Here is a 288358-nt window from a genome sequence, read left to right as displayed (position 1 = left end):
CTGGTCTGGAGACTCGACATACGACGGGAGAAACGGTTGGAAGGGCGTCGGTGGCGGAGGTATTTTTGCTGTTCTGCATTATTGTAGATTACACTGAAAATAAAGAGTACTTACAAGCAACGAAGACTTTTCATTGGCGACGAGTGACTGCAGGACAGCTGGACCTACGTGTGCACCTTTTGAGGAGTTCAACGCGCGGCGTCTTCAACTGGCCTTCAGTGTTTCGATCCTGCTGAGGGGAGTCTTTGCGTCTCCGTTCTTCGAGGAGCCTGCAATCTGTCTTCCTTGATTTTCATAAATTTTTGGGCTGTTTGACACGGGGAGGTTTCTGCGCATGTCGGATCCAGCGCGCGCCTCCTCCTGTCGTTATTCACGTGTCCCGTCATGCGCCGGTGTTGGGAACTTAGTTGCTAAGCAACGAAGACGCTGAATACACGTCTTATGCGTTACTTCGTTTCCTGGCAACGGAGACGCCAGGAAACGAGTGAACCGGCCAATTCTTCGTGATTCATTTCATCTGTTGACTTTACTAAGTGGAAAGTGACTTCATTCTGCAAGTTACTTGTTTCCAAGTTTTCCAAGCATTTCAAGCAGTATAGTAGTGTTAAATTGTTCTCCTTCAACCTGTTTTCTGCGGTGACACGCACACCTTGCGCAGTGTGTCTTGAAAATTAACAGGACACGCATATCTTTGTGTTCTACACGATTCCTCATTGCTTAATTTTAATTAACATTTATTGTGGTTACATTTAATATGCAGCAATCCATTCTTCCTCCTCCTGTATTCTCTCCGGATCCTGTTTCTTCAGAAGCGGATTGGGATTCCTGGAAAGAAGGTTTTGAGGCATATTTAGATGCCATTGACGGTGACTCCTTTACTCATAGGAAAAAGTTTGCTGTTTTACGTCATTGTTTAGGTCCAGAGGGCCGCAAAATTTTAAAACACATTCCACAGGTGTCTGTTGCAATAGATGTGGGTGAAGGTGATGGCGGTATTGATGAATATGCTTCTGCCATTAAGTCTCTTGATAACAGATTTAGATCATGTAAAAATGTTATTATGGAAAGACACAAATTTTATAAAAGGGTGCAAGTTCCTGGTGAACCTGTTGCTAACTATGTGGGGGCTTTAAGAATGTTAGCGGTTTCCTGTGATTACAAGGCATGTGAGGATGAAATGATTAGAGATCAACTTGTCGAGAAAACCAATAATAAGAAAGTTCAAGAGACACTATTGTCTACACCGAATTTAACTTTAGAAAAGGCCGTGGAGATAGCCACTAGAATCGAGAATACAACAACGTATATGCAACAGATGAATATAACTAGTCAGAAAGATTCTCATCAGAAAGTAGCTATAATCAAACAGAAATTTAACAAATCCCAAGCAATTGCCAAAGCTGAAACATCAGTTAGGAAGGAAAATTACAAAAAAAGGGAATGTTTTAGGTGTGGTAGTTCCATCCATTTAGGTAATGCAAGTAATTGCCCTGCAGTAGGTAAAAAATGTTCAAAATGCTCCAAAGTTGGGCATTTTGCTAGAGTGTGTAGGGCTGTTAACATATCAAGTTCCAGTTCAAGGGACAAGGTTTTTAAGTTACACAATGACAATTTGGATGGATCTAATTCTTCCTCTAATGAGGATGACGAAATTCTTACTGTTGTGTGTTGTTCTAATGAGAGTGATGTTGTTATGCTTAACAACACTAAAAGGCCTACCTGTAAATTGTCAATTAATGGCCGTGAAATAATTGTTGTAGCCGATTCTGGGTCACCTTATACACTTGTGAGTCAAAAGGTGTGGAAGGAAAATTTCAGCCATGTTGGGCTCAGGAAGTCTAGCATCAAGCCTGTGGGATATGGTGGCAAACCAGTGGAAGTTTTGGGGGAGTGTGAAGTCGAGTTGAGATTCCAAGGTAATGTGACTAAGGGAGTAGTGTATGTAGCTAATGATGATACATGTCTTTTAGGTTGGGAAGACCAAAGAAAGTTGGGTATTTTGTTAGATCCCAATAACCCCGAACAAGTTATACTGAGCAAGAATTATAACCAGGTGTTATCTATTAGTTCTACGTGGGTCGATGCATTTCCAGGTGTTTTTAAAGAAGGAATTGGTATGTTCAAGGGATTTGCACACAAGATAAAGTTAAAGGAGAATGCAATTCCCAAGGTTCATAAAGTACGTAGAGTACCTTTAGCGTTGAGAGCAGAGTTGAAAAAGGAGCTAGATAGATTATGTGATCAATGCATAATTGAGAGGGTGCATGCATCAGATTGGGTGGCCCCCATAGTAATTGCTCGTAAAGCCAATAACTCTATTCGCATGTGTGTTGATTTACGTGACCTCAATGCACAAATTTGGGTGGATTGCCATCCATTGCCTAACATTGTTGAAATTCTATCCATTCTAGATGAGGCCAGCATGTTCAGTTGGTTGGACATGACATCGGCTTATCATCAAATTAATCTGCATCCTGAGTCAAGACATTTGACAGCTTTTGTTACTCCGGAAGGTTTGTTCCAATTTAGACGCATGCCATTTGGTTTAGCTTCAGCTTCTGCGGTATTCCAAAGGGTGGTGGATAGTTTATTTGGAAGTATGGAAGGTGTAATTGCTTTCCAGGATGACATTCTAGTCTTTGGCAAGGATCAAGCACAGCATGATGAAAGAATGGAACAGGTATTAACTTTGTTGAATAAAAAGGGGATTGTACTAGGGGCAAACAAATGTAAATTTAGTGTATCTAGTATTGATTATCTAGGGTATAAAATTTCTAAGTTTGGAGTGGAACCAAAGAAAAAGCTGGTTGAAGCTATTGAAGATTTTCAGTCTCCTAGTAATAAAGACCAAGTCAGATCCTTCATGGATCTGATTGAATTTTATTCAAGGTTCATTCCTAATTGTGCAAGTAAAACTCATAAAATCAGATCTCTTTTAAAGAAAAATGTCAAATTTGATTGGTGTCTGGAGTGAGAACGGGAGTTTGCAGCCATTAAAAAGGAAGTAGCAATGGCAGTTCCGTTGAAGTCTTTTAACACAAGGGACGAAATAGTAATAATGACGGATGCCAGTCAACTTGGATTAGGTGCTGTTTTAATGCAGAAGAAAAATGGTAGGGATGAAGTGGTAGCCTTTGCTTCACGTAGTCTGAGAGGTGCCGAAGAAACTTACTCAACTATTGAAAGGGAAGCCCTTGCATGTTGGTGGGGCATTGTGCATTTCAAATCGTATTTGTGGGATGTGCACTTTACAGTCAGGATGGATCACAAATCCTTAGTGCAAAAGTTTTCTACCTCTGGTGCGCATCGAGCCACTCCCAGAATAGCTAAGTGGCAGTACAGATTACAAATGTTTAACTTTCATGTGGAATATGTTCCGGGTGCAAGGAATACACTTGCTGATTCTCTTTCCCGTCTTCCTTGCAAGAATGAGTCAGATGAGGAGGAACCAGAAGAAGATGATGTCCTGGTATCCTCTATAGAGTTTCATTTGGGTGGTGCGGTGACGGAAGATGAGTGGAGGCAAGCGTGTGGAAGTGATGATCAAGTGAAGGAGGTCATGAAGGGCCTAGCACAGGGATGGTCTGTATGCAAGTCTGAACAGTGTGAAGTGTACAAACATGTTTTTGAGGAGTTATCTATTGTAAATAACGTGTTGATGCGTGCGGATGCAATGGTTGTACCTAAGGATTTAAGATACAAAGTATTATCCTTGGGACATGAAGGACACATAGGTATGCGGGCTATGAAAAGAAGAATAAGAGAGGATTTCTGGTGGCCTGGACTGGACAGAGATGTAGAACACTTTGTGAGAGATTGTTTGGCCTGTGCTATCAGTGACAAGTCTCAGGTTGTCCTGCCATCTCCTTTTGAAGCTATTGAAGTGCCTGGGAAAGCCTGGAGTAAGGTTGCAGTGGATTTGATTGGACCTGTCAATTTGCTCAATGGGCAAGTGGAGTATGGTATAGTGTTAATAGACTTTTATAGTCGTTGGCCCGAGTTTAAGTTGGTGAAAGTACCTAATTCGCATAAGATGATTGAATTTTTGGAATCTGTTTTTCTCAGAGAGGGTATTCCTGATGAGATACTTACCGACAACGGTAGTCAATTCACATCTTCTCAATTTTCTGATTTTTTGGTGCTCATGGGCATTAAACATGTTAAGACTTCACTTTATCATCCTAGGAGTAATGGTCTTGTTGAGCGCTTTAACAGAGTGATTAAAGAGAATATGCAGTTGGCCAAAGCTGGAGGGTTAAATTGTAAGGATGAACTTAAAAAGTTGTTGTGGGTAGTGCGGACCACACCCAATGCAGATACTGGTGTGTCTCCTTTTATATTATTGAAGGGAAGAGCTCCTAGTACTAAGTTGAAAAGGAAGTGGATGGGTGAAAATGGAGTTGATGAGGGATTGATTGAGAAAGTGAGTGGAAAAAGGATTTCTGCTCAGAATAAATACAAAGGTGATTCTAGAAAAACAATTTGTGTGAAGTTGGGTGATTATGTCAAAATCAAGAGTGCCCGCATTGTTCAGAAAGGTGAATCTAGATTTTCTTATCCTAAGAAAGTCATCAAAATTTGTAAAAATGCTGTTAAATTGGAAGATGGCAATTGGTGGAATAAGGAGAGGTTGTCCTTGGCTCGTGATGTGGAACTTTTGAACAAATCTTTGAAGGAATCCACCAAAGTAAATCAAGAAGCAAGAAATGACCCACGGAAGGACAAGGATTTGGAAGGTCCTATTAAGAAGGAATGTGAGTCGATGGACATGGAAAGGAAATCCTCAACTAGGAATAGGAGGCTTCCTACGAAGTTCCGTGATTTTGTACTTTTAGTTTAACAAAATGTGTTACGTGTTTTTGTAAATGTTTGGGTGTAACTTTGTATGTGTTAAAGGGAAGGATATGTTGGGTTCTCTCTCAGTTCGTATGTCGAGTCTTGTAAGGATTCGAGAACCTGGTCTGGAGACTCGACATATGACGGGAGAAACGGTTGGAAGGGCGTCGGTGGCGGAGGTATTTTTGCTGTTCTGCATTATTGTAGATTACACTGAAAATAAAGAGTACTTCCAAGCAACGAAGACTTTTCATGTGACTGCCTTTGTTTGATAGCACATGAAGCCCACCAGTGGATGATCCTGTTGTAACATAGTTTCCTGGAGGGCAATTATGTCCATGTGGTGCCAGCCTTTGGGTTGGGGACAGTTTTCCAGTAGTGATTTTGCGCCTCAATATTCCAAGATAAAAGCCTTACAAATGTCTGCTTTGGACAAGCCTTTGGTGGGGACGCTACTCATGCAACATGTGGGGTGTTCAAGGCCTAAGGAAGCCAGTCCCATCGAGTGTCAGCAGGTATTTTGTGCAATTGATTTGCATTTTGATTTCCTGAGTGGACAAAAGAGGTGCTTTGTGCACCCTTAAGACTGATTTAGGCGGTCATTCTGACCGCGGCGGGCGGCGGTCGCCACCCGCCATGCGGTCACCGCCGAATGACCGCCCCGCAGTCAAAAGACTGCGGCGGCCATTCCAACTTTCCCGCTGGGCCGGCGGGCGACTGCCAAAAAGCCGCCCGCCGGCCCAGCGGGAAAGCCCCTGCAACGAGGAAGCCGGCTCCGAATGGAGCCGGCGGAGTTGCAGGGGTGCGACGGGTGCAGTGGCACCTGTCGCGATTTTCACTGTCTGCAAAGCAGACAGTGAAAATCTGTATGGGGCCCTGTGAGGGGGCCCCTGCACTGCCCATGCCAGCGGCATGGGCAGTGCAGGGGCCCCCAGGGGCCCCACGACACCCGTTCCCGCCATCCTGGTTCTGGCGGTGACAACCGCCAGAAACAGGCTGGCGGGAAGGGGGTCGGAATCCCCATGGTGGTGCTGCATGCAGCGCCGCCATGGAGGATTCCCTGGGCCAGGGGAAAACTGGCAGGAAACCGCCGGTTCCCCTTTTCTCAGAATAGCCCAGGAAGCATCGCCAGCCTGTTGGCGGTGCTTCCGCTGCCCTCCGCCCTGGCGGTCATGGAGCGCCAGGGTCGGAATGACCAACCTTAGTCTGCTTGACTAATGATGGGGATGAAATGTGACTCGAAAGCGGGAGCGGATATTTAAATGGCTCAGTTCCGCTTATAGATATCCCCTAATCCTCAAAGAGTACGGTGAAGGAAAGAATTGGGTCCATTATCTCTGCTGATTCCCAAGTTGTTAAAGTGGCTTTAAATTGGTTACTGCCCGTGGCCGGTAGACACTCTACTGCAGTTAATTTAGCGGAAGTCAGTCTTTTAAGCTCTGGAATTTCTTTCGTTAATCTCAAAATGTTACCTCTATTAAGAACATTGTGACTCACCTGCGAGATGTATTGTGGTTGAAGCAATAATTTGTAAAGAGAACCTTTGCATTTAGGAGGCTGGAGTTATCGCTTCATAAGATTAGGAGCAGTCATCATATACAATGTTTTTTGGCTTGGAAAAGTAAAAGACGCTGCACTTCTGTATGAGTTACCTGATGAGATTCACCTGGAGCTGATTTCAAAGAACTTGGATTTACCTGGGCAGAAAGAACTTTAAACGGAGTTGACTCCTGTGTTGCCACTGTGGCCTGCTTAAACAGAACGGTGCATCCATGGCTACCTGCATTAACTATTAGCAGGCTATTTGGAGTGGTTACATATTCTAATTTCTCACTATTTGCCCTTAATGCACCACCATCCTGAGTTGAAGGCCTTTGAGCTGTTTCATCCCCAAGAGTCGAAGATTTAATAATTTGGCTCTGAAGATTTAATGGTTTTTGATCATGCTGTGGTTTTAGTTCACTTGAGACCTGCAAATGAATTATGTTCTGCCTGGTCTATAAGAAGGTTGTTGCACTATTACATAAGTATCAGGTTATTAGATTGCATCTGACGTTGAAGTTGGAGAAGATAGTTCTGTCAGATCTGAGGCACTACAGGCATCTTGTATACTGGCATCCCTCTCAGTGTTCTTAATATCATACTTATCAGATAATTTAGTGAATGTTGGGTAGATGTTTTTACCTGTTTTGTCAGTATATTCTGTCTGCCTCTTTCTAGCTTTTCTTAAAAGTTTACGTTGCCTTTGTTAGTTTCTGAGGAAATGGCGTATTTCTCGCTAAGTTTGATATTTCCGATGGAATTTCCTTGCCACTTTGTTAGAAAACTGGGTTAATCTAATTGGAGGGAGTTCGTGACTCACATATCAACTCAGGTTGTGCCACACCCCCACCCGACTTATGAGAGGAACTTTCAGCTTGTGAACTAACAGTGAGTTTACTTTTACTGACAGGCTGTGTGAATTTTAAAATAATTGTCGGGAAGAACAGATAATTTGTCAATGATAGGGCCACAGGAACAATGCACCTGGCTCGGCATGTGGTCTGCCTGGGCTCTTACTATGAATGATGTTAGTGTCTAAATTTTTTGATTAATACCTGCGATTTGTTGAGCAATTAAATTCATGATATCAATCTGTGTTTCCAGCTTGTCCAACTGGAAATTCAAGACTTGGATAGATGATTGTAGTGTTGCAATTAAACTGTCCCACCAATGCAGAGTGCTAGATATTTCGTTAAGTGCTTGATTGGGACCTTTTGCACTGATTGTTTCAATATTCCATAGAGGGGATGAGGTTTGCATGACATTTTTGCTGGCTGCTTCATTGGAGAGGATACAGAAGGAGCTTCTTTAAGGGGAGGATTCTGCACTGCCCATACCAAAGACTTGGCTGGAACATCATTGTTATTCTCATTCTCTGGTGAAATGTACTGCGTTTCTCTTGAGCTATGATTTTTGTGATGCTGGTCTTTGAGTCATATCACCTGAAACTAGGCCTCCCAATTGCGTGGGGGGCCTTGGGGATTGAGAACACTCAAGATTAGTTGTTTTAACTTCCAAGGCTTGGATCACTTCAGCATTGCTTGGGATCAAAAGTGAACAGGACCATGATGCGTCGATGTGGGATTCAAGCTTAGCAGTAGATGTTGGGAGGTGACGAATAATTGTGGAGTCCGAAGCAGAACCAAGGGCGAGGCGGCAGTATTTTCATTCGAGGTTGAGGATGCCCTGTGAACTACTGCAACAATTTCTGAAGTATTTTTTGTGGGTTTGTCATTAGCACTGTGCGCTATGATGCCAGGAAGAGAATGCTGCTGTGATGCAAGCTCCGATTTTGCTTCAGATGGATTTCTAAATGTCAGGACTGACTGAGCCGTGTGATTTGTACCCCTTGCAGCCACTATACTGTCTTCTGTTTGAGGAGTGATGGGCAGGGAGGCCTGAGGCGTCATCCAGTGTTGCATATATTATCTCCATTGGGTCTTTCTAAAAGGAAAAGATTGACTTTCCAGAATGCAATGGATCAATCATTGGTGAGGGAAGCTCCATCAGGCTACTACTGTTAAACTTTGTTTGCTTACTAGCTGTTGGTAGGCGCTTCAAAAATGACTTCTTGAGCACTTTATTTGGTATTGTCTGCCGTGATTGTCCAGGTCTCATTTTCTTTAAGCATTACTGCTATGCCCTTCCTGAGTTATTTGAAGTCTGCACCTGCTGTATGTTTTGTATTATCTTCTTGTATGTTTCATATTTAAATTTAAGAATCTTCTTGGACTAAGGGCATGAGGATCAGGAAAGGGGGGGAGCATGCCTGACCACAAGCCACACCAGGACCTAGCCTGGCCTCTTCCGTGGTAACGGGGCTCAACCTGTTTATAGGTGGCCTAAATCCAACTGTATCCTTACTGAGTCACCTCAATGCCCTTGGTATTTATCGACTCAAAGATAATGTCATGAGATGAACTGTCCAGTCTGCTTTACGAAACGTCAGTTGCAGGATTTAGTTCGCTGCATGTTAAATGCAGGGTGAATATAAAACTTGGTGAGGCGGAATAGATTAATCCTTGTGTTCACTAAGGGGCTCACGTCGGATACTGACACCCCTGTCTGGCGCTTAGCTTGGGGTGGTGGAGGAGGATGCAATTCCTTCAGGGCAATGAGCTGTTAAATGCCCAGGATTGATGCAGACAATGGTGCAGGATGAAAAAAAGATATAGTACGTTGAGTGTATTCCGCAGCTGGCCACAGCCAGCCCTCTGCCTGCAAAACTGCGTAATGACCAGGCACTCACCAAGCAGTTATCAAGTAGGGCAGTGAGTATATCAAACAAAAGGCTCAGACAAAAGGGTGGAAGGGGTGGAAAGAGCTCCCCCTTCACTCTCTTGGCGCTTTCAGCGCTTACCATGTGGGCTCCTGCTCTACGTGTCCTCTGCCTCCAGGATCCTCCGAGCACCTTCAAGCGCTGCCTCAGGCTGCCGGCCACTAACACAGCGACAACTGAGTGGAAGTTGTCTGGAGGCTCAGGCTCGGCATCTGGTGTCTCCATCTGGATCCAAACTGAGGTGCAATGGTGTGCAAAATAACAATGTATTGGGATGCAGCCAGGGTAGTTACCAATGACTGAGATTAATTCAATAATGCCATCCATCCCTTTTTTGTATACCTTAGAGTGATTGGATGATGTCATCGGTGGCATCATGAATTAGGCAATGTCATGAGAAAAGAAGGCTTCTGCAAATATGGTCACACGCAAATTGTGCTAAAAAGGGTTCATCCGAGGCACTGGATAAAACTAGTCATTCAGTTCTACTCATACAGTAATTCTGGAATGCTAAAGTGTATAAATGCATGACATCCAGGGAATTCGAATGATGCAAAGCTGAGGCAATGATAATATGAGCTGTCTTCTACTTCATCAGGTGTAATCAAGAGTGTGCAACCTGGTGATTCAGCTCCAGCACAAGTCTTTGTCACCCAACAACATGAGTGTAGTAACCCTTTATATTCATCTGTAGGGCTGAACTGCAAAAATGGCAAAGATCTTCGTCACATTTCTAGCTCAGTGTTATGCTAATCCCATCCTTAAAAATTATGCTAGAAAAACATACATTTAAGGTGAGAAGTTTAAAGTGTTGATGGTATTCAAGAGTATTCCATAGTAAGAGCTACTAAAAACATGGGAACTACCCAGAGTTCCCTACTTCCTTTTTGGATAATTTATGCAGCACTCTAGGCAATAATGGGTATTTCTGTCTAGTCATATAGTTCAGAGCTTTTTTCAAGTGACTTACTGGTAGATCCATCAACCATGTGAAGCTCCCAATGCATACCTCAATGTAAAGAAATTATGTACCAGGGCACACCGAAAAGTCCAAAAAGTCCAATCCTTGCTGTGCTTGCAAATCAGCGCACAACACAGGTATATGGTGCATCATGAGGATTTTATTTATCCGCTGGCATAAGATTCAAATCAAAGAAACGGTTAGTCCAATGGAAATACAGCCTAGACTTTTTGGACTTTTCGGTGTGCCCTGGTACATAATTTCTTCATGTTGGAGGTTGGTTGTTTCAACCAACACAATTGCACCTGAAGTGGTTGGGTGTAGTACCGGTTGGCACCCTTGGCAGGAAAAAGCATATTAAATGAACAATACTTTGATATGCATACTTAAGGAGGTGCAAACCAGTAGCATAGCCACCATTTTGTATGTATCATAGCATAACTCAATGTACTTTATGCAAATAACCTTGTGAGCAAATCTGAAAGTGCAAAACAGGTTTTCGATAATCTATGCGCATGCATGCATACCTTGGGACAATTAATGAAAATGATCACGCACATTAGGTGGCAAAATTGTTAATGTGAATGCAGACTTCCAGTGCATAATGGTCCCGATTCACAATTAAAACAGGTAAAAGATCTATTGAACCTAATTAATATGCATCTGCTGGACTATATTTCTTGGGTTATTTATTCGAATTCATCATGTTGTCAGGCTAAAGGGTAACCCAAATGAATCAAGTGTCATTTACGACAAGGGGGCTAAGAGGGAGGACATGCATCCTTCTAAAAGAACCTTCACATTAATACCATGGATATTAACGCACCTGGTGCCTCATGCACAGAAACAGTGCAAATTCACACAAGATAGGGTTCTTAATCCAATCGCTAATTCAGCAGCTTTCCAACAAAAGCATATAGACATATTGTTTACAGATGATATAAAAATTGTTACTATTAAGAGGGAATCACTGGATAGGCCAGGAGTCTGCAAAGTTGGTCCTGGAGAGCCAGGTCCATGCCAGATTTTTAGCATATCCACTTTAAGAAACAAGATGTTTCAGAAATCTACATTTGTTTAAATGTGGATATGCTAAAAATCTGGCATGGACCCGGCTCTCCAGGTCCGACTTTGCAGGCATTTGCTATAGAACTGGAGCGCTGGTACATTAATGCAATGTATCAGATCCATAACATTGTTAATCCAGGCGCCAGGCGCCATGTAGGTGAGTGGAAGGTGGTCTGACAACAATCATTGCACCGCACCCTCAGCCCACCGCATAACAGCTGCCACACAAATGAAGTTATAAACTTTAATAAAGCTCTGCTCGTCCGTCAAAATCAATAACCACAGCACTACTAAGGCAGCCAAAGTTCGAACTATCGGATAATTGTTCATTCTATCCTCTCTTGTGAACAGTGAAGAAGTATTTAAATTGTAAGAAGGTTTCTCTATCAGAATACGCAACATATTTGTCAGTAAGCGTGCAGAATTAAACGCATGAATTGACATAAAATTAAAAGCAATGTAAACAAAACCAACCACAATTCTTAACACTAGCCTGCAAGGAAGTCTTTGTTAATCAGATGCAAACAAATGTGGTCCTGGTAAATTGCACTACCGGTACATTTGATAAGCCTCACATATAGAGTGCCAATAAGCAATAGGACTCCATAGCTCCATCACTTAGTAGACAGCCTTCAGTCTGTTCCCTATATTGCCATACAATAATGGGGATTGTATCAACATTGGCCTTTCATAACTATTGTTGGACCTGGCCCTTTTTGCAGTGTTATCCCCAAACTTTTTGTTTGCTCCTTCCTCCTATTTGGTCTGACCTCTTGTTGTTGGTTTATTATCATAAGGCAGCACGACTTGCTTAAGTCCTCCTAGGTTGCAAATACCGTCAGGCTTCAATTGTTAGGTCTGCTCCACCTCCATCAACATATTTTTAATGGAAAGGTACAGAGTCTCAGGTTTGTGAAGGAATGCCCTATCTGTGACACTGTCATAGATCCAAGATGTACCTCCTCCTCCCATTGGACCTTAACTACAGTATATAGACTCAGAGAGGACCTACTGAGGGTCTGCTCCAAGCAATCCCCATGTCTACCAAAAGTGTTTCCCCACTGATGCTTGACTTTACAACCATATGCTGCACATAAAAGACAAATAAGGAGTTAAACTCTACATCAGTTGTGTTCAGAACCTTTTGTGCATCACTAACAATGAATACGTCTCACAATGGGTATATTTTAATGATATGAAAATTATTAGTGTCATGCATAAATGTTTCGAGGTCTTAGGCTATTTATTAGCAAGCTATGGACTTAACCAATCTGGAGACAATAGGCTTTAGAGACACGCTTTATCCTGGGACTCACTATGTAGCTTCTTTGATCTATGTATGTTTTGTAAAGTGCTCACACTGCTTCCTGCAGATTTACAGTGCTCTGTGGTCCGAGCCAGCATTTTATCTTGGCTGAAAACTGTAATTTCCTGTGTCTTGCACTCCCAAAGAGCTCTACTGACCATTTACAACTCATGAGAATCTAACAGCCACGGTCTTGCTGGGCCTTACACAGTCCTGCTCTGTCAATCACTTGAAACAGCGACAATGTCTGCCAGTGCAATAAGCATTGGCAAAACGAATAGGTCTTGCCTTTGCAAGAGCTATTGGCTTTCCCACTGTGTTTAGCCATGTTATAGAGCAGCCTGGATGCTGTCAGCATGGTTAAAAGTTAGTGGCATAAAAGAGAGTGACATGGCGCACAGTGTAGTGCCATGGAGTGATGTATAGTGTTGTAGAGTGGCAGAGTGTAGAGTGTAGTGGGGGGGGGGGGGGGAAGTGAAGTGGAGTGTCCTGGAGCAAAGTGGTATGCCATGGAGTGGCATAAGGTGTTGTGGTGTGTAGTGGAGGGAGTAGAATGGAACGGCATAGAGTGGATTAGAGTGTTGTAGAGTTGAGTGTCATAGAATGTCATAGAGTACTGTAGAGTGGAGTGGCATAGAGTATCATAGAATGGAGTGGTGTACAACAGAGTGGAGTGGCATAGAGTGGATTAAAGTAACATGGAGTGACGTAGAGGGAGTTGCATAGACTGGAGTAGAGTGGCAGAGAGAGGAGTAGATTGTTGTAGAGTGGAAGCACATGGAGTGGTACAGTGTAATAGACTGGAATGGCAGCGTGTGGGGTAGAGTGTTGTAGAGTGTCATAGAGTGGAGTAGTGTAGAGTGAAGTAGAGTGTAATAAAGTGGAGTGACAACAAAGTGGAGTGGCATATAGTGGTGTTGAGTCTAGTGTCATAGAGTGGAGTAGTGCAGTTGAGTAGAATTGCATGGAGTGGTGTACAGTGAGTTGCGTGTAGTGGAGCTGAGTATCTTAGAGTGGCATATAGGGGAGTGAAATGTTGTAGAGTGGAGTAGAGGGGCGAAGAGTGGAGGGGCATTGAGTGGAGGGGCACAGAGTGGTGTAAACTGTCATAGAGTGGCATAGAGTGGAGTAAAGTGTCAGTGTGGAGTAGAGTAGTGTGGAGTGGCATAGAGTAGAGTGGAGGGGAGTAGAGTGGGGGATTAGAGTGGAGGGGCCTAGAGTTGAAGACATTGAGCAGAATAGCATGTCATAGAGTGGAATAGAGTTTAATGGAGTAGCGTGTCAAAGTGGAATATCACACAGTGTAGTGTCCCAGTGTGGGGTGTCAAAGAGTGGAGTGGAGTGCAGTGGCATAGAGTGAAGTGGCAAATGCAGTGGTGTAGAGTGCAGTGACATAGAGTTCAGTAGCATAGAGTGGTGCAGAGTAGAGTAGAGTCATGTAGTGGAGTGGTGCAGTGTAGATTGCAGTGACATAGAGTGGAGTGGCAGAGAGTGCAGTGGAGTAGAGTGTTGCAGAGTAGAGTATAGTGGTGTAGTGTGCAGTGCTGCAGAGTAGATTGGGGTGGAGTGCAGTAATGTAGAGTGCATTGGTTCTGAGTAAAGTGGTGTATAGTATATTGGCATAGGGTACAGTGGCATAGAGTGCAGTGACGTAGAGTGGTGCAGAATAGAGTGATATAGACTGGAGTAGTGCAGTGTAGATTGCAGTGGCGTTGAGTGGAGTGGTGCAGGGTAGAGTGCAGTTTCATAGGTGAAGTGGTGCAAAGCAGATTAGAGTAGCTTAGAATAGATTGGCCTAGAGTGCAGTGGTGTGGAGTGCAGTAGCAAAGAGTGAGGTCATGCAGACTACAATGGCATAGATCTTAGTGGCATACAGTGCACTGGCATACAGTGCAGTAGAGTAGCATAGATTAATGGAGAGTAGAGTAAAGTGGCATAGAGTGCAGTGGTGCAGAGTAGAGTAGCATAGAGTTCAGTGGCAGAGAGTGCAGTGTTGCAGAGTAGAGAGTTGTAGAGTGGAGTGATGTAGAGTGGTGTTGAATAGAGTGGTGAAGGGTGCATTGGTGTAGAATGCAGTGGCATAGAGCAGAGTGGTGCAGAATAGAGTAGAGCGACACAGAGTGCAGTGGCATACAGTAGGGCTTTGTAGATAGGGTACAGTGGTGTAAAGTGCAATGGTGCAGCCTAGATTGGCATAGTGTACAGTGGCGTAGAGTGCATTGGGTTTGGGTAGAGTGGTGTAGAGTGCAGTGGTTAGAGTAGAGTGGCATAGAGTAGAGTGGTGCACTATTGACTGCAGTTGTGCAAAGTACAGAGGCATAGAGTGGAGTTGCACAGGGTGGAGTAAAGTAGTGCACAATGCTATTGCATAAAGTGCAGTGGCATAGAGTAGAGTTTCTCATAGTAGAGTGAAGTGGCGTAGAGAGGAGTAATGAAGGGTAGACTGGTGTGATTCAGGGTAGAGTGCAGTGGTGTAGAGTGGCATAGAGTGCAGTGGCACAGAGTAGAGTGGCTTAGACTGCAATTGCATCCAGTGCACTGGTGCAAAGTAGATTACAGTGGCATAGAATGGATTGGCATAGAGTGCATTGGCATAGAGTGGAGTGGTACAGAGTAGAGTGCATTGGTGTAGAGTGCAGTGGCACAGAGTGCAGTGGCATAGAGTGCAGTGTTGCAGAGTGGAGTGGCGCAAAGTGGAGTGACCTGGAGTGGAGTGGCGTAGCATCTGTTGGATGGTTTGACTAGGAATTTAGGGGGTTATTCCAACTTTGGAGGAGGTGGTAATCCGTCCCAAATGTGACGGATTTACCACCAGCCGTATTACGAGTTCCATAGGATATAATGGACTTGTAATACGGCTGGTGGTATATCCGTCACTTTACCGTCACTTTTGGGACGGATTACCACTTCCTCCAAAGTTGGAATAACTCCCTTAGTGAGGCAAAAAAAGATATTTAAGAAGAGGTGAAAGTGACAACATACCAGGCCGATGATACTCTACAATTGTGTACATTTGATTATAAGAGTAAGAAATGAGTCCTTTTTGAATCGAGGTGCAATGGGTTCAGAGAGCCAAACCATAATTAGAATACTTGTTTGTGATAGCAAGGTAGATGAAAGGGTATCAGAGTTCTCAAGACCTGCATTTCTAAGTGCCACATGTACACAGTTTTTTTGTTTGCAAATGGCCCGATTTACAGATGCAGTCCTTTTGCAAATGCAAAAAAGCATTTTTATATGTACCAAGGCTAAATTGTGATTCAGTAACCTGTTATCAAATCGCAATTTGGGTTTGCAATTCGTGTTTAGGGCGTTCCTTCCTAATTCCGAATCGCAGTGGTATGTATGAAGCCCAAAGACATTTCCATTTCCATGAAATGGCGATGGGCAACTTTAGGTAGGTGATAACCCATGCTTAAATATGGGAAGGGGTCATAGTTAGAGTTCTTCCAAGGAACTATAACTTGCATCCTAAGGTAACTATACCTTGCACCCTTGCCATACACAGTTATTGCAAACATTGCAGTGATATCAAAGATACAATATAAGATCTCATCAATGACATAGGTGGTCATTATGAACATGGCGGTAAACACCTCCCCGCTGGCGACCGCCAATAATCTGGCGGTTCGGACCACCAAATAATGAAGCACATGAGAAACAAGTAGCGGCCAATCCACACACTGCCATCAATGTAGAGCTGACGAGAACGGAGGAGGACGCACACAGGCCGGTGGAAAGGAACCACCCACCCACCAAATTATGAAGGACAAGACTGCCATCAGTTCCGGGGTGGGAACCACAGCCAAGTAAAGCGTGGCAGAAATGAACAAAATAAAAGGAAATACTCACCAGAGGCACACACAACACGCCGATGCAGACATGGAGAGAGAGTTGGAAAGAATGCCAGTGCTGGTCCTTGCCATATACCTCCACGACCGTGATGGCCAACTAAGACGACGATGGTAAGTACCGCGACCTAGTACACATGAGAAGAAAGGGCACAGTTACACACCCACGCCACCCACCCTGCAATACACTCCCAACCCCTCCCACCATTCCACACCAAACACACCAGAACAAGATGTACTTACACAAGGCAACAAAGACCTGCAACTAAGTACGCACATGTGCACACCACACCCCCACAGTAAAACCCTAAAACAACGTCACCATAATGTGCCGACAGCACAACTGGGCACTGACATTTATTAACAGCAAAAAACTTACTGTCCAAATAAGGCCAAAAGAGGCCGGACTTGACTCCTGCATGTGCACAGGGTACTCCACCTGAAGGGGGCATCAATGGGGCAGCCAGGCACCTCAGGGAACATGGACAGGTGGTGGCAGGGGTGGGGACTTACGTCTGGAAGGGGGGGGGCTTGGGCTTGGGTTTGGAAGGTGGAGGGGGTTTGGGTTTGACCTTGGAAGGTGGGGGAGTGGGCGTGGAACGGGGGGTGGCAGAGGGGCCTGGGGCAACACAGGGCTTCTTCCTTCCTGGGGAATGGGCAGAGGAATGGGAAGGGCAGACTGGGGTGGACTTGGACGTGGAAGGAGTGGACTGGGCAAGGAGATGGGCACGTTTAGGGACAAGATGGGGTGGGCCAGTGGGTTCAAACAAGTCAACACAGGAAAGGAAAAGCTTCTTAGGGGCAGTTGGGGTGGAATTTGGAGGAAGGTCTGGGAGTGGAGGTAGAGGGAGTGCTTGTACTAGGTGTAGGTGTGCCGGACGTGGATGCAGGTGCCTGTAAAGTATGCTGATGTGTGGTGGATGTGTGTGGTGTGGATGTCTGCAAATGTTTGAATGTTTTGGGAGGAGGGGGGTTGGACACAGTGGGACAAGACAGGCTTCCAGTGTACATGGATATTGTCTAGGTGTATGCTGGTCTGGTGAGTGTGTTGCAAGTGTCTGCCAATGTAGTTGTGGTGAGTGCAGGTGTGGTGTCTGGGTTGCATGTCTGGATGTAAGATGTTGTGGTGACCTCAAGAATGGGGCCAGCAGCAGTGATTGAGGGTGCAATGCGTGTGGGTGTGCATGATGAGGTGACAGAGAGGGTGGTGGGGGAGGTCGACACACTGAGGGAAGTGGATGTTGTTGTGTGTACTTTTGTATGTTGGGTGTGTGCCTGCCTGTGGTGGGAAGTGTGATGCTTGTGTTTCTCTGTATGCTTCTTGTGTGTTGATCTGTGTGCATGGCTGTCTGTATGTGTGCTTGGGATGGGTGAAGAGAGTGGGGTGCTGGAAGGGGGAGAGGTGGTGGGAGGGGGGACGGAAAGACCAGGGACACTGGCTGCCATCAAAGAGGAGGCCACAGCCTGAAAAGATCTCTGTAGGCCAGACATGACACTGTGAATGCCTTCCAGATATGAATTGCATTGCTGCATCTCGGATGCTAGCCCCTGGAATCACTATAATTGTAGAGAACATGAAAAGTAACACGTGATACACAAAATGATTTACAGACATAAGAAGCTCAGAATGGTAGAAGGCATGATCTACATAAAAAAATGATAATTAGTATTATAGTTGCTGGTGCAGTGATATAAGATAAAAGTGATAATATATGCAAAACTATATCTTTGAGAATTCACAATATATTTGTTATTGACGCAACTAATTCTAAATAGTATTATATTTACCTTATGGGCTGTACGATCGTATTGTGTTGAATGCGTTAAGCTCAGATTGTAGATTCATGACAGCGTTACAATTTATGGTCATGTTAGACAAGGTGATAAAGCCCTGAGGGCCTGCAAGGGGTGTGTGTACTAACTCATAAAAAGTGAATCATGAACATGCACCAGTTAGAACAGACCCTTTTATACATGTTCCCCATGAAAACATTCAGTTAAAAAATAATTTAATAAAAAAAAATCTTGCAATGTTTTACGTATAACACAAGATCACCATTGGCCACCTCCATGTGTTTCTTGGATTTTCCTTTCACTCTTCCACACTCCAGACTCAGTTTCCTCCAACAGTACCATCTTTTCTCCTCCACACCATTTATCCTTAGTTCATTATCTACATCAGGAATACAATAAAATACAGACATTTTATCCTTATCCACCATTTCCATTGTCCACTTTAACAACACTCTTCTTCTCCTCCATCACTCTTTTGGGAGCAGAGCAGTTGGACTTCCCCTTAGGTAAGATTCTTGATATTTTAGGTCTCACATAATCACCAATGGACATATTGACATTCCTTTTCATCTTGCCAACATATGTGCCTTGCGCTTGCCATGGAAAACTCTCCCATTCAAGTTCTCAACATTATTACGAAGGAACTCTGCTCCTAGGCAAAATAAAAAGGGACAACTGGTATTAGTATTAGCATTAGGATTAGGAGTCATCCTCACCACCCAAGGAAGTTTCCTTAGCTTATTACAAATTTGACTTCTGGCCACTGACTAAAAAGGTCCATGACAACAATACCATACTCTTGATCGACTCCGGAAACCATCACAGTGCCTATAATATCTATAGCCAACTTGCTCCAAGCCTCAGCAGGACTAGGTAATTTATGATTTGCCACAGACAACACTAGACATGCAATCACACTCAAAAGGCTCTTGTCCAATCCTTTCCTCCAAAATGTTTATCTAATTCTTGTTATCATACACATTCCTATATGCCACTCTTGCGCTAGAGACAGGTCTTTGTTTCTCATTCCAAAAGGTACAACCGATACATTTGAATGAAAAAGATTATTAATTATGGACATCTATTCAAACACATGTTTATACTCGTTACTCACATTCTCATATAGCTTCCAACAAGGCCACTGTAATGAGTTCTAAGTCTATATGGGATGGATATTAGAATAATGCTATAGGCCCCGGGTTTTGGTTGGATCATTTCTTTATTTATTATGAGTGCCCAGTTCCTTCTTATCACTTTGCTGGGTTTTCTTGGTTGCTTGGTAGCGAGTTCACCAGGGCCATTTTTACTTCTTTAGGTGTTAAGTTGGAGATCTCAACCCAGTCTGTCCATTGGTGGAATAGGGCCTGTTCTTCTCTCCTGTGATGATGGACCGGTTTCCCCAAAACAGAAAGAACGGAACAACAGGTAAGTGTAGAGGTAGATTTAAGGGGGTTTTAAGATGGTTAGTAGGGGTAGTGGAAGGATGGGGGTGCAGGGTTGTGGTTGGGTATTTTATCTCTCTTAGTGAATTCACCTTCCCGTGAGTATTCTCTCTCTCTTTTAGTGTCTCTTTATAGCTGGGGGAGGTGTTTTAACACAGTTGTTCGTGGGATTAATCGATGCTAGGGCTCAAAGTATCTCTCCTTCTTTGCAGCTCCTTTCCCCACTCCTCCTTTCAGCCCCCGTATACTTTCTCCCACCCGGTAACCATTTAGGCAGAAAAGAAAGCTTAAGGTACGATCGTACCTGAGAATGCCACGCCCCTCCTGGGACGTGGTGGGCCCCTCCGTGGTTCCCCGGCTTCTCCTCAAAGTTCTTTTTCGGCCGGTACAGTGGTTCTCCGTCTTCTGGCTCCCTCGGGTTCTTGTCGCGGTCTCCCTTCTCTTTGGATTCCTCGTCTTGCGGCAATAGCGGTGTCTCCTTGCTTGCGGTCCTCGATGGCAGGGTTCCTTCCTGCTTCTCCGACGCCCTAGTCCGGAGTCCGTCTTCAATTTCAAGCTCTCTTCTGGCGCATTCTGCGTCTGACGTCATTTCGTCAATGCTGTTCCTCTCCTGAGTGCCCCGGGGGTATGGGTTTGTCGGCTCGGGGCGATGAAGGGTAACGAGGCGATAGACGCCTGGTTACAGCCACCCTTGAAGGAGACCATTGCTTTCCTCCACCAACTCCTGAATAAATGTAGTCACCCATTCATCCTGCGACATGGTATCCTCGGAGTGACACTCCACTCAGCCTACAGACAGCAGATCCAAACTATAGCCTTTTCCTTCTTGTTTACTTCCACTCAACACACATATTCCACTCAGTAGTCAGGCTTGTGTAATGTATAACACCATCTGGCAGTTCTTGGAGTGGCTCTGTCTCCCCTCTTGGGGAAACAATTTCTAAAGGGTTTGTGATCAACCCACACAGTGAAACACGTGCCACATAGATACCGTTTAAAGTGGTTGTTGCTGCACCAATAAGCCAGGGCTTCTCTTTCCACTGAGAATAATGCAACTTAGCACTTTTCAAGCTGCTAGCGACAAAAGCAACAACTTCTTCTCTCCCTTAACACTTTCAAAGCAACACTGCTCCCAAACCTCTTTGACTGCCATCCATCATATCAATACTCACAACATGGGCATCAAAATGTTTAAGTTGAATGGCATGAGCTATTTCCTTTTTCACCATGTTAAATTTCTGCCCACATGAATCACTCCTTACAAATCTTTCATTTTTTTCAAACGTAAACATTTTTTCTGCACATTTGGGAATGAGTCTGGTGTAAAATTCTAACATCCCCATAAAAGATCCTAATTTGTCTTTGCTTGCAGGATAAGCAAAATCTTTAATAGCCTTAACAAGGCTACACTTGGGGTTGACACCAATGGCCAACAATTTGTATCCCAGCTAACCAATACTCTCAAGTCACATATTTACATTTTTCAATGCTAAGCATGACCCCTCTTTCCCTTAAAATAGGTAGTACGTGATGCACCCTTTCATCATGTTGTTGCTGATCACATCCATGAACCAACACATCACCCTAGAAGGCAATTACTCCAACAATACCTCTGAACAAACTTTGAACTACCATCTGAAACACAGATGAGGCTAAAGCAATGCCAAACGGCTTGCATTTAAAGTGATAAGCCCTATCAGGCATGATGAAGGATGTCTAGAATCATGATGCAAATTAATTTGATAATAAGCTTAGGTCATATCCAATAGAGTAAAAATCCTTCCTCCCTTCTCAGTTGTCAACACTTCTGTAATATTGGGAAGAGGATGGCTGTATACTCAAATCTAAGAATTCAAATTGTACAAATCTACGCACATGCACAATTAATCATTGGCTTAGGGGGCTTAAACAATCTGGGCTAACTAGTTGAAACTTTCTATTGGTTCTACAATATCTTGTGCACAAAGTTGGTCAAGTTCCTTCTTTAGCTCAGACCTCAAAGCTATCAGCATCCTGCAAAGCTTGTGCACTGCAAGATAAGCATTGTCCCTCAAATGAATTTTGTGTACAAACTCTTTAAAAATATTTTTTTTCTTGGAACATCTCAGGATAAGCACTCACCTATACATTACAGTTCACTGAATGAACTTTACAATACTTTTTTCTCAATACAACTTGCCCAGACTTATTATGACCAAACAATTTCCTAAGAATTCTTTGATCAAGCCAAGTCAACAAACATGAATCATCTCACTCAACATGCTGTCCTTGAATTTAAGATTCGCGTCAAACTGTCCCACTACCTCAACTGATTTGCCTCCATAGCCTACAAGATCAACTAAAGACATTCTGAGAGAGAACCTACCAAATGATTCTTCTCTAATTTCCTTACTAATTAGAAAATCTGGCATAGCTTTAACTCCTATGCCTTCAATTTCTAATAAACAAAACGTCCATTTAATCATGTCCATTGACAAGCCCAATACTTTTATTTACATTCATTAAAGGTGATACATGAGAAATGCACACACTAACTATTAATAAAATTTAATTATCATTACTGAACCTTGAGTCAGTAGCACTCCAATACCTTGTCTCAATTTTTAACTCTTTTTAGACCCAACTTTGGCAGTGGACCTGTACACCCTTGCAAAATGCCCTTTTTGCCTATACTCACCACCTATGTGATCAGTGGAAGCACATCTATAGCACTCCAAAGAATTTGTGTTCCCCTCAGGATTTTTTTCTCTAAAATCTTTTTTTTAATCAATTCTTTTTATTGCATAAGAACAACAAACAAAGCATTGCGGCAGCAATATCAACTACATCGGATAATAGTCTAGCAGCATTACTTCTCCCCTAGATTCCACAGAGCACACTCCTTACCCTCATAGTAAAATCAGAACACATCCTAAACATCAGGTCGTAACTGTTTGCAATCGTCTGCCCCCCTGGGGTTAGGTGGAGCACATAAACTACCTCTATGGGAATTCCACTTTTACCAGATTTTGGTCCATTTCTTTGGGCAACCCCTACTCGTGCATACCACTTGCTCTGCCAACACGCACCAGTCCAGATCAAGTTTCCAGTCTGCCAGTTCCGGTGGTCAACTTGCTTTCCATGTGCAGGCAATATTAAGTTTCACTACCACCAACCAAAAAGCCATTCATGTCAGGTCCACATGGGGGAGATCTATTTCACCCCAGATGTTCAGCAGGCACCATTTAGGGGAGAGCACATCAACTTTACCACATATAGAATTTAGGCATGATACCACAGACCCCCAGTAACCTTGTATGACCGGTCAGTTCCACAGCATATGATAAAAGGTACCACAATATGCCCACAATTCCGAAAACAGAGGGGTGTAGCCACCCTATCCATTTCTGCCAGGGTTTTGCAGGCATAATAGCTTTTGTGAAGGTTTTCAATTGGACCAGCCGGAACCTGGAGAACACCGCCACCTCTCTTGGGGAACCCAAGGCCACCTTCCATTCAGAACCATCTAGTTCCCCCAGATCCCGCACCCACTGGTCCCTCAAGTTCCCAACGACATCAGGGGAGTAGTTGATAAGTTTCCAATATTTGAGGGAAATGGCCTTCTTGGGCATGTACTCAGTTAACAATTGCTCTTCAAGTGGGAAGGACTCAGAGGGGTCTGCATCTTTTGGTAAAGCTGTGTACAGTGCATGTCAGATTTGCAGATATCGGAAGGTTTCCATGAGTACTAGCTGATACTCTGCCTGAAGGTCTGAAAAGGGAAGGACGGCACCATTCACCCGCAGATCACCCACCTTTGCTATTCTAATTGTGTCCCATTTATGGAAAGCCGGTTGTGTACCCAGAGGGGCTAATCTTGCAGTGTCCCATAGCGTAATCTTCGTTCTCCAACCTAATGAATGAAGTGTTTCATGCCAGATGGTTAAAGTTACAGTAGTGGGAATAGTGAAGGTCTGGGCTTTTCCCCCCCTAAAGTGCCTGCTGGAAACCCCCAGGTTGCATAGCCCTGCGGTCTATTCATTAAGCTGGCTCGGACTCAAGGAGATGGACCCAGTTGTTCGTGGTTACCAGTTGGGCTGCTCAGTAGTAAGTACTCACGTCTGACAGGGCAATTTTTCTCTAAATTCTTTTGCTTGGATCTTACAGATATTACACCTGGAATGTGCAATTAAGAGTCATTTGTTCCATAAACGAGGTTGTGCTCTCAATTCTAGCAGCAATTTGTTTAGATTTTTCCAAAGTCAAATTATGTGTAGATAACAAGGCCTCCTGGATCTTTTTGGTATTGATTTATGCACTAGTTAGTCCCTAATCATCTCTTTTCATATTCACAAGACACTGTGAGAATTGTCAACGCTCCCACAAAACTTTCCAATGGCTCACCAGGAATGTGCCCTCTATTATAAAACTTGTGTCTCCACATGGTAACATTCTTACATGCTTTAACCTGGTGTCTAAAGATTTTAAGGCAGAACCATACTCATCCACATTATCACCACCTTCACCGTCACCATCACATCACATTCTGACATTCAGACAGTGCCACCAAATATATATATTTTTTTCTGTCCAAATGGATCCCACTTTACAGCATCAAGAAATGCTTCAATATTTTCCTTCCACTCATAGTAGTATCACCAATAGCAGTAGTTTTTGAAGAGACACTCCAAAAGGTGTGCATATCACCGATACACAGACACATCAGGTATGTATATACTAACATCACACAGGCCTATATTTTAAAAATAGTGTGAAAGATCATTGATATGCCTGCCAGGTGTGCATAGCACAGATGAAAATTACAATACCTTTAACAACATTCCTGGCCAGTAGAATAGTGGGTTCAAAGTATTTTGGGTCTTCTAATGCCCAAATGTCCTACCAAGAGCACTTTATTGGCCAGTGACAACAGGAAATTCCTATGAACTAATGGAACCACTAGCCTCTTGTTAGTTCCTGGTTCAGTATTCACTAGCACATGATAAAGGTGACCATCCTCCCAGTCAACCCAAATGTTTTCCAACCACTCTTTTGCTGACCTGTTCCTGGCATCCTCCTGAAGTCCCACAAGTTCCTGTGCCTTGTGGAAATCTTCATGTAGGCTCTCCAGCAGCTAGCAAACCTTCAGCTCTGGAAGCGACCCAGAGTACAGCACTTGGTGCACTTTCAGGAACCTCATTCTCTCTTCCCTGTGGAGCTGAAGCCATAGCCTCCAAGGTCCTTGCTTTTCTGGAGTCTGCCTTTTCTTGAAAACAATCTTGTTATGGTGCCTGCAAATCACAAATTATCCCTGTCCTGTTCTGAGACTGATGTGCAACTGGTACCCTGGTCAACACAGCTCACTTGGTCCTAACCATAAAGGCTTTTGGTTCTGGCACCAAGCCAGGGGCAATCAAGTAATTGCACAAGAGATATCCTGCACCTTGCTTTTCCCTTACCTCAAATCAATCATGGCTGCCTTCCCATTGAGCTCAATCTAAACCTAGGCAAGTGGGTACTTTATGCCCTCTCCACTAGCTCCCTATTTGGCTGGTAGCCATGTTGTGCATCTAGCCAGTGTGTCTTTGCCCTAGGCTTGCATGTGTTCTTTGTTACCCATGCCTCTTTGCTCGTAGTTGTTGTTTGACCATGTGGCTGGCGGCCATTTTGTGCATCCAGCCAGTGTGTTTTTGCCATAGGCTTGCATGTGTTCTTTGTTCCTCATGCCTCCTTGCTCGCTGCTGTTGTTTGACCATGTCGCCGATGGTCATTTTGTGTATTCAGCCAGGGTGCCTTTGCCATAGGCTTGCACTGACAGCCGCTAACACTATCGCCCCCAAACTCTGCCTCACCTCAGGCCCGGACATCGTCATCGCCATTCCCCAGAGACACAAGATCACCTGGAAAGACCGCCCCAGCCGCCCCTGAGGGGAAATCCCCATTGTCCACAAGCCCAACATCAGTCTGAGCACACACTACACAGACTCCTCAAGCCTGATGGAACATCTCCATTTCAAACTACAGAGCAGCCCAACATTCACCCTCAGCTGCACCCTCATCTACCTCCCACCAGGACCCCACGAACCCTTCGCCGACTCCATCACTGACTGCATCACTGAACAAGCCATCACAGCCACCAACTACACCCTGCTAGGAGACCTCAACTTCCACCTCAACCCCAACACTGCATCCCTCCTAGACAACCTCCACAACATAGGGCTCCGACAGATCATGACGGAACCAACGCACTCAGCAGGACACACCCTCAAACCCATCTTCACGACAGGAACCTCCGTGACCTTCAGCCACACCTCCAAACTTCCATGGGCAGACCATTGATGCATCTATTTCACATTCAACACACCCACTGTCATCAGACCCAAGCACCAACCATCCCATAGAAGCTGGGCAAGAATCATTGATGACCAGCTCACTGTCACCGTTGCCAACTCCGCCCCCTCCATCACACACAACAACGACCCAAACACTGCAACACGCATCTTTCACAAATGGATCGCCGACTGTTCCAACACCATAGCCCCACTCAAAAAATTCAACAGCACCCATGCCAAGAAAGCCAGCTGGTTCACCACAGAATTCCGAAATTCCAGATGCACCTGACGACGCCTCTAAAAAATCTGGAGAAACACTAAATCCACAAAAGCCCAAAACAACTTCAGAACCACAACCACCGCACACCAACTCACCAGAAACACCAAAAAGAAAGCTATACAAGACAGAATCTCCTCACACGCACGCAACAGCAAGGAACTCTTCAGCATCATCAAGGAGTTCGCCCAACCCAACAGTGAAACAACGGACATCCCACCCTCACAGGACCTCTGCGACAGACTCAACACTTACTTCCACCACAAAATCAAGACCATCTATGACAGCTTCAGAACAACCTACACGCAGAACCCCCTCCACCAAATTCCGACACCAACAAACCAATGATCACCAACTGGACCCCCCTCACCACAGAAGATACATTGAAGACAATTAAGTCCATACACTCCATGCACCCCATGGACCCATGCCCTCACCACATCTTTAATAGAGCCGCTAACACCATCGCTCCCAAACTCTGCCTCACCATCAACCACTCCCTAGCTGCCGCCGCTTTCCCCAATGACTGGAAACACGCTGAGATCAACCTCCTCAAGAAACTCTCAGCAGACCCCACTGACCTCAAGAATTTCAGGCCCATCTCCCTGCTCTTATTTCCAGACAGTCATTGAGAAAGCCATCAACAGCCAACTCACCACCTTTATCAGAGACCACAACATCCTCGACGTCTCCCAATCCGGATTCAGAAAAAACCATAGCACCAAAACAGCCCTCCTGGCCGCAACAGACGATATCCGCTTCCTGCTGGACAAGGGAGAGATGGTGGCACTCATCCTGCTGAACCTCTCGGCAGCCTTCTACACGCTCTCCCACCACACTGTGATACGCAGCCTTTACAAAGCCGGCATTAGAGACAAGGCCCTCCACTGGATCCAATCCTTTCTCTCAGGCAGAACTCAACAAATGAGACTCCCCCCTTTCCTCTCGGACCCCACACCCACCACCTACGGATTTCTTCAGGGATCCTCCATCAGCCCCACGCTGTTTAACGTCTACATGGCACCTCTGGCCACCATCGTCAGAAGCTATGGAATTAACATTGTCTCCTACGCCGACGACACCCAACTCATCCTCTCCCTATCCAACGAACCCAACACAGTCAGATACAACTTACGCGAATGCATGGGAGTAGACGCTAACTGGATGAAAAATAGCTGCCTTCAACTCAACGCGAACAAGACAAAAGTACTCATCATGGGCCCTCAACCCGACGTGTGGAACGACTCCTGGTGGCCACCCACCCTCAGAAACCCACCCACCCCCACAAACCAAGCCCGCAACCTCGGGATCATCCTGGACTCCAAACTCAACATAGACTGCCAGATCATCTCAGTCACTTCCACCTGCTTCCACATCCTCCACCTCCTACGCAAGACCTTCAAATGGATCCCCCTTGCACACAGAAGGACCGCCACTCACACCCTCATTACCAGCAGACTGGACTACAGCAACGCGCTCTACACCAGGATCAACAAGGGGCTCACCTGCAAACTACAGAACATCCAGAACGCCGCCGCCAGACAGGTCCTAGACCTGCCCGACACTGCTGCGTCACCCAACACCTGCGCATACTACACTGGCTCCCCATCGAAAAAAGAATCACCTTCAAGATCCTCACCCACGTTTACAGAGCCCTCCACAACACCAGACCAGCCTACCGGAACAGGCGACTCAACTTCCACGTACCCCACAGGACCCTGCGCTCAGCCCAGCTCTCTCTCGCCGAAGTACCCCGCATCAGGAAAACAAGAACAGAAAGACGCTCCTTCTCCCACCTCGCAGCCACCACCTAAAACGCCCTTCCGCTCCACATCAGACAAACCACCCCCCTCCTCAACTTCATGTGAAGGACCTGAAGACAGGGATTTTTGAAGAATCACCTCACTGCTGACACTACGCGCCTGCGCCTTGAGACCCTTGCGTGTGAGAAGTTGCGCTGTATAATCTCAGATTGATTGATTAGTTGATTGACTGATGGGAGTTATCTCAGTTAAATTTTATAACTGAGGATCATTGTAGTATATGTGGAGCTGAAAATCTCATAGCCTGGAAAGGGACTACCTGTCCCAGGACGCAACAGAGTAGGAAGGAGCCCTGCAACACAGCCTCACAGCAAAGCAGTGACTAAAAGCACACCCTGTGTCCATGACGCAGGGGGAGCTGAAAATCTCCCAGCCTGCAAAGGGACTACCTGTCACAGGACGCAACAGGGCAGGGAGGAACCCTGCAACACAACCATGCAGCAAAGCAGCACCTAAAAGTGCGCACTGTGTCCCGCAGTGTGGGGGTCAAAAATATGGCAGCCTGCAAAGGGAATACCTGTCCCAGGATGCAACAGAGCAGGAAGGAGCCCTGCAACACAGCCATGCAGCAAAGCAGTTACTAAAAGCACGCCACGAAAATCTCACAGCCTGCAAAGGGGCTACTAGTCCCAGGACGCAACAGGGCAGGAAAGAGTACTGCAATGCAACCACACAGCAAAGCAGCACCTAAAGGTGTGATTTGTGTCCCACGGTGTGGGACATGCCTGGGTAAAGCCCAGGTCAAGGGCGGGCCCATCCATGACCGTCGGAGCCCGGAGGAGGTTGGACTAGGCTATCCCTCTTTCGCCCATTGGATAGTGTTATGGGAATTTGAAGTTTGCGGCCCCAAAATACCTGGTTCTGCCCTGTGTTGAGTCCCACCATCATAGGGAAAAGGAAACAAGGAGGAGGAAGCTCAATTTCATCACCAGTTACTAAAGTCAAGTCAATAAACAGAATGATTCAGGGAGCAGTGAGTGTAATGAAATCGATCTAACAGAGTGCAGACTTTCGCTTGGTACCATGTCTGGACTGGGTCTCGCTCCCTCCCTTTCACTTTCACTCTCGCAGTTCCCCCAGGCCCTGGTCACACTGCATTGCCATTGCAGCCATTGCCGTCTGGGAGAGCTGATAGTTTACGTTCATTGGTGGTGGCTAAGCGACCGAAGCGTACTCCTAAGCCCTGACCAGTAGTGGCATTAGCCTCGACTAACCAGCAGCTGTTGGCTCATCTGTCTCAGCTTTTGGGGGTGGCACAACTGTTGGAGAATTGTGTGGACAAAATAATGACCCTTCTGCGGGCGACCTAAAAAATTAGTGGGGCTCGCTCACCCAGGGCCCTAGTCCTGCCTCCATTACAACATCAAAAGAGCCAAAGAACCTTGTAGAAGAGTCATTGGGGCTCATGTCTGGCACCATCCCACCCACAGTTTCTGGTTGTTTGCCTGAGTCGCTGAGGTCGGACACTAGTGTTTCGAATTTCAGTGGAAGTGAGGGCCTATGCACCAATAGGCCCAAAACCTCTCATCAAGGTAACTTCATTGAAAGAAGGGCTGCCACTATCACCAAGCAACAAACTATTAAGAAGGACGACTTGGAAGAGTGTCCAAATTTGTCAATACAGCCAGTCATTAAATTACCTCCAGCATCAGCTCCATATGTGGTGTTCTTGTCTGGAGTACCTCTGCTGAGACCGAACCAAAGGGAATCCCATGCAGAACTACTCACTAAGACAATGAACTGGTTGGGCCGCAACAAGAATTTCCATTTGGATATGGCTAGTCGTATTCTCCTAATAAGAAGGGCGGGTTGGATTGGATTGGTGCAGGCCCCAAGGATAGGGAAGGGAATTGTATCATTGTAAATGTCAAAGAGCACTGTGTGGTGCAGGACTTACACTTTGGGCAACCTAACAACCATTGGGTTAGTAGTAGTGCTGATCTCTTACCCTTGGGCTATTTTCACAAGCCCCAGGTGTACCTAGCTGGGAAAAGAATGAGTGGGGAGCCCAAGCTAGAGAGATGAATGGGATCCTGACATATAATCACTATAGTGACCTGGCCAATGTGGATTGACTTATCAAGGATAACTGTGGGGCAATGCAAGTTGGCAAATGTGTGGCAGGCCCATGGGCAATGTACAGGAGGTCCCCTCTGGTTGGGTTGCTGCTGGAAGTTTACTCCTATTGGGGAATGGGGCCATCCAAGGGGTTGATGTCCAAGAGTGTGAAGAGGGAGTTATGGTGGGTGTAGCCCCCCTAATGAGGTGGGTGTTGGTGGAGTGAGTGTGGCAATGTGTGATTCTTGGCCAACACCAAATTGATATCCTGGAATACAGCAGGGCTCTTGTCAAAGCTGTGGTGCATGGGGCACCTTAATAGACAAATATGACATCTGTTTTTTCCAAGAAACCTGGCAAACTAGCCCTGTGGATCGGGCAGGGTTTATGTCATTTGTTAAGGATGCTGTCACAGCAGGGAGAAGTAGACCCAAAGGGGGTTTGATAATTTGGGTTAAGGAGTGGATCTGGACTCCCCGGATCTGCTGTGTATTGCCCTGACCCCGCTAGGTGTGGCCCCAATCTTCATCTATAATATTTATTGTAGGCCATTGTAGGCCAACTGTTAATAAGGTGGAATCTAAGGTAGCACACATGCTGTCTGCCCATTTGGATGAACTCCCAGCAGAGGCTGTTAAGATCACTGGGGGAGACTTTAATTGCTAGTTTTGAACATCTTGATGCGTATGTGGCAACCATAACGCACTTGCTTTGGAATTGAGAAGCCTTTTCTGTAGCTCAGCCAAATTGTAACAAACCCCTAGACAGAAGGTTAACCTTGACCTCTAACAGGTGCAGGGTTAAATTGAGTACACTATCTTGTTCAAGGTAATCGACAGCTGAAGTTTAAGGGGTGGTTGCAGAAGGGATGGAGAGCTGTTGTCGATACTAAACATGCCTGGGCAGGAGGGTATGCCACCATCCCAAATTAACAACATCCATAACTAAATGTTTCAAAAGTTGAGGGGTCACTTTTTTGTGGAAACTAGTAGAACGGCCAAGAGATCTATTGCGCCTTCCTGGTTTAGCCATCAATGCAAGGAGGCAAGAGGGGCACTGATGAGCGCCATTAAAAATAGTGATAGGCAGTTGATAAGGCAAGCTAGGCAGGAATTAAAAAACAACCTGAGGTGCTTGCAAGCGTGACTGGAGAGCCAAAAGTGGGAAGGCCTGCTAGCAGCAGTCCAAAGTGGAGACTCAAGAACCACTGGTTCTAGTGAAAGGTACCTTCCCTTTGGGATTGGGTCACCCACTTCACTAGTTTATATTCTCATGAAGAGCAGAGTTTAGGGTTTGTACCTCCTGGTAACCCCCATCACCAAGATGAACAAGACCTAGGGTTTGAGCTGTGAATTGATCCCAGTTGAACTAGGTTTAGCAGTAGCCACTTCAGGAACGCTCTTTCTGTCTAGTTTCTTCTTGGAGGATATGGATTTCAACTGTGGAGAAGTCAAATAGGTAATTAAAACAATTATGTGAAACAAAGCCCCTGGGCTTGCTATTTTTGGGTGAAGTGGATCTCTGGGCACTGTAATTTACTGTACTATTTAATGCCATACTGAAAGGGGCCCCAATCCCCGCAACTTTGGCGGGTGCACAAAGCGTCCCTATTTTTAAAATGGGGTCTAGAGATCTCCCCTCAAACTATAGGCCTATAAGCCTGATTGACAGCGCTCAAAAAGTCTTTGCAAGGGTCATTCTGAGCCGATTACAAGACTGGTTGCTTGTATCAAATATGTTGACCCCTTCTGCAAGCAGGCTTTAGGGAGCATATAAGCACATTAGACCAAGTCTTCAGGTTGCAATTATTGTATTGGAAGTTTGTCAAGTTGGGCATGGTTGTATGTAGTATTCATTGATTTGAGGGCAGCATTTGACCATGGTCCAAGTTATGGCAAGTTCTAGCTGATATGGGAGTCCCAACTTACTTATTGATTTTAATAATAAGGCTCAACAAGCATAATTATGATCTAATAAGGTATGGTTAACTGGGAGTGTTGACTGATCGATTTCTGATTGATAAAGGGGTTAGGCAAGGGTGGATATTGGTTCCCACCTTGTTTTTGCTTTTTATAAATGACTTGGTAGTGTTTGTGGATCATGCTGAGTCGGATGTACTTTGTCTGGCGAACCTCAGGGTGCCTGCTCTGATATTGTCTGACGACGCATTGCTCCTTTCGAAGTCCCCTATGAGGCCCAAATTTTTTTTAGATAGCTTGAAAGTTTTTGCAAAGTTAAGGGCTTGGATATTAAATTAGCAAAAACAAACTACATGGTGTTTACTTCCATCCGGTCCTCTAGACCAAATCCTTTGCTGAGAGGGACCCCCTTGAAGCCAGATTTTGACCTTTGAATACCTAGACATGGTCCTGGACGTACACGTTCACTGGCCTATCCATATTACCAGGTATAAACGTGGTCTAGAACAGACCAGTGTGGGAATGTTGAAAGAATTTAAAGCCTCACAGTTTTGCCCCATCTTGCCAGTGCTTCAGGCCTATAATTGTAAAGCACCTAGATCTGCTCTGAATGGTGCAGTACTCTGGGGTTATAAGGAGGTCGCATCCTTAGCTGCTGTTGAAAATCGGTTTATGAGGCAGCAAATTGGTCTCCCAATTAGCACACCACTGCTTTCTTTGCTAATGGACATTGGATTGAAAAACATTACACGGATTGAAAAACATTACACAGGTAGCAAGTTTGCAACCCCTTCTGTTTTGGAGATTATGGGGGACCCTGGAATTGAGCTTTTATCAGCAGAGGTTGGCTGAAGTTTTGTCTCTTCCAAGTGCTGGAGACCTTCCTTGGGTCAGGTATGGGAGATCAACGCTGGTGAATATTGGTCTTGACAACCTGTGGATTGCCCCAAAAGAGGCATGTATGATCTCCAAGCAGCAAGTAAAGAATGCCTTCTGGGAGTTTCAAGCAGGCTCGTGAAAATCCCAAAGCAATATGGGGTCACTGACAGTAGCATTTTTGATGTTAAAAGTTGATTTTTAGAAAGAGTCGTTTTTTGATGATAAAGAGCCCCCCATTGCTAGAAAGCTCTAGCTACAATTTAGATATGGGACATTACCGATAGCCTCATTCACAGAAAGACAGGGTCAATTGGCAGAATTAAGAGATGCCTACTGTCCGTTTTGTGTGTCTAGAGTTGAAACAATTTAACATGTACTGTTTTTTGCCCTGGTTATCGTGAAGTGAGAAATACGTGGATTGCACCACTATACCGGAACCTTGGTGTCAGAGAATACAAGGAAGCATTAAGGATTGCCAGGTCTGATAATGGCCAACTAGTGTTTTCACAGTTTAACGTTTTTTAATGGTGATGGAAAGGATTATGTAAAGAGCACTTTAAAGTGGGATGTATCCCTTCGTTTTCTTTTTTTTTTAAACTGGATTTTAGTTTTGTTAGGGAAATATTTATATTGTAGTTTATTGTATCAACATTTTTATCCTTTTATAGTTGTATGTAACTGTATTTATATGATCTTTGATGGCGAAGATTCGCTGAATAAATAATTTGCTTGTTGCTTGTATATGTATATTAAGAATATGATTTTGATGAACAGTGCTTTTACTGCATGCTTTTTTATTGTATTTTTTATTTTGCACCTCCTTGCTTCCCAGTCTGTTTCTTCTTGTCGGCAATAGGTTTCTTCTCGTTGGTAATTATTAATTTTTTTAATTTTCATTTTTAATAATTTCAATTTTTTACTTTATTTTTTAATTGTACTTGTTTATTTTTACTTGTATTTTTTATTTTTATTTTAGATTTCTTTTCTTTTTTAAATGTATTTATTTATTTTAGCATTTTGCCTCGATCCATCCATCCATCCACCTGCAACAATGCCATGTTTCATTAACTACATGTTTTTCTTGCTTAATTGCCTTTAAGTGCACAAGAGAAGAAGATACATCACCCGCAGTGCTGCCAAACTGAAGGCCTTCAGTCCTCCAATCTCTTCTGCTTGTGCAGCTTGATGCCACTGCCAACTAAGAGTTTTAAGATGGCCCCAAAGAAAGTTCTCCCAGGAAAGTGGTCAGAGAGAAGAAACACCACCAGTGATGTGCTGACTACAACCTTTTTTTGGGAGACGTGTGCCTGCAGCACAGGCCTACAGGGAGGAACCTGGGAGCAGAACACCTGCATCAACAGCACCACCCCAACCTAAGCCCAAGACCATGTCTGCCAGTGAGGCAGCCACTGCAATCATGGCAACTCTGATGAGCAGTGACGTTGAATTGGATTTGTCCCTTCTGCAAAGCAGTACCCAATCGTTTCAGGAAACAGAGCAAAGTGAACAGCAGCCGCAGCCAGCAATAGTAGATCTTCCCGAAGATGGAGGAGAACAGGAGGGCAAGCTTCCTACCGAGCAAGAACCTCCCCTTTTAGAATCATTGGCTCCCAGATCTCCAGCAAGGAAAAGGAAGAGTGCTACTCCGCCATACTCTCCAAGCACCACTTCTGATGATGATGATAGGGACAGAGTGGATCTGGGAGACGCCAGGAGAGGCACTGGAAATTAAAAGTTCCTGAAAGCCTTAAAATGATGGTAGGGAAAGATGAGAAGGATGTCAACAGCAAGTGAGTCATTGTGGAAGCTGTCGCAGAGCAGTCCGACATTACTATTTAAACTGCTCTGAGGGATGTGGCACAGGTAGCACAGCCAGCTCCAATATTTGTAAAGCCCTAGTTGAAACCTGCACCAACCCCTACCTCAGTAAAAGTATGCACTGGAGAGAGGCAATCGATGACACACAACATACCTCCAGTTCTTCTTCAGGTATTGGCCCATTAAGAAAATACTCTTCCCCAGTTTGAGACTTTTTTACGCGTAGCAAACAGGAGGAGAACATTGCTATATGCTCCATTTGCCACCCTAATGTTTGTCGAGGTAATCCTGGTTCACATTATGGTACTGGAGGCCAAACAACTCATACGAAAAAACATCATGCAAGCTGATGGGAGGAGCACCTTAAAAAAATTGCTCAACGTGGTTGTGGTGGTGAAGGTGAGGAGAGCTGGGAAACATCAGCTAAAAGTCCAATCACGGTGGGAGGTGATGGTGAGGAAGAAGCGGATGACATCCTCATGCAAAGCAGCCCTGTCCCCAGCAGTGTGCCAGAATCACCCGCCTCAGTGACCTCACAATGCCACAAGAAGACTCAGTCAGATGGAGACACCACAGCATACAGTGACTGCCCCACAATGCTCATTGAGTCTACCACCACCTACTTCTCAAAAGTCTCCTGCCTCAGTGGCCCTAGAAAAGAACAAAATCCAGGCTACTATTATGGGCATGTATAGGCAGGAGGGGCCCTATGATCGCAACCACCTAGTGGCACGTTTGTACAATGGGAAGCTGGCAAAACTGTTAGCGCTGGACCGCCTCCCTTTTCCTTTTGAGGAAGGAGTGTGATTCATAGAATTTGTGTCAGCCATCTACCGGAAATGGAAGGTTCTAAGTCATACCTATTTTACCAGAGTTGCTGTTCCAGTGCTGCTTCACGATGTGCTGCATTTGGCTGGGCAAGCTTTGCAGCAAAGTGTTGTTCACGCTATCCACCTGATGATAGATATGTCGAGCAGTTGTGAGGTGCCTGATTAAATGTGCATCACTGCACACTGGATCTCTTTTGTGGGGGTAAAGCAAAAGCTATCTGCAGTTATTGGCCCTGAAAAATGTTTTAAGAGCATCCAGCGGCATGCAACAGTAGCCATGTTTGCCATGGAGAAATCACATACAGCTGCAAACATCTTGGACAAATTAATTAGAAAGATGTCTGAATGATTGCAACCCAAAGGTCTCAGAATTGGATTTGTTGCCACGGAAAATGACAGTAACATAGTCAAGGCCATGGCAGACCGTGGCTATGTCAGGGTCCAGTTTTTGGCGCATTTCATCAACCTGGTGGTGCAAGATTTTCTAAAAGAAGAAGGCATAGGCCCTCATTACAACCCTGGCGGTCGGTGTTAAAGCGGCGGTAAGACCACCAACAGGCCGGCGGTAAATAAAATGGAACCATGGCGGAAACCGCCATCATAGACAGCCACTTTAACACTCCGACCACCACGGCGGTACAAACAAACAGCATGGCGGTCACCGCCAACAGACAGGCGGAACACAATGGGGGTCATTATGACCCTGGCGGAAGGCGGAGAAGCGGCGGTAAGACCACCAACAGGCTGGCGGTCTTACTTTGTGGAATTATGACCATGGCGGTTACCGCCATGGTCATCCGCCGGTTCTCCGTTCCGCCCGCCAGGGCGGAGATGACTGCCGGGCTGGGGACCTGGGTCTTCAGCCCGGCGGGCGTCACTATACCTCCGGCGGTATTTGGACCCGGCTGACCACCATGGATTTCATGCGGTTTGGCGGTAAGCACTATCAGTGCCAGGGAATTCCTTCCCTGGCACTGATAGGGGTCTCACCCACCCCCCACCCCGACTCCCTCCCCTACACCCCCCACCACCCCTGCCACCCCCCAAAGGTGGCAGGGCCCCCCTCCCCAACCCAACCCCCAACATCACATAACTCACACACACACGACACGCACGCAGGCACCACCAACACACACATGCATACACACCGACATACATGCCAACATACACACACACAGACACACACACCCACATACAAACATACACGCACACATCCATACAGACATACACGCACTCATTCCCAAAACACGCAACACCCCGCAAGCATTCACGCACTCACACACCCCCTCTACATACACAGACGCACACCCCCATGCACCCACACAACACCCCCCTACCCCCTCCCCTAACGGACGATCAACTTACCTGTTCCGTCGATCCTCCGGGAGGGGACAGGAGCCCTGGGGGCTGCTCCGCCGACACCACTCCGCCAACAGAACACCACCACGCCGAATCACAGGACGTGATTCGGTGGGCGGGGTTCTGTTGGCGTGGCAGTGGAGGTGGAGCAACCTCCAATTCCCCGCCACCCGCCAGTATGGCTGTTGGCGGCTCTCAGTTGGAAAAAGGACGGAGAGCAGCCAACAGTCATAATACGCCGAGCGGCAAACCGCCACTACTGGCGGTCTTCCGCACGGCGGTCCCTCGGCGGTCTTGTAAAAAGACCGCTGAGGTTGTAATGACACCAATGTACCGCCCACACTTCTATGAGAGGCCAATCCGCCACCTTTTCCGGGGCGGAACCAACGTGAACAAAAACACGGCGGAAACAGGACTTGGAAGGGAAAACACTCACCTCTACACATTCCACGAGGAACCAGGACACCGTGGAGCCAGAACTCCAAATACTCCCTGTGATAGTATTCCTGCTCCTCTACCAGGAGCACAAACGTCGGCAGCGACGACCACGGTGAGTACTGCACCTACAACACAGGGGAGGGGGGAGGGAAAAGAGAGTGACACACACATGCAACACGCAAAACCCCCACCCCCACCCTCACCCACAACAGCATACACACACATACATGCTGCAACATTACATTTTCCCCCCAAACCCCCCTGGAAGAACGCAATGACAAAAGGAAATTGTAATCATGAAAAATCCATTAGTCAAAACTTGAAATACAGTATAAACAATTATGTACACCAACTATACAAGTCCGGATAGTGCACCATTCATAGTCCGTGGACCACTGGGCCCAAAATGCATGGGCGAGGCCCGCACTCGATACCAGACTCGAAACGGAGAGAACACTGCTGGGGCATCAGATTGAATTGAAACAGGCACCTCAGGGGGAAGGGGGGCACCTCAGCCGGATGAGTGCACAACGCCAGCTCCACAAGGGGGCTCCATGCCCACTGCTGTATCCTGGGGAGGGCAAAGCCACAGTCTCTCAAGTCTCTCCAGTGGTAGGGTTGCCCACTGATTTATCCTGGGGAGTGCAAAGCCACAGTCTCTCAAGTCTCTCCAGTGGGTGGTTTGCCCACAGCTTTATCCTGGGGAGTGCAGTCTCTCAAGTCTCTCCAGTAGGTGGTTTGCCCACTGCTTTATCCTGGGAGGGCAAAGCCACAGTCTCTCAAGTCTCTCCAGTGGGTGGTTTGCCCACTGCTTTATCCTGGGGAGTGCAAAGCCACAGTCTCTCAAGTCTCTCCAGTGGGTGGTTTGCCCTCTGCTTTATCCTGGGGAGTGCAAAGCCACAGTCTCTCAAGTGGATGCCTTTCTCCACTGGTTCTGGAGGGGGCTTTGTGCCCAGAGTGCTTCATCCTGCCAAGGACTGAGGTAGTGGATGTCTTTCTCCACTGGTTCTGGAGGGGGCTTTGTGCCCAGAATGCTTCGTCCTGCCAAGGACTGCGGTAGTGGATGTCTTTCTCTACTGGTTCTGGAGGGGTCTTTGTGCCCAGAGTGCTTCATCCTGCCAAGGACTGAGGTAGTGGATGTCTTTCTCCACTGGTTCTGGAGGGGGCTTTGTGCCCAGAGTGCTTCATCCTGCCAAGGACAGAAGTAGTGGATGTGACACTCCACTGACGGTGGTGCAACATGCAAGCTGCCCAGGCTCCTGGAACTGGCCACCAGCCTCAGACGACTGACCACTGGGGATGGCAGCCATGCCTGCGGTGGTGCCACTGGCTCAGGATGTCGAGGGCCGCTGGCGGTGCTGGCGGCGGTGTCAGTAGCGGCGGTGCTTGCGGCTGCCTCACTGGCATTGGTGCTGGCGGCGGTGTCAGTAGCGGCGGTGCTTGCGGCTGCCTCAGTGGCATCAGTGCTGGCGACGGTGTCTGTAGCGATGGTGCTTGCGGCGGACTCTGTGGCATCGGTGCTGGTGGCGGGCTCAGTGGCATCGGTGCTGGCGGCGGCCTCTGTGGAATCAGTGCTGGCGGCAGTCTTTGTGGCGGCAGTCTTTGTGGCGGCTGAGGTGGTGGCGGGCTCAGTGACTGCGGTGATGGTGGCGGGCTCAGTGACTGCGGTGCTGGTAGCAGTGCAGATGGTGGTGCTGGTGGTGGTCTTGTCCGCCGTGCAGGTTGGAGTCAACGTGGACCTGCCCTTGATCTTCTGGCCCTTCCCCACCTTGGATGGTGGCGCAGCTGTCTTGACACTGTCCACTTTTGATTGCCTGAGCCCTTGGTGGCAGGTGTTTTCACCTTCTCCCTCCGGGATGTGGGCAACTTTTTGACTTTTGGAGGTGGCGGAATGTCCTTGCCCTTGCTCCATGGAACACTGGCAGCCCTGTTGCTTGGCGCACTCCAAAAGCCCGCAATTGCTGGCACCACTGTGCCCGGTGATGTGGTGGCTGAGGTGCTGGGTTGGAACCTGGAAAGGCGGGCCCTAGGGGACGGACGGGGGGGAGGTGTAGGGAAGAGGTCAACATTAGATAGGAAAAGCTTTTTAGACACACTGGGACGGGTAGATGGAGGGGGTTTGGGAGTGGAGGAAGAGGTAGTGGATGTAGGAGGTGTACGTTTGCTGATTTTGGGTGAAGGTGCATGGGCTGGAGGCTGTTGTGAGGTGGATGGCTGTTGGGTGGGTGTGTGGCTGCATTTGTGTACTTTGGGAGGAGGGCTCACAGACACACTGGTAGAGGACACAGGGGATGTGTGAATGGTAGTGGGGCTGGTGAGTGCACGTGAGCGGTGTGTGGTGATGGGCGTGCTGGTGATGGAGGTAGTGGCTGAAGATGTAGTGCATGCAGGTGTGAGTGGAGACGAGACAGGGAGGGAGGAGGGAGACGTGGAGGAGGGGGACACAGTGGAGGCAGTGGATGTTGGAATGTGTGCATGTGTATGATGCTTGTGTGAGTGCCTGTGGGATGTGTGGTGCTTATGTTTGCCAGAGCCACCCTTGTGTGTTGAGGTGTGTGCATGCTGCTATGATGGTGTGCTTGGGATAGACTGAGGTACAGGGGATTGGGTCTGGGTGGAGGAAGTTGGAGGGGGAGGCTGGACACAGGGACAATGGCTGCCATCAGTGCAGAGGCCAGAGCCTGAAATGCTCTCTGTTGGGCTGCCTGGCCAGAATGAATGCCCTCCAGGTATGCATTTGTTTGTTGCAAATGTCTCTCGACACCCTGGATGGCATTCACAATGGTAGACTGCCCAACAGTGAGGGATCTCAGGAGGTCAATTGCCTCCTCACTGAGTGCAGCAGGGGCTGACTGGGGCAGGGCCTGAGGTGCCTGGAGCAAAGGAGATGCCCACCCTCCTGGGTGAGCGGCCACGGGACACACGCTGAGGGGATGCTGGGAGGGTGGTGCTGGTAGGGGGGGTGGCGGCTGTACCTGTTGATGCGGGGGGCACAGAGGGGCCCGCCACCGCAAGGGAGCTCCCATCAGAGGAGGAGTCGCTGATGTCACCTCCTGTCCCCGCCGTGGAGCCCCCCTCGCCCTCCGTCCCATTGGTGGCTTCCAGGGCCATGTGGGATGCAGCTCCCTCCTGCTGCGGTGGTACTGCTCCTCCGCTTGATGATGCTAATGCACACAAGAACAGGGAGACCACAAAAAGGGGGGGAAATACAGAAGAAAGACATGCTCAGTGCATGCAATACCGCTACCGTTGGCGGACACTACAGACACAGCAGCCCCGTGCACTACGCCATGCACTTAGAGTTCTCTAATTAATCACAGGGACAGTGGGTGCAAGGCCTATGCCCGATTGCTGCACACATGGAAGTCACAGGAGCCTGACTAGGTGTTGTTGGCTCTGACCACTGGTGGGGTTGGGGTGCCACATAGCCTGCCTCACGAAGGGCCCTTGCCTACAAAAGTCGCCCTGGCCTAGGGGAACCCACAGTCCACCTCCCCCACCCAGACACCTCATAATGAGCGCAGAGTCAGATGGATGTGACTGTACTCACCCCCTTGTGGCTGCTGTGATGCCTTCAAGCGCCCATCCAACTCTGGATACGCCACCACGAGGATCCGGAACATCAGGGGGGTCATGGTGCGACGGGCACCCCTCCCACGTTGGGAGGCCATCCCCAGCTGGGCCTCTGCCGTCTTCTTGCTCCAGCGGCGAATGTCCTCCCATCTTTTCCGGCAGTGGGTGCTCCATCTGTGGTGGACCCCCAGGGTCCGGACGTCCTTGGTGATGGCATGCCAAATATCCTTCTTCTGGTGGGCGCTGACCTAGAGGAATAGTACAGCGGAAAAGGATAATCTTTAACCGTCCGGACCGTCACAGTCATTGACCCATGTTCCCACCCTTGCCCTGACACACATACACTCACCGTCCGCTCATGCAGGCCTCAGTCCCCCCCGTATCTTCCATCCACATGACTCCAAACAGGCATTGCCCATACAGCATGCTCAATGTGTAGTCAACTGATTGTCTGGAGGACCATAGAGTAGCGTGTACTGGGGGAGGACCCCATCCACTAACTTCTCCAACTCCTCCGAAGTGAAGGCAGGGGCCCTTTCCCCAGACACATGAGCCATTTTCGCTTCCAGACTGAGGTCACAGCAGCACTTGCAGTGTAGGCCCTCTCCTGTCGAAGGTCAGGTATCAAGTGAGCGAACAGACAGAAAATGGCGGTCTCGTCCGCAGCGGTGCGTACCGTCACCGCTGGCGTACATCGTCATTGGCTCCTCAGACCCATAGGGTCCAATGTTAACCAATGCAGGATTGCGCCGCGGTCTCCGACCGCCTACCGCTACGTTGTGCAACACCAGCGCAGTTACCTCATATCCCCTTGTACCACCTTACAGGTCAGGCAGCCGCCATTTCAGGGGGCCACATGGCATTAATTTTAAATGTGTCACACCTATCTAGGCCTTGCATACACACAGTGACAGGACCATTGCGGATTGACAAATGTGTGCAATAAATGTTTTTTTTAATACCTCAGTGTTGGCTGACTCTGCTCGCTGTTCTTGTCCATAGGGCACGTCCGTTGGGGCAGGTGAGGAGATGGCGGCATCCTCCGGTGTACAGACCACTGGTGGACCTGTCAACAATGGAAGACAGACACATCATTATCACTTACAGACTTGATCGTGCCACAATCCAGGAACTGTGTGCCCAGTTGGAGCCAGACCTGATGTCAGCTATCCGCCATCCCACAGGAATCCCCCCCTAGTGCAGGTCCTGTCAGTACTCCATTTCCTGGCAAGTGAGTCATTTCAAACAACAGTGGCCATTGCTTCAGGGATGTCCCAGCCTATGTTCTCAAACGTGTTGTCCAGAGTGTTGTCTGCCCTGCTGAAACACATGTGCAGCTACATCGTTTTCCCTCAGGTGGAGGATTTGCCGACAGTGAAAGGTGACTTCTATGCCCTGGGACATATCCCCAACATCATTGGTGCCATTGATGGGACACATGTGGCCTTGGTACCCCCGCAGGAGAGAACAGGTGTACAGAAACCGGAAGAGCTACCATTCAATGAATGTGCAGATGGTGTGTTTGGCCGACCAGTACATCTCCCATGTGAATGCCAAGTTTCCTGGCTCTGTGTATGACGCTTACATTTTGCGGAATAGCAGCATCCGTTATGTGATGGGGCAACTCCAGAGGCACTGTGTTTGGCTAATAGGTGAGGACAAGGACCCTATACCGTGTGAATGATTGTCTGGGTCTGGGGTTGTCCCTAAGGGTTAGTGTGTGTCTAACAGTTGTCCCTCGACATTTGCAGGTGACTCTGGGTACCCCAACCTGTCATGGCTACTGACCCCAGTGAGAAATCCCAGGACAAGGGCAGAGGAACGCTACAATGAGGCACATGGGCGAATTAGGAGAGTGATCGAAAGGACCTTCGGCCTCCTGAAGGCCAGGTTCCGGTGCCTCCATATGACAGGTGGTTCTCTCTACTACTCACCAAAGAAGGTGTGCCAGATCATCATGGCCTGCTGTATGCTGCACAACCTGGCTTTGCGACGGCAGGTGCCTTTTCTGCAGGAGGATGGTCCAGAAGGAGGTCTTGTGGCAGCTGTGGAGCCTGTGGACAGTGAAAAAGAGGAGGCAGAAGAAGAGGATATCGACAACAGAAACAACGTTATCCAGCAATACTTCCAGTGAGACACAGGTAAGAAGACATCACTGCCTCCCACATCTCATACAATTGTTAGACCTATCATATGTCTGTCACTTTCACCCAGTGTATGGACCCTGACTTGTCACTTTGCCTTTCCGTTTCACAGATGTGGGTCCCACTGTGTGACCTCTGCTATATTACCTCATGGACTAGAGCTGTGTGACATAGGTATGTTGACAATACAATTGACATTGCCATTTTCCTTAGTTATAGCAAATACACATTTGTAAAAGCACAGACTGACTCCAGATTGTTTTGTAATTCAAGGGTGTTTATTTAAGTGCAAATTAGTGGAGGGGGTTGTAAAATGGCCAGGGGTGATGGTGATGGTGGAGGAATGTCCATGGCAGAGTCCAGTCTATTTGTTTCACAGATGCATTGTCCAAAGGGGCTTAGGAAGTGGAGCTAGGGCAGTTTAAGGATGGACAGGGTGACGAAGTGGGACAGAAGGATGACATTCAGGGTGGTCTCATTTCTTGGCAGGGGTCTTGGCATTGTTCTCTGTCTTGTGCCTGAATCTCAGGGACCGTTTGCGGGATGGTTCTCCATCTGCAGGGGGTGGGGTGCTGTTGTCTTGGTCCTGAGGCGGTGCCTCATGTCCACTAGCGCTGGCGGAGGTGGTGGGCCTTTCATCATCCAGGCTAGTGTCAGGGGCCCCCTTGTTGTGCCACAGTGTCCCTCCTGGTGTTCACAAGGTCCTTCAGCACCCCTACAATGGTGACCAGGGTAGTGTTGATGGACTTGAGTTGCTCCCTGATCCCCAAATACTGTTCCTCCTGCAGCCGCTGGGTCTCCTGAAAGTTGGCCAGTACCGTTGCCATTGTCTCCTGGGAATGATGGTACGCTCCCATGATGTTGGAGAGGGCCTCGTGGAGAGTGAGTTCCCTGGGCCTGTCCTCCCCCCTGTCGCACAGCAGTCCTCCCAGTTCCCATGTTTTCCTGTTCCTCTGTCCCCTGAACCGTGTGCCCACTGCCACTGCCCCCAGGTCCCTGATTTTCTTGGGTTTGTGAGTTTGCCTGGGTTCCCTGCAGTGGTGGACACACTGCTGCTTGACGTGTCCTGGGGGCAGAGGTATGGGCCTGCTGGGTGGGTGCTGTGCTGGTGTTTCCTGTAGGGGGAGGCTCTGTGGTGGCATGTGCCAGTGTGTGGGAAACGGACCGTCCTGAGGTCCCAGATGGGCCGGGCTGGTCATCTATATCCAGTTGGACAGAGCTGCTGTCATCACTGTGGGCCTCTTCTGTGGGGGCAGTGGACATGTCTGGAACCTCCTGTCTGGTGACGTTGGGTAGGGCCCTGCAGGGGTGTAAAGGCATGATTATTGCATCTGTGTGTGCTATTGTGTGCAATCGGTGGGTGACCCTGTATCCCAGTGCTTACATTCTTGTCTAGGACCTTGTGTGATAGTTGGTTTGGGGATCTGTGTGGGTATCTGTAGTGGACATGCTTTGGTGATGGGTGTCCAGGCTTTGGTGTTGCACGCAGGGCTTGGTATTGGGATGTGTGGGTTGTGATAGTGGGGCATATGTGAGGTGTTGGAGTGATGGGGTGAGGGTGAGGGTGGGGTATGTGATAGCATGCAGGTAGGGTGGGGGATGTAATAGTTAAGATTTGACTTACCAGAGTCCATTCCTCCTGCTACTCCTGCGAGGCCCTCAGGATGCAGTATAGCCAAGACCTGCTCCTCCCATGTTGTAAGTTGTGGGGGAGGAGGTGGGGGTCTGCCGCCAGTCCTCTGAACTGCAATCTGCTGTCTTGAGACCATGGAACGCACCTTCCCCCATGGGCCGTTCCACCTCTTCCTGATGTCATTCCGTGTTCTTGGATGCTATCCCACTGCGTTGACCCTGTCTACGATTCTGCATCATAGCTCCATCTTCCTAGCTATGGAGGTGTGCTGCACCTGTGATCCAAATAGCTGTGGCTCTACCCGGACGATTTCCTCTACCATGACCCTGAGCTCCTCCTCACAGAACCTGGGGTGTCTTTGCGGTGCCATGGTGTGGTGTGGGTGATGTGTGAGGTGGTGTGTGTTGTGATTTGTGAGGGGATCTGTTTGTGTGTGTTGTGCGAGGTGCGTGGATGTTGTGTGAGTGATGGTGTTGTGTGCCTGTGGATGCTAGTGTTGTTTCTGGTGGTGTCTCTCTCTGTGCTTCTTTCTCAGTTGTTGTCGTAGGGGGTTTGTGGGTGATGTGGGTGTCTGTTTTATATTGGTTTTGGTGCTTGGGTGTGGTGTGTGTATCTGTATCAGGTGTGTGTATTTCGAATTGTCCAATGTGGTTGTGTTTTGTAAGAGTGTGTGTATTTTGAGAGCGGCGGTGTGTGGATTCGTGGGTCGTGATTGTGTGGGCGTATTTCTGTTGACGTGACGTAGGAGGTTTTGTTATCGCCAGTTTATCACTGACCTTTGGTGTGGCGGACTTGTGTGGGTGTCTGGATTTTGGCGGATTCCGGCCTGTGGGTCGTAATAGCTGTAGCAGAATTCCGCGGCCGCAGCGGTGTGTTGGAGGTCTTCTGCACGCCGGTAAGCGGGATTTACCCCAAATGTTGTAATAAGGGCCATAGCCAGCAACATACTGACCATCTGCAGAAGAATCTGCACTCATTTCAGCTGTTCTTTGAAAACCCAGTAGTAGTTGTGGATTATTCAGCATGCTAATAGAGAACCAGTTAAAGCCCTGATACAGGAGGTACCAAGACATTGGAAATCAACCTATTACATATTGCACTGTCTGTTTGAGCAGTAGGGACAGATGAATGACTATGTCATTCAAAGAGGAGGGGATGCAATTGGGAAAGCTATGACCATGAATGGGGACCAACGGGGCCTAGTCAAATGCCTGATACAGATGCTACTCCCTTTTGACGTTTTCTCATAGAAAGTCAGCAAGGAGGACAGTATGATGGGCAAACCTATCCAGTTGTTGCTTGCCTTGGTAGAGAGTTTAATCTTTCGCTTGGCTTGTAATGCAAGGTGGCAAAATGACATCATCTCGTTTAAAGAGTATATCTGTTCCACACTACTTGATCCATGATACAAAAAGTTCTTCCCATTTTCATTCCTTTTTTCTTAAGGGCATGTTTCAAAATCCAAGAGGTGGATTGTTGGGCATCTGGCTTGTCTTGTAGCCAGTATGTATTCTGAAGTGTGTTCAGTGCATCTGGCAAAGTTGTTACAGTGAGAAGGACCAGTCTCTCACCTTAAAACGTGGAGAGATTGACCATGATCAAAATGAACCAACAATTTCATACCACACAATTACACTGTTCCTGAAACAGCACAGGAGGGGGAGGAAGACGACTGATCAGAATCAGGTATGTTAGCAGACCAACTTCAGGGTGGACCATCTGATTTTAAGGATGAAATCTACTTCGCAGATAATGCCAGTGCCACCATGGAACTTAATTATTTTTCATACAATTTCTTTCTTTGAAAAAAAAGGAGCTAGTGGAACATTATGTTTGTGTCAGATTTATGCTGCCCCACCATTTTTAGTCACAGATAGGGCAGGATTAAAGTTAGACCAGTGTGCAGTAAATAAACCTCCACAATTAATTCATGACATTGGAGACAATGCCTGCCTCCCTCACAAGTCTATCCTTTTTATTTGCATCACTGAGCAGAGCTGACCCTGAAGAGCATTGTTTTACAATAGTGCTAATACCAAATTCCGGTGTGTTGCCTGCATCAAAGATACAATTGTGTACCTAACTTACCTGTGCTTGGATTGGAAGAGGTAACTTTAACTAACTACAACTATTGCAACAATGAGTGAGTGATTGTGAGTGATGATTTATGTGGTGGCAGACAGTGAAGGAAGGTGTTAAATTAATAGTAAACTCGATTTTAATGAATTGCAATGTTAGGTGCCTGATAGGTGATCATTTTCCTGAAGGTGATTGGCCTTTACAAACTTACTTAGTGAAAATTTATTTGCATGGTCCGCTCCTTTTTTGGGGTTTCCAGAGACCTGACCACTCACTTTAGGTAACAAACATAACATCTATACAAAATACTGCAATTCTGTTTCTCTACCTGTTCTTCAACAGCAGTAGATGGAGTTACTTGGAGTCAGGAGGATGATGGAAGGACTCAGGGCGAGAACACCTCAATAACAGCTAGAAAAAGGAAGTTATCAACTTCAAATGGAAACCATGACTCTAAGGCCTAGTACTCAGCTATGCGGAATGGATAGAGGTGCATTGCTTGTGTGTGTTGCATTGATCCCAAAAGTGAAACTCTGATTCCTCTTGTTTTTTTCTCTGCCTCTGAGTCTTCTTGGTACACTCCTCATGAAGGTTACCTTCCTTCTGTCCTTCCTCTTAACTCTACAATACAGTTTCTGTTTTACAATGTGCAGGCCTTCTCCTCTCCCACGAATGACAGGAAAAAGCTGAGCTCAGCACTCCTGCTTACCTGCCGGACCGGTTTAGACCGGCACCCTAAGAGTGACGGACATTCTTATATAGAATGCAGATGCACTCCCTAATTTGGCAATGCAGTATAATTTTTCTTTTAACAATCATATTTTTAGATCTGGGTGGGTTCAATTCACTCCTCCATAATTTGTTTTTTTTCGGACCTAGAAGGCAGAACATTTAGATACCTAATAACTTGGGTCTGTAGTGTGGTTAGTTTTACGTATTCATTGCGCTTTAGCTTCAGGCTTTAGGCCTTTGTGCATTTTGCCCTGAATATATTTTATTCATTTGCTAATAGCTTAGAGCCTCTGTGCACTTTGCTCTACATGCTTTTTATTAGGCTTCGTACTGTTATTTTTCAAATAGCCAGTTCTACGGTGTTGTTTTTTATTCATATCACACTGTTTTGCCTACTCTGCACTAGAGTTCTCCATAACATATTTACTCTGTGCTTCAGTCAAGGATACAGTCTGGTACATTGCCGATAGACGTGGTAAGAGTTTAGACTCGGCATTCCTGCGTAGGGACATTTTGTGATCTCGCTGACATGTTAGTTATATAATCACTTCCTTGTCCCAGTACACGCAAGAGGGAGATTCCGACCAGGGAACCACAACTTGACGCTGACTGCCTCGTTGCAGATGCTGAACCAAGATCACAGGTCTTTGCTCAGGTATGAGGGCTGATATCCCCGTAGTGATTCTAATAGGCAAGCTAGAAGCTTAACATGCTGTGCTCTAGATAGAACAAGCAGAGGGAGAGTAGAAACTGTTTAACAATATGATAGCTTTGTTTTTATGTTTTACTCTCCTGGTAACTATCACAATCCTACTGTGTTGTATCGTTCTGGTTATTGCGGCTCACGCCTTAATATCTAAAATACAGTTGTTTTATTAAAACATTATATAAAACTTATACTGTCTTTGTCATTTGTATATGAGATCATATTGGAAATAAGAGAGTTGGTTAGGATCTGAGTAACCACGACTTCCCTGAGAAGTTCCAAAGATGTCATGCGCTCGGCTGCCAAATCATTCCTTACACATGGGAGAAATGAGGCACTGCTAGTTAGCCGGAGCAAAAACCGGATTTAGGGTGACAGAGTTCTTTACACGTGGGTCAGACTCAGTCCCCCACACCGTTATCCATCCTGCTACCTAGAAATCCAGTAGTCTCATTTAGAATAATGAGAGCCCACGCGACATGGCGCCCAACGTGGGGCGGGACAGACAATCACCTTATCATGTAATACCGATAAAGGGCGAACCTCAGCCACAACCGCAATATCCTATCAAATTTGAAGCTAGGGCATCGGTTAGGGAAATTCTTACACAATTGGAGTACCAAGGTGTGATTGAGCCTTGTGTCTCGCCGATGAATAATCCCTTATTTCCGGTTGCTAAACCGGACCATTCCTATAGGATAGTGGTGGATTACCGACATTTGAATAGTCATACACGCACATATGCAATACAGAATTCACATAGCGCAGCGCTTATGAATAATATAGTGCATAAAAAATACAAAACTACATTGGATATCTCGAATGGATTTTTCTGCCAGAATATAGCGCCCGAGAGTCGGGACTATACCTGTTTCAGTGCGTTTGGCTCTCAGAAAAAAATTTGTCGTTTGCCTCAGGGGTATAAGAATAGCCCAGGACTGTTTTCGGCTCGTGTAACTTAAATGCTGCATGAGTTCGACCCTGAAGCATTATCATATGTTGATGACATATATCTGACAGATGATGAGATTCTGCAACATCTAAGGCGTGTATCGCGCATTGTTGTGGGATTTGCTGATATTGGCTATAAGTTCAATTTTAAGAAATCAAAGATTGCTTTCCTCAGCGTCATTTTCCTGGGTTATGAGTTGTCGAGTGAGGGCAAGAGCTTGGCGCCACATTTTTGGGAGAAATGTGCTTTATTGCAGCCTCCTAATACGGTTCGGAAGCTCCAGTCATTGTAGGGGTTTCTGAATTTTGGCAGAACTTACATTCCTGAATATGCAACGCGTATAAAACCATTATACGAGTTGATTCGCCCGAATTTTTCAAGTAAACTTTGGACGATTGAACATACACACATACTGCGAGAATTACAGAGTGATCTATTAGTAGTTAAACATTTACACACTCGGGACAATAAGACACATTTAGTGATCAGGGTAATACCTGGGGCTGTTGGGTTTACTTATGTCACCTTTAATGAAGGGGAGACTGTCCCGATTGCATACAAATCTCACTTGTATTCTGCTGCAGAGCAACGTTTTGCGCAAACTGAGAAAATTCTCACTGCAGTACAGATGGCTGTTATTAAAGAAAGACCGCTGGCCCAGGGTCAAAGCATTGTTGTCGTTTCCCCGGTTCCGGCCTTAGAGGCTGTTACCAAAGCGAGTGTTCCTAATTCGAAGGTTCTACACCCGCGATGGATACAATGGGCTACGTCTTTGACAGCCACTGATGTAGATTATGTATTTGACCCTAAACTGCAGACTCAAGAATTTCTTCAATACGAAATAGAATACCCTGTTCCTGCTGGTACATTGCCTATTGACCAATATGAAGTGGTCATGTATACCGATGGCTCTGCGCAACCGGCGGTTGGGACTAAACAACAGTATTCTGCTGCATGTGCGGTGGTGAGCGGCACTATGGAAGGGGAAGTGTTCTGCCCCCGACATACTTATACTAAAACCTTGGGAGATTGCACGGCACAGCTGGCTGAGCTCAAAGCTCTATTGTTAGCGTTGGAGCATGCGGATCAGGCAATTTTAACCTTGCTGGTCTGTGACTCCTACTACTGTGTGCAGTCTTTCAACGAATATTTACACTATTGGAAGATGAATGGGTTCAGAGATTCTAAAGGCAACACCATTAAGCATAAAATGTTGTGGGGTAAGGTTGCGGATCTAAAGGAAACGCTTCCTAAAGTCCATGTTGTGCATACACTTGGACACCAGCGCGTTGGAATACACGTTGCTGGGAATACTTTGGCTGATGAAGCCGCGAAATCGGCTGTAGCCGCAGTGACTCGTTCGAGTTCAAAACAAGACACAGAAATTTCAGCTGCCATAAAGGCTACGGCTGATGGCACGCCCTTTCCTAAAGGATTTCCTTCAAAATATAGTTACTGCTTGAATGGTGCGCTACATGCTACTGTTACAATTCCAGGCATTGGTGTACGTGAAATTCCCAATAAAATTGAGAGACCTCGATTGATTTCTGCAGCACATGAGGGGGTGGCTTCTGCACATGCTGGGGTGGCTGCCACAATTTCACTTTTACAGGCTCGTTATTGGTGGCCTGGTCTCTATAAAGAGACGAAACAGTATGTCCTTTGTTGTGACATCTGTCAACAAATTAAGACATCGTCGGCTAGACGCCCGCAGCAGACGCCCCTTCTGATTTCAAACAAGCCATTACAGTGTGTGTATTTGCATCATTGTGGTCCGCTGACACCAGATAGTGCATACAAATATATATTGGTTGCTGTAGATTCGTGCTCCAGATTTGTGTGGGTCTGGCCACAGCGCTCGGCTGACGCTCGCTCTGTTATTAAAGATTTGCGCATCTTTGTCGATATATTTGCAGTTGCAGCTTTTCATTCGGACCAGGGCCCTGCTTTTGCCTCTAAGGCATTAAGGGACACCATGGCTTCGTTGGGGGTCCAACTCCAATTCTCGTCTCCATTTCATCCCGAGGGAAATTCTGTCGTGGAGCGTTTAAATTGTGATTTAAAGCAGTCCTTAACGGCCAGAGTTATAGGTACGGGTCGTGGTTGGCTAGCCCACCTATATGGAGTACAGAGAGCACTTAATAACTTGCCTAGAAGGTCACTGGGGGGTCGTACTTCATATGAGTGCCTGTTTGGAACACAAATGTATGTTCCTGATCTAGATGGTCCTGGTGTGGAGGCGGCAGATACGCCCTTTGACATAAATGATCGTGTCACTGTTTTGCAGGATTTACAACAATTCCGTGAAGATAACTCTTCTGCCAATGCTGCCTCCTCAGGAATTAAGGATGAGCCAGTAACACCTACTGGTTGGATACCCAGGATTGGGGATCTGGTGCGTGAAAAGGTCGCAGTTAAAAAAGAATTTGGTCCTTCTTATCGAGAACCTGTCCCTGTGTTAGGGGTAAGCAGCACGAGAACTGTGATTTTACCGCCGCTGCGAGGGGCCAAAGGAAATCGCTTTGCTTCCATTGATAATGTCAAGTTACAACATGTGGCCGATTCTGCACAGCAGACCAAGAGGGACACCCAGTAGTTCCGGAATCCCTCTCACTACTGGGGATGAGGTCCCGCTGCAGGTGATTTTCACCGACACTATTTCCTCTCCGAGCTTGGGGAGGGTGGATGATGATCTTGCGATCGTTCCACCGACGGCGATTAATATGGAATCTTGTGATCAAATTGCTGTACGTTCTACTGATGTTTCGGAACATGTGGTTTATAGCGTGCCACGGCGGGAGCCTCCGTCTGCTTCTTCGTTCAGAGTTGCACCTTTTGCTAGAACTGCTTCTGGCTGCTTCAACGACGCTGATAATGATGGGTCCGGCTCCTCGTCTTCGATGTCTTCTGTCCACGGTCCACGACGGCTGCTGGGATGGCTTAAACGGACATATTTTGTTTTTCCTTGGAACTATTTTTGGTTAGTTTTGGCCATGATGACTATATTATTATGGTTGGGATTTGTGGTTACTTTTTTTCTGATTATACATGGTCATTTTCTTCCTGATCGATCTGACATTGAGCACGTGGAGACTGTGTTGAAACCACATTTTTCGTCTCATATGGTTCGAAGAGACTTGTCCACAGTGAACATTTCTGCTATACCAGTTCCGGATGGAATTGTGTGGGATAAAGTAATGTTTGATATATATGGTCCCACTGAATTGATTCAAATACTGTATGTCCTCAAATTATCTATGAATGATATTGTTATACCAGGCATTGTTTCTGATGATTGGGATGTGAAGACAGTAGATTCTATGCTAACGGATTTGCAATATTATACTGTCTATGACGATGAAGATGCTTACCAGTTTAGAGATAATCATGGTGACATGTTTTGTTACAACTATTATGGACACCACTTTATTCATAAAGCTAGTAGCCCTAAGTCCATGTTTAATTATGTGCAATGGGAACATTGCTCGACTCCTCCACAAGGGAGTTCAAAAACGTATTATGACAAATTTGCATATTTTACTGGGCATGATCCGCGTAGTGCTAGGTCCTACTATTTTAAAGTTACACCGTATTCTAATAAGCAAATGTTATTGACCGATACTAAATTATTGTATTCTAATTTGTTTGTATCTAAACTGTCGGTCGAGGGATATGAATACTGGTTCAAAACTGTTGACTTGAAAAGTGTTTGGGGTACGAAAAATTGGCAAATGCGAGGCAGGGACACGTTATTTAGAGCATGTATTATCCCTGTGCAGATGATTTTCCTCAATGACACAGTACAACAGACTAGCTGTTTGGGCTTAGCGACGATTAAGGAATTAACTTTGCCTAGTATACCTGTCCCTTCTAAATTAGAAAATTGGCAGCACTATGTGAATGCTACTTTCAGTGACTTTACACATTGGGTCCAGAATGGTACACTTAACACTTCATCGTTACATCCAGGCGGGTGGTTATTATGGCCTATAGACACTAATATGTGTCATCAACGTTTTGTCACCTCTTCAGGGGGGTTCAGGACTAGTAGGGCAGACCCTCGTTACGTTTCACCAGAACATGCTGATATTATAACTACATACAGTGTGGGGAAGCTTTGTCAGCAATGGTTGAAGTCCTCCACGCTGGATGCAGTTAAGTCACATCTCATGTTACTGTCTAATAATACTGATTTGCAAGATTTTTTGTCAGGTCCCAGAGTACCACGGAAGAAAAGGTTCTTATACGAGGTTTATAATGAGATTTGGAAGCTTTCACAACAAGAGGCTGCAGCCCGGTTGAGGCAGATTGTTCAAGCAAATCTGATGCAGACTTTGTCTGTTGTTGATAATGGCATGCATACCCTTTCTGAACGTGTTTACATGATTGACAGCATTGTGTCCTCTGCTATAGACATTATTAAATCGGACATGTCTTCTTTATATCATGGGCAGAGTCAGACACGATCCATCATGCAGCTGGGTTGGACTCTTCAGACCTTGAAGGCGGGTCGCGTTCCATGGCAGCACGTTCGTGCCAAGGAGATCTTTATCTCTTTTAATTTGACTCGTCAACAACAACTGATGGCTAAAAAGGAAGCGACATATGTTATGTTAAATATTGAAAAATTAGAGAAACTGCCTTTCCGGTAGCTGAGATTCCGTCAGCTGAATGGTTGATCCATGGGGTTATTAATTTGCCTATCTCTACTTTGCAATTTGCTTCGTGTTTGAAGCACATTCCGGTGGGTAGATATGAACTATTGGGAGACAGTTACATACACGAGGTGTGGGACCTTCCCTTTCAGTACAGATGTGTTAATGGTTTGAAGGAGGTTTTTCTTAGCGGCAGCGAATGCGAAGCTTCTGTCAGCCATTCAATGGTTTCTAAACAGCTGTCCTTGCACGGGGCGTGTAATGCTTCGATTGCTAACTTAGCTTGTTATCTGAAGGGAGTTCCAGTCCCGGTTATTAAAAACACTTTCCAGGTGCTTTCTAACGGCAGTTACATTGTTCTTAACAGCGAACGCTGCTGTGGCATGCGTGCCGGAATAGTTTACATCGTCATTGTCAACAAGGCCGTTACGTGCTGCGGGAATGTGTTGTTTCCCCCCACTCAAATTAGGGAGGTAGCGGACATCTGGCCTCATATTGCTACTTCCAAGGTTGATTTCGACAAGTTGAGTCGGCTAAAAGCTTTATTGTTTCAAAAGCATGTGGCCCTTACATCTGCTAGCGAGACCTACGCACTTCAGGTGGCAAGGTCATTGGCGGAGATACAGTCCCTTTTGAATACTAACTTTCCGACTCACTTCGGTGAACTTGTGGGGCGTATATTTAATGCATCCAGCACTGCTGGTATTGCACATTTTTTCAAAGTCGTTGGTGTTGGTTTTGCTAATACCTTCTCTTCCATATTCGGTTTGATACCTTCGGCTATACATTCTATTTTCGGAAGCATTTTTGGGGGTTTCCCGATTACTTTGGCTTTATTGGCTGGAGTCTTGCTGTTATTGCTATTTTTTCGCAATGGCTGTCCCGTCACGACGAGATCCTGTACTGCTGCTCCCATCAGCGCAGCTGTGTCGTAAACGCATGATGCAGCATTTTGGAGCAACACTCCTGGGACGTTTGGAGTGCGACTGGTCTCTGTCATTCAGACCGGTTTTGGATTGTGTGCAACCCGTGTTTCGGTGCCTTTGGTGCTCGTTTGAACATGCACTGGCTCTCTGTCTCTCATTGCAGCGCCCTCCAATGGTCGATACTGATCTGTTGATGTTCCCGATGAGGGCTCATTCCCAGACTTGTGCACTACGGATGCGCTTGCTTCGTGAGGCAGTTTATGAGATTCCCTTCCTGGAGGAAGATGGTATTGTCTCTTTCATAGGCCCTGCACGGGGTGCCGCCCTGAGTGGTTTTGGGGCTTTGGATCACACCTGCTCCATGGTACTTTGTGGCGTGGATCTTCCGATATTGACATATATCGAGGTGGAGGAACTCCTACGTTCTATTGCTTCTGTCTGATGATTGGATTTTTACAAAATTGACACTATATTGAACTTAGTTGTGCTCACATGTTACCTAAATTTATGACTTTATTGTCTTCTCACCTTGTCGAAATACTTATTTTAGTTTGGTTTATATTTAGGGCATCCTTTTATGTTATTGGAACCACTTGCTACCACAAGGGGAGGGTGTAGTGTGGTTAGTTTTACATATTCATTGCGCTTTAGCTTCAGGCTTTAGGCCTTTGTGCATTTTGCCCTGAATATATTTTATTCATTTGCTAATAGCTTAGAGCCTCTGTGCACTTTGCTCTACATGCTTTTTATTAGGCTTCGTACTGTTATTTTTCAAATAGCCAGTTCTACGGTGTTGTTTTTTATTCATATCACACTGTTTTGCCTACTCTGCACTAGAGTTCTCCATAACATATTTACTCTGTGCTTCAGTCAAGGATACAGTCTGGTACATTGCCGATAGACGTGGTAAGAGTTTAGACTCGGCATTCCTGCGTAGGGACATTTTGTGATCTCGCTGACATGTTAGTTATATAATCACTTCCTTGTCCCAGTACACGCAAGAGGGAGATTCCGACCAGGGAACCACAACTTGACGCTGACTGCCTCGTTGCAGATGCTGAACCAAGATCACAGGTCTTTGCTCAGGTATGAGGGCTGATATCCCCGTAGTGATTCTAATAGGCAAGCTAGAAGCTTAACATGCTGTGCTCTAGATAGAACAAGCAGAGGGAGAGTAGAAACTGTTTAACAATATGATAGCTTTGTTTTTATGTTTTACTCTCCTGGTAACTATCACAATCCTACTGTGTTGTATCGTTCTGGTTATTGCGGCTCACGCCTTAATATCTAAAATACAGTCGTTTTATTAAAACATTATATAAAACTTATACTGTCTTTGTCATTTGTATATGAGATCATATTGGAAATAAGAGAGTTGGTTAGGATCTGAGTAACCACGACTTCCCTGAGAAGTTCCAAAGATGTCATGCGCTCAGCTGCCAAATCATTCCTTACACATGGGAGAAATGAGGCACTGCTAGTTAGCCGGAGCAAAAACCGGATTTAGGGTGACAGAGTTCTTTACACGTGGGTCAGACTCAGTCCCCCACACCGTTATCGATCCTGCTACCTAGAAATCCAGTAGTCTCATTTAGAATAATGAGAGACCACGCGACAGGTCTCAAGGGCAGAAGGACTGTGTGCCCAATTGGAGCCAGACGTGATCTCAGCTATCCGCCACCCCACAGGTATCCCCCCCCTAGTGCAGGTCCTGTCAGTGCTCCATTTCTTGGCAAGTGGTTCCTTCCAAGCGACAGTGGTCATGGCATCAGGGTTGTCACAGCCTATGTTCTCAAATGTGCTGATCAGAGTGTTGTCTGCCCTGCTGAAAAACATGTGCAGCTACATCGTATTCCCCCGGGTGGAGGATTTGGCCTCAGTGAAGACTGACTTCTATGCACTGGGACATATCCCCAACATCATTGGAGCCATTGATGGTACACATATTCCATTTGTCTCCCCCCCTGGAGAAATGAACAAGTGTTCAGAATTAGAAAAAGCTTTAACTCTCTGAATGTGCAGATGGTGTGCTTGGCGGACCAGTACATCTCCCATGTCAATGCCAAGTATCCTGGCTCTGTGCATGATGCCTATATCCAGAGGAATAGCAGCATCCTATATGTGATGGCTCAACTCCAGAGGCACAGGGTGTGGCTAATAGGTGAGCCCATGGTCCCCACCCAGTTGATGTAGGTATATGGGTGTGGGTTTGGCCCTAAGAGTGAGTGTGTGGCTAACAGGTATCCCTCGATATTTGCAGGTGACTCTGGTTACCCCAACCTCTCATGGCTACTGACCCCAGAAAGGAATGCCAGGAAAAGGGCAGAGGAACGTTATAATGAGGCACATGGGCGAACAAGGAGGATCATTGAGCGCACCTTTGGCCTCCTGAAGGCCAGATTCCGGTGCCTCCATCTGACTGGTGGATCCCTGTACTACTCACCCAAGAAGGTTTGCCAGATCATCATTGCATGTTGCATGTTGCACAACCTGGCCTTGAGACACCAGGTGCCTTTTCTGCAGGAGGATGAGCCTGGGGATGGTCGTGTGGCAGCGGTGGAGCCTTTGGACAGTGACGAAGAGGAGTCAGAGGAAGAAGATGTGGACAACAGAACCACACTAATTCAACAGTACTTCCAGTGACACACAGGTAAGACACTGTAACTTTACCTTCCATTGCAGTTTTGTGTTGGACATTGAACATGTCAGCCTGAATTCCCTATTTCTATGGCCACTTACTGTACCCTTTGGCATCTTTATTTTCAGATCTCTGTGCCCCACTCTGGCTCCTGGTGTGTTTACTGCTGCCCACTATGGGTCATAACTATGTCCATGTTACAGTACATTTGAATAGCAATGTTTACAGTTTGTGTAACTAATACATTTGTGAAACAATTGACAGACTCCTTATTTGATTTTGTTCCAAGGGTGTTTATTTAGGTGTTAATAAGTGGAGGGGCATTGAAATTGGCTGGGTTGATGATGGAGGAAAGTCCAAGGTAGAGTCCAGTCTATTTGGATCACAGGTGCATTGTCCAAGGGGGCATAGGATGGGGAGCAATGGCAGTTGAAGGTGGACAGGGTGACAGAGTGGGACAGAAAGGTGACAATCAGGATAGTGTTATTTCCTAGCGGGGGTCTTAGCAATGTTCTCTGGCTTCTGCTTGGATCGCAGGGACCGTTTGCGTGCTGATTCTCCTTCTGCAGAGGGTGGGGTGTTGGTGGCCTGTTGTTCCTGTGGCGGGGCCTCCTGTCCACTAGCGTTGGTGGAGGTGGAGGGCTGTTCTTCGGTTTGGCTAGTGTCAGGGGCCTGTTGGTGTGCCACTGCCTCCCTCATGGAGTTGGCCATGTCTGCCAGCACCCCTGCAAGATGACCAGGGTGGTGTGGATGTTTCTCTGGTCCTCCCTGATCCCCAGGTTCTGTCCCTCCTGCAGCCGCTGGGTCTCCTGCAACTTGGCCAGTATCTGGCCCATGGTCTTCTGGGAATGGTGGTATGCTCCCAGGATGTTGGTGAGTGCCTCCTGGAGAGTGGGTTCCCTCGGCCGGTCCTCCCCCTGTCGCACAGCCGTCCTCCCAGCTTCCCTGTTGTACTGTGCCTCTGTCCTCTGAACCGTGTGCTCACTGACACTGACCCCGTGTCCCTGATCGTCCTGTGTTTGTGGGGTTGCCTGGGGTCCCTGTACTGGTGGATACACTGCTGATTGATGTGTCCTGGGGACAGAGGGGTGGGCCCGCTGAATGGGTGCTGTGCTGGGGTTTCGTGAGGGGGGAGGCTCTGTGGTGATTTGGGAATGTGGCTGGGTCACAGACTGTCCAGAGGTCCCTGATGGGCCAGGTTGGTCATCCTAATCCAGGCATGCAGAGCTGCTGTCATCACTGTGGGCCTCTTCTGGGGGGGGACTGGATGTGGCTGGAACCTCCTCTCCGGTGACATTGAGTGGGGGTCCGGTGGGGATGTAAATGCAGTGTTATTGTTTCTGCGTGTGTCATCTTGTGCATGGATATGTTTCCCTCTATAGTTATTATTAACAAGGCACCTTCGGGTTGTGTGAGTTGTGATTGGTTTAGCTAAATTATTGTCACTAGTGTGCATGCAGTGGTGATGGGTGTCCATGCAGGTTTGTGATGGGGGTCAATGCATTGGTGTTGCATGCAGGGCTTGGTATTTGGATGAGGGAGATGTGATGGTGGGGTATATGTGAGGTGGTGGAGTGCTGGGGGTGAGGGTAGGGGTAGGAGTTTGTGATGGCATGCAGGTAGGGGAGATGAAGTAGTAAAGATTTGACTTACCAGAGTCCAGTCCTCATGCTACTCCTGCCAGGCCCTCAGGATGCATGATCGCCAAGATTTGCTCCTCCCATGTTGTTAGTTGTGGGGGAGGAGGTGGGGGTCCACTGCCAGTCCTCTGTACAGCTATCTGGTGCCTTGCTACCACGGAACGCACCTTCCCCCGTAGGTCGTTCCACCTCTTCTTCATGTCATTCCTTGTTCTGGGGTGCTGTCCCACGGCGTTGGCCCTGTCCACGACTCTACGCCATAGCTCCATCTTCCTGGCAATGGACGTCCATTGCACCTGTAATCCGAATAGCTGTGGCTCTACCCGGATGATTTCCTCCACCATGACCCTTAGCTTCTCCTCTGAGAACCTGGGGTGTCTTTGTGGTGCAATGGGTGTAGTGTGAGTGGTGTGTGTGAGGGTGTGTGGGGTGATGTGCTGGGGTGTGTGCTGTGAGGTGCGTGGATGGTGTATGGGTGATGGTGTTTTGCGCTCAGATTCAGTGGGTGCTCCTGCCTTGTCTCTCTCTTTCACTTGCCAAATTTTTTGGGTCGTAAAGGGGTATGGGTAGTGTGTGTGTGTGTGTGTTTTATATTGGTGTGGGTGCGTGTGTGTGTATGAGTGTCAGGTGTGTGTATTTTGTTTGTCCAATGTGGTGTTGTTTTTTTAGTGTGTGTATTTTGAGCCCGGGGTCTGTAGTGCCAGTGGTTTACCGCAGTTGAATGACCGCCGCAGTGATTCGTGGGTCATGATGCTGTGGGCGTAGTTCTGTTGGTGTAACGGTGTGGGTTTTGGTACCGCCAGTTTATCACTGACCTTTGGTCTGGCGGACTTGTGTGTGTGTCTGTATAGTGGCAGATTTCTATGTGTGGGTCATAATACCCGTAGCGGTATACCGCCGCGGTATGTTGGCGGCAGCCAGCATGGCGGTGAGCAGCACTTACCGCCAATGTTGTAATGAGGGCCGTAGATACCTTATAACTTGGGTCTCAAGGGCAGAAGGACTGTTTGCAAAGCATTCAACTAAAGTGTGTCATACTCACTCCTTTGTTCCTTCCACAACAGATTGATGTTGATGTGCTGCTCATCACCCTGATGAATGTTGTTCTTGTCTTGTGTTTGTCTTTGTCACACCTTTCCCAAAATCCCTGTTCCTGTCCATTCATCAACTCCCTAACCCTCTTCCCCCATGATGTGTGCTTTATTTTGGAGATGTACCTTAATTTACACCAAATAGATCACACACTTGGTGGGGCAGATGTGGTTAAATGAACCAATATTTCCATCAACTCACAGCTTGATCTTCTGTTACTTGAGCAATAGCCCATACCCAACCATGCGTAATAATGTCAATATTCAGGCCTTTGTTATGCGTAAATAAAACACTTAGGTGGTCATTACAACCCTGGTGGACGGTGTTAAAGCGGCGGTAAGACCGGCAACAGGCCGGCAGTAAAAAGTTTGGAATTACAACCGTGGCGGACACCGCCAACAAAGACAGCCACTTTAACACTCCGACCGCCACGGCGGTACAAACAAACAGCACAGCGGTCACCGCCAACAGACAGGCGGAGGACAATGTACCACCCACACTATTATGACAGGTCAATCCGCCACCTTTTCCGGGGCGGATTCACAGCGGATAAAAACACGGCGGAAACAGGCATTTCGAATGAAAAACGCTCACCTCTACACACTCCACGAGGAAGGAGGACACCATGGAGCCGGCACTCCATATTCTTCCTGCGATAGTCTTCCTGCTCCTGTACCAGGAGCACCAACGCCGGCGGCGAAGACCACGGTGAGTACTTCACCTACGACACAGAGGAGGGGGGAGGCAAAAAACAGGGACACACACACGCAACACCCCCACCCCCCCCACCCACACCCACTACAACACACACACCAATGCATATCTATACATTACAGTTACACCCCCCAACCCCCCTGGAAGAATGCAAAGACAAAAGGAAATGAGTGTAATAATTGTAATATATCAAAATTCAGTAAGCAAAAATATACATATATACACTATTAACAAAATATACACCACAATTAGTAGTCCAGGTATTGCACCATTTATAGTCCATGGACCACTGGGCCCAAAATGCATGGGCGAGGCCCACACACGATACCAGATCAAAACAGAGAGAACACTGCTGGGGCATCAGATAGAAATACAAAAGGCACCTCAGGGGGAAGGGAAGGGGGGGCACCTCAGCCGGATAAGTGCACGACGCCAGATCCACGAGGGGCCTCCATGCCCATTGATGTATCCTGGGGAGTGCAAAGCCACAGTCTCTCAAGTATCTCCAGTGGGTGGTCTGCCCACTGTACCATCCTGGGGAGTGCAAAGCCACAGTCTCTCAAGTATCTCCAGTGGGTGGTCTGCCCACTGTACCATCCTGGGGAGTGCAAAGCCACAGTCTCTCAAGTGGATAACAGTCTCCACTGGTTCTGGAGGGGGACTGGTGCCCAGAGTGCTTCATCCTGCCAAGGACAGACGGAGTGGATACATGTCTCCACTGGTTCTGGAGGGGGACTGGTGCCCAGAGTCCTTCATCCTGTGCAGGAAAGAGGTAGTGGATGCATGTCTCCACTGGTTCTGGGGGGGGGGGGGGTACTGGTGCCCAGAGTGCTTCATCCTGCAAAGGACAGACGGAGTGGATGCATGTCTCCACTGGTTCTGGAGGGGGACTGGTGCCCAGAGTGCTTCATCCTGTGCAGGAAAGAGGTAGTGGATGCATGTCTCCACTGGTTCTGGGGGGGGGGACTGGTGCCCAGAGTGCTTCATCCTGCCAAGGACAGACGGAATGGATGCATGTCTCCACTGGTTCTGGAGGGGGACTGGTGCCCAGAGTGCTTCATCCTGTGCAGGACAGAGGTAGTGGATGCATGTCTCCACTGGCTCTGGAGGGGGACTGGTGCCCAGAGTGCTTCATCCTGGCAAGGACAGAGGTAGTGGATGCATGTCTACACTGGTTCTGGAGGGGGACTGGTGCCCAGAGTGCTTTATCCTGTGCAGGACAGAGGTAGTGGATGCATGTCTCCACTGGTTCTGGAGGGGGACTGGTGCCCAGAGTGCATCACTCACCCCATGACGGTCCCTGTTGCGTCAGTGCCCCTGCTGCTCATGGGCTAGCAGTGCTTGAGTTGGCGGTCCTTGCCCTGTTCAGCGGTGCTTGACTTGGCGGTCCTTGGCCTGTTCAGCGGTGCTTGACTTGGCGGTGCTTGCCCTGTTCAGCGGTGCTTGACTTGGCGGTCCTTGCCCTATTCAGCGGTGCTTGACTTGGCGGTGCTTGCCCTGTTCAGCGGTGCTTGACTTGGCGGTCCTTGCCCTGTTCAGCGGTGCTTGCCCTGTTCACCGGTGCTTCAGTTGGCGGTCCTTGCCCTGATCAGCGGTGCTTGCCCTGTTCAGCGGTGCTTGACTTGGCGGTCCTTGCCCTGTTCAGCGGTGCTTGACTTGGCGGTCCTTGCTCTGTTCAGCGGTGCTTGCCCTGTTCAGCGGTGCTTGACTTGGCAGTCCTTGCCCTGTTCAGCAGTGCTTGCCTTGTTCAGCGATGCCTGACTTGGGGGTCCTTGCCCTGTTCAGCGGTGCTTGACTTGGCGGTCCTTGCCCTGTTCAGCGGTGCTTGCCCTGTTCAGCGGTGCTTGACTTGGCGGTCCTTGTCCTGTTCAGCGGTGTTTGCCCTGTTCAGCGGTGTTTGCCCTGTTCAGCGGTGCTTGACTTAGCAGTCCGTGCCCTGTTCAGCGGTGCTTGACTTGGCGGTCCTTGCCCTGTTCAGCAGTCCTTGCCCTGTTCAGCGGTGCTTGACTTGGCGGTCCTTGCCCTGTTCAGCGGTGCTTGACTTGGCGGTCCTTGCCCTGTTCAGCGGTGCTTGCCCTGTTCAGCGGTGCTTGACTTGGCGGTCCTTGCCATGTTCAGCAGTGCTTGCCCTGTTCAGCGGTGCTTGACTTGGTGGTCCTTCATTGCCCAGCTGGGCTGGGGCTGGCGGTCATTCATTGGTCAGCTGGGCTGTGGCTGGCGGAGCCCTCCTGGGCAGCTGGGCTGTGGCTGGCGGGGGCCTCCTGGGCAGCTGGGCTGTGGCTGGCGGGGTCCTCCTGGGCAGCTGGGCTGGGGCTGGCGGGCCCTCCTGGGCAGCTGGGCTGTGGCTGGCGGGGTCCTCCTGGGCAGCTGGGCTGTGGCTGGTGGTGGCCTCCTGGGCAGTGACGATGGGGCTGGCGGTGGCCTCCTGGGCAGCGACGATGGGGCTGGTGGTGGCCTCCTGTCCAGCGGGGATGGGGCTGGCGATGGCCTCCTGGGCAGCGACGATGGGGCTGGCGGTGGCCTCCTGGCCAGTGGGGATGGGGCTGGCGGTGTCCTCCTGGCCAGCGGGGATGGGGCTGGCGGTGGCCTGCTGGGCAGCGACGATGGGGCTGGCGGTGGCCTCCTGGCCAGTGGGGATGATGGCGGTCTTCTCCGCCGTGCTGCTCCTCCCAGACTTAACGGGTTTCTTCTGCCCCTTCCCCACCTTGGGAGGAGTCACAGCTGAGTCCACACTCCCCCCGGGACCCCTGTGAGCGGCTTGGGCGGCTGGAGTCTTCCCCCTCTCCCGCCGGGCACTGGCCAACTTCTGGTGCTTCACAAGGGGGGGGGACCGGGTGTGCTGTGTCTCTGTGATACACTGGCTGTCCTGGTGGCCGGTGCACTCCACATACCTGTGACAACAGGCACCACTGGTCCCGGAGATTTTGTGGCTGAGGTGCTAGTTCGGGACCTATGAGTTGGACGGGGGGGTGGTGGGAAATAGGTTAAGGCTGGACAGGAAAACTTGCTTGGAGATACTGGGACGGGTAGCTGGAGGAGGTTTGGGAGTGGAGGAAGAGGTGGTGGTTGTAGGAAGTGTACGTTTTGTGGCTTTGGGTGCAGGTGCATGCGCTGGAGGCTGTAGTGAGGTGGATGTATGTTGGGTGGGTGTGTTCCCGCGTTTGTGCATCTTCGGAGGGGGCGTCACAGACACACTGGTAGAGGACACAGGGGACGAGTGAATGGTAGTGGGGGTGGTGAGTACACGTGAGCGGGGTGTGGTGGTGGGTGTGCTGGTGCGGGATGTAGTGGCTGTAGTGGTAGTGCATGCAGGTGTGAGTGTAGACGAGACTGGGAGGGAGGAGGGAGACGAGGAGGAGGGGGACACAGTGGAGGCAGTGGATGTTGGTGTGTCTGTATGTGTGTAATGCTTGCGTGAGTGCCTGTGGGATGTGTGGTGCTTATGTTTGCCTGAGCTTCCCTGGTGTGGTGAGGTGTGTGCAGGCTGGTCTGATGGTGTGCTTGGGATAGGCAGAGGTACAAGGGATTGGGTCTGGGTGGAGGAAGTTGGAGGGGGAGGCTAGACACAGAGACAATGGCTGCCATCAGTGCTGAGGCCAGAGTTAGAAAGGTTCGATGAAGGGCCGCCTGACCAGAATGAATGCCCTCCAGGAATGCATTGGTTTGTTGCAACTCCCTTTCTACACCCTGGATGGCATTCAAAATGGACTTCCCAACAGTGAGGGACCTGAGGAGGTCAATGGCCTCCTCACTGAGGGCAGCAGAGGTGACAGGGGCAGGGGCTGAGGTGCCTGGGGCGAAGGTGATGCCCACCCTCCTGGGTGAGCGGGCACGGGGCGAAGGCTGATGGGCTGCTGGAAGGGCGGTGCTGGTAGGGGGGGTGGCGGCTGTACCCGTAGTAGTGGGGGGCACAGGTGTTGCCGCCACCACAAGGGAGCTCCCATCGGAGGACGAGTCTGTGTCGCTGGTTTCAGCTCCTGTCCCCGCCGTGGTGGTTCCCTCGCCCTCCGTCCCACTGGTGTATTCAGAGTCCATAGTGTGGCCCTCCATGGCCATGTGGGATGCAGCTCCCTTGTGCTCCGGTGCCACTGCTTCTTCGCCTGATGATGCTAATGCACACAAGAACAGGGAGACCGCAAAAAAAGGGGGGGAAACAAAAGAAAGACATGTTGAGTGCATGGCTTACCGCTACCGTTGGCGGACAAGACAGACACAGCAGCCCCCTGCACTGCGTCCCGCTGTTCTACTCTACAGTGCAATTCCTGGGAAATGGCCTACAAGGCTATGGACGACATCTGCACACATAGATGACACAGGTGCATGAATAGCTGTACTTGGCACTCTACAGAGGTGGGGTGGGGGGCCACAGGGCCATGCCTTACGAAGGGGCCTAGCCTACGGAACTCGCCCTGGCCTAGGGAAACCCACAGCCCTCCTCCCCCACCCAGACCCCTACACTGCGCGCAAAGTAAGCTGAATGAGAGTGTACTCACCCCCTTGTGTCTGCTGTGATGCCCTCAAGCACCCATCCAACTCCGGGTAGGCCACTGCCAGGATCCGGAACATCAGGGGGGTCATGGTTCGACGGGCACCCCTCCCACGTTGGGAGGCCATCCCCAGCTGAGCCTCCGCTGTCTTCTTGCTCCAGCGGCGAATGTCCTCCCATCTTTTCCGGCAGTGGGTGCTCCGCCTGTGGTGGACCCCCAGGGTCCGGACGTCCTTGGCGATGGCACGCCAAATATCCTTCTTCTGGTGGGCGCTGACCTACATGAAATGTACAGGGGAAGAAGAGAAGTCATTACCAACTGCGCCGTCAAAGTGAGTGGCCCCCATCCCTACCCTTGCCATGTGGCACATGCACCCACCGTCTTTCATGCACTCAGAACTCTGCCCCCTTCCTTCTTACAACCAGCCCTCTCCACACAGGCATAGCCCATACAACATGCTCCCTGTGTACTTACCTGTTGGTCTGGAAGACCGTAGAGTAGCGTGTACTGGGGGAGGACCCCATCGACGAGCTTCTCCAACTCCTCCGATGTGAAGGCAGGGGCCCATTCCCCAGACGCACGAGCCATTGTCTCTTCCAGACCGAGGTCACAGCAGCACTTGCAGTATAGGTCCTCTCCTGTCGAAGATCAGGTATCGAGTGATTCAACAGATAGAAAATGGCAGTCACGTCCGCGGCGGTCACGTCCGCGGCGGTGCGTACCATCACCGCCGGCGTACATCGTCATTGGCTCCTGGGACCCATACGGTCCAATGTTAACCAATGCAGCATTGCCCCGCGGTCTTTGACCGCCTACCGCGACGGTGTACAACGCCAGCGCAGTTACCTCACATCCCATTGTCCCACTTTAGAGGTCAGGCAGCCGCCATTTCAGGGGCCCACATGGCCTAATTACCAACTGCGTCACACATACCTAGGCCTACTCTCAACACACATACAGGCAAGATTTTGTGTATGAATGGTGTTCTGTGTAGACTGTGGGTACATACCGCCATCCCACAGGAATCCCCCCTCAATTGCTGGTGCTATCAGTGCTCCATTTCCTTGCAAGTGGGTCTTTTCAAACAATAGTGGCCATGGCATCGGGGATGTCCGAGCCAATGTTTTCCAACGTATTGTCCAGAGTGTTGTCTGCCCTGCTGAAATACATGCGGAGCTACATCGTTTTCTCTCAGGTGGAGGACTTGCCTACAGTGAAAGGTGACTTCTATGCCCTTGGACATATCCCCAACATCATAGGTGCCATTGATGGGACCCATGTGGCTTTGGCCCCCCCCCACAGGAGTGAACAGGTGTACACGAACTGGAAGAGTTATCATTCCATGAATGTACAGATGGTATGTTTGGCCGACCAGTACATCTCCCATGTGAATGCCATGTTCCCTGGCTCAGTGCATGACGCCTACATCATGCGGAATAGCAGCATCCCTTATGTGATAGGTCAACTCCAGAGACACCGTGTGTGGCTATTAGGTGACTCTGGTTACCCCAACCTGTCATGGCTACTGACCCCAGTGAGGAATCCCAGGACAAGGGCAGAGGAACGCTACAATGATGCCCATGGGCGAACTAGGAGGGTGATCGAGCGGACCTTCGGCCTCCTTAAAGCCAGGTTCTGGTGCCTCCATATGACAGGTGGATCCCTATTCTACTCACCAAAGAAGGTGTGCAAGATCATTGTGGCCTGCTGTATGCTTCATAACTTGGCTTTGCGACGACAGGTGCCTCTTCTGCAGGAGGATGGTCCAGATGGGAGTGTTGTGGCAGCTGTGGAGCCTGTGGACAGTGATGAGGAGGAAGCAGAGGAAGAAGACATGGACAACAGGGACTCAGTCATCCAGCAATATTTCCAGTGAAACACAGGTGAGAATACATTCCTGCCTACTACATGTACTTTTACACTTCTACCTCTATCCTGTCTGTCGATTTCACCCAGTGTATGGTCACTGAGTTGTCATTTTCCCTTACGGTTTCACAGGTGTGGGTCCCAACGTGTGTCATCTGCTTAGATTCCTCATGGACTAGAGCTGTGTGACATAGGTATGTTGACATTACTATTTCCTGAAAATGTTGTCACTGTAATTGCAAATACACTATTTTGAAATCACAGAAAGACTCCAGATCTTTTGGTGCTTTAGGTGTGTTTATTTACATACAAAATATTGGAGGGGGAAGTTAAATGGTGAGGGGTGATGGCGGAGGAGTGTCCATGGCAGAGTCCAGTCTATTAGTCTCACAGGTGCATTGCCCATATGGGCATAGGAAGTGGAGCTGGAGCAGTTTCAATATGGACAGGGTGACAAAGTGGGACAGTGGGATGACAATCAGGGTGGTCTCATTTCTTGGAGGTGGTCTTGGCATTGTGCTCTGTCTTGTTCCTGGATCTCAGGGACCATTTGCGGGGTGGTTCTCCGTCTGCAGGGGGTGGGGTGCTGGTGTGGTGGTCCTGTGGCGGTGCCTCCTGTCCACCAGCGCCGGCGGAGGTGGTGGGCAGTTCATCGTCCATGCTAGTGTCAGGGGCCCCTTGTAGTGCCACAGTGTCCCTCCTGGTGTTGTGTATTTCCTTCAGCACCCCTACGATGGTGCCCAGGGCGTAGCTGATGGTTCTGAGTTCCTCCCTGAACCCCAAATACTGTTCCTCCTGCATGCGCTTGGTCTCCTGAAACTTGGCCAGTACCGTTGCCATCGTCTCCTGGGGGTGGTGGTACGCTCCCATGATGGAGGAGAGGGCCTTGTGGAGATTGGGTTTCCTTGTCCTGTCCGCCTCCTGTCGCACAGCAGCCCTCCCAATTCCCCTGTGTTCCTGGGCCTCCGTCCCCTGGACCGTGTGCCCACTGCCACTGCCCCCAGGTCCCTGTTATTGTTGGGGTGGTGGGTTATCCTGGATTCCCTGTAGTGGTGGACACACAGCTGATTGACGTGTCCTGGGGATGGAGGCATGGCCCCGCTGGGTGGGTGGTGTGCTGGTGTTACCAGAGGGGGGAAGGTCTGTGGTGGCCTGTGCCTGTGTGAGGGGAACCGACTGTCCTGAGGCCCACAATGGTCCAGGCTGGTCATCTAGATCCAGGTGGACAGAGGTGCTGTCATCACTGTGGGCCTCTTCTGTGGGTGGAGTGGAGATGTCTGGACCCTCCTGTCTGGTGACATTGGGTAGTGGTCCTGCAGGGGTGTAAAGGCATGATTATTGCATCTGTGTGTGTCATGGTGTGCAATGGGTGGGTGACCGTGTACCCCAGTGCTTGCATTCCTGTGTGGGACCTTGTGTGATGATGGTTTAGGGGGGTGTATGGGTATGTGCAGTGGGCATGCTTTAGTGATGGGTGTCCATGCGTTGGTGTTGCATGCAGGGCTTGGTGTTGGGATGGGTGGTCTGTGATATTGGTCCATTGTGAGGAGTTGGAGTGATAGGGGTGGGGGCGAGGGTGGGGGTATGTGATAGCATGCAGGTAGGGCGGGGGATATGGTAGTTAAAGGTTTGACTTACCGGAGTCCATTCCTCCATCGACTCCTGCGAGGCCCTCAGGATGCAGAATCGCCAAGAACTGCTCCTCCCATGTTGTTAGTTGTGGAGGAGGTGGGGCTCTGCCGCCAGTCCGCTGAACCGCCTGGTGGTCTCTTGAGACCACGGAACGCACCTTCCCCCGTACGTCGTTCCACCTCTTCCTGATGTCCTCCCGATTTCTTGGGTGTTGTCCCACTGCGTTGACCCTGTCGACTATTCTTCGCCATAGCTCCATCTTCCTTGCAATTGAGGTGTGCTGCACCTGTGCTCCGAATAGCTGTGGCTCTACTCGGACGATTTCCTCCACCATGACCCTGAGCTCCTCCTCCGAAAACCTGGGGTGTATTTGCCGTGCCATTGGGTGGTGTAGGTGATGTGTGGGGTGGTGTGTGTGGTGATAAGTGTGGTGATATGTAGTGGTGTGTGGTGTTTTGTGCGTGGAAGTTGTGTGGGTGATGGTGTTGTGTGCCTGTGGATGCTAGTTTGTGGATGGTGGTGTCTCTCTCTGGCCTTCTCTCTGTAATGTTGGTCGTAGGGGTTTGTGGGTGATGTGGGTGTGTGTTTTATATTGTATTGGGTGTGTGGGAGTGGTGTGTGTATGTGTATCAGGTGTGTGTATTTCGAATTATCCAATGTGGCGGTGTTTTGTAGAAGTGTGTGTATTTTGAGCGCGGCGGTGTGTACCGCCAATGGAATACCGCGGTTGAAAGACCGCCGCGTGGATTCGTGTGTCGTGATAGTGTGGGCGTATTTCTGTTGGAGTGATGGTGGAGGTTTTTATTTCGCTAGTTTATCACTGACCTTTGGTGTGGCGGACTTGTGTGGGTGTCTGAATTTTGTCGGATTCCGAGATGTGGGTCATAATAGCTGTGGCGGTGTGCCTTTTACCGCCAATGTTGTAATAACCGCCTTAATCTTGTTGACTACAGAGTACAGACTTTATTGAGTACATTTTTCCTGACTTGAGGATTTCATAACTTTGGTTTTTAAATTCCATGCTCCCCATTGTTCAGAATAATTTACTATTTTTTAGTTTTTATTATTTGTGGTATTCTTTCATGTGTCATGGTGGTAATATTCTATCCTCAGTCTTTCTAAAGCTATAATATAAATGTTTGTGTATAACCTACTAACTCAGTTTTTCTTTCAATTTAGTTGCCTGTGATCCTTTTCATTAATCCTACAGTTGGAGACCACCTTTGTTGGAGTGGGACGTTGCTTTGATGTCTTCCCTGTTAGCACAATACTACTACCTTAATGAATGCACCTTGGGAAACCCTCAAGTAAGGTGCTGGAAGATTGACAGAGGGAGTAGGCGCTAACCATCACTTCATCTAGTCAGGTAAGAGAACTATGGGGTGAAGTGAACTACTTTACTTAGTGCATAGCTAACTTCTACTGCAGATTAAATAAGTGCTTGTTTATGTTTCTGTAGGCAATATAGAGAATGGCAGTATAGCATCCTAACCGGCATACTGGAACTGGGCCCAGGAGCAGGGGTATATGCCCGGCCTTCCGGGTCCACCACCAGCCACTTGTAGTGTGCCCTGATGGCCTCTAGCCTCTGCTGCCTTAGCCGGGCCGCAATTTCCTGTCGGGTCGGTGGTGGTGCTGGAACAGCAGGAGTAGCTATATCAAGAAAGAAAAAAAAGAAAAAATATAAATTGTAAAGAATGCTCTGTGCAAACAATTGTTTTTTAAATTACATAGTGGCACAGTATAAGTACATTGCTGCTGGTCCCCTAGGGCTATATGAATTTTGATATTAGGAAAGTCAGTCACAAGGAGGGGCATGATTTCATCAGCACATGTCTCACATAAAGCCACTGACTGGCTGAAAGGAGGCAGCATAAGATTAAAAAAACAGAGTGATATTTTTCTAGTAAAGGATTTCCTAAAACAAATTGAACCACATAGTCACTTTGTGTGAAAAAAGGAAAATAACTATTTAATGAGTAAGGCATCATCCACTATGGAGTGCTAAATGACTGGAAGCTTGCTAGCTAGCACATTGGGTACGAATTTGCTACTCTTTGCCGAATGCAGATGGGGCTGCTGCAATCTTTGATTCCAATGGCCCTCCTCTTCTCTAAATGCCTTTCAATTCTACCCTGACTCCAAAAAGGCAGATGATGATTAATATGTCACACACGTCATGTACAACATGCAGACAATAGATATCCTGTCTGGCGTAAGTACATGGTGGGAAAAACAATGCATTGCAGTACGGGGAAAGGAGCAGGATTTATAGATTTTATTGAGCACATTCGCCACAGATTATCCCATCCGCAAAACATGAAATCACAGGCACTTTATTTCCTGGCCTCATCCTCAAACACAAATTATTTAAATCAAGTACATTTGCTTGGCAGTAAGGGAAGGAAACTTGACTTAGGGACTGATTTACACTAGAGTTTGGCAGAGGGGTTACTCCATCACAAATGGATATCCTGTCTACTGTATTACGATTCGCAATACGAGGGACAGGATATCCATCACGTTTGTGAAGGAGAAACCCCCTCTGCCAAATTCTAAATCAGGCCCTTCGTCTGCTGCAGCAGGGTAAGGTACAAAGAAAAGACCTGAAAGGTATGGTAGAGGTTATGCTATAGAATAATGGGGGGGAGTGGAGTTTCACTGATGATATAGCTTAAGCTTAGTCAGTCACTGTAGATGAAACTGAAAGTTGATGAATGTCAAATTTGAACTGCGTAAATCCATTATGGAAGCCGTATAAAGCATGAACCACTTGTCCGGGCCGTAACATATGTACATGCCAAAAAAATAGGAACAGAACTTAGGAACTCATAAAGGATTACGGTACTAGAGGAGGTGACTGAGAGGGCACTCGGAGGGCAGAGAAAAACATCTTGTTTTTGTTTTAGTTTGCAATGCATTGAAACCTTTGCAAATGCTACATTACCAGAAGCAGACTTACATTGCACAGCCAACACTGCAGTGCCGGATTAAATCATGCTGCAGTTGGGGGGTCATGGCCCATGGGTCGCGACTTGCGGAGTGTCATGTGCAGGGAGGCCATGGATGATGATGAGTGGGATCTTCCTCACTTAACAAATACAGTGGGTATAGTAGTAATTGTCAATAACAAAGCAATGTGACTAACCATCACCCGTCTCCGCTGCCTCAGAGACTCCCCTTGCATCATCTGGTGCACTGGTGCTGGCCCTGGCACTTGTGGTCTATGCGGCTATAAAAAAACATTGCACATTTTAGATGTCAGATACACCTCCCCCTTTTTTTGTTTTAACAAAATACAACTGCAACACATGACTACAGTTCAGTTTTTAGTATCTGCTCTACCATCTAAAATGTCACTTTGGGCATTTTGCTGTTTGACAATGTTAGAAAAGCCAATAGTCAAGCCCACCGTAATGGAGGGTAAGAAGTAGGATGGTGACTGTGGGTCATTTGAATTCCAATTAAGAGGTCCAATAAATTGGTCAATGAAGGGCACATGGTTTGGTTTTAGTTGGCAGATGCAATGTGACTGTCTTCATGCTACTCTTCTGCCATTCTGCACAGTCATTGAAACTGCTGTGATAGTGAATAATAATACATACAACACAGCATTGGGGAAGTCACCATAACCATGGCCACTCTTGTGTCGTTTGAGCATGAGCAAGGAATAGAAAGCCTTCTTAACAAACAAGCATAAAAGAGCTTGCTTGGGTCTGCAAACTCTGCAATCTTCACAGCAGACTACCTCTTAGTTTTACAGTGCCAGTCCACATGATATAAAGTTAGGGGAGAAGGACTTCATAAACAAGCGGAAGAAAGCTTAAGCTACAGGTTAGTACAGAAACACAAGTAAGTTAGCTAAAAGAAATATGGAAAACAGGATAATGCAGGGAGAGATAACAAAAATAAACAAATGGAGTGAAGAGAATTTAAAAAAAGTCACAGTACAATAGAAAGGAGGAACAATTACTCTACTGGGGAGAAGTAAAAGTTAGAAATATAAATGATATGAATAAAAACTTATTGGGGCCAGCAGAGCCATCTGCTATCTAGTGGAGCTTCCACACTCCACGGCACTGGTGGTGGTATACTCCTCAGCCCAATCCTCGAATGCCCTCACCCTTGGGTGCTGATGTAAGAAATAAAGAAGATAACAAAAATAGATTAGTGGTACAGTTAATCTCTTAGAAAATATTTTGAGAGGCAAAGGCAAACACAGTAACATCTTGACATTCTACTTTTCTAAATCGATTGCCTAAAAGTATATTATCAAGTGAACCTATTCCTAATCCCCAAAACCTTACCCAAGCCCTATTCCAAACTTCGGAAACTACGTTTGGAAATTCCAATGCATTGCAACTAATGATCTTTACTTCACAAATCACAACCCCCTTTGATGAGTCAATTCACTGCATAGATTCATACATCACTGGACAATTGCTTGGGACTGTACGAGCTACATACAATTGAAGACACAGAGAATGCTTATTCACTGATATTATATTACTACTACTACCATAGTACCACTATCTTAATGACAGGAGGATAGAGGAGTCAGCATAACTTCTTAAATAATCTGAGCAAGTGAGTGCCTACAGCAATGAGCAGAAATAGGTAAAATCAAGCATCTGGGTCATTCAAATTGGATCACATAATATTCATAATGTTATGTTACTTGAACTTAATTTACCTCTGGGTGTGAGTAGCATGCTATTTGAAAAAGAAAATTTGCATTACAGGATAGGACATAACAAAATTAGTAATAATCAATTACTAGTACTAATCAAGCCCCGCAACCTGGACTCCCAGCAGGTCGAGAAGGTCCCTCTCCAGGTCCAGGGTATCAATCCAGCGGTGCATCAGCTGCTGCTGGGTGTGCCGAACCCCAGTATGTCAGCGGACGCAACCGTGCCCCCTCCTCACAGCAGCCGATGCTCCTGCAGGCTGTACTCACTCCCGGGACTGTCGCCTGCTGCCAGCATAGAGGGGAGGTGACGCTGCACAAAAAATCCAAGTGCGGCCAACTCCTGCTCACTAAATGACTTGAAGCTGCAGCTCCTGGTGGTGTTGGTGCCTGCAGGGAGTGCAGCTCGGTGCACCTTCTGCACTGGTGCCACCTAATTCTGCCATGGCACTTGGTAGAACATAAAAAAATACAGGGGGAAGAGAAGGAATAGAGAAGGAGAAATTAGGAAGTTTGGGGAAGTTAGGGGAAACTACTAAAGGGACAAAAAAGCACCAGAAAATAAAAAAGAAGCAAAAGCGTAAAATACACAAATTCACACACTAAGGAAGTAAATGTAAAACAGGGGAGGATAGGTTGGATAAAGTAAGGGTGGCTAAGTTATAGTAGGGATTGAAAAGTAGGCCCAGCACCATGCACAGAATAGGAAAAACAAGATGGCCACGTGTGCAGGTGACTGCCTTGTGCTGTTTAGCTCACGTTGCAACGCAAAGTGCGCTACTCACACCAACCAGCATGAACAGGCAAACAAGCACAACTCCGCCACTCGCGGAGTTAGGCAAAGTTAACAGAGATTTTTTTACTTCACAAACTCCTCCCACCCCTAATAGGAAAGAAGCAATCCACATATCTGTCTGGGTGAATTCTCTACCTCCTCATGTTTCTTCAGTTAGCCCTGGGTCTCCCATAATGGATCCCAGAATCTTCAAATCATTGTTCCATTCACAGGTACACATACACCCAGCACATGTATACAACACACATGCACTGCACAGCACTACACCTCCGATGTACTATACCATTCACCAGCACTCGTACACCCCAGCACATGAATGCAACACACACATACACACTGCACAGCACTGCATCATCCCTGTATTGAACCATTCACAGGCACACACACACACACACACCCAGCAAATGTATAACACACACCCTGCACAGCGCTAAACAACAAACTGATGTAGACCAAGATTGAGTTAAGCACACAGCAGCGGAACCTTAATAAGTTATCTTGTAGTCCTCACTCCAGTGACACAGGTACAACAACCTGTTCACTTGTACTGATCACTACATGGTAAGCTGCCACCACGATGCTCGAGCTGCTTAACTCCTGGTAAACACAGCAGTCTTTCATCACTATGAGGGCTCTTATCCTGGTTCAAAAAGAGCACAACCTGTAAGGAGATACTATGCCATGGCACATACGCATGATTTGTGTTCATCCATGACAACAAAAATCAGCGTCAGAGATCCAGGTATCATTACATTTGGGGCATCCAGGGCAGGGGTTCACATCCGTCACCATGCCTGGAACTTTTCTGTCCCAAAAGAGAATCAAGAGACTGATAACAACCCCTCGCCTCTCCATAGGGAACCAAATGGGTGGAAAGGTAACAAGATGTATACAAATTTGGGAAGGGCAGACACAAAGGCCGGTTGCTAGTAAGAAATGCAAGAGAACTGTTGTCTGACTGCAGCCTGCAAGTTATGCAGCAATACTACATGGCTTGACATATGGTAGATGGGGAAAAGTCTGATTATTCAGCCATTACAATAAGCATGAGACTAATAATATTATAGATTTAGGCCACATGTAGAGTTTAGACATCACTATCATAGAATATAGCGATGTGCGATATAAAAATCTTTGGAGTTTTTTTATGTTAATTTTTTCCAATATTATGATTGGGCAAAAAAGCCTTTGGACCCGGTAAGTTAAACAAACGTCTTATATTTGCAAAGTTACAGGACTCGCTAGGAGCCATGGCTTCCACTAATGTATCCCAATCCCCTAGCTGGGATAGGGTTTTTGACAGAGCTGTGTCTCCGAGCAGTGAGGGTGCAGATAGAATTGCTAACACCTCTTCATCATCAAATGTGAGGCCTTCTGCATATCTATGGTTGTATTTGCTGGTTTGCTAATGCCTTTCCGAAGTATATTCATGTGGACAGGATAACTGGAATGTTCTAGTCAAGGAGAGAGGACTCTCAGAGCTAGGCGCTGTTCAAAACTATCTTACTACAAACAGAGAGTCGGGGAGAGAGGAAAGACTTTACCATTGCAGTGTGACTATAGCACCCCATTTTCCTCTGTGCTGTAGAGCTGCCTAGACTATAAGGACTTGCGCCCTTCCTTGGAAATCATCTTTGTTTTTCTGTGCTTTGTCTTGCCTTCTCTCCTGGCTCTAGTGTGTGACTATAAGGGGGCACTCCCCCTCCGATAGACCTGGGGCTAATTGCCCTACACGATTAGGGTAAGAGACCCCTTTCTTATCTTTGGACAACATCCCCTTGTTTTAGTACTATGTCTACACGCTGATATTGCATGACTTGTTGTTTGCTGTGTCACTTTCTTGTGTGCTGTGGTTTGCTGTGTTACACCGATACAAAACAGTATAATACAATATTGTTTTTGCTTCATTTAGGCCTCCGTGGTTTAGCCTTCCACAGGTAGGCCAACTCCTTATCTTTAGCATCATAGCTCCTCCTACTGATATTGAGGGATCCCAGGCCCTGAAGAATGCCCCTAGACCTTTGTTGGTTCATAGTAGTGGGCAGAAACATGTCGGCCACTAATCAATAGATAGGTGACCCTTCGAGTCATTACTCTCAAATAGGTGTACCATCATTTGTTCTTAATCTCACCAGAGGTCACCACGAATAAAGGTGTACTATTACACAGGTGATTGACTAGGTGTTTTTATTATTTCCCTAGCACAACTGGATCCTACATCTATCCAGCTAACTCATATCCCTGCACTCTCTCCGAGGTCTTTAAACGGTGAAGTTGAGTCCATTCAGGTAGCATTGTCCTACACGGATGGGTCTAGGTGGTCATATGATGAAGCAAGACACTTTATAGTGTGTGAGACCACCTAGTCCATAAAGGAAATTTACCCTACCACATAGCTTTAAGCAGCACGCAAAATAAACCTCAAATTCTGAGACAAAAGGGTCCAAGGTAAAAGTTGTTGCCAGTGGTTCCCACACAAATACCCCATGCTTCCTGTGTATATGGTTCTGTTTCTGGGGAGAAAGTATGGGTTGCTAGTCTTTCCTCTCTCCCCGACTCTCTGTTTGTGGTAAGATGGTGGGTGTAAGTGAACACTTCTGAGTTGCTTTATACTCATAAACGGTGAATAGCCAAAATCGTAAAGTTACTCAAAAGTGTAAGAGTAAGCCTACACATATAAATAACTCACAAGTGTAAGTTACGTTTGTGTATAGCCCTCGGAATATTGAATATATGTTTGCCAATGAGTATGGTACTGAATGTACAACAGTGTCAGTCATGGGGGAGTGGGTTTGATATGTTATACACAGGGCCACTGGAATTATGCAGCAGGAGAATGCCAAATTTGGAGCAAAGTTAAGTGAACTATGCTGCAACAAAAGGCAAATTATGCGGCATAAAGCGCCACATTTTGTAATAATATCACTTAATTATTTTGTCGTTTTTAACGTTGGTAGCATTGTCTTGGCTTTGGTTGCACCTCATTAGTACAATTTTTTAGCAATACAAAAAAGTGAAAAGTCCAGCTTTGCAGAGGGCTTTTCACTACGCAGCAACACATGTTGCCACATTTTTAGTAACTTTTAAACCATTTGAGCTAGAAACAAAAATTTTCTTTGTTAAACTCTACAGATTATGCGGCAGATAATGGATTATGTGGCACTCTATAATTATGCAAAAATCACCGCAAATGCGCAAACCAATCATTCCAGTGGCACTGCTTATACATAACTACACATGGCATGCCTTAGTTTGCAGAATTACAAGAAGTACGGAAACAAACAGAGGAAGAGCATGGAGCTTCATCTTCAGCAGATTTAATGATGAAGCATATAGGCCATCATTACAACCTAGGCGGTCTTCTCAGAAGACCGCCGAGGCAGCGGGTGCCAGAATACCGCCAGTGCTGGCGGTATTTCTGGCTCCTTATTTCGACTTTTCCGCTGGGCCAGCAGACAGTAACAGTGTTACCGTTCACTGGCCCAGCCGAAAAGTCACATCAACAATACTTCCGGTTGTAATAAAGCCGGCGGCAATGTTGATGTGCAGTGGGTGCAGTAGCACCCGTCGCACATTTCACTGCCCGAAATTTGGGCAGTGAAATGCGCGATGGGGCTATGCCTGGGGGCCAAGTGGATGGGCAGTGCAGGGGTCCCCAGGGGCAACCCAAGTCTGCCTTACCACCAGCCTTTCCATGGCGGTGTTTACCGCTGTGGCCAGGCTGGCGGTCAGGGACTCATAATTCCCAGGGCAGCAGTGCTTGCAGCGCTGCCCTGGGGATTATGACCACCAGGCGGAAGCCTGGCGGGATAATGGAGGGGCAGGTGGTATGGCCGTGGCTATTGTGCTACTGTCATATTAGCTGGCGGAACACCGCCAGCCTGTTGGCGGTGTTACCGCCAGCTTACTGCCGGCTGCCAGGGTCGTAATGAGGCCCTTAGGTAACATAGCCACAATAAATTAGGTATTTCTTGGCAATATTAAAAGCATTTCATCATTATTTGCTATTCTACAAAGATACAATGCTATTCCACAAGACTAAAAAGAGGTGGAATAGCCCAAAATAATATTGCAAGTCTATGGCCCTCATTACTACTTCGGCGGTCTTTTACATATAGCGTCGAAGCCGCGGGTGCCCGAAGACCATCAGAGCTGGCGAGACGAGTACTGAGGGATTTCCGCTCCAATTTTGGCGGAAATCCATCAGTAGTCATGCTGGTGGTAGGAGGTGCAGGGGCGGTTCCACCACTGGCCCCGCCCCACCAAAAGGACTCCACCAGCCATATTACGACCTGTAATAAGGCCTGGCGGTGTCCTGATGGCGGGCCGCTGCCGGCAGTGGAAGCACCTCCTCCTTGCCAGACGACCTCCTCGTCGGACAATGTAAGTGTGTATGCATGTGTGCAAGGGTGTTTGTATGCATGTTTGTAAGCATGTTTGAATGCGTGTGTGCATGTGTGTGTGTATTTGTGTGTGTATGGGTGTATGAATGAGGGTATGATTGTTAAAGTTAATGCGTTTTGGAATGTCTGAGTGAATGGGTGTATGTCAGTGTTTGTGAATGAGTAGATGCGGGGTGCGTGTGGGTGTGTGTGCGTGTATGCAGGGGGAGGGGGGCCTGGTATGTAAGTGGGAGAGGGATCTGGTATGGAAGGGAGGTTGGCGGAGGGGGTTTCTGGTATGGAAGGGGGCTGAGGAGGGAGGTGTCTGGTATTGGAGGGGAATGGGGTTCTGATATGTAAGGGGGTGGAGGGGTGCTGGGATTGCAAGGGGGTGGGGGAGTCATCTACCGGTGACAGGAATGCAAATTCCTGTCACTGGGAGCCTTCCCGCAGGGATTTCGTGGCAGGAAATCCCTGGCAGTAAGGGGCTCGTGATACCGCCAACAGTCTTTGGTGGACCGCGGGGTCAGAGATGCTTATCTCCGGTTCAGTGGTCCACCCGTCCTGGCGGTAGGAATGGGTAAGTGGTGTTATGGCACAGGCCAAACCGCCACACTCGTAATCTGGTGGTCTTCACTGCCAGCCTGTCGGCAGTGGGGCCAATACAGTGAGTCTGGCGGTCAGAAGACTGCCAGACTCCTAATGAGGGCCTATGTATCCATTGGGAGAAATACCTTAGGTGGGAGACTGCAGAGATGCCAATTAAAAACTAGAGCAGATAATGAAAGTCTTCCACAAGAAAGTAAGCCAAAAATGCAGCTTACACAAAAGAAGTTAACAACATTTCATGGTGGCTGTAAAGGTAAACCACAATTTGATCTTGATTGGTTCCTTTGTCATGAATCTAGCAAAAGTAAATTGCCTCTCCCCACCACAGGCACATTATAATTGAGGTTCCTTTAGGGGAGGGAACTATAAAAGGAGACTTTTTTCACTGGTGCCTTTGCCACTTATATACCAGTATGCCGCAAAATGGGCACTACAACTGGCTAATGCATTACATAAAACCAAGCGGGTTGTGATAAAGATGCAACATTACACATGATTACATTGAGAGATGAAATGCAAGTTCAAAAACAATATCAAATGATAATAGGAGCCCAAAAATATCTTAAACAAATATAGGTGAATTACAATATCAGGGACTATAGCAGTGTAGTGCTGGTTGTATGACACAATATTGATCACCACAATATTGTATAACGCTAATATCACCAAAACATTTTATTTGTCAAAATATTGTGACCTTATTCTTAAGAAATACACAAATAATGCCTTACAAATAACTAAAATACAATAATATTGAACATGAAAACATAGAAATACAAAATATTGCCATGCTTTTAAATGTATAGAAAATAACAAAACTATTCAAAACAACATCAACTACAACAATATTGTTAAGATAAGCTAAACAAGTAATCTAATTTAAAATAAATTATTCATTAACTCTAAAAGGCCACAAATGAACAAAATATAAACAAAATAATATGAAATATTTTCCTACCACAGAAACCTAAAATAATTATTTATAAAATAAATTCTAATCAAAAGACAACAAAAATAAATATACATCTTACTAAACCAATTAAACACATACAAATAATATAAAACGTATAAAATATCATTAATAAACAAAACATTAACAACTAAAATATAGCATAAAATTAGATAAAAATAAGACAATAATCTTGATACGTGTAAATATAAAGGCAATGCTTTAACATAATCTTTAATGAGCAACAACCAGATCAGGAACAAACTTTCAAAAAATCAAACTGAACACAAAGTAACTAGTAAATGTTAATGGTGAATCAAATTACCCAAATAGAACTCTTTAACTCATTGTTTCCTAAACCGTGGGTTGAGACCCACACTAGTGGAAGTACTGGAAATATTTCCCGCTAGAGGGCCATGATACAATTTTTGGTGAGTCAGGAAAGTCCGAGCTGTAAATAAAGATGCCTTTAAATTATGTGTTTTTTATGTTACATTTGTGGTGCATCAGCAACAGAAGTCAAATGTCAGGTTATGTCTTCTGACAAGGTGTTGTTTATTCTTTGAACACAGAATTGATGGCTCCTTTCCTTTCTCTGAAAACGAAGTGAGAGGAAAGTGAATGATATCTTTTTTGCAACAGGCAATGTAAATATCTGTAATGAACTGAATGCATTCAGCAGTTAGTAAAGCCAAAATGAAGGATGTATTGTTTTAAATACTAAAGTTTGCTGCAAACAGAGATTTCAATAGGCTCACAACAAATAAAGCCATTTTAATTGTTGATGCACAAATGATAATTTTCACAGAAAGGCCATTTCCAAACATTATCATTTGAGTGTTGTATACCATATTCTATTATCAGAAAAGCTGCATGTCTGTGCAACGTTAGTGGCCATTTCGATAGAAAATATTCTCTCTATAAATAACAATGCATTGCTGCTTTAGTTACATTAAAAAATCACCCCTCCTCATGTCCCCTAATGGTAGATGGGTCACAAATGTTTGTTGTTCTAAAAAGTATTCTAACAAGTTTGGAAACCACTGCTTTAACTAATTTAGTTAACAATATAGGAGGAACATAATAAGCATCAGCAAAAACTCTACATATATACAAGAGTAACACTGTTGGTTTCCTGAGAGAAATTGCAGGAGCTGCCTTTCACAAAGCCTACAACCCACGTGACAAAGAAAGTAATAGAAACTCATGAACTTAAAAGTACCTTTAAATAATTGCTAGTAAGTCTTTCTCTTTATATCACAAAATTTTAGCTTCCATTCGAAGATTACAAGGGAAAATGTTTTTCTTCACACTTAAAAACAACAATGTCCCACCTCTTAGAAAGGCAAAGAAATTATTATCACACATGGGATGAACCTACGGACAGGAATGCACAAGCACCAGTAATATACATTGTAAATGTACAAAATACTATTCTGATGCTTGTTATGGAAGGGCTACAACTAGAAATGATGATGTAAGTAACATCCAAAAGCATAACCGCCCACAACTGAAACAGAGATGTAATGCATGTTTTACAAGTCCTCAGCGAAGCAAGCACTAGCTATCAGGAAGCTAATGGAATTACATGAATAAATGCAATCTACAATCCCATACGTTACTTAGTACACTACAAGGCAACTGCCAGCAATCCCTAATTTAAAAACATTAATAGTACACCCCAGAAAGGCCAAAAAAAACTTTGTTTCTCCTAGAAGGTTCCAATACATAAACATTCATGAGAATCTAAAACCTACACATATTGATGAACCTTTCTTCTTGCACGATAATAATAATAATAACTGGAGACTAATAATATATGCCACAGAAAATAACCTCCTTAGATTAACCAAAGCCCAATGTGAATGGTGGGTGACACTTTTAAATTGTGCTCTCCACCATTCACACAGTTATGCACCATACATGGAGAGTATTAGAACAGTAATGTAACCTTAATTTAAGTACTCCCTCTTAACAAGTAAAGTGGTAAATACTGTGAACTGCTAAACCAAATAAAAATAAAAATTATCAACTACTACCCCCAAAAAGCATCATAGACATTGAGCAAGCAATGCTACAAGCAATTTGGAAAATCTACCCACACACAGTCTTACAAGAGTGCTATTGCCATTTTAACCAAAGCATTCGCAGACACCCCCAAAAATCTTCACTGTGTTTATTATGCAGCAAACACTCAATTTTATTTTTAAATAAAGAAATTAATAGCCCTAGCATAAGTACAAGTCACATAGATAACTAAACATTACAACCTCCTCATAGAATCCACCTAATACCAAACATACAAACAAAAACAAAGTCCTCTAATGGGCTATTTTGAAGGTGCTTGGGTTGGCAGACTGCCCTGTTCTGGCCACACACAACAACCCAAATTTCAAATATCATGGTGAAACATAAATGACAGCACCATCTTAACAAGTCAAAACAAGCCACCAAGTGGAAGGATGGAACAACACCTTCTGAGCCACATTAGGTGTTAGCCACTATGGTGGTCATTCTGACCCTGGCGGTCTTTGACCGCCAGGGCGGAGGACCGCGGGAGCACCGCCGACAGGCCGGCGGTGCTCCAATGGGGATTCCGACCGCGGCGGTAAAGCCGCGGTCGGACCGGCACCACTGGCGGGGTCCCGCCAGTGTACCGCGGCCCCATTGAATCCTCCGCGGCGGCGCAGCTTGCTGCACCGCCGCGGGGATTCCGACCCCCCCTACCGCCATCCAGATCCCGGCGGTCGGACCGCCGAGATCCGGATGGCGGTAGGGGGGGTCGCGGGGCCCCTGGGGGCCCCTGCAGTGCCCATGCCACTGGCATGGGCATTGCAGGGGCCCCCGTAAGAGGGCCCCTACATGTATTTCACTGTCTGCTGCGCAGACAGTGAAATACGCGACGGGTGCAACTGCACCCGTCGCACAGCTTCCACTCCGCCGGCTCGATTCCGAGCCGGCTTCATCGTGGAAGCCTCTTTCCCGCTGGGCTGGCTGGCGGTCTGAAGGAGACCGCCCGCCAGCCCAGCGGGAAAGTCAGAATTACCGCCGCGGTCTTTCGACCGCGGAACGGTAACCTGACGGCGGGACTTTGGCGGGCGGCCTCCGCCGCCCGCCAAGGTCAGAATGAGGGCCTATATGTTATGTTATGATCCCGCCTTAGAGGGTGTTTCTGTAGTTTAGCTTGCTTTTGACCAGGGCGTGCATGACAATTTTCCAGGTGCTGATTTGAAAATCTTCTTCAGCATATGAAGGGTCTGTAACTATGGCAACATTGACTTGGGAGGTCATGTTGAGTTTGCTGTTGATAATCATCCCAAGGTTATTGGCATGGATGGTGGGGGTAGATATCAGTCCTAGCTCTGTTGGTCATCAGGTTGAATCACACAGTGATGTGCTCTTCTGAAAGATCATGATTTCATTTAGCTTTACACAGTTTTAGCCATGTAGGCAATGAACTTGATCTGGGTACTGGGTGTCTTGTCTGTGTGGGAGAGAATGAGTTTAATCTCATTTGTCTAAGAGAGGACATTGATGTCATGAGAGCAGAAGATGCTGGCTAGAGGGATCATGTATGAGTTGAAGAGGGTCAGGCTCATGGAGGATCTTTTGGGAACTCCGTTAATGAGGTTTGGGGCATCCGAGGTGTATGGTGCCAAGCTGATTGACTCAGTCCTTCTAGTCAGGAGGAGCAGATCCTTCAGACTGTGTGTCCTTGAATTACGATGTCATGTAGAAGTTGGATGAGGATGGGGTGGAAGACTGTGTCAAACACTGCAGAGAGGTCCAGAAGGATGAGGGCCGCCATGTCTTCTCTGTCTAGACCCATGCGGATATCTTCTGTGGTGGTGACAAGAGCAGCTTCCATGCAGTAGTTGGGTCTGAAATCAGACACAGTGGCCTTCAGGATTTGGTGCCTGTTAAGATGATTTTCTCTAAGACCATGGCAGGGAAAGGCAGCAGGGAACTTGATCTGCAGTTGGCAAGCGTTGAAGAGTCTGCAGAGGGTTTCTTCAGCAATGGGAGGACAGTTGAGTATTCCCAAGTATCTGGAAAGGTAGCTAAAGAGGTGAAGGTATTCAAAATGGATGTTTTCATGGCGCTGATGGGTTACAGTCCTGTGGAGCATAAATGGTGGGGGCAGGGATCCCTGAGTGGATGGACTTCATGGGGATGGAGGTTAATTCTGGGATTATGACAGGCCATGTGGTTGGCAATGCTTCTTTGGGTAAGATCTGGAGGTGTTTGGCAAGGTCTTTCCAGTCTGGTTACTGTAAGTTGCTTTAAATGACTTGTACCAATTCCTAGAAAGCCAGTGTCGTAGTGCAAAATGCTAACTCCCTGCTCCCCAGAACATCCGTGCAGAATGTGAAGACCAGCCTCTGAGTCTTCCATACCAAACAGTTAGTCATTGGACTTAGGCTGAATGGGGACCCCTCAAAGGTTGGGGGGGCCCTTGAAAGGTTGGTGGCTCTCCTGTGCCACAGGAGCTGCAGGGGCTTGCATCACACCCCTGTGGAAATCCTAACAAATTAACAAAGATACCAGGAATAGAGCACTCTATAAATCAAATTGAACCTAAAATATTCAAAAAGATCAAAGAAACTTACAAAATTCTATAATTCAAAGTAAAATTCCTTATAAATAACAAAGGCAAACCATTAACTAGAAAACATAGATAAAACTATACTATAAGCCACTTAGCAATCCAAATGACATTAAAATCCACCTGGAACCAACAAACACAATAAAATATACATACAAATATAATAAAAGAATCGCCAATAAGACTGATAAAAATAATTTCATATGAACTTTCTTAATAAATAAATGCATACATATAATAAACAAAAGAGCACATAATTAAGTAATTTGAAGCCAACAAGCATTATATACAATCTACAACATTAAATTTAACATCACATCACAATACATAACTTTAACAATAGCAAATATTCAACACCCAAAAATGAAAGAAACAAAGACAGCTCATGGTTTTGTTGCTGATGTCCAAAATCCTTCTCCAGTCCACAAAAGAAAAGATCATCAAAAATAGGCAAAACATTATCCAAAAATATGCAAACATGAAACATTAAAAAATATATCCGCAGAATTATCCCAAAAAAACAGGAAACAATTAACAAATGAAAATCCAGGGATGGTGTTGTCCCCAGGATCATATGAGGAAATGTGCCTCAACCATATTATATTGACAGCAAATCATTATTTAAATAAGCCTTCTTGAGACAGGGTAGAGTTAGAAACCATGAAGGTTTATGAAATAATTAAAATGTATTATGAAAGGCAAAATTTAGTCGCTTTACAAATCAGTCAAAAGGCATATTAAATCACATATATGGAATTAACATATGCCTTAGTCAAATGTAGTGGGAGGTTTGATATTATGTCAGACGTTAGAGAAAATATAAAAATTGCTTTCAGTCTTAAGCATGAGACAGTCTGGCAAGAGCCTGCTCTCTAACAGTCAGAAAGCAACTCATGGCTCACCTCATGTGTGGAAATCACATAGGCACATAAGGTGATCAAAATGTTACACAGGTTCCACAAATCACAATACAGGATATAATGTAGCATTACCTGACATTATCCTAAAGAACAACCCCTAATGATTTATCATTAGTCCCCTCTTGACCTAAAGTAATCAAATATGACTGTACACATTTAGTTACACAGACCTATAGTAAGTAGACTTGTGAAATGAATAGTTTACCAGAGATTGGGCAGAAAGAACCTTATACAGTAATTTTTTGTGAAAACACAATCACTTTGGAATTCATGCTGATTCAAGCCCTAATTTATGCCTTGTTTGGCCAATGTCAGAAAAACTCAGTTTTGTAAAGTACAATGCATTCATTTTTTAAGCAAAACATTTATAAAACTGAGTACGAGTACATACCACCCAATTCTTCAGAACATGCAATAGTATAATACATATTGCATACTAGCACTCTCCCACTACACATTTTTCATTAAGTAAATTACACATCAAAAACATAAAATATACTATAACCAACGCGGCATAAACTATTTTGAGGACTTTATTGGACACTAAAGGGTTAACATTTACTATTCTCACTCTAATCTTACCTACTTTTGGGAAGGTGTTGTGCACTACAGGGGTTACACTTACCATTTCACCTCCAACATAACCCATTTTAGGAGAAGGTTTCGGACATTGAAGCGATCAGATTTACTATTCCCACTCCAATGTAAGCCGTTCTGGGGAAGATGCTGGACAATGAAGGGGTAAGATTTACTATTTCCATTCCAATCTAGGCTACTTTGGGAACATGTTTGGACATTAAAGGGGAAGAATTCACTAGTCCTACCCCTAACTAAATTACAGTAGGGGAGATGATGGGCATTGAAGCCTTTGGTCAGAATTACTATTCCCAATCCAATTTAAGCCACTTTGGGGAAGGCATTGGACATTACATGGGTAGGATTTACTAGTCCTTGCCAATCCAAGCCATTTTGGGCAAGGTATTGGGCAATGAAGAGGTCAGGTTTATTATTCCCACTCCAAACCAAACCACACAAGGGAAGGTGCTGGGCATTAAAGGGGTCGGACGTACTGTTCCAACACCAAACTCAACTACACTAAGGAAGGTTTAGAACATTGAAGGGGTCCTCTTTACTATTCCCACTCAAATCTAATTTGGGGGATGTTGTTGGATAATAAAGGGATAATTTGTATTTATTATTCTGACTCTAATCAATGCCATGTGGGGGAAGGAGTTGGGGACTGGAGGGGTCAGTATTCATATTCCCACTCAAATCCTAACCTCCCTAGGGAAGATATTGGGCATTGAAGGGGTCAGATTTATTATTCTCACTGCAATGTAAACACTTTTAGGGAACATACTAAACATTAAAGGAGCATGAAGCTGTATTCAATGGCTGTTTGTTATCAAAAAGCCAGTGAACTCCAGGTAGAGGGCTTGGAGTTGAGAGTTTGGTTCAACCTACTGAGATCCAATATTGATGCTGGGAAAGAAAGGAACCTAAACAATGATCACTTCACTATTTCCCTACAGGAAAAGATCAAGGCTGGTATTAGTGTACACAGTGAAAGCATATAATGTGTCTCATCCTGTACAGCAGACCAGTGTAAATTCCAACACTATCATGTACAACAACTGTCATGGAATGTGCCCTAGGAAGATCATCCTCATAGAACTGAACACCAACCAGTCCAGAGCACAGATCAACAGGCAGTAAACAGTAAGCATTGAAGACATTGAAAGACTATTTTTTGCAGAGTTGTCTGACACAGAATACTTTTCTGGTTTCCTTTTCTCTCTAAAGGGAGTCCGATAAGCAAGACCCTTCTGGGCTTACAAAATCTTTGAGGGTGTGCCATTCAACTAGGGGGGATGATGTGGGTGGTACAACAGAAATTCTGGAGTGCAGCTCTGATATGAGGGTTCTATGGGGCAGGTGCCAGTGGTCAAACCCTAGAGAATGAGACTATGCATCAAGGTGTAGGGTTCACACCTAATGAGTCAGATCAAAGTATGAAACTCCCATTCAGAGAGTGAAAATGTGCTCAGAGACATTAGACACTCAAAATGAGAGTGCATCAAGATACATGACACACTGAATTAGTGAATACTTTCTCTGGGATATGGGAGTCACCCCAAATGAGTAAGAATGTGCACCAAGTGTAGGACTCACACAAAAAGAGTATGCATCTGCTCCAAGAAGTTAGCTTTACAATTAGTGCAGTGTACCTCATTAAGTAAAACTCAAACCAATAAGTGAGAGTGTGCTGCAAGCCATCACATTCATACTCAATGTGAGACAGTGCAGGGAAGTTTGCCACTCACTCCAAATGTGTGAGCTGATGGCTTAAGGAGTAAAACATATAAAGTATGAGTGCAAAGATGCTTCAGTCCACATCACTCATGCCCCTTTAGTAAGTGTGTCCTTCAAGATGTGAAACTCACACTGATTAGAGAGGCTGTTCCCATCTGCTGTCTGTCCTTCACTTGTGCTCTTACATCCCTCCGTTCCAGTATATTCTTCTCAGGGCATTTTATTTTGCTCTGTTTTTAGTCATTGTCTTGCTCTACTCTGTGACTGTCTTGCTTTTTGGCATCTACCTAAGAACCACATGCACACAATTTCAACTCTTCAATATTTACTGCTGTTTGTTTCATGTAGTGTATATTGCAATTGTCTACATAGAACTGCTCTGCTGCCTACATGAAGCAATTCCTAAAACATATATAGTGGAAATTTTAATAAATACAATGAGACCAAAATAAAAAAAATCCAATAACTTGTGCTGGGAATTTGAACTTTTAAAGTGTTTTTTTATAACAATAGCAACAAAAAGGTCAAAGCACCAATTAGTCCAGAACCTATGCACAATTTGAGGCTGACTGTGATGGAGAGTGGATGAAGTGCACCAAGTAAATAAGTCCTATTTCAGGACTAGAGATTGTGAGAATTTTTGATGAAAACACATCTAAGTCCCAAAGCAGAAAGGAACTGTGTCATTTATTCAGGGTTGTGGGGTCCTTTGAGCAAGAAGAATCTGCAATTCAGTTCCATGCCACGGAACTACTAGTTTTTTTCTGGCAGGTCCCCCTTAAGCTCTTGAACTAATGAGGAATTTTGTTGAAATAGTTCATGAGGGCCAGATGTACAAAGCCATTTAGCATTTTTTAACAGTCCGAATCGCTATTTCGGTATTTCAAATGTGCAAAGCCCGTTAGGGAATCGCAAATTGCAATCCTCTAAATAGGAAACCACAAATAGGTATTTCCTATTTGGATTCCTAATTGTGATTCCTATTCAGATGTACAAATCATTTCCTAAATGAAAATTGGGCAGTTAGGAAATGCGATTACCATTGACTCCAAGTCGATGGTAACCATGTGCAATTTGAAAAAAGCATCCAAAAAGCACCCAAATATGCTTTTTTTTAAAGTGCAATAGAGCACACACATGCACTTCTTTTGGGGTGCATCATGGAGAGACATTCATCCCTTAGCCATCCTTGGTTTTGAATTTCCAAAATAGCGATTTTCTAAATTATAACAAATGGCGTGGGATTTCTTAATTGTGATTTCCTAATAGAGATTCCTACTTTGTAGGAACTATTATTAGGAAAATTTTATTTTGATACATATAATTTTGCATTTCCTAAATAACGATTTCTATGGATGTGCTACTTTTGGCCTTAAGTCCCAACTCAGAAATTGACTTTGTTATTTTTTTTTAAACAATTATAATATTTCTTCAAATTACGTTTTTGGGTTAGGACTTAGGACTTAGGTACTTTCTTTAACTTTTTGAACTTCCAAGCTTTACAAGGACCAATCTACTTTGTGTGTACAACCCGGGCTCCATTGTGGCTGGCATCAAACTGCACATAAAGCATTTATGTATTTGAGACTTTGCCCTTTTTGGTGTTATACTTATCAAACATTTAAAAAATATTGTCACCATTTTCCCTTGCTGGAGTTTTCTGATTTGGGCCACACTTTCTTTATTATAACGCACTCTCATTTTTTTATTCATTTTAGGATTTTTATTGATCATGGTTTTGACTTTGTTACTGTTTTGTACTGCTTAAATACTTTACGCATTGTCTTAATTTAAGCCTGTCTACTCAGAGCCATATCATGCAAGTGAGTTGAAACTCAAGTTAATTTAATGACTTTGCAAGTTCATCCTGATAAGAACTGTCATTATTCTTTGACGTAGGTGATCGTCTACTCCAAATTAGAATCCAGTTTTTACAATGATTGTTAAAGTCTGTACATGGCTTTTAACTTCAATCCCCTGGATACATTTTCAATACCATATACCTTGCACTTGAGACTTATTAACAAATTGATTGTGCACATCAGAAATAAGGCAATAGAGCCATGTTTAAAGGGGAGCAAATGTACTTCACTCCAGGCTGTGTAATCCAAACAGTTGTTCCATGGGACTGATTCAGATTAATACCTTGCTTATAATTAAGAGGTAATTACATTATTTTGGTCTGTGTGTATTCCCATTATTTCTCAATCCATAGTATGACAGTACACATTCAAAGAAATCAAACAAAGGCACTTTTATCCTTGTTCCAATTTTATTTATTTTTTTAAATCACACGAACGTGCAATATGTGCAGGTGAGATTAGTGCAGATGATGCTGTTCTAGGCAAAAGTGGACATAGATACAAAAATGACAGTGGACGTTGCATAGTGCCCAGAATTATGGTTTATACATTCGTTTTTGAGGGACTGTCCCAGTCCATCCAAAGTCCCTCCACAAGAAATAATTCAGTGAGAAAGCAAGGGAAGAAATTCACATTTTTAATCCGGAATCCATTATCAGGTCTCATCAGGACAATGATCATCTAGCTATACCAACTGTGACAAAAGAGAATTTATCAATGACATAGTAGGACATCGTGATAACTGTAGATGTCGAATCACTATACTCAAACATTCCCCAGGACAATGCCATTCAGGTTATAGGCTGCTCTATATCAAGCAAAGACATCAGGTCTACTCTTTCTCAATTCATTGTAGATTTGTCCAAAACTACCTTGAATAGCAACTACTTCATGCTCAAAAATAAAAACTATGAACTAATAAAGAGAGTTGTGATGGGAGCATGCTTTATCCCAAATGTAGCTCATTTATATGTTAATGAGTTGGAACTGAACAAGATCTCCCATCAACCCCTTTATAGCCATAATCCATTCTTGTAACCACTATATAGATTACATATTCCTACTCTGGGATGGTGAGGAGGTTGAGCTTTTACACTTCATCACCGGTATGTTCAATTAAAGCATGTACTTGTCTTTCACAGTAGAGTACAGCAAAACCAAAATCAATTTCTTAGACCTCTAATTTTGCCAGTTTGCCTATTAAGTGATTGATGTTGCATTACACAATGATTTACTTCTTTGTCTGATGATTACACTTAGAGCACCTGTGCTTTTCATATTCATTTGGTGAGTAAATAAGTAGTTGATAATTAATGACTGGAGTTCTGTGACATTGAGAAAATGTGAAAAGGAGCCTAGATGCCAGTCTAGTGCTTCTGTACACTATCATTTCTGCTTAGTTCTATTTGGCACTGATTAATTTAAATTTTGGAAAAAACACATATGCGGTTCACCTTATAGAATTTTTTACATTTTGGTGTCATTTTGGGAAATATGAATTATACAAATTATAATATTTAACTTTCAAAATGTTCACATTTGGAATTTTTACCTTTTCCTATTTTGAAATAGTAAAAAAATATATAGATTAATCAGAAGCTAAAGGTGACTGCTCTTTTTCCTACCGAAAAAGGATGAATACATGATTTATGTTTTAAAGGATTAATAAATACCTCGTTAATATGTAATTGTGAACAAATGTTACTTCATAAACTTACATGAGGTGGGGGCTGTAAAAATGACATAGGTAACTATTTGATGTGGGTGTGTAAAATGAAGAGTGTTCAAAACTTATAACGAGCTACCTTCCATTTTGTTAAATTGTTTCTATTAACATTGATATTAAACATTATGCATATAAAACAAAAAAACATACATTCTGGTTTGTGGTTGATTAAGTTGTTCCTCATCAAGCAGTACTGAATACAGACCCAACCTTGGAGTTCTAGGGGCATGTTGTGAGTCGCTCAAACAGATGTTTTGGACAGGGTTTGGCTTGTTATGCATTTTCTCTACCAGCTGAGGTCTTGAGGTTTAACAATCATGATTACATCTATGAAAAGATGGAAAGCAAACTTAAAATACAGTGTGGGAAGTTACTGCTTTGCTTACTACTGCCTCAATTGTTTTCTACGGGAGTGTGTTACGGTACTAATGATTGGCCATATGTGGTGCTTGACTTGCTCCAAGGCTTGGATTGAATACACGTAATCCTGTTTTGTCACTACTGGAGCAGTAGTCAAATTAAAAGTCGATTAAGTGACCAACAATTGTCTTACTCTTTCTGGTTGCTTTATTGTGTTAGCATGTCCTTCCCTAAATACCTATTTTAATTTCACTTAACCTCTGCCTTTTAGTAGCAATTATTTCTTATTTTCCAGCCATTCTTCCTTCACAGAAATAATGTATAATCAAGGTGTGTGGATATCTCTGCACACGTGGTAGAGATGTCCCTAAAGAAAATGTAAGAGAGGCGGCGATGTCTGGCCAGAGGTTTGTGAATTGCATTTTGCATCAAGAAAATACTCCTTTATGTGCTCCAAAATACAGTTTGTGAATTGAGCTACATCTGATGGTAATTGCAGAAAAGTGCTCTCATAAATGATTTAATATTTTGGATACATTAAAATGCACATTGAAATTACAATCCTTTGTGGTAGTACCCAACTATGCAGGTGTGGTAACATTTGTAAACCTTTGACTTAGAAAGTGACCTTTCCACAATACACTTGTTCTCTTGCCAAGACTGTCCTGCTGGAAAAACTGGAGCACTGACAACATCCTAGCGAAATGTGGCCAGCCTTCTGTGTTTTTTTCTCTCACCCTAATTCAATTTAACATTCATAGACGCAGTTAAACTTCAGCTTGCATTAACAGTGTGCTGAAAATAGGCTATTATCACATTAGTGAATCACCGCGATAATGGGAGCCCCGGTACATTGCAAAGGCCACTGTTACAGTACTTGCTATTTCCCTCTCTCCTCATCTAGGAGAAACATTAACTTGCTAATTGTGCTATGTGTGCGACTTTCATGACTTTTTTGGGATTCATTAATTAGGCTAAACATAATCCTCCAATAGCGATGTTTAGGGCCTTTTTCCGTTCCAGTGTAATGAACATCCCTGATTTTAATATGTTTGGGTAAGTGCTACTTTAAATAATAATACTGAGTTTCTGCAGAAAGTGGTGGTTGCTTGACAAATACTCATAGAGCATTTCTTTATTTTTTTTAATGCATGCACAATATTAACAGGAGCTAAATGTGATAGACCCATTTTAATTCGAGGCAATAGGGTAAGAATGAATGTGTGTGTGTGTGCATGTGTGTGAGAACTTGCTATTCAATTGAATTAATAAAACAGATACATATAGGACCTCGCCAGCACCGCCATGGCAGCAGGACTCTGCCCTCCGTATTACAAGCCGTAATACGGCTTGGCGGAGTCCTGCTGGCGTGGTGGTGCTGGCAATGCAAGACTGCCCGGACCCATCCCCTCCTGGATGTCCTCCTCAGCAGAGAAGGTAAGTGGGCATCCGAAAAGGGTGGGGGAGAGTGCCTGTGTGTGTGCGGGTGCATGTGTGCGTGTGTGAGGAGGGGAGTGGTGAATGCGTGCATGTATGCGAGTGAATGTGAATGTGTGTGTGCGTGTATGGGGGTGTCTGTGTGGATGAACGTGAGTGATTGGGGGTCTGTGTTGATGAATGTGAGTGAGCGAGGGTGTGTGTGTTGATGAATGTGAGTGAGTAGGGGTGTCTGAGTGCATGCATGTGTATATGAATGAGTGTGTATTTGAATGCATGCATGAAGGGGAGGGGGGCGTTTATGAGTGTGTGGACGGGTGGGGGGGATGTGTGCATGCGTGGGGACATGTTTGCATGTGTGCCAGTGACAGGAATGGAGATTCCTGTCGCCACGTGCATGGCCGCCAGGGTTTTAGTGGCTGGGTGACTGCCGTGGAAAGCCTGGCGGTTTCCAGACTCGTAATCCAGATGGCAGGCTGAGGCCTGTCACTGGGTCTGAGGTGCTAACCGCCGGCCGCGGCGGTGCGACCGCACCGGTGGGCCAGGCAATGTTGTGGAGGCTTGGCGTTTGCAAAGCCTCACAACTCTTAATGTGACAGTTCTTACTGCCGGCTCCACAGTGGTAGGACCGCCACAGCAAGGCTGGCGGTCTCATGACCGCCATCCTCGTAATGAGGGCCCTAATGTCTTTGCCAATGTTCCAGTGTCTAATAAAAGATGCATTAAATAATGAAAAATAACAAAAATAAATATCAATCAAAGCACATCTATATTAATAGTTTTTGAAAAATGTAATTCCTGGCAACAGTACACCAAGTCCAGTATTTAACTAGGCTCTTAGGAGATGGTGATTCCTCGGTAGGCAACAGGCCCAAGAGCTCCTACTTAGGATGCTGTCATTCCCTGAAAACTGTTCAAAGAGAGCAATGCTCACTACCAGACCTACCGCATATTGAGTTTTACGGCCCACCATGATAGAATAGTGCCAGTTCTACTGACAACTGCAGTGCCTGTGCTGATCTGCTGCACAGGCATTGTTCAATCAGTAATAAAGCATGTGTGTGTGCTCTACTGCATTGCTGACCACAGAAAGCTCAAGTCTTCGCAGGGTTGCAGTCAGCTGGGGCAGTGACCATGGCAAGTTGGCGCTCCTGACATCAACAATGTGTACCTGTTTTTAGGTCCCACCTTTTGATTTGACTAAAACTGTATGCATAATATACTTTCTTATAGGGGCTTTCATCCATGGTGTGCTATTGTGTCATTCACATTTTTATTATGCACGCTAAAGCATATGGGATGTACAATGGATCAGCCCCATTGGCTAACTTCAATGTGAGTGACAGCATTCTCCCCTTTTACAAGCAGCAAATCCACACACAAAGTAGTCCCCTTCAATACTGTGGACTACTATGGCAATGTATACTTCTAGAGACCAAACATTATTTTTGCACATAGCCGTTTATTAAAATTTAGGATTGAAGAGGCCTGGCCGCTTCTTCGGTAATTCTGTTTTGCAAAAACCATACCAAAACAAACCAAAATAAGGATTTACAAAGCCAAAAAACATGACAGCTAACTCCAGACCAATTGGCTTTGCAAGTGCTTTCTGTATATAGCTTCATACCCCATTTCGGATGTTTTCTAAGCTCTGTAGTTAACAGATGTCACTATTATCCAATTTATGATACTTAATTTACCAACCTACCAAGAAGAGGCAGCTGTATTTGCTTACAGGATCCAAACTTGCAGGCTTCATATCACTGCATTTGTCATCAGAGATCAACCTGCTGAACCTCCCTGGTCAATTAGCAGGAAAGCTTAGCTTACTGTTGACACCCTTGTTCCAGTAGCTTGTGTATTAGAACATTGACCGCAAACATATTGTGCTACAACTATATTGGAGTCAAAATATAGATGCTCAAAATGTTTTATTTGTGCGAGTATATGAAATATAGATTTACTACTCCTAACTTCACTTTTAAGCACCTTGATGTTACATTGGCATAGAGTTAATAATACTAATCATACACATCCCTACATGTACTTACCATGCAGATAACTTGGTCCTTGATATTTGAGCTACAATAATTCTGTAGCACAATATTAAGTTTTTGATACTCTGGTACCATACCATGCCGGTGAGATGAATTGTTAAGGGGGTGTTCTTAGGCATGTGTTTTACTTACTGGGAGTTCACCCCAAGCACATGACTTTCTTGGGCTTAGGAATGGTGTTTCTAAAAAAGTGGAAAGAGGCAGAGCAATCATTCTTTACACACTTGGGAGGCTCGCAGTTTGTGGTTTTCTTGGACTTTTGGACTGTGGTGTTAATAGGAAACAAGGCATAGGAATGACATTTTACATATTTGGAGGGTATGTGAATATTCATGGGAGTGTTACTGGTGCATTATAAATAATGTAATATATACTATTTTGTGGGAGAGTTCATTACAAATTGGGGCAATAGATAAATAGGCAATGTAAAGAATTGTTTTATGAGGGGGGGCGATGGTGGAGAGGAGCTCTTGAGCATGGTAAATGTGCAATCCATATAGTAGTAGCACTACAGAAAATGTATGGGGCTGCAAAAGCTTTATTTTGTTTGTCTGCCAACCACTCGCTTCAAAAGGCCTGAAACCAGAGGCAGCAAAGATACTGATAGGGCATCAAAGAGCATGACAGGAGTAGCAACCAGCTAATGGCCATTGACACTCATGGAACATTTTCTTAATTTCCTTCCTCCTTTCCTTTGCATTTTCACTCTTTTCACTTCTCCTTTTTTAGACTGACTCCACCAGATGGCATAGCTGTCTGGTTGTAAAAGACATATTGCCAGCGTATCAGATCTTATATTGGGCTTGAAACCCACCCACTGCTTACCACTGGTTGCCATTATTGTCAATCATTTGCTTGGTTATTCAATGATTTGCCCTGTGCATCTTGTGCTTGTCTCTCCCCTGGAGCATAGTCTCTTTACTCAAATGTGTAAATTTGAGTAACTTACGCTATCATAATTCTGTGAATTTTTTTTAAAATATATGTAGAGTGATTCATAATTATGTGATATGGGTACCACATTAAAAAATAATGGGAAGATTAATAATTTTGAATTACAAAAAAGCCACGAAACAGCGTCACATGATGCATGCATGTGACCACTTTGATTGAGGTTTGAATCCAGCATGATCCTGCCTTCGTTGTGTTCCCTAACTTCCCTCACAAACCCTACTCCACTCCCTTAAATTGATGTCCATCTCTCCAATGTTTTCAACTTTCTTTATTCTTTTTGTCTCCCTTTTCCAGCCTTAGGGCTTCTATTTGTCGTTTTCCCTTGACTGCTTAATTTTATGCTATCACGCAGGATACACCACCTCACCAGTGGCGTAAAGACCAAGGGATTGGTGGGCTGATGTCTTAGACTGTCAGCAGGACCTGCAGGACCTACTTGGTTTTGAGGTGGTGGTTCTGGCAATAAGTGATATTTAACATTTTGAATGCTATTTTTATTGTTTTGAAGGAGGCATTATCGCTGAGAGATAGTGATAGAAGTTTGTTTTACAACTCCCTTTCAATGAAGATGGTTGACATGGGTACTCTTTGTGAAAAGTACATTCATTTACGCGGATGGCACCAAAGAATTACAGCACTGAAATGAGCCTTGTTCACTTCCCTAAGACCGCACAGCTGTCACCACCATAGGCCAAGCCCTCAAGACCCAGGGTAAGGTTCAGACTATCACTAGCAGAAGTTAGTGGCTGACTGCACCCTCAGTGGATAGAGGCCATCTTGGGGACCTTCTGCCAGTTAATGATCCTGTTGTATAATCACCACAGCTACCACAGTGTTACTGGTGCATTATAATAGTGCAATGTGTACTATTGTGTGGGGGAGTTCTTAAGCATCACAATAGTGCATTGCAAATTGGGGGAATATAGAAGCATCCCCAAGAGCTGCCCATTCTCCTAACCCTCAACTAGAGTTTTCCTCTATCAAATTATGAAAAGCCTGGAAGATGTTAGGAAGATCCAGAGGGAGATATTAACAAGACTGGACGATATGAAGGGGCAGTTTCAATGGAAAGGTGGTGGGCCTGTTTTGTACGATGAGAGTGAGACAGTTGGGGAAGGGGTAGGTTGTAATAGTATTGTTTTGAGGTTTTCATGAGAATTGCCTATTGTTGGTGGAGTAGTTGAGTTTATTTTTTGTTAAAATAAATACTTTATTTTTTCCTACTTATAGGATTCTAATTATTATGGTTATTAATATAATGGTTAGTTGTTCAGTTTATTGTACTTTTTACTGTAACATCTCTAAAACAGAATGCTCCCTCCTACAACAATCAGAGTAGATGCTGCATCCTGAATCAGGTCGATCGCAAAGAAATGTTCTAGTTATCCAACCTCATCATCCTCTCTATAGTCTACTCTCTATTTGATGTGATCTCCCTTGTCACCAGGCTAACCCGAGTGCATGCATCCAATCCACTCTCCTGCAATCATTGTTGGAAAACTGGTGATGCATTAAATTTGCCACTCTACTTCATGACTAACCTAGGAGCACCCACCACTATCAGTAGTAGGAATATTAGTGTTCTCCCCGATCCTTTTGACTTAGTCACCATCAGTATAGAGGAATACTACTTACAACAACCAACTGAATACAAGAGATGTTTATAATATTCATTATGCAAAGTTCTGTTTAACCCCAAACACAATTGCTCTCTCCTTTTAATTCTTGCCTGACCGGATATATATTGTCTTCATCTACCCCCAAGACTTACAATTGATGCAGATAATGGTTGGTGGCCCTAAAGGACCAAAAAAGTAAGACATCACAGGAAAACCAAGGTTCAACTTATTCAGAATGAAACAGGTTAACCAGCAAAGGATTATCTTTCTGCAATATGAAATCAAAAAGAATAAACAGAATGAGTGGCAAATCCAAGACAAAGCCAGCATAAGTCAACACAGTGTAAAGGGAGAGACGTTTACAAAGTAAGCATAATGAACATGCAAGTCACTGTGGAAGGAAAGGGTGGAGGGATTACTCCCTTGCCTTTTGAAAATATGTAATCAATCATTGAGGAGAAGTTTAGTACCCCAAGTCTGGTAGAAGGCCTTGTTAACCCCACTATTGAAAAAAACAACTGCTGACATAGATGTTCCCAGTAACTATTGCCCAATCGCACAACTCCTTTACTAAGTCAAAATAATGGCAAGATACATTAATAAAAGACTTGCTAGCCAACTAGAAAACCACAACAGCTTGGAGACTGGGCTAATGGGATTCAGTCCAGCACGTGGCACTGAATCAGCCTTTATCCTGGCACTGGATGAATTAAGGATGATAGTGGACAGAACTCAAATAGCAGTTCTGTTATTATTAGATCTGTCAGCTGCATTTGACACTGTGAAACACCAGATATTGGCCTTGTGAGTGAAGGAGGTAGGAGTAGAAGGTGCTTCATTGGACTGGATTGTATATTATTTCTCCAACAGGTCTTAAGCAATTTCCCTTTCGTCCGGAATTTAAGAAGACAAACCAGGAGGTGCCACAGGGTTCGGCACTGAACTCCATACTCTTTAATATATAGCTATGACCACCATTGGCCCTCACCAGATCTCATTAGATCTCCTGGGATGTCATTTCTAAATTATGCAGATGACACACCTAATTCTGGATTTGGATGAAAACAAGCATACCCCAATGGTAGGACTGCATAGATGTCTTAGGGCCAGATGTAGGTAGGTTAAGGATTGCGATTTCCTAATAGTGAATTTTTTCGATTCGCTATTAGGAAATCGCAAACTGATGTGTACAACAGTGTCTAACACTGTTTGTGATCCCCAAATGGGTCACAAGAGACCTGCCTCATTAAAATTCATGAGGCAGGTCGCAATTTGTGACCCATTTGGGAATGGCCACAAACGCAGGGATGGTGGCCTGTTGAGGTCTGCAGGCCACCATGTCTGTGATTGCTTTTAAATGAATCAGCCTTTTTTTGGTATGCAGCCCATTTTCCTAAATGGAAGACGGGATGCATTACAAAAATTAAAATGAAAAGTTTTCTTTTCACTTTTTTAAGAGTAGGCATTGGTCCGTGCACCTCCATTGGAAAAGGCTTACTCTTTGTGAATGGCCTACCACCAACTTGAAGTTGGTGGCAACTGCAAATGTTTTGTGGCTGCATTCCCAGCGCAAAACATTCCTACTTACCAGTGCAACTCGCTATTAGGAGGGGACTCCTTTGGCATGCCCTTTGCTAATAGCGAGCAGCAAACCGTATTTTGTGAGTCAGTAATAGGTTACCAACTCACAAAATAGGGTTGGTACATACCTAAAAGCATTTTACTGGTAAAAATGCTTCATGCATCTGGCCCTAAATGAGGTGGCAAAATGACTGAACAGAACTCCCTGAAATTTAATAGCTGAAAAACTTTGGAAGGATTTTTGGTCTTGGATCAGGGCGGATGATCTAAAACCATCACAGGTAGGAAGGAACCTGAGAGTTTACCTTGGTGATAAACTCACCATGAAAGCACACATGAATAAAATGGCAGGCACATGCTTTGGCTTGCTTTGAAGTCTCCGATAAATTGTGCCACTTTTGCTTCAGCCAGCAAGAAAGTTAGTAGTCCAGAGTACGATTCTGAGTAGATTGACCACTGCAATGCACTAGTGCTGGGAGCTACTGAGTACCTAATAAAACGATTGTACTGAGTACAAACAATAGTGGCTAAATTGGCTATGGATACATCTAGATGTGATTCCTCTTCAATTCCCTTGAAAGAGCTACACTGCTTGACAGTTAAAGAAAATACATCTAATAAAGCTATGGTTGAGGTATATAAAGCTTTAAACAGAAAAAGCCCATCATTTTTGCAAATACATTTTAGGCATTACATACTGCAGAGGAATCTGCGCTCTGCCTCAGCCAACCTGGTCTGTGTACCAAAATTCAGGAAAGTGAAGACAGGGAAAGGTTGAGGGAGCTCAACTATGGAATGCACTCCAAACATCCATCAGAGCCAGCACGAATCTTGCCAGTTTTAGGAGGGATCTGGAGACTTGACTCTTCCCGAAATAGCAATAGAATAGCAGCAAACTAGATGGAGTACAAGACGGTAGTACAAAAGGATTGACACAGGTTAAAACTGGTATGAGGTTATAGCATCAAGATACCTGTTGGATGATTGCGCTTAAGAAATGCCTGTTACTTACTTAAATCACAGGATGAGGTTAGTCTAAGTAAAATAATCATATAGATTGATTCTCTGTTGAGTACAGATTGTGAAACAATGCACACCACCTACCCTTGATCGAACACTGCTATAAAATGTATTCTTTTCACTATGTTGTCCCTTTCTTGCTAGAGTAAGAAGGTTGGTGTAGGCAAATTTGCAATTTTTGGATACCTTCCCCTGGAAGAGTTTACCATTCACCAACTCCATGATCACCTCACATCTCCCTAGGAAGTAAGATAACAGTTAAGTTAACCTATTCAAACAATATTTGCAGCCAAAGGCTTCCAAGTTAGTTAATAATTGTCTACGAAGGAATAATAGGGAAGATCCATACAGTTCAAAAATATTTATGACAAAAGTAAAGAAAAATGGTGCTGCATACTGTTGGACCTGGCTTTTTGACAGAGTCATCCCTAAACTTTTTGCCTTCTTCCTCCTATTTTTTCTGACCTGTTGTTGTTGGCTTTTGACCTCTGGGCACTTTACCACAGCTAACCAGTGCTAAAGTGCATATGCTCTCTGTGTAAATTGTACTACTGATTGGTTTATCCATGATTGGCTATCTAATTTACTTATAAGTCCCTAGTAGAGTGCACTATATGTGCCTAGGGCCTGTAGATTAAATGCTACTAGTGGGCCTGCAGCACTGTTTGTGCCACCCACTTCAGTAGCCCCTTAACCTTGTCTCAGGCCTGCCATTGCAAGGCCCTTGTGTGCAGTTTCACTGCCACTCCGACTTGTCATTTAAAAGTACTTGCCAAGCCTAGAACTCCCCTTTGTCTACATATAAGTCACCCCTAATGTGTGCCCTAGTTAACCCCTAGAGCAGGGTGCTGTGTGGGTAAAAGGCAGGACATGTACCTGTGTAGTTATATGTCCTGGTAGTGTAAAACTCCTAAATTCATTTTTACACTACTGTGAGGCCTGCTCCCTTAATAGGCTAACATTGGGGCTGCCCTCATACACTGTTGAAGTGGCAGCTGCTGATCTGAAAGGAGCAGGAAGGTCATATTTAGTATGGCCAGAATGGTAATATAAAATCCTGCTGACTGGTGAAGTCGGATTTAATATTACTATTCTAGAAATGCCACTTTTAGAAAGTGAGCATTTCTTTGCACTTAAATCTTTCTGTGCCCTTCAATCCACGTCTGGCTAGGTTTAGTTGACAGCTCCTTGTGCATTCAATCAGACACACCCCAAACACAGGGTACTCAGCCTCACTTGCATACATCTGCATTTTGAATGGGTCTTCCTGGGCTGGGAGGGTGGAGGGCCTGCCCTCACACAAAGGACTGCCACACCCCCTACTGGGACTCTGGCAGACAGGATTGAACTGAAAGGGGGCCTGGTGCATTTCTTAGACACTCTTTGAAGTCACCCCCACTTCAAAGGCACAACTTAGTATAAAACAGGGCCTCTGCCCTACCTCATCAAACACTTGCTGGGGAAGAAACCTGAACCAGAAACTACATCCTGCCAAGAAGAACTGCCTGGCTGCTCAAAGGACTCACCTGTCTGCTTTTCTACAAAGGACTGCTGCCTTGCTGGTGGCCTGCTGCCTTACTGAACTGCCTGGCTGCTCAAAGGACTCACCTGTCTGCTTTTATACGAAGGACTGCTGCCTTGCTGTTGGCCTGCTGCCTTGCTGAACTCTTGTCTGGCTGTAAAAGTGCTCTCCAAGGGCTTGGATAGAGCTTGCCTCCTGTTCCCTGAAGTCTCAGGACCAAAAAGACTTCTCTTTTTCACTTGGATGCTTCTTGCGCCGAAATTTTCGACGCACAGCTTGTTCCGCGGCGAGAAAAATGCCGCACACCAACGCTGATCGACGCGCCGCTTTCGGGACAACCGGAACTTCGACGCACGGCCTCGCAAGGACAACACCGCCCGACTTCCAAGGAGAAATCGACGCGACACCTGCCGTGAGAGCGAAACTTCAACGCACAGCCCCGCGGAACGACGCGCAGCCGGAAAACAAGCAGGAGAATCCACGCACAGACCCGGGACATCTGGTAATCCCCGCGATCCACAGAAAGAGACTGTCCGCGCGCCGGAAAACGAAGCACGACTTCCCTGCTTGAAAAATAATGACGCAAGTCCGTGTGTGCTGGGGAGAAATCGACGCACACACCATTTTTCCACGTATCTCTTCTTCTGCGGCCCTTTGCAGAGAGTTTAATCTCCAAACCAGGTACTTTGTGCTTCAATGAGACTTTGTTTGCTTTTTAAAGACTTAAGACACTTTATATCACTTTTCAGTGATATCTTTACAAATTCATATTGCATCTTTGATCATTTTGATCTGCAAATACCCAGATAAATATTATATATTTTTCTAAACACTGTGTGGTGTATTTTTGTGGTGTTATAGTATGGTATTTTATGATTTATTGCACAAATGCTTTACACATTGCCTTCTAAGTTAAGCCTGACTGCTCGTGCCAAGCTACCAGAGGGTGGGCACAGGCTGATTTTGGATTGTGTGTGACTTACCCTGGCTAGAGTGAGGGTTCTTGCTTGGACAGAGGGTAACCTGACTGCCAACCAAAAACCCAATTTCTAACATATACCATTGACGCAACTGCATTCTTCTGGCAGCAGGGCTCGACTACAGAGCTGGAGCGTTGCAGAAGAGAAAGCCTGCTGAATGAAAAAATACATTTACAATATTGGAGAGTCAAGGTGAGCTTTGTGCACAAGAAATCAGAGGGTTGAGCACAAGCTGGAATGCCATCAACTAAGAACTAATCTCATACTGAACCATGATCAACCAAACAATAATTAAATTTAACTGTGCTCAGCAGGTCTACAAACACTTAATTTACATTTGCAACTATTTCTGCATGATTCTAATCATCTCACTTTTTGCCAGCTCACTAGAATAAGCCTCTTGTGTTCCATAGAAGTAAAAAGGCATTGGTTCTTCTTCCAAATGTTGTTGATTGTAGCTGCAGGTTTAATTTCTTTCAAAATGAGATAGATCTGTAGACAAAGAAAATAAAAGGAAATTGAGCCTTAGTCTAGTCTAGGTAAATTGAGTAGTCTCGGAGGAACCTTGAGATGATGGACTTAGGTTAATGAAAGGACAATCAAGTAACATTCATAGTGACATATGGAAGAATGTACCCAGATTGGAAGAAGGCCGTGTTAACCCCATTGAAAACCCCATCTAAAAACATGAAATACCTAGGGGCATATTTACACTCTGTTTGCGCCGGATTCGCGTCTTTTTTTATGCAAATCCAGCACAAATTTAACTCCATATTTATATTTTAGCGCTAGAGATGCCTAGCACCAAAATATTGGAGTTAAAGTAATTTTTTGCTAGTGGAAAGTACCTTGCATCAATGAGATGCAAGGTAGGCGTTCCCGGGCAAAAAATGACTCTAAGGCCCCAGCGCCTTATTTATCCTCCCGTGCAAAAATCACTCACGGGGGAGGAGGGGTCAAAAAATGGTGCAAAGCTCGCTTTACACCATTTTTTAATGCCTGGGTCAGGGCAGGTGTTAGGGGACCTGTGGGCCTAGTTCCATGGTGGAACACCATGGAATAAGCCCACTGGTGCCCTCCGCAGGCTCAAGGGACACCCCCACCCGAGGTACAGCGGAGGATGGGGTACCCCATCCCAGGTAAGTAGAGGTAAATACAGGTAAGTTAAAGTGCCATTGGGGGCCCTGAAATGGGCCACCCTACATGGCACAGGATGCAATGGCCATGCCCAGGGGACACTGGTCCCCTATGCTGGCCATTGGGGTGGTGGGCATGACTCCTGTCTTTTCTAAGAAAGGAGTCATGTGGTATGGATGGTTTTGCATCAGAAAGTGACTCTAGGCAGGTTAGAGTCTTTTTTTTTTTACTCTAACCTGCCTAACGTAATTTTTTGGTGCAAAACCCCCTTCTTCCATACCGCCAGCCCCACCCGACTAATGTCATTTTTTTAATGCTAGCCTACCCTTTGCACCGGCTTGCTCCATTCCATAAATATTGTGCCCGGCTGGTGCACAGAAATGGTGCAAGCCGATGCTAAACAGTTTGGTGCAAAACTGCGTGAGTGCAGTTTTGCACCAAAAAGTATAAATCAGGGTCCTAGTTTACCTAAAACTCTCCCACCCAGGACATTAATCACAAATCATCACTTGCCATTCATTGATGCAAGTTACTTTTCCAAGTGTGATGTTCGTTTACCTATGCCTTTCTATTACCCATGGAAGCGATATACATAGTTAAGCAGTGCTACCCTTTCAATCTTCACTAACAATTGATCATGGGAATGAAAGGTTAGGCATGGCAGGCCCCTTGTTCTTTTAAGGAAATGGAGGCTTTCATAGCAGATTTACTTACTATTGCTCAGTTCAGAGTACAACTAATCCAAAAGTTGAATTTGTTTTCTTTCTTTGTCACCTCTCACAACTTAATCTCCAGGCCATAATGACTGTGGGGCTCATTCCGAGTCCGGCGGACGGCGGGCACCGCCCGCCGGGCGGAAACCGCCCAATGACCGCGGGGGTCATTTTGACTTTCCCGCTGGGCCGGCCCAGTGGGAAAGCCCCTGCAACGAGGAAGCCGGCTCCGAATGGAGCCGGCGGAGTTGCAGGGGTGCAACGGGTGCAGTAGCACCCGTCGTGATTTTCACTGTCCGCATAGCAGACAGTGAAAATCATGGTGGGGCCCTGTTAGGGGGCCCCTGCACTGCCCATGCCAGTGGCATGGGTAGTGCGGGGGCCCCCAGGGGCCCCTCGACACCCGTTCCCGCCATCCTGTTTCTGGCGGGTTTTACCGCCAGGAACAGGCTGGCGGGAAGGGGGTCGGAATCCCCATGGCGGCGCTGCAGGGGAAAACCGGCGGGAAACCGCTGGTTCCCCTTTTCTGACCGCAGCTTTACCGCCGCGGTCAGAATAGCCCTGGAAGCACCGCCAGCCTGTTGGCGGTGCTTCCGTTGCTCTCCACCCTGGCGGTTTCAAACCGCCAGGGTCGGAATGAGGGCCTGAGTCTTCCTTGATGGGCTATCTATGCCATGCACACTGAACTATTTAAGTTTATTTACAATAGACACTCACCAAACATTTATATATATATATATATCAGTTGTGTCATTGTTTTTTTTAAATCTAGAATTTAGAGTTCGGATTCAGGATCTAAAGTGTGATCACTCATCATGTGTGTTGTCTCAGAAATTACCTTTATCCACAGCTATGTCTTGCAAAGTCTTATAATGTTTAAGTATGAAATGTTTATTGATTTTAATCATCAGTGTGGGAAAACAGGGCTGATTGCAGAGGCCCCCTAACTTTTTGCCCCCATTTTGCACTTTTTGCTGGTGTTTTCCTGACTCTGATGGTGCCCTGGGTACTGCTAACCAGTCCCAGGGCCTGTGCTCTGTGTAAAATGGATATGCAAATTAGGCTAATTATAATTGGCTAAGTTAACCTACCTATAGGTCCCTAGTATATGGTAGGGCATGTAGGTTTAGGGACCACAGCATAGGTAGTGCACCCATAGGTGCACTGCTGAGGTGCCCAGTGTAATTTTAAAGGCAGGCCTGCCTTGCTGGCTGCTTTTCAGTTAAAGTTACATGCAAATTCGACTTTGGAATTAAAAGTAGTTCCAAAGTCTTAAACTACCTTATTTTTACATATAAGTCACCCCTAAGGTGTGCCCTTTGTGCCCCTAGGGCTGGGTGTCATGTAACTATAAGCAGGGACTTTATAAAAATAGTTTTATAAGCCCTGGTGAGGTAAAACCAGCCAAATTCGTTTTTCCCTCATTGTGGTAAATGGCCTTCATAGGCTAAAATGGGGAGACTTTATTTTAATTTTTAAAGTCTCCTTAAATGATGCATACCAAGAGTTTGGTATCAAATTAATTGTTGTAATAAGTCCCACAACTTCCAGTTGTTGGATTTAATATAACTTGTTCAGGTAAAGAGTTTTAAACTTTACCTGAAAAGTTGCCAATTTCAGCCCTGCATTGTTTTTGCTGCTGTGCTCTGATTGGCCAGCCTGAGCAGCTTGGCCAAGCTGCCTTGATGAGGTGTGAAGTGGCCTGGCTTCACACAAAGGTATGTGCCTGTGGGAAGGAATCTCCCCTCAGCAGATGGTGAGGCAGGAAGGGGGAGGGCTGCCAAACTTTTTTTAAAGGCAGAGAAGGACATTTGGAGCAACCAGCAACACCCCCACATCCTGCAACCCCAGACAACTAGGTCCCCCCTTGATTAGATTAGGAGAGGGCAGGAGAGGGGTGTGTTTATGATTTGTAGCCACACCAGTGGTTGGGCTCAGCCAGATGTAACCTCCAAAAATCAGATTCAGCCATGATGGATTTTTAGAGAATGTTGCCTCCTGGGATGGATTTTTGCCACACTTCCCAGGAAGTGGTCATCGCCGGGGAAGGACCCTGCACCTGATTGGAGAACCAGGACCCCCCTGCTTTTCACCCAGGAGCAAGGATAAAACTGGCAGACCTGCACCCACACCTCAGTTCCCTACCACATTCAACAAGGAACAACAACAGAAGAAAAAGGACTGCCCTGCTGGACCCCTGGCCTGCACCTGGAACCTGCACTCAGAAGGACTGCACCAACTGCACTCTTGGGCTTCACCACAAGAAGGACTTTGCCTGGCTTCAACTGGTTCAAGGAGGGACTCCCTGTTTGCTACAGGTGAAAAATTGCTATCCAGAGTCCCCTGCACCAACTCCTGAAGAAAGCGACCAGCTGACCACTGTCCAGTGGCCAAAAAGGAGTTTGCGCCAGGTGTATTCTGGGAGTTGTAGTCTGCACCCCCCAAGGACCATCTCAGAACTTCTGGACCCTTGGGGTGAGCTGTGGACCCCAAACGAACCTTAAAAGGACATCTGGGAGAAGCCCCAGAAGTTTGGAGAAGTTTGGACAACTTTTGTAAAAAAGCTCCATAGAGGGACCGACCCGCCGCGGCAACTCTAGCCGGCTTGCCTCAACCGCGACCCGGCCTGATTTACTGGTTTGTCCCGGTAAAGAAAATCTCTGAAAAAGAGACTAAGGGGGTCATTCTGACCCTGGCGGTTACCGACGGCCAGGGCCAATGACCGCGGAAGCACCGCCAACAGGCTGGCGGTGCTTCCATGGGCATTCTGACCGCGGCGGTACAGCCGCGGTCAGAAAAGGGAAACCGGCGGTGTCCCGCCGGTTTCTCGCTGCCCCAGGGAATCCTCCACGCCGGCGCTGCTTGCAGCGCCGCCATGGGGATTCCGACCCCCTTACCGCCATCCTGTTCCTGGCGGTTTTCACCGCTGGGAACAGGATGGCGGTAATGGGTGTCGTGGGGCCCCCTAACAGGGCCCCACATTGATTTTCAGTGTCTGCCAAGCAGACACTGAAAATCGCGACGGGTGCCACTGCACCCGTCGCACGCCTTCAACTCCGCCGGCTCCATTCGGAGCCGGCTTCCTCGTTGAAGGCGCTTTCCCGCTGGGCCGGCGGGCGGCCTTCTGGCAGTCACCCGCCAGCCCAGCAGGAAAGCCAGAATGGCCGCCGCAGTCATTTGACCACGGTGCGGTCATTCGGCGGCTCCCGCCGGGCGTGCGGTTACCGCCGCCGGCGGGAGTCGGAATGACCCCCTAAGTCCGAAGGTAAAAAGTTGACCGGGACCTCCCAGCCAGCGTATCCGAGGAGGGCTCCATGGACGTCGGATCAAGATCCAGGTTTACCCCGGTCGAAGGATTTTCACCTTGAAAAAACGACTAAGTCCGAAGGTAAAAATCTCCACCGAGGATTCCCGCATTGCGTATCCGGAGAAGGGCTCCAGGAGGTCGGATTGGACTGGCAGGTTCATCCCGCTGAAGAAAATCTTCGAAAAAAAGACTAAGGGGGTTATTACAACTTTGGAGGAGGTGTTAATCCGTCCCAAAAGTGACGGTAAAGTGACGGATATACCACCAGCCGTATTACGAGTCCATTATATCCTATGGAACTCGTAATACGGCTGGTGGTATATCCGTCACATTTGGGACAGATTAACACCTCCTCCAAAGTTGTAATAACCCCCTAAGTGTGAAGGTAAACTTTTAACCGAGGCCTCCCGCGGCCTGTAGCCGAGCAGGGCTCCATCGGGGTCGGCCTGAAACTTTGACTTTGCCCCAGTCGAGGTGCAACCAGATGACCCGATTGGCGCTTTTTGTTTCTAGGCGCAAAAAAAAAAACAAATCTTTAAAAATTCATATCTCCGGTTCCCCTTATCCGATTTTATACGTTTTGGTGTCATTTTAAAGATAAAAATGTAATCTATTTTTATGAATTGGTTTTGGATTTTTAAACTGTTTCCTGTGTTTTATTTAATTACTGTTTTTTGATATTTGAATGCTTTACACTCTGTCTCCTAAGTTAAGCCTTGACACTCGTTGCCAAGCTACCAAGGGTTGAGCTGGGTTTAATTTACTGAGACCTAACTGGACCTTAGTGGAGGTTAGTGGCCTATTGCTAAGTGTAGGTACCTACCTGCCCTTACCAATGACCCATTTTCCAACATTTTGTTTGGTGAGGAGTGGTGGGATCCTGTACTTGTGTTCAGTATCACGTTACAGTTTTAAGTAAAACAAATTAAAAATCCTTTAAATTGTCCTAGTGCAAAAATTGTTTTTAATTTTAATTTGGATTAATTTCAATTATTGAATTTTTGTGATTTTTCTAAATACTTGTTTCCAATTTTTGCAAAAAGTTTTTGTTGACACAAAACTAGGGAACCATGTAGCTTGATCTGGCTAGCCTACCCACACTGACAGTAGTCCAGCTTAGGGGGTTGTGTACAGAAAGAGGGTTGCCTGCAACCACTGACCTCAGGAAGCATATCCTGATCAAATCCCTGACAGCATGGGCTGAAGCCCAAGAGGTAGACCCAGAGGAAGCTCCAGAGGAGGGAGAAGTAGGGGAGGAAGCAAGCTCTAACCACTCAGGGGAGGGAGGGCATCTGAGCCTAAGTGGGAATGAGGAAGTCCAGTCCTCATTACATACAGTCACTAGCGGCAGTCCCAAAGCTAGTTGGGGGAAGGGGGTCCCTTCAGGAGGAGAGAACCTGTCCCTCAGAAAAAGAGAGCTGGAGGCCCAGCTAGCATTCATAGCTTTGGAGGCAGAGAAGCTGGCCCTAGAAAAGAAAAAGTGGGCAAAGAGAGAGAAAAGAGATGGTGGCAGTGACAGAGAAGTTGAGGTGTCCCTGGGTGGTTTTTTTTGCCCCAGATTACCCAAAGCGGTGGTTCCTGCTTTTGTAGAGGGGGATGACATAGACAAGTGGTTGGAGGCCTTTGAGAGGGCACTCCAAATGAGAAGGGTTAGGCCTCAGTACTGGGGTTCCCTTTTGTGGGAGTTGGTGCCCAACTCAGGGAGGGATAGGCTTCTGACCTTAAGGAGGGAGGAGGCAGATTCGTACCCTAGTATGAAGAGGTGCTTAACCAAGAAGTTTGGTCTGACCCCAGAGCAGTATAGAATGAAGTTCAGGGACACCCAGAAGGTCAGTACCCAGTCTTGGGTTGACTTTGTAGACACCTCACTTAAGGCACTAGAGGGCTGGATTATTGGTAACAAAGTAAATACTTATGGGGGTTATACAATCTGATCATGAGAGAGCACATCTTGACCAATTGTACCCAAGAAAGGTTACGCCAGCATCTAGTGGACTCTAAGCTGACCAACCCTAGAGAACTGGGGGAGGCAGCTGATGAGTGGTTGAGAACCAGGGTGGTTGTCAAGTCCCAGGGGGGAGACTCCAAGAAGGGGGGGTCAGGTCCCCAAAAACCTATGGAGGGAGGTGGTAAGCCCACCACAGAGACTCCCTCTGTACCCCAGAACCCTAAGAAGGAGGAGAATAAATCCCACTCCCACTCTGACAAGCAGAGACAGGGAGACCCAGGGTTCAAAAAGCTCTTGGACAGTAAGGCTTGCTTTGACTGTCAGCAGACAGGTCACTTCAGAGGAGATGCAGCCTGTCCAAAGAAGGTGGTTAGCACTGGGCTGTCCAGTGTAGCCATGGAGGAGGACTCCTCAGATGATGAAGTCCTCCTAGCATTGAGCTGGGAGACAGGACCAGATGGTAAGCTGGTGATCCCTGGGGGTGGGAGTAGGCACTTCCACCCCATTCAGGTGAATGGGATCCTTACCACTGGCCTGAGAGACACCTGTGCCAGTCACACTATAGTGAGTGGCCGGTTAGTGACCCCAGACATGTATGTCCCAGGAGAGACAAGGAAAGTCAGGATAGCCACAGGGGAGGTCACCTCCAAACCTGTAGCCATAGTGCCCCTTGAGAGGGAGGGTATCCTTGACTGGTTTAGGGTGGTAGTCAGTGCTGACCTCCCCCTAGATTGTATCCTGGGCAATGACCTCCCAGAGGTGAGTCTGGTCCCAGATGGTGCGGTCGCCCAGGGCGCCCCCCCAACCCAAAGTCCTGGGGAGTCAGTCCCTACAGTTAGGAGACAGGGGTCCACAAGAAAAGGAAAGAAGAAAAGGAAGGGTAGGCCACTCCTAAAGAGAGTTCCAGGGAGCCAAAGGCCTTCTGCCCAGTAGGGGGGGAGCCCAGAATTGGCACTGGTGAGGCCTCACCTGACCCCAAGGAAGTCCTGAATAGTCAGGCAGCTGTCCAGATGCAGGGTGTTGCCCCTGCACTGTCAGAAGGGAGAGTGGAAGGAGGGTGTCTGCCACAGGAGGTGGTAGCCCCCCACTCTAGACAGCAAGAGGGGTGCCAGGACCCCACAGTTGCCCCTAAAGCAGCTCAGCCACCTGTCAGTGGAGAGCTTGGGGTGTGGTTCAGGGTACTGACAGCTGTCAGTAGCCTCTGCTGGGTGCTAGCCTTCCTGGCAGCACTGTACTTGGCCTGGGAGGCAGACCCCAGGGCCAATAGCAAAGTAGGCCCCCTGACCCTGTTGGTCATGGTGGGGTTGCTCAAGTGTTGGGTGACCTCTTTGGGTAAGCTAGGTGTTGCCCTAGCAAAGTTAGGAGTAGGGGAGGTGGGCACCTCAGTACCCAAGTTGGCAGAGAGAGAGGAGGAAGACCCCCCTAGAGGGAAGTTTCAGTTTGAGATGGGTCCTTTCACTGTTTGGGTGGGTTCACTACCCAGAGGGAGTGACCCTGACAGGAGGATGTAAGGCAGAGTAGGCCCTGCAAAAGGGACAGCCAGTTTTCTTCACTGTCTTCCTCGCCTAACAAGCCAGGAAGACTCTCCCAGGGTTGGGCTGAGTCTCCTGGGCGTGTGGGCTGGGGGGGGCTTGTGTGGGAAAACAGGGCTGATTGCAGAGGCCCCCTAACTTTTTGCCCCCATTTTCCACTTTTTGCTGGTGTTTTCCTGACTCTGATGGTGCCCTGGGTACTGCTAACCAGTCCCAGGGCCTGTGCTCTGTGTAAAATGGATATGCAAATTAGGCTAATTATAATTGGCTAAGTTAACCTACCTATAAGTCCCTAGTATATGGTAGAGCATGTAGGTTTAGGGACCACAGCATAGGTAGTGCACCCATAGGTGCACTGCTGAGGTGCCCAGTGTAATTTTAAAGGCAGGCCTGCCTTGCTGGCTGCTTTTCAGTTAAAGTTACATGCAAATTCGACTTTGGAATTAAAAGTAGTTCCAAAGTCTTAAACTACCTTATTTTTACATATAAGTCACCCCTAAGGTGTGCCCTATGTGCCCCTAGGGCTGGGTGCCATGTAACTATAAGCAGGGACTTTATAAAAATAGTTTTATAAGCCCTGGTGAGGTAAAAACAGCCAAATTCGTTTTTCCCTCATTGTGGTAAATGGCCTTCATAGGCTAAAATGGGGAGACTTTATTTTAATTTTTAAAGTCTCCTTAAATGATGCATACCAAGAGTTTGGTATCAAATTAATTGTTGTAATAAGTCCCACAACTTCCAGTTGTTGGATTTAATATAACTTGTTCAGGTAAAGAGTTTTAAACTTTACCTGAAAAGTTCAATTTCAGCCCTGCATTGTTTTTGCTGCTGTGCTCTGATTGGCCAGCCTGAGCAGCTTGGCCAAGCTGCCTTGATGAGGTGTGAAGTGGCCTGGCTTCACACAAAGGAATGTGCCTGTGGGAAGGAATCTCCCCTCAGCAGATGATGAGGCAGGAAGGGGGAGGGCTGCCAAACTGGTCTTCAAAGGCAGAGAAGGACATTTGGAGCAACCAGCAACACCCCCACATCCTGCAACCCCAGACAACTAGGTGCCCCCTTGATTAGATTAGGAGAGGGCAGGAGAAGGGTGTGTTTATGATTTTTTAGTCACACCAGTGGGTGGGCTCAGCCAGATGTAACCTCCAAAAATCAGATTCAGCCATGATGGATTTTTAGAGAATGTTGCCTCCTGGGATGGATTTTTGCCACACTTCCCAGGAAGTGGTCATCACCGGGGGAAGGACCCTGCACCTGATTGGAGAACCAGGACCCCCCTGCTTTTCACCCAGGAGCAAGGATAAAACTGGCAGACCTGCACCCACACCTCAATTCCCTACCACATTCAACAAGGAACAACAACAGAAGAAGAAGGACTGCCCTGCTGGACCCCTGGCCTGCACCTGGAACCTGCACTCAGAAGGACTGCACCAGCTGCACACTTGGGCTTCACCACAAGAAGGACTTTGCCTGGCTTCAACTGGTTCAAGGAGGGACTCCCTGTTTGCTACAGGTGAAAAATTGCTATCCAGAGTCCCCTGCACCAACTCCTGAAGAAAGCGACCAGCTGACCACTGTCCAGTGGCCAAAAAGGAGTTTGCGCCAGGTGCATTCTGGGAGTTGTAGTCCGCACCCCCCAAGGACCATCTCAGAACTTCTGGACCCTTGGGGTGAGCTGTGGACCCTAAAAGAACCTTAAAAGGACATCTGGGAGAAGCCCCAGAAGTTTGGAGAAGTTTGGACAACTTTTGTAAAAAAGCTCCATAGAGGGACCAACCCGCCGCGGCAACTCTAGCCGGCTTGCCTCAACCGCGACCCGGCCTGATTTGCTGGTTCGTCCCGGTAAAGAAAATCTCTGAAAAAGAGACTAAGGCCCTCATTCCAACCCTGGCGGTCCCTGACCGCCAGGGCGGAGGGCAGCGGAAGCACCGCCAACAGGCTGGCGGTGCTTCCAGGGCCGCGGTCAGAAAAGGGGAACCGGCGGTTTCCCGCCGGTTTTCCCCTGGCCCAGGGAATCCTCCATGGCGGCGCTGCTTGCAGCGCCGCTATGGGGATTCCGACCCCCTTCCCGCCAGCCTCTTTCTGGCGGTTTTCACTGCCAGAACCAGGATGGCGGGAACGGGTGTCGTGGGGCCCCTGGGGGCCCCTGCACTGCCCATGCCACTGGCATGGGCAGTGCAGTGGCCCCCTAACAGGGGCCCATACAGATTTTCACTGTCTGCTTTGCAGACAGTGAAAATCGCGACGGGTGCCACTGCACCCGTCGCACCCCTGCAACTCCGCCGGCTCCATTCGGAGCCGGCGTCCTCGTTGCAGGGGCTTTCCCGCTGGGCCGGCGGGCGGCCTTTTGGAATGACCGCCTAAGTCCGAAGGTAAAAAGTTGACCGGAACCTCCCAGCCAGCGTATCCGAGGAGGGCTCCATGGACGTCGGATCAAGATCCAGGTTTACCCCGGTTGAAGGATTTTCACCTCGAAAAAACGACTAAGTCCGAAGGTAAAAATCTCCACCGAGGATTCCCGCATCGCGTATCCGGAGAAGGGCTCCAGGAGGTCGGATTGGACTGGCAGGTTCGTCCCGCTGAAGAAAATCTTCGAAAAAAAGACTAAGGGGGTCATTCTGACCTCGGCGGTAAAAGGCGCTCACCGCCGGTCAGAATACCGCCATAACACCGCCGCGGGCGCAGTAAACCGCCACGGTTATTCTGACCCGCAACTGGCAAACCGCCAAAAACCCGACATCCACAAAAGTCTGCCACACCAAAGGTCAGCGGGAAACTGGTGATGACCAAACCTCCACCGTCACGCCAACAGAAATACGCCCATGCCATTCCGACCCACGAATCCACGCGGCGGTCTTTCAACCGCGGTATTCCATTGGCGGTACACACCGCCGCGGTCGAAATACACACACACTTACAAAACACAACCCCATTGGACAATTCGAAATACACACACCTGATACACATACAAACAACACTCCCACACACCCAATACAATATAAAACACACACCCACATCACCCACAAACCCTCACGACCAATAAATCCGACAGAAAGCCAGAGACAGACAGCACAGAATAGAGAACACCATCACACAGAGGCAAACCACACCATCACCCACACAATATCCACGCACAAAACACCACTCATCACCACACTCACCACACTCTACAACACATACACCACCCCACACCTCATCCACACCACCCCATGGCACCCCAAAGACACCCCCGGTTTTCAGACGCTGAACTCCGGGTCATGGTGGAGGAAATAGTTCGGGTAGAGACCCAGCTCTTCGGGACACAGGTGCAGCACACCAGCATTGCCAGGAAGATGGAGCTATGGCAAAGAATAGTCGACAGGGTCAACGCTGTGGGACAGCATCCACGAAATCGGGATGACATCAGGAAGCGGTGGAACGACCTACGGGGGAAGGTGCGTTCCATGGTATCAAGGCACAACATCGCGGTGCAGAAGACTGGCGGCGGACCCCCACCTACTCCCCCAGAATTCACAGCATGGGAGGAGGAAGTCTTGCACATCCTGCATCCTGAAGGCCTCGCAGGAGTAGCTGGAGGAATGGACTCTGGTAAGTCAAATCTTAACTACTTCATCCCCCCCACCCCATCTGCATCCCAAATCATACCCCAACCCTCACCCCCACACCCATCACACCTACTCCCTGCAAATGTCTCACCATCACAACCCACCCATCCCAACACCTAGCCCTGCATGTGTCCACAAAGCATGGACACCCATCACCAAAGCATGCCCACTGCACATACACATCTCCCCCACAAGCCACCCTCACAAAAGCCCCCACACAGGAATGCCAGCCCTGGGGTACACAGGCACCCACCCATTGCACGATATGGCACACACTGAAGCAATAACCATACCTCTATACCCCTGCAGGACCCGAACGCCACCACACCGCCTAGGAGGGTCCAGAAATGTCCATCCCACCCCCAGAAGAGGCCACCAGTGATGACAGCAGCTCTGTCTCCCTGGACCCAGATGACCAGCCCGGCCCATCGGGGACCTCGGGACAGTCGGTTCCCCTCACACAGCCACAGGCCACAGCAGACCTAACCCCCTCTGGGAACACCAGCAAGGCTCCCACCCAGCAGGCCCATGCCTCTGTCTCCAGGACACGCCAATCAGCGGTGTGTCCACCACTACAGGGCACCCAGGTTAACCCACCACCCCAACAACAACAGGGACCTGGGGGCAGTGGTAGTGGGCACACCGTCCAGGGGACAGAGGCCCAGGGAAACAGGGGAACTGGGAGGGCTGCTGTGCGACAGGGGGGGACAGGCCCAGGGAACCCACTCTCCACGAGGCCCTCTCCTCCATCATGGGAGCATACCACCACTCCCAGGAGACGATGGCGACGGTACTGGCCAGGTTCCAGGAGATCCAGGTCATGCAGGAGCAACAGTACATGGGGTTCAGGGAAGAACTTCGAAGCATCAGTTCCGCAATGGGCACCATCGTCGGGGCACTCAACCAGATTGTCACCACATTGCGGGACCATGTGGCACCACAAAGGGCCCCTGTCACTAGCATGGACCAAGAACAGGCTACCACCTCGGCCGGCGCTAGTGGACAGGAGGCCCCCACACAACAACAGGCCACCAGAACCCCACCTCCTGCAGAAGAAGAACCACCCCGCAAGCGGGCCTGAGATCTCGTAAGAAGACAGAGTAGGATGCCAAGACCCCCGCCAGCAAAGGATACCCCCTGATGTCATCCCACTATCCCACATTGTCACCCTGTCCAACCTGAAACTGCCCCAGCTCCACCTTCCACCGGCATATGGACAATGCACCTGTGAGACTGAAAAGCTGGACTCTGCCATGGACATTCCTCCACCATCACCCATCACCGATTTTCAAACATGTCCCGAAATTCAACACTTTAATAAAAACACTTATTGCACAAAAACAATCTGGAGTCTGCCTGTACTGTGAACAAATGTATTAAACATAACGCTGCCAAAATGTCCAGTTACACAGTGATGAGAACATACCACTGTCACACAGCTGTAGTCCATGGGTAAACAAAGCAGAGGTCACGCAGTGGGGGCCACATCTCTGAAAATTGAAGGGAAAGTCACAACTCAGTTAACATACACTGGGGGAATAGGCCAGACAGTAGAGAGGCAGGAGACTGTAAGTAATTGTAGAATGCCGGTGTTGAATCTTACCTGTGTGTTATTGAAAATACTGTAGTATCACTCTGTCCCTGTTGTCTGTGTCGTCCCCGTCGTCTTCCTCCACTTCACTCTCCACAGGTTCCACCTCTGCCACAACACCACCATCTGGACAAGCCTCCTGCAGGAAAGGTACCTGGCGTCGCAAAGCCAGGTTGTGAAGCATACAGCAGGCCACGATGATATGACACACTTTCTTTGGTGAGTACATTAGGGATCCACCTGTCATATGCAGGCACCTAAACCTGGCCTTCAGGAGGCCGAAGGTCCGCTCGATCACCCTCCTAGTACGCCCATGGGCCTCATTGTACCGTTCCTCTGCCCTGGTCCGGGGATTCCTCACTGGGGTCAGTAGCCACGACAGGTTGGGGTAACCAGAGTCACCAATTACCCACACACGGTGTCTCTGTAGCTGTTCCATCACATAAGGGATGCTGCTATTTCGCATGATGTACGCGTCATGCACTGACCCAGGGAACTTGGCATTAACATGGGAGATGTACTGGTCAGCCAAACAGACCACCTGGACATTCATCGAATGATAATTTTTTCGGTTCCTGTACACCTGTCACTTTCTCTGGGGGGAACCAAAGCCACATGGGTCCCATCAATTGCACCAATGATGTTGGGAATATGTCCAAGGGCATAGAAATCACCCTTCACTGTAGCCAAATCCCCCAACTCAGGGAAAACAATGTAGCTCCGCATGTATTTCATCAGGGCAGACAACACTCTGGACAACACCTTTGAAAACATAGGCTGGGACATCCCTGATGAAATGGCCACTGTTGATTGAAATGAACCACTTGCCAAAAAATGGAGCACTGACAGAACCTGCACTAGAGGGGGGATCCCTGTGGGTTGGCGGATGGGTGACATCAGGTCTGGCTCCAGCTGGGCACACATTTCCTGTATAGTGGCACGGTCAAGTCTGTATGTCAGTATGACATGTCTTTCTTCCATTGTCGACAGGTCCACCAGCGGTCTGTAGATGGGAACATTCCTCCATCTCCTCGCAAGTCCCAGCGGACGGTGCCTAGGAAGGACAACATGGAGCACAGAGTCAAGCAACCCACAGGTACGTTCACACAGCTTGCACAGTACACGATTCTCTATGCATTGAATGGCTTGTAGGAGTGGCAATGCAAGGCCTAGGCCTGTGTGACGCAGTAGAAATTAAGCCATGTGGGCCCTTGAAATGGCGGCTGCCTGACCTGTGAAGTGCGACAGTGGGATGTGAGGTCAATGCGCTGGCGTGGCACACCGTGGCGGTAGGCGGTCGGAGACCGCGGCGCAAAGCTGCATTGGTTAACATTGAACCCTATGGGTTTCAGGTGCCAATGACGATGTGCGCCGGCGGTCGCGGTACGCACCGCCGCGGGCGTGACCGCCATTTCCTATCTGCTTAATCACTCGATACCTGATCATCCACAGAAGAGGACCTATACTGCAAGTGCTGCTGTGACCTCGGTCTGGAAGAGACAATGGCTGCTGCAACTGGGGAAAGGGCCCCTGCCTTCACTTCTGAAGAATTGGACAAACTCATGGATGGGGTCCTCCCCCAGTATGCGCTACTCTACGGTCCTCCAGACCAACAGGTAAGTACACTGGGACCATGCTTTGTGGGCAATGCCTGTGTTGAGTGGGGTGGATGAAAGATGGTGGGGAGGGGAGCGAATGAGGCATGCATCGTACGACAGATGAGAGCATGTGCCATATGGCAAGGTTGGGGAGGGGGGGCCACTCACATCGACCATGCAGAAAATGATGATATTTATTTTCCCACCCTGTCCATGTCACATAGGTCAGCGCCCATCAGAAGATCGACATTTGGCGTGCCATCGCCAAGGACGTCCGGACCCTGGGGGTCCACAACAGACGGGGCACCCACTGCCGAAAGAGGTGGGAGGACATCCGCCGCGGGAGCAGAAAGACCGCGGAGGCTCTGCTGGGGATGGCCTCCCAACCTAGGAGGGGTGCCACACGGCAATTGACCCCCCTGATGTCCCGGATCCTGGCGGTGGCCTACCCCAATTTGGATGGGCACGTGAGGACATCACAGCAGACACAAGGGGGTGAGTACCAGCACATTCTGCTATATTAGCGCACAGTGGAGGTGTCTGGGTGGGGGAGGAGGGCTGTGGGTATCTCTAGGCCAGGGCGATTTCTGTAGGCTAGGCCCCTCCGTAAGGCATGGCCCTGTGCCCCCGCCCCCCACCTCTGTAGGGTGCTAAGTACAGCTATCCATGGCCCTGGGTCAACTATGTGTGCATTTGTCGTCCATAGGCTTGTAGGCCAAGTCACAATAATTGAGTAGTGTACACCGAGTGCGCGGCGTAGTGCAGGGGGCTTCTGTGTCTGTCCTCTCCGCCAACGGTGTCGCCAATGCATGCACTCAACATGTCATTATTTCTCCCCCCCCCTTTCTTTTGGTCTTCCTGTTCATGTGTGCATTAGCATCATCAGGCGGAGGAGAAGTGGCATCGGAGCACAAGGGAGCTGCATCTCACATGGCCCCGGAGGGCCATGCAACCGACTCCGATTTCACCAGTGAGATGGAGGGCGAGGGGAGCTCCACAACGGGGACCCGTGGAGACGTCAGCGACACAGACACGTCCTCGGAAGGGAGCTCCCTTGTGGTGGCGGCAACATCCGTGCCCACCGCTACAACAGGTACAGCCGCCACCCAGCGCACCAGCTCCGCCCTCCAAGCAGCCCCTCAGCGTTCGCCCCGTGCCCGCTCGGCCAGGAAGGCGGGCATCTCCTTCGCCCCAGGCACCTCAGGCCCCGCCCCAGTAACCCCTGCTGCCCTCAGTGAGGAGATCATTGACCTCCTCCAGACGCTCATTGTTGGGCAGTCTACCCTTTTGAATGCCATCCAGGGTGTAGAAAGGGAGGTGCACCGGAGCAATGCATACCTGGAGGGCATTCATTCGGGTCAGGCTGCCCATCAGCGATCGTTCAACGCTCTGGCCTCAGCACTGACGGCAGCCATTGTCCCTGTCTCCTGCCTCCCCCCTCCAATTTTCTCATCCCAGTCCCACTCCCCTGTTCCTCTGCCTATCCCAGCCACACCTACAGACCAGTCTGCACACACATCAACACCCAAGGGCAGCTCATCCAGACATAAGCACCACAGATCACACAAGCATTCACACATGCAACATCCACATGCAGACATGCCAACAGCCACTGCCTCCTCTGTGTCCCCCTCCTCCTCGTCTCCCTCCTCCCTCCCTGTGACGTCTCCACTCACACCTGCATGCACACCACCATCAGCCAGTACGTCCATCACCAGCACACCCACCGGAACACTCCGCACACGTGCAGACACCACCCCCACTGCCATTTACACGTCCCCTGTGTCCTCTCCAAGTGTGTCTGTCACCCCCTCTTCCAAACCACACAAACGCAGTCAGCCACTCACCCAACCGCCATCCACCTCACGACAGCCTCCGTCACAAGCACCTGCACCCAAAGACACCACACTTGACTCTCCTACAACCACATCCTCTTCCTCCACTCCCATACCCACCGCACCTACCCTTCCCACTGCTCCTAAAAAGTTTTTCCTCTCCAAAATTAACCTCTTTGCATCACCTGACCCACCCCCTCCATCTCGTAAGAGTCCAAACAGCACCTCAGCCACCACAAGCCCTGCACCTACAAGGACCATAGTCCAGGGCTATTGGAGTCCACCAGCTTCTAGGGCAGCAACATCGGCCAGCAGCAAGGGGACAGCCAGCCCACCCCCTGGGAAAAAAACTAAAAAAGGGAAGGGCCGGCGCGAGAGGCCAGAGACGGCAGCCCCCAAAGGCACTACCCTGGCACCGTCACCAGGCACATCCACAAAGGGAGGCAAGAGCCCCAGAGAATCGGCGAAGGAGGGCAAGGGCAGCAGGGCGGACAAGTCCGGCAGCAGGCGAGCTGCCCAGGAGGGCCCCACCAGCCCCATTTCGGGTGTGAAGGAGGACACCCACGGGCCCAGGACTCCAGCATTGGAGGGCCCCGCAAGCGAAAGGTCGGATGGCGACTGAGCGGAAAATATTGGCCCGATCTGGTTCCCTGGGAACACATGTCAAGCACCGCTGAACAGGGCCCCGCCGTGACAAGCACCGCCGAACTGGGCCCCGCCGTGACAAGCACCGCTGAACAGGGCCCCGCCGTGACAAGCACCGCTGAACAGGGCCCGCCGTGCCAAGCACCGCTGAACAGGGCCCCGCCGTGACAAGCACCGCTGAACAGGGCCCTTCAAGACAAGCACCGCTGAACAGGGCCCTTCAAGACAAGCACCGCCGAACTGGGCCCCGCCGTGACAAGCACCGCTGAACAGGGCCCCGCCGTGACAAGCATCGCTGAACAGGGCCCTTCAAGACAAGCACCGCTGAACAGGGCCCCGCCGTGACAAGCACCGCTGAACAGGGCCCCGCCGTGACATGCTCCACTGAACAGGGCCCCGCCGTGACAAGCACCGCTGAACAGGGCCCGCCGTGACAAGCACCGCTGAACAGGGCCCTTCAAGACAAGCACCGCCGAACTGGGCCCCGCCGTGACAAGCACCGCTGAACAGGGCCCCGCCGTGACAAGCACCGCTGAACAGGGCCCTTCAAGACAAGCTCCGCTGAACAGGGCCCCGCCGTGACAAGCACCGCTGAACAGGGCCCCGCCGTGACAAGCACCGCTGAACAGGGCCCTTCAAGACAAGCACCGCCGAACTGGGCCCCGCCGTGACAAGCACCGCTGAACAGGGCCCCGCCGTGACAAGCACCGCTGAACAGGGCCCTTCAAGACAAGCACCGCCGAACAGGGCCCCGCCGTGACAAGCACCGCTGAACAGGGCCCCGCCGTGACAAGCACCGCTGAACAGGGCCCTTCAAGACAAGCACCGCTGAACAGGGCCCCGCCGTGACAAGCACCGCTGAACAGGGCCCTTCAAGACAAGCACCGCTGAACAGGGCCCGCCGTGACAAGCACCGCCGAACTGGGCCCCGCTGTGACAAGCACCGCTGAACAGGGCCCTTCCAGTCAAGCACCGCTCCGCTGGGCCCTTCATCTCAAGCACCGCTCCGCTGGGCCCTTCCTGTCAAGTACCGCTCCGCTGGGCACCGCCGTCTCTGAACTGCTCCGCTGGGCCCTTCCTGTCAAGCACCGCTCCGCTTGGCCTTCATCTCAAGCACCGCTCCGCTGGGCCCTTCCTGTCAAGCACCGCTCCGCTGGGCAACCCACCCACTGTAGAGACTTGAGAGACTGTGGCTTTGCACTCCCCAGGATGGTACAGTGGGCAACCCACCCACTGTAGAGACTTGTGAGACTGTGGCTTTGCACTCCCCAGGATGGTACAGTGGGCAACCCACCCACTGTAGAGACTTGTGAGACTGTGGCTTTGCACTCCCCAGGATGGTACAGTGGGCAATCCAACCACTGTGGAGACTTGTGAGACTGTGGCTTTGCACTCCCCAGGATGGTACAGTGGGCATGGAGGCCCCTCGTGGATCTGGCGTCGTGGACTCAACTGGCTGAGGTGCCCCCCCTTCCCTTCCCCCTGAGGTGCCTGTAGTTTTACTATCTGATGCCCCTGCAGTGTTCTCTCCAATGGAATCAGGTCTCGTGTGTGGGCTTTGCCCATGTGTTTAGGCCCATTGGCCCACGAACAATGGATGATAGCCAATATGGGCCGGACTTTTGACCTATGTATATATTGTTCATGATGTAATATATTTTATTTATATATTTCATATTTCACTTAACTTCAAATATGCTATAATATACTTCAATTTTAATGATCATTTTATTTTGACTTTGCATTCTTCCGGGGGGTTTGGCGGGTGTCACTCTGACTTGTTGCTCTGCATTGATGTGTGTGTTGTAGTGGGTGAGGGTGGGGGTGGGTGTGTGGCGTATGTGTGTCCCCGTAATTTTTTGCCTCCCCTGTGTCGTAGGTGCAGTACTCACCGTTGTCGTCTGCGCCGGCGTTCGTGCTCCTGGTAGAGGAGCAGGAAGACAATGGCTGGGAGGATGTGTAGTTCCGGTTCCATGCTGTCCAGATTCCTCGTGGAGTGTGTAGAGGTGAGCGTTTTCCGTTAGAAAAGTCTGTTTCCGCCGTGCTTTTATCGGCGGGGCAACCGCCCCGGAAAAGGTGGCGGATTGGTGGGTCGTGATAGTGTGGGCGGTACATTGTCTCCCGCCTGTCTGTTGGCGGTGACCGCCGCGCTGTTTGCTTGTCCCGCCATGGTGGTCAGAGTGTTAAAGTGGCGGGCTGTGTTGGCGGTTCCCGCCAGGGTCGGAATTCCATTTTTTAGACCACCAGCCTGTTGGCGGGTTGGCCGCCGCTTTAACACCGACCGCCAGGGTTGGAATGACCCCCTAAGAGTGAAGATAAACTTTTAACCGAGGCCTCCCGCGGCCTGTAGCCGAGCAGGGCTCCATTGCGGTCGGCCTGAAACTTTGACTTTGTCCCGGTCGAGGTACAACCAGATGACCCGATTGGCGCTTTTTGTTTCTAGGCACTAAAAAAAAAAAAAAAAAATTACAAATTCATATCTCCGGTTCCCCTTATCCGATTTTATTAGTTTTGGTGTCATTTTAAAGATAAATATATAATCTATTTTTATAAATTGGTTTTGGATTTTTAAACTGTTTCCTGTGTTTTATTTAATTACTGTTTTGTGATATTTGAATGCTTTACACTCTGTCTCCTAAGTTAAGCCTTGACGCTCGTTGCCAAGCTACCAAGGGTTGAGCTGGGTTTAATTTAGTGAGACCTAACTGGACCTTAGTGGAGGTTAATGGCCTATTGCTAAGTGTAGGTACCTACCTGCCCTTACCAATGACCCATTTTCCAACAATCAGCAATCTCTCCATATTTTGAGAAGAGAGACTAACCCTTTTCACTGTGAAAATTGAGCCAGCTGCACTGAAAACACACTCTGAAGATACGTTGTGAGTGAGTGGTGATGCATGCTTCAGCTTACAAAATGATGGGGCTGTGTCGTAGTGCCTTGTGTTTTTTTACATTTAGCCAGGGTGCATGGTATTGGGATTTTGTTGACATTTGCTAAAAACCGTTGGCAGTGACAGGGCCAGATCATTTGTCTTCTACTTTTATTGTATGATTGCCTACAAATTATTTTATCTCTTTCTATTTAAGAGTGTGAAGCTTAGACATGTGCGGAATTATTAACATCATGTCCACCTCCTATCCAGGCTCAGATATTCAAACCAGCCCCAGTCAGTGTTGCTCCAGGGCTCAGAAAGCAATACAGAGAAGTGGACCTCAGTCTGACACTGTATATCTTTCTTGAGGAATGGCTGTGTGTGAGAAAGCTAACCCACTATTTCCTACAGAGAAAGGTATGCCTTTCAATCGATCTTAAGAAACTCAATTTATAAATGTTTCTTCTTTTCCTAAATTTTAGCATAGCACTAAAAAGCAGCAATAGGGTGTTAGGTTGCTAGAAACCTAATAACCATGTAAGGAATGTTAATCTTTTTCTGGGGATGTCATCTATTGCTGGATTTCGTTTTGTATTCTGTGTGGTTACCCTTTATATTTTATACAGTAGACATGGCTTTTAGAAATTTAGAAATAAACATTTTAAAGTGTTATCCCCTGACTCTTAGTTAGTTAGCTATTCATTTACCAAAGAGGGTTTGGAATTCAATCCAGATGTATCCCTGAAGTCATCTAGAGGAACTAGTTGTGACAACCCACACAGAATTCTGTAGTGGGTTGTGTACGGGTCGCAGTCCAACTGGATTGCAAATTTGTGCTAAGCCCTTGTACCAGGGGGCTAGAAATGTGACCCTTAAGGCTCTGGGGGACTCCCAGATGATGACAGTTTTTCTTAGTACGTTAGCTGTTCCCCCCACACTTTGGAAAAAGATACGCTAAACATCTGGACCATCTCCCAGGTAGAAGGGTCTGCCTTTTTGGGGCACTTCAATGCACAATGATGTAATAGACCTAGGAAAATCCACTTGACCAAAACCTTCACTAGGCAATTAGAGGGCAGATAAATCACTGATAGGAGGATCTGGCTCAGGTTACCTCTCTTTAAAACATTTGCTACCCCATCTACAGGCAGTCAATGTGAAGCAACCCCCCCCCCAGCCCCCCCGACAACTGCTGGTCAATGTTAAGCCTTCCAGTGAAAATGTATGGCAAGCTGCAGCAAAATTACCATTGAAGCAGACAATTTAATAGAGAGGAAACAAGATGACAGACATTCTTCTTTTGTACTCCAAGAATCTGAAATACTATCTGAGTCTAGATACACCTTGCTCTATACCATTTCCACTACTAAAGCAGATGAAAACATATCCATTCTAACATACCCTCCAAGTTAGTTTTAATTGTTAATATTTTTGTGGTATTTATTTAGCACTAACTTCGCCACAGTACTGCTGATCCCTGAACATGCTGAGAAGAGTACTTTGAAAATAGGATTTATTAGTTGAAGTATAGATTAAAGAGTTGTGTTTTCATTTGTTTATGAAAAGTCACCTGATCTGGATTCATGGCCTGATTTAGGTTTTATGGCCAAGATACTCTGTCGCAAATGCAACAGAGCACCCTGTCCGCCAAAACCTCAGACCACTCTCCTCATTTAGATAGGAGCAGACATTAACTTCTCTGTCAACAGAGCCCCTCTTGGCTCAGTCTATGGGAAACTTTGAAGGCCCGATGGTCAGTACACATTAAACCTGGCACCCTATTTAGGTTGCAAATGTATATTTTTTTCCTGTCTGTCACTGCACATGAAAAACCTGGTGTTGAGAGGCAGAAACAAAATGATGACCCCTCACACTCCTAGGGTGTGGGATCATTAATAATTTGTTTTTTTCTGAGAATGTTTAACTACATGGAAAAGATCCACCCTGACAGCAGTTCCTTTGAATATATAGAGATGATAGCAGTGCTGGCAGCAGCAGTCAGTGAGGGTGGCAGATATAATGTTCTCCACCACTGTGATGGGCATTTTTCATCAACTGAGCCAATCAGTGGCGTAGCGTGGGGGGTGCAGGGGGGGCCGGCCGCACCGGGAGCAACATATTGGAAGAGACTAAATCCACAGGTTAGGGGGGCGCTAATTACTTGCCTTGCCCCGGGTTAGGGGGCGCAAATTACTTGCCTTGCCCCGGGTGCTGACAACCCACGCTACGCCACTGGAGCCAATGGAGGTACAGTGAACGCAATAGTTAAGGTTTCCCATCTCTAAAGTGGGTTTACGGACCGAGGTATGATGGACAGTGTACTCAGTCACACTTGCAATGGAGAATCCTGTCAGCCGAACTCTAAAACAGGCCCTTTGTCTGGAGGAAGTACCGTCAAAATATAAATATGGAGTATAAATATGCCCCTAAGTCTGATTCATCAATTTATAACATATAGATTATAATTTTATAAATCTTGAGGAGAAGAATGATTAAAACCATTTTATAACAATTCCCTTTACTCCCATTTTAGTAATCAGGAGACGAAGAGACAATTGATTTTATTTCTGATTTTTTAAAATGTATTTATTATCTTTTTATATATTTGTTTCATTTATACCATGTATTTATTTTATTTTACTGAATTCTCTGATTTATGTTATGTTACTGCACCACTCTATAAGAGTAAACATGCACTAAGGTATCTCTTCCTCTCATAACCTTTCTGCTAGTCTTTCCTTGAACCATCTCAGAAGCTCCGCCTTCACCCCTCTTTTGTGAACCACTAGGAAATCATGAAATTATGTAGCTTAGCATGTTGCTATTGATAATGCGTCCCAACTTTGACAATTTACTTACAAGGGGACCCGTTTTAGGCCAACAAGCTTTTGACCCTGATTGGAAGCTCCTCAGAACGAGATATCTATTCACATCTCAATTGATAGATAAATACTCTAATCAATATTCACAATAACCAATCAATCAAACTGATCAATGACATTTATTAAGAATGAAACACACCATGGCCTTTCAGCCATGAATAACCACACAAATCTGGTAAGATTTTGGATATTTATTCCCTATTAGTTACAATCTACTAGCATATTCATTAGTCTCAATATCAATAAGCACATCAACAAAACTACAATATGGCAACTCGAATTAGACTTTATCAAAGCATAGGTCATGAACATTAGGTCAAAGCATGACGTCAACATGAATCAACTTTAGCAGAGTATCATTAATACTTTATTCAACAAAGCAAAGATTCAGTCATTTGTCTATTTGCACCCGATTTAGTGAACTCCTTAACTAGCCTCTCATTAGCATCAGCATGTTGGGCTTCATGCAAAACAATTTGGCAACATGAATTTGGAAAACATCTAACTATGGCCTCTGTCAAAAGAGCAGTTGGTACCTAGAAAGAAAAAGCAAACAGACAATTACAATACATCAGCAGATAGTTACCCATCCAAATGGGGCAGCATGCAGGATCAGTCTTCGTCCTCAGGACATCAGTCGATTCGCCATCAGCCAGGATAAGCAGGTAAGTCTCAGCAGGGTATAGCAAAAGACTCTTCCCTCATAAGGAGAAGTACGTAACAGGCAGGGGATAAGGCAAGGATGGTTTAAGTAGAAGACAAAGTCTCACAGAAAGGCTAAAGAGAATGTCTCGATAACTGCAGGATAAGAATGGCAGGATAATGGCTGGCATCTCCTTGTGTCACGTTGTTATATCAAAGTTGTCGGACAAGTCCCTAATTTCCCATTGGGCAATATTTGGTGCATCGTTACCTCAGTCCAATAATCCATCGCACACCTTATTAGAATTTTCACCTAAGACAGTTCTCATGCAGTTTATTGGCTCCTGTGGTTGACGTCTTCAACGGGTAGAATGTCAGGTAAGAAAAGTTACACTTGTCGCTCCAGTTAGTAGTTCCATTGTCTTTTACCAGTTTAGGCAACCTTGCACCTGTTGCGAATTACACTGTTGCATTCAGCAAGAATGTCTCCTTGAGCAAGTCAGCTCCCATGAGAAAGGATTTACTATGGTTACACACATCTCTCTTGCTTCTGAAAAAAGTACAGCATTGTGTCCTTCAGGGAAGCAGCACATTGCACGTTAGAAAAACACAGTTAATATGAGACCAGGCAGCTAGGCCCAGACCCTTGCTAACTAAGGCCTAGTGAGTAATTTAGCAAAACCTTAATACATAACTCTTAGTGCTAATACAAAATCATTCATGAGTACATCATTAATTCATTATTAGTCTGTTTCATTATTCATCGTATACATTTGTGGCCACTCCCCGTGGGCACAATTCAAATGTGTGCATTAGTATTGCATTTATGCGGTTTCATTAGACATTACATTGCAAGCTTTTCATGTTAATATTGATTATGGAAGTCACACTCCAACAATCCCTCTTCTGATGACTCTTGTCATCACACAAACCTTTCCTTTACAATTTATTCATCTTCTGAATTCCTTCATCTCAATTTCTTCCCCCATTTTTGTTGCGTCTAATTTTTCTCTGAACAATTTCTCCCTTTTCTTTTCTTCCCTCCTCTGATTATTCTTCACCCTTTTCAATTTAATTCTTTTACTAATTTTACATGACAACCATAATCCAAATAAGCAAGCCAAAACAATCAATATTCCTTGTATTATCTTTGCTAATATCCCATGCCAAATGTTACTAAACCAGCTTCCCACTTCAGCAAGTCCCTTTCCAACCTTTTCCCAAACACCTGGTTCCTTCAGTTCCTTCAAATCTGTACTATCTCTTGTTATGCTAGTAAGCATACTTCTAATTTCATTACTATTGTCAGGTATATATGCACAACACTGTCGCTCATTAAGCATCTTACAGACTCCGCCATTTTTCGCTAAAGAATGTCTAAAGCAAGCCTGTTTTAAAGAGTCATAGCCCTCTCCGCAGCAAGTTCAGTATCCATCAGGAGTATAGCTCCTGTAAAATTTGTCAGCATGTTATCCACAATAGTAGACAACTTTTGAATCTTTATGGAGTTCAAGATAACTCCCACTGAAGGGATTATTGCAACAAATATGTCTCCTACTACACCAGCAGCAGTCTCCCTCGTTTATCTAGTACGATGTAATTCAGACAATTTCGGAAACTTTTTCAAATCCTCTAAGTGTATTATCTTTGGAAAAACTATCCCCAAATAACACGTCCCATACCATCCCTTTGGAAGACGGTAATAAGCATTAAGTCCACATATATAATAGATCCCAGGGATCGCTGGATCTTGTCCATTTAACATGAACGTCCATTTACTCTGAAACAAAAACACATGCTTACATTCACTCGTTCCCACAAACATATTGTCATAATATGACTTAGGTCGTGTTATGCAAAGCTTTCCTACATGTAGTGCATCTAAAGCTAATTTCCCTTGCTCCTTAATTGCACTATAGCTCTCACTATTTACAAAAGCTCGCTGCTGCAATCCTTTCTCCAACTTCCCTTTCAATGCCCTTCTTCTATCTTCCGTGTGATCTAGAAAGCTTTTCTCTACAGGTGTAAGCAAACATGTCAGATTATTGCGGTGTGCATAAGATGTACTAATTGCTAATGTCGCCTCAAAGAACCCTTTAACTAACTTTATGCTATAGTATTTCACTACACTATTCAGATCCTCTATGATAGGCACATAAGAAAACACAAGATCATTATTAGAATAAAAGTGCTGAATCTCTTCCTGGTTATAGAATCGGGTTAGTAACAAACTACAGCTTATCCCATAAGTTAGAGGCCTGAAACAGGAATTTGTGTACACACATAACAATCTTTTGCATCCATAGTGTCAACATACTCACTCAGCAAGCGATAGAAAACATTAGTAGATAGTTCCCCTTTTACGTTAGTTTCCTCATGCAAAAATGTTGTATCCCCTCCCAGGGTGTTAGTGTAGCAGTCTCAGGAATTGTAGCATTGTTAGTTTCACTCTTATCCACCAAAGGCATTCCCACAATTAGAACTAAAATGAAAATCACACACACAACGCCCAAAGTGACACCCAAACATTTACAATGCCTACTTCCCCTATTATCATCTCTAGTGCTAGGCATGATCTGTAAAGAATCAGAAAGTAAAGTGCTATAGGTGCAAACAACAACCAACTTAGGATGGTCAACGCTTTTTCTTCTTCTTCTTTTTTTTCCCCAGCAAGTTAAAGCAAGCGAAAGTCTTTCTGCAGCAATTATCTACAGCTTCCACATTAACTCCCAGGATGCTTGTCAATTCCGGTTAGCAGCTTGTCAAAATCAGTTTTCAAACGTCAATTCAGGTTAACAGTGTCACATCCGGTAATTTATCAGTCTCTTTTCTCAGGTTTCTTTACTCAATTTTTCACATTGGCCCAATCTCTTTTCTCTGACCAGACTCAGGTACCATAGTATTGACCTGGCACTTCTCGATCAAAACAGAACGCCAAGAACTCTTGCTGCCACTCAGCTGATGTTGGGTATGCCCATTCAGGACCTGCATACCTTCTGTTTGCTATTCTCTTTCTTTTCAACTTGCGATCACCTTGCAACTCTCCTTCACTCAGATCTTCTTTCCTTGTTGTATCAAGTTCTTCCTCTATTGTATCACTTTCCCTTATGTCACTTGCGATTCTGGCCACTTATCTCCTTTCAGCGTCTCTCTGGTCTTTGATCTTCCTTGTGGCAGCTCGTTGCCCTCCTCTGACTCTATGGTGTTTTCTCTTGATGGACCTGCAATTTGCTCAGGAGGAGTCTGAACACTCTGACTCTCTTCCGCCTCAACTCCTTCGCCTTCTGGGTCTGTCAGGGGCTCTACTTCAATACTGCATCCGTCTGCTTCTGGGAGAACCTCTCTCTGGGTTGGTCCTCCTGGCGCCTCAGTTGAGATAGGCTCACTGTCACCCCTCTGGGTCTCGTCTCCTATTAGAGTGACCAAGCCGTCCTCAACGGGCTCTCCTTCTGTCTCAGTTCCCCTTTGATTATTCTCCGGCCCTGAGACTTCCTTTTCTGGAGCTGTTATTTTCGACCTTTTTCGTGTGACTGGCATGGATCCAGTTTGGAATTCCCGCACACTTCACAGCAGTAGTAGTTGTCGGTATTACTTGATATGGCCCCTTCCAACGTGGCTCCAAACACGACTTCCTCATGTGTTTCTTGATGACAACCCAGTCACCAGCTTTCAGATTGTGACCTGGATCACTTATCGGTGGCAGTGTGGCAGCTTCCACTTGGTGAGAGAAAGAGTGGACCACATCAGCCAGACCCTTGCAGTAGTCCAACACCATATCATCCATGATATTCACAAGAGCATTTGCAGGCACCGCTGGTAGTCTCATAGCTCTGTCCATGAGAATTTTGTGAGGAGACAGTCCTGTTTTCTTGTTGGGTGTATTTCTCATTGACATTAGCACTAAGGGCAAAGCATCAGGCCACTTCAAATTTGTAGCTGCACACATTTTTGCCATTCTCGACTTCAGGGTACCATTCATCTGTTCCACTAATCCTGATGCTTCAGGGCAGTAACTACAATGCAACTTCTGCTCAATGTTTAGTGCTGCACACAATAGCTTAACCACCTCGTTGTTGAATTGACTTCCCTTATCTGATTCTAAAGAGATCGGAAACCCGAAACGTGGAATCAATTCCCTAAGCAGCAGCTTCTCTACTGTGAGACTGTCATTTCTGCGTGTAGGGTAAGCTTCAATCCAGTGACTAAAGATACACATGATCACCAACACGTATCTCAAACCTCCACACACAGACATCTCAATAAAGTCCAATTGCATTCTGCTAAGTGGAGCTCCTGCTCTCCCAATGTGGCTCAAATTCACCACTGTCCCTTTCCCCGCATTCATCTGCTGACAGATGATGCACCTGTGGCAAATCACTTCTGCGGCTTGTCTTAACTTCGGGTTAAACCAATCAATTTTGAACAACCTGATCATGGCATCTCTCCCCATATGTGCTTGTCCATGGTAAAATCTTTCAAACTGTGACAGAAGACTGTTTGGCAAAACCATTTTACCCTCATCTGAAACCCACAAATCATCTGGTCTCTGTACACATTGCATCTTTAACAAGTGCGTTTCTCATCTCTACTGGCACGTCCCTCTAACAATTTCAATTCCTCCAACGTTTCAATTGGGCAGCAGCATGGCAAGCTCTAGTAAGAGCAACCAACTCAGCCACTTGAGCAGAATACACTCTCTCAAGTCAGGAAGCTTCCAGGATACCAGTGATTGTACACACAGCGTATCCGGCTCTCAGCACTCCTACTGAGTCCCTCAAGCATGAGCCATCAACAAAGATAATGTGGTCATTTTCTTCCAATTGGGTATCTTTAATATCAGGTCTCGGTTTGGTGCACAGTTCTGTTACCTCAAGACAATCATGTTCTACATTATCAGCATCTTCAACCTCTGTATTTTCATTTGGAAGCAAAGTTGCCGGGTACAGCACTGTACATCTTTTAAAAGTTACATTTGGAGAGCCCAATGTGATCGTTTCATATTTCGGCAGTCTTGCATTTGTCATGCGCTGCGTTTTGGTACAGGTCAACAAAATCTCAACTGAGTGTGGGACCATAATGGTTAAAGGATGTCCCATCACTATGCCTTCACACTGTGTGAGGCTTTGACCAACTGCTGCTACTTCATGCAGACAACCTGGCAAGGCTGCTGCGAATGGGTCCAAAGTAGCTGAAAAATATGCTACTGGTCGTTTTGCACCTCCATGGACCTGTGCCAAGACAGACAAGGAACATGCATCTCGTTCATGACAAAACAGGACAAAAGACTTCGTGTAATCAGGCATACCTAAGGCTGGAGCACTGCAAATACACTCCCTTAGCTCAATGAACGCCCCCCTCATCTCTTTCTCAGACATAGTTATGACATACGGCCCATCTTTAACCTACTTAACAGTCAGTCTTACCAATGGCTTGGAGATAATTGAGAAATTCGGGATCCACTGACAACAGTAGCCCACCATTCCCAGAAACATCCTATCGTCTCTCTGTGTCATTGGGGGACTCATCTGCAATATGTCTGTCACTCTTTCCTTGGATATTTTCCTCGATCCCTTCTCAATTAGATGACCTAAGTATTTCACCTCTTTCTGACAATACTGCAGCTTCTTTGGGGACACCTTATGCCCATTCTTTCCTAAGTGGTTTAGTAAGGCAATGAAATCATACTTGCAATCATCTCTTGTTTTGGAGGCAATCAACAAATCGTCAATGTATTGCACCAGAGTCGATTGGAAAGGCAATTCCAATGACTCCAAATCTTTCTTCAGTATCTGATTGAAGATGGAAGGTGATTCTGAAAACCCTTGGGGAATTCGACACCAACTGTAAACCTTGTCCAAGAATTTGAAACTGAAGAGAAATTGGCTGTCCTCATGAAGAGGCACAGAAAAGAACACTGTGGACAAATCTAGAACTGAGAACCATTGTGCATCACATGGAACCTGGAACATGATCACAGCTGGATTTGGCACCACTGGGCAACATTTCACCACTATGTTGTTAATCTTTCTCAAGTCTTGGACAATTCGAACTTTCCCACAAGGCTTTCTTAGTCCCATTATAGGTGAATTACATGGACTGCTCATCACTTCTTTCAGGACTCCTTGCTTCACAAAGTCTGCAATTATCTGCGTTACCTGTGTAAGGACATTTTGCGCCATGTGGTACTGCAGTACCTGGGGAAACACAGCATTTGGCTTCACACTGACCTTAACTGGTTGTACTCCTTTTATCAGTCCCACTTCCTTTCCTGTCAAGTCCCACACCTTTTCCTTTACTGTCCCCTGCAAATCTGCTGGCAAATCAGTCACTGGGAACATTGGGAAGAAGCTTATCAGGGGGTACTCCTCATCTGTGGTCTCCGTCTCAGGCTCTGAGATCTGCCCGTCATCCCCTTCATCATCAGTGTTTGTCTGCACCTCAATCTCTTCATTGGAACAGGTGATGGAACACCTCGTCTTGCACAGTAAGTCTCTTCCCAGTAGGGACATGGGACTTGAGTCACAAACCACAAATTTGTGTAGTCCCTGAAAAGTACCAATCTCAACCTGAAACGGATCTGTGATCGGGTTAGTCAAAAGCTAATTTGTACTCCTACCACCTTTATGGTACGTCCCGAAAGAGGGAATTTCTGAACTGCACTTCTGACTGTAGAGCGTGTAGCTCCTGTGTCAACAAAGAATGAAACTTCGTGACCCATCACTTTCCCTTGCACATAGGGCCCCCTCTGATCTACTTCTACGAACGCTGCAAGTCTACACTCCTCACCATCTGAACTGTCATCTGACCATTCATCGTTTATTCCATTCTCACCACGCAATGGGAACTGTTGTACTGCATTGTTTTGACTCATTCCTTGACCTGTGACCTGTTAAGGAAGCATCACCTGTTGCTGCCCCATTGGTGCTAAGGGCAACTGCATCTGCTGTCTAGGTACCACGGGAATCTGCTGTTGCACTTGCTGCATCTGTACTGGTTGTACACGTGGCATCTGCACTTGTTGCATGGGTTGAAGACCCTGCATCTGAACCATGTTATTCTGGAAGTTCGAATTTGGACCCCTCATTCTTGGTCCTTTAATATTTTGGAATGCATTGACATCATTGCTTTGTTGAACAACACCCTCCTGCACCATCATCGGGCACTCCGGCTTCCAGTGTCCGACGCCCCCGCATGCATGCAATGGTAACACCTTCTTCATCCCCTGTACCTCATTTTGAACCACTACAGTATTCAAATCTGGACCACGATTCACAAAACCTCCTCGACCTTTGCCTCTTACTTGCGTCTGAAACATCCTGTTTCCTTGCGGCTGTTGCACCATCTGCTGTAAACCATTTCCCTGCATCCCTGTTTGTGTTGCCTTTATTTGCATCGCCATCACCATCACTTTCTCCTTCAACTTTCTCTGCTTCAACTCAGTTTCGTCACTACAGTATTTCCCATACTGCAACACCTCATCGATCGGCTTCGCTTGCCAACAGATCAAATGATTCTTAATCATCTGGCTAATCTCTGGTCTCAACAAACCTGAACACAAGGTGATTCATGTCCTTTGCTTCTATGACCTCTGTACCACTGTAGTGCTTGAACGCTTTCAACAACCTCTCATAGTAGGTATGTATCAACTCTTTGGCTTCTTGTGCCGTTCGATCAATCTTTTGCCAATCAATATTTTGCGGCGGCACCCTCTGCTTCAAAAACTCAATCACCTTATAGTAGTACCTCATTACATCAGGAGACGGTGCTCCTGTAGCTCTGTTCCTTTCCGGTTCCACTGTCGGTCAATCAGCACTTCTCTTGCATTCAATCCACAAATCAGCTGGAACTATAATCTCAAACAGGGTATTCAGGTCTTCTCAAAGGCACTTCGCAAGTTTCACAAAGCTGTCTGTCTGCTGATACCACTGTATTGGCTTTTCCTCAACCTGGGGAAGTCATTCCTGAATGACAGAATGTCACCTCTGGACCATGGTACGTGGACAAGAACCCCTTCAGCTGTCTCTCTCATGGGTAGCATTTTTATTGTGCCGGTATCAGGCGCTGATTTCGCCTGCTGCTTCTATGAGCAGTCACTTTTCCTTTTCTCTCTTTTCTTTGCCCATCTTCCTTCCCACTTCTTTAAGGCTCCGCAAACCTGCACGCTCTGCAGAATTTCATTAAGGTGTGCCTTCATCCCAGTAGACCTCAAGTGATCAAAATCTTTAGGTTTGAAGTCTAACCTGTAACTCCTCTTCAAATGTTTAGTATTGTCTAGGTCTATATTGTATTTATCTGCTAAGTTCACCAACCTCTGGTGCACTTTGCTCACTTCTTTAGTTATCTTTGGGCACAAATACCTCAACTCTGCTTCAGTGTATGACTCTAGTCTGTTCACTCCCATGCTTCCTTCAACTAGCTCAGCTGCTTCCATGCCCAACCTCACAAAATTCAGGTACTCTTCTCTTTCCGACCGCTCTGCTGTCGCAGGGGTAGTCTGTGGTGAATTTATCTTGTTCAACCATTCATTCAGTTGCTGTGCTGTCAACCCTTGCAATGAGATGTTACCAGCCTGCATCATCGGTGTCTGTGGTACATTCGCACCTGAGATCTGCGGAGTGAGCAGTCCCAAACCTGATTGTCTCATGGTATCTGGAGGAACCCCTATCGGACTGAAGTCTAACAGTGATCTAGATCTGTCTATTGTATGTTCCACTGGAGTCATCCCTTGAGAGCTCCCTACGAACCCTCCTCTTGTCATCTCTTGGGTCGTTACTCCCTGATCACATACGCCAGACTTCACCTGTGCATTCAATGATACTGGTGGACCAACTGTAATAGGTAAGGATATGGCGGCTGGCGACTGCCTGCTTCCCAAACCCTGTGGAGCATTAGCCCCCATATTCTGATTCATCATCGGTGCTGTAGCTAACTGCAGTCCCGTGCCTGAGGTATAATTCAGAACCATCTGTTGCTGTGCCTGAGGCAGTAAAATTGGAGTTGGCTCAATCTGCACTAATTTTGGTCTCGTATATGCCGGGTCAGATGGCACCATCAAGCTGGTAGTTGTCTCTAATATTGGAACATCGGGGTAGAGCCTCTGAACTGGTGGCAGCTTCAACTGTGTCGGCATCTCTGGAGCAGTAGACGCACTGACACTATTCTGTACCGGAGCTGGTGTCGCAACTGTATTTACCTGTGCTGTATTTGTGGTTCCCTGGTTCTGGGTCGAATTTACAGGACCCGCACTAGTACTTGGTCTATTATGATCTAGGGCATATGGCGGTGGTCGATCATGTAGCAACTGATTAAGGAACTCATCATCATCTGAGTCGTCTGCCTCTGCCCAGGAGTTTTTTGTCTCCTTTTCTTTGCTAGAACCCTTATCCATTTTACAAGTGGCTTTTCTTCCTTGCGTGCCGGCTTCTTGAGTTATTGCCGGAAACATCCTAACTCCATCTATTATCTCCCTTCTCCACATCCTGTGCTCACTATCCCACCTAGCCTCCGCTAGTGTCTTTTCTGCTTTCCTCATCCTCCTCTCAAATTTCTGTTGCCGTTGTTGTATGGCCATCAGTTCCCAAATTGCTAACGCCTCAAACTGTGCCGGCCTCGGAGGCAGCTTTAGCTCATTTAACGCCTTCCGCAAATTCTCCAAAATCATTATATTGAATGATCCGTGTTCCTGAAACGCCAAACACCCATCTTTTTCTGTTAATTTGCACCATTGCTTTAGCCAAAGACATGGCGCTACTCCCCTCTCCTTCATTACGGCATAAGCCGGTGTATCCTCTGGCGATGTAGGCTCCCCCACGCTCACGGTAATGTACACATCTCCCCTCAAAGCGCTCCTTAGACCCTTGAAAAACGTACTTTTTGTGTCTTTTATTTTGTTTCAAATTGAATCAGGGAGTGACTTTAATTCCCAGAACTCTCATCGCCTATCTTCTCAACCAATTGCCTCTCACGGACGGCTGCCAATCCGTGCACGACCCTTCTCACTAACTGACCTATCCCAGCGCGGCTTCAATGACGTCACACTCACACACACTGCGGATGACAAAGTCTTGCAGCTTGTCTTCCTCACTCTCGATTTGCACAAAACTAAAGCAATATATTGCGAGTACTAAAAAACTCAAATTTGCCAGTTTACTACAGGAAGGGTAACACAATCACTTCAGAACTTTACAGAGATTTGGCTTTAAGCCTCGGCTGCTACTCTCTCCTTCTCCGCTCCCGCATTCGCAAGCAAAATTTGACCCGCAAATTCTACTCTCGACTTGTCAATAGTTCGTCCTAGTGCACTTTAGAACTCCCCAAATCTCCATTAAGTTTTCATTCACTCTCTTTGACTCGACTCGTCAACCACACCCGACTGACCTATTAAACCGTGCAAATTACAACATAACCCTTCAATATACTCCGGAGTCTTAGACCACGCAGGGTCCGTACATCACCAACAACCACGTGGACAATTTTTTTAGCACAAAGCGCCACACTCACATGAAGTTCGACGACTTCCCTACTCTCATACTGCAGAGTACGCACACTCCTACTAAAACATCACCTGGTCTAAAATTCTCACAACCCTCACTATTCACCTGCGGTATACATAAGCGGTGCAAGCACAAAGCCTACGTCACTCACACTATCACTATAAACTCCAAGAACATACCAAACTCCAAGCTCCGAGATTCCGGGAAAGTCATTTGGGACTTAGGGGCACATCATCTTTCACATTTTGCAATATCTCAAAATCAATTTTCAAACAATGGTCCCTCGTCCTAGGACCCCAAAGGGCCTAGACCGTCCTCTGCTACCAGAACTGATAACGCGTCCCAATCAGTATACGAAGAGACAATTGATTTTATTTCAGATTTTTTAAAATGTATTTATTATCTTTTTATATATTTGTTTCATTTATACCACGTATTTAATTTATTTTACTGAATTCTCTGATTTATGTTATGTTACTGCACCACTCTAGAAGAGTCAACATGCACTAAGGTATCTCTTCCTCTCATAACCTTTCTTCTAGTTTTTCCTTGAACCATCTCAGAAGCTCTGCCTTCACCCCTCTTTTGTGAACCACTAGGAAATCATGAAATTATTTAGCTTAGCATGTTGCTATTGATAACGCGTCCCACCTTTGACAATTTACTTACAAGGGGACCCGTTTTAGGCCAATGAACCTTTTGACCCTGATTGGAGTCTCCTCAGGACGAGATATCTATTCAACATCTCAATTGATAGATAAATAATCTAATCAATATTCACAATAACTAATCAATCAAACTGATCAATGACATTTATTAGGAATGAAACACACCATGACCTTTCAGCCATGAATAACCACACAAATCTGGGAAGATTTTGGATATTTATACAACAAAACTACAATATGGCATAAGACTTTATCAAAGCATAGGTCATGAACATTAGGACAAAGCACGACGTCAACATGAATCAACTTTAGCACAGTATCATTAGTACTTTATTGAATGAAGAAAAGATTCAGTCTTTTGTCTATTTGCACCCGATTTAGTGCCAGATGTACGAAGCCTTTTGCATGTCGCAAACTGCGAAAAACGCAGTTTGCGGCATGCAAAAGGCCGAACGCGATGCTCTTCCCCAAATTGCGAGTCGGTATCAACTCGCAATTTGGGGATGCGACTCGCAAATAGGAAGGGGTGTTCCCTTCCTATTTGCGACCGCATCGCCATTCAGAGTTGCTTTGGGACCGCGAATGCGGTCACAAACCAACTCGCAGTTACCACCAGTGTCACACTGGTGGTAACACATTCGCAAAAGGGAAATATTTTTTCAGAGTAGGCAGTGGTCCTATGGACCACTGCCTACTCAGAAAAAAAAGAAACCAAATGGTTTCGGTTTAGTTTTCATTTTGCAGCTCGTTTTCCTTTAAGGAAAACGGGCTGCAAAATGAAGAAAAAAAAAAATGCTTTATTGCAAAAGCAGTCACAGACATGGAGGTCTGCTGACTACAGCAGGCCACCATCCCTGTGAGTGCAGGGACTCGCTATGGGGTCGCAAACTGCGACCCACCTCATGAATATTGATGAGGTGGGTCTTTGCAACCCCATAGCGACTCACAGAAGGTGTCTGAGACACCTTTCTGCATCCAATTTTGCGAGTTAAAAATTGCGAGTCGGTTAGACTCGCAATTTGCAAGTCGCAAAATTTTAGTTTCCTACATCTGGCCCATAGTGAACTCCTTAACTGGCCTCTCATTAGCATCAGCATGTTGGGCTTCATGCAAAACAATTTGGAAACATGAATTTGGAAAACATCTAACTATGGCCTCTGTCAAAAGAGCAGCTGGTACCTAGAAAGAAAAGGCAAACAGACAATTACAATACATCAGCAGATAGTTACCCATCCAAATGGGACAGCATGCAGGATCAGTCTTCGTCCTCAGGACATCAGTCAATTCGCCATCAGCCAGGATAAGCAGGTAAGTCTCAGCAGGGTATAGCAAAAGACTCTTCCCTCATAAGGAGGAGAAGTACGTAACAGGCAGGGGGTAAGGCAAGGATGGTTTAAGTAGAAGACAAAGGGGGTCATTCTGACGACCGCCAGGGTCGCGAATGACGGAAGCACTGCCAACAGGCCGGCGGTGCTTCCATGCCCATTCTGACCGCAGCAGTAAAGCAGCCGGCAAGCAGCGCTGCCATGGGGATTCTGACCCCCTTCCCGCCAGCCTGTTTCTGGCGGTTGTCACCGCCAGGAAGAGGATGGCGGGAATGGGTGTCTTGGGGCCCCTGGGGGCCCCTGCACTGCCCATGCCATTGGCATGGGCAGTGCAGGGGCCCCCTAACAGGGCCCCATGAAGCTTTTCACTGTCTGCCTAGCAGACAGTGAAAAGCGCGACGGGTGCAACTGCACCTGTCACACGCCTGCAACACCGCCGGCTCCATTCGGAGCCGGCTTCTGTGTTGCAGGCCTCCTTCCCGCTGGGCCGGCCGGCGCTACCATGGGTAGCGCCGGCCCAGCGGGAAGGTTGGAATGCCGGCAGCGGTCTTTTGACCGCGTAGCGGCCAAATGGCGGTTCAGATCAGAATGACCGCCAAAGTCTCTCAGAAAGGCTAAAGAGAATGTCTCGATAACAGCAGGATAAGAATGGCAGGATAATGGCCGGCTTCTCCTTGTTTAGTCATCATATACATTGATGGCCACTAACCGTGGGCACATTTCAAACGCGTGCATTAGTATTGCATTTATGCGGTTTCATTAGACATTACATTGCAAGCTTTTTATGTTAATATTGATTATAAAAGTCACACTCCAACACTATTTCGGATTTCTTTCTGCTGAATTGGACAACTCGCGACTGTGAGGATACTTACGATCTGGCCTAGAAAGGAAAGGAGATGTGATGAATTCTGATACATTACAACATTTGTTGTCTATGAGACCAATGCAGAAGTTTGGAGAATGCCAAGGCTCTAAAACAAGGAGATATCGTTGAACTGATGTTTTGATGGTAACAAATTGAAGTGGAGGTTAATAATCAGTTTGAGTGGGACTTGGAAGAATCGCATGATTTTCTTTTAGTTTCACAATGGAATAGACGGGTAACTCGAATTAGAGGCAGCCTTATGTAGGACATTCCGGCACTGGCCCCGCCAAATGTCTCCTGAATATCATTAGTTTTTATTGAAGTTGTGTTTAGTCTTCAAATGTAGATCAGAAGCATTTATTTGCAATCTCTGTCTATTTAAGCCACATGTATTTTGAGAGGAGCCAAAGGAGTAAGAGACTTGTTAAATCACGGTAGACAAGCTGTTTATTAAAACAAACTCCCTAGGGTTAATTCTACCCCATCCAATTCAATGCGGCCAATCCAAGAATGAGAAACTATCCATAATAGTTCTAAAAATGAACTGCACTCAACATTCCAAAGAAATTGAATGGCATGTTCAATTTAGAATTTCTGATCTTGTTTTCACTTGTCATACAGAGAAGGATAAAAGTGAAGTGAGCATGTAGCATTTTTTAATGTTTTCGATGCTTTTGTCAAACGTATTCACAATAAATGTGGATAAATAGAGTACACCGAGCAGTATCCTTCTATTTTCAATATTATAGCATGTGAAGGTATGAGTAGTACATGATGGCATCTTTTTTATAGTGTTGGGAGCATCATATTTTGGCCAGTGCTATATCTTGACAATGTGTTCCACATATTCCTTTTATGTATTTGTATGTATTCTGCCCATGATTAGAGCTTGGCAAAATATCAGGACATTATTTCGCACTCTTCGCGAAAATGCGTGGAATAACTACACATTCTATAGAATTCAGATAGTTTTGATTGGAGGAAATACAACCATCATAATCTGGTCTGCAGGAACACGACGTTTGTGGAAGGTCACTTATTTCACCGAAAACAACCCACGCAGATGAGCTTTTGATGGAAGAATATTGCTAAAACAAACTTTACATCAGAACTACGTCTTAGAGGTAAATTTCAAAATAAATCTCACCAGTTCATGCATTTTGCCCAAACCGATTGACACAACTGAAAATGTACAAGCACCCTTCTCATAACACATTTGTGTTTGCTAGTCCTGCAAAACAGTTTTCGCAACGATGTTCCACGTTCGTGTACAGTGCGCTTCCAGTGGTGTTTGCCTTGATTAAGTTAGGTTACAAGCACAATTTGCTCTTTGTGTCATTTGGTGTGAAATATGCCATTTTGATTTCCTATCAAAATACGGGATGGCAATTTGTCCTCCTCTTTTCTTGTAAGATCAACAACGTAGCACCTGTGAGTGAGGGTGATAAGTAAATTAATGCACTGAGTTTGTGTTCAGTAAATCACTCTGACTACTTTAAGAGAACATGCGTTGCCCAGGTGTGCATCGTGGAAACAAGATAACAATAGTGTATTAAAGACAATGCATGGTTCACAAAAGTCTGAGGCAAAAAAAGTGTTGTAGAATAGGGGTGTACGTGGCTTGTTAACCGTTGTAATATGTCATTGCTACAGAGTGGTGAATCCTCCAAGCCATCCAGTGCAGGATGCCTCTTGTGTAATTTCAGTTTCATAACTGCTCATCTTTAAATCACAAATGCAGATATTTGTGTCCCAAATCAAACGTCAGTTATCAATTTGAGCCTATCTGTTTCATTGCAAATCTCTTAATGATGTTGGGGGAGGGGGGTCCGTGTGAATATGTGGCATTCACTCAAGGGACATTGTGGATCATCTAATGACCCATCAATCTGTCATCCTGCATCAAATATGTTGCTGTTCCTGGTGGTAGGTAAGTGACCAGAGTTCCAAGACACCTTGTTCCTTGCACCATGCAGCAGCCCTCACCACCAACGCCTAGTTGGAAGAAGTTCCAGACATCGCTACAGCCTAGATACTACCGGACCCAGCCTGACTCTTGGCAGCCGACAGCCAAAGCATTCCCCAGTGGACCCAAAACCTACACTGCCCACACAATGCCAGCTTCCCTCTCAGTCTTTTCATGGGTCTCTTTGTGCAGGATATTTACTTTCCTTTGACAGCAGCCCTCTAGGTGTATAATCTGTCTAGCAACAAATAGCCACCAGGTACTGCGGACTGTGAGAATGGCACATCTGCTTTACCCAGAAAGGATTCCAGAGCAAATAATGCCTATAAATTAAGACATGACCCAATTGGCTAGAAGATTGGATATATTGTCCATTGACCAATGCCATCTGCGAAAGACTGTGCATGTTACCTGCAGTAGCCCTCCACATCCTTGAACAATATCTAAAGCCCCTGTTCAGCACAAGGAGTGCAGAGTATCCATGGGTGAAATTACGTAGTTTTTCTACATTAAAAGTGTAATTTGATAAGAGCTATTATTTTTTACATGTATGATGCGCGTTTTGGAGGTTCATATAGAAATAGGGATCTCTGTAATTCTTTTCATCACGAGATCCCTATTTCTTCCACGTGTTTGTGAGCATTTTTTAACTTTGAATGCATTTTCTTACATTGTGTAATCTCACATGAACCACAACGAAAATGTATTTGAAGTGTGGAATTGCATACAGAAAGCTCCTGAAGTATTATTACACGATGTGCGGAGTGAAACATGAGTCAGTGACGTTGTGAGAGCCACTGCCTACTACTGGGCCTACTCCTGCTTCCTCTCTTACCTTTTGTCACTTCCTGTATGTGTCTTGCCTGTGTTTGCTGCTTCAACTGGCGGCCTTTGACCTTTTTTTTACCTTTTTATTTGTTTTGATATTCTGGATTATTTGTTTTGTGGGACGGCCCCACCGAATTAGTGATCTACTCTCTTATTAGTCTAAAACACAGTTTCAATGAGAAATCATGGGTATAACTCTTGGTACAAACAGACACATGGATATTAGATGCTTCCGCAGAACGAAAACAATAGTGAGACCAGATAAACAATCAATCAAATACTAAAACTAATTTAAAATATGACAACACTGTCATAAAAAATGGCACAACAATAGCCGTCGAAACTGGATGTGATTTTTTTAAAGTTTAAAAGTCAAGTCAAGAAGAAGAAAACCACCAGTATAAGTGAATAAGTGCAGGAGACAGAGTCTTATGCATGATTTCAGGCCATCTGCAATGGGGCAGATTTCATATAAGCCTAGCGAGTCACAATGGTCTACAGTTTTACCTTCTGATTTAGTCTATTTCATGTAGGTCCAAATCCTCCAGTAGGCAAAGCAAAACTACCTGGAGATGGTACCATGAGGTCAGATACAACGCATCAAACAATTTACAAAACAACTAAGGCACATGTTACTGCACTCCAAACTCAGGCTCAAGTAGAAGGTTGGTGCTCTCCACTCACTGCAACCAGCTGCCAAAGATGCTGCTGCTAAAATGCAGAAAGTACAAAACTTCCAAATCGGACCCACTTAAAGGGAAATGACTCAGTCCCATCCAATATATTTACAAAAGGCATTACATTTCCATATCTCTTCTTTATTTAAGTAAATTTCATAGTTTTAGTTAGGCAGCGTTACCCAATTTGTAACTATATTTTTCTGTTTGTTATGTGTAATATTTATGTATTTACGATCTGTACCTTATCATATCATTTACAGCCCCGAGGAAGTTCATTTAATGAAACACTTCGGCTGTATGCGGATGTAAAGGAAAATATGGAATCTATCTGTTAAAGACATATGCAAATCAACAGATTTTTGTGAATATATTGGATGGGACTGAGATTGTTCCTGTTGAGCGCTCCCCATTGTGAATATTATGGATTCAACGAATGGCTCAAGCATTCAGTTCTGATGCCTAAAGTTCTGAGCTGGGGAAAACCTGAAAATTGTAGCTGCTCAGGTTGCTTCACCACTGGGATACTTTTCCTGCCTTGTCCCAATCTCAAGGTTTACCTTCAGAGTTATTCTCTTTTTAGAGCCTTTAATGTTCCAGGGGCACAGGCTGAATGATAGAGACTAACAGCATTTCACAAAGCTACATTATTTCTCCCCTAGGTCCAAAATAACTTTTTGCTTTGTAGAGATAATTCTGTAGGCAGTAAGGACCAGGAAACCAAGCCTACAGAAGCTGTGCTTTTCTCTGATTACCTCGGCAAATTGGCCCAGTCTTCCAGAGGCCAACAAATGACAAAGTTCCCAATTCTTCCTGGTGCTGGAAATCATCTTACTGATCACCTCTAAAGCTCCCAGACAGTTAGGGGAGCTCCCAAGAGATGAAATCACAAATTGTAGTAGAAGACAAGCCCAAGCACTAGCTCTAACAAGTGTTGCAGCAGCCAGTAATTGGTGAAAATGTTACTATGCCTTACCATACTTTTTAGTAATTGTTGTCCTTTGTTAGAGGTTTCATGCATCACGTTGTAGCTTTCACTGTGAGATAATTTCCTTCCCATAGCCGGTTTTGAGTGGTTCTACTTTCAAGTGTCCTTTCCAGGCTACTCCATATACAGTATTTCACCTACCCCACCATACTTTTCCAGGTGGCATATATGTTGAAAGTAAATTCCTCTACAACTATGCTTTTACTCTTGGACAGACAAGAACAGACCAACCATTCACACATCAATAGTCGAAGAACATTTAAATCAAAACTCAGTTTTTACACATTGCTCCCTAATGATCTTCTGTCTATTAGCGCTTTAGCACAGTTTATTCAATAATTTACATGAAGAAAAAAAGACTTTCTAAGGTTCTGAACTCGCAACAGGCAGATCGCTGTATTGTAGGCCTAATTCAAGTCCACATTCAGCCAACATTGCATGTATCCGGATCAATAATGAAAATTGAAAAGTACTGCTAAGAAAATAGTTTTCAAGCTTTTTTATTTTTTGAAACAGTTCATATATTTTTCCTGAAAAAATACTCATGGTTGTTTTAGAAAGAGGGCAAGTTATGGTTTTCATTTATAAACATAACATCACTTTCATATGTTAAGGTTTTATGAGCACAAGAAACGGTACCGCACACTCAACAAAGTTTTTTCAGTGAATTTTTTTAATGATATTATAGAACCACCTTTTTAATGGTCACACACAGAAGGGGTTCACCACAGCCTTGCAAGAATTACATCATGGTTCAGCAAACCACGCCATTGGCTTACAGCCAGGTGTTGCACCCACCCCTCTATGACCAACCGACCAGTTCCCACTGTGCACTGCCTTCTGCAAAACCTTCAAAGTAATTGTGACTCAAAAAAAATGCACAGATCTGTAAATCCAAAATTGAATCCAGAATCCCCAAGAAAAGAATGAGGGTGTTTTTGGTACTTTGGGAGCGCCACCTTCCCTTCGGGTAGCCCCCTTTTTAACTCGGTCACAGGATTCTGGCCTAACCCCCTTAATCTCACTATTTTTTTAGACGCAGGCTCTGCTGTCTTGAATAGGAGACTACAACAAGAATTTTCGGTTGCTGTCAGCCAGACAGATAGCCTGTATCCACAAATACTCAGAGGATCCAGGAACCTCCCATCAAACAAATGCTCCCTTTCCCAATGGGACTTGTTTATATTTCAAATGTATGCTCCTTGGAGAGCTTGAGGATCCATATCTGCAAAGGATCCACAAATTAGAGTCTCTTTGCCATTAATTCTTCTAATTCACATTTCTAAAAAATAACTGAAAGGGCTTCCATCAAACTGATCTTAACTATATAGCTGTGTTTGTAGGCTAATGCCAAGTTTGGTGTAGTTCCAGTCAGCATTTTTCGAGGAGAGCATCGTTTTTGAGTGGAATTAACATTGAAGACGCAAAAACCCCACTTTCTCCCCTTCAAGAGAGATCTACATAAGAAAGAAATAAAGAAAAAGAAAGAAAGAATAGGACAAGAGAAAGAAAGAAGAGGCAACAGAAATCAGAATAGAGATATGTGTAACAAAATAAAAGGGGATGTGATGGCTTTCTGGAATGCTATCCTCATTTTCAGTCGGTGTGGTTATAAATAGTTAAAACAGGCAGTCTGCTCTTGAACAGAACATCTAGTGAACAATGGTTGACTCTCAAAATCTCTATTACCTTAATTAGACAGTTTACCAAGTTTAATGTTAATTGTTTTTTTGCTAATTTTCACCATTTCAATTAAACTGAACACGCTACTGCAGATGCGAGTCCCTGATTTGGCAGAAGCTCTTACAAACAATGTAACATACTGTGTAGCTATATGAATTAAAGGATTTCCTTGTTGCTCTGGACATTGTTTGTATTTTGAAATACTAATTTACCACTTCTTGGCAAGCAAATCCTTGTTTAGCCACTACATTGAAATAATTAACAATTTCTTCCGATATTATTTGTTCTGAAGTGACAGAGAAAGGGAAATTGTTTGAGCTTTTCTGTCTTACTATGATTATGCATGAAAAACAGTTGCTGATTTTTATGCATATCCTTACTGCACCCTTTTCTCTGGCAAAATGGTGCCTGAGATATCTCTCTTTACAGTGAGGTGACATTGCACACCACGGCCTGTATTTCTGATGGGGTACACGGTTCCTGTTTGCACCACTGCACCTTTAAATGAGTCCGCCAGGTACAAACAGGGACAGTGCACCCTATCACAATAAATGTGCTGCCCCAGGGCAGATGTGGACTTGTGCTGCCCTTGTGGTCATGCATTCAGTGAAATACAGAGCGGCTGCTTCAAAGCTGCTTCATGTTTCTCTGTGAAGGCAGCAACTCCCCTGCACTTTGAAGAGGGTGTTGTGACCCCCCTGTTGGCAGGTGCATTGAATGACTGCACCTGCCTGCAGGGGGATTTTTAGGGGGTAAATGGGACCCCATTTCTTCCTTTCAGAGAGCATCCCTTGGGCCGTAATGGGGCAACTGGACTACCAGTAATTTTTTGCTTTATTACAGGGTGGGGCCGGTTTCACTACAAGTGGGGGTCGTTTCGTCCGACCCCATTTCCGCTTTCAGCACTTGTAATGAAGAATGCGGAAAAAATATCTATGGTTTTCAAGTGCAATTTAAAGCCATGCTTTTTGCATTGTTCATTTACAAGCGCTGAAGGCAAGAAAACGGCATGTGTGCCTCTGCGCCAGCGTCAATAATACAAACACAACAAGGTGATGAATGAAATGCTGCTTGAATTAATCTCAGTCACTGGCAATCATTTGGGGCTGCATCCCAAGCCATCATTTGTTTGCACACCATGCCATCTCAGTTTGGAACCAGCCATTTGCAATTCACTCTTGACCCCACTACTTATGGCAACAGTCCAGCCGAAACTGCCAGGCCAGGTCTTCGCCTGAATCGTAACACAAGCAACCTACGACTGGCTTCACCTTAGTTAGTGCTCTTGCACCAGGCATAGCTTGGTTCCAGTGGCACAGTAAGCTCTGGTCCCAAATCTGGGCATACCCGGCGCACTTAGTGCAGCAAATGCAAAAACAACAATATGATAGATGTAATGCTTGAATTAATCTCAGCCATTGCAATCACTAGGGCTGCATCCCAGTCCATCGTTTTTTTGCCCACCATGCCATGTCTGTTTAGACCCAGCCATACCCAAATTAGTCTTAACCATGCTTCTCATGGTAACAGACCAGCCCGAACAGTCAGGACAGGTCTTCCCTGAACTGGTTCGGAAGCAACATAGGACCAGTTTCACCCTAGTTAGGGCTCTTCAGCCAAGTATAGCTTGGTTCTAGTGTCATAGAGAGCCTGGGACCCAAGTCCGGGCATACCTGGTGCACGTAGGGCATCAAATACAAAAATAAAAAGGTGATGGATGGAATGCTTGAATTAATCTCAGCCACTGGCAATGGCTTAGGCTGCATCCCAATCCATCATTTTTTTGTCCACCATGCCACCTCAGTCTGGACCTAGCCATATGCAAACCAGTCTTGACCCTGCTCCTCATGGTAGCAGGCCAGGTCTTCCCTAAACTGGAACACAAGCAACCTAGGGCCGGTTTTGCCCTAGTTAGGGCTCTTCAGCTTGGTACAACTTGATTACAGTGGCACAGAAAGTCCGGAACCCAAGTCAGAGCATATCCAGCACACATAGGGCAGCAAAAGCAAAAATAACAAGGTGATAGATGTAATGCTTGAATTACTCTCAGCCACTGGAAATCACTTGGGGGCCACATCCCAATCCATCATTTCATGGCCACCATGCCACCTCAATTTGGACCTAGCCATATGCAAATCTTTCTTGACCCTGCACCTCATGGGAACGGTCCAGCCCAAACAGGCAGTTCAGGTTTTCCCTGAACTGGAAGACAAGCAACATAGGACTGGTTTCATCCTAGTTAGGGCTCTTCAGCTAGGTAAAGCTTTGTTCTAGTGGCACAGTGAGCCCAGGACCCTTGTCTGGACTTACACAGTGCACTTAGGGTGACAAATGCAAAAACAACAAAGTGATGGATGTAATGCTTAAATTCATCTTAGCCACTGGCATCATAATCCATCATTTTTTGGCCCACCGTTCTACCTCGGTTTGGACTCTGCCATATGCAAATCAGCCTTGACCCTGCTCCTCTTGAGAACAGTCCCACCCAAACTGCTACGCAAGGTCTTTCCTGAACCAGAACGCAAGCAACATAGGACCAGTTTTACCCTAGTTAGGGCTCTTCAGCCAGGTATAGCTTGGTTCCAGTGTCACAGTGAGCCTAGGTTCCACATCTGGGCATACCCGGCATATTTAGGGCAGACAATGCAAAAACAACAGGGTGATAGATGGAACGATTGAATTAATCTCAGCCACTGGCAATTGCTCAGGCCGCATCCCAATCCATCATTTTTTTTGCCCACCAAGTTACTCGTGGCTTAAGAGCCCTAACTAAGGCATTGTAGCAGAATCAAACTGATTCCCTCATTTGCATGGGGCCACACCCCCTTGCAAAAGAGGTAACACTCTTTGGAATTACATGTGCATCAGAGCTATCAGTATAAGAGAAGTGTCTGTGGCACTATTCCCATAATACCCCGGGTGCAAAAAACAGACTCGCACACCCGTTGCACCCTGGGGGCACTACATATAACATGGCTCCAGGCAGGATTGGATTTTAAAAATAACAATAACACATCATAATACTCCTAAATCCCCAGTTTGAAATCTGAGGACTTGATTCTGATTCAGAAATCGTTTTTTACAAGTAAGTGCTAATTGTGATTCTAAAATCCACATTCTCGTTTAAAGAATCACAATAATTGAAATTTAAGAATTAGAAATTGAATTTACAAACCAGAAAAATTTCCACTCTGACACATATTCTGCTGTTGTAAATTGGAGTTAAGGGGCAAGGAACAAAGACAGTTGGTAAGGGGATTGCACACAAATGAAGGTACACTCACAAATGTGTGAAGGGATTTGGATTGCTGGAGAAGGGGCTTCTTTACAGGGAAAATATTTCCTCTCCAGGGAAAAGTAGTTAAATGTGCAAACACACACTACCAACTCTCCTCAAAGAGGTAATGCAAACGAACCAGTGTCATCAAAGAGTTAAACTTCCAGTAACATGTCTCAGAGATGCCCATCACTTCCAATGCATTATTCAGTGGTTGGAGAGCTGATGTGTGTGATTCCACTCGAGACACCTCTTGATAGCCACCTGGACATGTCTGACATCAGAAGAACATGATACAAATATGAATCATTCTGCTTGCCCTAAATGTGTTTCCCTTGAGATTTAGATTTATGATTTTGCAAGTCACACACCAAAAAAGTCATAGCTCCTAGGCACAACCAGGTGATGCATAGAAACAGTACCAGAAAAGATGCTACATCAATGAACAAAAGAATTTGCTTTTAAGTGCCAGCAGAAAACGTAGAAAGGGCGTAACACATAAAGAAAGCATACAATTTAAAGAGCATCACAGCATTTTGAAAACAACGGTGTCGAATTCTGCATTTAGAAGATGGGCAAAACAACAAAAGTGGATTACGCCACGACACGGGGAGAGATCACATTCTTAGACCATCTAGCACTGGCTTTAAGAGGATCTTCCTTCACAGTGACGGACATTGCAGAAGAGAAAACCTCGGACACCTACAGCAGAGTGCCCTGGGATGCAAAGCAACGGATCCTGAACTCAGGCTTTAAGACCATCTTTGAAGAATAGGGTTTTCCAGAGAACTCATTAAATTCTAAGGCAGACAAGTCAAAATGGACTTTATTTAGAGATGCCCGGAACCACATCTCTGTTAAATGTCCTGGCTATTCCCTGCCCATCCCTCCTTCCCCCCAAAACTACAGATTGATGTAGAAGTTCATTATCTCAAGATCCAATATAATTTCTCCCATCTAGTCTCAACAATTTTGAAAAGCAGACCTTTTGAAGTTATCACACCAACAATACAGAAAGGTTTCGTGCAGCCATGAGTTGCTTTACTGATAAAAGAGAAACATTTTCCTCTCCAACCTGACTTCTTTTAACTTGGCAGGTTCTGTGCCGATTGAGAAAGAAATGAAGACCCTTAGAACAAGTAGATATTACACGTTCAGATGAAAGAAGAATTAATCTGTTGTATTGTGAATGGATGACACCTACCCTGACACAGGAATGGACAGCTGATCCTACATGCAAGCTTAGGCTTTTAATGATCTTTTTATGTGTTTTATTGCGTCATCACAGACTACAGGATAAAATAACCTATTTTCGACACTTGTGACTTAAGACAATTTAAGAGGTCTTTGTGAAACCTTTCTTCCCACAAGGAGGACAGTGTAACGTAATGTGGGCCTGAAAAAGGTGTTGCATCATGTCATGGAAGTTAAGGTGTTTTGCAGTTATTACTGCAAAACACCTTAACTTCCATGACATGATGCAACACCTTTAGCAATAGCTTAAACGGGGAGAGTTAGTTAACAGTATGAACTGAAGGTCATTATCTGTCCAGAACCAGGTCGCAATTGAGAGATAAACATTTTTACATAAACCCGGCCATTTGGTAGGGATGAGGTTGTATTTTGCATTCACTATTTATTCCTTGCCAATGCAATTTTAACGTTTCATTTAAATAAAGGAATGTACATACCTTTTTTGCTAATTCCTCAATATTGGCTAGCCATATCCTTACATCCACTTGGCGACAGACATAAACTCGGGGATTAATACAAAATCAAGCAATTGTTTCTGTCATGCAACTCCAGAGCAGGGGCTCCCTCCAGAGAGGGGCCCGTTCACACAATGGTCTCTTTCATTCATCTTTTTATGAGAATGCTGTTTCTTTCTCGCCTTCAGGGGAGTACTGATAGCTATTCCATTCTAAAAACGTATACACAGCATTGCCTCCAGAGGTCCCCGAGTACTTTACACTAAAGTAGAAAGTGAGGGCTTATGCATAGAAATAAAATAGTCATAAACATGGATTTTATTGCTGTCGGCAATTATACACACTCACGTCCAATTGCAATTTGAGAATAATACACTTTAAATGTTTGCATCAAATGTATTATACTCCTGTGAAGCTTCAAAAATATGGATTAAATGATAATGCAAATTGCGTGACTTGTGGGACTGGGAGGCAGATTTTCTACGTTTGGCCTGGACCTGACCTTCAGTCCTGCAATACTGGCTGCAGATTACTGAGGCCTTAACAAATATGGTGTTGGAGTGTGTTAGATATGATTCAGCGTGATCTGCCTCTTGGGACTGATTAAAGACCTCCAGTCTGCAAACCGAAGATCTATGGTGGGCCTCCTGTTAGGAAAGAGAAGGGTCGCACTTCATTGAGGCAGTAGGGTCAAACCCACCAAGAAGGCTTGGCTGTCAGACATGGCTTATTGGCAGTCTCAGATGGAGCTCTATGCGGAGGGACTGCCGAAAATATCGAGGCCTAAAGATATGGGGCCCTCTGACTGCATACTTACTGTCGATATCCAATGCCACCCAGGAGATGCCACTGGAGGCTTATAAATGTATGTGCAGGTGGGCTGTGGGTGGAATGGGGATAACCTTCCTATCACAATGTTCCTTTTTCATGTGGCCTTTCTGATGTGGAGATGCGGGAATGGTAAATAAACGCAGCTTTTCCAACAAAATGTACATTTCTTACACATGACAAATCCACATGGGGATTCCTGGCAGGCATAAACCCATTTACAAGAGCAGAGATCTCTGTCCTGAGTGTGATGATCTCCACACTTGTACATCCCATTCAAGCAGTGAGAAAAGGGAATGCATAGGCATGGTTTGCCTTGGAGGTCTCTGAACGCCCACAAACATGTTTGATTGTGGGCATTCGCAAATTACTCTTCATCCACTTTCCAATCTGGAAAGTGTCAGGTATTTACTCCTACATAGGGCTAACATAAATTCCTCTCCTGTGTGTGAGGGGGAATGGATAGCCCCTACTCCTATTTGTCTATGTTGCAGGGGAACGGCTTTCTCCATCAGGAAACGTGTTTACTTCACGTAGAAAACAATGTGCATTTGCACAAAGGATACCAATCTCCTGCTTGGAGTTCTCTGCAATGGAGAACTTCATATAGTGGGAATAGGAGCCTCTGCTAATGCCACATAATTATCTGAGGCATATTATGGAAACCTGCACCTGGCGCAGGTTTCCAGACATACTCTCTGGAATGTTTTTGAGTGAGGAAAAGCCCAAAAAGTAAGTGTAGATGGAACCAAAGATCTCTACTACCACTCTACCCACTCACTTTGGGTATAGGCTCCTGATTTAGAATGGCAGAAGAACAGCCATAGTTTGAGGAGAAACAGAAAGGGCAAATGGGCTGGAGAATCTGCCAAAGAGAAAATGTACACTGAAGAGGCTGCGCAGAGGCCAACGTGCAGTGGAGTTTATCAATGGAGAGAGAAATAGAAAAAAACCTTTGAATTATAAAAAGTCAGAGCGAGGCATATGTTGCTGAGTGAATGGGAGTTCCAAATACTAAGACTACAATTCAAAATGTTTTAGAAATTTTGCATGGAGGGTGTGGAGTCTTAGCAATTTTATATATGTGCCAGGAAGAGGCTACGTTAAATAGATGCCTTGTCAGTCCGTAAGATAGATTTTGGAATTTGATGTATTTAAAAGACATTCAGGATAATTGAGTGATTATACAAAATGCGTTATGGAGATATACTGGTGCTGTGTGAGGTAAGCAAAGGAATTACGAATAGTTATCAAAAGGTAAAAAGAGCAGCCAGGCCCTCAGCTCTAAATGAAATAGCCAAGTCTGGGGACAATCAAGGATTGTTCTGTGCAGTATAAGTCATTGGCTAATTTTGACGGTGTTCATGAGAGGGGCAGATGAAAGTGGCAATATTTGATCTTTTGTAGATTTAATTTCACAGGGATAGCCAATGGTTTCTTGAGAAATGTTGAAATGAGTAGTGGAAGACAGGACTTCGATATTTACTGCACTAGTTGGAAAGGCAGGGTGCTGAATCTGGAAGATCTGTGAACTGATTGCAAACTGAGATGACGGACCTGAACAACACAAGACTTTTCCCAGATACCCATGGAAGAAATTAAAGTTCTTCGTTCATCAGTTTTAAATGCTGTTAGAAATGGGGTCTTTGGTGGACAGTCAGGTTACCCCCTATTCAAGCAAGGACCCTCACTCTAGTCAGGGTAAAAGAGAATCACCCTCAGCTAACCACTGCTTACCCCTTTGCTAGCTTGGCAGAGCAGTAGGCTTAACTTCAGAGTGCTAGGTGTAAAGTATTTGTACCAACACACACAGTAACTTAATGAAAACACTACAAAATGACACAACACAGGTTTAGAAAAATAGGAAATATTTATCTAAACAAAACAAGACTAAAACGACAAAAATCCACAATACACAAGTCAAGTTAGCAATAAAAATGCAAAAAGAGTCTTTAAGTAGTTTTAAACACACACTAAAACTGCTATCGTGAAAAAGTACCTTGGGTGCGTCACAAATAACCCCGCACGGGTGAGTGCGTGTCAAAAAGGGCTTGTGATGCGTTGATTCCACTCACGAGCTGGACCTTGCATTGTTTCTCCTTTCGCCGGGTCGGGCGCGTCGTTTCTTCTCTCCGCAGGAGAGTGATGCGTCGATCCAGTCAGCACTCTTGGGTCCGGGCAGGCCTTGCATTGTTTTTACCCGCCCAACGGTACTTGAGTCAGAAATCCAGCCAAATGATGATCCGAAAACCCCACAGCGCGGGTTGTGATCACCCAGCCTCCGTCAGAGATGCTGCGTGTCGTTTCTCCTGCTCCGTTCGTCGTTTCTTCTGTTGCGTTTCCTGCGAGCATCAATTCTCAGCTGTGGAGCCGGAGACGCGTTGTTTCTTCAGCCGCAGATCGGAGTCGCGTCGATCTTTTCTCTGCACGGCTCTCTGTGCGTGGATTTCCTTGTCTTTAGGCTGCTAGCTTCTCCTTTCAGGGTCCCAGGAACGGAATGGGCACCACAGGGCAGAGTAGGAGTCTCTTCAGAGAGTCCAGGTGCTGGCAGAGAGAAGTCTTTGCTGTCCCCGAGACTTCAAACAACAGGAGGCAAGCTCTAAAGTCCTTGGAGATTTCTTCTCAAGATGGAAGGCACACAAAGTCCAGTCTTTGCCCTCTTACTCTGGCAGAAGCAGCAACTGCAGGATAGCTCCACAAAGCACAGTCACAGGGAGGGCAGCTCTTCTTCCTCAGATCTTCAGCTCTTCTCCAGGCAGAGGTTCCTCTTGTTTCCAGAAGGGTATCTAAAGTCTGTGGTTTTGGGTGCCCTTCTTATACCCAATTTCTCCTTTGAAGTAGATCTACTTCAAAGTAAAGTCTGTTTTGAATATGAAATCATGCCTTGCCCAGGCCAGGCCCCGGACACTCACCAGGGGGTTGGAGACTGCATTGTGTGAGAACAGGCAAAGCCCTTTCAGGTGTAAGTGACCACTCCCCCCCTCCCTCCTAGCACAGATGGCTCATCATGATATGCAGGCTACACCCCAGCTCCCTTTGTGTCACTGTCTAGTGTGAGGCGCAACCATCCCAACTGTCAAGCTGACCCAGACAGGGAATACACAAACAGGCAGAGTCACAGAAATGGTACAAGCAATAAAATGCTCACTTTCTAAAAGTGGCATTTTCAAACACACAATCTTAAAATCAACTTTACTAAAAGATGTATTTTTAAATTGTGAGCTCAGAGACCCCAAACTCCACATGTCTATCCGCTCCCAATGGGAATCTACACTTTAATAAGATTTAAAGGTAGCCCCCATGTTAATCTATGAGAGGGACAGGCCTTACAACAGTGAAAAATTAATTTAGCGGTTTCCCGCGCCCCCTGCCGTTTCTCTTCTTGGCAGTCCCCTGGGCCACTGTTTCAGGCTCCAGGGGCTCTTGATTACCCTGATGGGCTGTCATTGACCGGGTGGATGCGCATACCCATCCAGGCAGACCCAACATCTCCAAGTGAGACCTGTGTTCCACCTCCTTCCAAGGGGAATCCTCCAGGTCATTGACTAGCAAACAATCAACATACATGGTTGGACTCACAGCTACCTTCAAGGAACCTGAGAACCCCCCATTCAAAGAGAACCTGCGCCACTCTGAACAGGCGCTCTGAGTTGTCCACTGCAACTACTTGGTGAAGTACCCGGGGATCTATCTGCTCTTCAGACACCAGCTGACTCCTCACTGTAGTCACACTGGCTCCTGTGTCTCTCAGAGCCTCCACCCTCTGTCCATTAATGGTCACCCACTGCCTGTACTTCTTACTGTTTTCAGGCACTAGGGTTCTCTGGAACATCTCACTGTCCCCTAGTGAGACAAGGGTCATCTCAGCTGGTTCCCACCCACCTGAGACCAACTCCTCCCCAAGCGCTACACTGGCCAAACCCGGAGAGGGCGCACCAGTGGGTGCAGGTGTACTTTTGGGGCATTTGGGGTCCCCCCTCACATGACCCACCTGATCACATGCATAGCACTTGAGTGGGGGACCACCTTCCAATGGCTTCCCTTTGGAGAACCATGGCTTCTTTTCACTGGGGGTTGGGAATCCTTACCCTGTGAATCAGTTTGGGGCCCTTTAGAGAACTACCCCTGTTTACCCTTACCTCCCCTTTCTTCTGAGAGGGACCCTGCCCACCCTTGGCGTGGTCTCCCCATACCTCTTGTGGACCCTGGTGCTCTCCCAGCGGTCTGCTTCCTGTGCAAGCTTCCTGGGGTCAGTCAGCTTGCTGTCAATCAGGTGCTGGCGCAGCTCTGGAAAACATAAACTGTACAAGTGCTCCCAAGCAATCAGATTGTAAAGCCCCTCATACGTAGTTACCTTACTGCCCTTCACCCAACCACCCAGTGACCTGCAATAAGAATCAACACATTCCAACCATGTTTGGGATTCCTTCTTCTTGTAGGACCTAAACCTATCCTTGTACTGCTCAGGGGTAAGACCATACCTTGTAAGCAAGGCATCCTTCATGCTATGGTAGGTGAGATTCTGAGCATCCTCTAAGGCTGTCACTGTATCCCTCCCCTCTACCTCAAAGTGCTTCCACAGACCCACCTCCCAATCAGCTTCAGGGACCAGATTCATGTAGAGAGCAGACTCATACCCCTTGAACCACAAGTATATGCCATCCTCCCTCTTGTAATCTTTCACAAGATTTTTAGGAATGTGCACCCTCCTCTCAGGCTGTACTGTAGGGTTGCTTCCACCATCTCAACTGGACTGGCTTCTATGATCCATCTCTCTCAAGCGAAGCTCATGAGCCATTGCTAACTTCCTCTCCTCAAGGGCTAGCCTTCTCTGCTCCAGTTGGGACTCCCTTTCTGACCATCTGTCCTGTAACTCCTCAGGTGTCAGACCCTTAGATGAGACACTGCTACCTGCCCTGGAGACCTTCTCCCTGGACATAACAGGCCCACCCACAATACCATTGTGTACTGAGCACTCTTCCTCCTCCTCCTCATCTCCCTCATCCTCTGTGTGCCTTTCAGTGCTCTTGGCTGTAACCCATGCCCTCAGCGCCTTTTGCAGCTCCTCCTTCCTGGATGAGCTCTTACTAGGACAGTCAAAACTTTTACAGAACTGCTTCAACTGACCCTTGGTATAACTCTCCAATTTCTCAAGGTCAAAGTCAGCTCCAACTGATGCATCTCCAGCATGGGACATGATGAAGATTCAAAAACAAGTGCAAAGTTCCAAAGGCAGAAAAACAAGTTCCCAAATGAAGTTTCAAAGAAAGTCAATCAAGGAATCAGCGAATAAATGGAAGTAGAACAAAAACAGTCCCAAGGGAAAAAAATCAAAAGATCACCAAACAGGCAGTATGTGGTCACGTAGTGGTCTGCACTCAAAATAGTAGTGTACACTTAATCACTGTATGTCAAGTACAAATACAAGTCCAAATCCCAACCGCTGATCACCAATGTTAGAAATGGGGACGTTGGTTGACATTCAGGTTACCCCCTGTTCAAGCAAGGACCCTCACTCTAGTCAGGGTAAAAGAGAATCACCCTCAGCTAACCCCTGCTTACCCCCTTGGTGGCTTGGCAGAGCAGTAAGATTAACTTCAGAGTGGTAGGTGTAAAGTATTTGTACCAACACACATAGTAACTTATTTAAAACACTACAAAATGACACAACACAGGTTTAGAAAAATAGGAAATATTTATCTAAACAAAACAAGACCAAAACAACAAAAATCCTGCCTTGCCCAGGCCAGGCCCCAGTCAAGTTAGCAATAAAAATGCAAAAAGAGTCTTTAAGTAGTTTTAAACACACACTAACACTGCTATCGTGAAAAAGTACCTTGGGTGCGTCAAAAATAACCCTGCACGGGCGAGTGGTGTCAAAAAGGGCTTGCGATGCGTTGATTCCACTCACGAGCGGGACCGTGCGTCGTTTCTCCTTTCACCGGGTCGGGGTGCATCGTTTCTTCTCTCCGCAGGAGAGCGATGCGTTGATCCGGTCAGCACTCTTGGGTCCAGGCTGGCCTTGATTCGGAAATCCTGCTGCACGATGATCCAAAAACCCCGCAGCGCGGGCTGTGATCTCCCATCCTCCGTCAGCGATGCTGCACGTCGTTTCTCCTGCTCCGTGCGTCGTTTCTTCAGTTGCGTTCCCTGTGAGCGTCGATTCTCAGCTGGGTAGCCGGTGGGGCGTCGTTTCTTCAGCTGCAGATCGGAGTTGTGTCAATCTTTTCCCCACACAGCACTCTGTGCGTGGATTTCCTTGTCTTTAGGCTGCTAGCTTCTCCTTTAAGGGTCCCAGGAACTGGATGGGCACCACAGGGCAGAGTAGGAGTCTCTCCAGAGACTCCAGGTGCTGGCAGAGAGACGTCTTTGCTGTCCCTGAGACTTCAAACAACAGGAGGCAAGCTCTAAATCAAGCCCTTGGAGATTTCTTCTCAAGATGGAAGGCACACAAAGTCCAGTCTTTTCCCTCTTAATCTGGCAGAAGCAGCAACTGCAGGATAGCTCCACAAAGCACACTCACAGGCAAGGCAGCTCTTCTTCCTCAGCTCTTCAGCTCTTCTCCAGGCAGAGGTTCCTCTTGTTTCCAGATGGGTTTCTAAAGTCTGTGGTTTTTGGTGCCCTTCTTATACCCAATTTCTCCTTTGAAGTAGGCATACTTCAAAGCAAAATCTCTTTTGAATGTGAAATCCTGCCTTGCCCAGGCCAGGCCCCAGACACTCACCAGGGGGTTGGAGACTGCATTGTGTGAGGACAGACACAGCCCTTTCAGTTGTAAGTGACCACTCCTTCCCTCCCTCCTAGCACAGATGGCTCATCAGGATATGCAGGCTACACCCCAGCTCCCTTTGTGTCACTGTCCAGTGTGAGGTGCAACCAGCCCAACTGTCAAACTGACCCAGACAGGGAATCCACAAACAGGCAGAGCCACAGAAATGGTATAAACAAGAAAATGCTCACTTTCTAAAATTGGTATTTTCAAACACACACTCTTAAAATCAACGTTACTAAAAGATGTACTTTTAAATTGTGAGCTCAGAGACCCCAAACTCCACATGTCCATCCGCTCCCAAAGGGAATCTACACTTTAATCACATTTAAAGTTAGCCCCCTTGTTAAGGGGCAGGCCTTGCAACAGTGAAAAACTAATTTAGCAATATTTCAATGTCAGGACATATAAAAAACATTACTATATGTCCTACCTTAACCATACACCTCACCCTGCCCTTGGGGCTACCTTGGGTCTACCTTAGGGGTGTCTGACATGTAAGAAAAGGGAAGGTTTAGGCCTGGCAAGTGGGTGCAACTGCCAATTCGAATTTACAGTTAAAACTGTACACACAGACACTGCAATGGCAGGTCTGAGACATGATTACAGAAATACTAATGTGGGTGGCACAACCAGTGCTGCAGGCTCACTAGTAGCATTTGATTTACAGGCCCTGGCACCTCTAGTGCATTTTACTAGGAACATACTAGTGAACCAAACATGCCAATCATGGATAAGCCAATTATATACACATTTTGTACAGGAGCACTTGCACTTTAGCACTGGTGGTGGTCATCATCAATGGGGTGCTGCTTGACGTCGGGCCTGGTGAAGCTTTCTCTTTTTGGACTTTGAAGTTTTTTTGGAGCTTGGATTTCCTCAGGAGAGCAAGGTTGCAGGCTGTGGCAAATAAAGAGCTTCATAAGGCCAGTCACCATCACCAGAAAGGTTGTGCTGAACTTGATTCACTGCTGCAAAGAATGTAGTGGGAAATGCACAAAGTCAATCCCACTGGTGATGCAGATTGGCTTCTGGTAGGCTCCAGCTCCACACTTGTTCTCAGGGCAGAAATTTGCAGGAAAGCTTCTAAGTCCCAGCGTTTAGGGTTAGGCAGAGAAAGTACACTGTAACAACAAACCAAGGGTCCAGGGCCTAAGCAACACCACTTGGGGGGTTAGGACTTACTCCAAAATAGACCAGAAGCAGGGTCCAGGACAAGTCTAGTTAGAACTGGTCAGCTGGACAGTTGCATGGAGAGGCCTCTGGAAGCTTGTTGTGTCCATGTAGCTCAAACAGGAGGCTAGCCAACTGACCTTGGCGTCACTCTGAGGTCAAAACAAGCAAGTCCAATCTTCCTGCAGGATCTTCCAACAGCAGGGCAGTCCTCCTTCTTAACTTCACAGGTCCAGAAGTGTTCTGAGAAGAGGTCTGTGGAGTCCAGTTTTATGCCCAGTGATAGCTTGTGTGGACAGCAACACCTTGTCCACCCCATAAAACACTTGTGGTCAGTTCTTCTCCCCGCACTGTGCTTGGTGTATTCTGACTAGGGAGGCAAAGTGAAAGCAGGCCTAAGTGTGTGTTGCATCTACTAGTGACAGAGTTAGTGTTCTTTGAAGTCAGGAAGGGCTGGGTACAGCTTCCGGCTATTTTGAAAAGCAGGCAGGGGCTGGGCACTGCTTTCAGGTCATCCTGCTCAGGAGAGAAGCACCCTTCCTACACCCAAGACCTTTTGTCCACTGTCTGAGAGCAATACACATAACACGTCAGGGGAGCCATCAAGGGTCAGGTGGCACTGGATACTGGCAGAATGGCACAATTAGCATAGGCTGGAAAATTCAGGCTTTCTAAAGAGGTAATTTCCAAAACAGTTTTATAACATCCATGTTTCTATTAAGTTGGATATTAAATTAGTATTTATATAATCCCTTGCATCATGTTTCTATCTTCTCCCATAATGAGGTTAAGCATTAAAAATTGTTATCATGTAACCCTGTGTTTTTTGTGGGAGAAACAGCCTTGCCACAGTGAAAAATGACTTTGGAGGCTTTTCATGGCCAGGACATGTAAAACTTTAATTATAAATGTCCTACATTTTAAATACCATACATTCTGCCCTATGGGCATTTAGCGACTACCTTTGGGGTGACCTAAAAGTATTTCAAAGGAAGGTTTAGTCCTGGCAAAAGGTTTATTTTGGCAGGTCAAAATGGCAGTTTAAAAACTGTATGCCCAGGCTGCAAGTGCAGGCGGCCTGTAGCCTTGTTTTACAGTGTTCCTTTAGTGTGTGGCACAATGGGTGCTGCAGCCCACTTGTAGCATTTCATTTATAGGACATAGGTACATTTATAGGGCATATAATAGGGACTCTTAAGTAAATTAAATGTGCCAATTAGGTACATTCTAAATGTATCTTGTTCAAAAGTGAGAGCACAGGCATTTTACCACTGGTTAGCAGGTATAAATTGTGAAGAGTCCTATGGCCCACAAAAACTGGTTCAGCTAAAAATAACAAAAATCTGGGGGCATAGCACACAAAAGATGGACATTTCCAACAATGGTGATTGGAGTTATTGTATTCAATGCTTGGTGGGTCCACACAGCCTTAGGTGCACTTGCCTAGCCGAGGGAAGAGATTAATGGGGTGATTATTATTAATGTCAAGTGATGGCTTTTTAAGGCAGGGACACATTTGGAGAGTTGTATGGACAGTTGAGAAATCTTGTGAGTAAAATAAGTTAATGATGGGGAACGAGAGCTTGAAGATATTATCATTTACATTATATTCCCAATCCATCAAAATTTCCTTTATTGGGTTGAAGTTGAATAATCATGAAAGGTGCATAGGAGCAACTCAATAACGCCAGAAACCTACATCACAGAATTCCCCTTAAAATAATTGTAAAAAATTCACATAAAATGCACTGCAAGAATAAAACAATGAAATAGAATTAACAATACGATTTATCCACTAAAACAAATACATTAACAAGAAATCAAATGTGGATCAAATTTGTCATACTAAAACTCTTCTGTGTTTAACAGCAGCAGCTCAAAAACTGGCAACTGAGGAGCACATTTGTTTGCCAGTTAATCATTGCAAGTCTATTAAAGCTAGATGAACCTGAGCAGCGGCGGCCAATGCAAATCTTAAGGGGAGGGGCAGGGGGAAAGACAGGGATGGTGGATAAATAAAACAAATATAATAATGAAAAAAAAGTACCTTTTCCCGTCACCACTGCCGCTACCACTGCCTCCTGCTACATTGCTCCTCTGGTCTTCTTGTGGTGTCCCAGCACTTGCTGGGACACCAGCACAAGCTCCCCAGCAATCCTAGTGCTGCTTTCATGCTAAACCTAGCATGAAAGCAGCACCAGGATTGGTCTGAGCGGCTTGGACTGCCACTCAGACACAACCCTGGGGTGTGTGCAGTTTCTCCAGCCCCTAAGACGGCCGGCCAAACACACATGCGCACCTAGTGCACTCCACTCCTCCACCCTCCCATGGCCCAGTCCCATCCCACCCTGAACATGTTGCTGGCTGAGCCAGAAGATGAAAGATAAAATGATGATTAAATATTGTTTTATCTTTCATCTCCTGGCTTAGCCAGGGGGGTGACACTCCTTCGCCATTGCAAAGGAGCCACCCCTGAACCTGAGTGAAGTTCATACACCTTAAAAGAGAAATGATAACATCTAAGTGGGGCTTTTTATAAAACCTTCAGAACATGATAATGTGCATTGTATCTTGGGAGGACGAATGGCCACAACCACACAGACCAGGATCTCTTTGGTCCAGGCTGTCATTGGGGATCAGTAATAATTGGTGCACTAAATTTAACTTAAAAGGTGTTAACAAAAACCATGATAACCATTGGTAAAAAATCAACAGATAGGCATAACCTTGAACTGTGCGTTTAAGTAACTATGCTTCACAAAATTAATGTGTACTGGCCCATTTCAGGTCAGACTTCATGATCTTGTCAACACTCACAAGAAGTTCCTGCCTGTATTCGTAACCAAAACACTCCAACGTTTCCTTTTGGTTCAGAGAATCTAGAGTGCATCACAGGACCCTTTAGATATAACTGAGTCTGGGCTTCACCAGGACAGTATGGGTGCAGAATTTCTTGTGTCATCTATTCATTAATGTTATTGCCTTGTTTTTGAATTTTGTGAAAATATTTCTAACAATCTATATTCATTTTTTAATAAAAACATTCTGCATGATTCCACTGGACCTAATGTAAAATTATTGTGGTTATGGAAGTAATGAACATACCCATGGAAACAGAAATTACAGTTAATTAATCATTCAAGCACCTCTTTCTTTTACAACCTCTAAGTTCAGCCACCACTCTTAAAATAATGGGGCCTTGTAGAGGTGCGTGGTGAGCATGACCCTCGGGTCAGAGGAGGCCCTGCCTGCATCCACCCAGCTGCAAATCACCCACCTTAACAAGGGCAGAAGCTGTTTTGTCAGAAATGAATGCCACACAGGGCTCTATGTACTGCCAGGCTATGGCCCAGATTTACAAGAAAATGACAGCACGCTGTGCCAAATTTAAATTTTGGTGCTGCCCCAGGTTTACGATTCCTAGTAAATCTAGAGCAGCATCAGCAACACCCATTGCACGCGCTCTATAAACGCTGATTGATTGTACGCCCCTTCCACGCAAAGTGCTGCATGTGAAAGGGCGGTATTTACAAGATGGCGTTAACCTTGTAAATACGCCCCAGTGCATAGTGCCACCTGAGCGTCACCTAAAGTGACGCTCCAGTGACGATACGGCCTTGTAATTCTGGCCCTAATTTTTTTAGTTTCCCAAAAATAATTTCTTACTAAGGTGAAGGACATGGGATTTGTTTGGTCTTGATGTCTAATGTGCATAAAGTGTTCTCCAAGCATGTTGGGGACCATAACTGTTGATTTTCCCCACCCAAGCCACCACTTCTCGTAAGGCAGACTCCAGCAGGAAAAATATGCTTTGAGAAGCCTAGCCTCCATAAAGCTGGCCTCCAGACACATTAAAGTCGGCAGCCACTAATGATTAAAAACATGGAGAAGGCTCCACCAGCATTCAACAGCAGTTCCACCCACATCAAAATGGGGCTGAGAAATATCAGACTTGGCTGAGTGGGAGCACCTTCCAATGTATGGCAGAGCTCAAATTCTAATTGGGGTATTGGTTAAGGGGAGTGAGTGCCCACTTCAAGTAATAACTGTAACCCTTTTAAAGGTGAATTATTAAAGTTGAGTAAGCTCAACCCCCTTCTAGCTATTGCTCAAAGCAGACAGGCTGAACTTAGAGGCAATGTGTACAGTATCTATGCAGTATCAAAACAGTCATGAAGTAAAAACACATCACAAGAAAAATCCCAAACCAATTTAGAAAAGTAAAGTACTTTGTAAAAAATAAAATGAAACCCCAGCAACAAAAATCTAATAAGGGAAACTGGAGTTATGAAATTTTACATTTTAAAATATAAAAATAGCACCAAAAGCGATAAGCACCAACCGCGGTCATCTGGTTGCCCTTGTTTGGTACCTAGGTGCAAGTTAAGACCAAACTTGACAGAGCGCAGGTCGAATACAGAAACCAGGTTCAATCTGTTTGGAAGTTTTACTTTCTGATTTAAGGAAATATTCATAAGCCCTGTTGTGTCGCTCTTGCACTACACAACGTGGTTCAAGCACAATGCAACTTAAAATAGAGATTTATGAAGCCATCCAACGCCACTTTGCATGGCTCCATAAATCTGGAGTAAAACAGCACAACTCAAATTGCTATGCTGCCTTCTCTGCCCTGAGAAGGCATTCCATGGGCACTGCGTGGGTGTTCCCATGCAACTCCCTTGGTTTTTCATGCATTCCCAGATTTACCATAACTAGTGAACTTGGGAATGAGCCCAAAAGGTTTGCCTTCTAGGAGAGGAGTAGTAAGAAGAAATATCTTTATTTCTCCTTGTTGCTTCCTCCTTCTTTGTGTGCTGCCTTCTGCAGAGGAATATGCCTGTTTTTGTGCAGGAAGGTGTTCCTTCCTGCACAAAAACAATCCTGCATGCAATGCAGGCACCTTTGCACCATAGTGCAAGGGTGCCTGCATTGGCACTAGGCATCCCATTGTGTACCAGCGTTGGGGAAAGGACAAGAATGTGCTGTATTTCAATAAATATAGTGCATTCCTGCCCTTTCTCTGTAACTCAGTGCAACAAGGTGACTTGCTGCATTGTGTTGCATTACAAACATGCAAATAGGCCCCTTAGTCTCTGAAATGAAAGTCAACAATCCTCAGCAGGGCAAGGCACAATAAGGTACAATACGGGGATAATGCAGTACTGAACAGTGCTTGCATAGTGAATGCATGTACATGATGTATATATGCCTATGAGTGGTACTGTTCCTGAAGGATGTAGTGCTGTGCAGTGAGTGCAGGATAAATGTATGTGCTGGGTGTTATGTGTACCAGTGAGTGCTGCAATACATGAATGGTGCAGTAAGTGCATATTTAATTCATGTGTTGGATGTATGCGTGCCTTTGAGTGATACAATACCTAAAATATACAGCACTGGCCAGTGTGTGCAGGTTAAATACATATGCTGGGTGTATGTATGGATATGAGTAGTACAGTATATGGAAAGTACTGCCCTGTGCAGTGTGTGTATTCTGTGTACATACTTTGGAATATGTGTGCCTGTAGATGGTACAATACATGGAGGGCCTGGATTCCATTTTAGGAGACCCAGGCATGCATGGTGAAACATGGAGAGGAGGTACAGAGATCTCCAGATGTGTGTATTGCTGCAGTCCTGTAAGCTCGGTAGGACACACACACTGGGGAGGGTCGAGCCAGGATTCCCCTGTAAACTTCAAAGGCTGCTATTTGATTCAGTGTGAGGTCACCAGAAAGGGGCCTGGGCACATCTCAAAAAGGATATGAGGCTGATAAGAGATTCATAAAGGGTAGGGCTGGGGGCCCAGGGCTAACCTTTTGATGTATGTTAGATATGGCATTCTAGGCATGGTTTCCCCTGACTTGTGCCTTCTGACCTACTGTTTTAGTGACCCCACCCCTTTTTGCTGGCTTTAGGATTCTGTACACTTTACTGTCGCTGACCAGTGCTAACGTACAGTTGCTCTGTTCTCTAAAACATGATAAAATTGGCTCATCCACAATTGGAATATTTAATTTACTTGTAAGTCCCTAGTGCAGTACACTATATGTGACCAGGTCCTGTAAATGATATGCTACTAGTGAGCCTGCCGCACTGATTGTGCCACCCGCTATAGTAGCTCTATAAACATGTCTCAGGCCTGCCACTGCACAGCCTGTGTGGTAGGTTTAAAGTACCAATTCGAACTGGTAAGTGTACCCACTTTCCAGGCCCAAACCTTCCTTTTTATTAAATATGTCACACCTTGAGTAGGCCCTGGTTAGCCCCAAGGGCAGGGTGCAGAGTATTTAAAGAGTTGGACATGTATTTTTAAGTCTAACATGTCCAGGTAGTGCAAAACTCTTAAACTCACTTTTCACTACTGCAGGGCCTATCTCTCCCATTGTCAGAGAGACCAGATCCTCGGGGCCTGCGCACGTTCCCAACATGTCCACCACTAGACAGCTCCAAAGCTCCGATAGAAATATCACAGATCCTGAGAGAGTCCAAGTGGGGGAAAAGGGGATTAGGTAGGGAACAGCTGGGAAGGAGACCTGTAGGAAGCAAAAGGTTAAACAAAACAATATCAAGATATAATCACATTGACTTTCAATAGACTATGGGTCTAAGAGTTCTCATACTGTAACCATGGATAACCTAAGAAGTGACTATAACTAGACCTCAAGCAATCTAGGTACCTGGAAAAAATCAAGAATGGGTTAATACAATGTTTCATATGAGCTTTTCATGAAATATCACATACTGTCTAGAATACAAGAACCTTCTAGAATAATGTTTCAGAACAAACATTGCATTTTTACATGAGGACAAAAGGCTATCTGAAACATTCCCTGGAAAACAATAGGAATTGTACTAGGGACTTAATATGCACAAAGGATGTCACATTTTGAATAAAGCATCCTCATAGGAAATCCCAAAACTCTGGATAAATGTGTGCACCTCAACAAACACAACACACCAAAGTTTTAAATGGCAGGAAATGATTGTGCACACTGTTGCCGATCTGAACGTCAAGTTTTATATGCTGGAAATGAATCGCGCACACTGCCGATTCGAACAAGAATATGCAAATGCCATGAAATGATCGCGCACACTGTTGCCGATCTGAACATCAAGTTTTACATGCTGGAAATGAATTGCGCACACTGCTGATTCGAACAAGAATATGCAAATGCCATGAAATAATCGCGCAAGCTGTTGCCGATCTGAATGCCAAGGTTTACATGAGAGCAATGAATCGCGCACTCTGAAAGTTTCACAAGTAGGCCCAAAACTCGAGAGTGTTTGCGAACGGGGTCGGGGGCCCAGCCCGACCTCTGCCTTACCGTCCTGCTCAAGGATCACCAATATAATGCAGGGCAGGCCTAGAACATCAAGGTAGGCCTCTGGAACAGGAGCTCAGGAAGTTTCTGCTGCTCTGCACCGGGACCTCTGAATAGTGAGCACGTGGAGCTGGGCTGACTCCCTTATATAGAGTCTGGCCCTGCCCACAAACCACACCCAGTCATGCTGCAGGGAAAGCTTCTAGAAGGTCCTAGAAAGGGTCCACACCCTAACACACTCAGTAAGCCTGCAGCAATACCTTGCAAATGAACAGTTATTGCAAACATCATTAATAGTGTTTTTCAAGGTTAAACTCTGCAATGCAAAAGGTTAACATACTGCATATAAACATAATGCATGAATTATGCTCTTGCATAAAGACTGGGTTTTTGTATTTTTGTTGGCCGTAGAGCGAGCACTGTCCTGATGTTGACACCCATAGATTAACATAGGGATTAGTTTAAAGCATATTTTAAGTGTAGTTTCCAATAGGTAAAAAGATAGAAATATGGAGTTTGGTATCTCTGAGCTCAGAATTTAAAATCACAACCTATGGTGAAGTTGGATTTTCAATTGTAAGTCTTTAAATGCTATTATTAGAAAGTTGGAATTTTCTTACTTTAATCATTCTGTGCTTCTGCCTGTCTCTGAATATACATCTGGGGTGGATGGCAGCTGGGCTTTGTACATTCCCTCTAGACAGTCATACTTAAAGGGTGCTGGGGTGTGACATTTGCATCCTAGCGTTTAGGAACCTGGAATCAGGTGTGACATTGGCCAGTTCCAAATTGCACCAGTAGTACAATATGTCCAATTTATTCTACACACAAAGGTGACATACATAAACAGTGGAAAACATGGGGTCGGGAATTGACTTCAGCACCATGCCCATAGATCACATGAAGGATTCATGTTGGGACATACAGAAGAGGATTCCCAGAAGTAGGGACAGAGAAGCTCTTGCTTCTTTCGTTAGGGACCAGTTTCATATACTGGGTGAAAGGGATGGAACTGTGACTCTGGGGAGGGAACCATGGTAGGAACCAAGGATGCGAACTGTGGGCTCAGGCTCTAGATTACCCTTAGCACAGATCTATCCCAGACATACATCAATCGTGTACCCTAATGCATTTTCCATAGTTTCACCAAAACACTCGACACCTAGTTTGTAGAATATCTCAGATATGTACAGACCTCCAATTTCTATGGTGCCACTTTCACCAGTTCCAACGCTAAATTCCCGTGGGTGGGTTGCATCTAGCAGCAACCCTGAGCTTGCAGTTGCTACTTCAGAAAGCTAAGGCTAGGGAAGATGTGAAGACCAGAGAGCCTGAGAGGGAGAAACAAAGACTAGCTCACTGAGAACAAGAGGACAGGAGGAGAGCTAGGAGGAATGGGCCTCGGGTGAGAAATTGTGAAAAAGGGAGGAGACATAGGAAGAAATGGAGGAGAAAAAGAGAGAGTTGGAAAAACAGAAATAAAAAGAAAAAGAGCTAGAAAAGGAAAGGTTAGCTCTTGAGTGAGAGAAACCTAGGATGACCCCAATGACAATTCCATCAGGGATAAGTAACTCTGCATTCAGTACTGGCCAGATAGTGGCCAAGGATTTGAAAGATCTTGTGTATGTGGGAGGTCAGGACATTTTGGAATGGTTTGTTAGCTTTGAGGTTGCTCGTAAGGCACAGGCCTTAAATGAGATGTCTATGGCAGATACATCTTAATGGGGCACATGCCAATGGAAGGGACAGCCGTCACTGGAAGAATGCCTGTGGCAGAGAAGATGGTTTATTAGAGAATGAAGGACCCTCTGATTAGATGGTTTGAGCTGAAGCCATCTCAGTACTTTCAGAGATTCTGGGATAGCAAGGAAGCAAATGGGGTTCCCTTCGAAACTCACATTCATGGTGTATTGCGTGATTGAAATGAGTGAGTGAGAGTGATGGAGGCCAAGGACTTGCTGTCCCTTAACCAGTTGATGGTGACAGAGTGACTCAAGAAGGAGTTCTCTATCTCAATAGCTGTATGATTTGACAGAGAGGGAACCAGAAAAACGTGCATTGTTTGCTGACAAGTGGTGAGCTAGCAGGGATCACAAAGGGCTAGGGCAGCATACCTCTAAATCAAAAGGGGAGAAGACCTCTTCACAGACTGGTCTAAAGCAGTAGGTAAGGGCTAAGGTAATCCTCATGGGACTCAAGGAGGGTCTAGGAAACATGATAATGGTAGTGATGTGGTGGGGAAGGACCATTATGAGCAGGAAGGGCAGGGAAGTCCTTCCAAGATCAAAGTGATGACTTGCTCCGAGTTTGAGAGAGATTGTTAGGCAATAGATTCTGACCCAGCAAGCATGTTACATGTGGGTGAAGTGAGGTGAAAGGGCCCAGTTGCGCTCAACCTAGTGGCTATGGATATTTGAGAGAGAGACCCAGATGCTCTGAAGCACATTCATCCTAACACACTGAGGTTTGTGCAGAAAGTTAATATCAATGGCAGGAAAGTGCCTACTCTTAGAGATAGTGGAGCCTTCTGCATTATGGTTGAGAATATCTACCTTAGGCCTGAGGGGATACTCACTGGAACCAAGGATAGAGGTTTGGTAGCCAGTGGAGAGGGCATGGACTATCTGCTTGCCAAGGTTCAGATTGAGAAAGAGGTGAGCGGTGAGCTCTCCCTCTTGAGGCCGGATCTGCGGTCGGGTCGGACTGCAGCCTCGTGGAGCACAGGACCTACAATGGGTCCCTGCGCCGGTGTTCCCGGCTGAGGCAGGCGGGAGGAGAAAATCTTGGGCTGGCCTGTTGTTGCTGTTGCTGCCTGCGAGCGGGGTTCCGGCCTGGGTGAGAGGCTCTCTCTACCCCCAATACTGGCCTGGCCATGCTGTGAAGTGCTGGGTGGCCGGCGGCTGTTCAATCACAACGATGGAGGGGCCAAGGAGCTCATAGCAGCAGCATCCTGCCACCTGTGGTGGAGACCTGGTGGTGATTGCGACTGTGCGTAAGTGGTATCCTGGTCCTCCTTGGCTGGGGGGTTCCTTCGACGGTCGGGTCGGACCATGAGGCTGTTTGAGGTGCTGAAGGAGCTGTGAGGATTGACTTCAACTTCTGGAGCCCCACCTCTCTGGCTGATCCATAGATGGTGGCGGGGTGCTGTTGTGCTGAGACCAAGACGGGAGTTAGACTCCTGACTTCTGGGTGCCTGGCTGCTGTAGGTGGGTGCCCTGAGTGCTGTGACAGACGAGGGATTGCAGGCTTCAACGGGCGTGCTGGGACTCTTCGCTGCCCTGCTTAGGTAGGCGAGGTGACTATGGTGGGGGCCTGGGTGCCTCTCTTTGCCCTGGTGGGATCGAACCACGCTACTACTTTTGGGAACTAATTGGCGCTCATTGGTGTGAGGATTTTGCACCTCCCGCTGCCTCTCTGATCTGGCGGTGGAGGGATTCCCTCCCTGTTGGTCCCCAATAGTGGAAGAGGATGGGCAAGGCGGAGCAGAGACAGGCGAAGCTCACCCTTGATGGGGGAAGGAAGAAGATTGGCATATCTGCCTCTCAGCCGGGGGAGGTGCCTGCGGAGGAGGGGGCTCCAGATGCATCAGTCAAGGCTATATTCCTGGATCTCAAGATCAGCCTTGCGGGCATTGACATTCAGCTTGACCACCTGACCGAGCTAATGGATCGAATTAAGGCTAGGGTATATGATCATGATTCCAGGTTTGATCATCTCTAGATGCGTAATCGGAGTTGGAGGATCAACGTCATGGTGACCGGGAACAATTGCTGCATATGGAGCGCGTGCTGGAAGTTATACGTAATAAAAATGAGGATTTGGAGGCACGGTCGCGCCGCATTAACATTCAAATAGTTGGCCTTTCGGAGTCCACAGACATGGGAAGGATGGAGGATTTTGTGGAATCCATGCTCTCTGATCTCTTCCCCGGTGAACTCTCCTGGCTGCTGGTGGTGGAGAGAGCTCATAGATTGTTGGGACCTCAGTCCCCGCCTGGTACTCCACCATGACCAATCATTGTTTGATTGTTGAATTACCGTGATAGGGATACTGTCCTCAGGCTGGCCAGGGAGCGGCGGCGGTGATCTACAAGAACTCTGAACTGAGCATATTTCCAGATTACACCCCCAGTGTAAACGCATTCTGAGCCAGATACTAGATTCTCTCTTATTAACCCTGCAAAACTGAGGGTACAGTATGGTGGCAAACTACATTTTTTCACAGACCCGAAACTGGTGACTAAGGGCCAGATGTATGAAACTTTTTTGCACTCGCAAAGGTGCGAATCACAAAATTCGGCCGTTTGCGAGTACAAAAACTTGGTCTGCGATGCATAAAAGGCATTCGCAGACCGAAAATAAGAAATCGCAAAAATTGCGATTTTTTGCGTTGCGACCTGGCTTTGCGAGTCGCATTTTGCGATTCGGTATTTCCAGTAGGAAATTGTGAGGTGCAAATTGCAATTCGCAAAATCCAAGTCGCAAATCCATGCATCAAAAAATCTCAAATTGCAATTTTTAGCAGAATGGCATTTTGCACATGCAAAATAACACTAAGTGAAACCAGGTGGTAACCAGGTGCAACCTAGTTAAAGAGGCCCAGAATGCCTCAGACTCTTTTCCACAATGGCTGCACTCTACGTCATTGCGAGGAGGATGAGGATCTTGGCAGGTTTGAGGAGAGGGAGGAGGAGACAGGAGCGCATTTTCAGAGTGCGCATTACACTTTTTAACCCGACAGAGGAGGAAATATTTGAGAGGTATAGGTTGAACTCAGCCATGATACTTGATCTGATAGCTGAGCTACAACCCATACTGCAGCGCAGAACACTAAGGACTCACAGCATACTCACCCATGTGCAGGTATTATGCTCCCTCCACCTATTCGCCTCAGGGAGCTATCAAGGGGTCATAGCAGCAGCTGGAGGGGTATCACAGAGTACCCTCTCTAGATTTTTCAATGCATTTATTAACACCATGCTGAGCAGGATACACCAGTATATCAGATTCCCTCACACCCCAAAGGATATACAGCAGACAAAAATAGATTTTTACCAGATAGCACAGTTCCCCCACGTCCTAGGTGCCATAGATGGGACACATGTGGCAATCTGTCCACCATCAGCCACAGAGTATGAGTACCACAACCGTAAATACCAACATTCAATGAATACACAGGTGATTTGCAATGCCTCCTATATCACTACTGATCTCGTAGCCAGGTACCCAGGGGGCACCCATGATCCGTACATCTTTGGCCATAGCGGCATTCACACAAGACTGCTAGCTGGGGAGTTTGGAGAAGGATATCTACTAGGTATTGTCCCTCTATACAATGGTGCATTGATGGAGTGCTGATGTCAGATGGCTCAGTTATTCATCATACCCTCTGTCCCTTCCAGGAGACAGTGCCTACGCAATGCGCACCTACATGATGACACCCTACCTCAATCCTGCAACACCTGCTGAACGGAGATACAATGCAGCACACAGGGCGACCCGCAACGTGGTGGAGCGCACCTTTGGACTGCTGAAGAGTCGCTTCCGGTGCCTCCACAAAAGTGGAGGGGCACTACAGTACAGCCCAGAGACCACATGTAGAATAGTGGCTACTTGTGCTATCTTGCACAATATAGCTACCACCACGGACATACCAGTAGAAATATGTGAATCTGAATCAGATGAGGATGATAATCCCATACCACCCCTACAGCCAGCAGACAGGACCAGTGCAGCAGAGGGAAGGCAAAGGCGTGCTGACATCACACACAACCATTTCAGATGTAAGTATGAATAATACAAATGCACTGACAAATGTACCTGTAGTGAATTAAATTTCTTACCTTAATGTCAGGTAATGTTAGTCCAACGAATAGCAAAAGAAATGAGTGCAAAAAACTAGAAACAATAGAAGTTCAGAGTAATGCACTATTACTTCATAGTGAACTCATTACCCCTCTGGCCGCTACAGTTACTTTTTGCGGCCACGCACACCACTCATGCAGCTGTTCTATGTTAACATTCAGGCACTCAAGCTGGTGATGCAGGCCCCCCATGTTGGCGTTATGTTGCTGCATTTGTTTTTGTAAGCCAGTTATCCTTTTATTCTGTAGGCTCTGCTGCTGCAACATAGCTGCTTCCAGCCCACCAAAGAAGGAGGGACCCTCACCTGCCTCAGTCGCCTGTGCACCAACATTTGTCACCATCCTGCGGGGTGCTGGGGTCTGCTGAAAACTGACCTCCTGCATCTGTGTGCGCCTGCCAGTTGGGGATGATGTATGTGGCCCTTCCTGCTGCTCATCCGAGTCTTGACTGAGCTCTGGCAGTGGCAGTGCCCTGGGCCTGCGTCGGAGTGGCGCAATGGTGAGAGACCCACTTGTGTTCGAGTCTGAGGCTGGATGGGTGTCAGTCTCCCCTACGCTGGCACATGCAGTGGCTGCTAGGCCTGGCCCACCTGCAACGACAATATGCAGCATGTCAGTTATGTTTGTTACAATTAAGGTCACACAATGGTAATAAAGGTACCGGTACTTCTCTTCACTGTGTTGTGGGTATTGTGTTCCTCTGGGTGTTGCTCTACTTAATTAGATAGTATGTGCTACTTTCTGCTCTGGGTTGTGGACTGCCACTCGCATAATGCATTGTTGTGCTGCTTCTAAGATGTGGAATGGACTACTTCTCACAATGTTTTACATTACTTGCTAATTCCTAAGGGGCTTTTGTGCATACACATATGGGGTTACAATTCAATATTGCACTTACCTTGTCTGGTACTTGGTGTGCCGGAGGTGCCTATCTCTGTGACACCAGTCACTGCTTCAGGGAGGAGTGTGGACTCCACTAGGTCCTCTAATGGGGTGGATGGTGCCTCTGTGGGTGGACTGCCTCCTGTGCCCTTGGCCTCCTGCAGTCTTCTTGCCACCCTCTCCTTCGCACGTGACCGCAGGTCATACCACCTCTTCTTTATTTCGTCGACCAAGCGCTGTGCCACACCAATTGCGCAGATCTTGGTTTGTATATCTGCCCAGAGTCTCCTTTTCTTACTCTCCGGCACCTGGAGTTAGCCTTTACCAAAAAGGCGGTCATGGCTACTGACCACCTCTTCTGTCAGCACCTCTAGTTCTCGCTCGCTGAATTTGAGCTTCCTCTTTCTTTCTCCCTTCTCCTTTCCTTGGGCTGAGGTGTCCATCCTTGTTCAGGTGTGCTGCCTCCTTCAGAGTGTTGCTCAGTGTGGCTGGGCTGCTCTCTCTGGATGCTGGTTTGGGTGTGGCACCTGAAACTGCCTGGGATGACTCACTTCCTGCTTGTGATGTCATCAGGCTCCTCCAGGTGTGCTTTCTCGAACTTTCTCGCAATTTGCGATTTTCAATTACCGAATCGCAATTTGCGAAAATGCAAATTGCGATTTGGTAAATCGGACTCGCAAATCACAATTAGCGATTTTTAAGAAATCGCTATTTCCAAATCGCAATTATGATACATGGCCTATTGCGACTCGGAAATTGCGATTTCTTAAAAATTGCTATTTGCGATTCGCAATGCCATTTCTTCATACATCTGGCCCTCAATTTGCTAAAACAGTGCCTAAAAAGACTGTGGTGGGAGATCTTGAAGCCTCCAGAGCAGAGAGAGATGCATTAAGTGATAATGACTAAATCGGTGTGGGTGGTGATGGTTGCGGTTATCTCTCCGGTGGCTATGGGGGGCGCCCTGTTACTGTGCTAACTGTTCTTATTGGCTGCTCTGATGTCTAATTTGTTCAGGGGCCATTTATCCCCCTTCCCCCCTGTCCCATTTGGGGTGGTGTGATGGATGGCCTGGCTCGCGCCCCTTGGATGAGTCTTATTATTACGCTACGTGCTATGTTTCGGGCTTTTGCTTTGACCTATTTGGGGGGCCGGTGTGGGTGGGGGATGGGAATGTTTGGGTTCTGGTTTACTTTTCTTCTTCCTTTCCTTTTCACTTTTGTCTCCTACATATATGTGGTTGGCGATTATAATGAGATGCTGTGGCTGTGCGGTATATTTGATTGGAAGATGCGATGGTGCATGGAGATGTGACATCAGTGCGCTGTCTCACGTGGAACGTTCGTGGTCTGAATAATGGGTGTCAGGAACGCCTCCTCTGCTCCAGACATCGCCACCGCCATCCCCGAAGGCTACAAGATCTCCAGAAAAGACGCACCAACCAAGTAGGAGGAGGTATCGCCATCGTCTTCAAAGACTCCATCAGCGTCACCACCTCCACCGAAGACACCCCTCTCGCTCCTGAACACCTGCATTTTCAGATTCGCACCGACCCGAGGACCACCCTCAGAGGATCCCTCGTCTACCGTCCTCCCGGACCACGCGCCCCATTCAGCGACGCCATCGCCGACTTCATCTCCCCGCACGCCCTCGCCTCACCGGACTTCATCCTCCTAGGCGACCTCAACTTTCATCTGGAACAAGACAACGACCCCAACACCACCACCCTGCTCGACAACCTCGCCAACCTCGGCCTCAAACAACTGGTGAACACCGCCACCCACATCGCCGGACACACGCTCAACCCTATCTTCTCCGCCAGCAAACACATCTTCTTCAGCCACACCTCCGCTCTACACTGGACCGACCACAGCTGTGTCCACTTCACATTCCGACGCGAGACCCGCCACCTCCGCACTCAACCCATCCCTCGTCGACAGTGGAACAAGATCCCCGAAGAGCAACTCTTCTCCGCACTCGCCGCCAACCAACCCACCCTCACCACCGACCCCAACGACGCAGCCCTCAGCCTCACAAACTGGATCTCCAACTGCGCAGACAACATTGCTCCCCTCAAACGCACGCATCGACAGACCAACACCAAAAAACCTCTCTGGTTCTCTGACACCCTCAAAGAATCAAAGAAAACTTGTCGCGCTCTCGAGAAGGCCTTGCGCAAGGACCACACCGCTGACAACATGACCGCCCTCAAGAACGCTACCCGCGAACACCACCACCTGATCCGCGCTGCTAAAAGGAACTTTTTCACCGACAGACTGGACAAAAACAGCCACAACAGCAGAGAACTCTTCAGCATCGTCAAGGAGTTCTCCAACCCCAACACCAACGCCAACGCCGTCACGCCCTCACAGGATTTGTGCGAATCCCTCGCCACCTTCTTCCACCGCAAGATCAGCGACCTCCACGACAGCTTCGGACATCAGACCCAACCAAACACCACCGAACCCGCACCCCCGACCATCACCCTCAACAACTGGACCCACATCAACACTGAAGAAACCAAATCCACCATGAACTCTATCCACTCCGGCGCCCCTTCGGACCCCTGCCCTCACTTCATCTTCAACAAAGCCGACGACATCATCGCCCCGCACCTCCAGGCCGTCATCAACTTTTCTTTTTCTTCTGCTACCTTCCCCGAATGCTGGAAACACGCCGAAGTCAACGCCCTACTAAAGAAACCTACGGCTGACCCGAGCTACCTGAAAAACTTCCGCCCCATCTCTCTCCTGCCTTTCCCAGCCAAGGTAATAGAGAAGACCGGCAACAAACAGCTGACCACCTTCCTGGAAAACAACAACCTGCTCGACCCTTCACAAACCGGATTCCGAACCAACCACAGCACGGAAACCGCCCTCATCTCAGTCACAGACGACATCAGAACCCTGATGGACAACGGTGAAACAGTCGCCCTCATTCTCCTCGACCTTTCGGCTGCCTTCGACACCGCCTGTCACCGCACCCTAATCACCCGCCTCCGCTCCACCGGGATCCAAGTCCAGGCCCTGGACTGGATCGCCTCCTTCCTCTCAAACCGTTCCCAAAGAGTTTACCTCCCTCCGTTTCGCTCAGTACCCACCGAGATCATCTGCGGCGTACCCCAAGGCTCATCACTCAGCCCGACACTCTTCAATGTCTACATGAGCCCCCTCGCCAACATCGTACGCAAGCACGACATCATCATCACCTCCTACGCCGACGACACCCAACTTATACTCTCCCTCACTAAGGACCCCGCCAGCGCCAAGACCAACCTACAAGAGGGTATGAAGGACGTCGCAGATTGGATGAGGCTCAGCCGCCTAAAGCTGAACTCTGAAAAAACTGAAGTCCTCATCCTCGGCAACACCCCGTCCGCCTGGGACGACTCCTGGTGGCCCACGGCCCTCGGCACCGCACCGGCCCCCGCAGACCACGCCCGCAACCTCGGCTTCATCTTGGACCCTCTTCTCACCATGACCAAGCAAGTCAACGCCGTGTCCTCCGCCTGCTTCCTCACCCTCCGCATGCTCCGCAAGATCTTCTGCTGGATCCCCACCGACACTAGAAAAACCGTGACCCACGCCCTCACGAGCCGCCTGGACTACGGCAACACCCTCTACGCTGGGACCACAGCCAAACTCCAAAATCGCCTGCAACGCATTCAAAACGCCTCGGCCCGCCTCATCCTCGACGTACCCCGCAACAGCCACATCTCCGCACACCTGAGACACCTGCATTGGCTCCCAGTCAGCAAAAGGATCACCTTTCGACTTCTCACCCACGCACACAAAGCCCTCCACGACAAGGGACCGGAATACCTCAACCGACGCCTCAGCTTCTACGTCCCCACCCGCCTCCTCCGTTCCTCTGGCCTCGCACTCGCTTCCGTCCCTTGCATCCGCCGCTCCACGGCCGGTGGGAGATCTTTTTCCTTCCTGGCGGCCAGGACCTGGAACTCCCTCCCCACCAGCCTCAGGACCACCCAGGACCACTCCGCTTTCCGGAGACTCCTAAAGACCTGGCTTTTCTAGCAGCAGTAACCCCCTCTTTCCCCTAGCGCCTTGAGACCCGCACGGGTGAGTAGCGCGCTTTATAAATGTTAATGATTTGATAATGTCTGCTTATGTAAAGCGTCAGGAGATTGATATATGCATGTTGCACGAGACTCACTTAGTGGCGACGACGCAGAATCGGCTGAAGGCTGGCTGGATTGGAGAATACCACGGAGCAGTGTTCTTGCGTTATGTAAGAGGGGTGGCGATCCTGCTGCAGAAGGGACTGCCGTGGTGCACTCAGAGAGTAATAGTGGATCCCAATGGCCGATATGTCATGTTGAGTGGCACACTGTTAGACAGAGCATGCAGGCCTGTCTCGATCTGCGGTCCTAATACCGATGACCCCGAATTTTTTCGTGAAGTGTGGCAATTGATTGAATCGTTGGGCAGCGGCACCTTGATCTGGGGAGGGGATGTTAATGTGATTCTGGATCCTTGGGCGGACCGCAAAAGCCTGGCCAGGGCGCAACATGTCGCTGCTGCTAAGGCCCTGACGACTGTCAGGGCAGAGGGTGCCCTGGTGGACATATGGAGGGCGAAGCATGGGGCTGCCAAAGAGGGCACCTGTGTTAATTATGCTCATAATAGCCGGTCCAGCATTGATTGTTGGTTGGGAACGAGAGATGTGGAGCTCTGGACGCAGTCGGCAGAGCACATGGCGCGTACCTTGTCGGATCACTCGCTGGTCAAGCTAGTGCCGGCGTGCCGAGGGGGCTTGGGCGCGCATATATGTGGCGCTTACCGCATGGGGCACTTCGGGACAAGGCGTTTCAAGAGGAAGTTCGCAAGGCCATCATTCATTATTTTGCTGAGAATAGCGGGTCGGTGAGTTCGGCTAGTAAACTATGGGATGCATTTAAGGTGGTAATCCGTGGGATATGCCTCGCTAAACAACATGGCGTGCTAAGGATGTTGCGGCGGTAGTTGGCTGACTTGGAGGTGCAGATAGCAGAACTGGAAAAGCACCTGGTGGTTGACTGGTCTGGAGACACGCTTGCAGCTCTGCGAAGTGCTGAATCACTGTACGAGAAGGCCTCTCTGCTGGAGATCTGTTTTTTGGGGAAGCATGCTAAGGGGAGGGAGAGAGGGCTGGGTGCACATTGGCGAGCATGCCGCGTAAGCCATGGGCCAGTAATTACATAGTTGGAATAACTAGTGCATCGGGCGAGCAGGTGGTAGGGACGAACGGAGTCATGCAGGTCTTTATAAAAAGTTTTGCGGAACTGTATGCAGAGCCTTCCGGGCTGGATGTTGAAGCAGCACAGGACTACTTCTCTGAGATTAGCCTACTCTGGTCTGATGATGCGCATAGGTCCTATCTTGATGTCCCCTTCTCAGTTGAGGAGGTTAAATTGGTGATTCGCAGTCTGCCAGGGGAGAAGTCCCCTGGCCTGGATGGTTTGACTCCATTCTTTTATAAACAATATGCAGATATCCTTGCGCCTCACCTTTTGGAGGTCTACGAGGAGTCTATGGAGACTGGGATTCTTCCCGCTTCTCTCTGTGAGGCCTTGATTGTCAAGGTTCTAAAGCCAGGAAAGGATGTGTGTAGCTGCGACTCGTACCGTCTGCTCTCCATGATTAATATAGATAACAAAATCTTACCAAGATGATAGCGGCGCGATTGAATCCTCTGCTCCCGAAGCTGGTGTTACCGAACCAGTCTGGTTTTGTACCTGGCCGGTCTACATCATATAATCTCTGCACGTACTTCGCTGTCGCGAGTACGATTGAAGCTGAGGAAGATGCGGCAGCAGTGTTCCTGGACTCTACTAAGGCTTTTGACTCACTGGCGTGGAAGCACATGTTCACGCTGCTTGCCAGAGTGGGAATGAGCGTGCGGTTTGTGCAATGGATCCACCTGTTGTATTCGGAACCCACTGCTAGACTGTTGTTAAATGTGAATATCTATTGCTCCTTTCGGGTAGCTCGGGGGACTCGCCAGGGTTGCCCTTTATCTCCGCTGCTTTTCTCAATTGCAATGGAGCCGCTGGCTGCATGCCTGAGACAACATCATACTAACAGAGGACTGGCGTTCCGCCAACGCCCTCTCTTAATATCCATGCATGCAGATTATATTGTGAGCCGTGGAAACATCTTGATGTACTGTTGGATGAGATAGTGAGATTTGGCGCTTTCTCCTGCATCATGATTAACTGGTCCAAATCAGTGCTGTTGCCCCTTTCTGTGGGAACAACGCGCTTTACCTCCTGGTATCCAATTGGATGGGCTGATGGCCCAGTGTGCTATTTGGGAGTTTGGCTGAGTGGAGAAGTGTAGACACTCTGGTCGGCAAATTATGGTAAGGTAATTGCGTGGCTGGAAGAAAGGGTGGAGGTGTGGCGTTCGTGCCGCTCTCACTTACTGGACGTATTGTTATCGCTAAAATAGTGGTGCTGCCTAAATTCCTATACCTGTTTGTGAATCTCCCTCTTATACTTACTGCAAGCTTTCTGCAGAGGCTCGTCTCTGCGCAGATACGGTAGGCTTGGGTGGGCGGGCAGCCCAGAATTTTCTGGGAGAAGTTGACGTTACCATGTGAATTGGGCAGACTGGCTGCTCCGGATCTGGAGCTCTACTATTACTGTGCGCAGGCTCATTTTGCATATTATTGGATACGCCCTGTTCGATATTTACCGCATCTTGCACCAGAAAGTGATGCGGTGTGGTCGGGACCCTTTCCCGGCCTGGGCCGTGTGGAGTGGATACCGTGGCTTCTACTGCTAGAGCTTGGACCGCTTTATTGCGCTGAGCGGGTGTGCGCCAGCCCTAGGCTCCATCAATGCCGGTACTTGATGTTGCAGATGAGCGGATGTTTCAGGATGTGAGGTTGTGTGAATTTCTCTGTGAATCGAACTTAACTGAATTGGAAGACTGGTTCGTGGAGGGGCGGTTTGTCTCCCCGGAGATGGTGCTGAAGGATGGACGAGACACTGAGCTGCACCGGCTGTATGTGTTAAACATTTACGCGATGCTCCGTGCGCGTTTCCCTGGCCTCCCCGGGGCACCGTTGCTGTGTCAGGCTCTGGAGGTGATGTATCGTGCGCAGTCTCTGCGCAAGCTCATTACTAAGTTATATAATTGCTTGCAAAGTAAGCAGAAGGGAACTGAAATTACTGCAAAGGCGCGATGGGAAGTCGATATTGGTGAGGCCACATCTGAGGTAATGTGGAGGGAATGTTGCACACATATGAGGGTGCTATCCCCTAATTATAGACTGCGTCTCATCCATTGCAAATTTCTGCATCGCTTGTACTACACCCCACGGCATTTGCATGGTATGGGTCTGCGTGCGGATTCGTGTTGCGAAAGGTGTCGCGCCCCGGATGCTGATTTTCTGCATCTAGCGTGATGCTGTGAGGATGTGCGCACTTACTGGATTGAGGTATTGCACATGATTGAGGAGATGACTGGTCTGGTTCTGCCCTTTACCCCTAAACTTGTGCTTCTTGGATATGTTGAGGAGATACCGTCGGCTCACAGGAGACTGGTGGGCCTGCTGCTGCTACTGGCTAAGCACAGGGTTGTAATGTGCTGGGGATGCGGCCGGGCCCCTCGAGGATCTGAATGGCTGTGAGATGCCTCTTTTTGCCAAGAACAACTAATGATCTTTTGGGAGTTGATGCCTGAGGGATCCCGGCCTAGGGATATATGGGCTCCGCTGCGCTCCTTTTTGGAGTCTAACCTGTGAGGCTGTCAACGCAAGCTGCACCTTGCCACGTTTATAGAAGTTCTGATTCCTGTTGCTATTTCCCATGTACCATGGCTGTTGTGTTGAAATGGATGGTTACACTGCTCTCTTGCGTTTTGTTTTTTATCCGTACATTTTCTTTATCTCTTTGTTTGTTTTGGGTATGTTCTACAGCCCTACGAATATTCTTTTTGAATTGTCTCTGGCCTTGTGCTGGCCAATGTCTCAACACTCCTACTGGTGGTACAACTATTGGACGTGTTTAATTGGGCATGGGGTCGAACGCCCCATGCAATTACTACTCGCTGTGTTGAACTATATATCTGGTATTTGGTTATGGCATGGGCCTATGCGAAGCATTGCTTTTCCCCTTTCTGTGAGATGGGCTTTCTCTGTTGTTTGTTAATCTTAATAAAAATGCATTAATAAATAAATAAATAAATAAAGGTTCAGATCGAGATCAGTGTCATGGCGGCCATTATTGATGTTGGGGTAGGGGAAAAGCTGGATGTCCTGCTTTATGGCTGAGACAATGTGACCAGAGGACAGACTGCACATCAGCCTCAGAGTGGGACTGGGATCATTTGTGATTTGTAGGAACAACGATAAGGTAGTTTGCAGGCAAGGGCACACTCCATGAAAGCAATGATTGTGAAGGTCATCACTTCCATTCCAGAGTGAGGGAAGCATAAGGCTCCTAAATTGGACCAGTCGGTGGAGTTTTGATCACTTCCAGAGCTGCAGGGTTTGCTAGCTCCTGGGGGCCTAGAAGGGAAGATTTCTGGAAGACACAGGAGAAGTGCCCTATGCTTGTGGGACTTCAGAAGGCAGCCCAGGAACAGGTCAGGTCAGCAAAGGAATGGTTGGGAAACACTATGTTGACTAGGAGGATGGCCTACTTTATAGTGAGCCAGTAAATCCTGAGCCAGTAACTAGTAAGAGGCCAGTGGTTCCATTAGTGACCAGGACCTTCCAGTCATCACTGTCCACAAAGTGCCCGTGACAGGACACTTGGGTAATAGAAAACCACAGGGTAGGTTGTACCTTCTGTTCTACTGGCCTGAGATGTGCAGAGACACAGAAAGGTTTTGTAGAACCTGTCCTGCTTGGCAGATGATTGGTAGGACACAGGGAGAACTATGGTACTGTTAATATCTCTACTTGTTATAGGAATGCCATTTGAGCAGATTGACTAGTCATAATTGGTCTATTTAACTCCCCTCACAGTTTGGCAGCAAGTATTTTTTGGTTATGGTAGATCCTGCTAACTGGTACCCTGAAATTGTAACTCTGAGGAGAATAACTACATGGGTAATAGCAAGAGCTCTCTTTGGGATCTTTTCTAGGGTCAGATTTCCAAAGAGAGTAATTTCTGACAGGGAACCAACTTTATCTTTTCTTACATAAGAGACATATAGGGGCAAGCTGGAGTGACATACCAGGTCTCCATGGCACACCACCCACAAACCAATGGTTTGGTGGAGTGTGTTAACAAAACAATAACAAGCATGATAGAAACTCTGCCAGACAACCCCAGGAGGATGTGGAATCTTCTCCTGTCACATCTCTTGTTTACCCACTGAGAGATTCTGCAGCATGGGGTAGTGTTCAGTCTATCTGAGCTTTTGTTTGGACACCTGGCGTGAGGCCCACTCACCTTAGTTAGAGAAGGGTGGAAAGGACTGTCAGAGTCTAAACAGAAGGATGTGATAGTCTATGTGAATGACCTTATGAAGTTGATGGCACAATACATGAGTTAGGCTAAGGAAAACCTTCAGGCCAGCAAAGCACTGATGAAGGAATGATACGACCAGAAAGATATGCAGACTGGATATCAGGAAGGTCAGGAGCTGTTGGTGCTAACGCCTATTTAACACAGAGGTTTGGAGGACAAATGATCTGGGCCATACAAGGTAGTTCAGAAGGTTTCTGAGATAAACTACTTTGTGACCACAGGTGCCACAAAGGAGTCCAAGAAGGTGGTCCATGTGAAAAAGTTTAAGCTTTACCTTGATCTAAGGCAGCAAAGGAAGTAGAGGAAGACAGTGAGCATCCTCCTAACTTACTGTACAGTGACATGAAGGATGGCACTGTGAAAGGGGTTTGTTAGTCCATTGGTTAATGCCTGAGCAGCAGAGAACATGTAGAGAGGTGCTGGAATGGGTTGCCCCCCTCTTCTTGTTGACTCCGGGGTTGACACCTGCCTGTGTGCATGTCATTGACATGGATGACAGTCTGCTAGTGAAGAGCAGAATGTATAGAATTTGTGACTGGATTTGGGGGATGGATTAAGGCAGATGTTGGACCTAGTGGGTCATTGAGAGATGTCATAGTCCTGTGGTGTTAGTAATAAAGCCAAGGGTCACTGATGTTTGGTTCTATGTAGACTACCAGAGTAACCAAAACAATTCCCAGAGTGGAAGAGCTTGAGGATTGATTCCTTTCTTCAATGTGCTTGAACACCTTGGCTCAGCAAAGTAATAGTGGCAGATTACGTTGGCACCAAATTCTCTACATCAGAGTGGCTGTATCAGTTCAAGGTGATGCCTTTTGGGTTGGAGAATGATCCTGGCACTTTTTAGCTCTTGGTGGACCATATTCTCACAGGGTTGAAAGAGTTCTGTGTGACTTGCCTGGATTACATTGCGGTGTTCAGCAATTCACAGCAGGACCACCTGAGTTTGCTAGGAAAGGTGTTGGCTAGGATGCAAGAGTAAAAACTGACCAGCAATCAAACAAGTGTCAGCTGGGGCAGTCCTCTGTCATCTACCTTGGGCGGAGAGCAGGAACATTTGCCTATTAGATGCCAAGATTCAGTCAATGATGGAGTGGGAAGTGCCTATTACCCAGAGTGAAAGGAACGTCTTTTTAGGGCTAACCTGGTATTATAGAAACTTTGTAACTGGAAACTATGGAAGTTTAGTAGCCCCATTGACTACTTTCATCTCTAGGAAGCAGCCCAGGAGAATGACATGGACTGCAGAGTGTCATAAAGCATTTGAGGAACTGAAGAAGGTACTAAGCACTGCATCAATACTGAAAGCACCTGACTACAGACAGCCTTTCATTTTACAGACAGATGCCTCTGATAAAAGAGTTGAAGCATTGTTAGATCAGCTGGATGAAAAAGGAAGGGAGCATCCAGTAGCCTTTATTAGTAGGAGATTATTACCCAGCAAACAGAACTGGGTGGCTATTGAGAAGAAGTGCTTCACCATAGTGTGGGCCTTGAGTACATTCCTCCCTTATTTATTTGGCACTAAGTTTGTGGTGCAAACTGATCATAAGCCATTGAAATGGTTGATGGCTATGAAGGTTGGCTGCTGAGCCAGTCTATTTCTTTCCAAGAGTTAGACTTTGAGGTAGAGCACAGAGCCACATTGAGCCACAGGAAAGTCGCAGGAATGCGGATGGACTTTCCTGCTTCTCCAGGTTAGGCGCTGGTTCAGGGTATTCTGATGTGGGAGGGGCATCTTCTGGGCCTGTAAAGTCTCTACATGGTAATAGAAATGCATCCCTGCCCTGTGTGCCTGGATTCCTTGGCTGATTTTTGTTGTCATAGGCAAACTCTAATGCATGTGTTGCATGGCATAAGCCTGCCTTCTAGATTGCACTTTTGTTGGACCGGGAGGCCACCAAAAGAGCTTCCCTCATACTGGTGGATGGCTACCACCTTCACCATGAGTTAAGCAGCATGAGAGGGTAGTGGTAGCATACCGTGTAGTGATCAGTGGGAGTGAAGAGGCCCTTTTGAACCTTTGTCATTAGAGTTAGGCCTACAGGGTCACTCACTTTTAAAGTTACGCTGCTGTGTGTTTAACTCACCCTTGGCCTGAACTGCTTTGGTGTGAAGTGCTGCGCAGCACCGAAGTGGTGTATGTGCACTGGGTGTATGTATGTCTGGGAAGATTACGATACTGGGATAATGGAACAGCAGACAATCCTTAAGCGCATGCAGTTCACATAGAGTCCTTCCCAAAAATATTCCACAAGATTCAAGGTTCGGTGATGTCACTTGTCTGGTCCTTATTGTTCCACTGCCAACTGCCAACATGTGTTTCGTCAGTTTGTCATTTTGCTCCATGACTTGGATTGCTGTAATGAATCTAGTTCAAAACTGTATTTAACAACTTAAGTATTGAATATTCAATAGCAGTATATACTATTTTAGGTCCTACCAAATATGTGTGAATGACTGTGGCACATATTTGTTGTGACTTATAGCAGTATATATTGCTTTTCTATATTCAATATTTATGTTGATAAATACCGTTTTGGACCAAATTAGAGATGGCAGTCCAATATCTTTCAGCCAAGCCCTTTTGATTTTACTAAAATTATGTGTAAAACATAGTTACGTAAAGGGTCTACAGCCAGACATCATTCATTAGACTGTAGCTGGTGTCATTCATATTTTTCTTTCACCCAATCCAGCATGCATTAAGGGGCAATTGATCAGCCCCACTACTGTAAGAAATTGGGTTACTGGTTGAGGGGACTCAAGCAAAAAAACAAACAGGCCCTCATTATGACCCTGGTGGACGGCGGTATTTTGGAGAAGAGTACTGCCAACAGGCTAGCTTTGCTCTTCCCCATAATATGACATTGGTGGTTTGGCTCAAGCCAAACCGCCAATGTACCACTCTGTCCGCCAGATCGGTGAAAGCCGCCGGGCTGGAGACTTTAGTCTCCAGCCAGACGGCCGTCACTGTCCCACCCGCGGGATTATGACCCCGCCTACTGCCATGGTTTTCGTGGCTTCCTTACCGCCACGAAAACCATGGCGGTAGGCACAATCAGTGACAGGGAAACCCTTCCCTGTCACAGATAGGGGTCTCCCCCGCCCCCTCCGCCTCCCCAGAGTCCTCTCCCACCCTCTCCGTCCCACTCCAGACCCCCCCACGACAGACATGCACATTCACGCACCATCATACACACGCATGCACATACTCATACCCACATTCACCCACGCATGCATACATCCATTCACACACACATCCACATCCACTTCAATACATGCAGGCACCCACGCATTCACACAACACCACATACACGCACACTTACCACCATGCATGCACACACGCATTCCACATGCCACACACCCACATGCATGCACACACAAACATACACCAACACCCTCACAAACACACACAACACGCCCGACACCCCTTCCCCTGTCGGCGCACCCGACTTACCTGATTGCAGGGGATCCTCTGGTAGGAGACAGGACGGGGTGTCCACCAGCAGAACACTGCCAGGCCATTCTTCTGGCGGAATTCCGGCTACAGTCATAATATCACGGATGGTACGTAGCCGCGGCAACAGTGTTTTGGCGGCCGTCGCCGCGGTGGTAGGCGGTCAGTACCGCTGTTGACATAATTAGGGCCACAGTCTTTGTCATGGTGAAGTCATAACCAAACCCTAAATTAAACTGTGCTTAATGCTCAGGTAGCTTAGCACAAAGTAGTCATGCTTAACTCAAATGGAATGTGTAAAGTATTTGTACAACATTTCAAACAGGAACACAGTGAAAAACATCAAAAAAGATCTCACACCAAATTTAGAAAAAATAGTACTTTTTAACAAATAAAACAACAAAAATCACAGAATCCCTATCAGTAAAATCAAAGATAAGCAGGGTTTAAGATTTCAGTGAAAATAGCACCAAAGCGAACAAAGGTCCTCATTACAACATTGGCGATAAGTGTTGGTTACTGCCATGCTGACTGCCACCAACATACCGCGGCGGTATACCACTACCCGTATTACGACCCTCACATAGACATCCGCCACTATACAGACACACACACAAGTCTGCCAGACCAAAGGTCAGTGATAAAATGGCGGTACCAAAACCCACAAATTTACACCAACAGAAATACGCCCACAGCATCATGACCCACGAATCACCACGGCGGTCATTCAGAAACCCACACCAATATAAAACACACACCCACACTACCCACAACCCTTTATGACCCAAAGATTTTGGCAAGTGAGAGAGAGACAAGCCAGGAGCACCCACTGAATCTGAGCCACAAAACACCATCACCCACAGACCATCCACGCACCTCACAGCACACACCCCAACACATCACCTCACACACTCTCACACATACCACTCACACTACACCCATGGCACCACAAAGACAAAGGTTCTCAGAGGAGGAGCTAAGGGTCATGGTGGAGGAAATCATCCAGGTAGAGCCACAGCTATTCGGATCACAGGTGCAGCAGACGTCCATTGCTAGGAATACGGAGATATGGAGGAGAGTCGTGGACAGGGTCAACGCCTTGGGACAGCACCCCAGAACAAGGGATGACATCAGGAAGAGGTGGGAAGGTGTGTTCCGTGGTTGCAAGACACCAGATAGCTGTATAGAGGACTGGCAGTGGACCCCCACCTCCTCCCCCACAACTAACAACAAGGGAGGAGCAAGTCTTGGCGATCATGCATCCTGAGGGCCTGGCAGGAGTAGCAGGAGGACTGGACTCTGGTAAGTCAAATCTCTATTACCATCACCCCCCCCATGCATGCCATCACAAACTCCTACCCCTACCCTCACCCCCATCACTCCACCACCTCACATATACCCCACCATCACTCATCCCAATACCAAGCCCTGCATGCAACACCAATGCATGGACCCCCATCATAGACCTGCATGGACACCCATCACCACAGCATACACACTAGTGACAATCACTTAGCCAAAGCAATCACAACTCACACAACCCAAAGGTGCCTTGCTAATAACAACCATAGAGGGAAGCATATCCATGCACAAGATGGCACACGCAGAAACAATACCACTGTATTTACATCCACACAGGACCCCCACTCAACGTCATCGGAGAGGAGGTGCCAGCCACATCCAGTCCCCCCCCCCCCAGAAGAGGCCCACAGTGTTGACAGCAGCTCTGCACGCCTGGATTACGATGACCAACCTGGCCCATCAGGGATCTCTGGACAGTCGGTGAGCCAGCCACAGTTCCAAACCACAACAGAGCCTCCCCCCTCAGGAAACACCAGCACAGCACCCACCTAGTGGCCCCATCCCTCTGTCCCCAGGACACGTCAATCATCAGTGTGTCCACCACTACAGGGACCCCAGGCAACCCCACAAACACAGGATGATCGGGGACCTGGGGTCAGTGGCAGTGGGCACACAGTTCAGGGGACAGTGGCACAGGACAACAGGGAAGCTGGGGGGACTGCTGTGTGACAGGGCGAGGGCAGGCCCAGGGAACAGACTCTCCACGAGGCACTCCCCAACGTCCTGGGAGCATACCACCATTCCCAGGAGACCATGGGCCAGACACTAGCCAAGTTGCAGGAGACCCAGTGGCTGTAGAAGGGACAGTACCTTGGGATCAGGGAGGACCTGAGGGACATCCTCACCACCCTGGTCACCATTGCAGGGGTGCTGGCAGACATGGCCAACACCATGAGGGAGGCAGTGGCACACCAACGGCCCCTGACAAGAGCCAGACCGAAGAACAGCCCTCCACCTCCGCCGACGCTAGTGGACAGGAGGCACCGCCACAGGAACAACAGGCCACCAGCACCCCACCCCCAGCAGAAGGAGAAACACCCCGCAAACGGTCCCTGCGATCCAGGCAGAAGCCAGAGAACATTGCCAAGACCCCGCCAGGAAATAAGACTCTCCTGATTGTCACCTTTGTGTCCCACTCTGTCACCCTGTCCACCTTCAACTGCCATTGCTCCCCATCCTATGACCCCTTGGACAATGCACCTGTGATAGAAATAGACTGGACTCTACCCTAGACTTTCCTCCATCATCAACCAAGCCTACTGCAATGCCCCCTCCACTTATAAGCACCTAAACACCCTTGGAACAAAATCAAATATGGAGTCTGTCAGTTGTTTCACAAATGTATTAGTTACACAAACTGTAAACATTGCAATTCAAATGTACTGTAATATTTACATAGGCATGACCTGTAGTGGTGCTTCAGTAAACACACCAGGAGCCAGAGTGGGGCACAGTGATCTGAAAATAGAGATACCAAAGGGTACAGTAAGTGGCCATAGAAAGAGGGAACTCAGGCTGACATGTTCGATGTCAAACACAAAACTGCAATGGAAGGTGAAGTTACAGTGCCTCACCTGTGTGTCACTGGAAGTACTGTTGAATTGGTATGGTTCTTTTGTCCACATCTTCTTCCTCTGCCTCCTCTCTGTCACTGTCCACATCCTCCACCGCTGCCACACGACCATCCCCAGGCTCATCCTCCTGCAGAAAAGGCACCGGGTGTCTCTAGGCCAGGTTGTGCAACATGCAACATGCAACAATGATCTGGCACACTTCTTGGGAGAGTAGTACAGGGATCCACCTATCAGATGGAGGCACCAGAATTTGGCCTTCAGGAGGCTAAAGGGGCGCTCAATGATCCTCCTTGTTCGACCATGCGCCTCATTTTAATGTTCCTCTGCGCTTGTCCTGGCATTCCTCATTGGTGTCAGTAGCCATGAGAGGTTGGGGTAACCAGAGTCACCTGCAAATATCGAAGAATACCTGTTAGCAACACACTCACCCTTAGGGCCAAACCCATACCCATATACCTACGTCAACTGGGTGGGGACCATGGGCTCACCTATTAGCCACACCCGGTGCCTCTGGAGTTGAGACATCACATATGGGATGCTGCTTTTCCTCAAGATAAAGGCATCATGCACAGAGCCATGATACTTGGCATTGACATGGGAGATGTACTGGTCCGCCGAACACACCATCTGCACATTCAGAGAGGGAAAGCTTTTTCTATTTTTGAACACTTGTTCATTTCTCCGGGGTGGGGGGACAAATGCAATATGTATACCATCAATGGTACCAGTGATGTTGGGGATATGTCCCAGTGCATAGAAGTCAGCCTACACTGTGGCCAAATCCTCCGCCTGTGGGAATACGATGTAGCTGCACATGTGTTTCATCAGGGCAGACAACACTCTGTTCAACACATTTGAGAACATAGGCTGTGATATCCCTGATGCCATGGCCACTGTCGCTTGGAAGGAACCACTTGCAAGGAAATGGAGCACTGACAAGACCTGCACTAGAGGGGGGGATACCTGTGGGGTGGCGGATAGCTGAGATCAGGTCTGGCTCCAATTGGGCACACAGCTCTTGGATTGTGGCCCTATCAAGTCTGTAGGTCAGGATAATGTGCCTGTCCTCCATTGTTGCAAGGTCCACCAGGGGTCTGTACATGGGAGGATGTCTCCATCTCCTATTCATCCTCAGTGGTTGAGCTCTAGGGTGAAAAACGGTGAGCAGAAGGTCAAATTCATACATATTTCAACAGTATTATGCATTTTTTCCATAAACAGAAACAGTATGTGAACTCAAAATTCAGTTGATGTGCCAATGTCTGCTGTGACGCAGTTAGGTGCCATGGCCTGTGCCCCCCAGAAATGGCGGCTGCCTGACCTGTGAGGAGGGACAAGTGGAATTGAGGTAATTCCACTGGCGTTGTGCGCCGTTGCGGTTGGCGGTCGATGACCGCCGCGCAACACCGCATTGGTTGACATTGGGCCCTATGGGTTCCAGGAGCCAATGGCGATGTACGCCGGCGGTGACGGTATGCACTGCAGTGGACGTGACTGCCATTTTCTATCTGTGCACTCACTTGCTACCTGATCTTCAACAGGAGAGGACCCACATTGCAAGTGCTGCTGTGATGGGGTCCTACCCCAGTACACTTTACTCTGCGGTCCTCCAGGCAAACAGGTCAGTACACTGTGAGCATGATGCGTGGGCCATGAATGTATGCATTGCTATGTGTGTAAGCCTCGTGTAGTGGGGGTCTGAGGGGTCCTGGGCAGAGTGCTGCATGTATGGTGGTCAAGGTATGTGCATAAGGGGATGGGGGGATATGTTAGGCCATGAGTATAACAGTCCGGACGGTATGACTAATACCTTTTCTGCTGTATTTTTTCTGCAGGTCAGCAACCATCAGAAAAAGGGTATTTGGCGTGCCATCGCCAGGATGGAGCGGACCCTGGGGGTCTTTGACAGGCGGAGCACCCACTGCTGCAAACGGTGGGAGGACCTATGCCGCTGGGTAAGGAAAGCGGCGGAGGCCCAGCTGGGGCTGGCCTCCCAAGAAGAAGGGGTGCCCGTCGTACCCTGACCCCCCTGATGTTCCGCATCCTTACTCTGGCCTCTCCGGAGTTGGATGGGCGCTTGAAGGCATCACAGCAGCCACAAGGGGGTGAGTACAGATCATGACTTTGTGCGCATTAAGGTATTACCTGGGTGGGGGATGTGGGCTGTGGGTGCCCCTAGGCCAGGGAGAACATGATAGGGTATGTTCAATGATGTGCAATCTCAGATGCACTCCAACCCCAATAATGTTAGTGGGCATCTACTATTGGTCAGGGTCCTGTGGGTTTCAGGTGTGCAGCTAATGGCGTTAGGCATTATACCCCATGGGCTGGTGACTAGTATTGTAACTGGTAGTGCATGGCCTAGTGCATAGGGCTGTTCCCTGAGAGTTGTGTACACCAATGGTAGTGTTGTTGCTGGCATTGACCAAGTGTATCCTATGTCTCTCCCCCCCCCCCTTTTTGTTTTGTCACCCAGTTCTTGTGTGCATTAGCATCATCTGGCAGAGGAGCAGAGGCACCGGCGACGGAGGGAGCTGCATCCCACATGGGCCTGGAGGCCGAATCCACCGTATGGTGAGGGCACCAGTGGGAAGGAGGGCGAGGAGAGCACCACGACGGAGACAGGAGGGGACACTACCGACAGCGACACCTCCTCCGATGGCAGCTCCGTGGCGGACACCTCTGTGGCTACCCCAACTACAGGTACAGCCGCCACCCCCGTACCAGCACCGCCTTCCCAGCAGCCCTTCAGTGAGTTTCCCATGCCCGCTCACCCAGGAGGGTGGGCATCTCCTTCACCCCAGGCACCTCAGGCCCTGCCCCAGTCAGCCCTGCTGCCCTCAGTGAGGAGGCTATTGACCTCCTGAGATCCCTCTCTGTTGGGCAGTCAACCATACTAAATGCCATCCAGGGTGTAGCAGGGCATTTGCAACAAACAAATGCATACCTGGAGGGCATTCACTCTGGCGTGGCAGCCCAACAGAGAGCATTCCAGGCTCTGGCTAATGCACTGATGACAGCCATTGTCCCTGTCTTTAGCCTCCCCCCTCGAACTTCCTCTACCCAGTCCCAATCCCCTCAACCCCAGCCTATCCCACGCATACCTTCAGACCAGCAATCACCCAAATCAACACACAGAAGAGGCTCAGGCAAGCACAAGCACCACACTTCATCTCACAAGCACTCACACAAGCACCATCCACATGCAGACACACCAACATCCACTGCCTCCACTGTGTCCCCCTCGTCGTCGTCATCCACCTCCCTCCCAGTAGCGTCTCCACTCACACCTGCATGCACTACATCCTCATCCACTACCTCCATCACCAGCACACCTATCACTACATGCCCCTCACTGGCAGTCACCACCCCCACATCCATGCACATGTCCCCTGTGTCCTCTTCCACTGTGTCTGTGCCTCCCCCAAAGTACACAAACGCAGGCACTCAGACACCCAACAGCCATCCACCTCACAACAGCATCCAGCCCATGAACCTGCACCCAAACACAGCAGACAGACACCTCCTACAACCACTCCCTCTTCCTCCACTCCCAAACCTTCACCCTCTTCCCACCCCAGTGTCCCTAAGAAGCTTTTCCTCGCCACCATTGACCTATTCCCTGCCCTTACCCATCCTTCACCTCGGGCCAGGGTAGCCAGAACCCAGCCCAGCACCTCAGCCACCCAGTCCACAGCCACTGTAGTTTCTGCAGCTACTGCAGATGTGAGAGGCTCCAAGGAGGCACCTGTCAGCACAGCCAGTGTGCCTGCACCACCTGCCAAGGGCAAGAAGGGTCCGCAACCTAGCAAGGGCAAGAAGGGGACACCAGCCAGCAAGGGGAAGGAGGCACCACCAGCCAGCAAGAAAAAGACACCAGCTGGCAGAGGCAAGGAGGCACCACCATCTGCCAGGGGTAGAAAGGGCCACACAACACCAGCCATAGCACTTCAGCCATCCGAGGCTGCAGGTGAAGGCCTGGAGGCTACCACCACCACTGACATCACTGCCACCTGCACCGTGGCCAGCACCGCCTCCTGCACCGCGGGCAGCACCGCCACATGCACTGCCTCCATCCAGCAGCACCACTGCCAGCAGCAGCAGCCCCAGTGGGCAGACGTCCGAGGCAGCAGGTGAAGGCCTGGAGGCTAGCACCACCACTGACAGCACCGCCACCTGCAGCGCAACTGGCATCCACTGAGCAGCCGTCCCCGCGGGCGAGCAGTGTGTAGTGGTGACTACATGGGCTGCAGTGCATCCTGGTCCCTGCAACACCTGTCGGTGTGACACACAGGTGAGAGACTGTGACCTTGCACCATCCAGGATGAAGCACACTAGGCACAAGGCCCCCTCCAGAACCAGTGTAAGAAGCAATCCACTCACCCCATCCTTGCCAGGATTAAGCACACTGGGCACAAGGCCCCTCCAGAACCAGTGGAAGAAGCCATCCACTCACCCCATCCTTGTCTGGATGAAGCACACTGGCCACAAGGCCCCCTCCAGAACCAGTGGAAGAAGGCATCCACTCACCCCATCCTTGCCACGATGAAGCACACTGGGCACAAAGACCCTCCAGAACCAGTGGAAGAAGGCATCCACTCACCCCATCCTTGCCAGGATGAAGCACACTGGGCACAAGGCCCCCTCCGGAACCAGTGGAAGAAGGCATCCACTCACCCCTTTCTTGCCAGGTTGCAGCACACTGGGCACAAGGCCCCCTCCAGAACCAGTGGAAGAAGCCATCCACTAGAGAGATTGCGGCCTTGCACTCCCCCAGGACCAAGCAGTGGGCGAACCACCCACTTGAGAGACTGTGGCCTTGCACTCCCCAGAACCAAGCAGTGGGCGAACCACCCACTTGAGAGACTGTGACCTTGCACTTCTCAGGACCAAGCAATGGGCATGGAGCCCTCTCCAGGCCAGTGGCGTTGTACCATCTTCTGGCTGAGGTGCCCCCCCATTCCCCGTCCCCTTGAGGTGCCTGTGTGTTTTCAACCTGATGTCCCTGCAGTGTTCTCTCCGTATTGAGGCATGAGTCAAGTGTGGCCTTGGCCTATGTTGTTTTGGCCCATTGGGCCACAGGCATTTTGGAGTGGGCATTGTCCCTCCTTTTGTATACATTGTATATATTGTACATGCTGTTTCTTGCTTTAAGAACATATTTTTAAAAATGTATCATATTACACTCATTTTACTCCATTCCTTTTGTCCTTGCGTTATTCCTGAGGGTTATGGAGTGTATATGTAATGTTGTTGCATCTGTTTGTGTGTATGGTGTTGGGGGTGAGGATTGGGGTGGGGGTGTAGCGTGTTGCGTGTGTGTCACTCTCTTTTTCCTCCCCCTTCCCTTGTGTGCTAGGTGCAGTACTCACCATGGTCGTCTTCGCCGATGTTCGTGTTTCTGGTGTATGAGAAGGTACACCAGCATTGGGAAGAAGTGCAGCTCGGGCTCCATGATGTCGTGGTTCTTCCTTGAGTGTCGAGAGGTGAGTCTTTTCCCTTCAGAGTACTGTTTCCGCCGTGCTTTTGATGGTGTTGGTACCACCCTGGAAAAGGTGGCAGATAAGTGTGTTGTGATGCAGTGGGCGGTACATTGTCTTCCGTCTGGCTGTTGGCGGTAACCGGCACGGTGTTTGTTGCTTCCACCTGGCAGTCGGTGTGTTAAAGTGGCTGTTTGTGTTGGCGACTTCCGCCGTGGTCATGATTCCGATTTTTTTACCGCCAGCCTGTTCGCCGTGTTACCGCCACTTTATCACCGACCGCCAGGGTTGTAATGGGGGCCAAAGTGCCAACTGTGGACAACTAGTCTCACCGGACAAAGTCACAAATTTAGGCCGACCACGATGGAGTGCATGCTGGCTATGGGGACCAATGTAGGCATGGTGATCAAAGTATCTTAGGTCTTGGTTGTGACTGTTCCAAGGTGCTGCGGAGCTGTGTTACAAAGTCCTGTGCCACTGTCGAGGATCCTGCCAATGACGGCTTGCGATGTGAAGTGCAGCTTCGAAGATGCACTGCGCAGTCAAGGCTATGTGTTGCGTCAGAGGAGCTCTGAGACTGGTGATGCTAGAACCTGCGTCGTTGTCGAGGCTACAATCGACGAGAGCTGCAAGGGCATGCGTCAAGAAAGTTTTGCACAGGTGGCTGCTCCAATGCGGTTGTGGGGTCTGATGTGGAGCCCTTTGCATCAGGAGAACCCTCTCAGCAGAGGCGATGCTTCAGTTTTGCTTGGATTTGCATTCCACAGCAACAGAGATGTGTTGGTTTTGCTGAATCCATGGATGGGCTGTCAGAGCACCTTCAGGCCCACTTACAAGGATCCAAGACTGGGGTGTTACCAATTGACAGGGTAGCACTCACAGCAGACAGAGTCCAGGTGCTGGCTTCAAGGTTGTTGGATCCATCTGTCCTTGTGGTGTAGTCGGGAGGCCAGCCAACTAGCCCTTGCAGTCACACTGGGGTCCTTGATTCAAATGATGCAGGTCCTGTCCTTCGCATCCAGCCAAGAGGGCAGCAGCCAGCGGTTCAGCACAGCAGATCAGCAGCCTTTCAGAGCATCAGTCTAGAAGAGTTGCATTCCTTTCAGCAGCACAGCAGTGCTTCTTCCTGGCAGAGATGTTGCCAGGTCCAGAAATGTGCTGAAGAGGTGGTTCCTGGTACCCTTCCTCTGGAAGGTGGGAGAAGCTTCTAGAGGTTTCCCTTTGAAGTCCCCAGGCATCTTGTGTTTCGTGTCCTGACTCCACACTAACTACAGGGGGTATGCCGCCCTTTGTGTGGAGGCATGGCACAGTCTATTCAAGTGTTAGTAGAGATGTGCCCAGCTACGCCTTCCCATACTGCCAGTGATGGCCCATCCATACACACCTAAGCTCTCTATTGTGTGTGGCTGTCTAGCAGGAATACACAAAACCCATCTGTCAGCTACACCCAGTCATCTGAACCCAGGACAGGCTACAGGCACTACATGGTGAATGCAAGAAAATGCCAACTTTCTTAAAGTAATTTTAGTAATTTAAAAAAAGTAATTTAAAATCAGACTTTACCATGAAAGAGGATTTTACATTACAATTCCAGAGGCATCAAACATGAACTGGTTACCTGCTCTCATTTGAAAATCGCAACTTATAAAATGTAATTAGGTAACTCCAATGTTATCCTGTGGGAGACGCAGGCTTTGCAGTAGTGAAAAACAAATTTATGTGTTTTTCACTTGCAGGACATGTAAAACTTAAAATTACAGGTCCTACTTTTTAAAAACATTGCACCCTGCCATGTAGGCTGTTTAGGACTTATCATAGGAGTGACATATGTATTACAAGGAAGGTATGGGCCTGACAAAAGTTTTTTTTAGATAGGTTGACATGCCATTTTAAAACTGCGCACACAGGCTGCAACGACAGGCATGAGAGATGTTTAATGGGCTACTTAAGTGGCTGGCACAATCAGTGCTGCCGGCCAACTAGTAGCATCTAATTTACAGGTGTTGGGCACACGTAGTGCCACTTTACTAAGGACTGACAAGTAAATGTGATATAAGCCAATGTTACCAGGTTTTAAAGAGAGAGCAATTTAGCACTGGTTAACAGTGGTAAAGTGTACAGAGTTTCAAGGCCAGCAAAAACCAGATCAGCAAAAAATGGAAGAGGAAGGCAAAACGTTTTGGGGAAGACCACACTAAGGCTGACAGGGCTAAAAACGACACATTACGGCATGCCATCCTTTCACAAGGAACACATCAATACACAAATTAGTTCCCTTCAGTGTCAGGAAGTTCTATGGTAATGTATAGTTTATATGAGACCCAAACACTTTTTTGTCTGTAGCAAATATTTTTTTTTATTCCCAAACAATAACAATAACATTTTGCAACAACCATGATGAAACGAAACAATAATTGCCAAAAGGCGGGTGCAATGCTTTTTCATCTGCAGACATTCTGTCCTGGCAACTGAAAGACTGTTTTCTCGTTGCCAGGAAAGGGGCACGAAAACTGCCCCTCTTTTTCTTAAAAAAAAATCTGCACAAGCTCTGAACTCTGTAAAGCATGCATACTCAGCACCGGCCGCTGCAAATCTCAAGGGGAGGGTCTGGCAGGGGACAGAGAAAATAAAATAATAATATCTTTTTTTTAAATGTACCTGTTCCTGCTGCCGTCGCCGCCGCCAGCCACCTTGCTCCTCTCCTGATGGTGATGGTGTCCCACCAGTCCCTGGGACACCAGCACAGACTCATCACGCAATCCTGGCACTGCTCTCATAATATACCTAGCATGAGAACAGTGCCTGGATTGATCTGAGCGGCTTTGTCTGCAGCTCAAACAGTGTATTGGAGTCTGTGCAGTTTCTCCAACCCGGCTGTGTAACACAATTTGAAGCTTGGTATGTTTTTTAAAGTTTGCTGCAAACTTTATAAAACATGCCAAGCTGCAAATTGCTCAACTTCAAACGCCACCACGAGATTATAACAAGTTGTATTAACCTTACCTTGGCCATGAGATGACAGAACTAAAAAAATTGTATTGGGCCCACGAACCAATTTTTATCAGGGCTTATTATTTTAGCCTGCTCTCTAATGACAATATGCTGCATAATGATTGAACACGTTTCCATAATGCTATGAATCTCGCGCTAGCCCCTGCCCATAACCCTGGCAGGCACTGTGCGTATCATACATCACAGAGCTATTCATGAATATTGAACAGGCATCGAGCAGGCACCGCCAGCTAATATGAGTCTTTCTCCTGCGTGAGATTAAAGCTCGCCGGGGAATGTGTTGTTATGCAGTAAATATTTGATTGGTTAAAATTCAACTCGCTTCTTCGTGTCTTGCCATTAATGTAAGCACGATCAACAAACGGTAAGTGATCAGAACAAAACTCCGTATTAGAACTATAGCGTAAGGATCTTGAGGAATGTAATAATGAACGCGCAAGGCCTGCTGGGAGCCGGCGAGATGCCTGAGTGAGTTAAGGCTCAGGACTGTTATATGTGTATGTGTGAACAGTAAACCCTGTCACAACTCAGCCAGTCACTTTACACATGCTGGTAAATTGAGTGGCGGTAAATTGAGTGGAAATAAATTACGCAGTATATCCTCTGCTATTTACAGTGTACAGGAACGGTAGCATGGACAGTTTTAAGAATACCTAAAAATATATTATTATTCCTCAATTTCCAAAATGAATTAGAGCTTTTTTCGATCATATTTTAGGAAATTTACAAATGTAAAATGCATATTCATTACGATATATAAGTTGTAAGAAATAGTATGGTGTCAATATTTTTACTGTTATTTTTAAAGTGCCAGGGATAATTCAAGGGACTTCTTCAAAAACACGTTCCGAATACAATTGTAACGGCTGGATTACTTACCGGTAATCTTCTTTACATGGATTTTCTCTTCCTTCTTAAACTGCTTTTTCCTTTATCCCTCCAAGCATTCCTCCATAAAAGGTGCTCCCGCGTCTCCTTTCATCGTATTGTTCAAAGCTTCTCTCAGGTTTGGAATTAACTACCCCCTGGGGACAAGGAGGGATTTGAAATTCTGGAATAAGAACGGAAGAATCAAAGTGTGAAAGATTAACAGCAAATAGGTCATTGGTTCCTCAGTGGCAAACTGAAGAGGTGGAGCCCAGACCCCTTCCCAAAAGGTGGTTGGTCACGTGGGGCTTCCCTTTGAGAGGGGGAGGGGCATGCAAGGAGCTGGAGAGGTTGAAGGGACAGGCAAAGTGCATCTACTTTCTTATTGATTTAGGGGGCTTTTGGGATGTAAGTCCAGCAACAGTGTCCAGTAATATATCAAAGTGGTGGGGCGAGCGAAGTGCCCCTCTCCATCAAAAAAAAGTTGAAACACTTCACAAACACAAGCAAGCACAATAAAAACACAAGAATGCATTATATTAAAATTAAAAATAAAATAATTGTACTTATCCAGGCTTCGTCGTCCTCTGTGTCCTTCCCAAACTCCGACTGGCACGAGTGGAAGAGGAAACTTACCTAAGCGATCTTGGCGCTGCTCTCATGCTGGTAACCAGCGTGACAGCAGCGGCAGGATTGGATGGAGGGGGCTTTCACGCCCTTTAGGCCTGTGCTTGGTCTCCAGCCGGGTAGAGAGTTTGAAAGTGTGCATGTGAGTTTGGCTAGCACAAGTCAGCCGGCCTAACTCACATGCGCATTTTGCTGTGCGTGGCTGGCACTGCTGTAGTCCTCTGTTCAAAAGAAGACACACCCCTTATTTCTCCTGGCTCCGGGCAGGCTGACGGTGGCGGCTGCGCGCTACGTGAAAAATGAAATGGCTAATAAATCATTTCAATGTCATTTTATTCTTCATATTTAGAGCAGCTCGCAGAGGGCGGGGCTGACGCTCACCCGCCCTCAAGGAGAAACCGATGCTGATGTCCGGAGATGGTTCTCTATACTGAATGGGGAAAAACACGATGTAATTGAATGCCAGCGCATTATGAGCTTTAATCAAACTCTGTACTCTTGTGGCCCTGTCAATAATGGCTGCCCATTGTCCCTTGAGCAGACACAGACCTGAACCAACAGCAGAGATGCATAGCAGCATAGCTATTAGATAGTTCTGCCTTTCAAAGTCAGATTTGGTCATTGTTTACTGCACATACCTTTTCTGTTAGATTAATGGCCAGCTTGTTTTTTTCATTACTTACATCGGATGTCCCAAGTGTGTTGAATGTTGCTAGAGGCTTCCCACCTAAAGTCAATGGGATGCATGCGAATGTTTTATTATATGCGGATATTTTGGCTGTAATTCGTACAGCTCATATAGGCCTTTAAGCAACAATAGACTTATTAGTTGGATAATGTCAACAGTATAACCTGTTAATTAATAAAAAAAACTAGACTGAAAGTATGCATATAGGGGGAAAAGTATGATTTTTTTGCATGTCATTTAAATTGCAGTGAGTGAATTTGTCTAAACATTTAGAGGTAGCATTTAATAATAAACAGTCTCTGAAAGATGACCAACAAATAGTGTTTACAAAGGCCTACTCAGCGCTCCTCATGTTAATTAAAGATTTGGCGTCTCAGCAATCAAGGCATTTTATTTCTTGAATGGGCTCACTAAATCTTATTAAACTGTATTCTAGATTGAAATAATTACTATACGGGAAATAAAAAGTTTGAAACTATACTTTGTGCTGTCTTGAAGCTCCATTAGTATTTAATTCCTCCTGACCCCAATTAAGCCTAAATGAGGCGAGAAAGTCTCCCCTGCATGTAAAGCAATGGAACTGCTTCTGATAGCAGAAAGACTGGGGTATGATAATTACTTCACTCTCTCAGGTAACAGAGCCCCATGGGATAGTTTGGTTGTTCCTCATACGCACACTTTATTTTGATAGTTTTGTCTGGGATGCGCATTTAGGGATTTATATGTTACGGTTGAATCACAGATTATTTACACCCTGTGTCAAGCAAGGCATCAACCTGGTTACCATAATTACCATTAAGTTGCATTGGTATAGGATTAACAGTCTATCTGTATAACAAATGGGCCTTTTCACCCCCACCGCCTCCTTTTATCTTGTCTTTGGGCAGAACCTAGCAGTATGCCCCCAATTCCCCAATCCAAGCACTGAGATCCAGACTGAAGTATAGGATTTTCTAGAGATTTTATCATAGTTCAGTTATTCGTTTTTTCCTGCTGTTTACCTTCTCCTCCAAACCTCACTGATTTTCATTTTCCAACATTGTCTTCCCTATAACTTCTTCCTTCAAGGGCTCAATTGAAGGTCAAAGCAATGTCAGTGGTGGTAGTCAATGTATGATCACTGTATTGCTTCACCCACCTCTGTTCTTGAAAACTGATGGCATTCAAACATTTCACTAAGCACATTTTCTCCAGTATCTCTTCTTTAAAGGCTGTTTTCGACTTCAGTCATTTGCCCGCTAAATCTTTGATCTGGAAGAAAAGAGCTCATGGAAAATTCACCTACACTCACTTTCTGAATCTAACTCAGTCCCACTTCTGAATCTATGCCCAGTCTTTCCAGAATTATTTTCTTAACGTCCCCATATGGTGTGAGCCCTCACGGACTGGCAGCATGATCTACTGCTTGAAGGTCCCCCATGAGGTTACGCGACTGGTATTGCCCCTATCTCTCTTCAGGCCAAGTGACCCTTGGGCTACACGCTCTAAGTTGATGGAAAACAAATCGGAGTCATCGTGGCAGCATATTTCTTCACTACGACAGTGCAAAGTGCAGCATGACCCCTTTGCTGTTCCATGGCCTTCACCAACTTTCTATTGCTGTATCCTGACTTTGAGAAACCTGTCTGATCTGCTGGGTTGTACTTGCAATGTTTGCTGAAGAGACTCGCAATCCTGTTAAGAGGTGTGTCGATTAATGTGGCCCCATTCCATTTTTTGTTGACCATCAGCCAATATGTGTTAAGATACCCTGATCTCAAAGTCCCACATCTGACACCACTTTGTGGAGAAGTAGAGATTAATAATTACACGTTGTTCTTCGTTTTCTCAGAGCTGTTAATTGTATATGCTCTGTGCCAATTACAATTAAGTCCCCAGACTCCACTGATGGATTCTTGTTCTTTTCTTTTGGGGCTCAAGGTGATCTTCTTCCTCATAGCGATGCCTCTCAAGAGATACAAAACAAAGAGGCAGGTAAGTTGTGGAGAAAAATGTTTAATAAAATAAACTTTCTTTCTAGTTGAGACTCCTGCCTATTCTTTATTTGTTATACCTGTGGTTGTGGATTTTCCACCAACTTCCAGATAGGTCAGTTAGGAAAAAAACCACAAACTTATAAATAGAAAATATATCCCAACAGCGGGAATGAAACAGGATTAGGAAGGGAAACAAAATTAAAATGTACTGTCCCCTTAGCCTTAATAGTCTATTTGGGGTGTTGAGTGGTGATGGGTTTATTTAAACAGAGGGGTTGGCTTTTTCCTTCGCTTCAGGCCTTTCATATTCGTTGTTCTTGGAGTGCTGTCTCTTTCTGTCCAACATGCCCCCAAGAAGTCTTCCAGTCATTACTCTGTGTTAGACGTTTGGTTCCTGGTTGAAGGGGTATGTGCCCTGGTCAAGCAGTAACCACAATCCTAGTCAGGGTAAGGCACAAGCAAACCCTAAATTAACCTGTGCTCTCCTTCTGGTAACTTGGCACAGAGCAGTCAGGCTTAACTTGAAGGCAATGTGCAAAGTATATGTGCAACACTTCAAATAGTAAAACACTCAAAATACTACACAAACATATTCCACACCAAGTTAGAGAAATAGAACTTAGTTTAATTAATAAAACAAGACCAAAACTACAAAAATCCAGTAGGTAAAACAGAAGATGTTGAATTTCAAAACTTAAAGTAAAAATAGCGACAAGAAGCACAAAGTGCTCTTGGGGATATCTGGTCGCGCCAGACCGGGGCAAAGTCACAAGTTCAGGCAGACCACAATGGAGTGCGGACAAGCTTTAGGGACCCAGCTAGGCCAGCTGAACAAAGTGCCTTAAGTCTTGGAGCGTTGCGTGGATCTGCGTTAAAGATGCATTGTGCAGCAGAGGTGATGCATCAGTTATGAGATGCGGTGAGGCTGTGGTGCGTCGGCGTCAAGGATCTGAAAGAATTATCTCTTCCTATTACAAAATTATGCTTGTAAATTGTAATAAGGCAATGTTATCCTATGGGAGAGATAAGCATTGCAGTAGTCAAAAATGAATTTAAAATGTGTTCACTACCAGGATATGTAAACACTAAAAGTACATGTCCTGCTCTTTAAATACATTATACTATGTTCATTGGGCCTACCCGAGGGGTGACTTATATGTATTAAAAAGAAAGGTTTGGGCCTGGGAAAAGTGTTGTTTTCCCAGCTCGACACAGCAGTGTAAAACTTCATCTACAAACTCTGCAATGGCAGGCCTGAGCCATGGTTAGAGGGCTATTTATGTGGGTGGCACAATCAGTGCTGCAGGCCCCCTAGTAGCATTTAATTTACAAACCATGGGTACATGTAGTATCACTTTACTATGGATTTATAAGTACATTAATTAATAAATAAATAATAGCACACAGTTCTAATACCAGCAAAAATTAGGTCAGAAAAGTGGAGGATATAGGGAAAATGTTGGGGGGAAACCACCCTAAGGCTGTAAGGTCTAACACTCTGTCAGACAGGAGTTTTAAACTGTGCTGTTGCCAGCCTAGTACTCTTCATAAATCCCCCTCACAGCTTCTCCTACACCCAGCACCCACCTAGCAGGGCCATAATCCTCCAGGATTGTGACAGACATTTTCACCTCTGTCACTGCTGGAAGAACCTACCACTCCTCTGACCACGGATCAGGCTCTTCCTCCCCCCACTGTCCTTATAAGTTGTCCTCTTTTTTTATTGGTTCTGTAGGCCTTCCAATCCCAATCTGACCCTTGGCGTCCATGTTCCTTTCTCTTCCCCATTTTCTCTGTTTTCCTCCTTCCTATCAGTGTGCCTGTCCTCTACTGTAGTGATGGGCAATAATTTACACACCACCGGTGGAGTTGGTGGAGTTGGCGGAGTTGGCGGAGTTTGCAGAGTTTTGGTTACCCCCACGTTGTGCATGTAAGGCAGAGTTACGGGCAAATTCCTCAAAATTCCTCCTTTTCTTGCACATGGCTCACCAACAGTAAGTTGGCAAGTACAAGTGAGACTTGGTGCCTCCTGGTGTGATTGTTGGGCGCTAAGAAGGCACCCAACAAGATTTCCCAACACAAATATTTGTAACCGTTTGCATTGAAAAAGCTGCTGCTTGAGTAGAAAATCTACTCAAGCTGCAGAAAAACCAACTCGAGAAGTAGCTCCCTCTGGTCATCGTGCGATGCCATTCATGCTGATTTTTCAGCACAGAACGAGCTCCTGGTGGTATAAATCAGTGTGAACAGCGCAACATGCAGATTCCCACCTGTTTTCATGTAACTCCACAGAATTACATATAGTGAAAACTCCATGAGTTCCACCTATCCCTATGCTCCTCCTTCTTCCTCTTTCGGCTTCTCATCTTGCTGCTCATGAAAGATGTCCATTTGCGGTCTCTTTTCCTTTGCGATCCATCCTGTCTGTCTCTATTCAGGATCTTGTCCTTCTTCTCTTTCTACCCAACCCTGATGTTGTCCTATTTCTCTTTCTAGCTCCCTCACACTTTCAAGAAGCTCCAACTGTGGGGAACCTTTTCCTGGTAAGCATAGTCCTCTCTCGACACACCCCTTACAATGGAGTGCCCACTCTGTGATATTAGCATGCTATGACACTTGTGTCCAATGTACGTATGAGCCAATTTGTATCTGTGCAAACAAAGACCAATGAGAACAGTAACCATTTAAACCATATATTGAGTTTCAAGTGCTGTTGTAACTAACAAGAAAATGATTCAGAACGGTGGGCGTGATTCAGACAGCCATGTGCAAGTTTAGTATATATGGCAAATGGCTGGGTCTCTGTCTACAAGTTAGTTGCAGAAGGTGAACATGCAATCAGAAATCTTTTATTCACCCATATTAATATTCTAGAGCAGTTCAATATTGATTAGCCATGAGCAAATTTCATGCACAAGGGAGAAAGTAGACATTCCAAGGCCTTCAAAGTTTGTGTACACCCACAAACGTGAGTCCAACCAATATAATACAATACTCGTGCAAAATTAGTTAAGTTATGAGAAGTTTTTAGAAACAAAGATTTTTCTCAAATGTTATGCTTGACTCAAGGATGCATACATTTTTGGCACAAAACCACGTCTACCTATTGCAGTAGATAGAGTTTTGCATCAAAATCCATGGGTGGTTGCATGGGAACACTCGTGTACCAGCCATGAGATGCCCATTGATGCTAAGTAGGCCAAATTAGCTAAAAAAAAGCACTACTTTGCATTACTTTAGGGCTGCTTTCCAGTGCAAATCAAAGATTTGGGCTAGGAAGTAAATCCCAATTCCAGACCTTGCTCAGATTTGCATCTCATTTTGCGACACTGCACCAGCACAAATCCTTGATAGATCTGACCCTTATTGTCCTCGGGGTCAATCCTTGTGTGGCTGATGCATGTGTCATGCAGGCATTGCTTTAAACATATAGTGCACCAGCAGTATATACGACAATAATGTTTTATGTCAATTTCCCTGTGTGTCTCTGTAGAGCTTAATTTGCAAAATAAAAAGTGCGGGGCCCAATGGCCTTTTAAAAGCCTGCCAGAGCGCCTACTCTTGATTCCACCTCATGCCTCCTCCTTTCATCACCCTATATTTCCTGTTTCTATCTCACTCTTGCAGTTCATTTTCTTCCTTTTCTTATGGCTGTTAGCCTATCTTTTTCTTTATCTCTTCTCTGTCGTGCTCTCCTGCTCTGGGTCAAAGTCTAATGATGAGAATTAGGTTTTGCTTACCAAATTAAGTGTGCGGGCGCGCACCACCTGCAGCTCCGCCAACCACACCAGTAAACACTATGTGAAACCTGATCTTTGAGCTCAAGGGAAAAAGATGTGGCAGCTGCCCAATAAAAATGAAATTGAGAGATTTTTTCAGCTCAGTTCCTTCAATTTAGGGAGAGAAATGTTCTGTTTATTTTCCTAGCCGTCTCCACCAATCATTTTCAATGCTTCTCATCAATTGTTTGTGTCTTTGACGTTCTGGAGGTTGACTTCTCTGGGGGACGTTCCATTTCAGGCAATGTCATGCAACTTCCGGCGCAGGGACCTGGTTTCCCCCTGTGCCAAGGCACTTTTTCATCCCTGTGACAGAAGGTTAAGGACAGCTGACACCTGCCTCCCCTGGGCAGTTTTTGTTCCGAGCAGGCAATTTTCATACATTTTTTTGTAAATGTTGTCAAGCTCTGTCATGCGGGCTATACTTTCTGCTGAAAGTTTCAATCGATGAAAGGAAGTTCTTACCTTTATATGTTTCATGTCTTGGAATAAGAACTGAAGCAGCATCTGATTTGCATAATTATTTTCCATGTATTTATTGAAATCCACCCTTGGTATCGTGTATGTAAGATTGATTGTTGCTGTCTTAGATCAACAACAAATGAAAGATGATTGTGGAACATTGTGATACTTTTATTGGAGGGACACGTGGAGATCAAAGAAAATTGACTTTCAGGTGGAAATATTTTGTAACATACAGAACAAATTACAATTATCCCAACTCAACTACCTTATATACATTTTCCCTCTATATTATACACTCGTGAGGGAGATTCGGAAATACGTTTTGAATTGAAAAAAATCGGAAACTTACACAAAGTTGTAAGTTTACCCTTGTGTTGGAGGTGGCACGGCTTTAGCCAGGCAGAAACTTCCACTCACGTTAGAGGTGGGTGATTACACTCAATATATCACCTCTGCTCACCCTTGGGTAGCTTGGCACAGAGCATTCAGGCTTATCGCAGAGGCAATGTGTTAAGATTCAGCACAGCACATTCACACAATAAGTGCAATGAGTGTCACAAACGAGACTTCACACAATGTGTATGTAAATTGAGTTTATATTCACTACATCCATGAATTAACACTACATAAACGTCACATAAATCTGGGCATAAAACACATTTGAAAATATCACTAATAGTCTAAGGACGAACAGTGTTAATGCAAAATCAACAGCATGTACACATGAGAAAATGAATACTTTCCTTCCCCGCACTCACATGCAATGCTACCGGGTTGGCAGCATGAGACCCACCCCAACAATCACCCAAATTCAATCCAAAACCATTGTACGATGCATCCTGGATTCCCAACGATAGCAACAACGTATACATCCAGAGAACTGTAGCATTTTTTAAATAGTTCTGTGGCCCCACCAGTAAACGTCAACCCCAACCACAATAGTAAACAACAGCTATGTGGCTGTGCGGTGAAATCAACCCCAGACACCCGCTGCCACACACTCACTCCGGACCGCTATGGGTGCCAGGGATGTCAACCACACTCATCTACATGCAACCGTACACACTCACCTCTAGCACTCTAATGCTGTGCTCTGACAATTGGCAGGTTAGGTGTAAATGCGTTGCATACCTCTCTTGGACCCAAACTCACCCTACCTCCAACCAATTCCCGCCCCCCCCCCAGAGTTAGAAATGCAGGTTACACTTAAACAATATCCCGGGGCAAAGGTACAGGACAGGAATGAGAGATTGGCTGAACATGCAAAAGTAAGCAAATGGTGGTTTTGGTTCCCACTTGGGAAGTTCACACAAGGATCTTCACTCCGGCCTTCCAGTGTAGGCCCCAGTATGCAAAGCCTTGGGACACGCTGTTCACGGTGGTGCCCAGACAAGCCAGACACACCACTTCACAGATAGTTACGAATCTGGCACCTCCCAGGACAGGAGGCACAGAGGCTGAGGCGCAATGACTTGTACCGCCCCAGGCATTTCAGTTACACATGAAAAGTTTACCAAGTACCGTGCTCTGGTATAGCCACAAGGTCTGGTGCGCGATGACCTGAGTCGTAGCAGACACTTCCGTACACCAATGCAAAGTGCTCAATGCAGGCCCTCCCTCAGGTTAGGTCCAACATCTGGCACACGATGACTTGAGTCGCACCAGACAATCCCACTGCACATGAAAAGTTACCACTGCCGTGCCTCCCTGGAATGAGGCACAAGGTCTGGCTCACAATTACTTGAATCACACCAGACAATCCCACTGCACGAAAAGTTACTACCGCAGCATCTCCCGTGGATGAGACACCCGTATGGTGCTCAGTGACTTGAGTCGCACCAGGCACTTCTGACCGCACAATCAGTTCCTGTTCTGTACTTCCCTGGAATGAGACACAACGTCTGGAGCGCAATGACTTGAGTCGTACCAGACAAATTCAGTCACACACACAGACGCCAGTTCAGTGGTACTGCATGAGGCAGAATGCGGCACTGCTATGGGTACGCCCCTACCTCTGAGAGTTGCAACCAGTGACATGGGCACTGTAGAAATGAGCATGCAGTTGGTGGTTACACAAGAGGAATGCTGCACACTCGACAACAATGGACCACGGGGGGTCCCACAACCAGTGATCGTTTCACTATAAACCAAACACTTATGTGTGACGTGGCCCCACAATGAAGGGCCACACTCCTTGAATGCAGGCTGTACTTTACCGGCTCCACATCAGACCAATCCGGTCTCCAGGTCCAATACTTAAATAAACGCTCACACCGCTACTATCAGGTGGAATCCAGCAGCACTGCTCTCCAGATGACATGGCAGATGGTGTATGTCCCTCGCAGGAAGTCTTTGATGTCCCTGAGACCTCCTTGCAGAACAGGGGACAAGTCAAGAAGCCCCTGGGGAGCACACTTCAGAGTGTCACACTGCAGAATGTGGTGTGCCCAGGCCAGGTAGGATACATGAAGGGTGTGCGATTCCTTCCCAGGACAGTAAATACTCCTGTGCACAACAGATTCCTCTGGCAGTGTGCACCATGCAGTACAGGAACTCCGTACTGTGCTCCTGTAAGTGTGTCTCTGAATTGCTGAAGTGTGACTCTCTCATTACAAAAGTGGGCCTTTGACATTGTGGGTGGTTCAAATGGCTTCCCTCTGAACCACAGATACCTCCCTTACATATCAATCCTCTCTGCAGTGGGGCCCTGCAATGTAAATCCTCATCTTTAGTAGTGCCATGATCTGGCTCAGAGAGGTCAAGTGTAAAAACCTCTCCCTCCGGTCTAATCAGCCAGGCCCTCAGATGGTTCTCTAAGTTTTATAGCTGTCCCTGGGGAATGTACAGATGTGTTTTTCCCCAGACCCCAGTGAAAAGATGTTTGAATTGAAAAGGCACACAAAAGGGGTTTTAGAACACAGAAATGGCCACATTCTAGAAGTGACATTTCTAAGGTATTACTGACAAAACCACCTTTACCATTGGAAAGGGTTTGTCTTTAGAAATGTAGTGATAGTAAACATGATGAGGCTGCTCCACTACAATCCACTTTTGCAGATAGGATTAATGATAAACGTTACCCCATATTAACTTGTGGGCAGAGCAGCTCTCAGTGGTAGTGAAAACATGCATGGGCATTCTTCACTCCTTGGGCACATGTGCCCTGGCGCACGCACAAACCTGCAGGGGCAGGCTGGACACAAGCTCTGAAAACACCACAAGGGTGCAAGTGCACCTATAGAGGCCTGCTGTGACAGGTGCAGAACATACGTAAATGAGTGCACATACTGGCCGGTTGAGCCAGGCTCAGTATACCTATGAAAACGCCAATGCGCAACTGTGCTCATACTGGCAAGTTGTGCCAGGCCCAGTATACATCTGTGAACACCAATGTGCAAGTGTGCACATACTGACAAGGTGTGCCAGGCTCAGTATACCTATGAAAACACCAATGTGAAAATGTGCACATATAGGCACGTCATGCTAGGCTCAGTATATACATGAAAACACCAATGTGCAAGTGTGCACATTTAGGCAAGCTGGGCCAGGCTCAGTGTATACATGAAAACACTAATGTGCAAGTGTGCACATGCTGGCAAGTTGTCCCAGTCCTAGTATACCTCTAAGAAAACCAATGTGCAAGTGTGCACATAGAGCCAAGCCAGGCCTGGCTCAGTATATAGATGAAAACATCAAGGTGCAAGTGTGCACTGTTAGAAATGGGGACTTGAGTTGGCAGAGGTTAGACCCTGTCCAAGTAGGGACCCTCACTCTAGTCAGAGTAAGGGAGCCACACAGCTAAGATAACCCCTGCTCACCCCTTTGGTAGATTGGCATGAACAGTCAGGCTTATCTCAGAGAAAATGTGTAAAGTATTTGTACACACACACAGTAACACAGTAAAAACACCACAAAAGTACTCCACACCAGTTTAGTAAAACAAGACCCAAATGGCAAAAATCCAATATACACAAGTAAGTATATCACTTTTAAAAGATTAAATGCAATTGTAGTTCATTGAAATCAATGAAGCACTTGTCTGAGGCAAAGTACCTGAGATGTGTCAAAAACAAAGGTGATGCATCCTGCAGGGGAGGTGATGTGTCGAAAGAGTAAGAGATGCGTTGGTTCCTTACTGTTGCAGGGGAGGTGATGCATTGGTTCCTTACTGCTAGGCAGGGGAGGTGATGCATAGGTTTCTTACTGCCACAGGGAAGGTCATGCATAGTTCGCGGCACAAAGCATCAATTCCTCACTGCTGTGTCAAGAAGAAAATGCCGCCCTGGGAAAATGCGTCAGTGATGCTTCGGCAGTCAAGCCATGATGCATCGACCTCACAGTGATGAAGCAGCTGCTGCGTCAGTGTGCTGCGTCACAGACTTCAGTGATGCGGTGCTCAAAACTCATGCAGCGGTGGTTCTTCTGAAGTACTACGATAGAAAGCTGGGGCCTGCATTGAAAACTGTGGTCATTGGTTCAAGCGGGACCACGCTCCAGTGCAGACAGCGATGATGCATTGAATCCTTCCAGCGATGCGTTGGTTCGAAATGCTGCAGTGAGTCTATGCGCAGATGTTTTCTTTGTAGCACCAAAAACCTCTTTCAAGGGCCCAAGTCTGGATTCAATACCACTTGACAGGACGGGGCTCTCATCAGAGGAGGCCAGATGCTTGCAGATGAATCTTTGATGTCCCTGAGACTTCTTAACAGGAGGCAAACTCAACTGAAGCCCTTTGGAGAATCCTTGGAAAGCAAAATGTAGAAAGCAAAGTCCAGTCCTTTCACTCTCAGGACAGAAGCAGCAAGCCGCAGGCTGGTACAACAAATGAACAGGGAGAGTGGCAGTCCCTCCTACAGCATGTAGCTCTTCTTCCTGGCAGAATGTCCTCAGTCCAGAAGTGTTCTAACTCTGTGATGTTGGAGGTCCAGTACATATACCCATTTCTGTCTTTGAAGAAGGCAAACTTCAAAGAGAAGTCTTTGTAGTGCACAAGAACTTGTTTTTCCCTGTCCTGGCCCCAGACACACTCCAGGGGGTTGGAGCATGTTTTCTGTGAGGATAGGCACAGCCCTTATCAGGTGCAAGTGTCAACACCTTCCACCAATCTAGCTCTGGAAGACCCATCAACCTGGTGATGGGCCATCAGGATATGCAAGGCACACCTCAGCTCCTTTTGTGTGACTGTCTAGAGCGAATTCACAAACAACCCAGGTGTCATCCTGACCCAGACATGTATTGAGCAGACAGGTAGAGGCACATAATGGTTAAGCAATAAAAAGCCCACTTTCTGGGGCCCATTTATCAGATCATTCTGCTGTTAGTCTGACATTTAGGTGGCCGGTAAATAGGAGAGAAAGAAGGTGGACTTAAGACAGAACGCTACTACTAGAGGAAGAGGTTGTTGTGGAGTTGCGGACAGAAGTAGAAGAATTGTTTCAAGTGAACAAAGGTTCAGCCCCACTAGTAATAGTGTGGGATACCTTTAAAGCTTTTTTGAGGGGGCGGCTGATTAGGATAGCCTCATATAGGAGGAAAATATATAACGAAGAAATAAGCAGGTTAGAAAATCAAATACGACAGACCGAGCAGAGATTGATATGTATGGACCTTGCAGAAGAAGTTGACCAGCTTTATAAACAAGGACAGGAGGCCCGTTTAGAATTGTCAGCGGTTATAGATAAAAGGATTAGACTGAGGTGTGAGGCTAATAAGGTGGCCCATTTTGAGTGTGGTGGAAACAGTGGCAAAATGTTGGCTTGGAAAATAAAAACAGATAAAGTAAGAAATAGGGTGGCAGAAATCCGAGATGGAATTTCAGGAGAGGTCAGGAAAGGTACGAAAGAGGTGGAAGAAAGTTTCTTTAATTTTTTCAAGGAACTATATACAGAGGAATTAGAAGTTCCATTGGAGTCAATGAAGAGATGGTTTGGGGGATTAGAGCTGGCTTCTTTAAGTGAGGATGAAAATAAGGTAGTTAATGGGCCGATTAAGGGGATAGAAATAGAACAGGCCATTCATTCAGGTAAAATGGGGAAAGCGCCAGGATCAGACGGATTACCCATTGAAATTTATAGAGCACTGGGAAGTAGTATTATGGAATTTTTTAAAGAGCTATGTAATAACATTATAGAGGGTGATGAGAGCCTCCCCCCTCTTGGAAAGAAGCTATTATTACTTTAATTCTAAAGCCAGGTAAAGACCCCAGGAATAGTGAATCATATCGCCCAATATCACTTTCAAATTGCGATTATAAAATTTTTGCAAAAGTTCTGGCAGATAGACTAGGGGTTTTTATAGGGAAGCTCATACACACGGATCAGAAAGGGTTTCTAAAATGGAGATATATGCATGAACTGATACATGGTTTGGTAGGATTGATTGATTTTAGCTACTACTTTGCGAGCCCCCTTAGCAGTGGTAATAGTGGACACGACAAAGGCATTTGATAGAGTTAATTGGCGCTATTTGACGATGGTATGCAAACTTTATTATTAGAGCATTACAAAAAATGTACCATGATCCTAGTGCAAGAATTTTGGTTAATGGCTCTCTTACCCATCCCCCTTTTAAGATAGAAAGAGGAAAGAGACAGGTGTGTCCGTTATATCCATTACTGTTTGATCTCCATATTGAGCCATTGGCTAGTAGAATTAGAAGCAATATGAGAATTCCCCCATTTGTGTGTGGGAACTTAGCTAGGAAAGTTTCTTTATATGCAGACGATTTAATGATTTATACTTCTAATTTAAGTCAGGCTAAACCAGTTTTGGAAGAACTGATGGTAGAATTTGGGGGAATCTCAGGCTATGCAGTTAACAATCAAAAGACTGAGATAATGGCGTGGAATATGGAAGTAAACAGTTTTACAAGTAAAAAGGAGGAGGTTAAATATTTAGGGATCACTATAACGCATGATATATGTAAAATAGCAGAAGCAAATCTTAGCAGGGTAATGAGAGAGGAAGATCAGTTAATGAAGAAATGTTTAAACCTCCCATTAACTATTATAGGTCGGGCTAATGTAATCATGATGGTGATTGTACCCAAACTTACTTTTATTTTTAATTCATTACCATTAATGCACAACAAGGATTCCTTAAGGAAACTCCAAAGGAAAATTAGTAGTTTTATTTGGGCATCTAAAGCTGTTCGTATATCGTGGAAAAAATTGAGAAGGAAGAAAGAAAAAGGAGGTTTGGCGGTACCGGATTTGCAATATTATACATGGGCTTTCCTGAAGAAAAATGTAAGGGAAATTTTTAACCAACCACATCGTTCGGAGCTGGGGCAGATACTGATAGCTATGATGGAGGAAAATGTGCGGCAGAAAAGTTTTTTGTATACGTTTGGAGACCCCAAGTTCTTCAAGAAAATTCAATTTAAGGTGTTACAGGACCTGGCGAAACTTTGGTATGTGGTTAGGAGGGCCACAAACTTGCCGTATCACAGTGAGTATGCTCCGGTTTGGGATTCATCTGGTTTGCAGCTCCATTGAAAGAGGCAGGATTATCACAGTGGGGGCAACTTTATTACAACGGAGAAGTCAGGTTGTTTGAAAATCTTAATGAGGAGGCAGGGGGAAGGCTGTCCAAATTTAAATATCTCCAGATAAAAAGTTGGACAAGGAATTTAACTGAGGAAGTGGGGGCACTAATAATGTGGAGGATCAGCTGCATTTAGATACTCCATCGAAGAAAGAAGTGGCTAGATGGTATTGGCTGATTATGGACATTGTGGATGGCGAATTTACCCTCCCGGAAGAATTATGGAAAGAGTGCTTGCCGGAGCCTCGTCAAAAAGACCTTTGGCAAGTATCTACTACACTTTTATATAATACTGTTAAACCTGCTGCGCTAAGAAGAAATCATCTGTACTCAATCCACACAGTTTTCTGGACACCTGCGAAGCTCTCCAGGCTGAACCAGGGTAATACTGTTAGAAGCAAGAAGTGCGGATCAGCATCAGCAGATGATCTACATATGTTTGTAGAATGCCCTCAGCTTAGTAAGTTTTGGGAAGAGATGGGTGAAGCGATCAAAGAAATACTCCCCACAAGCCCTAAGGTAAGCATCCCAGTAGTGATTTTTGGATGTTTGTATGATCCACAGAAGATGAACAGAGATGGATCGAAACTGCTATTTTATATGATGCTTGTGGCAAGAAGGGAGATATGTAGAAAATGGATTAGTATTGTCCTCCTACCTTTGCAGATTGGAAAGACTCTTTAATATATAATTTTAAGTTAGACACGGGTAGGGATTGTAAGAAAAAAAGGTTTTGGAATCCATTGCGAGGTCGGAGGCCCAGGGCTGGGCATCAGGCCGCGCCACGTTCAATGCACAGCATGGATAACCCCCGCGATGCTCCTGAGTCCCCCTCCTCTTCTGTTTCTTCTCTGCAGGGCCATGTTTTCTTCTTCCCAGGATTCAGCACTTCTTCCCTGCATGCACCAGTTTCCTTTTTCTTCCCTTTCTATAGTGGTGCCTTTTCCTGCTTTTTCCTATGACTTCTTCCCAATCCAAGATGGTGTTCCTCTTTCGTCCTGCATGTCACTTCCTGTTTAGTAGTAGATAAGAAGCCAGATTCTTGTTCTGCTTGCGTTGCAACGCTTACCTTTCCCGGTGGTCCTCGCTCGGCTTGCTATCCTTGTTGAGTCCAGTCCTATTCCTGTTTGCTTCTGCTACCACCTGCTTTCTGTTTTCAGCCTTGAAGTCCTGGAATCTTGACGTGTCCTTTTTTCTTTTCCAGGGAGTTCCTGCTAAAGAGGTTTTTTTCCTCTTGGGTTTTCCCTCTGGGACTCTTTCTGGAGGGCACGGACTGCCATTGCATTCCTGTGTCTGCAGCACTGTGGCTACCGGAAGGGGTCGCCCCTATCTCGGTCAGAGCAGAACATACAAGAACCGAGGTCATATTCCAGCTTCATCTGACCCGGGCGGTAAGCGAAAGGCAGAACGTGACAGGGACTGGCAGTGGAGACTAAATACATCAATTTCTTTTGAGATTAATAAATCAATCGTATCTCTCAATAAATCAATGTTTTTAATATGTTTTGCAGAAAAGGTTTCGGAGGTGCAGAGCCCCAGAATCCTAAAGCAGAAATCACCACCAGTAAAACATGGAGCTTATTGATCAGATGTTATTAGATCAGCATGAGTATGATTGTCTTTGGTCTAAAGATGTGTTTGCTTCATTTGAGACACAGAAGACTCCCTGCTCTAAAGGTTTATCTTTCTTTTATTGACTGAGATACAACAGCCTTGGTTGCCCAACTTATTGATATTGTGTTATTTGATTATGAGCTCACCCTTTACTCTCCCTGAGCAAGTCCTTATAGTAACATATTATTTCCTTAATCTGTGCTGCCCCGCCCCTCAGGTTATTAGAGTAAAACATCTGACACTGAGGTAGGTCCGTCAGGGTGTCTTTTTCTAGAAATTCCACTACATTGTAGACTTTGGATGGTCAACACTAAAAGGGCCAGGGGGCAAATTCTGGGTTCATCAGTTGGTCCAAAAGTCAGAGTAAATACCCTGAGTTGTGTGTCAAATTGAGAACTAAACCCAGATGACTTTTTGAGGACGGCCTCTGTTGGGAGGCGTTGAGTGACTTCTCTGCTCTTGTTTAACTGTCCCCAGAGGATACCAGGAACAATTCTCAGACAAATACCCAATGCTATAAAAATAAATAGATTAAGCTTCTGGATCCAAGGCAAATACTAGCCTCAGATTGTTTGTTGACAAGGGGTGAGGGATTACTACAGTGCTTGGAAAGATGTATGTAAATCCGAACTATATTTTAAAAATTGAAAGAGACCATTAAGTAGAATGGTATGTTTAGCAATATGGCTTGCTGAGAGGGACTTCAGCAGAAAATGTGAACACTAACAAATGTAGACATTATTTAAATAGCACACTTGGTAGCAGCTTCAATCATCCTTAAACGTTTAGAAACCATTACCAATAACAGCACAAATTCAGCATCTCCATCAAACACACACAGTCGAGATAACAATTACATTAACCACTGCTCACCATCTGATACTTACTGCTGAACAAGGCATTTTACTTTGACTTCTTTGAAATGCCTCAAGCCTGCCAGTTTTATCTGCAAAAGAGTACAGTGGAAAACATGAGTACTGATCTCAAGAGCCTTCTGATCTCCTAGACAGAAGCAATGACATTTCTGAGCTAGTTGTATTGATGATGGGTGGCCAAAGATGAGGGGCTTCAAATGAATAATAGCTAAATACATTACCATGGTCCATAACAGGGTAATGGAATGAACATTTACATGTGAGACATTATAATAGTGCGTAACATGTTGCCTAACAAACAACATTCCTATAATTGAGAAGGAGTAGACATTCTTGTCCTTTCCAGACACTCCTTAAAGTACATACATTTACCACTTTACACCAGCCAATTATAGATTAGTACTGCAGTGTTTCCAATCATTATTGTCACTTTGTTCCTAATACAACCCCCATAAACCAAAATATTGTTTTTTATAGGAATTGTCTTTTGACTTTGGGCCATGTTAAAAAAATGTTAAAATTTAAAACACTTTATGAAGGTCATACACTTCAAGCAATTGGACCCAAATGTTCTACAAATTATTTGTCTCAAACAAATACCACCTACATTGTTTTTGAATAAGGCAATCAAAAACCATGAGTTAGGGTTTATATATTTAGGGCACATAAAAGATACATTAAAGGAATCAATTTCCAAGCTCCTTGGAACCTTAAGGTCTGTAACAATCTGCTTGTCTAAGGTTCTACCAGTTTACAAAGATACCTTTGCATGCTTAAGAAAGTTGTTTTTATGGAATAATGTGATTAAAAATATCAACAGCAATACCAGTAATCTCTGCTATATCTCACAATCTATATTCTATTAGATTCAGATTTATTTAGGATTAGCATTCATGAATACTGTCAGGGAGATTATTTCAATATGGAATAACAGAGGTTACCATATGAAGCGAGTTTAGTTGTCATTGATATGATTCACAAAGACATCAATGCCACCCAGGCCTTAAATTGTAATTTGTTTAAGTTCACCTGTTTTTTGTTTTTTTAATAAATTCTTTCTAATTATTTGTGATAGTGTGGAAGCAAAACACATACATATGTTATATATACCCCAACATTCATTAAATAAGGTTCTCCCACTTGAAATAATTGTGTGTAGGTGGCGGTCCACAGGCCCGGTGTAGATGGACCACCATGGCCGGCGGCAGGCATCTCCAGGCCAGCGGGGACCATGTTACTGCCGAGCATATTGCGAGGTTGCACACCAACAGAATTTCCGGCACGGTCGGGCCGCCACCAAAACCGTGACGGAAACGAACAGTATGAAAGGAGAAACTCACCTTCATGAACACAGACACGTTTGGAGCTGCCATGGAACCTGAACTTGAAGTCTTCCCACTGCTCCTGATCGCCCTACGACTCCAGAACCAGCGACAGCAACAAAGACAACAACCATAAGTACACCCACCTAGCGCACACTGGAGGGAAAGGCATTAGTACACATCCACACACAACACACACATCCAGGATGGCTAGCGATGGCCACACACATGCAAACAAACACCCGTACCAACACACATACACACACCAACATACACACATGCACACACAAACTACACACACCACAGTCAACATACACATGCCATCCACACACCACCCCGCACACATACATCACTTCCAATGTCTAAACCAAATGTACACAAAACCACAGACTCACACAACAACATCACTACCGCAAACACACAAGGCCATTGGCAAGGAACAACACTGCATACCGCCACATGAAAACACATACTGACAGCAACATGTAACAACCACATAGTACCAACTCATACCAAAGCACTGCCACACAACGTGTCAGATGTTACACTACGTCCACACAACGCACATGGCAAATCCATCACCACACACATGCACGCACACACAAGCACACAATGCCACACAACACCATCACAACACATCACACCGAGTATAATGCACAAGGAAACCACACAACACATGCTGCAACACAATTGCATCACATACACAAAACTAACACAAACCAAATTGCACTAATACAGCACATCCATCACGAAGGAAAGGCAGGACAAGTATCTCTCCATCGAGACCAGCAGGCGGTTCGCCCATATATATTATAAATGTATAAATAAAAGTATTCAACAAGTAAAAAAAGGTCCAACTGGCCAGTCCAAATAGTCCAAGTGCCACCAGGCACATATGGCACATGTAAATGCCCAATTTGACTCCTGACTGCAGAGTGGCCTCCACATGATAGGGGCATCAAGGGAGCAGGCAGGCACCTCAGGGGTGATGGGGTGGTGGTCGAGGGGGATGGAGGGTTTGGATCTGGGAGGGGGGTCCTTGGGTTTGCCCTTGGGTTGGGGGGGCTTGGCATTGGCTTTGGCCTTAGTCTGTGGCTGTTAGGGTTTGTCCTTGGGAGGGGGGTGCTTGGGTTCGGGGGTTGATTTTTGGCCAGGGGAGGGGTATGGCCAACACCAAGGGGTGGAGATGTAAATGTTGGTCTCTGTGTCTGATGCATACAGTGGTTTCACTTGATTCCCTGTTATGGCAATGACAGATGCAGCACTGCAGCCATTATTTGTGGGTAATGTACAGTGATATGGGTAGCATGTTCCATTGAGGGTTGTTGTATGAGGATTGCATTGCTGCCATTGCCATGTATAGGTCCTCAGTCGTAGCGTCCTGTTGGTGTTGCAGGTGAGATAGTTGTACATGCAGGTGTTGCACTGTGACATGGACAGATCAGCTTTTCATGTGGAGGCACAGAGGCATTGTGGGAGTTGTAGTGATGGTGTTTGGCAATGCTATCCATGCAGTGGCCAGGGACTGTCTGGCCATTGTGGCTGGGTGGTGGGGAGGCATGCAGGGGAGGAGCTTTAGGTGATGGTGTGGGAGGTGTAGTGGGAGATGGGGTGAATTGGGGAGTGTCCTCCAGGTATTCCTGTCAGGCTCTCAGAATGCAGGGTGTCCAAGTCCATTTCTTCCCATGATGCGAACTCTGGTGGAGGAATTGGGGGCACACCGCCAGTCTTCATCACAGCAATTTAGTGCCTGGACGCCATGGAAAGCACCTTCCCCGTGGGTCGTTCCACCTCTTCCGGATGTCCTCTCTTGTGCATGGATGGTTGCCAACTGAGTTGACCCTGTCGACGATTCCCTGCCATAACTCCATTTTCCTGCCTATGGATGTTTGCTGGACCTGTGCTCCGAGCAATTGTGGCTCTACCCTGACGATTTCATCCATGACCCTCAACTCATTGTTTGTGAAGCATGGGTGTTTCTGACGGGACATGGTGGTTGTGTTGTGAGGGGGGGGTACTTGGTTGTGTGTGATGGTTGTTTGTGGTGTTTGTGTGCTGTGACAATGTGTGTATTGAGTCAATGGTGCAGTTGTGTGGGGTGTGCTGAGTGTTGTGTTTGATAGTTCATATGGTGTATGTATGCAGTGTCTCTGCTTTGTGTGGTCCTCGCTGTCGGTGTATTTGGTTGTGGTCGCAAAGGGTTGTGGGTTGTGTGGGGGTGTGTTTTATAGTTGTGTGTGTTGGCATGTCTAATGTGTGTATGTGTGTCAGGTGTGGGTTATTTGATTTGAATGTGGTGCTGTATTCTGGTAGAGGTGTGATTTTGGGCTTGGCGGTTCACATCGCCAATGGTTTTCCGCTGTGCAATGACCGCTGTGCTGATTTGTGGGTCGTAATATGGAGGGCAGTATGTGTTTGCGTGGCAGTGCTGGTAGTGGGACTGCCTCTATCCCACCCTCGGTCATCCTGGCTGTGTCGGATTTGTTGCTGTTTTTAGGTAAAATACCTTGTGGACTCAATACGGCGGGCGGGATACCACCGACACTGGCATTCTTTTGCCATCCGTAACTGCAGCGGTCTTGCTGAAAGACCGCCAAACTCGTAATGAGGGCCTGAGTTCTGAATCTGAAGAAAAGTTAGAAAGTTTATGACTGAAAATTATTAGTGAAAATCAGAAATCGTTCTAAGTCCCAAGCGAGCAGCAAAGTCAGAAAAAGAAAAAGACATCCCTGTTAGCATCAAGGAAAGCTGATACAAAATTCTTGCATAATAAATTATTCAAAACTGCAGATTTGTCTTGGCATGATTACAAATGATGACTTTTTTGCAAATCACAAAATAAAAAGTCAATACCTTTTTGCACAAACATTATCCAATTTTAAGAAATCACTCGGCATCTTTCGTATGACTGCCATCTGGAGCTGTTCAAACTAATATGAAACATTTCAACAATGATATTTCACACACATGCATAAGACTAGGCCCAGTTTGGGAACTACAGCTAGAGGGCCTTAAACAAAAGAGCAATAGCAAACATCCATTACGTGAGCTTGGCTTTGCACTGCAGAGCTTTGCAAAGAGAGAAAATGCGCATTGAAATATGATGGGAGAGGGTGGATACAAAAGTAAATGACAGAAACAGCATCCATTTTACCCAATATGAAGTTTTCATATAAATGTGGCACAATCAAATCATAATAATAAACACACTTCTATGTATCGTATTAAACTCACTTCAACTGTAATCCCATTAACTCATCCTTTGCATCTTGAATCCAACATGAAAAGCATTATTAATAACTATTATTAATTACAAAACAATATTCATCCAGAAAATGGAACATGCAGAGCAAGTGGAACACAGAAATAAAAGGTTATGTATTCACACGTACATAAATATTGCGCACTTTGAAACATGACTATGATCAACAAGTCAAACAAAGTGATAAAAGCACATATCATAACAAGTAACATTGGTGTTACTATTGTCCTATTTAAAAAGACAAGCAGACAATAGACAAATACATGCACTCAAAATACACAGAATAACCAGGCAGATAGACGGAAGGTCTTACCCGATATAAAACACCCACAGATATTTATTAGAAGGCATTAAAATATTTAGCCAAAAACAATAGTTTTATTGAACAAAAAACTGTTTAAATATTTAATCTTCTGCTCTTTCTGGTTAGTTTTGAGCTTTAAATAAATTTATGTTTCAGACCAGGATGTAGCCAAACTTACCATTCTGTTTGAAGTGATCAGCTTGAATGGATTCTGACAAAATGGTTCCTCTTTAAGATCTACAAATCAATATGCCAAAAATAAAGTTGACTCTATACGAATTATCACACCAAAATGTTTATACCCTATCATGAAATAATAACATATTCTTCAGAGATCTTACTCCTTTCCACAAGCCAAACATATTCTTTGCTTGATAGGGACATTCTGAACATCCTAAAAGGTAACTAAAAATATCTTCAGTGGTTGTATCTTATGCAGAGATCAACTTTTGTGCGAGGTATTGCAAAATTAATTGTCACAACAAAAGGTGTATTCCCTATCATAAAGTAGCAAAAGATTCCTCAGAGATCCTACTGTTTCCCACAGGCCAAACGTATTATTTGCTGACGAGGACAATCTGAACATCCTTGCAGGTAACTAGTAGTACCTAAAATTATCTTCAGTTGTCCTATCTTCAGCAGAGATCAGCTTTTGAGCGAGGTATTGCAATAATTCATTTTATCTCGATCTTCTTCCTCTAATATTCACTTAGTGGCTCCCTTCGTTTCGTTCCATGTTTGGTGAATTGCAATCAGTAGAATTCGAAAAAAAACTATAAAGGGGGATTTAGGGTCGCCTCAATTTTTAAGGGTTTAAATCAGAACACAGATCTCTAATTCAGAATTCCTTGTCCTTTTCTTGAATTTTAGAAACTGGAAATCTACCGTATAATTACACACCCAGAAATCACCAATTATCAGTGCTCCCAAAGAAACCCAATTTCTTCAGTACATGTTTTTATTGTGAAATGCACTATCTGGGTTATCAGAGTCCTCCTTATTTTATTTCTCTCTGTCTTAACCGTGTCATCGCTGAAGTTAACAATATTGTCCTCCAATATCAGCAGACTCCACCTTAGAGTTTCTAACATTAACCAATCAAAAAAAGAGAGTGTTATAGTGTACAACAATAGTTGTTAAATTCTGACAGGGCATACCTTCCTATTTTTGCTCTAACATTTTATGAAATGGCACCTTCACATTTCTTACTTTTTAGCAAAGACTCATGTATTGAAAAACAAAGAATTCAAAACCTATGACATGTTTTGTGAGGACATGTATTTTGATGGTTGGATCTGAGAGAGCATAACTTGGCTGTGCCATTGTGCTCACTAAAATATGAGGCAAAGGAGTAATCAGCTTCCTTTGTAATGAGTGCAAATGGTTTTTCATAGAAACGTGGTGCACTGAAATGCATTCTGGTGAAGTGCACTCACAACTAAAATCCTGTGACTGCTTCATGTAAACCGCATTTATTAATCATTTTGCAAGTATGTTTATGTTATAGTATTTTCAAAATGTTATTTTCATAACCATTTTATATTCATTAAGAGAAATGTGTGGAAAGCCATTCAAATCAAAGGTACATTTATGTCTATGTTAGATTGGCCAGAGGGAAGGTCCAAGTCTCTTTCTGTGTTTTAATCTCCAAAGTCTATTACTTGTGTGAGATGAGTGGGCCGGAGAAAACATCCTCATCCTACCAAGTTCGGAAGGAGTAATGTGGAGCCCATAGCTGAACTCCCCGCTACATTCCTGAGCACAGGAGTGATCCAAGGGCATAGGTATGCAACTTAAAAGGATGAAAATGTCAATTAGATGTGTGATTTATAACAATGTTGTTTAGTTTTGGCTGTGATGCCAGCCCTTGGAAGAATCAAAATGTGACTGTTGTTTAGTCAGTTGCAGATGCAGATTCCATTTGCCCCTTGATCAGAGTGACCTTTGAGAGGTACAGACCTTTCTTCCTTTACTAAAAAGTGGCTTTATGCTGCTCACATCACTCTTGACAGAAACTTCTACAGAGGTTTCTGTAGTGCTGACATTTTTAGAATAGTTAGGAACTTAGATTAAATGTTTAGGCAAGAGAGTTTAAGGCTGAATTCAAAGCATCATACACTTTTTCTTATTTTCTGTATCGTCCCTATTAAAATATTGGTCTGTTATATGTTGATAAAATGCAATGTTGTTCATCGCTTTAATTCTCCTTTGGTGGTCCTTTACATTTATGGCATGATTTTGAGACTCCTTTATATACGTTTGACTTTGAGTCTCTAATAAAGCCCTTTTAAAATTTAATGTGTGACCAAATGGATCCCACTGTAATTACAGTTGATTAATTTGATGTATGTGTCCTCACCCCTCTGAAAAGATAGGGCCAGAGAATTTGAAAATAGTGTCAGAATCCGGATCAAATCATTCTCCCAGATGATCCACTCTAACTTTTCTGCTTTTTTACTCTAATGTGCCTTTGTTCATTGAAGAACGCCTTTAGATAGTTTTAATTCCGCTGCTTTCAGTTAGTTTGCACTTTCACTGGTGCACTTTAATATTGTACAGTATTGCTGCTAGACTTAAGCTTCATACACGGTTTGTAGGGAAAGGAACTTCATTGCATGAAAATAAGAACTCATGGTTTCCCATCAGACATGTCTCCTTTCTCTACTCTGGCAATCTGAGGGTTCCAATTCAGCCAGTACTTAAAACAGGTCCAGTGATGTTGTTAATTGTTAACAATTTCCAGACTACTACCACATTTATATTTACAATTTTTGTTTCTTTCCTGGGGATGCAATTTGTAAGCATGCAGAGCTTTGTGAGGTTTATCTACAAAAGAGAGGTTAAGATGATTTGGAAAGCCTTCTGTGAGGCAATACTAATCCTCTACCAAAACTACAGAGAAAATATCAAGTTTCCAACATCCTGGCAGACTATTTCAGTCTTACATCAGTGCGATCAGCCTCCAGTGAGGTACGCGAGTGCAGGCCTTGTTGTTGAGATGGGAACTGGCTTAGTGCTGACATCGCAGCTTCATTGAACCTTTGGGCTGTCATACTGCATCTAGGCTGGCTTGGGTTCCAGGTTGAGTAGAAGCTGAGCTGTCCTGCTGGGATGTTGGTGATTTTACTTGTTGTGTCTATTCTGCAAAATAAATACCCAGGGCTTACTTTCTCTGTGCAGACTTCTTGATTGGCACCAACATAACACTGGCGAAGGCTATAGCTTGTGGGGGGCAGGCATTAATCACCAGCTCCCCTCATATTGATAAGGAGCTCACTCTGCAGGATTGAGGTTTCAGGTCCTTCTGTGAGGAGGACGTATTGCAGACAATTTATGGACAACAACATTTACAGTCACTGTTTTTTTTTTGTATGAATCTTTTTATTTGTTTGTCTACATTAACAGAACAGTAGAACGTTCTTCATAACATGACAGCGCATTAGTCACATATCTCATGAATCACATGAGGTTCTTGATGGATGGTACAATAAGCAGCGCCTAGATTGAAGAACTGTTATGATGACTACCAATGCGTGCGAACTGCAAATTATAACTAGTAGTGTCTGTGGAGGCTTTAGTAATAACAACTTATACATTGATTGGTTGACTACATGTGTTCAAACATATATATGTTGAAGAATCTAGCAACTCTATTGTTCTGCTAAATTGCAGTTAGCTTGACTATGGATTTGTGTATAAGTGTGAATTCTAGAGCAATGTTAAGCAAAACAGTAAAATACAATAACAAGAAAATTAAATGGAGTACGGAGCCTGAAACAATCAACTCAATACCCCCGGGTGCAAGGAGGTCCCCGGGAAGGTTACAGGAATGCCCATACATAGAGTAATTAGCTCGTGTCTAAATTGAAATCGTCACCAATAAATCATTCCGGATCCTCATGCAATGTATGAGTAAGTGGCCAATGACACTCAACATACTAAAAAGTTCTATGGCTGCAGAGCTGCTGTGGGTAATTGACTTGTCGCAGTGGAGTCAGTGTCCTCCTCTGGATCACACAAAGATGTCAATATCGTCCCCCAGCTATCATATAGGGAATATTTACGTAGGCCAAGTGTATCCTCTCGCCTCAGCGCTGCCCCTTCAACCTCCACCCATGTCAGAAAGGAGTGTCTCAAGGCCAGAGCAAATGGTGCTTCATCGGTTTTCCTTCTCTGGGTTATCAATCGTTTGGCTGTCAAAAGCCCGAGGTCTAGGAATCTGGTGGTGGCCTTGCAGTCCGCGCTTCTAGGAAACAAGCATAGAACAAGGCTTCCCAATTGTGGGGCAATGAACGCGACGTGCATGTCGACAAACACGCCACGATAATTCCCCAGTAGATATGTAAAGTAGGGCAGGACCACAACATGTGGAGTACATCTACCATTTGTTTCTTCACAACAGGGGCAGGATGCGTCAGTACGATGGAAATACCTATTAATGTGGGCTGGGGTAAGGTATGTTCTATGAATAATATAAAATTGAATGAGTCGGAATCTGGAGTTGCAGGGGATAGTTGTATGGCTGGACAGGTCTGATCTCCACTGCGCATCTGTAAAGGGAATGCCAGAGTCCCACTCCCATGCAGCGCTCAGCGTACCATAATCGTGTTGCGTGTGAGTTCGAAGTGCGTCTGTGAACCATATAATCAGATGCCTGCCTTGTCCCATAACCTGAACATATTGTACTAGTAGGTGAGTTGGAGGTGTGGTTGTCAGGTCGCCCCACCCATTTGATAATGATCTCAACAACGAGTTATAGAACGGGAACTGGCTCACCGGGAGGCCATTTCAGCCACCAGTGCAGGAAATGGAGTCAGATTGTTATCGTTATAGAGATCGCCCAAAATGTATAAGTCCACAGCATGCAACGGCCTGAGTTCAATGGCAGATGTGACTCCCGGGCCACAAGGTGTACCCAGCAGCACCAGGGCTGGGCAAAATGGGATGGTCCCCTTTGTAAGATGTAGGCACCTGCGGGAACAGCGATAGGCTACATTATGCAAGAGCTCCTCAGGTGGCACCAAGTGCGTAAGCGGGTGAAAAGGTTCGTTAGTTGTGCAAGTGTCCAGGGCCCGGAGGTGGTCGCCGTGTCGGAAAGATGAAGGTCAGCCAGCCATCCGGACACCCACTGAAGCTGCGAGGCCAGATAGTAGTGCTCCAGGTTCAGGACTGAAAGGCTACCGTGCTCCAAAGGTAAGTAGAGTGTTTTCAAAGCAACTCTGCAATGACCCTTATTCCAGATAAATTCACATAATCTGGGTTCCAGTTCCCTGAAAAAGCTAACTGGGATATAGAATGGCAGATTAGAGAAATAGTATAATAATCGTGGTAGCACTATCATCTTCAGGAGGGCGACTCTGCCTGCAACTGAAAGTGGCAGCGATTGCCAAAAGGTCAATTGAGAGCGGATGGATGCCACTGCCCTTCTAAGATTTCCGTCATATAGATCCTCCTTCCGATGGTATATTTGGATGCCTATATATCAGAACATCTGTGGCTGCCAAGGGACATCAACACCAGAAAGACACAGCTTTGGATTCGGAAGCTCTGGGTCGAAGGGAAAGAGGCACGATTTCGTCCAGTTGACCTGCAGACCTGAGAGAGCTGCAAAGCGCTACAGGATGATCCCAATCGCCAAAGGGATATTATTGATGTCTCTGAAATACAGCAGGAGGTCGGTGCCATACCTTGATACGGTATGGAGACCATCACCCAGCACCACACGCCAAGGTACACCCCTGCTACGAAGCTCAGCGGCCAACGGCTCCATCGCCAGGGAGAAGAGTAGCAGGGAAAGGCGGTAGTCCTGTCTTGTGCCCCTGTGTTCTCCAACTGGGTCTGAAATGTTCCCACCCATATTGACCCGGATCGTAGGACAGGTGTTGTAGTGAATCCTAGTTCATTTTAATGGGATAACAGGAGTTAGCTTAGCCTCTGGCTTGCAGACTCATGCCCCCGTCACCTAGTGACTTTTAACCTACTTAGCTTGCTCTGTCTTAGCCCATTTAATTATTTAATTCTTCTAAGATGGCTGCCTTGTTGGTAGTTAGGCCACTTGTTATTCTTTGCATTATCAGTGTCACCGCGCTAAAGCGTCAAGATCTAGTAGCAAAGACAAACAAACAGTAGGTGTTCACACTTAGGGATTTTCCCTCTCTATACTTTCGAGGGATTGTTTATATTAATTGCCGTCCCAAACATATCTGTTATCTATTGTTTGGGAACACACCTATGTCAGGGGTCCTTGTAGATCTGTATAAATACATCGCACTTTAGACAGATAATCAGAGTGATTCCGACCAGAGGGCATCGCCACCATCGCTGATACCAATGCTGCAGTCGTCTTGACGCTGACCCAGTCTTCTTGTCCCTACGGAGTCTGAGATAGAGACCTCATTCCAAGGTAACGAGGGTTGGGGGCTCCTCTCATGGACATGGCATTGGCAGATTAGGTTTAGCAAACCCAGCTCTCCTTTAGGTAGGAGGTTAGGCCTCTCATACTAAGGGTATTAAGGCATATTACATCTCGTATGTCTTTCTTATGCATTGCAAGATGGTGGGGGTCTTTGTAATAATGACTCTCGTCTTTACAATTCTGTTCCTTGCATTAGTCATTATCCTAATCATTGCAGCCCATGCAACTTACCACAAATTGCAGTTATGTTAAATAAAAACTGTTGAAACTTCACTGCATCTTTGTCATTGCCTGTGTTTGAATGAGACATGATATATCTGTGAGAAAGAGGTAATTTCCGTTTAACCACGACACTCCCTGGGATGTCTTATTCTCGAGTCCATGCGTAAAAGCTGCCACAAATCACCTTTTACTATTGTTTTTCTGGTGAGGTGCTGCTAGTGAGCCGGTAAGGTTGGGACAACAGTTGCAACTTGTTGTAGGATAGGCATAGTTGCCTACAATCAAAAGTACTGTCATCCTTTAACCAGCAGTCTTGCCTGGAGCAAGAGTCAAAACTACAACAGTGTATAAGAGTTGCACCATTCCCAAGAAATGTGGGCCAATGCCAAACCGCCGTAAAATTTCAAAGAGATACGGCCATTCCAGTAAGTCAAAGGCCTTCTCCAAGTCAAGGACCAGGCATCCCATTCGCGGCCAATCTCGCGTTGAGTATCTCATGATACGGAATAGGCGCCTGATGTTATAAGTGTCTCGTGCGGGGACAAATCCATTTTGGTTAGTGTGAACCAGTTGTGGGACCAGGGGTGCTAAGCGTGTCACCAGAGCCTTGGCTAGGATTTTTGATCATCAGTATTGAGCATCGCCAATAGTCTGTAGGAGCCAAGTTCCGATGGGTCCCTGCCAGGTTTGGGGAGCGATACCACCAGTGCCTCTCTTTGTGATGCTGACAGGGATGCCCCTTGTATAGGTTCCTCGTATAAACGAAGGAGGTGAGGCACAAGGGTTGCAGAGAAGGTCTTGTAGAAGTCGGCTGGTAGGCCATCCGGACCAGGGGTTCTGCCTGCAGATAGGGCATGAATACTGCCTTGGATCTCGGGAAGCATTAGTGGCTCCTCCAGCTCCTCTCATTGGGCGTCCGACAAGTAGAGCAGAGTAATTGACGAGAAAAAAACTTCACAGGCCTGCTGGCTCAACGGCACAGTAGAGCTATAGAGTGTACCATAGTATTGTGTAAACTCAGAGTGGATCTCCGAAGGAGTATGAAGTACACTCCCGGTCACTGAGTGAAGCTCCACAACCGGACCCTGGTCTTGCTCCCTCCGGGTCAGCCAGGCTAAGAGCCTACCTGATTTTTCAGCAGAAGCATGTGTGCGTGCAGAGTGGGCCACATAGTTGAAATACTGCAGCCTCTCCAGAAGGGACATATGCTCGACCCGGGCTGATGATAATCGTGTCATTCCTGTAGAATTTTGAGTGGCATCCTGTTCGAGTTGCAACAAAGTTCTTTCCACCTCCGTGAGAGTACTCTCAATAGAGCGACGCAGATTCCATTGCGTACCCATACAGTGGCCCCAAATGAAGACCTTAAATGCGTCCCATTCAACCAAACCGGAGGATGCCGTGCCCATGTTATGTTCGAAGTATTCAGGGATCGCTCCATCCAAAGACGCTCTAAATGCTGCATCCTCTAGAAGTTCAGGTCGTAGCTTCCAGGTAGGAATTCGTGAGGGAGAGATGTCCCATCCCAAACGCAGGAGTTGCAGATTGTGATCCAAATGAGTATGACCTAGATAGTCCGTATCCAACACTGCTGGATATAAATTAGTTGTGCATAGAAGTCTATCAAGACAAACATGGAAGTGATGCGGGCGGAGTAGTATGAGTAGACTCTGGCGGTAGCATTATGGTGGCACCAAATATCTAGTAGACACCAGTTCTGGAGCCAGGCATTCAGCACTTGCGCAGTAGCCATAGTAGGCGCCGTGGACAAGGGAGGGAAGGATCGGTCCAAGTCGGGATCCAGCACACTATTAAAGTCTCCCCCTAATAACCAAGGGCAGCACTCTATCTTGAAAGCTGACTGGACATTGAATGGAGGAAGGAGGCTTGATCCGTGTTTGGTGCGTATATGGAGCCCAACACCAGGGCCTGGCCCTCAAGTCTTCCCGCACTAAGGCATAGCATCCCTGCTCATCAATAATTTGATCTTCAGCTACAAAGGGGGTGCCCGGCCTAATCCAAACTAAGGCACCTCTGGCATAGGAAGAATAACCTGTCGCGTAGAGTTGACCTCTCCATCGTCGCCGCAAGCGAGGCACTTCAGGCTGCGGCAGGTGCGTTTCCTGCAAGAAAGCTATGTGTATTGAGTGTCTCTTAAGATATGAGTATATGGAATACCTGCGTGCAGGCATGTGGATGCCGCGCACATTCCACGTAAGAACGGAATAGGGGTTCATGGTGGATCATTGTAACAATAGTGGCTAATCGGCTGGGCACCGCGTATGTGAGAGATTGTATTGACAACAGCGGGGCTCCGGCAGATCGGTAGGTTGGGAGGTTCCAGCCCAAACCGAGCAACTCGTAGAGTTAACAGAACAGGCGTGAACAACAGGTCTCCACTATCAGGAGAGTGGGGTATGCAAGGTGAGTTGTGGGTGATCATAAGGTAGAGCAGGTACCCTGGGTAATATGATTGTAGGGGGCCAATGGAGGTGAAGCGGAGAAGTGTGTGAGGAGAACAGAAGTGCGAAGCATCCCGCAAGAAGCCATCGCCAGCGCCCAAAAACGTCAAAGACTGTTCCATGGCAGGCAGTCTCCATCGGGTCGTGGAGTAGGTAGTGTGGGCACCACCCCATCTATAGAATCTGCAGCAATTGGAGAGGGAGTAATCTCCTGATGACACTGTCCGGGAGCGATATCAGCAGACAAAGGTCAATATAGAGATGATAAAGCAGATCATCTGCCGTCTGGGGCGTCACCTCCAGGTGAGCCGTGGATCCCAACTCGGATTAGTTCTCGAGAGAGGAGGGTTCCTCCCCATTGGATTGGTAAAGTTCTGTCTCTGCTTCCGAAACAATCAGGAGTACGTTAATAGCCGCCACCGACTGCAACGCACTGCGACGCTCCTGTATGATCTACTCCAGGTGTGGAACATGCTTCACCTTCCTCAGGGTGGCTGCTCGATTTCTGCGCTTTTGCCTCTTGCGGGAGCGACGGCCCTGCACTGTCGGTGGATCCGTTACTGTGTCTCGCCTGCTTATGCGACCAGTAGATTCCAGTCACTCCCATGCTGATTAAGGTGTGGTAAAAAAGTGGGACTGGTTCTCGGCTGTTATACGAAGCTTGGCTGGAAATAGAAGGGAGTACATGAGGTTGAGGACCTGAAGCTTACGTTTTAAAGGCAGATATGAGGCGCATTCCCTTTGTATAGAAAGCGTATAAACGGAAAGCAGCATGACTTGGGCATTGTACACTCGGATCCGGGGCAACGACCTGACCACTCAGAGGATAATGTCTCTGTCTGCATAATGAAGTAGGAGGAGTAGGAAGGGACGTGGACCATTCCCCCGTGGCCTCGCCCTGGTAGGGACCCTATGGACATGCTCCACCGAGAAGAAAGGCATCAAGGACCCTACCGGCATTAGTCCCCAAAACCAGGACTCAGAGTAGGTGACCGCATCCAGGCCCTCCACACCTTCCGGAAGGCCTATGACCCAAATATTATTTCTCCTGGTGCGACCCTCAGCATCCTCAACAAGAAATTCCAGCTCGCCTATTCAGGTCAGATCGTCGTGCAGCGAAGACTCTAGCCGAGACGTCGTAGGTGCCAGTTCACCTAGCCTGTCCTCAAGTGTGCATGTTCTGTCTACCAATTTGCGGTGATCCGAATGAAGCAAGGTAAGGTGGCTGGTCACCTTATCTATTTTGCCCTCAAGAGATGTGCGTGCCTGCTCCAAAGAAGCACCTTTGCGCTCCACTGCCCCAACACAGCGTCCAATTTGTGACTGTCCGGATGTAGCGCTTCTGATGAGGGCCTCATGCCAGTCCCAGACTGGAGGCGAACAATGCCCACCATGTCTGCACCAAGGAAAATGTTTATGCTGCTAAAGGTCGAAGCCGCAGGCACCACTCAGGTCACAGGAAACGTGGGCAGGGAGGGCCCGCTTGCACGCACCGTATGAAAAGGGAAACGCGGCAGCACAAGCAGCCCCCTTCTCTTTCTCGCCCTCACCACAAGGAAGGTCAAACCACACACAGGCCCGCAGATGGCAGGCAGGGCAACCAGCTAACTCTGAACATCTGGGCACCTGCAGAAGGAAGCAGGACCTCCGTTCTCTGGGCCTCCAAGCAACAGGAGGCAGCCAGGAGGTCAAACAGGAGCCCCCCTCATGCAAGACACAGCTATCAACAGGTTCGGGCGCTAGTCCATGAGTGACAAGTGCAGGAAAGACCTGCTTGCATGCGCACTAGTGTCAATGGGGCACAGCAGCACAAGCAGCCTCTTCGCTCATCATGGCACTGTCCCAGTGGGTGTTCATGCAGGGTGGTCTAGGGCCAGGCAGCCGTGGCATGCGATCGTTCCAGCACTCGCCTGCAGCTGCAGTGAGCCCAGCATATGGGGGGGGGGCAGTACCACGCTCCTTCAGTCCGTGCACGTAATTATAACAAGCTTCAAGCCTGTCGCAAAACACCACAGGCAGAAGAGCAGCAGAGGCACAGCAGAACCTCTAGTCAAATCTGGCACCCAAGCGGCATGGCCAGCACTCGCCAATGCACAGCCACCTCCAAAGGCAGTACGCAGCCGCAGCTCCTCCCTCCAGCCGGGTCTGCTCTCCTGTCTTCACCAGGGAGGCCGCCTCTAACCACCCCACACACGGAGCGACAGCTCCTGCAGGGCTCCGGGCCTCCCTCGCCTCCGCAGTTGGAACCATTGACCCACCGGAGGCTCTGTTCAGCAATGAGCAGGGCGGGTGGCGGTCATCAGCCCCTTGCGCCATTGTTCAGGCGGATAAACCGGGGATGAACGAGGAGCTCGGTCAAAGCGCGTCCACCATCTTGGCTCGCTGGCCACGCCCCCATCATTTACAGTCACTGTTGGTGAGTTTTTTTTCATATTTGGTTATTTGGTATACGCAGTAGTATACACCCAGAGCAGTTTTCTGAGCAGCTAGTGCGTGAAAATGTCTGTGGGCCTACATTAAATTGAACCACTTCAGATACTTAATCCAGAAAATTTTTTTACCTTTGTGCACCGTTAATTCTTTACTACCTTCATTTAGCTCTTTACGTGAACATTTGAGAAATATACAACTTTACATTTGATCAAAACTAGCATTCCAACAATTCACCTTAAATACCATTTACTCAATTATTGAAAATTTGCACAAGTAAACTGGGCAATCTATGTTAATTGGTGATTATCACTCAAATCTGTCACGGAAAAAATGTTCTGCTTTTTCTACAAATGCAAAACATTTTTCCAGGATTTAAAAGCTCTGTTCTCCAAGATCTCTAAAGAGAAGGGCGTTTGGGAATCCTTCCCCAATCCACCCGAATGTACGCTTAATTAATCCTTTTTTGGGCGTCGTGTTACACGTTTTTTCCAGAAATGCAAAGGAAATCGAATATTAGGCTTTGGTGTTGTTGTCAACAGTCCTGATGCACTGGACACTCTACTGACAAATCCCATTTTCAACTTGTTTCTCAAAGTTACAGCTGATGGATTTTCCACAACTGTGATATTCATCCATTATAAAAAATGTTTTGAATCAGAATCTGCTGCCTGTGGCCATAGATGATACCCATTGCTGTTGGATAAATATATTTATAACTAGGGCTTTAAGTGGGATTTAAAAGGAGGAGGAAGGGGGTCTCTAAATGTGGTGTAGCCAAAGAAGCATAACTAGGAATTCTAGAATGATAATAATAATAGTGAAACTTGTAAAACGCATAACTACTTCAAACAAAGTGTCCCAGCTAAGGTTCAGAGCCCCACAGTTCAAGTGCTCCTCTGTTACCATAGAATCAGTCTGAATAGCCAGGTTTTTCATTTTTTCCAAAAGAGGGATTCCCAGAGGGCCTGATGGACTGAAAGAGGAATGGAGTTCCAGAGTTTGGGCACTAAATAGCTAAAAGAGCTGCCACCGATGCGTGCTCTTTTCACTTTGGGGATGCTAGCCATAATGGCACCAGTGGATCTTAAGTTCCTAGATGGAACATAAGGTTTGATAATAGAATGCATATAATGTGGGCTAGTATTCGCAAAAACCATGTAGCAATAGCACAAAGCTTTGTAGGAAAGTGTCTGCTTCTGCGGAAGCCAATGCAGTTTGGTGAGTGTGGCCACCATGGGGGCACGTTTAGAGAGATTCCACAGAAGTCGAGTCGTGACACACCTAGATACAGGACATTACAGTAGTCCAGCCTGGATATAATTAGGGGCTGGAGCACTGTTTTTGTGCAGAATCTGGCAGGTGGCAGACAATTTATTTGAGGGCCCTTAGAAGCTCGAAACATTTCACTGCAACAGCAGTGATTTGTCTGTAAAAGGCAAGCTTCTCATCAAACCAAATGCCCAGGTTATTGAACCTGGGCTTAGGAAGAGATCAACGACCAAGGGTATCAGGCCACTAAGCAGTAGGCCAGATGTTGTTTACCCAGAATAAAAACCTTGATCTTCCTTGCATTCAACTTGAGACAATTTAGATCCACCCACGAAGTGACCTCCACGAGACAGGAACATAGGGAGGAGACCATGTGGACAGAGTTCTGTGAGAGGGTGATGATGAGCTGAGTTTCATCCACATATGTGATGATGTTGAATCCATGGCGTTTGATGATCCCAGCCAGGGGACGCAGGAATTTATTAAGCAAAAAAGTTGGACTCAGGGAAGAGGCCTGCAGCACTCCCTGCTGCAAAGTGAGCACCTTACAGAGAAAATGTTTTTTGAAACACTTGAAGGTGTGCTCCTGCATAAGGGAGGCAACACAAAGCTGGGCTTTGTGGCTGACAGTGACTCCACATTTCCACAAACGTTCAATCAGGTTGTTATTGGCCACGGTGTCAAATGCGGCACTGAGATCCAACATTAAAAGTGCAGCAGTGTCACCAACATCCAGAATTTGGTGGATCGATTCTCTGGCTAGCAACAAGGCAAACTCCATGATGTAGGAGGGATGAATGCCTGACGGCATCCTGTGAAGTAGGCCATTAGTCTCAATAAAGGTAAAGAGCTGCTCATTGACATACTTCTCCATGATCTTAGCAAAGAATAGTAACATTGAGATGGGATGATAGTTTTCGGCTTGGTAGGGTCCAACAACAGTATAATGATGTACGCTGCTCCAATAAATGGTTATAATTTATGTAAGTTTATTTCGATATATGGCCGAAGCACAGAAACGATCCCTCGCCCACCTCCGTCTTACTCTCCCACTCCAACCGTCCGTTTTCGGAATGTAGAATTCTCGACATACGCGCGTATGTCGAGAATTCTACAACACAACATATCCACCCCCCTTACAAACAATGAATAACATGCGCAATCCCATATAACTTAAAACTATATACAAGATAAATTAGATAAGTAGTATAAATTAAAGTGAACTTCACTCAACATAATCTCGTAAATATCTTGGAGGTTTACGAGGTCTTAACCCTACTCTTTTAGTTTGAAAATTCCCTTTATTCATATCTGTAAGTGGTTCCAATTCTGTCTCTTGTTGACATTCATTTCGCAAATAATCTCTCTCCTGTACATCCACTCTTTCTTTATCTAATAAGTCATCATCACTCATAAACAAAAAACCACTATTCTCGTCTGGAACCCATCTCTCAGAGCCCATCTTCCTCTTTCCATTTCCATTACCTCTGCAATACAGGGCTACTTTCCTCTTATTCCACCGTTCACCATTTTCCAAAACAACATGAAATTCACGTACATCTTTAACTAAGTAGGGCCCCCGAAATTTCATAAAACTATTTCCAGTATTCACCACTCTAATTTTCACCAAATCTCCCTTATTAATATCCTTTTCCCAAATTGATCGTGATGTCCCTGCACTCTTTTGGATCAAATCTCCTTCCTCTAAAACTGACACCAACCATGGTGGATTAACTTTTGTACATGCTTTCCTGCCTCTCATCCTCTCAAAAGGAATTTTACCCGTAACACTGTGCACAGTGGTGCGATACGCCCACACAAGATCGTCCACCATGGTACGCACATTCTTGCCACTCCTTACAGTATAGCCATGTTGATAACACCCTTTACCATCCGATTGCACCTCTCTACCATGCCATTTGCCTGTGGATTGTACAATGCGGTGCGGGAATGACGTATCCCTGTCTGTTTGAGGAATTGTTCCATCTCATGGGAAACTAACTGTGTCCCATTATCTGTAATAAGTTTCGTTGGATAACCCTCTTCATGAAATATTTCCTGCATTGTCCTAATAGTTGCTCTGGTAGTAATCTCCTTCATAAATTTCACTGTCAACCATTTTGAATGCACATCAATCATTACTAAAGCGTACCTTAGATCCCATGGAGCACCATTCAAAGGTCCAATGAAATCCATGCACACAGTATGCCACACTATGCCAGGATCTGATATGGATCCCAATAAACCTTGTTTGCCCACTTTCAGTCTCTTCTCACTCTCCACACAATCAACACACCTTTTAACCCAATTATTAACATCACCATCAATCCCTGGACACCTAATATTTTCCTTTAGTCTTTTTTTCGTTAAAGTCTGCCCTAAATGACCTTCGTGACCCAACCAAAACAGTTTGTATCTCACACCCACCGGAGGAACAAACCTGTCACCCCTCACCACGATATTCCTAGTGACTATAGACAATTCCTCCAGAATCTTTGCATAGGGTCGCACCTGAGGGTTCAATATACTCTCTCTCCTTTCTCCATTAACAATTAAATTAACAACGTCCTTCATCACCTCATCTTTCTCCATTTCCTCACACCACTCCTCACGCGATACCACACCTCGAGTGCATTCCAGCACGTCTTCAACACTTGCAACAGCCCCTTCGCTCTCATAGTCCTGTATACGTTGTTTATCTACCTCCTGCCAATTCAATGGAAAGCGAGATAGGCAATCTGCCTGAACATTACGCCATCCAGGAATGTATTCAATAGTAAACTGGTACTCCTGTAACCTTGCAGCTAATCTGGCCAGGCGTGGAGACACCTTGTTGGCACCCCCGGGTAACAGTACCCTCAACAATGGTTTATGATCAGTGCGCAATGTTATCTTACGTCCCCAAATATAAGTTCTGAAAGACTCAATGCCCCACGATGCAGCCAATGTCTCTTTTTCAATGACTGAGTAATTTTGTTCCGATTTGGTCAATGATCGTGATGCAGATGTCACAGTCCTTTGTCCGAGTTCTGTGAAAGCACAGCTCCTAGTCCAATTCCACTCGTATCCACTGTTATAATTGTTTTAGCTTCAAGATTGAAAAGTACCAAAACTTTAGCTTCACACATTTCTTTTTTTATGTTTTGAAAAGCCAACTCTTGATCCCCCCCATTGGAACTTTTGCCCCTTGCGTACAAGTTTCCTTATACTCTCCGTTTTATCAGCAAAATTCTTTATGAATTTGGAGTAGTACTCAATGAGTCCCATGAATGATCTCAGCTGTTCTTTATCCTGGGAGGATGGAACCTTTTCAATGGCATCCAACAGTTTCCTCATTGGTTTTACTCCTTGTTCAGAGAGGGTATATCCCAAATAATCAATTTCTTCAACTAAAAATTTACATCTTTCTCTTTTTAGTGTAAGACCTCCTCTCATAACTCTCTCTAATGCACACTTCAGTACTTGGTTATGTTTTTCCAAAGTTTCCCCAAAAATTAAGATATCATCTTGAAAATACAGCACGTTATCAACCCCTTCAAACACATCACACATTATTCTCTGAAATACACCTGCCGCAGAGGCCAATCCAAATGGCATCCTATTAAACTGATAGACCCCCTCCATAGTAATAAACGCTGTTAACTCTTTGGAATCTTCGTGCAATTTGACCTGGTGATATGCACTCCTAAGATCTAACTTGGAAAAATATTTCCCCCCTCTCAGGAGTAAAACTAGTTCGTTAATATTGGGCAATGGGTAATTATCTACCACTATATTTTGGTTAGGTGACCTGAGGTCAACACAGAATCTCAAAGACCTATCAGGCTTACTTGTGATGACCACTGGGGAGATCCAACTTAATGTTTCAATACGTTCTATAATGCCCTCTTGTACCATGTCACAAATCATTTTTTTTACCTCATTCCTTGCCTTAATAGGAACTCTCCTCAATTTGTGCTGCACAGGAACTGCATCTTTCCTTAGCATGATTTTGTGTGTATACCCTTAAAGTTCTCCTACCTTATCAGTGAAAACTTCTTTGTATTCCTCCAATATATTACCTAAGTTATCATCCTGTAACAACATGACCCTATCATCTGTCCTGGGATCCAATTTTATGTGTAAATCATACTGGTGATGCCAATCCAGAATTGGTGGACCACTAGTGGCCACATAAACCTTACCCTCAATTTGTCTCTCAGCAAAACTTATATTAGCCAACATGTAACCAATTATATCTATTTTCTCACCTTGATACCCACCAGGATTGATATCCTTTGGTAGAAGACGCACATTGGGCCATTCTTTAACTAATAAGCTTTTGAGCACAATTGTATATAGTGAACCAGAATCAATCATTAGTCGTACCTTTCTCCCACGTACTATGAAATTAGCCGTTGGTCTGGGGGGTCTGTCCAGTGTTCTCTATGGATAAAACTCTATCTATTTCCTCGGCTTCCTCCATATAATCTTGATGTATGGCACCTACTCTAGATTTTCCATTATTCTTACACATGCATGCAAAATGCCCCTTTTTACCACATTTCATGCAATCTTTACCCAAGGCAAAGCATGATTTTGAGTCTGCATTGTGAAACTTACTCCTGCATCTCGTACACACCTTACTGTAAGACTTGTTGACATTGTTATTCTTATTTGCACCCTTGAACATACGCCCACCTTTTGTACTTGCCAAAACATCATTGCCTTCTTTCATAACACAAGTTGTATTCGAATCAGAACTACCATTGGACACTCTCTCTTTCTTTTCCATCTCCCTCATACAATATTCAGATTGTTCAACAACTTTTGCTATATCAATAGCATCCTTCAACAACGGATTTTTGGCTGCCCATAACCTCTGCATTTTTTTGTTATGACACTGAACGATTAATTGATCTTGTATCAATTCTTCAGTCATCGCACCAAATTGACATTTGGTGGATAACTCTCTCAACCTTGTTACAAATTCGTCAATACTCTCCTCTGATCTTTGTGGTTGAGTATAAAATGTATGTCTTGCCATGACAATGTTGACTTCTTTCGAAAATCTTTTTTCCAATCTTTTCCTTGCCTCCTTATATACATCCATTTCCGGTTGACCTTCTTCTACTAACGGTTGGGGTAAGTACTTAAATATGTGCTGACCTTCCTGTCCTATAGTACTCAAAAGAATAGCTTTCTTTCTTGCTGGTCTCAAATCCTGGCCATCAAGTGCCACCAAATAATTTTCAAAAATTTCAATCCATTCGCTCCAAGGAATAGGTGGATTACCTGGTTGTGCAAGGAACGGGGGAGGTGGCACTATACCTTGTGTATTAGTAGCCATGGTAATTCACAATGTAAGTTTTATTTATTTTCCTTTTTTTTTGTGATAAATCCAGCCCAACAAGTCTTAAAACATAAATCTAGACAACATCTAATATTGTTGATAGGCAGTCACACTTTTGTGTAGAATATTGATGGCCTTCTACATTAAACTGGCCAATTTCAACAGAGAAATCAGATTTTACTCCCAAAATGGCCGCCACGTTATTAGAAGATTGTTCCAACCTGTATTTCCTACCCCCAAGATGGCCGCCACGTCATTCGACGTTTTCTTTATAGGCGGTAGGGGTTGTTTTGTAGAAAATAGATTGTCTGCTTACTAGCCTCAATCCACCTCAAAATTCATGCGCGTCGACCCTCATCTCCTTCGTGCCATCCGAATTTCAACCAAGAAGGAAAGTCGCCTTCACCGGTCGCCGTCAGGATCGCAGGTCCGCTCTCAAAGTTTCCGTGCCACGGTAATGTGGAGGTGGAGGTAGGCGCTCGTTGCCAATATAATGATGTACGCCGCTCCAATAAATGGTTATAATTTATGTAAGTTTATTTCGATATATGGCCGAAGCACAGAAACGATCCCTCGCCCACCTCCGTCTTACTCTCCACTCCAACCGTCCGTTTTCGGAATGTAGAGTTCTAGACACAACAAAGAGCTTTTTGAGACGAGGGGCCACCATAGCGTGCTTCCACCACTGGGGAACCCAACCCATAGCCAGGAAGCTGTTCAATAGCTTGCAGAGCATGGGATAAACAGCTTCCATACCCCATTCCAAGATGGATGGGAATACTGGATCAAGCGGGGAGCCAGACTTGACTGAAGCAAGGAGTAGGGACAACTCCTCAGACTTGATAGGCCTAAAATACAGCAGCTTACAGCTGTATTCTGAAGGGTTGAACCAGGTGTTTAGACAGGGTGTGTCTCCAGACTTCACAGGAAAAGAGGCATAAATATTTACAACTTTTTCCGGAAAAAAAAAACAGGGTTGGCCATTGCAACCATCCCTTGATTGCAAGATGCAAACTGAGACTCGGGACAGTTAAGAGAGTGATTGAATAAAGGTGAAGACTTCACACAGAGTTTTGGGCAGATTGAATTATATCTGAGTAATAGTTGAAACAATATTGTCTAATGCAACCATCATAAAATTTAAGAGCAGTCAAGGAATTAGCTTTGCAAACTAAATCATAGTCTCTGTACCAGAGGCACTCAGGGTACTTATAGTTCTTTTTTAGTACTAGACATTCATCTTTAAACCACTCAGCTGATGGTTTAAGTCTTCGAAACGTCTGAAATGCCAGGGGGTCTAATTGATATAAGGCTCCCTTAATCCATTGTTCCAGTTGAATTTTGGCCTTGTCAACACAGTTGTCCAGGGCGGGTCCACTGGTGGACCCATACTACATGGGCTGGAGAGTGGCTGGAAGATGGTTTGGTGTAAATAATTGAGAGAGGGATAGCTAAATGGTCAGATCAGGTAAGCAGAAGAGGGAAACCAGTCACTAAAAGGACATAGTTGGAAAAAATAGGATCAAGAATGTGCCCAAGTCAGTGTGGAGGGGTGGAGACCGATTGGAAGCACTCTAGGCCCCCAAATTTGATACTAAGGCCTTGGCCGTTGAGCAGGAGATGTCATCAAAGTGCAAATTAAAGTCCCCTACAACTAAAAATTTGGGTAATGAAGAACAAGTGGGCAGAGTACATTAGATAGAGAAGTGGTGAAATTGGATACAGGGGGAGGGGGTGGTAAAACACAGTCCCTAATACAGTAAAATTACTGGTGAGAGCTAAAAAGAAAAAGTCACTTTACATCCCTCAATAGATAGCTCCAAAAAGGAGCAGTGCAGAGTTTGCTTAGAGATTATGGTGATTCCACCCCTGTCTATCAAAGAGGCCTGGCCAAAGTAATTAATGGTGTAGCATGAAACATGTAAACTCAAATCCTGTGCTTCCCATGGTGTGCCCACTGGCCAGTATTTTGGTGCCTTTATGTGAGCGTTCTGCATTGAGTCGTATCCCAAAATAACAGGCATGTGCATAAAATTAGCAAGACCTATTGACTTTGCCAGTTCTTGTTAACAACATCACTTAAATAAGTAACATCACAGGTCTTGTCATGAATGATTTATTCTGAAAGTATAAGACAGTGAGTTAAACATTACTAAAGTTTTTGGAAGGGACAGAGGATTTCAGAGTGTCTTAGTCTCTCCCACTCTTTTCTTCTAAACATTTTCCGTTGCACCCTGTCTGTCAGACACCTAAACCCTTTTTCCTCACATCTTTCTGAAATCTTCCACCTATGTATCTCACACCTCAGTTTTTTCATCTTCAGCACCCTCTTTACTCTCTCCTCCTGCCTGCACTTCCTTGCATCTTCTTCACCTCACCCCCTCGCAAGCACACAACACACCCACTCACATGTAAGTGCTGCATTTTCTTTTACTTTTCACTGCCAATATTATGACAGCTTAATGTGCATATATATGATATTTCTATAGTGTGAACCTAGCCAAAAGGCAGTGGAGCACTGCATAGGGTCTAAGACAAGCATAAAGTAAAAAAGTAATGGCAAAGGTAACTGGGTTTTCAACCGTTAAAGCATTGTGATGTATTGTTCTTTAAAGAGGTGAGTCCTTAACTCTTTCCAAGGTTGTAGCAGTGTTAGGAAGTGCTGACTGATATGGGCTTGTTTTTCCAGATTCCTGGTAAGCAGATGAAAAAGGCCTGTTGCTTTTTTTTTCTTTTTACACATTTTAGTCTGCAGTCTGAAGGTGTCCTGGTTCTGAGTGTGCCTTGTGCCACTAGATGTGTTGAGTCTGCAAAATGAGCAGGGGTGCTGGTCATGATAGCCTTGTGAATGTTGCAACTAATTTTGAAGATGGTGTGGTCCTGCAAGAGTAGCCAATGGAGTTCCACCAGGATGGGGGTGATGTGATCACACTTCCCTAGGCCCTGGATGAGACATGGTGCAGCTTCTGGAATGTCTTTAAGGAGTGCCAGTGTGGAGACTGGAAGGCCATGGAGCAGGGTGTTACCACCATCCAGATGCAAGAGTATGAGGGCTTAAACAACAGTTCTGAAGTCCTTTTCTGGTTTATTTTTCTTTACAAGAGAAAACTGATAACAGGAAATCTTTATGTCTTTGGCAATGTGTTCCTTGAGGTTGAGGATTGTGCCCACCTGAATCCAAGGGATTTTGAATTCAGTGATAGGTGGAGTTTGAAACCGTCAAGGCTCACGTCAATGCGCCAGATTTTCAATGTCTATTTTTGTTGTTCTTGGCAAATAACAGGAATCCTGGCTTGGTCAGGTTGAGCTTCAGATACTCGCTGGACATCTAGGTCTGTGGATATGTGCAGGCAGTGCTTGGGGCACTGGATGTCTGAAGGAGAGGGGACGTTTAAGTATCGTTATGCATCCTCAGCATGTGGGCACCAATCTTCGGATCCGCTACTAGAGTTTCCAGTTAGTTCCCCAGGATTATCCCGAAGGTCAGGTGCTATTGCCATCTATGATGTATGACTGTCACCCCTAACTTACATCTGACAGCCTTTTCTAAACCTTTCTCATGAAAGTGGTGAGGCAACAGCTGATTCGTTTGTAATGGCTGATGGCATGGGTGTTGCTACATCCAGTACCATTTCGTCCAAGAACCTCCTGGAGTTACCAAGAGTGTGTTCAAACGCTTCAGTCACTCAGATAGTTGAATCCAGAATGTTATTTGAGGTTCCAATGACATGGGCAGCCACCGCTCATGTCTGGCAAGCACTGTAGAATGTTAGTCTTAGCACCAGTGGCTTTTTTGATGCTTGATATGAAAGACGTCTCTTTTCTTATGGACCGACTGAGAGAACTAACTTACTCCCCATGAACTAACCAGTACTCCGGAACATTGAGAAATAGGTATACTACCAAGGAGAAACATCACTGTGCCAAGTTTTGTAATGAATTATGTAGTTAGACCACTGATTACATACCTCGGAGAGGCACTATTGTTTTCGCCTGATTAAACTTTGCATTGCATTTAAGTCTCCCTTTCGATGGCCATTTCAAAGGGACTGGAGTGGTCATTAAACACTGGATCAGTAAGCAGAGCTGAATTTCAAACTGTAAATTACTTCTGGGGTGGGTGCTTTGCATGAGGCACAAGTGTATGTTTCACTTCTACACTAACCTCCATCTTCTCCAATGTGGAGAGTTTACATCACACTCAATGTCACCACTTAGGATGACGCCCTACATAAATTAATCCTGACAGCAACACATATCTAAGAAGGTTCTATAGCTTACAATCAATTAGATAATGGGTAATATGCTAAGATAAAGGATGATTTGAGTCTGTAATAAAAAGTTTTAAATGGCTTTGAAAGTTACCAACACCATCCTACTTTTGTCATGAATACAATACAAATTGGGAACATGAAGGCATTTAAATATATCATGATGAAAGTACAAAAAGAACCATGCAAATCACATATCATTGCTGCTTCCAATATGTCACAGTATGCATATATATTCTGCAAATTATGAGATTTCCACTGAGGCTGATAAAACACAATAATAGTTCAATCTGTCTTCTTAGTCTAGGAAAACTATAGTTCAAATAAGGTAAAATGTAAAACCACACATGGCCTTGTAATGATTGTTATTGTTGTACAGCATCATGTCATGCATCTTTGGTGATTTATACCTTTTAAGGGATAGTTTGAACACTTGAGATGCTGAATTCGAAAGTCCCTCGAAGGAGGCAGATTCTACTCTTGTGCGGCTTCTACCCCTTGTGTAATAGAGGATATGGATACCTCAGAAGTGGGGAAAGCTACTCATTGTACCCATCTGCATGTTTATGGTTTAAAGTGGGTTGTCTGTTTAATCCTTGTGTTATGCTATTGGTGCTTATTTTAACTGAGCTAAATAACTGTCCTGCTATTATACTGCTACCTTAACACAGCCTGCCCATGTTTACTCCAAGTTCCTTACCAAGGCGGGCGCATGTTTACTAAACTTATACTCACCATGGAGCATCAAACAAAGTTGCTGCACTGCATTGCGTGAAGGGGAGAGAGCAGAAATGTTCCATATTTAAAAACATATGGAGCACTTGTACTCGTTCCTTGTGCTCGTACACTCTGTGCAGTCTAGGGCCATGCAGGAACCCTTGCACCATAGAGCAAGACTGCCTGGGTTATAGCAGCAATGGAGACCTTCCTGCAGAAAACCAACCCTTAGAGGCATTATCCTCTTTCTAGTAGGCTGCAGAATGCACCACATGTGGAAAGAGGAAATAACGACATAAAAAAAGATAGTTAGCCTCGTTATGCCTCACTTTGGAAAGCATAGCATTTTGCCACATTCCCAGGTTTAAAACTCTTTGTAAATCTGGGAATGCGCCAGCATCCATGGGTGGGTGCATGAGAACACCCACACTCCTTCCGTGGAATGCCTGCCAGGTTGAAATGTAACATAATGCAGCGCAAGTAGCTGCCATACATTTAATTTGTTTACAAAGCCACAAAAGGGGACACAAATCAGGCCTTGTGGTTTTGTAAATATTACTGAAACATTTGCGTTGTCCTCGTATCGCCTTCAGTGACGCAAAGACAACGCAAAGGCTTCACAAATATAGGCAATGGTTGTTCAAGTTTTAAATAACTGTGCTAATGGGCTGCCCTGCTCAGTACCTACCTGACATGGGGACTACAGAAATACCACTCTGAAAGCAATATTTCTTGCTCATATGTCTTAGACTCTAAACCCAACTATTCTGTTGTAAACTCAACCTATAGCTTCTCAGCCTCACGACCATCCTTTTTATGATCTGCTGGGACATAATTTCCTAATCGCATCAGCTCAGCTCTTTATGACTTTTCCAGTCCATGGCTGTGTGAACATGGACATCACATGATGTTATCAGATGTTTTGGAGCACTAGCCAGTTGGGAAAATTATAATTTATTTTAGTTTTTAAAGCTTAGTGTTCATATTCTTTAGGTCATCAACCATGCTTGGCATTGGCCTCTATTTCCATTCTGGCTTAGGGTTAGATTTGGTGTGCTGTGGTGCTCTACATTTTAGGCTATCAAACAGCCTAACCATGTTATGTACTGCTTCATGACAACATCACAAAGGAAAAATAAATGATGGATGGTGTGTTGAAACTTTTGAAACACTCACCCCTAGTCACAGATCTGGGTTTCATCCATCGTCATTTTGTTCCCACATCACCCCAGTTTGGACCCAGCCATACGTAAATCAGTCTAGACCCTGTTCCCCATGGGAACAGTCCAGCCCGAACCGCCAGGCCAGGTCCTCCTTAGACAGGAAACAAGTATCCTGGGACCAGTTTCAGGATATCACCATTCATCAGCCAGGTTAGTTGAATCCAGTGGCACAGCAAGCACGGACCCTATGTCTGGGCATACCCTAGCCACTAAGGGTGCACAAGGCAACATCACAAAACAAAATAAAATGATGGATGGACTGTTGAAACTTTTCAAACGCTCAGCCCCAGTCACAAATCTGGGTTTAATACATTGTTATTTTGCTCACCACGTCACCCCAGTTTGGACCCAGCCATATGCAAATCAGTCTTTACCCTGTTCCCAATGGGAACAGTTCAGCCCGAACTGCCAGGCCAGGTCCTCCCTGGACAGGAAACAAGCATCCTGGGACCAGTTTCAGGGTATCACCCTTCATCGGCCAGGCTAGCTTCAATCTAGTGGTGCAGTGATGTTTGTCGTAGAGCTATTACTTTTGGAAAAAGTTTACAATCCAAATCTATAAGGGTGATAGGCCTGTAAATAGCACATTGGTGAGATCTTTGTCTTTTTTTAAATTAGACAAAGCATTTCTTCTGAAACAAATGTACCACAGGGGTCATTATTAGAGAGAAAGTATTGATATAAAGAAAGCAAATGAGGAAGTAAAAATTGTGAAAAACATGAATAAAACTCACTTGTTAATCCATCTGGACCAGGGGCTTTGTCTTTTGGAAGTTTGGAGAGAGCACTTTTTAACTTGGAGATGGATAAATCTTTGTCTAGAATGGAGAAGGTTTGAGATAAATGGGAGTGTGGTGGAAGAGAATCGAAAACTGCATCAAGTGCTTCATCTGACGGGGAGTGATCTGGCGTATACAGATGTTGATAGAATTTAGTAAAACAATTAAAGATTTCTGCATTTCTAAAGTGTTTGATGCCTTTTCCATCTGTACTGCAGTTTATAGTGGATTTTTGAGATTTTCTTTTAAGGCAGGGGTCTTCAAATTGGGAGGGAGGCCCCCTATGGGGGCCTCAAGTGATCCCAGGGGGGGCAAAGGCCCTGGACAAAAAAGAAGCATTATACTGATGTCAGTGCTTTGTTTTAAGTAGAAAAACATTTATTGCATTTTTTAAAAGGTGACAGAACTTAAGTGCAATGTTTAAATAAGTCTAGACATATTTAAACATTGCCAACTTAATAGAATAATTGTGACAAATTCTGAGGAGGGGGCCTGATTACTTTTTCCCCCCACTGAGAGGGCGTGACAATAAAAAGTTTGAAAACCAATGTTTTAAGGTAATTTGCAAGTATTTTTCCTGCTCTGTTACGACCACTGTAAAATGTAACATTTCCTTTTAATAATACTCCAGATGCCTCTTCAGTGGATCATTTTTTTAAATTCAACTTGGCCTGAACAAGACGTTTCAAATTGTCATCATTATTTGATGTGTAATATTCATGCTCAAGTTGTTTTATAGAAGAAAGTAAAAGAGGAGTACCTTTAATAGCTTTTTTCTTTTTTTGCAACATAATCAATGATAAAACCTCTAGCAGAAGCCATGAAAGGGTCCCAAACTGTAGTAAATGAAAGACTGGAAGAAATATTGGAATCAAAATATTCCTTTAAAAAGATGCCAATTTTTTTTTTTACAAAGGTTTTGTCTTTTAATAAGGTGTTATTGAATCTGATATTAATATTGGGCATGATCTGATATTAATATTGAGTGTATGTCAGTGTGTGCTAGTGAGGATAGTAAAGTAAATGTAAGAAAAATATAGTTCATTCTGGATTTGGATTGGTGAACAGGAGAGTAAAAGATATATTCCAAAATATTTTGGTTGTAAATTCTCCAGGAAACTATTAATCCACAGGATTGAATAGTCTTTTAAATGTCTTCTGCATTTTATTAGGAACATATCTTGCAAGTGATCTGTGATTCTATCCGTAAATGGATCCATAATCTGATTACAATCCCTACCCACCAGCAAATTTAGTTGGGGCAAGAACCTATAATATCTGACATGTGTTTCCAAAAATGGACATCCACGCCAATCGGGGCATATATATTAAGAATGGAAAATGGAATATTGTTGATTTTCGGATTTAAGATGGGCCATCTGCCCTCCTCATCTTTGTGATCCTGTTCTATTACTACAGAAATCGATTTGTGAAATAATATGACAACCCTGTTTTTATGTTGAAGAGCAAAAGACTTGTCCCAACCATAGTTTTTTAAATTAATTGATGTCTTTTTCCATAAGATGAGTCTCCTGTAATAAAGCAATACTACTTCTTAGTCTAGCCAAGTGTGTAAATACTCTCTGCTTTTTGATCGGGTTGCACAAACCTTTGACGTTCCAGGACACAACTCTAAGATTTCTTGCTATATTGATAGACTTGAAAGCATGTATAACAATAGCATATGATTAACTTATCAGAACATATAATACAAAGCTAGCAGAACATCCAAGAACATTTTAATATGAGATGACTTTTGCACGGGAAAGTAACATGACAATAGTATATTAACAGAAAAACATTTTAAAAAGTTAAGAAGAAAAATGGAAATACAAAATCTAATAAAGAAAGATGTTATGGTCAGAAGCCAGAAAGCTTTGGCCATAGTAGACACACTAACAGATAACAGTCTGTTGGTAAGGTGAGGAAAACCACAAAAAAAAAGGACATCCGACAGTAAGTCTATTGTATGTCAATGAAACATTCCTCAGAGACAATAAAACATTTACAATAACATAAAATATATAAGGGCAACATAATCAGAATTACAAAATATGAAACTTAGATGTGCTTACTAACATAGGGAAACACGTTGTAAGAAAATGGCTCCCTGTTGCAATTACCCCCCACTTTTTGCCTGATACTGATGCTGACTTGACTGAGAAGTGTGCTGGGACCCTGCTAACCAGGCCTCAGCACCAGTGTTCTTTCACCTAAAATGTACCATTGTCTCCACAATTGGCACAACCCTGGCACCCAGGTAAGTCCCTTGTAACTGGTACCCCTGGTACCAAGGGCCCTGATGCCAGGGAAGGTCTCTAAGGGCTGCAGCATGTCTTATGCCACCCTAGGGACCCCTCACTCAGCACAGACACACTGCTTGCCAGCTTGTGTGTGCTGGTGGGGAGAAAATGACTAAGTCAACATGGCACTCCCCTCAGGGTGCCATGCCAACCTCACACTGCCTGTGGCATAGGTAAGTCACCCCTCTAGCAGGCTTTACAGCCCTAAGGCAGGGTGCACTATACCACAGGTGAGGGCATAGGTGCATGAGCACTATGCCCCTACAGTGTCTAAGCAAAACCTTAGACATTGTAAGTGCAGGGTAGCCATAAGAGTATATGGTCTGGAAGTCTGTCAAAAAACGAATTCCAGAGTTCCATAATGGCTACACTGAATACTGGGAAGTTTGGTATCAAACTTCTCAGAATAATAAACCCACACTGTTGCCAGTGTTGGATTTATAAAAAAATGCACACAGAGGGCATCTTAGAGATGCCCCCTGTATTTTACCCAATTGTTCAGTGCAGGACTGACTGATCTGTGCCAGCCTGCTGCTGAGAGACAAGTTTCTGACCCCATGTGGTGAGGGCCTTTGTGCTCTCTGAGGACAGAAACAAAAGCCTGCTCTGGGTGGAGGTGCTAAACACCTCCCCCTGCAGGAACTGTAACACCTAGCAGTGAGCCTCAAAGGCTCAGGCTTCGTGTTACAATGCCCAAAGGCACTCCAGCTAGTGGAGATGCCCGCCCCCTGGACACAGCCTACACTTTTGGCAGCAAGTCCAGGGGAGATAATGAGAAAAACAAGGAGGAGTCACCCACCAGTCAGGCCAGCCCATAAGGTGCAGAGAAGACGGCGACACCAACTGCTTTGGCCCCAGCCCTACCAGCCTGTCTCCCCACTTCAAGAAAAACTGCAACAGCGACGCGTTCCACAGGGTCCAGCGACCTCTGAAGCCTCAGAGGACTACCCTGCATCTAAAAGGACCAAGAACTCCCGAGGACAGCGGCTCTGCTCCAAAGAAGAAACATCTTTGCAACAAAGAAGCAACTTTTAAAGACAACACGTTTCCCGCCGGAAGCGTGAGACTTTGCACTATGCACCCGACGCCCCCGGCTCGACCTGCGGAGAAACAACACTCCAGGGAGGACTCCCCGGCGACTGCGACCCTGTGAGTAGCCAGAGTTGACCCCCCAGCGATGCCTGCAGAGGGAATCCAGAGGCTCCCCCTGACCACGACTGCCTGCTTCTAAGAACCCGACACCTGGTAAAGACACTGCACCCGCAGCCCCCAGGACCTGAAGGATCCGACCTCCAGTGCAGAAGCGACCCCCAGGTGGCCTTCTCCCTTGCCCAGGTGGTGGCTACCCAGAGGAGCCCCCCCTCCCCCTTGCCTGCCTGCTTCGATGAAGAGACCCCTGGGTCTCCCATTGAACTCCATTGCAAACCCGACGCCTATTTGCACTCTGCACCCGGCCGCCCCCGTGCCGCTGAAGGTGTACTTTTTGTGCTAACTTGTGTCCCCCCCGGTGCCCTACAAAACCCCCCTGGTCTGCCATCGGAAGACGCAGGTACGTACCTGCTGGCAGACTGGAACCGGGGCACCCCCTTCTCCATTGAAGCCTGTGCGTTTTGGGAACCACTTTGACCTCTGCACCTGACCAGCCCTGAGCTGCTGGTGTGGTAACTTTTGGGTTGCCCTGAACCCCCAATGGTGGGCTACCTTGGACCCAATTTTGAACCCTGTAGGTGGTTTACTTACCTGCAAAACTAACAAACACGTACCTCCCCCAGGAACTTTTGAAAATTGCACTGTCTAGATTTAAAATAGCTTATTGACATTTTTGTGAAAACTGTACATGCTATTTTGTTGATTCAAAGTTCCTAAAGTACCTAAGTGAAATACCTTTCATTTGAAGTATTACTGATAAATCTTGAACCTGTGGTTCTTAAAATAAACTAAGAAAATATATTTTTCTATACAAAAACCTATTGGCCTGGAATTGTCTTTGAGTGTGTGTTCCTCATTTATTGCCTGTGTGTGTACAACAAATGCTTAACACTACCCTCTGATAAGCCTACTGCTCGACCACACTACCACAAAATAGAGCATTAGAATTATCTCTTTTTGCCACTATCTTACCTCTAAGGGGAACCCTTGGACTCTGTGCATGCTATTTCTTACTTTGAAATAGTACATACAGAGCCAACTTCCTACACACGTGGAAACACTAAGTCAATGGGGGCGATACACAAATGTATGAGATATCTGGGGTGAAAAAAGAAAAACAAGGAATGTGAAAAACATGTAGAGTAACTTCAATGAAAATAGACATATCTTTTGAAGCTACCACTACTTTTTAGACCCAAAACCAAGTCAAACAAGGTTAACATGTTACCAAATATTGCACAATGTGTGACAATTTAAAGTTTTTCCAAGTTCCATTTCCCCTCCCTTGCGTTGAGAGATACATTTTCTGATGTCTTCTGGCGAGTCAAATGAGAATATTCTTTCTTTATAGGTGACTTTGCAGAAGCATGGATGTGCAAGCCCATATCTAGCAGTCTTGGAATGAAGTGCTGGATGAAATGATAAGAATTCTTTGCGTTGTGCAGCTGTTGCGGTAGCTACATCCTGAGCATTTTTTTTCATCCAACCAGAATAGTTGCTTTCTTTGTTTAGATAATGAGAGAACCATCTGTAGCTCAGTTTATTTTTAAAAATAAGTCAATAATACCCCTTGCCCAGGTAGATGAAGAAGCACCTGAAGGCCAATACGATGGGGTTGTTGCAAGTTGAGAGTTATACCTTCCTTTAAACCATGGGTACTCACAAACTTTTTCTCGGGGGCCAAAATTGCAGTATGGTTTGCGGCCGAGGGCCGCACTGAAGTGACAGCGGGGGCGGGGCTTAGAGGGGGCGGGGCTTAGAGGGGGAACAACCACCACACCCCCTTTTTCAAAACAATGCCCCTACCCCAGTAACACACACAGCGCGCACACATACAGCGCCATCTGCTCTCACCCCTACCCCAGTAACACACACAGCGCGCACACATACGGCGCCATCTGCTCTCACCCCTACCCCAGTAACACACACAGCGCGCACACACACAGCGCCATCTGCTCTCACCCCTACCCCAGTAACACACACAGCGCCATCTGCTCTCACCCCTACCCCAGTAACACACACTGCGCCATCTGCACACAGTGCCATCTGCTCCCACCCCTACCCCAGTAACACACACAGCGCCATTTGCACACAGCGCCATCTGCTCTCACCCCTACCCCAGTAACACACACTGCGCCATCTGCACACAGCGCCATCTGCTCCCACCCCTACCCCAGTAACACACACAGCGCCATCTGCACACAGCGCCATCTGCTCTCACCCCTACCCCAGTAACACACACAGCGCCATCTGCTCTCACCCCTACCCCAGTAACACACACTGCACCATCTGCACACAGCGCCATCTGCTCTCACCCCTACCCCTGTAACACACACTGCGCCATCTGCACATAGCGCCATCTGCTCTCACCCCTACCCCAGTAACACACACTGCGCCATCTGCACACAGCGCCATCTGCTCCCACCCCTACCCCAGTAACACACACAGCGCCATCTGCTCTCACCCCTACCCCAGTAACACACACAGTGCCATCTGCTCTCACCCCTACCCCAGTAACACACACTGCGCCATCTGCACACAGCGCCATCTGCTCTCACCCCACCCCACCCCAGTAACACACACACACAGCGCACACACACAGCGCCATCTGCTCTCACCCCTACCCCAGTAACACACACAGCGCGCACACACACAGCGCCATCTGCTCTCACCCCTACCCCAGTAACACACACAGCGCGCACACACACAGCGCCATCTGCTCTCACCCCTACCCCAGTAACACACACACACAGCGCAATCTGCTCTCACGCCTACCCCAGTAACACACACTACATTAAAAACAAATAAATAAATAACCAAAGAGCCTTACCTGACTCAAAGCACTGTAAAGATGCCACAAATGTGGAACAGCAGGCAGGCAGGCGGGCAGCAGACGTGGAGCCGGTGACAGGAAGCAGACGACCAAAGCCCCATAAAAGTTAGCTGCAAGCGCTGACTTTTATGGGGCTTTGGCTTCCAGGATCGTCAGGGCAACGCCATAAACAATGCCCGCCGTATGTAAACATAGAGGAGGGCCGCGGGAGCATGCTCCAGCGGCCCTCTTCTATGTTTACATACTGCTGCCATTATGATGTGGCGTTTGGTGTGCGTCTCGCGGGCCGCCAAGCTAGGTCCGTGGGGCCGCTGGCGGCCCGCGGGCCGTACTTTGAGTACCGTTGCTTTAAACCAACTAGTTTTGAAATCTGCGTACTGAGGACGGCAAGCAGGTCTGGACCTTCCATTCCTTCAAGAACTCCATGTATTCCTATTTTGGTACATCTATTGTGATTTTCCATATCCTATGTTTGTTGTTTTAAATGTGAAATCTTGTTTGATAAGCCCTCAATCTTGGCCATTGTGTCCTGTAAATTGCTCAAGCATTGTTCTATCTCATTTACTCGTGAATCAAGGCTACATAATGTTTCTTTGGTCCTCTGGAGTAGAAGGTTGGTTTCCATTACAAAAGGTTTCAAAAGTTTTCTATCTCCCATTAAGTCCTCCAGCGTGAGAGGTAGTGGGGACTTTGTTGGTGAGCCCTGGTCCTTTTTTTTGCCTTTTAGTAGCAGGGTTCTTTACATGCTGTGTTCACGATTTTACTACTAGCAGATGGAATACAGTCCACATTTGTATATTGTATATATAGAAGAAGAAGAAAGTATTGCTCTCCACCTTACGTTGCACTCCCTTATGTTAAACTTTGTTGTGCGCCTTGGCATAAAGTAAGCTGCACATTGTGGATATAGCTCAGCAGCTTCAACACTCGGCTCTTCCTACCCCACCTTGAAGATGAGGGAGACACACCTCCAGGAAATGTGAACACCAGTAGTTTATTACTGCGATTGCTTGATGCGTTTCGGCTTGAATATGAATATGGCTCAGGGTAAGAAGAAAGTTCCTTGTAGACTGCTCAGAATTGCAAATGAGTAATGAAGAAGGAAAAAAAATCTACGGGATACCCCAAATGATAATTGAGGGTATAGATTATTCCTTAGAAAACTCTGTGGAGATGTCTTGCGAAAAAGGAACTTTAGATATGCTTATAAATTACGGCATATTTTCCCCTTGACAGATGTTCAAACAAAGATTGAAATAGGCAGATGCACCTAGGTGTTTCAATTAAGCACCCAGTATATGTCTGTAGATAATTATCTAGTTAGCAAGTAATTAATGTCATTAAGGGCCGTGCAGTCATCCTCAAAGCATCACCTCAGCCTTCTCCCTTGAATTCCAAAATGGCGGCCGCAATCGCTCATCGTGAAGGGAGCAGGACAACAACAACAAAAAACAGTGAAAATGTGCCAAAATGACCCAAAATTGATGAAAACTTGATTTCCCCCTCTCTTGCACGCCGTTACCTCTCACCACATAAATTAAAAAGTTCCAGTAGCTACGTAGCTTCAAAACGTGTCTCTGAGGTGGCAGGGAGACTCACAGATCCGTGTCCATCTTGCGAGTGTTCAGTCACGTCCCCCGCATTCTGCTTTTTTGACAATATTTCAAATCCCCTTTTAATGACAGTTGTGTTTCTAGAGTTTCTAGGTAATTCATATGCATCTGTGCTAACCACACGCTCTGTCTGTACACTGATGTCTCTGACTTAATGCAGTCCCACCCCTTTCAGCCATTCCCAGCTTGGCATAACCCTTGAATATCGCATCAACAGTATCGATTGGACAGAATATTAAGGAAAGAATATCAAAAATAAAATATCCAAAAGTAAGTAACTCAATATTTTTTTATGCCCAACTCCACATACATGTACCTATGTGCTACATATCATCAAGGTATGTAAATATGCTGTTAGGAATAGTAAATCTATACTTCCCTAAAGGCACTTACATTTCAATATTTTATCCTGCGATATTTTGCCTTCAGTACTAGTAGCTACCATATTGTTGGTGTTGATATTGAATAGAACCATCCCAAGTTTAGGTCTCTCAAACTTCATTTGACTTTCAGTGACAGCAGTCAGTCAATAAACTGATTAATTCATAATGTCAAGGGTCTGGGGCTCCTAGGTCAAACACCATTTTGCCCAAATCACTCTTAAAAGGCTCAAAAGGTCCAATCACTTCCACAGAAAGTTACTTTGAGGTGCCAGTTTCACGGTCTGCAGAGTGGGCCTACACAGCTAGAGTGCAAGTCATAGCATCAAAGGCTATTTGATGCTTGATATAAAGGAACTCCCACCTTCTCTCATGTCCAGATTTACTGAATTAATTTCCTCCCCATGAACTATCCCTCACTTACCTGCAGCAGAGCATAGTTATGAGGACAAAAAATTGGATAGACATTCCAGGGACATAACGAACTTCGAGGGGGGGGGGGGGCTGCAAAGTACGTGGAGAGGCCCTCCTCCAGACTCACTTAGTAGCTCTCATGTCAGGGTACTGTGTTGAGGGGGCACCCTGCCCTGGAGCTCAGCCCCCCACACCGCAGGGGCTGTGGGGGCCTTTGGTACACCACTGAGACATTCTAGACCAGAATGGGTGTTAGTTATGAACTAAGTGTAGTTTATTTCATTCGCATTGCAGCTGGATCTCTGGAAATATCAAAAAAAGACCTCCTTGTCATGCATGATCCCCTCTCTCAATCTTGTATATGCCCCCCTGACTTGGTAGCATACTGAACTCTCAATTAATTATATGGTTGCCCTCTCTCATCAAATTAATTGTACCATATCCTTTCACCAGGAGTAGGTTGCTATTCATTCATTCTGTAAACCATTTACTCAGTTTCAATGACACCTCCATTTGCAACAATTTCTACCCAAAATGTGTATGCTTGTGAATTTGTACACTGTAAATATCTGTACACTGGCCTCTTTCTTCTTTGGAAAGTGTTCAAGAATGACCCCGCGGTGCTGATTGATCTACACTATTTGGGAAGCTTATTATGTCCCTCACCCTGTCATTACTTTTTCATGATTAACCCTAGACATTGCCATTTTAGCCACCCTCCTTGTGGCCATCCCATTGCAGTTGTGCTAATTTAGCGTTTGGTCCGTAGGCTGAGTAGATTGTCAGAATATAATTGCTTGTGGAGCCAAAGGGCCACAGGAGGAGCGAGTGTGCCCTCGTTTATACACCCACCTCCAACCATTCTAAAGTGCCTTACTAACATCACACTAAGGCCCATATTTATACTTTATACACAAAAGCGGCCCAAACTTACAAAATACAATTGTATTTTGTATGTTTGCGCCGCTTTTGCATTACAAAATTACGCAAATGCGGTGCTAAAAAAGTATAAATATGGGCCTGAGGGAGATCCCTTGTAGAAACGAATCGTGAAAGCAACAGATATTTGATATGCTGTAACACCATATAGTAAATTTGATATTAGGTAAAGATCTGTTAAATACAGAATGATTTGACTTTCTAAAATGGGTTAAATGCTTCAAAAGGTTTTAAATCCATCCTATGTTTGCCATACACACAATACACATTTAGGTCTGCGAGGTAGTTGAAGATATCACACAGAATACAAAAAGAACAAAGCAATTGACACTTCTCAATATGTGCTGACAGGCACAGTATGCAAATGTATTCTGCAAGTTCTGCTGCGCTTTCCACTGAAGCTGACAAAACAAAATAAGAGTTCGATCTGCCTTTTTAGTCTCAAAACCTACACTTCAAATAACATTTAATTAGCATTCATTAAATCCAACAAGAGAGCAGACTGTGGCAAAGATTAGGAAAATCAAATGGAAAAAAGGACTATTGTTGCACAATGCGCAATACACAAAAATGGGCAAAGAAAGATAAAATATAAAAAAAAAACTGAAATAAAAACCCAAGATCATTCCGAGAGGTTATACCACCAAGGAAACATCTTCTGACGGTATATTCTGAGCTGCTGTATGCCTGCTATGTCCAGAGTCCCATTAGCATCATTTTGAAATCTTGAAACCAGACCTTCATCTGTGAAATACCTCTAATATGTAATTACATATGGGTCGGAGCATGCTTCCTCCCATTTGACAGACCTGTTAACAGCATGCCATCGAAATTCTTGGCCCTTCGTTTTCTACAAATGGATGCTAATATCCCTGTGATGATCTATTATCTCATTAAGCACTGAATTATGGTGCCATTGACTGATCGCTGATAAGTTGCACTGGCACAAAATTATCTTGGGCGTCCATCCCCTCTACTCTCTCATGATGCCCAATGTGCATGAATGTCTGCATCTGATCATCAAAAGCTTTTTGGAGGACTGCCCATAAGGGGGATCTCTAGTATTTTTGTTTTAATAGTTTAGTATTCATGAGGCAGCTGTGGTCGTCCAGAAACATTTTTCTGTCATCCACCATATTTGGGGTACAATTTACAAGGCCCGTGGCACCACCCTGTGCCACTGGGAAAGGGCAGAAATTCACAGTATGTACAAGATACTGTGCATTTCTGTCCTCTCCCCTTGCGTTGGTGGAGAGATTGCTGCCATGCGCCAGCGCAAGCATCCATTGCACCATGATGCAAGGGTGCCTGCGCTGTGGGGATGATTGTTTTTGTACCAGAAGAGACACCTTCCTGCACAAAAACAATCAATGGAGGCATTTTCCTCCTTCTATGTATGCTGCAGAATGCATCACACATAGAAAGAAGAAAAACGGGGAGAAATAAAGATGTGTCTCCCCATTGCATCACTCTTATGCCACCCCTGGGGTGGCGTAGGCTTTTGACGCATTCCCAGGTCTACAAAACCTTGTAAATCTGAGAATGCGTCAACATTCATGGATGTTGCATGGGAACACCAAGCAACACCCATCGAAAAGCCTCCCTTATGCAAATTAAGGCAATGAATCGACTTGTGCTGTGATGCCTTACTCCATATTTGCAAGGCCATGAAAAGCCACGCAGAGTGGCTTTGTGTGCCCTTGTAGATATGGGTCAGCAGCCTTCGCCACTGGTGCGTCACTAAAATTGATGCACCGGCGACGCAGGCTGCTTGGAAATATGGGCCTTGGTCTTGTGACTACATCATTGACTTTGATTTCTATATTAGCCCACAACCAAGCTCTGTTGAGCTATCTCCTTCTCATTAGCCTATCAAACAGACTGGCATCGCTGCACACAAGTTTATCCACAAGTGTTTGCAGTTTTTTGACAAGTACAGCTGGTGTTCCTTTCAAACACTTGCTGTCATTTGTGGAACCAGACTCTTTTTTCTGGTTTCAGGTTTGACGTCTTAATGTGACTTTGGAACATGTATTTAACTACCTGTTCTAGTAATTTTAACACACTATTTTAATTTTTTCATAGAAACTCTATGAAGTGATAGTATCTATAACATTTGTGTCTCCTCCATTTCGCCGTCCTTTATTACATTCCCAACTGTGAAAAACTTTGTATATCTTCTTTCCAATTGTTCACAAACGTTCAGGGATTTGTCCTTGGACAGTTTGACCCAAGCTCACGAGGAAAATGTTTTTCCCACTTTTTGCAGGACCATAGTCAATGGTTTATTTCCAATTGGTCCTGCTGGCATTCTAATGGGTGATGAATGCCTTAGATTGTCTCCTCTTCCCATCTTTAATTAGTCCAGAACAATAGCCACATCTGCCTAGGCCCCCTTCCTGTATGTGTACTAATCAGCTTTCTTTGTCTTAGCAGCCGACCTTCTTAGGGCCAGATGTAGCAAGCAGTTTTGCCCATTCTGTGTCTATGGGAAAATGTGTTCGTACATATGGCCCTTAGTCACAGATCTAAAAGAAGGCAGGAACAGTGATCATTTCTTTGTCAGACAGGCAGAAATTGTGATTTGCCAAGCTTAGGGTGACAAGAAAATCAAGGCGTCTTTAAAGATGCAGATGTTCAGATTATTTGTACTGCCTTTGAATACACTTCGTATCAAGCAGCACAACTGAGCTTTAAACTCAATAAACATCTATTCCCACTTGCATGCACCCTCTTTAATGCTGACTTCAAAGAACAGAATATGATTCAAATCAACAGAGATAAACAAGGAATCTCTATTCCTATCACCAGCTTCGCCCAAGCAGCTTCATCATTTATCTTCTGCATTGCTCCTGAGGACAAACTCTTCTCTGTTCAGCAAGCAACATATTGGATATATCTAATTTGCAAACAAACCTAAATGAAACAACAATGCATAAAACATTAACAAGAAATAATGTATTATGTAATATAAGATTGTCTTCAAGTACAATAAATCAGGGTGAAAAAGTCAGGAAGGGATAATACTTTTGTATTGAGCATTTGTGTCTTTAACAAAATCTTAATTTTCTTGTCACTCTATGCTTGAAAAATCACAATTTTATGTCAGAGGATCTGATTGTCAGCATGTTCAAAGTCCTTGCCCAACACATTCAAAAGCATCCACAACTGTTTCAAAATAGACATATTCAACCAATCCATTGAGTGTAGAATTTCTTTCAAATTACCTCCCATAACAAAAACACTTGATACCATTAAACGGCAAGAAGAGTGTGCACCAACACCTACACATTAACACCTGAATCCTTCATCACACATCTCTCCCGTGTTGTAATAGTTGCCACTGCCAAAGGCTTGAAACGTTTCATATATGAAATCAAAAGGTGATTCACACCCCTCTGTCTCACCTCTCATGTTCTCACTTTGTCCTTTTCCATGCACTGCATTACACACAATCTGACTGTTCCCTAAAAATAGGGTACGCATCCATTTTGATTAAGTCTTGATCCTCCTAGTTATATTGAATGCTACCTTTTCAGGAGCATAAAACCTGTTAGACAAGTCCAAAGCTTTAACATCAGAAATTCTCCTAAAGGATACAAAACACAGCAAAATTTAAAACGTCCAAGCTAAATGTTTTAAAGTCAAATCACGAAAATCTGTCCATTGCTTCAAAAAGTGCAACACTAAACGTACATCCCATAGAACAGAATATCTCCGTTTTGGGGGTCTTTTAAAACTAAAATAATTCATAACTTTGCAAAAAAGTAATTTATTCCAACAGAAACACCAACCATAATTGAATGACTTTATACAATTGCCAGTCTATACACATAAATGTCTGATAACTCAAACTTTTTTCAAGAAGATCAGCCGGACAATTCACCACCTGGACTACAGGTGCTCCCATGGGATCCAAACCCAGTTGAATATACCAATTATTTCAAGGAGTTTGAGCTGCACAATACCTTTCCTGAAGCCCATGCTTCCTGGACCAACTCCAAAGCTTCTCTAAAAAATCCTCTTAACTCTCCAGGTACCCCCGAAAACATCCACACTTTCAGCTATAATTGACCCATGTAAATGATGTCCTACCATGCCTCTGGTGCATTCTTCAGCAAGGATGGAAGCAAAGGAAGCAACAGAGGAAGCTCTACATGTATTCCCATTACCAGTTAAAACGAATCTTCTGTTGGCCACTTAGGATTAATCAAAACCAGGCACACCTGGTATTTCTTCATCTGCAACACAATCCATGGACTCATAGAGAAAGTAGGGAAAGTGTATATTATCCCTCACTGACCACTCATAAAAAAGATATTTTGACAAAATATCCAAGAAGAAATATTGTGTGAACAAACAACTGAGTCAAGAGTACAGAGGACAAACATATAACGAAGGTACAGTTATATATGTAAGCAAAGTTTTACTATATGTAACTCCACATATACGCAAATTGACAATATACATATATCTTCAAGGTATGTGGAATTAAGAATGGGAAATCTATACTTACATATTTACACATCCCGTCTCGATATTATGGCCCTCGATATTTTTGACATAATATTCTATCCACACATTTTTGTTTCTGATATTCCGTCAGTGATCTGCTATAAGAATGCCTTAATTGCTTTCACCTCCAGCCTCCAACTGAAATTGGCAATTAAATTCCTTAATTTGTCACTGAACAAACCACTTGCTGAAGAAACAAAATCTACTTTGACAGACTTCAGATCTATAATAATAACAATAACAGACAAAAATCACAAAGCTGTCAAATGGAGGGGGAGTTCAGGGGCTGAAGGGGGTGTGCAAGTGAATGCTGGTGTAGCAGAATATAATAACGTTTTCAAAAGCAATTAATGTGACATATCAAATAGAACTGATTCTAAGCTAATGTTTCTTATTTTCACCGATTATCTATATTTCATGGAAAATTAATTTCTAGTTTATTCCAAGAAAAGTGAGAAATAACTTGGGTTATAAACACTACAGCCTTTACTAATGTGTCAAGATGCTGCAGCAACCAAGCAATTTGTTCTATATTACATTTTTAAATCTCAACATTAGCAGCTGGACCTTGCTGTAACTAGTCAGCCTGACAGAGAGCTAGCCTGTATATCAACCACCACTCTACACAGTTCAGTACTCTTTGAGCTTTCCATCTAGTTCCCTACTCATTTATCCAGTCATTTGCCTCTGTAGCCATCCCTCCACATGCTGTCTGCCTATAGTACCCTTACAAACAGCTTATAGTTCTCTCCCAAGACAATTAAGCTGTGGAAAAGGATAACCACTTTCTACTTCCTACTTGTGTCTTTCCCAATAAAGTAACCTCTCTAAATAAGAATTTGTTTTATTGGTTGAGGGGGGAGGAAGCCCCCCTCAAGCACCAACCACAATCCTTGCTAGGATGAAATCACAAAAATCACTGCATTAACTTGTGCTTAACCCTATGGCAGCGTGGCACAAAAGTAGTCTGGCTTAACTTGGAGGAATAGTAATAAAGTGAAAACACAGCACACAAAAAATCTCAAACCAATTTAAAAACGTAGATTAAAAATAGTAAATTAAATGACACTAAACAACCAAAATCCAATCAGTAGAACCAGAGATACTGAATTTGAAAGTTTTTTTTGTGTGAAAATAGTGCCCAGAAGCACAAAGCACCACTTGTGGTTATCTGATCACTCCAGACCAGGGAAAAGTCACAAGTTCAGGCCAACCGCAAAGGTTGAATACAGGTATTTGATTAGTACTGCTGACGAGTTACTTTCTTAAGTCTGATGCAAAGAGTTCTGTTCCTGTTGGAGTAGCCTGTGAAAAGGAGGCTTACCGTGTGAAGAGCAGGTCGAGCTCAGGGACAGTTGTTGCTGTAGCACGAAGAGCCTGTCGGTGGAACTCTGTATTGGAGGGGGCCACAGGCAGTGGCAGCTCCTCCATAAGGGCGGAGGAACGTCGCCCCCCCCCCCCACTAGCAGCATCAGCTGCAATCCTTTTCCAGAAAAACATTAATAAACTTTGTTTATTATCGTTTTTGTGGAAAAGGGGCGGGGCCTCGGGGTAACGAGTGCAGAGGAGTGCTCAGCACCCCGCCTCACAGCACAGGTATGTTTAGCCGGCCGTCTCAACACAGTTGCTGGGCTGGAGAGAGCTTGCACAGTCTCCCAGCCAATCCTGACGCTACTCTGAGCAGCATCAGGATAGGCACAGGGCAGGCTGGGAGCCTGTGCCTGCAGTGAGAGGAGCAGCGCAGAGGTGAAGATGGCGGTGGCTGCACACATAAGTGGTTTTTTTTTAATTGTATTTTTCATTTAAATGCTCCCTCCCTTTCAGCCCGCATTGCGTGCCGCCCCGCCCCGTCAGTGTCAGGAGAGCCGCGACTGGCCACAGGCTGTCATCACTGTTGCATCAAGTGCCGGTCTCACATTGCTGATTGTCGTGAATTGCCACTGTCTGCACAATGAGCAGGTCTTACAAAAGCTTTGCAAAAGGGGTTATCACAGGCAGAAGAGTCTTGGTGCGAACAAGCCTGTTCGTGGCCATGAGGAGCCCAAATGTCGGGATTTTCAACTTTTACCACAGAAGGAGTTCTCACTGATGCCCGCCAGAGGTCTAAGACCTGGGGAATGTCTTGGGGTCAGGACGCACTCTTGCACTGTGACTCAGGAAGATCCAGGCAGGTCTAGTTGCAGCTGGTCAGCTGAGTAACTACCAATGAGGCCTCTGGAAGCTTGTGTGTCCCTGTAACTCACACGGAGGGTCAGGCCGACCATCTGAATCACTCTGAGTAGCCTGGGATCAAGGAAAGCAGGTTCAATGTCCCTTCTTCAGTCAGCAAGAGAGTCCTTCTGGCAGCAGGGCAGTCCTTCAATCTTTCAAAGGTCAAGATGTGTTCTGATGTGGGGCCTGTAAGTGCCACCTTTTACCCCCAGTGGCAGTTTTTATGTCTGGGGGCAACCCCATACCTACTCCCAAACTAGCTCTGACCCATTCCCCTGTCTTCCCAGGGTTTAGCTCCCAACTGTCTATGGTGACAAAGGAAGGGCAGTCCTTGTGTCATTTTTCTGTGTGTATTCATGTATGTGATGTAGGCAAATCCCATTGAAGTGTAAGTGGCAGTGGGTAAAGCCCCTCCCCAGCCATCCTGTCACAGTGACCCAACCTGTCCACATCTAACCCCATTTTTCCCCGTGTTTAGAAGGAATCTGCAACCCACTGCATAGGAAACAGCCACAGTCATGTGACCCTGTTTACTGGTAGAAAGACTCAGTGATTTTGGGCACAAAAATGCAAACTTTCTAAAAGTGTCATTTTCAGAATTGTGAATTAAAATCAATGTTACCATTAAAGATGATTTTAAATGACAATTCACTTTAGTGTAAACATATTTTTTCTATCTGCTCCTGTTCTGAAGTTAGTATTTATTAAAATGAAATATGTTTAATGAGTTTTAGCCTACTGGCAAAACAGCCTTACAACAGTAAAAAATGACATTAGGAGTTTTTCACTGCCAGGAAATGTAAAACCTAACTGCCCTTGTCCTACTTTTTAAATACCATGCACCCTACCCCAGGAGCTGTTAGGATCTATCTTAAGGGTGTTATATAAGTATTAAAAAGGAATGTTAAGGCCTATTTTGCTAGGTCGAAATGCCAGTTTAAACTGCACTACCGGCTGCACTGTCAGGTCTAAGACATGTTTTAAATTGCTACTCTGGTGGGTGACATAATGAGTGTTGCAGCCCACTAGTAGCAATTTATTTACATGGCTTAGGTACAAGTAATAAGATTTAAAAGGGACTCATAAGTACATTAAATGTGCCAATTAGTTGTAGGCTAATGTTACCATGTGTAGGAAAGTACCATCTTGCCTGGCATGTTACCCCCATTTTTCACTGTATATGTGTTGTTTTAGTTATATGTGTCACTGGGACCCTGGTAACCCAGGGCCCCAGTGCTCATAAGTGTGCCTGAATGTGTTACCTGTGTAGTGACTAACTGTCTCACTGAGGCTCTGCTAATCAGAACCTCAGTGGTTATGCTCTCTCATTTCTTTCCAAATTGTCACTAACAGGCTAGTGACCATTTTTACCAATTTACATTGGCTTACTGGAACACCCTTATAATTCCCTAGTATATGGTACTGAGGTACCCAGGGTATTGGGGTTCCAGGAGATCCCTATGGGCTGCAGCATTTCTTTTGCCACCCATAGGGAGCTCTGACAATTCTTACACGGGCCTGCCACTGCAGCCTGAGTGAAATAACGTCCACGTTATTTCACAGCCATTTTACACTGCACTTAAGTAACTTATAAGTCACCTATATGTCTAACCTTTACCTGGTAAAGGTTAGGTGCAAAGTTACTTAGTGTGAGGGCACCCTGGCACTAGCCAAGGTGCCCCCACATTGTTCAGAGCCAATTCCCTGAACTTTGTGAGTGCGGGGACACCATTACACGCGTGCACTACATATAGGTCACTACCTATATGTAGCTTCACAATGGTAACTCCGAATATGGCCATGTAACATGTCTATGATCATGGAATTGCCCCCTCTATGCCATCCTGGCATAGTTGGCACAATCCCATGATCCCAGTGGTCTGTAGCACAGACCCTGGTACTGCCAAACTGCCCTTCCTGGGGTTTCACTGCAGCTGCTGCTGCTGCCAACCCCTCAGACAGGCAGCTGCCCTCCTGGGGTCCAGCCAGGCCTGGCCCAGGATGGCAGAACAAAGAACTTCCTCTGAGAGAGGGTGTGACACCCTCTCCCTTTGGAAAATGGTGTGAAGGCAGGGGAGGAGTAGCCTCCCCCAGCCTCTGGAAATGCTTTGTTGGGCACAGATGTGCCCAATTCTGCATAAGCCAGTCTACACCGGTTCAGGGACCCCTTAGCCCCTGCTCTGGCGTGAAACTGGACAAAGGAAAGGGGAGTGACCACTCCCCTGACCTGCACCTCCCCTGGGAGGTGTCCAGAGCTCCTCCAGTGTGCTCCAGACATCTGCCATCTTGGAAACAGAGGTGCTGCTGGCACACTGGACTGCTCTGAGTGGCCAGTGCCACCAGGTGACGTCAGAGACTCCTGCTGATAGGCTCCTTCAGGTGTTAGTAGCCTATCCTCTCTCCTAGGTAGCCAAACCCTCTTTTCTGGCTATTTAGGGTCTCTGTCTCTGGGGAAACTTCAGATAACGAATGCATGAGCTCAGCCGAGTTCCTCTGCATCTCCCTCTTCACCTTCTGATAAGGAATCTACTGCTGACCGCGCTGGAAGCCTGCAAACCTGCAACATAGTAGCAAAGACGACTACTGCAACTCTGTAACGCTGATCCTGCCACCTTCTCAACTGTTTTCCTGCTTGTGCATGCTGTGGGGGTAGCCTGCCTCCTCTCTGCACCAGAAGCTCCGAAGAAATCTCCTGTGGGTCGACGGAATCTTCCCCCTGCAACCGCAGGCACCAAAAAGCTGCATTACCGGTCCCTTGGGTCTCCTCTCAGCACGACGAGCGAGGTCCCTCGAATCCAGCAACTCTGTCCAAGTGACCCCCACAGTCCAGTGACTCTTCAGTCCAAGTTTGGTGGAGGTAAGTCCTTGCCTCACCTCGCTGGGCTGCATTGCTGGGAACCGCGACTTTGCAGCTACTCCGGCCCCTGTGCACTTCCGGCGGAAATCCTTTGTGCACAGCCAAGCCTGGGTCCACGGCACTCTAACCTGCATTGCACGACTTTCTAAGTTGGTCTCCGGCGACGTGGGACTCCTTTGTGCAACTTCGGCGAGCACCGTTTCACGCATCCTCGTAGTGCCTGTTTCTGGCACTTCTCTGGGTGCTACCTGCTTCAGTGAGGGCTCTTTGTCTTGCTCGACGTCCCCTCTCTCTTCAGGTCCAATTTGCGACCTCCTGGTTCTTCCTGGGCCCCAGCAGCGTCCAAAAACACTAAACACACGATTTGCAGCTAGCAAGGCTTGTTGGTGTTCTGTCGGCGGGAAAACACTTCTGCACGACTCTCCACAGCGAGAGGGATCCTTCCACCAAAGGGGAAGTCTCTAGCCCTTTTTGTTCCTGCAGAAACCTCAGCTTCTTCTGTCCAGTCGAAGCTTCTTTGCACCCGCAGCTGGCATTTCCTGGGCATCTGCCCATCTCTGACTTGCTTGTGACTTTTGGACTTGGTCCCCTTGTTCCACAGGTACCCTAGATTGGAAATCCACAGTTGTTGCATTGCTGGTTTGTGTCTTTCCTGCATTATTCCTCTAACACGACTTCTTTGTCCTTAGGGGAACTTTAGTGCACTTTGCACTCACTTTTCAGGGTCTTGGGGAGGGTTATTTTTCTAACTCTCACTATTTTCTAATAGTCCCAGCGACCCTCTACAAGGTCACATAGGTTTGGGGTCCATTCGTGGTTCGCATTCCACTTTTGGAGTATATGGTTTGTGTTGCCCCTATCCCTATGTTTCCCCATTGCATCCTATTGTAACTATACATTGTTTGCACTGTTTTCTAAGACTATACTGCATATTTTTGCAATTGTGTATATATATCTTGTGTATATTTCCTATCCTCTCACTGAGGGTACACTCTAAGATACTTTGGCATTTTGTCATAAAAATAAAGTACCTTTATTTTTAGTATAACTGTGTATTGTGTTTTCTTATGATATTGTGCATATGACACTAAGTGGTACTGTAGTAGCTTCACACGTCTCCTAGTTCAGCCTAAGCTGCTCTGCTAAGCTACCATTATCTATCAGCCTAAGCTGCTAGACACCCTATACACTAATAAGGGATAACTGGGCCTGGTGCAAGGTGCAAGTACCCCTTGGTACTCACTACAAGCCAGTCCAGCCTCCTACATTGGTTGTGCAGTGGTGGGATAAGTGCTTGAGACTACTTACCACTCTTGTCATTGTACTTTTCATAAGAGAAAAATATACAAAACAAGGTCAGTGTACATACACATAGCCAAAAGGTTTTGCATTTCCTCTTTTCACTCTTTTCTAAGTGCTGAAAAGTACTTATAAACTTTCAAAAAGTTCTTAAAAGTTTAAAAAGTTTTTTTTCTGTCTTTCCAAAAAGTTCTGAAAACTTTTTTCTCTTTTTCTATCACTTTAACTCTCTCTAAAAAATGTCTGGCACAGGCCAAAGTGTTGATCTGTCCAAACTTGCATATGACAACCTTAGCTGGAAAAGAGCAAGGAGTCTCTGTATAGAGAGAGGTTTGAGTGTAGGGAAGAATCCTTCCTTGGAACTGTTACTTAACATGCTTAGAGAACAGGATAAGGCCATAGGTGCCCCATCTGTTAAAAAAGTACCTAATAGTTCCCAATCTGATTCAGGGACTCCCCCAGGAAAAGATTCAGGAAAGAAACTTCCTAGCCTGCCCATTACTAGACAATCTAGCATAGATGGTAATGATGATGAGCCACACCAAATAAATAGTGTTGTCTCACATCATAGCAAAAGCATTTATTCTCACCATACTGGTAGTAATGTTTCTGTAAACCAAGCTGTTAGGGTGCCTTCTGTAAGGGACAGGTCTCCTTCTGTTCATTCCCATCATAGCTCTGTTTCTAGAAATGTCCCTCCCACCAACCCTGATGACAGAATGTTAGAGAGGGAACTCAATAAGTTGAGGGTGGAACAAACCAGACTGAAGCTTAAAAAGCAACAGCTGGATTTGGATAGACAGTCTTTTGAATTAGAGAAGGAAAGACAGAAGTTGGGTTTAGATACCCATGGTGGCAGCAGCAGTATTCCCCATAGTCATCCTGCAAAAGAGCATGATTCCAGGAATCTGCACAAGATAGTTCCCCCTTATAAGGAGGGGGATGACATTAACAAGTGGTTTGCTGCACTTGAGAGGGCCTGTGTTGTACAGGATGTCCCTCAAAGGCAGTGGGCTGCTATCCTATGGCTATCATTTAGTGGAAAAGGTAGGGATAGGCTCCTTACTGTGAAAGAAAATGATGCTAATAATTTCCAAGTTCTTAAGAATGCACTCCTGGATGGTTATGGCTTAACCACTGAACAGTACAGGATAAAGTTCAGAGAGACCAAAAAGGAGTCTTCACAAGACTGGGTTGATTTCATTGACCAGGCAGTGAAGGCCTTGGAGGGGTGGTTACATGGCAGTAAAGTTACTGATTATGACAGCCTGTATAACTTAATCCTGAGAGAGCATATTCTTAATAATTGTGTGTCTGATTTGTTGCACCAGTACTTGGTGGACTCTGATCTGACCTCTCCCCAAGAATTGGGAAAGAAGGCAGACAAATGGGTCAGAACAAGAGTGAACAGAAAAGTTCATACAGGGGGTGACAAAGATGGCAACAAAAAGAAGGATGGTAAGTCTTCTGACAAGGGTGGGGACAAATCTAAAAATGAGTCTTCATCAGGCCCACAAAAACACTCTGGTGGGGGTGGTGGGTCCAAATCCTCCTTTAATCAGAACAAGGAAAAGAAACCATGGTGCTATTTATGTAAAATAAAAGGCCATTGGACAACAGATCCCAGTTGTCCAAAGAAAGGCACCACTGCTCCTACCACTACAACCCCTACTGCTACACCTAGTGTCCCTACTAATAGCAGTGGTGGTGGGAGCAAACCTACTAATAGCCAATCCAAGGGAGTAGCTGGGCTCACTTTTGGTAATTTAGTTGGGGTTGGTCTGATTAGGGAGACCACAGAGGCTACTTTAGTCTCTGAAGGGGCTATTGATTTAGCCACTTTGGTTGCTTGCCCCCATAACTTGGAGAAGTACAAGCAACTAACCCTAATAAATGGTGTTGAGGTCCAGGCCTACAGGGACACAGGTGCCAGTGTCACAATGGTGATTGAGAAACTAGTGCACCCTGAACAACACATACTTGGACACCAGTACCAAGTAACCGATGCTCACAACATAACACAAAGCCACCCCATGGCTGTTGTAAATCTCAACTGGGGGGGGGTAACTGGTCCAAAGAAAGTTGTGGTAGCTTCAGATTTACCTGTAGACTGTCTATTAGGGAATGATTTGGAGACATCAGCTTGGTCAGATGTGGAGTTGGAGGCCCATGCAGCAATGCTGGGCATCCCAGGGAATATTTTTGCTTTGACAAGGGCTCAGGCCAAAAAGCAAAAAGGACAGGGAAGCTTGGATCCTGGAACAATGGACCAAGTGCTCCCTAAAGCTAGGGCTAGTAGAAGCAAACCACTTCCTACTATCCCTCCCTCTACAGTGGATTCTAATTCTGAGGAAGAAGAATTCCCTCCCTGTGCAGAACCTACACCAGAGGAGCTGGAAGCAGACACTGCTGAGCTTTTGGGTGAAGGGGGGCCTGCCAGAGAGGAGCTGAGTGTGGCACAGCAAACCTGTCCCACATTAGAGGGTCTCAGACAGCAAGCTGTCAAACAGGCTAATGGGGATGTCAGTGACTCTCACAGAGTTTACTGGGAGGACAACCTCTTGTACACTGAGCATAGGGATCCTAAACCTGGAGCTGCCAGGAGATTAGTGATTCCTCAGGAGTACAGAAAGTTCCTCCTAACACTGGCACATGACATTCCCCTAGCTGGGCACCTGGGTCAAATGAAAACTTGGGACAGATTGGTTCCATTGTTTCATTGGCCTAGGATGTCTGAGGACACAAAGGAATTTTGTAAGTCCTGTGAAACCTGTCAAGCCAGTGGCAAGACAGGTGGCACTCCAAAGGCACCCCTTATCCCACTGCCGGTGGTTGGGGTTCCCTTTGAAAGGGTAGGGGTTGACATAGTTGGCCCCCTTGACCCTCCTACTGCTTCAGGCAATAGGTTTATCTTGGTGGTAGTGGACCATGCCACAAGATACCCTGAAGCAATTCCTTTAAGGACCACTACAGCTCCTGCAGTGGCAAAGGCCCTCCTGGGAATATTTTCCAGGGTGGGCTTCCCAAAGGAAGTAGTATCAGACAGAGGAAGCAATTTCATGTCTGCATACTTAAAGGCCATGTGGAAGGAGTGTGGTGTAACGTACAAGTTCACAACACCCTATCATCCACAAACAAATGGACTGGTGGAGAGATTTAATAAAACTCTCAAAGGCATGATTATGGGACTCCCTGAAAAACTCCGCAGGAGATGGGATATCCTTCTACCATGCCTCCTTTTTGCCTACAGGGAGGTACCCCAGAAAGGAGTGGGCTTCAGCCCCTTTGAACTTCTTTTTGGACACCCTGTTAGGGGTCCACTCACACTTGTAAAGGAGGGTTGGGAACAACCTTTAAAAGCTCCTAAGCAGGATATTGTGGATTATGTACTTGGCCTCAGATCAAGGATGGCTGAGTACATGAAAAAGGCCAGTAAAAACCTTCAGGCCAGCCAAGAGCTCCAGAAGCAATGGCATGATCAGAAGGCTGTTTTGGTTCAGTACCAACCAGGGCAGAAAGTGTGGGTCTTGGAGCCTGTGGCCCCAAGAGCACTCCAAGATAAATGGAGTGGACCCCACACAATTGTTGAAAAGAAGGGTGAAGTCACCTACTTGGTTGACTTAGGCACTGCCAGGAGTCCCCTTAGGGTGCTCCATGTCAACCGCCTGAAACCCTACTATGACAGGGCTGATCTCACCCTGCTCATGGCAACTGATGAGGGACAGGAAGAAGACAGTGATCCTCTACCTGATCTCTTCTCTTCCACAGAACAAGATGCTCTTGTGGAAGGTGTAGTTTTGGCAGATTGTCTTACTGCTGAGCAGAAAGACCATTGCATAAATCTCCTAGGACAATTTTCAGAACTCTTCTCTACTGTGCCAGGCACCACTTCTTGGTGTGAGCACACTATAGATACTGGAGACAGTTTACCTGTCAAAAGTAAGATCTATAGGCAGCCTGACCATGTCAGGGACTGCATAAAGCAAGAAGTTCAGAAAATGTTGGAACTAGGAGTGGTTGAGCACTCTGACAGTCCATGGGCTTCCCCTGTGGTACTGGTACCAAAACCCAATTCTAAAGATGGAAAGAAGGAAATGCGGTTTTGTGTAGACTATAGAGGTCTCAACTTGGTAACCAAAACTGATGCTCACCCTATAACCAGGGCAGATGAGCTTATAGATACACTGGCATCTGCCAAGTATCTAAGCACTTTTGATTTGACTGCAGGGTATTGGCAGATCAAATTATCAGAAGATGCTAAATCTAAGACTGCATTTTCTACCATTGGAGGACATTACCAGTTTACTGTAATGCCTTTTGGTTTGAAAAATGCACCTGCCACTTTTCAGAGGTTGGTGAACACAGTCCTGCAAAGGCTGGAAGCTTTCAGTGCAGCATATTTGGACGATATAGCTATCTTTAGCTCCAGTTGGGATGATCACCTGGTCCACCTATGGAAAGTTTTGGAGGCCCTGCAAAAGGCAGGCCTCACTATCAAGGCTTCAAAGTGCCAGATAGGGCAGGGTAAGGTGGTTTATCTGGGACACCTTGTTGGTGGGGAACAGATTGCACCACTTCAGGGGAAAATCCAAACTATTATTGATTGGGTTCCCCCTACCACTCAGACTCAGGTGAGAGCCTTCCTAGGCCTCACTGGGTATTACAGGAGGTTCATTAAGAACTATGGCTCCATTGCAGCCCCTCTTAATGACCTCACATCCAAGAAAATGCCTAAAAAGGTATTATGGACAGCAAACTGTCAGAAAGCTTTTGAGGAGCTGAAGCAGGCCATGTGCTCTGCACCTGTCCTGAAAAGCCCTTGTTACTCTAAACAATTCTATGTCCAAACTGATGCATCTGAATTAGGAGTAGGGGCAGTCCTATCACAACTTAATTCTGAGGGCCAGGATCAACCTGTTGCTTTTATTAGTAGGAGGTTGACCCCTAGAGAAAAGCGTTGGTCTGCCATTGAGAGGGTGTGGTCTGGGCTCTGAAGAAGTTGAGGCCATACCTGTTTGGCACTCACTTCATTGTTCAGACAGACCACAAACCTCTACTTTGGCTAAAACAAATGAAAGGTGAAAATCCTAAATTGTTGAGGTGGTCCATATCCCTACAGGGAATGGACTATACAGTGGAACATAGACCTGGGAGTAGCCACTCCAATGCAGATGGACTCTCCAGATATTTCCACTTAGACAATGAAGACTCATCAGGTCATGGCTAGTCTTATTGTCCTTCGTTTGGGGGGGGGGTTGTGTAGGAAAGTACCATCTTGCCTGGCATGTTACCCCCATTTTTCACTGTATATATGTTGTTTTAGTTATATGTGTCACTGGGACCCTGGTAACCCAGGGCCCCAGTGCTCATAAGTGTGCCTGAATGTGTTACCTGTGTAGTGACTAACTGTCTCACTGAGGCTCTGCTAATCAGAACCTCAGTGGTTATGCTCTCTCATTTCTTTCCAAATTGTCACTAACAGGCTAGTGACCATTTTTACCAATTTACATTGGCTTACTGGAACACCCTTATAATTCCCTAGTATATGGTACTGAGGTACCCAGGGTATTGGGGTTCCAGGAGATCCCTATGGGCTGCAGCATTTCTTTTGCCACCCATAGGGAGCTCTGACAATTCTTACACAGGCCTGCCACTGCAGCCTGAGTGAAATAACGTCCACGTTATTTCACAGCCATTTTACACTGCACTTAAGTAACTTATAAGTCACCTATATGTCTAACCTTTACCTGGTAAAGGTTAGGTGCAAAGTTACTTAGTGTGAGGGCACCCTGGCACTAGCCAAGGTGCCCCCACATTGTTCAGAGCCAATTCCCTGAACTTTGTGAGTGCGGGGACACCATTACACGCGTGCACTACATATAGGTCACTACCTATATGTAGCTTCACAATGGTAACTCCGAATATGGCCATGTAACATGTCTATGATCATGGAATTGCCCCCTCTATGCCATCCTGGCATAGTTGGCACAATCCCATGATCCCAGTGGTCTGTAGCACAGACCCTGGTACTGCCAAACTGCCCTTCCTGGGGTTTCACTGCAGCTGCTGCTGCTGCCAACCCCTCAGACAGGCAGCTGCCCTCCTGGGGTCCAGCCAGGCCTGGCCCAGGATGGCAGAACAAAGAACTTCCTCTGAGAGAGGGTGTGACACCCTCTCCCTTTGGAAAATGGTGTGAAGGCAGGGGAGGAGTAGCCTCCCCCAGCCTCTGGAAATGCTTTGTTGGGCACAGATGTGCCCAATTCTGCATAAGCCAGTCTACACCGGTTCAGGGACCCCTTAGCCCCTGCTCTGGCGCGAAACTGGACAAAGGAAAGGGGAGTGACCACTCCCCTGACCTGCACCTCCCCTGGGAGGTGTCCAGAGCTCCTCCAGTGTGCTCCAGACCTCTGCCATCTTGGAAACAGAGGTGCTGCTGGCACACTGGACTGCTCTGAGTGGATAGTGCCACTAGGTGACGTCAGAGACTCCTGCTGATAGGCTCCTTCAGGTGTTAGTAGCCTATCCTCTCTCCTAGGTAGCCAAACCCTCTTTTCTGGCTATTTAGGGTCTCTGTCTCTGGGGAAACTTCAGATAACGAATGCATGAGCTCAGCCGAGTTCCTCTGCATCTCCCTCTTCACCTTCTGATAAGGAATCGACTGCTGACCGCGCTGGAAGCCTGCAAACCTGCAACATAGTAGCAAAGACGACTACTGCAACTCTGTAACGCTGATCCTGCCGCCTTCTCGACTGTTTTCCTGCTTGTGCATGCTGTGGGGGTAGCCTGCCTCCTCTCTGCACCAGAAGCTCCGAAGAAATCTCCCGTGGGTCGACGGAATCTTCCCCCTGCAACCGCAGGCACCAAAAAGCTGCATTACCGGTCCCTTGGGTCTCCTCTCAGCACGATGAGCGAGATCCCTCGAATCCAGCGACTCTGTCCAAGTGACCCCCACAGTCCAGTGACTCTTCAGTCCAAGTTTGGTGGAGGTAAGTCCTTGCCTCACCTCGCTGGGCTGCATTGCTGGGAACCGCGACTTTGCAGCTACTCCGGCCCCTGTGCACTTCCGGTGGAAATCCTTTGTGCACAGCCAAGCCTGGGTCCACGGCACTCTAACCTGCATTGCACGACTTTCTAAGTTGGTCTCCGGCGACGTGGGACTCCTTTGTGCAACTTCGGCGAGCACCGTTTCACACATCCTTGTAGTGCCTGTTTCTGGCACTTCTGTGGGTGCTACCTGCTTCAGTGAGGGCTCTTTGTCTTGCTCTACGTCCCCTCTCTCTTCAGGTCCAATTTGCGATTTCCTGGTCCCTCCTGGGCCCCAGCAGCGTCCAAAAACGCCAAACGCACAATTTGCAGCTAGCAAGGCTTGTTGGCGTTCTTTCGGCGGGAAAACACTTTTGCACAACTCTCCACGGCAAGAGGGATCCGTCCACCAAAGGGGAAGTCTCTAGCCCTTTTCGTTCCTGCAGAAACCTCAGCTTCTTCTGTCCAGTCAAAGCTTCTTTGCACCCGCAGCTGGCATTTCCTGGGCATCTGCTCATCTCCGACTTGCTTGTGACTTTTGGACTTGGTCCCCTTGTTCCACAGGTACCCTAGATTGGAAATCCACAGTTGTTGCATTGCTGGTTTGTGTCTTTCCTGCATTATTCCTCTAACACGACTTCTTTGTCCTTAGGGGAACTTTAGTGCACTTTGCACTCACTTTTCAGGGTCTTGGGGAGGGTTATTTTTCTAACTCTCTCTATTTTCTAATAGTCCCAGCGACCCTCTACAAGGTCACATAGGTTTGGGGTCCATTCGTGGTTCGCATTCCACTTTTGGAGTATATGGTTTGTGTTGCCCCTATCCCTATGTTTCCCCATTGCATCCTATTGTAACTATACATTGTTTGCACTGTTTTCTAAGACTATACTGCATATTTTTGCTATTGTGTATATATATCTTGTGTATATTTCCTATCCTCTCACTGAGGGTACACTCTAAGATAATTTGGCATATTGTCATAAAAATAAAGTACCTTTATTTTTAGTATAACTGTGTATTGTGTTTTCTTATGATACTGTGCATATGACACTAAGTGGTACTGTAGTAGCTTCACACGTCTCCTAGTTCAGCCTAAGCTGCTCTGCTAAGCTACCATTATCTATCAGCCTAAGCTGCTAGACACCCTATACACTAATAAGGGATAACTGGGCCTGGTGCAAAGTGCAAGTACCCCTTGGTACTCACTACAAGCCAGTCCAGCCTCCTACACCATGTTTTAGGGAGAGGGTGCCAGCCCTTTAGCACTGGTTAGCAGGGGTAAAGTGCACATAGTCACAGTGACAAAAACGAGTTCAGCAAAAAATGATGTAGTAAAGGCAAAATGTTTGGAGAAATACCACGTCAAGGATGTCCGGTCTAACCCTGTGTATCTCAGTGTGTGCTGTCTATGTGTGACTATGTGCCACTATGCATTGCCTGTGCATCTTTAGTGCATCTGAATTGCTCAATAGCTTGAAGTGTAAACAGAAAGTTAAAGTGACCCTTTGAGGAGCTGGAACGTAGCCAAGTGAAGCCCTTAGAATATTCTTGTTGCTATTCTCTTTCTCTAATTTATTTAAAGGAATATTGTTAATTTGATTGGATGGTCTTATTGTATATTTTTATTTTATTTTGTATACTTGTGCATTCTGATGCTTTATTTGTCTGCAGCACTGGTAAACTTTATAAATAAAATCAATACCAATATAAAATATTTTTATTTTATTTTCTGTGTGTCCATCTGTACCTTTGGTTTTGTTGGATATGAGTCAAAACTATAATAAAGCCAAAACGGTTGGCTGTGCCAATGTGTGTAAGATTTGAAATCATGTTCACAACTAGTAGAGTACATCTCATGACAATCTTCGTCCTCATGTTGCATGAGGTAAGAGTAAGAAGAAATACCTTAGGAAGAGATTACAGTGTCTATCTGTGGGTCCTACATTTGTTGGGCTGTGATTTACTAAAAGCTGTGAAAAGTAGTACATTTCTTGGACTAGATTCCACCTTTTGTTCAAATCTGAATAACTATAGTCAGCTCCTGGTCAAGGGACACAATGCTTGTAAGTAACAGGTGACCAGAATCACTGGTGCGATTATGTTTTAAAGGTATTTTGGAACAAAGGCGAGGTACTATGAATATTTAATTGGTATACTATTGTGCGTGCGGTGTGTGTGCACGAGTTGCATGTTGTATGTGTGTGTTTTGTGTGTGTGCATTTTGTGTGTGTGTGTGTGTGTGTCTAAGTCTTATTTTAGATGGTGGGAGGATGAAGCTTTGTACCTTTGTACCTGACATTGCCTAGCTCGTACGGCCCTAATACAAATCCTCCCCTAACTGAAGAGGGTGAATAACCTGTAAACTTTTGCACTCCACATAGCTGATATGTCAGGCATTCAATATAAAACAATAATTTACCAGGTTTCATTCTTACGAGTCGTGGCTTACGGCAACCAGGAGGGGCGAGGTGGTGCGTGGGGGGTGGATAAATAAAAATTACATTTAAAACTCATTTTAAAAAAAAACACTTCTCAGTTGCCACCCCGCCGCTCCTCTGTCCATCGTAGCTCTAGGCTGCAGGCACAGGCTTCCAGCCTGCCCTTCGGCCAATCCTGATGCTGCTCAAAGCAGTGGCAGGATTGGCTGGGAGCCCTCAGCCATGGCACTCCCAGGCAGACTGGGAGCCTGTGCAGGCTCTCTCCAGCCCGGAAACTGTGTTTCTGGGCTGGAGAGAGCCTACTACACATGCGTGTTTGGCCAGCCTGGGACAGCCGGCCAAACACACATGCGCTCTGAGGGGACTGCACAGTGCACTCCCCTTCAGTGCTCGTCACCCCCGTGGCCCCGCCACTTTTACCAAAAAACGATAATAAACATGGTTTATTATCGTTTTTTGGTAAAAGGTTTGCAGCTTCCACTGCTGGTGGCAGTAGTGGGGTGGCGGGGAGGGAGGGCGACTCTCCTCTGCTCTAATGGAGGAGCCGCCCCTGATTCTTCTGTGCCTAAAATATTGCTAAGTATGTTAGATAACAGTACTTTGGGGGCGTTGGTGATTGCTGAACGTGGCCGCAGCCTTGAAACCCTCTATGTTTTACAATTTGGCTGGAAAATACATTTTCTGTCATAAAACATCTACGCACAGTAATGAAAAATCTATTCACATTAAATCTCCTTTTCGCCTCGAAGGACCTCTTGTTTTGAGCGGCAAAAGCAGGCTTGACCTCTAAACATGAAAAAGGGCTTTTGCAGCTAAGTTCACCCAAGCTTTGCCCTTATTCAAAGTCTTTGACATATGCAATATTGCTTTGCTCCTGAAATCAATTTCTAAATTCCCTGAACCCTCGAAAGCCTGACATTTGAGGACATCCCCTTGGAGCGTGCTGTGTTCTTGCTGTCATTCACGCTTAGTTCACAGTGGATTCAGAGGGATGCAAACCGTGCGCACACAGCAATACACAGCCATCGACACAAGATGGCGCTAAATAACGCAGCCATATTGAACATAGCGCGAACCGATTATAATTTAAATCACGTAATTTCAGCCAGCTCCTTGCCCACTACAGATACAGCACTCCCGAGAGATGTATGTGCCTGTGCACTCCAGTATATTTAGTTTAATAATATGTCTGAGTAAGATCCCACCGCTAACATCCACACTTTCCCAGTTTGGAGCTACTTCTGCTAAAAACTGGTGCTGTTGTCATCGTAATCAGAAAACTCATCTGGAAGGTCACGCAGTATCTTGTCTGATTTGACAAGTTTGCACCCTACACACAATAACTATTTGGGCATTTGTCGTTTTGCCGCGCTCCCTTTGCACTGAAATAAAGGATATTTTGGGGCCTTTAGGAGTAATTTAGAAACACCACTGAGAGGCAGTGTAAAGCCTAAACATCTGACATATTTATTCATATCATTGATTTGCCATCATCCTAGCAAATAACTTTCCGTAAGTCAGTCTAATTTGTTAGCAGACTAAAATTGTACTGTGCATGTGGCTCGGTATTTTTTAATAAGGCTCCTCCTATCCTTTATAAAAAAAACAACTGCAAACTCCAAGACAAACTGCCATTGCTCTGTTCACGTGGTCGCAGCCGTCATTCAAAGGGGTACTTCCAGGAACGCCATTCCTAAGCATATTTCCATCTGTAGAGGACCCCCAGCCCCATTTCAGCGCCCCGGCAAAACGTGAATTCCAACTGATTACTGCGGTTTCCTTGCAGCATCACAAGGTCCCCGGCCCACAGTGTGCATTTTGTAGCTCAAAGGAGGCGGCTACCAGGACAGGGAAATGTCTATTTGTAATGGGTTCATTAGTTCTCTTCTAGGCAGGCCCCAGTTTTTTTGTGGGGCACAATGAACATTGCTTATTGTTATGTAGCACCCACACTTTAAATGTTGGGTTTTAGAGCACATGCTTTATATTTTGGGGTGCAGAGCACACATTGACCCTTGTAGGGATTTGCTCTTTCATGATAAGTTTCTAAAGACTATTTCCAAATATGTGAGCTACTTTTCTTTTAATGACTCTTGCCCTGAGCACCATCAGAAGATTCATCTATAGGAACTGGCGCTCTGCCCCTACTTCAAACGCTGGAGGAGTGGGGATGTAGAAGGCTGGCCCTCGATGCAGTGTTCAAAACCGAGCACACTATGCAGAGGGTTCAGGCAACCACACATTGGTTTCCAGAGGTAAAAATCAGACCACCTAATGCTCAATGTATAAGGTCGCTGGTCGAGCAGTTAGGTTAATCCAGGAGATGTGCTAGGTATTTGCTGTACTGACAAATCGAATCATGCACCACACACTCAATGAATAACTTGAGACCAGGATTTATAAACATACTTCAGACGTTTATATGAATTTTAAGACCAAGATCTTTAGAATACGTTAAGTACTTTTCAGGTTATGACTTTAAAGTTTTGGCAAAGTTAATCTTTCTGTGCGTAATTACACACCATTGGAATCAATAGGCAGTCACTGTTAAAAATGCATTAAAAATTGCACAGATGAGTTACCAGTCTCTTCTTTTGCAGGATGGTCGCAGTAGTTGGGAGGTACCTCATGCCAGCTGAAGAGCCACAGACTGCTCCCGTTTCCAGCAGGAGCAGCGTTGGAAAGGTTCTTGGCACAGGACCACTTGCATGGGCCACTTGGAAAAGGAGCTGGTTTGCAGATTTAAAATTGATGCCTGGGGGTCCCCTTCGGCTGTTGAAGTCACAAGAGGTTGGGGACCCGGAGCACACAGCAGGTCCCGCGATGCAAGCCCCAGCCTCGTATTTGACCAGTCCCCAGTACATGTATGTAAAATGGCTTCTCTGTTCACTCACTATGTCCTTGGTTTGCCAAGGACACAGTGGGGGCATATTGATCATACAGCTGTGCCCTAACACATAGTATGGGTCACAAGGCACACAGAGCGTGTGCCATGTCGAGTTTGTCTTTTTAGGTTTGCCCCGGTACACTCAGCCTGCAATGGCAGTGCTGGGTGCATCTGGGTGCAGAACTCTTAGGGGTGGCACAATCAGTGCTGCTGACCTCAGGGGTCTACTCTTACTATCTCTTGCCCCGAGTACTAGGGTACCCATTTACTAGGGACCTATGGGGATAGTTTGGAGTGTATCCAATTGTGCCAAGCATCACAACAGATTTAGGGAAAGAGCTCTGACCCAAGGAACCTGTTTAGCAGGTGCCCTGGACGCTACCAACTTCTAGAGGACATCAACATCAGGCAAAAAGTTGGCCTAACCATGCAAAAAGAGGCCTCCTCTCACAGGGGAAACCCCCCAGTTGTTGGTAGGAGTCACCATCAAAGGGAGCAGCTCCTGTGCTGGCAGAGGCAGAGATGGTTGTGGCTCTGCCCTTCACCCATCCTCGATATTTCCAATGAGTAAGTCTTCTCCTCTTTCCTTTCATCAATTTTCATATTTCTGGCTGCATTATTCTACTTTTACAGGGAATGTGAGAAAGTAGTTGCAGCCCCTTGAATGTGTAAGATTGTCTGCATAAACTCTATAGAGTTCATATGAACTCTAGAATAGCATCACAGGCCCTCTTTTGACTTCATTTTTGCAGAAAACAGTACCCTAGTGGCTCAGGAGACCAGGCTATTGGTGATAAATGGGGCCAGTGCTCCTGTCCCCTTCTAAAGAATTTTTATAAGCTATATTTTCCTCCTTTGCGAGACACTCAAGGGACTGAGACCTTCCATTAATCTGAGGTACTCCCATGGCTGAAGTCTCAGTATTGGGATATTCTTTGCCTCCAGGAAGCCCTAGAAGACATCTCACCAGAAATTACTGACATTTCAGTGATGTGATTACCAGTCGCAGCTCACAGGTCTCTGAGGGGGTGGGCGGGGCACAGAAGGGGGAGGTCAGGGGTTGGAAGGGGCAACACAACATAAAAAGAAATATTTTAAAAACGTACCTCCGCTCCCACACCGCGCCGCACCGTCCCTCTCCTCTTCCGTCTTACTCCTGCACAGCCTTCCCTGTGGCCTATCCTGAAGCTGCTTAGAGCAGCATCAGGATTGGCTGGGAGCGCCCAGCCAGGGTACTCCCAAGCAGAATGGGAGCCTGTGCAGGCTCTCTGCAGCCCGGCAACCATGTTGCTAAACTGGAGAGACCCTTCTGTGCATGTGTGTTTGGTCGGCCCAAGACGGCCAGCTAAACATACATGCGCTGTGAGGGAGAGTGCTGAGCACTCCCCCTCTTTGCTAGTCACCCCTGTGCCCCCCCCCCCTTTTCACAGAGCGCTTCTGTTATTAGAACTAGGATGTTCAAGAATCATAAACAAACACTGCAAGCATTTATTTTGACCATTAAGGGGCATTTCTAACTGCATGAGCATGTTACAAAAAAGGCAATAAGAAAATAAATACGTGTGTTTTTTCTTTCAAAAGTCAAGCTCTGTTTTGTGAGCGCTCAGTTGATGCTTGAGGGCACTAAGGATTGGGTGCCATTCACTTGATTAGTCGAAATGGCGAGTACACCCCGTTACTACAGAACAAAAGCACTGTTTATAGCACATCCTTTAACACTCACGAGCACAGCATCGAAGCACCGAGCAGGGGCACATCTGTGCTTATAGCACCTGTCAAAAACAGAAAAAGCATCCCGAGGGCCCCACATTAGTTTTGGCACCCAAGTCTCGTAAAAACATCTCACAAAGCGGCCCATGATTCTGTATCGGAAATAGATTGCAGACACACAGACAAAAGCATCCCTCATTTGGTTTGTCTACATCCACTTGCATGTCAGGGACATTACTTTATATTACGCTTTCACCATCTTTGTGGCCCTCCAATGGGTATTAGAGAGAGGGTCACACAAACGTTTGAACCCCTTTCTGCAATAATAAACTGCCTTAGGAGCAGAAAAACAGACTAAAAATTGTGGCAAAAATGTCTACTTTTGGAAAAACAGACACTGATTACATATATTTTGCACTAATCCAACAACTGAGTAAATTCTCCTTTACATCATATTGATTTTTTTGAAGTAGGAAGTGGACCAATCCAGGCTTGTACACTTACATGTTGCAGAATACAAATGGCTAGAGCATTGATGATGCAACCTGAAATTGCTCTATTTTTGATGTCTTTCCATATTAAGAAAGAGTACAAATACAATTTACTCCACTGAGAGGTGGAGCTAAAATTAATGCCAAACCATGCTAGGAAAGCAGCCTGCATTGCTCAAAATTAGTTTATTTTACTTTTTATCAAGATTCCTGAGGCAGTTTATTTCTAACATAAAAACGTCATCACTGAGGTGAAATCATTTAAAAACAAAGGTCCAGATTTAATAGAAAATGACCGAGCGTGATGCTGTGTCACATTTGGCCGCGCTTCGTCATTTTCAAAATGCAGGAATGCACCATAATTAATAGAATACTGGGCACCCCTGTGTTTTCCCCTGTGTCAGCACTAAGTTTGCTGATGAGTGCCAACACAGCCACCCTTGCGCCATGGTGCAAGGATGGCTGCGCTGCAGGGGAGATTGTTTTTGTGCAGAAAGGGATACCTGTGCTGCAGAATGCTGTTGCCTTCGGTTTCGAAAACTCGTAAATATGGGGCAGAGTCAAAATGCAATGGGTGTTGCTGCGTGTGAATGGGCTGTATTTACAAGGTGGCGTTAAGCCACATAAAGTGGCTTAACGCCACCTTGTAAATACAGTGCAGTGCATAGCGCCACTGGAGCGTCACTAAAAGTGACGCTTCAGTGGTGATAGGGCCTTTTAAATCTGTCCCAAAATGTTTGAGATATATTATTGCACTTGTGCCATCATCTCTGTGTACAAGTGTACAGGGCTGGACTGTGATCTCGAAGCAGCCCTGCCACATTTTGTCAGACCAGCTCCCATAGGGTGCATAGTGAGCAAGCCTGAGCATTTTGTAAGAATACTTGGGGCCAGATTTATACTTTTTGACGCAAAACTGCGCTGATGCACTTTTGCATCAAAAAGTTTAGCGCTGGCTAGCACCATTTTTTAATGCCACTCGTGCATCGTATTTATACTTTGACGCTGGGTGGCGCTAAGAAGAGGTTAGAGTCATTTTTCCTGATGCTAACCATTGTGCCTTGTCGTAAGGCAAAATGACGTCAACGCAGGAAAAATAACTCTAATCCGGTTTACGACATGCAAACACGTCGCAAAACGGATATGCGCCATTTTTCTCCACAATAGTGTCAAAAAGTGACGCAAACGGATCAAACAGTGCAAAGGAGCCTCAAAATGGATCCCAGAAGCCAGGAGAGACCCCAGGGAGACCCCAGACAACCTGGAACCAGTCAAGAGGACACAGACAAGACCTAGCGGAGAGTCAAGAAAAAGAGGAAATATTGCTTCAGCGCAGAATCTTGATCACCTCTCAATTGCCAATTGGGAGGAGAGAGGCAATTTGGCAACAGATTGTGGGCAAGATTAACAGTGTGGCAGATGCAGGAGAACTGTCACTGAGTGCAAGAAATGCTGGCATGACTGCAAGCGGAGGACAAAGGAACAAATGGCAAGGAACAGGAAGGCAGCACAGCAGACCGGAGGTGGGAGTCCAGCACCGCAAGAGGACATAGACGAGATGGAGGAGATGATTGCAGCCATCATCCCAGAGGAAATTGTCACTGGTATCGCAGGTCAGGACAGTGCAGACTACCAGGAAACAACATATATGAAGGGTAAGTTACAGGGGGGACCAAAATGCCTAAATGTCAAGTGCAAGAAGGGGGAGGTACATACCTACTTCACAATGCATGTCAGCCCTGCAAATCAGGAAGTGCAAAGGGCAAAGAGGCACGGCACAGGACTCCCTGCACTGCCCATGCCAGGTGCATGGTCTGTGCAGGGGCATCCAGGGGCACAGCACAAAACAAAACCAACAACCTTTGCATAGGGTTAAACCGCCATGCCAAGGCTGCTGGAAATGCTGAAGCAGAACAGGAGAGTATGGTAGAACGTAAAACTGGTCTGGTGTCACAGGACAGCTGGCATTGTCAGAATGTAAGTTAGAGGACAATGCCCAGTCTCAGACCATTGACTCAAGCGGCATTCCCCATTGACAACATTTGCCACAACTACCTGTGCAGTGTGCACTGGTCAATTAGGAAATGCCAGTTAGGTGCCCATGGAACAAACACACTCGAAATGAGGGTTCGGATATGACTAAGTGATCAATCCCCATCAATCCCTATCCAAGTGCAGCTCCTGTCAACTGGTCATGTCCATAGACTCAATAACCATCCGGCACTGTCACATAGATAATGATGTACACAGCAGTAATCTCATATCCATGCTGCACATCCCTGGGTTTACCCCTGTGCCTGTGTCACAATAGCTGCAATGCCACCATGCAACATCTCAGTTATCATAGTGCTAAGACAACTGCTTTGAGGGGGAGGACATATGTGTTTGGAAGGGAAACACACCCACACAATCACAAGTGGAAATGGAACTCTGGCAGGTCGATCAGTGCAATGCAATGTAGCACAGATATGCAAACTTCAACATGAGAAACTACCAATGGTAACACATGCATTGTCTCATGGAAATGCCATGCATGGTGTGGTGCTAGGACTCAGCTTCGCATAAGTGTATGTGAAAAATGATAGACTGGGACAGGGCCATATTTATGTGTGGTGCTGTGGCATCAGCACACCAACAATCATTGCAAGGCCTCACCATGCAAATGGAAGCAGAGGGAGGGTTGATGAGAAGAAGAAGGTGGCAAGCCACAATTTGGACTGAACCCACACCTAGAAGATGTGACACAGACAATTGCCCAAACTGCCCACACTACATGTGACATGCAGATGGGGCATAGGGCTAAGAGACTGCAAACATTAATGACATGAAAAATGCATGGGAACCACGATGATAATGTACCACCAATAGGAAGTCAGTGACTTCACATTACAACTGGCACAACACAGACACACTAATTGTACAATATCTCATTACAGAGGACCGTGGCTCTGCGTGTCCTGGACTACCCTGATGACCTGGATGACCAGCTGACAACCATCAGCCAGGAAACCCCCCAAGATGTCCTGGGAACCATCCCAGGACATCCCAGTGGACCCACTCACCACCAAAATAGTACGACCTGCTAGCTCAAACACAGCTGAGTACTCTGATGACACTGGGACCACCTTTGAGAGGACAGTAGTGGGAGTACAGCAGGAGCTGGCCAAGGAGATGCATGTGGGGATGCAAACTATGGCAGCCAGCCTTGAGGGGATTCGCATGTGCATAATGACATCTGTAGAACAGACAGCAGCCAAACAAGTCACACAATCCCTACTGCATGGAGTCCAACAAGGTGTGAGGGACCTAACCACTGCTGTGAGGGAGTTGCCACAACACTGCCCTCCCAATCTTGCTGCTGCATGCATGACAACAAGCAGGACTCCATGCACTGGGAACTGGCCTCCCTCAGGGCAGACATGGCTGCCTACCACAGGGATGTTGCTGCCATACTCAATAATCAGCAGCTCCTCCTTGCTGCAGTGATTCCAAATGTAGTTCCACAGATGGCAGCTGCCGGCAATTTGGTGTCCACTTCCCCAACCACTGAAATGTGTGTGGCCCCCTTAAACCTACCACCACCACCATCAAGGACAGAGGAGACGACACACACATCAGAGGATGAAGATGTGGAACAGATTATCTTCACCCATAGGAGTACCCAGTAGCACCAGCCAATGCCACATGGGCAGTGATTTCCCTTTGTCCTGTGCGTGACATCATGCCAGTGTTTCTACAGTTGGTAACATGCACTCTTCACCAACACACTGTTAACCTTTCCACTATGGACTGCAATTGTCTCTCACTACTCCATTGATTGGCAATTCATGTTCCCCTGCACTGAATGACACTTCACCTCAGCATGTCCAATGACATGTCCCTCAACCTTGCACTTGTGTTGCGTCACAATAGAATGCTTTACACTTATGGGGTCACAGACCTGGACTACGTAAATATTGCTCTACATCACTTTAAAATAAACAGCACCTACACACCAGCTTTGTCTGTGTGTAATGTGACACATCTACTTTGCTGGAGATTTGTGATGCGTGTGTCACGTCTACGGTCACAGAGTGTCAATACCAGAGGGCAGAAATAATGTGGGCATATATCTACGCACAAAGCATCTACAAGATGAACGTCAATGCTGGCCACATACCCTACAAGCAAGTGACTGTGTATGTGGCATTTGCTTTAAAACATACATCCACAACATACAGCAGGAATGGCTGTGTAAGAGTGCTCGGCCAATAACGTCAGCTGGGAGTGCAAGTAAAACACATTGGTGTGAAATTTGTATACTTGACCTCATCTGAAATTGGCAGTACTCAGTTTACCAGTGTTGACATGAACTTCAGGCTGCAGACAGACGTTCCACATTGCCCAACATCATGACACAGGATCAAAACAATTACAGCTTAAAAAGCACACCTACCTGTCCAATACATGTGAACCATAGTCACGTTGAGTGGTAGGTTCAATGGATGGCAGATGCATTGAGATTAGGATTTGTTGGAGCTGCCAATGTGACAGCTCAGTTGGAAGTGGGAATTAACATGTCAAGAGAGGGTTTTGGATGCAGGACGGACTTTCACAGGCCAACAGACAATAGGCACTGTCCACTCATGCAAAGACCCTGAGCCCCAAGCATATGGCACAAGCAGTAAGGGAGTACCTACATTTTTAATAACTATGTACGGAACAGAACTTGAAACTATGTAACACACCTATACTAACCTAATCTATATTAACTATACATTACCCATAACTGGCCCTAACTACCCTATGCTAAGCTTACTTACCACATTTTACAACACACTCTAAACATTTGCCCCACACCCCCTTATATGACAAGACACATGCAGGACAACATATCCTAACCTAAACATATACTACCTAATATTAAACAAAAATATATTTTCTTTTATTTCTTTTTTTAATGTTTTTTTTTAATACACAAAAGCCCCAACGTTAACCCCCACCCACACACAAACTAACATGTAATAGTATTAAAAACCAACCCCCAAACCTACTTATCCTATCTAAACAACTACCCTACTCTAACCTATCATTAAACCCCTTAAACCCACTACAAAACAGGATGAGGAATGAGGAGGGTAGGGACTGAACTAGGGGTGAGGGGAGGCAAGAGTTCACAGGTTGGCCCTCTTCAGTGTCTTTTTAATTGCCTTAAGTCTCCGTGTGTTTTTGTCCACATCCTTCTGAATGCTGTCCAGCTTTCTTAGCACCTTCTTCATGTCCTTCTGGAGCTCCACAATTGGGGCCATGTCCATTACAGCAGGTGTGGTGGTCTGTGTTGCAGAGGTTGATGGTGCAGCAGGTGTGGTGGTCTGTGGTGCAGAGGTTGACGGTGCAGCAGGTGGGGCAGATGTGATGGTGGCGGCTGTGGTACTGTGTGTAGTTGTGGTGGGGGGTACAGCCTTTGTGGCCAATGCCGGTCCCCCTTGGCTGAAAATTCCCCTGTGGCTTGCTCTCTTTGATAGCGTTGTGCCATCTTTCAGTACCCAGACTCACACCCAAGGTGTGTTGGTATCGCACTGCCCGCTTCTGGAAAGTCCTGATTTCTGCAACATCCATGTTGGTAGCTGTAAAAATGAGACAGGCAACCATCAGTGTCATCATTGTGTGATGCATGTACAGATTATAATCTAACACTCTGCCTCTATTTGCACATGCAGTCCAAATCACAGTCC

The sequence above is a fragment of the Pleurodeles waltl genome, chromosome 2_1 (genome assembly GCF_031143425.1).
Source record: "Pleurodeles waltl isolate 20211129_DDA chromosome 2_1, aPleWal1.hap1.20221129, whole genome shotgun sequence".
Classification (NCBI taxonomy): Eukaryota; Metazoa; Chordata; class Amphibia; order Caudata; family Salamandridae; genus Pleurodeles; species Pleurodeles waltl.
This window is presented reverse-complemented; position numbering follows the sequence as displayed.